General features: G+C 33.9%; 1 pseudogene; it reads left to right on the plus strand.

Annotated features, from left to right (window-relative positions):
• The first annotated feature begins 91,746 nt into the window (after positions 1 to 91,746).
• Positions 91,747 to 97,535, plus strand: LOC113186518 (small nuclear ribonucleoprotein E pseudogene; annotated as a pseudogene).
• Positions 97,536 to 288,358: the final 190,823 nt, after the last annotated feature.

Genomic DNA, 288,358 nt, shown 5'->3' on the forward strand with positions numbered 1-288,358 from the left:
ATATAAAATGAAAATTATTTAATTTTGTCAAGTAAGTTCTTGGTGAGGAAAAGAAAAAAAAGAAACAACAACAACAAAAAAATGAACTCATTTTTAAAAGAAAGTAACCTGACATTTTTAAAACAGGTGAAAAGAATAAACTTCTTTATTAAAACGGAACAACAGGGGATAGTAGAGGATAGGAAAGGTAGCAGAATACAACAGTCACTAATATGGCATTATGTAAAAATGTGGATGTGTAACCGATGTGATTCTGCAATCTGTATTTGGGGTAAAAATGGGAGTTCATAACCCACTTGAATCTAATGTATGAAATATGATATGTCAAGAGCTTTGTAATGTTTTGAACAACCAATAAAAATAAAAAACAGATTAAAAAAATAAAACAGAACAACATAATATTAGTATATAAAATACTTATTTAGAATGACAGAAACCTATCATTACCCAGTGGAGACTGAGTATATTGTATATTGTTTCTCATAATAGAATGGTAGGCAGATTAATGCTGGAGAACTTTAAGGAGCTATATGCCACCTAAGTGATGATTTAAGAGAATGAATAACTTATTCACAATTGAACTTTTCTCAGGCTAAAAAGATTTTTTAAAAATAGATAAACAAATAGATAACAACCAAGCTTACAAAGACAGGTTCTTATTTTAATTTGGAACAGCTCTCTTCAAAAATTTGTCAACCAAAGCACACAAATTGAATCTTGTTTATTTTATTGCAATTAAGTCATGAGTGGACATTTTCCACATCATCCCTTAAGAAATAAACAATAAGGTAAGTTACTTTTTACACTATTTATTTTCCCAATATGTAACTAATTAGTGAGCTCATTCTTTTAACAGCTGTCCCTGTTGTTCAAGAATTTTCCAGGAAGCTTAGGGCCATGAGATGAAAAATAGAACTTAAAAATCTAATAATAATAATAATGAAAATTCCACATAGCATGTCTGAAGAATTAAGTAAAAATAATAAATAAGTCATTTTACAAGAGCTTAGTGATCTTGAACTTCCTTTTCTGCTTTCACATTGAGGTGATGTTGGTTAGTGTCAGTGGGAAATCTCACTCTAAAATGGAAAAATATTAACAATGAGTCAACCTTGAAGGGTTCATGATGAGTTTGAATCAGTATTCTGAGTTCAAAAGTCTATTGGGAACTTAGTCAAATCGCCACAATCTACTCGAGCAAACCAAGGACTTAGAATTGTTTTTTTTCCCCCATTATTGCCTCAGCATCTTCTCATCAGAATGTTAATTTCTAAGTTACTTACATGCTTTAAATTTAGAAACTTTTTCATTCATGCTCAGTGGGTGTTCCTTCTTCACAACTTAGGCTTTTGAAACCGAATTTACATATGCAGAGAGATCAGTAGGAAAAAAAAGATAAGATCTAAAATCAAGGAAGTTAGGCTCATTTCTTAGAACCTCTGATTCTAAATGCATTTGGGAAACAAATTGGAGGGGAAAAAAAAAGGTTAAGACTTTCTAATACCTTGCAGAAATATGCAGTAATTTAAAACAGCATTAACATTTGATTTTTTTTCCAAAATAAAAACTATCAGCTCTTTGGTTTGCATTCGCAAACAAAATTAATCCATTATTTGTTCTTCATTTTATCAGAAAATTTCATATAATATATCTCAAGTATTTTTTCTAAGTGATATGAGGTTTGGAACTTCTTTTTTAAAAAATATTTTATTTTAGTTGTAGATGGACACAGCACCTTTATTTTATTTTTATGTGATGCTGAGTATCGAACCCAGAGCCTTTTACGTGCTAGATGAGCACTCTACTGCTGAGCCACAACCCAGCCCCGGTTTGGGACTTCTGAACATAATAATTCTATTAATAATTTTCCAAACTCTCCTTATTCTACACAAGCCAAACCTTAAAGTAGTTTCTCTTTTATCCCAGAGTAATTAATTCTCTATCTTTGACAATCCCAAATTCCATGCTGATATGTTCAGAGTTGAAAAAATTAGAATGGGAAATCTAACAGGTTCTTTTATAATCCTATAATAAATTATCATTGGATATTCTGCTAACTTTTTTTAACTTCTAATAAAAAATTTGATTTATACAATAATTATCAATGAATAATAAAATAATTAGATGGAAGAGTGCTGTGATATACATAGGATGCCAAAATATCACAAAGAGGGGAAAAGGAAATACCAGAAATTGAAATGGAGCAAACTATGGTGTATGCATTCATGAATATGTCAAAATGAACACCACCATTTTATGAAACTATTTAGTAATAATAAAAAAATTTAAACAATATTACCACAAATATTGCTGGGCAAGAGAGGGGAAAACATGTAACCTCCTCACAAAAGAAGGATCTGGCTCATCCTCTTAAAAGAGTTCTTGATTAAAAGTGTAGCAAGGAACGTCTGCTTTGATGACATTGCATGCTTTTTCTTGTGATGAATTCTGAGGTACACACATCACCTGTAAAGCACTATGTCTTACTACACCTTAAATTGTGTTTCTTAGCTTCTTTTTAAAAAAATATTTATTCTTAAATTTTAGGTGGACACAATATCTTATTTTGTGGTGCTGAGGATGGAACCCAGTGCTTCATGCATGCTAGGCGAGCACTCTACCACTGAGCCCCAGCCCCAGCCATCTTATCTTCTTGTTCTAATGATTTTTTTTTATTATTGGGAGAATAATATAATACTTAATATTATAAGTATAATAATATTATACTTACTTAGGATAGAGTAAGTATAAAGTGATACAAAGAACTATTAAGTTTATTAAGGGCAACATGGGTATTTCCTTATGTAGGAAAATATTATTTTTATAGATTATGAATAATTAGTGATACTGATGTTTATATTTGCCCTAAATTAAATTTAATAACATAGTATTGCCAGGTATTAATTATAACTATGGGAGTGTGTGTGTGTGTGTGTGTGTGTGTGTGTGTGTGTGAGAGAGAGAGAGAAAGTGAATGGATGTGAGTGAAAGATTTAATTTAATTGACTCACATGATTATGGAGGCTTACAAATCCAAACTATATAGGGTGCAACAGGAAAAGGCCAATGTTACAGTTGTGTTTGAAAAGTCTGATGGCTATGTGATGGCAGCATCCCTTGTTACTCAAAATTTTGTTTTATTCAGGTCTTCAACTGATTAGAGAAGCTCTCTCCTGCACTCCCCACCCCATTATGGAGGGTGATCTAATCTACTAAAGTCCATTTTATTTGATGCTAAACTGATCCTTAAACATCCTTACAGAAGCATCCAATATACAGTTTGACCACATATATGGGTAGCCAAATTGACATGCAATTAACCATCAAAATGGGCACATTGGAACTTATTGTACTATTAATTCTAGTTTTCTGGAAGATTAAAAATCTTCAAAATAAAACTTTCAAAATATTTTAAAAATTATGTTGTGGGTATTTATATCTCATGAAATGGTAACAAGTTGAGAAGTATTTGTTCCACTAGTTGTATGAAAAAATAAAACGAATTCACAAAAAGTTGCTATGATCATTACTTTCTTAATCAACCCTAGTCAATGAGACTCAAGTCTCCTTATAGCATTATACAGACAACAGGAAGAAACAAATGAAGACTTTGATGTTTAAAGTAGGAAAAACAGATGTGAGATCTCAGTGGTTTAGGTTTCTGGTGTATTTTATGATGCATCTGTGAAAGAAAATTTCTAACCCCAAGAGAAGCTCTCCAGAGAATCTATTTATTTTTTTTTTTATTTTTATTTTTTAAATATTTATTTTATTTTTAGTTCTCGGCAGACACAACATCTTTGTTGGTATGTGGTGCTGAGGATCGAACCCGGGCCGCACGCATGCCAGGCGAGCACGCCACTGCTTGAGCCACATCCCCAGCCCTCTATTTTTTTTTTAAATTGCAAGTCTGAATTAATTTTTTCACTCAATAACATTTATAGATATATTTATGCAGGGTTTGAAGTATTACTTCAAATACTATAAATAATATCATAGTTTTATGGCTTATAGTGTTGAGACAAATTTTATTTGAATATTCTCTTTCCAGTAATCACAAAAGACTACCCAAATATATATATATATATATATATATATATATATATATATATATATATATATATATATTTTTTTTTTTTTTTTTTTTTTTTTCTTTTGGTGCTGGGGATCGAATCCAGGGCCTTGTGCATGCAAGGCAAGCACTCTACCAACTGAATTATATCACCAGCCCTCCATTTAGAATTCTTGGGAAAGAACTAAGACAAGGTATGATTGCTCTTGAGATTTCTGATAGAGCTCAAAAAAAAAATGATGCAGTTTGTGATATAACCAACATGCTAAATAAATTATTTTAGAAGAAATAATACCTGCATCAATAATTGGCTGGGAAAACTTTCAGACTGGAATTGACTGTTATTACTGAAGAAGTGTCACCAGGGAGAGGAAAGCCTCTTTCTGGGGCCGCTGAATCTAGAATGGAAGCTGACAGGGAACAGCAGGTCTGTTTTCCTCCTCTGGCTCCTGTTAGCGACCCCTATTGGGCAAAGCCCAAATGTGGTTGACAGGCTTCCAGCCTCAGTGTCACAAAGAGCAGTGAAGGAGCTTGGTTTTGAAGTTTCCTGTGCAGTACACATGTCACTGATTTAACACCAGCTAATATGATTAAGAATTTAATTTTACCTCAGGTAAAACCATGTCCTATAGAATACTGAAAGAAATATCTTAAGGTGCTGGCCTCGTTTCCTTTACTTTCTCTACTTAGGTTTACTTCCCTCAGAATGGAGGAAAGGAGACATGGGAAAGAGTAGATAGAAGAATATATATAGAAATTACATTATGAACAGAGGATTAGAGACCAAGCAAATCTTTCTCTTAGAAATGTGTATTTCTTGTAAAGACAAATGTCTTTATCTGTAACATGGTATTTCATTGCTTATAAAACCTTCCTCTTAAAATATCAAGCATAGCTGAAAACATGACCTGGTAAACTGGATCATGAACTAAAAATCCTTCTGCAAGAACATATTTAAAAAAATAATATTGAGACATTAAGGGTGTACTTTATTATATTTGGCTGCTTATTTTAATGTAAAATATTTCCACTCTTCATCTATAAAATATTCCATGTCTAGTCTGTGATTTTGAGTAATGACAGCTCACAGCTACATAACCATGGATACATAGTTTAAAGAGTATGAAAGTAAATCATTTAAACATATATCACTAAATATATAAATAGTGTAGTCTATGTTAATTATAAATAAGATATATTTCTAAATTCCCATAGAGACTCTCCTATCTATCAATATGATCATAAGTAAAGTATTTATATTTGAAGCTATGTAGTAGAGAAGAAAAATCACAGAATAGTAGATATGGACTCTACTATTGTGTCTTGCTCTTCTATCTGTGAAGCCTATAGTCAATTACCTGATTTATTTTGGGTTTTGTCTTCTGTCAAATAGTGTGAATGCCCACTCCTGTCTGTATAGGGAACTATTGCTTGAAATCCAATTTGTACCATGCACTATATTTTTTTTTAATTTGTAATATCTCTACAATTATTATTATTTTCATATAACAGAAAAGAAAACCAAATTCAAAAGGAATTGGAAAAGGAAAGTTCATGAGCACAAAGCTAGAAAGTGATAATACTGCAACCAGCTATTCTCTCTTCTATCTTGGATAACAATATATATGTTGTGTAAATTTTATAATTGTAAAATGGGAAGTGCTATATAAATATGATTTCCATATAATTGCTTATTATGTTTTCATTATTTTAACTCAAGAAATAGATTTTTGAAAAATTTCCTATCAGGCCATAGGAAGCAAATCTTCATATAAAAAATCAATTCTCTCCCAATAACCAACTTAGTTTGCTATGATTTGCTTTATTTTTTTTCACATGGGATGAAATCATCTAAACCATCACTCAGTTTTTCACATCCTAAAAGTTTGTATGAAAGGAAAGAAGTAATATTCATTAATATACCTTCAAAACATGTTTCATCTCCTAGAAAAAAAGGAAAAAGTCTCAATTCCAAAGATAAACCATGGTCACACTGTGTGTTTGACAATATTTTTTTTAAGGAAATGCACTCCAATTCTAGTTTAAAAATATACTGTTTTTTTTTTAATTTTCTGAAATATAATTCACAATTCATATACTTCAGAATTTCTTCTTTATTAGAATCTCATCAGTATTTAGAGTTCATACCACATTAATATGTATTTTATATTATGTACATGAAAAGATTCCCTCTAAAATAAGAAGACTAATTTTCATAAAAGCTTTCAATATTTAGTAGTAATACTCAAGTTTTGTTTCACATTACTGCATGTTTTATCTCCGTGTATTATTATTGCATTTCCAACTAGACTATAAGCCATCTTGAAAAAAGCTATATTATTATTATTATTCCCCAATGCTGGTAATACAATTGTCATATTGTGCTTGCTCTGTAAATTCAATTAGTATCATCACTTCAGCAAATTTTTCTTATTATAATGGTTCTTTAAACTTTCCTACTACTATAGATATACACTCAGCTTCAAATTCTATTCATAACATTTTAAAGAATGCACATAATATTTTTAAAAATGGAAGAAAAGGATACATGACAAAGTGATATAATGTCTTCCATTCTTTTATTGAGTTCCTATAATCCTTTCAATGAAAGGATTTAAAAGTTATAACTTGGTTACTTATAAGAAGGGATTGAATGAAATATAGATTAGTTCAGAGAAAGTGATTCTTATTTGAAAACTGCTTGTATATTAGCAACTAGAAGTCATTATTACCTGGATGGCAATATCTAGCTTTTCTCATCTTATTCCATAATTTCTCCTTAGAGATAAATAAATATTTATTTCTATATTATCAAGATTATTGGTGCTAACCAAAGAGCAGATTAAGTTTCTATTCAAGTAGATAGGTAGACTGTGCAAGTATAAACTTTCCCAAACATTTTCCTTCAATCTGACAAAATTCAGGTCAATCAATCTAAACCACATCTGAGATTAGGCCCATAGAACTGTCATTGTTGGGGCCAAATCCAAACCAGCTTTATCCTTTAATAAATGTCCTGACCTCAGTAAATCCAATCAGAAAGCTTTATTCAGTTCTAACTGAAGAGAAAAAAAAATTCTCTTAAAAAGTAAAAAAATAAATAAATAAAGTCTCTTTTATTACATTTACCCTCACACTTATCAGGGTTATCAGGAAAGAGGGAATTGTCAGAATAGATCATGATCCTGATACTACATTTTTAGAATCAGTTTATTCAGGTAAGAGTTAAGGCATTTCACACAGTAGACTGTAAAAGAAATTGCAGTCCTTGCCCTGCAAAACCTTGGAAGGATGAAGAATTTCAGTCTTTGGTGCTGTCAAACTGACACCATTCATCATCCTTGAATTGGCTTTAAAATAAATAAAACAACCATTCCCTTTCAGACCCCCATAATAAAGGCAACTACCTACTGTACCTCATCTTGGTTTTGGAGTTGATAGCAAAAAAAGATTTCACAACCTTAATACTCCCAAGACTGCAACTCACTGCAACTCATGCTCAGGTCATGCTTCAGGTCAATCTCAATGAGTTACTAAAGTAGGTATTGATTGCAGACACTGAGCTGTTTGCTATTTAATTTTTCAATTTCCAAGGAATGAGGTAGAATTCACATCCTCCAAAAGAAAGCATGCTCTGGTTCCTGGAAGCCAGCATTTACGTGACTTGAGTTCATTTGAAGAGAATAATTTATGTTGGCATGAATAAATAATAGCAGGGAGTTCCAACTGTCTAAACATGACATATAATACTCTGAGAAAGAGCTTGGACCATGTTGTAATGTCTTCTGTATTTTATGTTATGAGTAACTAAAAGAACTAAATCATTTCAAAATCACCTACCCACTCGAATTTTTTAAGTTGGATTTGTCAAATGGCATCCTGGTTATTGGTTGGAGATACAGGGGGAGCTTACATCGTAATCAGCTGTCTCCCCTGTAAGTTTGCCTGGAAAACGTCAACGTAAATGATTGACAAAGGATATCAGTGACACTGTGCTCTTTTATCAAGTCTCTCTTCATGACAAAAGACTAGATAAATAGTGAGTTTTTAGAGAACCACAAACCAACTTATTTGGTGGGAGAGAGCAAATTTCTGCTTCTTTAATTTAATTTGTAGATGGAAACCTCCCCAGCTGTTATAAATTAAGTCTGCTCACTGTGTCTACTGAGTACATTTGCAGGCTTTGTCCCTCTTGTTCACATTAAATCTTAACTGGCGAACTCCTTTGAATTAACCTCATAGCAGTTGAGAATTAGTCACCATTCTCCTTGAGCTTCCTTCTTTACAGATCAGACTTTTGTATGTCAGAGTTCACTAAGAATATTTAGAAATAAAGACTTAAATCCTAGTTAATGCCCTTTAATTCTAAATTAGATGATTCCTGGACAGGAGAGTGAGAAAACTAGCTTTTATTTCAGTAAATGAATGAATAAATAAATAAAGTTGCATAGGTCAAAGGAAAGATCATGGATGAAAAGTGAAGATGTGTTAGTTTCCATCCCTTCTGCATGTCTGGGCAGTGAGACTTGAGAGCAGTCATTTGAGCTTCAATTTTCTTATCAAAATATTAAGGACTAAGATGAACTGAGATCCTGCCTATGAGTTAAGGTCTCATATTGAGCTATTTTAGATTTTACTCCCCTAAAGGGACAACAATACTTTCCATATGTACAACTCCAAGTAGAATAATTTGTGAGTGATGGAATTTTAAATACTCTGGCCAGATCTTTACAGAGACTATTCAACAATACCTGTTGGCTTTCAGAAATCTGTTCTATTCTTAATATTGAAAAATAAAAATCCTACTTGTAACTACAAAGTGAGAATTTATTACATTGATTAAGGTGTTATTGAAATTCACCATGACTTCTGAATTTAGAATCCAATTTATTACCTAAGAGATATGAGTAGAAAAAAACCTTATTCTGCATACTATTTATACACCTAATGATATTCATGCTATGGTTTGGTTATGAGGTGTCCCCCGATAAGCTCATGTGATAGACAATGCAGAGATGTTTGAAAGTGAAATGATTAGATTCTGACAGCTATGACCTGATCAGTGTATTATTAATCCATTTGATGAATTAATAATTTATAGTATTTATGGATCGTAACTGTAGGTGGGTGGGGCATGGCTGGAGGAAATAGGTCCCTGGGGGCATACCTTTGTGGATTATATGTTTTTGTCCCCAACTCCTTTTTCTCTCTCTGCTTCCCAGTTGTCAGGAGCTGAGCAACTTTCCTCCACTATGCCCTTTCTTCTGTACATTCTGCCTCCTTTCAGGACCAGAACAATGAATCATCCAGCCCTGAATTGAACCTTTGAAACCAAAATTAACATTTTCTTCTTTCAGTGATTCTTCTTAGGTATTTTGGTAACAGTGACAAAAAGCTGACTAATAAGAGTTCATATGCTGTGGTAGGCTGATTAATGACTTCTCCCTAAAAGATTAACAACTGGAATTTGTGACTATTACTTTATACTGGGAAAAAAAGAAAATAGAAGCTTGAGCTTGGGCAATATTTCCTAGATTATCCAGAAGGTCCTTAAGTGAAACCCCACATATTTTTATAAGTGGGAGGTAGAGGCAGATCTTACACATAACAAAACAGATTAAAACAATGTGACTGTAAAACAGAGATTGGGGTGGTGTAGCCATAAGGATGAGGATGGCCACCAAAAGCTGTAAGAGGAAAGGACTGGATACTCTTCTGGAACCACCAGAGGGAATGCAAACCTAACACACCAACTTCAGATCAGTGATACTTTAGGCCTCCAGAAGAATCCTTTGTGAGAAAATAAGTTTCTATTATTTTGAGCCACCAAGATTGTAGAAATTCATTATAGCAGTCATGGAAAAGAATGCATTTTCAAGATTTGTCAATCTTTTCATTTTTACGCAAAATTATATGGATAATGCAAGTCTTGATGCTGGAGATTTGCTAAACAGCTGACTCACCACGAGCATTTGTTGTTTCTATTTGGCTCCTACTTGTCATCTCTTTCTGTAGATCTCACACATAATGAGAATTTTTTAGAGAGTAATCCTAGGAAAATTTGGCCTTCATGAGGTTTTGATCTCATCTCTTGATAGTGGAGAATATATAACTGAAGTTTTCTTGTGTTGCTTTGGTCTCTGGGAAACTGAAAGTGGCAGACGTGGTGACTTTTCTGTCATATAATGGATCTTCCATTAACTTGAGGTCTAAACATGGTCTCAATTTTGTAAATGAGAAATCTGGTACTATATTAATAAAAATTATGAACTTTTTTTTTTTAAAGAGAGAGTGAGAGAGGAGAGAGAGAGAGAGAGAGAGAGAGAGAGAGAGAGAGAGAGAGAGAGAATTTTTTTTTTTAATATTTATTTTTTAGTTCTCGGCGGACACAACATCTTTGTTGGTATGTGGTGCTGAGGATCAAACCCGGGCCGCACGCATGTCAGGCGAGCGCGCTACCGCTTGAGCCACATCCCCAGCCCAAAAAAATTATGAACTTGATTAACAGTTAAAATTTGTTCTCTATTCCCAGCTCCAGCCAACCTCAGACATGGAAGCCTGCAGTAGGCAAGAAGCCATACCTGTTTTCTCTTTTTTACTTCTACCAAGTCCTAAACTACCACACCACTCTCTTCTCATCACTTGTTGGCTCCCTCCATTTCCAAGCTGATTTTTTTTAATCACTCAGGGATAAAGAGAAGAAGAGAGAAGAAAGGAAGTGGAGGTTGGGAGAGTTATGACTTGAAATTGTACCATCATTAGCTGAGTACAAGTCTGTGCTGTCTGGGTCAAATGGGTGATTTTTTTCTTTCCTAGTTCCTTTTCAGGGATTCTTGGAGGTCCCCTATGTTTTGTGGTCTCCTATAAGACCAGAACCAGGATTTTGGTCAGGGTTTGGGTCTCACTTGAAGGTTAGGCTTGGGAAGGGACCACCTTAAAACTAACATATATAATTCTAGACAGCATTTAATTCTTTAAGTGTAGAAAGAAAGCCTCATTTCCATGTTAGCTGTTGGCTGCAGGCTGCACTTAGTTTGGGCTCAGTGGGCTTTTCCAAGATGGCAGCCTGTTTCATCAAAGCCAGTAAGGCAAGGATTCTGCTAGCAAGATGGAAGTAAAAAAATTTCTAACCTAATGTAGCCTGAATGCTTGTGTTCATCCAAAGTTCACATGAAGAAATATTTACCTTCTCCCAGGTATTAAAATGTGGGGTCTTTGGAAAGTGATTAGGTAGGGTGTTGAACCCTCCTGAATAGGATAGCATCCTCATAAAAATGTAGGGTAGGGGGAGAGAAACTCTAACCCTTTCCACCTTAAAAAAGCACAGACCCACATTCATGAGGAGGCTGGTCCTCACCAGACACTGGATCTATTGTTACCTTGATCTTAGATTTCCCAGTCTCCAGTATTAAGAGAAATAAATGTGTGTTGTTTATAAACTGGGCAGGCTTTGGAATTTTGTAATAGCCTGAATAGACTAAGACACCTAATTCTGGAAGTAGCATCATATCACCTTTGTTATAGATTGTTGGTTGGGAGAAAATTGCTGGATCTAGCTCACCTCAACTGGAAAGTATTACAGATGAATGGGAATTATTGAAGATTGGGGGCAATCTCAAAAAACAACAGCCCAATATGTCCAAATACTTCTTTTCTTTTTATCATTTCAGTTAAGGGCATTGGTGGGAAGGTTCTCATGCTAGAAACTTGATGTCATGCTCATCTGTTTTCTATTTTCTCTCTCCACCCAAATCCAGGTCATTCTTAAGTCAGATAGATGCATTGACTAGTATTTTCTTGAATCTCTTTAATCTACCTGTCACTGTTCACCACTGAACATCTTTCACTTGTACCACCATGAGAGCAATTAAAGACTCTTCCATGTGTCCTTCTCATTTCAATCTACTGCTTCCTTAACTTGGTACTTTGCGAGGGTTGTTTCTTTTCCAGGGACTACTCTCTTTTCCAATCACTTTTTATTTGTCCTTAAAATTCTTATTTATTCACTAAGATCCAGTTCAAATGCCACCATATCAATGAAGATTTGGTTTTATCACATAAAACATGGCAAAGCCTTTCTCTAAAATGTTGGAGGTTGGTGATATTAGTAAAACAATTACAAGGAAAGCTTATTCTGAGGAGTAAACTTGTAAGATCTGGACAAAGACTTGTGTTCATTATTATCATTTTTTCCACTAAATTTAACTATAGCAGTCTGCATGCAATTTCAGAGTAAAGAATGCTATATACAGTTAACAGGCATTGCCTAGAGGTGCAACATTTTTCATTATGTTTGTCTTTCTATTCTTTGCTGTTTCTTTTGCAGTCACTCAGAAATGCAGTCATCAAACACCCACACACCAGCACTTTAAAAGTTAGCAGCAGAAAATTAAAATATCTAGTTTCACAACAATTTGTTTCATTGTCTATGGACACTCAGCACAATTTCCCTTGAACCATGCCAGGGGGAATAAAGGAGAACTAGAATTTAATCCTAATTCTTCCATTAAGCATCTTTGGCGCTTGGGAGAATTATTTTCTATTTGCTTAAGGATCTTCATAGAATAGAGGAAAAGACTAGCTCAATTGTATTTCATCTTTGTTCTTTGGAAGGTGGCAGAAGTTTAAGGGTTCTGAAATAGTAAGTTGATCATAGAATAGACCCATTAAATATTTACTCTTACTATTTATTTCACCTCTACCACTAAGCATATTTAGTTTTCACCTCTATAATGAAATCTGCATCTTCTAACACTAACCTTTTTGCTCATGCTACCTACATCAACTAAAAATAGAGACAGCTAGAGTTGACAGTCATTCCTCTCCCTTATCTTTTTTAAGCTCAAGCACCCCGATCTACACAAATAAATATTTCTCTAAAAGCAAATTACTCTTAAGGAGATTTGGATTCAAGAATTGTTAGTTGACATATACTCAGGCTTTTTGACCACCACAAAATTGATAACTCTGAGCAACTTAAATTTTTCAAGCAACTATTATAGTTTCAAGCTCCCTTTTATTCTTATTTAGTACTTTGATTTATCCTTTTGTGATTTTCTGCACAATATACCAATTTCTAAAAATTTAACATTAAACATTGAAAATCATCTTACAGTCATTTCTTTAGGCCTGTAAATTTGGAAAACTATACTCATCACTATATTACATAGATAACTAACATATGCATTAGTTTACAGAGAGCTAGCCTCAGGCCTGAATCAGAAGCAGATTGTCTTAGTCTGTTTGTGCTGCTATAACAAAATACCATGGATTGGATAGTTTATAAAGAGCAAAAGTTTATTTTGTCACAGTTGTGGAAGTCCAAGAGGAAGGCACTGTCAGATTCAACCTGTGGGGAAGGTCTGTTCCTCACAGATGATGCCATCTAGATGTCTTCATATGAGAAGGTGCCAAAAGGCACAAAGGGGATGAATGCTATATCCTCACCTGGTGCAAAAGTGGAAGATCAAAGGGAGGCTATTCTTATTTCCTCCAGCCCTGTTACAGGGCACTAATCCACTCATGAAGGCAGATTCCTTGTGACTTAGTCACTTTCCCTAGTGGTCCCACCTCTTCAAACCACCACAATGGGACTGAGTTTCAAAATGAATTTTGGAGGAGACACACAGCACAGACTGAAGATTTTCCTTGACTTTCTACTTATTAATTAGAGCTATAAAAATGTTTTCATTATTAGTTATGCTATGAATTAGTAATAATGTTTTATTTACCTGAAGTTGCCTTAAACATCAACACCATCATCATAATCATAATCATATTTTAATTATTTTTGACTTGGAATTGAACATAGGGTAACTCCACCATTGAGCTCTATCCCTACCCACTTTTATTTTGAGATAGGGTCTCACTAAGTTTCCTAGGAAGGCATTGGACTTGCAATCCTCCTACCTCAGCCTCCTGAGTCACTGGGATTACCTGTGTGCATCACCACAGTCAGTCACCTACTATATTATTTATAGTGGTAGAGGGACATGAAAGGTCATGGTGCAAAAAAAAAAAAACATGAAACCATCCTCAAATAATATTGGTTCAGACCTACTTTATTACAACAAGTTTTTTGAAATAGCATCTTATTACATCAATAGGGTGATGCTAAAAAAATGGGTAAGAGTAAACATTGAGATTCTCTGTTGAGAATCTTTCATTGAACAATTTAATGTGGCCGAGGCCAGGAAACTGAACAGCTCCTGTGTCTAAAATAACATCTTTGATACATGACATATGAAAGCTTTAAAAAAGATTCTATTCTGTAACAAATAAGATATGGAATTTTCAATAGAGATACCACCTTTCTGGCAATCAGGAAGCACTACTATTTGAAATACTAGATCACTAACAGGCCTGATTCATTCATTATAAGCTTGGATATTTAATTGTTTTGTAAAATAATTGAAAACCTACTTCTAACATGCACCCTGATTCCTTGGTGATAAATATAAATTTGATATGAAGAATCAATAAAAGTTTATCAAGAAGAATCAATAACCTTGTAAGTTATTGTTATACTAATTTGGCCTTTTCAAGATTAATGTATATTTATTTTGTATATGTTTATTGACTGTCTATTCAGTGAAAGGTACTAGCATCAAATACATAATTGCAATGCTATTATCTGAACGTATCCTGCTATGCTAGGAGAGAGATTCTAAGTGAAAAATGGCTGGCTATTTTATTAAGGTCTAATCTACTGGGGGACTGAAGCCCTGTAGATAGGCTATGACCAGTGAGCTGTTCGAAGGACTCTGGCAGGACTGTTATTCAAGCTATACCAGCCTTTCTTTATTAAAGTGCTTCTGTTTACTGTCAGAGCTGGAGTTTTAGGCCCTAGAAGAGGACACAGGCAAAAAAAAGAAGGTGAAGTCATGTGTGTAGGACATGCGAGGAAACATAACATTGCAAAGAACATGACTTTTGGATAAGAAGAATTAACAAACACTACAGGAAAACCTTCATTAATGTTGTGGATCAGGTGAAGGAAACATTTCTTAGTAGAAGTTGATTGCCAAAAAGTAAAAAAGAAAAGAAAAGGAAAGGAAAGGAAAGAAAGCAGTGGTGTGCTTTGAGGTCTACCTCCTCAAATTTTGCTGCAATGGTCAAGAACTTCTTCGGAATTGCATGTAGCCTAGGCAGGAGCACCACAATAAAAATATTATAACTTTATAGTCATATTTAACATTTTTTCTTTTTTTTTTTGCTACCAGGGATTAACCCCAGGGGCGCTTAACTACTGAGTCACATTCCTAGCTCTCCTCCCCTTTTCTTAAAAATTTTGAGAGTCTTGCTAAGTTGCTGAGGCTGGACTTGGACTTGCAATCCTCCTGTCTCAGCCTCCCAAGCCACTGGGATTACAGGCTTTAACTGTTTTTTGATCCTGTTTCTGATACAAACCAAATTATTTAGCAATTTTGTGCCTCAGTTTTCTCACTGTACAACAGAATAGGCAGAAATCATGACTAGAAAGAACATCACGGAATAAAACACTTTTTAGTGACTGATTTTCCAAAGAAACAAAACCAAATAAGAAGTATCTATCTGTATATCTCTGTATTTATCTTTCTGTCTCTATGAATATTTACCTATGAATATATCTGTGAATATATTTATGTTGCCTATATAAGTTGGAGAAGATTCATTATAAGATACTGGGTTATACAATAATGGCAGCTGAGAGGTCTTGTTGTGTCTGTGGAGACTCAGGGAAGCTGATGGTGTAGCTCAAAGGCCTGGTAGCCACAGAACCAGTGTTGCAGCTTTCACTCCAGTCCAAAGCCATGAGAACTGGTAATTCTACAGGCAGGAGAAAATCCAGATAGCAGCCAAGCTGTCAGGCAAAGCAAATTCAATCTTCCTTCACCTTTTTGTTCTAATCAAGCCCTCAACTGATAGGATGGTGTCCTACCACACTGGGGTGAACCACCTTTTTTCCTCACCCCACCAATTCAAGTCTGATTTCCTCTAGAAACACCCTCACAGACACAGGAATATATTTAATCAGATATCTGGGAATCTCATGGCCCAGTCAAATTGACATATGAAATTAAACATCACAGTAGCTAAAAAATCCTCATATCTAGCCCCCAAATATAGCCATTCCATGTTTTATTTTCTTTTTTACAAATGTGATTTTTTATTTTATTTTTTTAAATACATGACAGTGGAATGCATTACAATTCTTATTACACATATAGAGCACAATTTTTCATATCTTTGTATATAAAGTATGTTCACGCCAATTCATGTCTTTATACATGTACTTTGTTTTTTTTTGCATTACAATTTTTATTACACATATATACCACAATTTTTCATATCTCTGTTTGTATATAAAGTAGGTTGACACCTTTCATGTCTTTCATACACGTACTTTGGATAATGATGTCCATCACATGCCACCATCCTTGGTAATCCCTGCCTCCTCCCTTTTCCTCCCTCCCCTCTTTCCTAACTAGAATTTATCTATTCCTCCCATGTTTCCCCTCCCTACCCCACCATGAGTCAGCCTCCTTATATCAGAGAAAACATTTGGCATTTGTTTTTTTGGGATTGACTAACTTCACATAGCATTATCTTCTCCAAAGCCATCCATTTACCTTCAAATGCCATGATTATATTCTCTTTTATTGCTGAGTAAAATTCCATTGTGTATATATACCACATTTTTTTTTATCCATTCATCCACTGAAGGGCATCTAGTTTGGCTGGTATAGCTTGAATAACAGTCCTGCCAGAGTCCTTCGAACAGCTCACTGGTCATAGCCTGTCTACAGGGCTTCAGTCTCCCAGTAGGTTAGACACTAATAAAATAGATAGCCATTTTTCACTTAGAATCTCTCCCCTAGTATAGCAGGATATGTTCAGATAATAATAATTTCTAATTATCCTCTGTTTTTCTGTAGTGTTTGTTGTGATATTACCTTTTTCATCATGTATGCTGGTAATTTGAGTTCTCTCTCTCCTTCTCTCCATTAGTATGGCTAAGGGCCTGTCAATTTTATTTATTTTTTTCAAAGAACCAACTTTTTGTTTTGTCAAATTTTTCAATTGTTTCTTTTGTTTTGATTTCATTGATTTCAGCTCTAATTTTAATTATTTCTTGCCTTCTATTGCTTTTGCTGCTGGCTTTTTCTTCCTTTTCTAAGGCTTTGAGATGTAGTGTGAGGTCATTTATTTGTTGACTTTTTCTTCTTTTAAGGAAAGAACTATATGCAATGAGTTTTCCTCTTAGTACTGCTTTCATAGTGTCCCAGAGATTTTGATATGTTGTGTCTGTGTTCTCAGTTACCGCTAAGATTTTTAAATCTCCTCCTTGATGTCTTCTGTAACCCATTGTTCATTCAGTAGCATATTCTTCAGTCTCCATGTGATGCAGAAACTTTTATTTTTTAATTTTGTCATTGATTTCCAATTTCATTCCATTATGATCTGATAAAATGTATGGTAGTATCTCTACTTTTTTTGTATTTGCTGAGAGTTGCTTTGAGGCAAAATATATAGTCTATATTAGAGAAGGATTCATGTGATGCTAAGAAAAAATGTGTATCAGTTTGATGCAGGTTGAAATATTCTATATATGTCAGTTAAGTCTAAATTATTGATTGTGTTATTGAGTTCTATAGTTTTTTTTATTCAACTTTTGTTTGAAAGATCTATCCAGTTGTTAGAGAGGTGTGTTAAAGTCACCCAAGATTATTGTGTTGTGGTCAATTTGAGTCTTGAACTTGAGAAGAGTTTGTTTGATGAACATAGCTGCATCATTGTTTGGGGCATATATATTTATGATTGTTATGTCTTGTTGGTGTATAGTTCCCTTGAGCAGTATGTAATGCCATCTTTATCCCTTTTGATTAACCTTGGCTTGAAGTCTACTTTATTTGATATGAGTATGGAAACCATTGCTTGCTTCCACAGTCCATATGAGTGGTATGATTTTTCCCAACCTTTCACCTTCAGTCTGTGTATGTCTTTTCCTATCAGATGAGTCTCCTGGAGGCAGCATATTGTTGGGTCTTTTTTTTTTTTTCAATCTAATCTGCTAGCCTATGTCTTTTGATTGGTGAGTTTAAGCCATTAACATTTAGGGTTACTATTGAGACATGGTTTGTATTTCTAGCCATATTTGTTTATTTTTGTTATTTTACTGGAATTGGTTTTCCTCTTGATTAGTTTTTCCTTTAGTGTACTACCTCCCTCTCCTGATTTTCATTGCTGTTTTTCATTTCCTCTTCATGAAATATTTTGCCAAGGATGTTTTGTACTGCTGGTTTTCTAGCTATCAATTCTTTTAACTTTTGTTTATCATGGAAGGTGTTTATTTCATCTTCAAATCTAAAGCTTAATTTTGCTGGATACAAGATTCTTGGTTGGCACCCATTATCTTTCGGAACTTGATATATGTTGTTCTAGGGTCTTCTAGCTTTTAGAGTCTGTGTTGAAAAATCTGCTATTATCTTAATTGGTTTTCCCTTATATGTAATATAATCTGATTTCTTTCTCTTGTGGCTTTTAAAAATTCTCTCCTTATTCTGTATGTTGGCATTTTCATTATAACATGCCTTAGTCTGGGTCTGTTGTGATTTTGTATATTTGGTGTCCTGTAGTCTTGAATTTGGATTTCCAATTCATTCTTCATGTTTGGAATGTTTTCTAATATTATTTCATTGAATAGATTTTTCATTCCTTTGATTTGGACCTCTATGCCTTCCTCTATCCCAATAACTCTTAAAATTTGGTCTTTTTATACTATCTCATATTTCTTGAATGTTCTACTCATGGTTTCTTATCATTTTTGCTGTGTAGTCTATGTTCTTTGCAAGATGATTTATTTGATCTTCATTGTCTGATGTCCTATTTTCTAACTGGTCTACTCTGTTGGTGATGCTTTCATTTGAGTTTTTTTTTTTAAAGAGAGAGTGAGAGAGGAGAGAAAGAGAGAGAGAGAGAGAGAATTTTCAATATTTATTTTTTTTAGTTCTCGGCGGACACAACATCTTTGTTGGTATGTGGTGCTGAGGATCGAACCCCGACCGCACGAACACCAGGCGAGCGCGCTACCACTTGAGCCACATCCCCAGCCCCTTCATTTGAGTTTTTAATTTGAATTATTATTTCTTTCATTTTAAGAATTTCTGTTTGGTTTTTTTGTAGAACCTCTATCTCCCTGTTGAGGTGATCTTTTGCTTCTTGGATTTGTTTATGTAGCTTATTGTTGAAGTGATCTTTCACTGCCTGTATTTTTTCTCTTATGTTTTCTTTGAGATCCCAAAACATTTTAACCATGTATATCCTGAAATCTTTTTCTGTCATTTTTTTTCTGCTGTAGCTGCCAATGCTTCTAATGAAACGTTGTCTTGATTTGTTTGTGGTACTTTCTTCCTTTGTCTTTTCATGTTGCTCATGTGTTTTCCTTTCCAGCTCTGTGGATCTTGCGCGTTATTGTTTTTACCTTATAGCTCTTGTAGGGTTCCAAGATCTCTCCTTTGTGGGGAAGAACAATGTTACCAGATCCCAATATCAACAATGCATCACTTATGAACAAATTGTTGTTATTAATACATTTACAGTTTAGTCTCAATGTCCAGAAATGTTGGATTCAAGTATTATTTAAAATATAATCAGTAGTTTCATAAAAAGGTGTACAGTTTCTGGCAGTGGACAATGAACTGGGGGCTTGGAGTAGGAAGAAATGTTGAGGGGAGAAGATGTGAGGGTATATAGTTAATATATCTTAGGAAATGTGAAGGATAAATCTAGTGAAGAGGGCTAGTAGCAGGAGAATAGATAGGAGGTAATTTGGGGTAAACAATTACGTGGAAAGCCAGTAGAGTACATAAAACAAATACACATATGTTTTTAGGAAGTACAAGATGTTAAAGTAGTATAATTTGGAGGGTGAGGGAAGAAGAAAAGAAAAAAAAAAGGAAAGAAAGAAAGAAAAATAAGAGAGAAGAAAAAGAAGAAAAAAATGACTTATGCAATTACTCTATATTATATTATTCAGGTGACTCAGTCCTCAAGGTTCTATTTCATGCAAAGTTCTTGGTTTTACATATGTTGGGGATGTGAGGGCCAGAAGATAGAAGAGAAAGAAGAAGAGGAAAAAAAATACTCTTAGAGATCCGTTTCTTTCTCTTCTCATCCAGTAGGTGGGGCTGTCTCATCCAGTAGGTATCTTTGCCCTCAGGATGGTGCAGGTAAGCAGGGTGTGAAGACTGGACCTGGTGTGGAGCATCTGGAAGTGGGGTGTGCAGCCCACCAGTCCTATAAGGGAAATAGCGCCTCATGGATATTTTTTTGTGACCACTCGTCTGACTTGAGCCCCTAGTATTGTCTCCCTCTCTTGTCTGGAGATTTCCAAAATCCTGATCTCTGTGTTATGCTCCAGACTTTAGTCCCTTCTCCTCTCTTATTTATCAGGTCCCAATTCTGAGACCTCTCACTCCCGGGCTCACACCAGGTGGGCAGCACTCTGTTTGCACTGCACTCCTTTCCAACTGAGAGCTGATCTTGTGTTGGTTGGCCACGGTTCTGAGTTAATGCCATTGGGGAGGGGGGAGGAATTGGAGATCAGGTACCTGCTCAAATAGTAATCCAATCTGATAGCCACACCCACCAAAAAATGGCAAGGAAGGTTTTCCAATATTGAGTCCGTCTGCTTCCACCTCCAGGGTGTCTGGTGATGTGGGGGGAGCTGGGTGATGGCCTTTTGCTGTGGATAGGTAGCATCTAAGTGACCTGCGTGGTAGTGGAGCGCAGCCTGGAGTTCTGCAGAGGTGCTGATAGGTGTTTCTGCTAAGCTGCTTGTCAGCAGTGTGTGAGCTAGAACTGTGGACTTTGGGTCAGGATTCTGGAGATTCCTCAAGCCCAGAGGCTCTGATTTCTGTGTGGGTGGTCGAAGTGCTGGTGATTTCTGTGAAAATCCACTGGCCCCTGGAGATCCGGTCTGGGAACTGCCCCACTTAATATGGCGAGAATGTTGAGCTAAGATGGCGGTCTGCTTTCAGTGGTGCCTGTTGAGGTAGGGGGAGCCAGGCAATGGCATTGTGCTGTGGGTAAGTAGCAGTGAGTGACCTGCATGGAAGCAGAGTGAAGTCTTTGCGATCTGCACATGTGTTGATAGGTGATTCTGCTAAGGTGCTCGCCAAGTCTTGCGTGGACTGGAACTTTGGGCTTTGGGTGTTGCTCGAATGCTGCTGTTCTACTCGAACTCGAACTAATTCTGATAACAAATACCAGAGTTTGATCAGGGGAGCAGAAACTATTGTGAGTATTTTAAGAAAAATAGGATTGTAATATAGAGAATTACAGACTCATAAAACTTCAGGCAAGCCTTTCAGTGGTAGCTGTTACATGTTAACTCAGTTTCTTATTATGTTTCTTAGTTTGTGTTTCAATTTCTACTGGTTCTGTGCTTTTCTTAGAATGAGCCTGTACTCCTAAATGGGCAGTGATGACCTTCGGTTAGAGATTTTGGTATAATGGAGAGCAGTGGTTAGGAGCACAGGCTCTAAAAGTTTGCTGGGTACAAAACTCATCTCAGGTGTTACCAAATGGTATGACTATGGGAAAAGGTCTTAATCACATTGGACCTCAGTCTCCTTTGTAAAATATATCCTCTTTCATAGAATTAATATGAGAATAACATGAATTAATAAACAGAGCATTTTTAAATATGAGTTTATAATAAACAAAAAGAATCTAGTACAGGACAGAGTACCACTTTCTTTTTCTCTCTGTGACAGGGACTTGTTAAGTTGTCTTAGGTGACCTCAAACTTGGAATTCTCCTGCCTCAACTTCCTTAGCCTACTCTACAGGGTGAAACTGAATGAGGTAAATCAAGTGCTGCACATATTTGAGTAATTTTATTATTTTGATTATTTTCAAGGTACCAGTATTACAAGAAAGTCATTTATTAAGCACACATGTATATATTTATATATTGTTTTAAACTCTGCAGGTCTGAGTCTAGTGTGACTCCCTCCTGTAACCATCAGAGCAGGAAGAAAAACTATGCAGGTCTTAAGTTATGTTGAATTTATGACCTATATTTGATTTTTCTCCTGTTTGTAACTTTTATTTCAGTAATCACTAATTTATAAGCAATATTTTCTTGACTTTTGCTCCTGGATTTCAAAGTTGAATTTTCAGAAGTAAGTTTCAAATAACTTTTTTAACATTTTATTTTCAAAATATTTTTTAGTTGACAATAGACCTTTATTTTTTGTTTATTTACACATAGTGTTGAGAATTGAACCCAGTGCCTCACACATGCTAGGGAAGCACTCTACCACTGAGCCACAATCCAATCCCCTAACATTTTCAATAATAAAATGTAATCATTTAAACTCAGTAGAATAGTTACCTCCACAAATAAAACATTTGAATTATTCTGCAAGTACTTAAAATTTCAAGTAAGAACCAGTGCAGTGCTGGGATTAAGCCAACTAAATTAATTTATGAAAAATATATAAAAGTTGTTTTTCTGTATGAAAGAACAAAAGGTACTAAGGTGGTGAATAGAAGATGATTGATCTTAGGTGAATTAATCTGAACCTTCCCACCTTTTCACCCTCAAATGCTCACTGCACAATTTCTTCCCAACCTCATTAACTTCAAAGTGAATGCATGAAAGGGGCAGATCAACAGAGTTAGAGGAAGAAGAGGGCAGGGGAAAGAGAGACATGTTGGCAAGGTGAAAAGATTCATATGTATGTCTTTAACACAAAATCTTTATGTTCCGTTTGAAAGTTCTCTGGATTTATGTTTAAATCACCTATTTTTTTCTGCATATAGGGTCTTTTAAAATCATGCCATGCCTTGATTTTTTTGTTTACTTTTTCTTTTTTCATGAAGTCTATTTCTGTCATTGCTTATGAAGTTGGCATTTCTTTTTAAAGAGTGTCAGTCTGGACAAAACCTAATTTTCCTGATCTATATGTCAAATTAATTTAAATTAGCTATGCTATACTGGCCCATTATTTTCAAATTTAGCTAGAGTCATTCATTATTTGTACAGATTTAAATAAAAATCCTCTCCTTCTTTCTTTCCCTTTGGGTTTTTTTTTCACTTTTATTGTCATTTACTCATAAACATTTTCTGCCTGTGTATTTTTCAAAGTTTATTCTTTCTTTTCAATCTTTTAGAATTAGGATTAAGGTTAGGGGCCAGGTGTGATGGAGCATGCCTGTAATCCCAGTGGCTTGGGAGACTGAGGTGAGAGGATCACAAGTTCAAAGGCAGCCTCAGCAAAAGTGAGGGGCTAAGCAACTCTGTGTGACCCTGTCTCTAAATAAAATACAAAATAGGGCTGGGGATGTGGCTCAGTGGTCGCATGCCCCTGAGTTCAATCCCTGTTACCAAAAAAAAAAAAAAAAAGAAAAGAAAAGAAAAAAAAGAATTATGGCTAGGGTGTTAAAACCCAGACTTAAAAAAATATATATATTTAAATAGATTCTATCAATGAGTAACAAACGTTTGGGTGCAATTTGAGACATTTTAGAGTCTTGAATGCATTTGTGTTTGCATCAGTTAGAAGTCCAGTGCTTTGGATGGTACCTTTTCAAATTTCCATTATCAATTTTTCCTATACTCTTTGAAAATAATTGGCTGAAAGTTTTAATTTTTTTAGAAGGTACCTTAGTATTGGTTCATTTTATATATTAATTTGTTTAAACTATGGTGCCTGGTTCTTTGGTAAAATATGAATCTAGATGTTGCTATAAAAGAATTTTATAGATGTGATTAACCCTGACAATCAGGTGACTTTTAAGAAAGAGAATGTCTATGGGTAATATGGGTGGGCCTCATTTAATCAGGACTTTAGAGTAAAACCTGATGTTCCTCAGAGATGAAGGCATCCTACTCTAATATGTTAGGTAGAAATCCTGCCTGAGTTACCAGGCTTTTGCTTCCATCTCTACAAATCTTATTTATTTATTAATATATTTAATTTTTGAATAGTTCTAGGGATAGAACTCTGGGCCTCACACTTCCCGGGTAAGTATTCAACCACTGAACTACATTCCCAGTCCTCCCCTACAAATTTTAAACTTAACACTGTAACATTTTGTCTGAAGTCTGACCTGAGTTTTTCTATGTCCTTTGAAGATTTTGGATTTAGCCCTCTCAACAACATCAATGAATTCCTTAAATCTTTCCCCCCCACCCTCCCCACTTTACACACACACATACAAACACTCTCACTCTCTGTCTGTTGGTTTGGTTTTTCTAGAAAACCCTGACTAATGTTGAGGTACATATCACAATATTCTTCAGTTATTAATTAATTAATTTTTTAAAATGTCATTGGCCACAGCTTGAAAACTTACAAGAAACTGTTGTGTACTAATTCTAGTAACAGGGAAAAGGCAACCACAAGGACAAAGGGGCTGAAAGGCATGAAGACAGGAACGAGGGACTTCTGCATGCAGTCATGATGGAAGCAGAAGAGAGAGCCTGGTGGCATGGTGGTACTTCAGCCCACACAAATCTGGTGAGATGACTCAATGACAGAAGGGCCAAACCCTCTGAGCCCATCTGTCTTCTCGTCCGACCTCACCAGTTTACACCAATCTCTGGAGAAAAGAAAACCTAGAATTCACTGTGATCAATTTTATGTTATTTTAGTAAAACATGGCTCAACATAAAAATAAAATTCAGTAAATAGAAATATGTTAGATTTCTTTTTAAAAACTTTATGTCAACATCATTTCAAACCTATTGATAAGTTGCTAGAATAGTACAAATACCCTGGTTTACTTATCTTGATTCAAATGTTCTACCAGCCCTTCTTACTATAAGTTCTTACCTATCCTTTAAAAACAAGCTGCAACTGTGATGTCCTGTCACCCCTAAATACTCCAGTGTTGATCAAATGATATTTTCTCATAACCACACTCAAGCATGTGTTCTTGGCACAAGTAGGACAGAAATGATCCTGTGTTCTTTTTAGTACATCATAGTGGAGGCTCATAGTTGAGTCAACTTACCCTGATCTTTGATCACTTGGTAGAGTCAGTATTTACCATTTCCCCTTTTGTAATGAGTTTTCTATGAGAAGAAATTCTAATATTCACCACTCTTCTTTTATTTATCAAACCTCCAAACAGTCTTAGTGTCCACTGATGACTTTCACCTACATTAACCACTAGTCTATGATACTTGTCAATAGGTAATTTTCAATTTTCATCATTCAGGTTTTAAGCATTAGTTGTCCTTCTGTAAGGGAGAACTTTTGCTTCTTTTCATCTATTTATATTAGTATGGACTTATGAAATCCTATTTTATTGTGTAGTTTAGCAATCCATTTTTCTCTAATTTATTTTGGTGCAGATTATTTTAAGGCCCCCTTTAAGCTGACTCCTATTTTGTATTTGCATTTTCCTCTGATCCAGCACAACACATCCCAGGTTCATCTGGTGTTTGTCTCATTCCAGCCCTGAATCAGTCATTTTTATAAAAAGTTCTGTTTTCTATTAAATGGAGGTACTCAATTTGTTCATTGCTCTTGTGATTCCATTGCTGCAAGGACCTCTCATAAAACAGAGCTAGAAAATATGTGTATATATATTCATATGCACATGTGTATATATTTCTGTATCTGTATTTGCATAAAAAGAAGTTCATATTAATATCTCTTATTTACCCACCCTTGAAGATCTTTCTATCCTTCATTGACAGTGAGATATTGATTTCCTTTGTCCTCTCTCTTTTTTCTTATTTGCTTAATTAATATACTATTTTGTTTAGCGACCAATGCCCCAACCTCCCTAACAGCTTCCACATCTACCAGCTGTATACTCTGCCCCTTACCAGCTGCTTACACAGCCAATGCTTCTTACTGCCCTCACCTCTTGGCTGGTCTGTGGTGCTCAGAATACATTTCTTATTTACTTAATTTTTGTGGGTGTTTACATGTTCTTTTCAAAATTATTACCTATCCAAAACAGTTTAAATTGAGCCTGTTTAAATCAAGTGACAGCTTCTTGAAATCTCTCAATTGCTCCAAGGGGAATAGTCCATTTTAACTTTTATCTTTTCCCCATTCTCTCCTATGCCCTCAGAGCATTATGTCTTTGGGAGAAACACCATGCACTCCTTTGGTTGACCAGACACTATTTTTCATTTCTTTTTGACCATTGCTTTTTGTGAATGATACCAAAACTAGATGATTTGGGTTTCTTTTCTTCATCTAATATTTAAATTGGTTTTTGTGGATATTGTGTCTTATGATACACACCATCATTACATCTGCCCTTTCATTTTGCAATTGCCTTTACCATTCAAAATGTTTATATATATACACCACCATACTTAGATTACATTTTTCTCCTAACACCTATAAAGTTTCATCTCAAGAACTTGTGCCTTTCAAAGGGCTGATCTCTTCTGGGACTGGTATTTAGTGCTTTCTCCACAGATTTATAGTGGTGTGAATAGTTGTGCTTATTCTCTTCCAATAAACTGTAAACTCCCCAAGGTCAAAACCTTTCTCTTTGATTCTGCTGTCATGTATAATTAATTTTAAAAAAGTTATATATAAAAACTTTTCTCTTTGATTTTCATATTTTCTGTAGACTATAAACAAAAATCTCATACATGTGATAAGGAAAAGATTTTTTTCTAATGTGAATATGTAATAAACTACATTTTTATGATATCCCCATCTGAAATTCTTCCACATCTGATTTATTGATTGATGGCTAGGATTTGGTGTAATAATTATATTCAATATTATAACTCTGCTTAACTAAATGTTCTCTTTAGTGAAGTATGAGATAATATAATTGCAGGACATTTCTTAAAAAACAATAAAAATAATAAAGTTTTGCTATCTTCAATATATTTACTTTTTCCTGTATTTGGAACTTGAATTAATGGTAATGTGATTATTTTCTTAAAGAAAGCCATAGTCAAGAAAAAAAACATTGTTGATCTGTGATTCTGTTTTCAAAATCCCATAGTATTTTCAGCCATTTGTTAAAGTAGAATATCATGTACATAATTCTATTGGACATTCACATGTTTTCCAGGCTATGACTTGTTTTTCAGAGCCTAGACTCATAATTCAGAGATATTCTTTTGTACTATAAAAACTTTAAAATATAATATGTAGAATGCTAATTATTTTAATAAGTCATCATATATTAGATAACTGATTTACTATTGGGCAATATAGAAATACCTCAAGTAAATTGAAAATTTAAAGAATATTCTACTTTTCATTGTTTGAGATGGACTCTCACTATGTTGCCCAGGCTGCTCTTGAACCCATGATCCTAAAATTATATGTGTGTGCCACCAGGCCTGGCTACTAATACACTTCATCCTAGAAACTAAATGTTAACTGATAAGAAACATTAGGAATAAACTTAAAGTTATAAACTGAGCTCTGTGTTTAGCTATCCTCACTACTGTTTTAAAGACATCTTTCCTAATAGACATCCAGTTATAGTATCTCAGAGTTGGTTGCACAGAGTTAATAGTTGGTCAGGCAATTTAATTCAAAACTGAGACTTGCTTATATCTGAATTACTAATTAGATGCCTATTTTATATGTTATCTACTTTAAAACTGATATTTAATAATACTTGGTAACTGTTAAGCTGTGGACCACATGAATGGTTCACTTCACCAAACTTGCCAGGAAAGATGGGTGAAGAGACTTTCTTGGTTAACTTTTACTCTCCCCTTTGTGCTTAACTCTCTTTGCATTTTTTTTTTATGAGAGAGAGAGAGAGAGAGAGAGAGACAGAGAGAGAGAGAGACACAGAGAGAGAGACAGAGAGAGAGGAGAGAATTTTAAAATATTTATTTGTTTATTTTAGTTTTCGGTGGACACAACATCTTTATTTTATTTTTATGCAGTGCTGAGGATTGAACTCAGCACCTCATGCATGCCAGGCGAGCGCTTTATCACTTGAGCCACATCCCCAGCCCTCTTTGCATTTTTAAACTCATTCTTGTTTTAAAGATCCTTGAACACAGAAGAGAAACTGCTCATTAGCTCTTTTTACTTTCTCAACAGAAACTGCAAAGTTTTTGCTAGAAGCATAAGCTTTTGGGGAGTTTGCTTTGCAAATGCGGAAGAAAGCAAAACTCTTAAGAAAAATAAGGTGAGAACCTTCATTTTTCACAAGCAGTCACTATGGGTGTTTTCATGTCACATATCAATCCCAAGATGTCCAAAATAGCATAAAAAACAAATATCGAAAATAAAATTTTATCCCTTTTTTTTCTTGTAACTAGTATAATACATTTCTGCATCCTTACAATTATTCAGATTTGCTCAGAGAACCCTTTAAAAGGGGAGAAGCCAAACATTGGTTTTCTTCTTTGGTGCAACAACTCAGATTTTTGTTTACTTCTCTTACAGGACTAAGCATGTCCACAATTGAGATATTGTCAGAATTAGTTTATTAAGCCATATGAACAAAACTAATAACAACCCAGAATAGAGTTTGGCTTACTATAAGTATGCTTCCAATAAATAATTGTTGGATTTAAAAAAAAATGATCCTGAGTGGCCATGAGAAGCCATCAGATATCTATGGTGTCTGCTGACCTTTTCTCCACAACTACTTTCAAATTAGACGGAACTGACATTATGTGTTCAGTCTGCAAAACCTGTTATCTTTAAAGGCTTTATTTGCAAAATACATTATCAGTAAAAGCAAAATGTGCTGTCACAAAATACTGTGTGTTTACACAGAGCTTTGTAAACTATTTTACACAGTAGCATAAAATAAAACTAATCATGTCTTATCTTCCATGATATAAGGCACTACAAATTTCTAGAGCTCAAAAAACTATAATACGTGTTCCTTGGAAAAACCATAATATCTTTAAAAATTCATGTATGTGTTCTCACTAGAAAATTTTGCATTTGATTGATTGTGTTGCAACCATTCCAAGTTTTCTTACAAAATGAGTTTTGCATATTTTACCTAGAAGACTCCAGTATTGGAAATTGTAAGTCCAGATTATATTACAAGACCAAACAGTGATAGTTCCAAATTTTATTTCATCTTAGGGTTTTAATACAGGTTGAACTGAAAGCAGAAATTATGGACTAAGTGTAATAAAAATTGAGTTCAGTCTCAATATTATGAAAAAGCCTCATTGTGCTATAGACTTTCTACTCTTGAAAAAAGGAATTACTACATGTAAGGGAACCCTTGTTTAGAACACAATGGAGACTTCCATAGCTAAGGATCCTTATTTGTCAAATCTGATTCCTATTCTTCTTCTATAGTTTACTTCCATCCCAGTAAAAACTTTGCATAATGAATGAACCATTATATTTAGAGTATTATTTAAATGTAATAGTCATCTAAGAAACCAAATACAGTTTTAATATAGAAACATTTGGACAAAGCCTGAAGTTTCTTACCTAACATAGAGTTAAAAGACAAACCAACATAATCTGGAAAGTTCTATGAATATTGTAACTTATACATGAGATTTATTTAAAATAACAAATTTTGTTTCTATGGACTATATCATATCTAAATTTCAGAATCAGAAAGAATAAAATTTTCCAATAGAGGCTACTGGGTATTAACTAGCAAAATTCCCTAAATATTGGAATGAATTTCTCTATTGTACCTAGAAAGTCAGAATATGTTTGTGTATATTTTCCCCTTTCAAAATGCTTCACTGCTAATTTTTCTTAGGCTTCTCACTACTAGATATAACAATGGAGAAAATAATAAACTCAGAAATAGTAGTTTTGATTATGAGTGACCAAAAAGAATATTAGAACATATGATCAGGGCAAGTAGGTCTAAGTCTGATCCAAGTTCTGTCTCTGACTCACGGCATAATCTGGAATATTTCATGATATCTTTTGAAACTCAGTTTACTTTTTACAAAGGGAAGAATTAAGAAAAGTAGCCTCTGTTACCCTTTCTTGTTTTAAAATTGGATAAGACACTTTATCACTATTATTTCTGTCTCTGAGAGTCATTGATAAATTTTGCATAAAATTAAAAGACTTTATGATTTTAAAAATTATCATGTTAGATATTGTTGAAGAACAAATGAAGGATGGAACTAAATTTCTTGGTTGTGTTCATGATTGATCTAAAGCTTGAAGTGTCTCTGAGGTCACCAGAGCAGTTGTGCAGGTAAATACAACTTTCCCATTTCCCCCATGGAAAATCTAGTGAGCAGCGCTGCTATCCCAGCCCATTATACGCGCCAATGTTTGCTGGCTCTTTTGAGTCCTCTCCTCTTACTATATCACAGTTACTTTCTTATTCTATTATGTGGTGTTCGATTTTCCTCTGCCTCACTCTGTCCTCTTGGTTAAGACTTGATTTCTGAGTGCTTTCCCCTAAATTGATAGAATGTTAGAAGTCTGTCTACGTTTCTACCTATGACTTGAGTGGCAGAGGGTAGATAAAACATACTGAAACCCTTGGAGACTGGGTTTGAATAACTTTGAGCTTTTACTGTGGCGAGGTCATTCAGCTTAAAAGGAGAACACAGATTTTGGCATGTGTTAGCAACCTAGTTGGAATGATCAAAATGACATTTATGTTTGACCGATTTTTAGAGTCTGGCCTTAGGGACTGTTTGGAAAAGAGCATAGTTTGTATAATTAAAATTTCTCTGTTAGGATTTCCCATGTCAGAGTGAGTAAGTTGACATTCGGTGGTAGTTGTTGAGCTTAAGAGAAACAAAACGTTTGAGTCCTCACAGGATACATGTGAGCATCAGGCTGCCAAAAAAATTACAAACAGCATCAGACACAGACTTTGACTTGTGCAGGAAAAACTGCCAGACAGAAAGAGAATTATTTAAAATATCAGAGTTTCTGCAGAGTTTTTTCTTGGTTCTTCTTTGCCTTAAGGGAAAGAAGCGGATATAACAACATCTGGAAAGCTTTCATAAAGCGAGATTTTACTTATCTACCTCTGGGTAAATAGTTTTAATTTTCAAACTCTTTAAGTGTAAGGGGAATACGTTTGCTCATCACTCTATGGAGCACTGTAGGAGGGAGGGAGGGCAAGACCTATTATAATAATAGCTCAACGTGACTGCATCTTCCACATGTTGAAATTAAAGATTCTCTCAACTGGAGAATGCAAGCATACCTACGAGACTTATTTATGTAGTACTGGATATTAAACCTAAGCCCTTTTGTCCATTCTGCAGTATGAACTGGAGAACATTTTTCTTTTTCTTTTTTTTTTCCATCTGGATTTGTTTGCTGTGATGGATCATTGATATTATTTCAATGCAAGGGAAGAATACACACACACACACACACACACATAATTTAAATACAACAAGATAAAGGATTGCAATGGGACTTGAAATTAGGACATGTGGAGAAACAGTTTCACTTCTTTTTAAACTCTTTGCACCTTTTTTTTATATCTGAAGATTTTACTTTTGGCTGATTTGGAATTTGTGCTTATTTTTGTGTGCATATTCTTTGATCTATGCTAGTAATCTTTAGAAGTTTTGCAACTGAATTATAGATTGATGTGCAGAAATGTAAATGTGAGAACTATTGGAATAGAATAGAAATATTTTAAACACTGTTGTATGAGATGAAGAGCAGGAAGGGAGGAAAAACAACAGCAACAATAACAACAACAACGTGTCTTTGATGAACAGACATGATTGTCACTAAGCTGTTTCAAATATAAGGAAGGAGGTTTAGCTCTTGGTTTAGGAGGTTTAGTACTTGCATGTTGGTTCCCATTGGAGGAGTCGTTAAAAAAACAAAAACCTTAGACTGTATATGTAAGTAATAAATAAAATGTTAGCAGAATAGGTTTACAAGTGCTTTGAAGATAAATTATTTAGGAAGAAAACAGCAAAAAAAAAATGAAGATAAACTATAATGCAAGTTGCTTGGAAATTATAATTTGTTAGAAAGTATTCTCTAGAAACCTACATATTTGAAAACATTTCCCCACCTTACAACCCAGTACAAACTTGCCTCATTAACCTAGAATTCCTAATGCTTCTGTGGTTACACGTAAAAAAGAGAATGGAGTTTTAACTACTGAACCTCATAAGTTGAGTTTCTAAAATGGTTTGGGTTGTCTTGGTAGAATGCCAAGAAAGGTGGTACCAAGAATGGAATTTGTTGGTTTGGTCCCTCTACTATGGACTTAATACTCCATTTTCCCTGGGAAAACTTTCTGGCTCTCATTTTGTTTATTAGTTTTCTTTGATTATCATACATTTTTATTCATGCAGGGAGGGAGAGGAGAAAATTCAAAGCTGTATTTATCTCTCAGCATACCAGGAGCTTAGAGGAAGTTATATCTTTCAGAAGTTTATTGATGGGTTGACTCAAGAAATCCTGAATTTACAGAGTCCTTTTAGGTTAAGCCTGCTATTCTCAGAATGGTTTACTTGTTTTATCTCATTTATGCTTATTTTAATTTTCAGTAGAATGCACTTCATAAAATTAGTTATGGATCCTTTAGTATTTGCATGAACTGTAGTGCTTTGCTGTATATGTACCTTGTAGAGGAACAATATTCAGATGACATATATGTTTTGATTTGCTGTAATAATGTATTTTTTTCTTTAATGTGGGAATATCAATAATCACTTTTTAAAAGCACCTGGTAACATAGAAGAATGTCTTTAGCACCATACTTTGAGTGGTTAGCTTCTCCCATTTCCACTCAGGTAACTCATAGACTTAGGTAGTAGGAATGGCAGATAAAGAAAACACAGAAGATAGAAATAAATGTCTCTGAAAAGCAAAAAAGGAAAATAGTATCTAACATTTAATGGCATTTTCAATTTCCCTTTGGGAGGCCAAGAGAAAAATGGAAGTAAGAACATCTGGAAGAAAAGTACAGGAAAGTACACATGAGACCTCTTAGTTGACCACTGTGAATGACTTTTATTTTCAAACTTCTTAATTATAACAAGAATTATTCTAAATCATTCAGTTTCTACATTGATGGGGAGAAAAGTCATTTGCTTCTGGCTTTATAGGGCCATTTGTTTATTCTTATGTTTTTCAAATGTAAAAGTGACTTTGATATGTAATTTTTGTGTCATTACAAAAAGAAGTGCATGATATGTAATGTTCAAAAAAGGTTGCTCTTCGTTTTAACTGGCATTGTCCATTTATTTTAAATTTTTTATTTGGTCAAAAATTTAATGGTATATGTTTTGCTTTTTTATTAGAAACTTACAAATAACTTACAGGAAGTCTTCTATAATTATGTGTAGTTTATTTTGTGGCATGTCTGATTCACTGAAATACATTTTAAAAATGGGAAAGAATCTTTACTTACAATCAATTATGAAGATCTCCTAAAGACTGCAACCAATTATGAAGATTTTCAAAATGTGGTCTTATAGGCACACAGATGCGATAAAAATAGCAGGGTGACATAGAAAAGCATATAGCTAAGTCACTTAAAGAATATAGTCCATTGACTTTAGATAGGTCTGTTCTCTGTTAAATTGCTTTCACTTTCATTATAAATTTTATAGATTATGTGAATTAAGGTCTTGGAGAGTACAATATATTTCCCTTAGAATGTCCACGTTTATGAAGCCATATGGCACTACATTTTGAAGAGGAGTAATCTCTTTGAAAGGCAGGCTCTGAAGACTTTTCTCTCTGCAGTGATTAGTTTATACCGCTAGGGGTCAGTCTACATGAACAGATGTCCATGTACATCGCTTAGGTGTCCAGTTTTAGGACAGTATTATTTTATTTCATGCAATGTTTTTTCATTGGGGGATATAGGAGTCTCTTGGACACTTACATAGTAATATCCAGCATCTTGAAGCTTGAATTTTCTAGCCACACTCTTGACAGAGCATTTCTCTAAGGATTTCAGTATATAGCTTAAATGTTCCTTTCCCTTTCTTGTCTCATTTCTTTCTGTCTGATACCACTTCAGAGACTTTATTTAATATGCAGGTACAAGAGAATGGCTGACAACAACAACAACAGAATAGATCAGACTATTCCCAAAGCCTTTAAGAAAGTGCTGAGGATAACAAATGCTCATGGATTTGGGTATGTCTGACATGTGGGAGTTAAATGTAAGAGTGATGTTATAAATGATGCTTTATCTAATGAAGCTGGTTTCTATTATTTTATTTCGTGTTTCCTCTGGCTCCTGGAGACATTGAAGTCTGTCTTTTGCACCATACTCTAAATTCTTGGACATGCACTGTGTCTTACTCATCTTTATTTTTCTAGTACTTAAAATAATGGCATACAGTTAGCACTGATTATGGTTTTTGGATTTTATGTGATTGAATTCAGTAAATGTTAATATGTTAGAATAACTTACTGCCTAGTTACTTTTATTGACAGAAAAGTATTGCACATCAATGGAAATACTCATATGACAGTGGGCAAAAATATTATGACTCACTCTACAATTCTTTTTATAATAAAAAAAGGATGTATGCAGTTTATAAGTGACTGAAATGATTTGGAACTTTTATCATGCAAGGAATTTCTCTGAGTAAAGAAAAATGCTTTCTGATTTTTAGGCAAAATTCAGATAAAATACTCCCTTATATTTTCTTGGAAGGGCATTCTCAGTTCAGAAACAACTCATTGTTTTATGAATGAACATGTTTTCTATTTGTTCTGTTTCATGTGAAGTTTAAAACCACATTGGTCAAATTAGAAAATTAGCTTAAAACCAGAGATTTAAACTTTTGGAATTAGAAAGCAAACTATTATTCACTTATTTCTCATCACTGTGTTCTCCAGAAATATCTTTTTACTTGTCAGTGAAAAGACAGTTTTAGTTATGATATCAGACTATATATGTATATATTTATATAAATTACTACCTGTAGAAATATGCTATCCTAAATTATATATCATATCAAATGGTGATCTAAGGTGAGGTTCACTCTGTGACCACTGGGAGTCATTGTTGTAGTTGTCACAGTTGTAGAGACCCCCACCCTATCTGCACTAGCTTGCTGGGTACTTGGGAGAAAGAACACACTCTTCTCTTTCTCCCAATTACTGGCATTTATCCATTTGCCAACTGGCAGTTATTAGGTGACCTCAGAAAGCTGAGTGCTGTGCTAAATTAGGAAACAGTAAAAACAAGTTGCCTATGTGTCTAGCCCCGTCCCTATATAAATAAAGCTCTTTAAATCTCCTTTATGATATATTTATTCAGAAAACCATGTCTTTCTTACTAGACATACTAAAGAAAGATTTCTTATCAAGGTGGATGGGATGTAGTATACCCTTAATATGTGTTTGCTTGAATTTTGTTGCTATTTCTTCGTCCCTATGCTGCTACCTAGTTATCACCACCTATCCTTCATAATTCCTTACTTATTATTCTCTTAAACTTATGCAATGGTGAAATGGTTTTAGGTGAACAATTTTCTTTCAAGTAAATTATTCTTCCTCCCTCATACTGATATAAATGTTTAGAGGCCTTATTTATATCACATCAAAAAGTAGTGACATTAGCAATGGCAGCATTAACAAATCTCACTGGAAGTAGGGACTAGACTTTAAACAAGTCATGTTTAAAGCAACATGGGGATTTGCAAATTAATTTGATATCTTTTATCAATAAATAATTTCACTATAAATGATTATGTATTTCTTACTGTCTCCCCTTTTCCATTTATAAAAAATCCCTTTAACTTCTACCAATGCTAAGTAGAGACAAGGTATGTACGAGGTGTTGAAGGGGGCGCAAAGATGAATTTTGTAGAACCTATTGACTTAAGGGGTTTACTATACAGTGTGGAAGTAGAAAATATATTTAAAAATTAAACTCTTGGTAGCAGATTCATGCCAAATATGTGGAAGAGACAATTGGAATTTGTATATGTGAGTGATTCCATTTAGATCAGCTCTGTAGTAATTGCTTTCAGAGAAAGTGGATTTTGCCTTTGGCTTTGAAGTATCAGGATATTCCATTCCCTGGAATGGGGAGCAGAGGGTATATTGGGGAAAGATGTTTGGGTATCCCTTGGCAATAATGAGGAAACCTTATGTCTGAAGAGAAGAACATGAGTAGGCAAAAGTAGGAAAAACTATTAAGGAGGTAGACTATTTAGGAACCTTGAATGAATTTATAATCATGAGTTTAAGGACCATAAAAGATTATGTATAAAATTGGGCCTTGAAGGTCACTCTTTATTTTATATCCTACTCTTTTTTTCTAGAACAACTGGATGTCCTCTGTAGGTACTGCATCTGGAATTATCATTTCTAGTAATTCTTTCACAACTTGTTAATGCTATGTCTAAAATTTTGCCAGAGGGTCTCAACTTTTTTGAAAAAAAGATTGTCATTTCATCTGAAGAACTTCTGTCTTTTTGAAGGGCAACTCTTGGCACACCTAAGGCCTCAAGGTGACCAAGTTATTTGGGCACCTGATTAGTTACAAAGAGATCAAAGATTTCCAAGTCTTTTTCTGGATTTTCGGTATTTCCCTTTATTTCAATTTAAAAAATTCTCCAGAAATATTAGAAACCACAGATGCTGAGTTTTTCTGATAAAACACTGAAGTCCTTGAGCATAAATTGATGGCAGGAAAAGTTGCTTTTTGGATTGATTGAATCACATTCACATCTTTAAATATTTTGATCATTACATAAGAAGAAATGTGTGTTTAAGGTAGAAATATAATTGTACTCCTTTTGCATTCGTTCTGTTCTTATCTTCCCTCTTTGGCGATGTGCTTAAGGACTACTAATTCAGGGGACCAACTAACTCTTCATTCTCATAATTAAGAATCAACCTTTATTCCCATAACAGCATAAAGACTTTTGTTCCTGTTAATGCCAATAGATTTTTAGTTCCATTAAGGGAAATGGATCCTTTTTTTTTCATGAATATTGTGGAATAAGAAGGCTGGACCCTCATAGGTAATAAAGACCAGATAAGCTGGTTAAATGAAGAATACCATAAAGAAAATTATTTACAGTAATAGGGTTTTTTTTGTTTTTTTGTTCAAAAGTCTCCAAAATCAATTTTTCTTTTATGAAAGTAATAGTGAATGAATCATAAAAAAATCTGTGTGCTTGATTTTTAGGCTTTGATTTTTATTTTATAGAATTATCACATATACCCTGAAATCTTCCTCATCTATAAAGGTAAATGTTAAGGATACACAAGAAGATCAACCCTGATTTTTAAAATGACAACTGAAAGAGGTAATATGTATACAAAAATGTCTTACTTCTCATTCTAAGGACTGGTAAGAGACTGTCAAATCTATGTGTAGTTTAGGTTTGCAGTATAAATGGGGGGGAGGGACTTCAATGAGCATTTAACTCTCCAGATACTGTACCATGTAAACTATATTTAGTAAGGGGTGAACTTTCATATATTAGGTTCTATTAAAATTGATCAAATATGAAACTTCTTTCTATTCTGGATAAATTAAAGAGAGACCTGTAGTCTTTGGAATGACAGCAGGAGCACACTTATTGGTAAGCTCAGCCTGTTGAGCCAAAAGTGGGTCTGTAGGATAATCAAATAAAGCAGTTTGGTTAGTAACAAATCATAGTATTTAAAACATTTAGTTTTTATAGAAATTTTCATTTAAATGCAAATTTTGAATGGTATATAGCTAAAATTCAACCACTATATCTATGCAGCCAAATATAACTGAACCAAAACATTCAAAAGAGTATTCATACAAAATGAAGTGGAACATAAAAAATCAAGTGGGAAAATATGATAAACCCGTGAAGTTATTGGATTAAAAATAAAAAGATGGGCAAATACTTAAGAAATTTTAAATTTCTAGTCTTTTAAAATCACTTATTAACATGGATTATGATTATATTTGTATTTTAATTTACTTCTTCCCACACATCAATATTTTGCCAGAATACAGCACTGGTTAGGTAGTCTGTCTCACTGGTGAAGGGAAATATTGAATGAACAAAACAGTGGCAAATGACAACTGAATGACTATATTGTCATTTAGTCTTGGAGCAAAAGAAACATTATTTTATACATAAATGGTCATTTGTTCCCAAACATTCCTTAAGTGAATAGAGAATGGTAAATTTCAGGTTATATTTATCTGAGAGCATAAAGCAATAACATTTTTTGAGATACACTTCTTTTTTCTTTAGAGTAGCAAGAATCTAGAATGAGATTGCTTTAGAAAAGGAAATTAGAAAAGAGGAGAAAAAGACAAGTAAGAAATAGAAAATTAGGAGAAACCTTAGAAATTACCTAATGGTCAATACATCTCCTTCAATTTATAGATGAAGAAATAGTCATAAAGAGAGAGGGAGATATCTTTCTCAACTTTTCTCTTGTATTCTGGAAAACATTTTCAAAATGCATAAAATTAGAGTGCATAGTAGAGAACTCTGCTTTCAGCCTAGTAGTCACTAGCCATATATGGCTACAGAGCACTTCAAATGTGGTTTATGACATGTTAAATTATATTTGGCATATATTGAGTTAAATGAAAAAATTAAAGAGAATTCACCTATTGCATTTTAGTAGAGTGGCTACTAAAAAATTGAAATTACATTTCTGGCCTGTATTATAATTTTTTTTGGATGTGTTAGCATTGAACCTCATAAATAGCAGTACCCTCTTCAAGAGAGCATCAACTCATGGCCCAACTTGTTTCATTTATATCCCACGCACTTTAGAACTGCTTTAGTCAAACAGTTAAACTGGTCCCAGATTTGGCATGAACACCCGCTTGTTGGCTATAGCTCTTTCTACTACTTTACATTTAAATTGAAATATTTTACTTCATATGTAAGTGTTACTATCTCCTATTTATTTAACAGTACATTTCTGAGTTTTACTGACTTTGACAGGTTAATAATGCATTTATCCATTTCCTTTATGGACTATTATTTTAATTTAATTGGTAAAGATTCTTGGATCAAATCTCCATTTACTTTACTAAATGAGGAGACTCTTTTGTAAATCATTGCTCATCTCTGTAAAACCCTGATCAAATGAATTAGCATCTTCTCAGTTGTATTTGTTATTTCTAGTTTTCACACAAAATTTCATGAGTCTCTTAAGAGTAGGTGTTTAAAAAGCATAATTGTCCAAAAAACCAATAAACACATTCCTTGTATAGTTGTTATGTAAAAAGTATGTTCTCTGTCTCTCTCTCTCTCAAACACACACATACATACACACACACACACACACACACACACACACACACACACACTCGGCTCACATCATTCAGGGAATTTTTAGTCTTGGCATGGGAAGAGAGAGGAAGAAGTTCAAGTGTGAACACTTGCTGGACCTGAAGAGTCAGGGAGTGATCAAGGGAGGAATGTTTAGAGATCAGGAGGAGCTCAATTACTGGGGAAAACATTTCCTATCTGCACTTTCTCTTCAATGATGACTTCTTGAATCAAAGAGGAGAACACTTTTTAAAAATGATATATTATAGCATTACCTATTTCAGGGAATATTTCCATTAAAATTTCTACACATGTCTTTATGTACTTGTTATAAAAATTTAAATGAAAACTTATGTTTTTGAGAGGATAAAAGACATTAACGGAATCTATTTAATATATATATATATATATTTTAACTTAAGTACAAATTTGACCGACCTCCCAAATTTCCATCTTGGAAATTGAAAAGGCTTTATCACAGAAAATCTGAAAGTTGAGTTTTTCTTTTTACACGGGGTAGAGACTTAGAGAAAGTATCTCCTGTTTTGCTGGTACTCCTATTGAAGACCATATATCTTGAGGGGCAATTTAGTGGGAAGTGATGAGGAATATATGTTGGTTGTCTTCTGCATGCCCTACAAATTCACATTCTCCTTGCTCTGGTCATGAGAAGCTAATCTTGAGGGACTATCCACCTGGCTCCTTTGCTCTCTGCTCAGGGGTTAGTGAGAACAGTGGGGAAGATCAGGAGGGGATGGGAAGTGGGAAGTAAATTTTGGAATCTTTCCCTTGCTCTCTTCCTGTAGGTTTGCAGAGGGAGGCTGCTAATACTCCTTCCTTTAAAAGAACAGGGCATTGCCTCATCTCTTGGGTTTTTTCCAGCTCTGCCCAGACATTTATGAAATTCTTTTATTAAACTCTTCTTGAGCCATCCTAATTTGAATGTGTCATTTATTTCCTTTGGGATCCTGAAAGTATATGAGGGTTTCCATACTTGGTTCTTCATGTTGAAAATCGAACTTTGACCCTGGATATCTCAGAACTTTTTTTTTTTTTTTTTTAAAGCTGAGTTTCTTCTTGGAAATGAAATTGGCATGTTGCTGGAGATTCTGGGACATTGAACAAAGTCAAACAGGGATTTTCTCACATTCCTTTCTACTTACATAATAAAATATATGGCTCATTGGAGTGAAATGTAGAAGTAACATTCCAGAATACGCTTGAAAACTAAACAAGTTTTTCAAGTTGTACTTGTAATTAGGTGAGGGAATGAGGTGGCAGCTGCAGCCCTGAAGCTCATACATTTGAACCTGACTTTAAATCCAAGCCACAAGCACATTTTGCCTCATGTCACTAGCAACACACTAAGTCCTAGTGCACTTAAGAGCTTCAGGTTTTTAATAAGCATTTTCTTCAAAGCAGTGGCTTGATTTGTTCTGTGATTTTTGTCAAGTGCATATCATATCAAAGGATAAGTGTTTGCCAAAGCCTTTCTTCAGCCACAAAAAGAGAAGTTTTGTTTGAAGAAAGCCAAGCCGGTTGCACTGACCGCCTTCTTCTGAGAAGATGAAAGGAATGACTGGCTTTCCTGTTACTCTTTTGTTGTTGTTTGTATCCCTCAAATATTTTAATCAACATGAAAGGACTTGTTGCATGTGAGAGTAGAGCAATTTGAGAAAGCCCTTTAGCGGCCGCCAAGTAGTCTTACAACTCATAAAGTTGTACTTGTCTGTGGTGTCAAAGATCAGATTTATGGGAGATGATTAAGAAGGGCCAGAATGCCAGGCATGGAGAGATGACCAGGAGATTGTACTCAAAATGGATATCACATCTGCTGGTTCCTGATACACTCCATGGACATTTAAAGAAATAACAAGATAGATTATAAAGGCTGATTTTGGTCCAATGACTTTGTAGCATTGAAACTTGATAATGATACAAACTATATAATTCAGAATAATTCTAAATTGAGAATTAAAATTTCTTTTTTAAAATCCCATATATTACAATATGGAAGTGTTCATATGACTTTAATTCTGTATGTTGTTTTCCTGTTAAAATTTTGTTTTACAAATAATGACTCCTCAATATCTGTTTTTTCAAGAAGTGAATGATTGGATAGTTCAAACATATATATTTCCTTATTTTTAAGCATTAGGAATTCAGACCATTACCTAATGATGCTTATATCCAGGAAAAGGAAAATGAAAAGGAAAAGAAAAGTATCCTCAATCATTGTGTTTTTATAATTTATAATTTTCAGTAAAGAAATTAGTAGTGTCAAGCATGGTGGTGCACGCTTATAATCTTAGCAGCTCAGGAGGCTGAGGCAGGAGGATTGTGAGTTCAAAGCCAGCCTCAGCAAAAGTGAGGTTCTGAGCAACTCGGTGAGATGCTGTCTCTAAATAAAATACAAGATAGGACTGGGGGTGTGGCTCAATGGTCAAGTGCCCCTGAGTTCAGTTCCTAGTACACACACACACACACACACACACACACACACACACAAGAAATGAGTAGCATCTGATATTCATATTCAAATTAATGAAGCCTCAATCTCTTTATTATCAGAGCTTGTGACAAGAGGGAAGTATGGGGTCTCACTTGTTCTCTCAGAAGGCTGAACTCTGCCTTCTGCATCTGCATCTTTTTACTAGGGCATAAAGGAAGAAAACAACACCCCTAATATGCAATTTTAAAATTTGAGTCACATTTTTAGGTTATTTTTAAAAATATTTTTTAGTCCTCTACCTTCTTCATTTCCTATTTTTATAATTATACAATAAAATTAAGTTAACACATTCCTCAGTTTACCAACACAGGTCTGAACAAAGACCATCTCCTCTATTATTTATTGATATCTCTCTTTCATTTTCATTGATCACCCTCTTTCACCACAAAAGAAAACCATAATATACATATCCTTCTGTTCTTATGTTCCTATGAAATATGTATTGCTGTTTTACATGAATCTATTTTTATTTTATGGGAATGGTATTGTGACAGATCTTATTCTTACCGTTTTTACTCAGAAATATTTTCGTAGATTTTTTTCCTGTAGTTATGAATAATGTAAACCTGTGCTTCCAGCTAATGCTTAGTACACTATAGTGTATGTTTTCACTATACAGTTCATCCCTGGTGTCACTGTAATGTCTACAGCTTCCTGTTCCACATGTAAAACTACATGATCCCTCAGGACCTGTCTGAGGATCTCTTTGTCATACACATATGATCAGTTATAGGTTTTACATATCTTGTATGATTTTTGGGGATGTAGGTTAAACATATCTTTAATTTAAATAAGTATTATCATTTGTTCTCTGAATGACTTCACCAACCACCTTCTTGCCTGTGGTGGCTCAGAGTCCTCATATCCCAACAAACCTACCAATATTTGTTTTTATTTATCTTTCTAATTTTGGCCAGTATTGGTGTAAACTATCTAATTTTTAAAATGTACATCTTTCTGATTGCTAATGAGTTTATGTATCTCTTCATATGCTAATCGGCCTTTCAGGCTATCTCTTCTGTAAATTGATAGAGCAAATACTCGGCCGGATTTTGGGATTTGTTTTTTATTTTATCACTAGAATCTCTGTATTAGATGTGATAGTTTTAGCCACTGAAAACTTTGATAGCCTTCCACTTTTCTCTGATCTTTCTTTGTAAGATTCTTCCTTGAGCAAAATCTGTCAGCCCAGTGCAATAAGTCATGTCATAATGTGTGTGTATGTGTGTGTGTGTGTGTGTGTGTGTGTGTGGTTTTGAGGTTTGTTTAGGAACTCACCAGGATGTTTCCAAGTTTTTCTTCCATATTATGTTAGTGACTTTATAAGTTTATGTTACACATTAAATATATTTGGGGGTCTGTATTTATATGGGAAAGGGGTGGATATACAGGTTTATTTTTCTATGAACAGTGTCTGTGTTTCCAACTCTTTCACTTAATAATTTGCCGTTTGACAATTGGTTGCCACCTTTATCACTTTTTTCTATAACAGTTCTGCATCTGAGCTATTCTATTCCATTGGAGCATTGTTCATTCTTCTTCCAATAACATACTGCCACTATAGTATTTTTTTTAACTAGGTCTGTGTAAGATGAGCTATTACGTGTTAAGTTGAATTTTCCTTTTATTCTTGTCATTTTTTAAAATACAGACTTTGTTATATTTAGACTTTGATTTTTCCATAAACACATTCAATTTCTTAAAATTTCCTACTGGTTTAGGATTTCACTCAATTCATAGATTAATTTGCAGTTGATCTTTTAGTTGTCTTACCCAACAATATAGTATATCTGTCCATTTATTCAGCTCAGCTATACCTTATTTCACATTTTATATTTTTCTCTTTAGAACATTGAGAATTTTTGTTTAAAATAATTCTTAGAGATGTACAGTATGAAAGTAGTATGACATTTTTATTATATTTTAAAATTGTTATTGCTTTTTTTAAAGAGGTGCTACTGAATATCACAATTTGATTTTTATCAGGAAACCTTGGACAATTTATTTATTAGGTCTGATATTTGAGTATTGATTTCATTGATTGTCCTATGGGATTACTGACTTACCACAGTGTTGTTCTATACTAAAATTTATTTTATCACTAGAGAGAGTACACTCTCTCTTTTTTCTTTTTCTTTTTTGGTTTTAGTTTTCTATATTACAGATGATATCAAGGTATTTGATAATGTCATATAGTTGACCTTACTGTGCCAAAATACCCAAGTCTTTATCTTCTTGAGAAGATTTTTGTCATTTCCTCATATTTATACAAAAATGTGGCAGGCTATAAAATTTTTTACTTTAAAAGTATTTCCTTTCAATTCATTAAAAATTTCTACACAAAAAAGTCTAAGGCAAACTCATTCCTCTCATTCTATAGACAATCTATCTGCTGTTTCTTTTGGTAAACTTCAGGGATTCTTCCCTTGTTCCTTGGTATTCTCAAAATGTCATGAGAATGTGTCTGGAAATGAAGATCTCATTGGATTCCTTTGTCATTCTGTGGTCTTTCAGTCTAGGATTTTCATTTTTCTTTAATTCTAGACAATTTATGGTCATTGTTTCTTATTTCATTTTTACCACTCTGTAACAGTAGTCTACTTTATGCTTTGAGTATAGCCCTTGCTGCTCTGCCACTGCAACTTTTTTTTTTGGTGGGGGTACTGGGGATTGAACTCAGGGGATTGAACTCAAACACTGAGCCACATCCCCAGCCCTATTTTGTATTTTATTTAGAGACAGGGTCTCACTGGGTTGCTTAGCTCATCACTTTTTCTAAAGCTGGCTTTGAACTCATAATCCACCTGCCTCAGCCTCCAGAGCTGCTGGGGCAATTTATTTTTCAAGGACATGTTTCTTTCTACTCCTCCTTCCCTCCTCCTCCTTAATCTCTTTCTCTCCTTAATCTCAAGGGAAGTAGGATTACTTTTCTTTCTCATCCTAGGCAGAGTTATCTGTCATTGAGCACATACCCACCACAAACTCACAGACTTTGAGGATGGCACCAAAAGATCTCAGAAATGACTATCTCCCAAATTAGCAAGTGAATTACAACTCTGGACACAGAGCACATGGAATGTAGCCCTTGCATCACATCTTAAAAACAAAAACAAAAACAAAAACAAAACCCTGTTCCCTCTGAGGAACAGAATCATAGCCTCTGAGACAAGGATCTCCTGTGTTTCTCCTTGGCTAGCAAAGCAATAAAGCTTCATTTTCCTTTTTCTCAAAACAGTGTCCCTATTATTGGATTGGCATTGGGGACAAGGACAGAGCTTTTAGTAATACTTCTTTTTAGGGATTCTCACTATCTGGCTGGTAATATTTAGAATTCTCCATATCTCTTTATTTTTAATTGTATTAATTTTAATTTCATTTGTACTTTTTTGAAGATAGCTAAATACAATTCCCTGTTTTGTAATCTGTTCTTAAACTTTGTCCATCATGCTATGTATCCAGTGTCTTTTCTTCTTTATTTCACCTACTCCCATTTTTATACCTAATGTTTATTTGTTATTCAAATTTTTGTTCTTATTTAAAATTGTTATCTTTATTTATACATTGAAGTATATCTATTATACATACTTTGCTTTTAAAAAAATTTGTCTGTTTAGCTAAGTATGTTCAATTCATTGCCTTTGTTTTAGAGTGCCTATAATTTTTCTTGCAAGCACCTATACAATGGCATTATTGGGGCTAACCTGTCTAACAACATAATAGAAAACACTAAGTATAAGAAGTGAAGAAGGTGAGTATAGGAAGTGAATGATTAGATAGTTCAAACATATATATTTCCTTATTTTTAAGCATTAGGAATTCAGACCATTACCTAATGATGCTTATATCCAGGAAAAGGAAAAAAGAAAAGTACCCTAAATCATTGTGTTTTATAATTTATAATTTTCAGTAAAGGAATGTATACAATAAAATTAACACATTCCTCAGTTTACCAACACAGGTCTGAACAAAGACCATCTCCTCTATTATTTATTGATGTGTTTTTTTTTCATTTTCATTGATCACCCTCTTTCACCACAAAAGAAAACCATAATATACATATCCTTCTGTTCTTATGTTTGCTTCCCTCTTGAAACAAAATTGGGAAATGGAAGAGTGGAGAGTTTCCAGTACTATAGCACCACTGTTGTTCAACCTTGCTTATTGCCACCAGATGATCACCTGACAGGGCCGCTTATCATCAGACCACTCCTATCAGTAGTGACCCACTTTTACATTCTGGAAAGGGAGAAATTAGTGTCCCTAGTTTGTAATCATTGGCCTTCGGGGAAGATGATGAAGGCTGGAGGGCAGATGGACAGTTTAGATATGATTGATTCCATTTACTGTACCAAGAAGATTTTTGCAACAATTTGAGATTATTTTGTGGATATTTGTGGTTTAAGTTTTATCAGCATATCAGGCTTTGTGACCAAGTAGCAAGTGATGATCTACCCAAGTCCACACAGGAGAAAAGGAAAGGAAAAATATGAAGGTTTCTATTATTTCAAGAAATAGTTCAGAACAATATGCAGCAATTCTTGTGCTTTCGTTTGCTTGAAAATTTTTTTTTTGGCAAGTTTTTGTTGTGGTTTGTTTTTTGGTCATTCCTCTGATACATTCTTTCCTGTAATTTCTATAGTTTTTAGTAGTAATCCAACAAATATTTTCTGATGGTTTATCTGTCCATAGTCTATTTTCTGCTCCCACACTGTCACTTCTAGTCTCGTTCTCTCCCTTTCTTTTTTCTTCTCTTCCAATCCTTTTTCATCTCCAAACCCTGAATAAAAGCAACACTATGATTAGAGGAATAAAAACTGGAGTTATCAGGATCAAACTTTTCCTTTACTTCTTCCACCCCTTTTAAGCCCTAGCCTATGCTTTTGTAATATGCAAGAAATCTTGGCTCAAGATTTAAAATGCCTCAAGAAACTACTCATTCTCTTCTACTAAAAGTATTTGTCTAAGAGGAGTTGTCATTGACATTAGTGATGTTCAGGAAATTACTTTCTTAAAAATCTTTGTGTGCCTTCTCTGTTTTGCTGTTGTCATTTTTCTTACAATTTCCTGGGTTTAATTATTTCCATGTATATTGTTCATGCAATCTCAGAGTTCTCAGACCCCCCAGAGTTTTCAGTTACAGTTGCTTAAAGCATAATTATTCTAAGGGACACCCAAGAATTGGGAGAAGTTCAATCTTGTCTGTTTTCTTCATAATAGAGAAGAATTCTTCTAGAATTCTTAAGAACTTTTTGGCCTCTGTTATATGTTTAGTGAAAATTTGTTTCCTTTCTAGAAAAGGATGGTCAACAGTGATTACCTCAGGAAGGAAGCAGAGATCAAATTTTCTCAGTTTTTTTTTTTTTTTGATATTCTGTATTTTAAAAATTTCCCCAGTGAACTAGTTTAATAATAAAACATATAGAAAAGGGTGTTTAAAATGAGAAAGGATTAAAAAGTAATAATAAGAAGATATTAAGGGAAATGCCTAAAGCTTTAGACTTCTTAGCAAACTGTCGTCATTCAGTGTTTCTCAAAATTCACTTAGATGATCAGTTAGACATCTGGAAGCAAAATCTCTTTTCAAGTCAGTCCATAAATAAAATCTATGTGAATTTCCTTCTAATATTTCACAGTTTGTAGAATTCATTTTAAATACATACAAGTTGAAAAACAGATAATGTTACAATATCTGATTCTTTTAAAATAATTAATCGTATTAATGTAATGACTGAGGTTTTTACCTTTTGCACTAAGATCGACATATGGAATTGTATGTTCAATCTCAGTTAGTGAAGCATGGTTCCCAGACATTAAGCTTTTCTCTTTCTTTGCACAATTATTGAAATCATGAAAGAGGAAACATCTTCCATAAATCTTCTACAGAAAAGGGAAGATGAGGTTTTCTTTTGAATCTTAAGAGCAAAAATTGCCATGTAAAGTATAAAGACTTAATATGTAAAGATTTGTTTTTTTAGCCTAATAATTTTTTTTTGTCTATTGAGCTCCCCAAGGAAAGACAGTTGAGTCTCTGAACAAAACTGAAATGGTTCTATGATGCAGAATAGAGGTGGCAACTATTTAAAGCATAAGCCTACTTTGGTATAGACACACATAACATTTTCATTTGCACATACATTGCTAATGTTTTACTCTGAAATCTTGTATTTCTTCACACATTTGGTTAACCATATGCCTTTGATGACAATCCAATCTCAAAACATGGCTTCTTACAGAGAATGAGAAGTATAATTAAGCTAAAATTTTAGACTAAGTCTGTAATGCATTTTGATTTCTCATGAGGTTCTAATCCAGTTTACAAAATGTTTCCAGATGTGCAATCTAGTTCCAGATCAATTTTTATGTATGTATAGAAATCCTAAATTACAAAAATATAATATTTATATTCTTTGTTGTGGAAGTTCCATTTGGAACATCATCTTGAAGTTATTAAGAGCATTGGAAGTTGTACAGAGCAATTTCAGTTTTTTTAATTTTGTATTTTGCTCAAAATGTATAAGCATAATCTTTGAAACTTTAGGCTTTGGACATTAATCCCAGAGATTTAAGATATTCAAATTTACTCTATTTAATTTTCTTTTGTATCTTCAGAGATGCATTGCACTGTTAGGGCCAGACTGGGCAGGAAGCTGGCAACAAATTGGTAATTTTAGGTGATGTATTTTTCTTTCTAATTATCTGATTCTGAATGTTTCTTGAATTCATTTGTTCATATGTTTAACAGTGTTTCAGATATTATGCTAGGGATTAAGAAAATAGAAGTGAATGGAAGAATGGTCTGAAAGATCTCACAGTCTGGTGGAATAGACAGAAGCTTAAATACATCTTAGGGATGAATAGGAAATAATAAAGTGAACTCTGAGGGGAGCAACTGTCTAGGCCAAAGGTTCAGCATTAGCCAAGATGTGAGTGTGTTAGGAGCAGAGGGAATTTCAAGCATTTTATATCTCAACTGAGTGGAGTTTAATACCAACCAAGGCTAGGAAAGTGGTCAGCAAAATGTGCAGCAAGGTCTTTTCTCACCTGCCTGTGTGGAGTAAAGTTTTTCTGCAAGTGGAGGCAAGTCAAATGCCTTTAAGAGACTGGAGTGATTTGGATTCAACAGAGAATTGTTTACATTTATCTTCAAATAAAACTGAGCATATCCCTACACTATGACATGGGAATATCCCCAAGAAAAGGCCTTGAAGACCTTGAAGCTGCCTCAGAATCATAATTTCTTTTTCTCAACCCACTGTATAGAGGGCCTCTCTTTTATTTCACAGAAGGAGACTCTTCCAAAAGAAATGCAACTGTCTTGGACTCCCTTCCTAAAATCTCATTAGCTGGGAGAGATGGATCACCAGAGAAAAAAACAGAAGGTCTTCTCCATGCCTGCCCACATAGACTTTAGGTTTTTTAAAAGAATTTTTTCCCCTGAAGGCTGTTGCCTGAGAGCGTTTATCTGTATAATAAGACAATTTCTATCACACTGCAGTTCCACACATCACTTTCCATATAACTTACTGCCACCTCTCCCAGGTGCAAGAGGAATTTTGTTTCAGGCAATTGTCTAGTTCTTGGCCTCATTTATGTCCTCTAAAAATAATTTATTTTTCTTCATTTTTAAGAAATTAATTTAGAAAATTATTTTTTTTTTGAGACAGTGTCTTGCTATATTGCTGTGGCTGATCTGAACTTGTATATGTAAATGTTTGTCCCAACTCAGCTTCTTGACTACAGGTGCACAAAAACTTCTGCAGTGGTGTTGAGGATAAAACCCAGTACCTCACACTTGTTAGGAAAGTGCCCCAGCAAGGAGCTACAACCCCTCTTTCCCCTCTAAAAGTTCCCACAACTCCTACTTCCCTCTCTATTATGAAGTGAGTATTTCAGCCTCAACCACCTGGTCCTTCTTTGCCTTTCATGCTTTGTGTCACTCTGTACACTTGCATGTTTATAAGTGTGTGCCTTTCCTCCTACTAATCTGTTGTGAATTTGTTTCATCGGACTTGATTACTGAATTTTCATAAGGTGAGAAGGAAATTTCTCTTGCCTTAACACATGTAAGAGATTTTAAGTTGATATTTAAGAATGGTAAAAGTTAATTAATAGTTATAAGAAGGAGACAACTGAAAAGTTGATCATGACACATCACTTAAATATTCATCATTGCCCATGTTTTACAACAGGAAATTTCTATGAGTTTCTCATCTTAGGCCATCTCCAATTGTAAGTTGATGTAGACTTTTTTTTTTTTTTTCTTTTTTTTTTTAACCTCCAGACAATTTGTGCCAATCTCGTGTATTCTAATAATCTTGTCCCCTGGGCCACCAGGGAGATAAAAATTTCTGTTATTCTATATTTAGTGTAATTTAGATAACATCTTCCTTTACCACTTGTACCATCAATAATTAGGAATTTCTCTTTTGTAACATAAACGTTAATTACTGAGATAACTACAATCTTTATCAGACCATTCTATTCTTTCTTTCCCCAACATTTTATTTTTTATTGATGCATTATAATTATACATAATAGTTAAATTCATTATGCCATATGCCAACATGTAAATAAGAATACTCAAAGGTCAGGCCCAATCAGAGCAATGGGCCCCAATTAAGTCTTGTTCATATGTAAAGTCTAAAGGGGTGTGGGGGTGGGGGTGGGGGCTGGGCACATATAATCCCAGTAGCTTGAAAGGCTGAAGCAGAAGGATCTCAATTTCAAAGGCAGCCTCAGCAATTTAGTGAGGCCCTAAGCAATTTAGGAAAACCCTGTTTCAAATTATAAAAAGGGTTGGGGATATGGCTCAGTGGTTAAGTGCCCTGGATTCAATTCTTGGTACCAAAAAATAATGTCTATACTAGGAGGGTAACATAGAAGCATTAATGGGCCCCATCATGGCCTTTTTCAAATATACATACCATGAGATTGACCTGTGGGAATATTCCAGCCAACTCCTTTTTTCCAGAAGGCAGCTCAGAAAGGAAGGTGGAGGTGAACCTGAAGAGAATTACAGGAAGGATTAAAATTCAGAGTCTTAAAGGACACAGCCAACAGCCTTGACAGTTTTTGTCAATACCTTTTTAACATAGATTTTGGTCAATATTCATACCTAAAAACTATATAAGCCCCTAAGCTTCGTATACCAAAATGGTTTTCCTGTTATCAGGGCCCCTCCTATATCATGAGAGTTCTAACTCTTCTCACTGAAATAAGCCCTACTTCATTTACTCTTGTCTTCCATTATTGTCCCGGGAATCTTATTCTTCAAATTTGTGAGAGAAGAACCCAGAAAGCAATTGATGAGGCCTGCAGCTTTCACAAACCCTATCTGCCAACAGAGGCAGTGAATCTAATTTCATCTCAGACTCTGGTTTCACAGGCAGAAAACAATTTGGTCAGTCTCATTCCTCAGTACCACCCTCTGCGTCCACTCTTCCCTCCCCCTGGTGCTCTCTTTCCTTATTGTTGTGGTGATTATTATCTCACTTAGTGCATTATATATATGCAAGATTTATTGTGGTATACCTGTACGTGAACATAGCATAATTTGGCAGAATTTATTTACCCAAAACTTACTATTTTTACCAACCATTATTTTAAGTGGAAATTTTTTTTTTTTTTTTTTTTTTTTTTTTTTTTTTTTTTTTTTGTAATGGAAGACCTATTTTGTCCCTTACCAGAGTAGACACTACAAATGGTGGGACTGATCCTCCTCATATATCTAGCAATAAACTGATATAAGAAGAGTTTATATCACTTTCCTAATGTCAGTTTCTGAAGGTAGAACACTATATCAGCTTTATTATAAAGAGTGTCAAATATTATTATAAGCATGGATATCAACATTTTGTGGGAAAATAAACATTCTTTCTGTTACTGAAAGCTTGGTTCCTGTCCCCATGCCAATCAAATGAAGATGACAAGATTTTGAGAAAAAGGAAAAAGAAGTTTTATTGCTGTGCTACCAAGGAGAAACACAGGGGACTCTTGGGGAAGCAGGTTTTTGTTTTGTTTTGTTTTGTTTTTTAAAGAGGTGATTTAAAGGCAACATTCCATGTGTTCTCTGTCTAGACTTGTAATTCACTTGTTAATTTAGGAGATAGTTATTTCTTAGATATTCTGGTGCCATCCCCTATGTCTGAATTACTACCCTCCTGTGGGGGGTCCTTGCTCAAGGATGGATAAGTCTGCCTAGGTAGGGAAGAAAGGTAATCTAGTTTCCCCCAGATTAGAGAGGGGAAAATTAAGGAGGGGGAGAGACTAGTGAGGACAATGGAGAGAAAGAAACATGTTTATTTTAAAAAATAAATCACAGTAGGGGGGGCTGGGGTGGTGGCTCAACAGTAGAGCACTCACCTAGCACTTGAGGTTCGATCTTCAGCACCACATAAAAATAAATAAAATGAAATGTGTCCAATTATAACTAAAAAATAAATATTAAAAAAATGTCACAGTGGTAAAGCAGCAAGGGCTACATTCAAAACATGAGTTGGACCACTATTAAATTTCTGACATTACAGTGTGTTTTAAATGGAGGGATAAAATATGGTATATCAAGAAAAATATCATAATTAGTTATAATTGTTATATTTCTAAATTTACCTTTCAACTTTTCTATTTTGTTTCTATTATATTTTTAAATTATTTTATCCTATTATTATTTACTTTGTTATGTATACCTAAAACATAAATAAGCTATATTTTATTTGAAAAAATGGCCAAGGTTTCAGAAAAAAATGAACAAAGCAATTTTTTTTTTCTTGTTTTGATCTTCACTGATCCATTTAGACTTTGCTTGAGCTAGCAAACCAAAGATTAAAAAAAGCACACTCTGCATTATTCCTCCCCCACCATGTCCCCCCACCTTCCAGTGCTGCACACATTTTCTTTGGTCTTATCTATGCAAATTGACCACCTGGCCTCTCATGCAAATTAGTCATGTTTTTTAAAAGGATAAGAATGAAGGGAATGTAATATTCTTTAGTGCCAAAGCCAACTGACTCTTCTAGAACATTTTAAAATGACAAATTCAATTCCCATGGTTTATTCTTAAATGTTGCCTTAATAAAATCCCAACTCATAAGATAATATTGTCAAGCAGCAATAGAAAGCCATAGGATGTCAGGCCTAAACTCCAGATAAATATCTTTCTTTACTAAAGGATTTTATGAAAACTTAATGAGACAGGATATTTGAAAAGGCTTTACTAAATAAAAGAATTATACAAATATGAGGTATTATTATCACTCATTATATTTACGAATGTTAACTTCCACTTAAAATCTGTTTCTTGTTCTATTTGGCATTTGTTTGGATCCATATGTAGTTACTTTTACTTAATACATTCCCTTCCCCTAAAATGAAACTCATAATGGATTCTTATTAAAATGATATAAATGTCAGTGTAAGATTCAGAGAGGGGAAATTAGTTCTAATAACTGTAGTACAGCTCAGCACTCAATCAATTTACATATCTTGAGCTAATTTCTCTTAAATACACTGTCATTACAAGTTCCATGTGTGTCTGAGTGATGTGTATTAGAATTTTACTAATGTAGTAGAGTTATTTATTTCTTGAATACATCATAGATCAGTTTTTCATTTCTTGAGGCCTCCACTGTTTTCTGGTTTTTCTAACACTGTGTGGTTGAGAATGCTAATCTAGCCAGGGTTAGAGTGAAATACATCTCTCTTGATCACTAGACAACGGAATTTTTTTTTTTTTTTTTTTTTTGTGTGTGTGTATGAGTGTGGTCCACTAAAGGTTAAAACACAAGACCAAGGATAAATAGCTATGAACCAATACTTACTATATCATTGCTGTCAGGGATGTATTTGTCAAGAGAATTTAATTCATCAAATATGGTGAATCACTGTCTTTTCAAGCTTGCTTCTAGGAGGGGGAAGGCATAGTAAAAAAGAAAAATGAAAACTATTTTTAGACCTGAAACCACCACTGATTGACTTCATAGAGTGAGATATGTTATAGAAAGTAGTGAGAGATCTATTTTCTTGTATAATGGAGATTGTGGTTATTAATGAAGAAGTATCTCCAGGTGTCTGCAGAAGGAATAGGGCATATGAGGTTGTCAAGGAAAATCTTGGAGCTGATATCTTATTGGCCATGTTTTAGACAAAAAAAAACATTTGTGTGCTTGAGAAAGGGAAATAAAATATCTCCTATTCTGAATTCTTTTATGGCATAAGAAATTGATTCTTTTCTATATTCTGGGAAGTTTATAATCTTTTATAAATGAAGAGAAAGCCAATGGTTATTTCTTAATTTGTGTGCACAGTATGTGTATGGTTGTTTTAAAGATTATTAAGTAATAATAATGACAATGGCTAACATAGGTGAGTGTTTTCTATGTTTTAGGCAATGTTCTAAGGGCCTTATGTGAATTAACTCATTTAAACTGATTTAACTCATGGAGATGGCATAGTGAGGCTACTGAGGTATGGGGAACTTTGGTAACTTGCTAGAAATAGAGGACACAAGTTTCAGACCCAAGCCAGTCTGACTATGAGGCTCATTCTCTCAACTACTGAAAGGATAAAAGAAACTGAAGTTAAAATGTAAAGGACTAGGTATTGTAAAGTTTCTAAACTGCACTCAGAACCTGAAATTCCTGTGGCAGTTAAGACAATTCCCAGAACTGCCCATTAGATATGTGTCAAATCCCTCCTGACCACTTAGTTGCTTAACAACCTAGACCCTGTGCATCTCGGCACGTAGGCACATCAGGGTCCAAACCAATCAGTTTGAATGTATCCCCCTCTTTAGGACTGACCCATCACTCCCACCAGACCTGTTCCCGCCAATGAATGTGCTAATCATGTTTGAGAGTTGTTCGATTTTCCCGAGCCTCATGACGATTTGCTCTGATGTATGCAAAGCCCCCACCCTTCTCAAAAAGTGTACTTAAGCACTGCTTGACCCCTGCTGGGGGCTCTTGGCCGCTCTCCCTACTTGAGTGAGCATGGAGCCCCAGCGCGCTGGATCTGCAATAAACCCTCTTTTGCTGTTGCATGAGTTGGTCTCTTGGTGGTCTCTTCCTCCATCGTTCGCCGGGTCCCTTACACTACTACCCCAAAGCTTCTAGTTGAAATACAGTGACTGATTGTAACCTTCAGAATCATGCCCAGACCTAAGGGAAAAATGAGGTCTAGACTAAGCTCCCAGCAGCAACAAGCCTCTATTTACCTACAAAGGGTTGCCTTCCATCCCTTTCTGTCACAACCATTGATCAAATGCCTGTTCTGTGTAAGGATGTGTGTGGTAAGCAGTGTGACAATGCAAAGAATAATCAGATGGCTGAGGAATGTACAGAGAGAGGAAAGACATTGTAAATGACTATAATGAGGGCAGGAAATGTTAAGAGCCACAGAAGAGATACATACTTTCTCTGATATAAAAGATGGGAGGAAAACAAACGTGTTTTCCTTCAAGGAGTCTGCAGATTGTTTTCTTTTCTCCATGTCTGAATGGCAAAAGCAGAAGCATAGATACTTCAAAATAGTTTGTTAGAGTAGTAGGGAATCTGTATCCAATATTGGGGTTTCATGGATAATGGTTTTTTGGAACAAATTCACATTATCTCCTTGTTTTCATTTGGGATACCTTTCTCCTTTATTATCTACACATCTGACCTTCCATGCCATTCAGAAATGTGGACATGGGTAGTTAGGCAGAGGTTAAAGATTTCTGCTTAAGTAAATGTCTTTCTGATGAAATACAGATTATTTTTGTGGTCTGAATATAGTTATTGTAAAGTAAACTGTAAATATTAAATAATATGCCATATTTGGTGAATATATATATAGTATTTTTGTATTTATCCCTTTCCTATTTTCCCTCCTTCTTTCTTTCCTCTATCCCTCCTTCTCTCCTTTCTTTCCTTCTTCCCTTGTTTCCTCTCTTAATTCATTTTTCTCTCTCCTTCCATCTTCCATATTTTCTTTTAAGAAGTTCAACAGTCCAATAGAACTGTCTAACGTTTGGTTAAGAATTATAGAATAAATACAAGCATCTCTTCATGTTCAAAATGCTATAAAAACTAGGGATAACAGGACTATATTTAGACATTGTAAAGGCAATGTATGCTAAGGCCCAGACCAATATCATTCTAAGTGGAGAAAAATTGAAAGCATTCCCTTTAAAATTTGGAACAAGACAGAGATGCCCTCTGTCACCACTTCTATTTAGTATAGTTCTTGCCCCTCTAGCCAGAACAATCAGACAGATGAAAGAAATTAAAAGGATATGGATAGGAAAAGAAGAACTCAAATCATCACAATTTTCAGATGATACGATTCTATACCTAGAAGACTCAAAACATTCTATCAGAAATCTCCTAGAATTCGTAAATGAATTTAGCAAAGTAGCTGGATATAAAATCAACATCCATAAATCAAAGGCATTTCTGTACATCAATGACAAATCCACTGAAAGAGAAACTAGGAAAACCACCCCATTTACAATAGCCTCAAAAAAAAATCTTTGGAATAAACTTAATAAAAGATGTTAAGGACCTATACAACGAAAACTACAGAGCCCTAAAGAAAGAAATCAAAGAAGAACTGAAAAGATGGAAAGATCCACCTTGTTCTTAGATGGCAGAATTAATAGTCAAAAAGACCATACTACATAAAGCACTATACACATTTAATGCAATCTCAATGACATTTCTTATAGAAACAGAAAAAGCAATCATGAAATTCATCTGGAAAAATAAGAGACCCAGAATAACCAAAGTAATCCTTAGCAAGAAGAGCTGGTGGCATTACAATTCCAGACCTTAAACTATACTACAGAGCAACAGTAACAAAAATAGCATGGTATTGGCACCAAAATAAACCTGTAGACCAATGATACAGAGTAGAGAATACAGAGTCTAACCCACATAACTACAGGTATCATATATTAGACAAAGATGCCAAAAATGTACATTGAAGAAAAGATAGCCTCTTCAACAAATGGTGCTAAGAAAACTGGAAATCCACATGTAATAAAATGAAATTAAACCTCTATCTCTCACCATGAACAGAATGCAACTCAAAGTTTATCAAGGACCTAGGAATTTAATCAGAGACCTTGTGCCCAATGGAAGAAAAAGTGGGCCCAAATCTTCATCATGTCAGATTAGGCCCCAACTTTCTTAATAAGACTACTATAGTGCAAGAATTAAAACCAAGAATGAATAAATGTGATGGATTCAAACTAAAAAGCTTCTTCTAAGCAAAAGAATCAGTGAGGTGAATAGAGAGACTACAGAATAGGAGCAAATTTTTACAATAAGAACATCAGATAGAGTGCTAATCTCTAGGATATATAAAGCACTCAAAAACCTTAACACCAAATAAATAAATAAATAACCCAGACAATAAATGGGTCAAGGAACTGAACAGACACTTCTCAGAAGAGGATATACAATCAATCAACAAACATATGAAAAAAATGTTCAACATCTCTAGCAATTAGAGAAATGAAAATCAAAACTAATCTAAGATTTTATTTCATTTCCAGTCAGAATGGTAGCTATCAAGAATATAAACAACAATAAGTGTTGGCGAGGATATGGGGAAAAAGGCACACTCATATATTGCTGGTTGGACTGCAAATTGGTACAACCACTCTGGAAAGCAATATAGAGATTCCTTGTAAAACTGGGAATGAAACCACCATTTGACCCAGCTATTCCACTCCTTTAGTTACACCCAAAGGACTTAAAAAGAGTATACTACAGGAACACAGCCATGTCAATGTTTATACTAGCACAATTCACAATAGTTAAATTGTGGAACCAACCCAGATTCCCTTAAGTAGATGAATGGATAGGGAAACTTTGGTATATATACACAATGCAACATTACTCAGCATTAAAAGAGAATAAAATCATGGTATTTGCAGGTGAATGGATGGAGTTGGGGAAGCAGGCCAATCCCCCCAAAACAAAAGCCAAATGTTTTCTTTGATATGATGATGCTGACTCATAATGGCAATGGGGGCGGGTAGCATGGGAGAAATGGAGGAACTTTAGATAGGGCAAAGGGGAGGAATGAGAAAGGAGGGGGCAAGGGGGTAGGAATGATGGTGGAATGAGTTAGACATCATTACACTAAGTACATGTGTGAATACATGAATGGTGTGAAAATATTTTGTATACAATTAGTGACTTGAAAAACTGTGCTCTATAAGTGTAATATGAAATGAATTGCATTCTGCCATCATGTATATAATTATTTATTTATTCTAATAATTATTTATTAGAATAAATAAATAATTAAAAAAGTATTATAGAATTATGGAACTATTGACTTCATGAAAAAAATACTCATTAACCAAGTGAAACCTAGTTTTAACTTACAAAGCCTATTTAAACATATACAATAACATTGGTCAATATGTAATTTACACTTAAAATTTTTGCATCATATTGGAAAATGTTGATATGTAACAGGAACTCTTAATTATAATGGTATGGCAAATAGTACTTCAGAAATTTTTAACTAATACCAGACTTAAAAATTCTAAATTTGAATATTTTGATATATTTATATATAAATATATATTTATATATACATATATATTCATGTACATATAATATATAATATATATTCAGTAGATGTATCAAAATAAAATTTTCTTACAATGTCAGAGTTTAATTAACATAATTAGTACAAGCATTTTCATAAGAATTACATGAAAACACTTTTTTATGATATAAAATAATCTGTAAATAATATTTCAGAAATATTGTTCATTAGTATTTAATATTAAGAATAGACACTGAAAGTTTGAATCCTTACTCTGTTGCGTTGACTGTGAGCTTTAAGTGAACTAAAATATATTAATTATAAGATATTTTTAAATAAATATCTCTACTAATATTACATTCTTATGTATTGTTTCTAATGGAAAAAATTAGATTTAATATTTATTAGAAATCAGGCCCCAAACAGCTGTTCTCAAGTTCTACGTTCCCTTTGGGTCTTCACACTCAAATGTCCTAGAGTGTATATTTCCACTATTCAGTTCTAAAGGATGAAGTATATTTGAAACTGGCTTGTGGAAAAGATGTTGATTACAAAAGTTTTATAAGTAATTTTATGGATAATTCTAAAGCATAAGAGTCTTTACTCACATTTTATTCATGCATATTTTTAACCTTGAAACAGGCATAAACATAGAAAAATTTAAATGATCTCATGTTTGTTTATAGTACAAAAATCTGTAGCACTCATAAAGTTCAGTTTAACCACTATGGGACTCCATCCTGCTTACAGTATTTCCATTTCTAGTATTTCTGCCATTGTCTGAATGATAGATACACATTTTGTATATCTTATTTGACAAACAATAGACTAAGAGTTAGTTACAATCATACTTTAGTAATAACTCTTCCAAGCAGAAGGGCCAACATGCACTGTTTATCTCAACTCTGCCTTCATGAGACATTAGGATATCCCTTAGAAAGTGGAATGGTTTCTCCTTAAGTTTCTGCCTCTGACATTTCTATTCAGCTTGAATTATTAAGGCAGATAAAGAAAGATATACTAGTGATTGCCCAACCTCCCACTTTTGTTATGGTTTGGAAATGAAGTGTCCCCCAAAGATTTAGCTGTTGAAGGTGTGGTCCCCAGTACAACAATATTCAGAGGTAGGGCTTTGGGAAGTGATTAGATCTAGAAGGCATGGTCTTGGGAACTACATCTTGTTCTTGGTGTTCTCTCTCTCTCTCTCTCTCTGTCTCTGTCTCTCTGTCTCTCTCTCTCTCTCTCTCTCTCTCTCTCTCTGTCTCTCTCTGCTTTCTGGCCTCTCTCTCTCTCTCTCTCTCTCTCTCTCTCTCTCTCTCTCTCTCTGCTTTCTGGCTGACATAAATTGAATAGCTTTCCTCTACCATGTCTATTTACCATGATGCTCTGCCTTACCTCATGCCCAAAGCAATAGAGCCAGCCGATCATGGACTACAACCTCTGAAACTATGAGCCAAAATAAGTTGTTCTCTAAGTTGTTCTTGTCAGGCATTTTGTGTATATTTCCACTATTCAGTTCTAAAGGATGAAGTGTATTTGAAACTGGCTTGTGGAAAAGATCTTGATTACAAAAGCTGACTAACACAATCGTGTCCTATAAAGTCAAGGATATTTTCTCATTCTTATCAAACCTGGCCAGTAAGTCCAGATTGACCAAAATGCCTTTATGGATTGAGATGTTGATTCTTTAAACACTGTTCCACAAGAATTCTAAAAGAAAAGGATCATTAATTTTCTTCCCTTACCAATTTTTGCCTGGGATCTACTGTGTTCTATTCTTAGGTGCCAGGGTTGGGATTCTCACTGCATCTCTAGGAAGTCAATATATCCATTCAAATATCTGTAGCCTTATCATTTTCCAATCATACCCTACTCAAACCCAGCTCTTGTTTAAAAGGTTCAGGAGCAAGAAAGACAATGGCATCTTTAACATCTCTCAGATACATACACATTCCCCAGTTTTGCCTATACGGGCTATTATAGAAAGTCTCAAAAGTAGTATACTACCAAAGGCTCATTATTTGTATGATTTAGAGTATGTCAAATTAGTAAGAGATTCAGGCAACTTGAATCAAAACTTGACTCAAGTTTGAATCTCCTAGGTCTCATTTTGGCTGGGTAGCTACCTAAAGGAAATGACAATGAAAGCAGGCTTTGGAGAAATAAAGTAGTATCAAGGCCAGGAATGGTTGGAGAAGAATGCCAAATTCTCAAAAAAGGTCAATAATGATTTTGTCATCATTATTTCTTAGGAAGTAGCTGAGACACAATTAATTATTCATTTCTAAGATGGCCACATCCAGTGACAAAGCCACTTTTTTAAAGATGTTGGACCTGTAAAAGATAAGAAAGTTATAGATGGAAAAGGTTTTTAGTTGATTTGGGGATATCATTTCCAAATTAATTTAATAATCAGATTCTTGGGAAATATCAGGGAGTATGGAAGTTCTTTTGACTGTCTAGACTCTCAGTTGTTAAGTAGAGATGTATTCCAGGCATGGTGGTACATGCCTGGAATCCCAGTGACTCAGGAGGCTGAAGCAGGAAGATGGCAAGTTTGAGGTCAACCTAGGCAACATGTCAGGATCCTAAGCAACTTAGTGACATCCTGTCTGAAAATAGAAATAAAATAAAATAAATAAAAAGGTTTGGGATGTAGCTTAGTGGTAACACCCCCCACCAAGGTCAATCAATCCTTAGTTTAAAAAAATTGTTGAGTGGATTTTGTATTAATGATACACCATTGCCCATTGTCAGATGGTCTTAAAAGAGAGGTTTGGCCTTTGCCTTTGCTCTCCAAGTCCTTGGAATGGCATACCTAATAAAACTGTATTTGTTTACCTGGGGGCTTTATGCCACCATGTTATTTAGGGTGGAAGCTTTGGGTCATACAGTATCAGTCTCCTGAGGGACTGGAGACTAAGGTCAGCTAATGGGTGACTAACCATATTTATATGGTCAAGTCCCAGTAAAGACTTAACATCAAGCCTCAGTGAGCTTCCCTGGTCAGCAATACACCATGCACCTTATGACATCAGTCCTAGGAAAACACATTGTGTATCTATGGTGAAAAGACAACCAGAGGTAAGCTCTAGGACTGGAGCTTTCTTGGATTTTTGAATATGTATTATTTCCATTTACTAAACTGTAATGGTGAGTATAGAAGCTTTCAGTGAATTCTGTGAATTCTAGTAAATTATTGAAATTGAATGTTGTCTTGGTACAACTGAAATTGCCATTGGTGGCAAGGTAAGGGCAGTTTGTCTGTCCCTTCATATGGCAATGACTCAGTAATATCGAAGACCAGAATAGACCTTTATAGCCCCTCTGTAACCTAAAAGTGTGTCAACTATGGAGAAGAAACACTGGTAATTCTGAGGGGGAATTGAATGTAGAATGTAGTCAAACTGCAGAAGTGGGTAGGGACAACATCCTGTGCAATATGACCTTCCTCAATATAAGAGATTCCATTTTTAGTGGGAGTTAGAATTGTTGCAGATAGACTAAAATACTTTGGTATGTGTTAAATCCATCATGGTAGATGTATTTATGATGTTGAAGGATCATGGATCCAGGCAGAAATTGTGACAATCCAGTAGTACATCCTGATTAGCAGTCTGATTATTAGCAACCTGATTTCTGTCATTCATGTTGGAGTATGTCATGGGCATCTGTTTGAATGACCCTGGCAGTTTTATAGATAGTCCTTTTTTGTTCTCCTGATTTGTAGTTGTAAAGAGGAGTGTCTTTAACATATAGTCTATAGGTCTTCAAATAACTCACAGACAATAATGGAGTCAGTAGAAATAGGAATATCAGGTTTCATCAAAGGATGGATTGGCCAGAGCTATGAGAATGGTCTTGAGTTTTGTAATTGTTATGTAATCGTATACATTTTAAAATTTTGTTTAGCTGGTACTGAGGTTGAATAGCCTCAGCAGCCGAGTAGAAATCATTGGAGTCAGCTTCGCTGAATAAGAGCCATTAATGAATAAGGACTAAGCACAGAATCTTCTGTGAATAAGAGGCTTAGTGAACCAGTATCTTTGTTCCAAGAAGCAGAGTGAAGGATAAATTTCTTCCAATGGAAGAAATTTCCACTTTTTAATGTGAAGTTAAAATATCACTGAAATTAGGTATATTTCCTGAATATGTCATTTTTACTCGACAGGTACTTGTTGGTCCCATGGCAACCTTCCTAATTATTGAGTACAAGTTGACCTGCTTCAAAATGGGAATATCAGGCCAGAGAAGCATAAATCATCCCTGGGTTAAGGCATTAATTTTTCTAATTTATGCATTGATTTTTTGTATGTGTGTGCAATAGTTCAATGGCAACTTCAGGGTTGCATTTTGAAGGGAAGATATTTCATGGCTATATCAAAGAGGCAATGAGTTCAGAATCATAAGATGCTCCTCTGGGTGGAGGCTGCTTTAATCCACAAAATAAGTATTTTCAAGAATCACAGCTTAAAAAGGACAATAGTATTTTGAAGGTACAAAGGTAGAAATTATTCCATAGCTGACTGGACAGATTCTAATACAACTCTTTGGTCTAAGATCCACCCAAAAAATACTGACTTGTGGACCAACTGGCATAAAAAATTAAGTAGAAAGCTTAAATAAGATAATATGCAAAGTTTTAATAATGTGTTGGGCTTTCTTTTTGGTCACGGGCCAATTCAGGAATAGAACAGTGTTTCTTTGTTTCCTGAAGGCATTGAGCTTTGTGAGTCCACATAAATAGCCTCAGGAAAGTACTTGGTGTGAAAACACCTGCATACTTTTGTCAGGATTTGTCAACTACTCCTGTTGAAGAGGCATGATAATACTGCCTTGAGGGTCATTGAGACTGTGGATTCTGATGTGCCATCCAAAAAGATATCATCTGTATATTGAAAAATTTTGGACATTAGCAGGTGGAGGCAAAGACACTAACTCCTGATCCACTCACTGGCATGAAGTTTCAGGGGAGTTTATCCTACTTTCACTTCTCTACTTGTGACTTTTCATTGAATAGGAGAAGACCTTGTTAACAATTACTGGATGGAGAAGTATAATGTAGAACACATCAATCTTACCATACATTCTGACACAGATCATCAATAACAAAGGCTGCACCTATAAAATCTCATTAGTTTGTGTTCCTCTTGGTAAACCTGTCCACACAGCAGCAGTTGAATTTGGTAATTTTCTTTACCTGAAGGAATGATTGGATGGTGAGTTGAATCCTGATCTCCTATAGAACCAAAAAAATTTAAGTCTCTCCTGTCCTTGAAATTTTTAGTTTGCTTTGACAGATGCATACAGATTTGGGTATGTTTTGAGTGTGGGGAAACACCATCTTTCTCCTAATGATCATTCTCCATAAAGCAACCATGGTTATGGTAAAGGGGGAGGGGAGATGGATTCATGCTAATATAGCATGGCACATTTAGTTTTGATTTCCAGTGGGGCCAAAACTGATTTCAGTTGAGCATATGTCTTAACTGAAAAAGCTTTAATACTTTGGCTGACTCCATATTTGTATTGGGTGGGAAGTTCATCATTACTGACACATCTATTTTATCCCCCCACCTCCACCCCCGCCCCAGGACTCCTTGACTCACAGCTACAGATACATTACTTTTCAGCTGGGGTTAAGATATTTGCTGTTCTGTGGTCCTGAAAACATTATTTACATCCTGCTACCTGCAGGAGAGTGACCAACAACCACCTCATTATTGGGGAAACATGATTCAGTTCTCAATAGTCACTCAACCTTTAAACATACACAAATAGGGAGGACAGTACAGAACACTTAGCAGGAACTATGAGGTTCTCATTCACATGGAGCATCTTTTTTCCTTCTCTACAAAGTCCATGGGGTTTATTATGTCATTCATGAAGAACTTTGTGCATAGGGAAACTGAATCATTTCTAATGGTCTGCAAACAAACATGACCAATTTTTGTTTTGGAGGAAAGTTTTATTTTTTATATGCTAAATAAGAAAAAAATGGACTTCTGTTTTGAAGAAAGACACTCCTTTCAGGCTGTTCTCTATGCAAACATTCTTGAAAAATTAGGTTCAGTAAGTGCCTTTGCAAAATGTGCCTCAATTTAAGACTCATAGAAGAATTTGTAAGAGTAAAAGAAATTGAAGTTAAAGTGTAAAAGTCTGGGTATTGTAAAGTTTCTAAGCTGCATGCAGAGCCTGAGTTAAAATGTAAAGGACCAGGTATTGTTAAGTTCCTATGCTACACCCCAAAACCTGAAATTCCTGTAGCTGTTAGGACAATTCCCGGGACTGCCCAGTAGATATTCCCTCTGACCATTTAGTTGTTTAATAACCCAGGACCTCGTGCAGCTTGGCACGTAGGCATTCAGGGCCCAAACCAATCAGTTTGAATGTATCCCCTCCTTAGGATTGACCTATCACCCCCACCCGACCTGTTCCCGCCAATGAATGTACTAATCATGTTCAGGAATTGTTGTTTGATTTTCCCGTGGTGTATGATGATTTGTTAAAGGGGACCATGAAGTATGTAAAGTTCCTGCCCTCCCCAAAAAGTGTACTTAAGCACTGCTCAACCCCTGCTCTGGGCTCTGGGCCGCTCCCCTTTGTTGAGTGAGCATGGAGCCCCAGTGCGCTGGATTCTCAATAAACCCCCTTCTGCGGTTGCATGAGTTGGTCTCTTGGTGGTCTCTTCCTCCGATGTTCGCCTGACCCTTACAAATTGTCTTCTAACAACCATTTCTTAAAATTAATGACTTTTCCCCCCTCTTCTTACCACTGGACTAATCCATTTATTTTTAGTCAATAAAAATATGAATAACAATAGAACCATCAAGGAAGATATAAAGCACAATTGAGAGGATTGGCACAGAATATGCAATGAGGTGGGTAAGTGGGGCCAGCCGCTGGCAAGTCTTAGTTGCTGTGCTAAGGAATTTATGTTTAATCTTTAAGGTCAAGAGAAGACTTTGTAGACCAGATTTGTGGAAAAAAGTGTACCAAGATCAATCTACATATGGTAAGTACCTTTGAATATTATAAAACAAATATGTCAGGATAGAAGAGATTTGTTTAGAGAGACAGTTAAAAGGTGAATATGGTTATGCTTCTGAAATATACTAGAGGACACAGTCAAGGTAATGGGAGTGGAATGTGTTAAATATGTGGGAGATAGATTTTTGAAACTGGAAAGTTGTATGTATAAGAAGAGCAGGAAATAAATCAATAATGACAACCCTGTTTTAAAACTTATTCATTGGAAAATGGCCAACCAATTTCATTTTAATGATGTCAGTTTGGTGATGGCAAAGGCTTATTCACAAAATATCTAAGAATAAACTTGTTAAATACTGCAAAGTAAGATGGACTTGAATTGATTTTGTGACCTTCCACTTTCTCATTCCATTTTATACAATTGTAAAGATTGTATAGATCATCTAAAACTTTTCAATATACCCATATATATGTTCAAGATAGTCCACAAAGTGGAATTAGTCTTTGGACATTTTTTTCCTGTTTTAACTTTTACACTTAAATCAGTTGAAAGCAGAATAAAGCTATTTGCTCTAAATTTTGAAAACATAGACCAAATACTGAATTGTCAAAAAACATAGCTTAACAAACAAAATTAAATCCAACCATCTATCCTCTCAAATAATCTGAAAACTACATATTTTGTAAATAATTTAGAAATCCAATATGTATTTCTATGGTCTGAAATGATTAATAATACTTTTTATAATTTTAATGCAGTGAATAAGAAGAAAAACTTCTTATGTAGAATAATCAGTGACTTCATGCAGAGATTAAAAATACAAAGAATCCTTGAAAATAATTAAACGTCCTAATTCTGGAGAGTCCTTGATTAATACATTGGAAGCAAAGCACCTCCAGAGTCTTGGAATGTGGCACTTTGATAATACCACAGCTGATCTTTCATTGTTCTAGCTGAAGATTAATTATCTCCCTTCCTCCTATAATATCCGTTTAGTGCCTTATAAATTGGATCCAGCTATTAGCACTATTCATTTATTTCCTGTGAAGATGGTCTAAGCTTTATCTACTTGAGTGTTAGATTTAGTATTACTTTTCATTTCCTTCTTAACTAAATACATGTTCTTCTAAAGAGCTTTATTCTACTGTCTTTCTCTCACTGCACCCACCTACTACCCTGAGGAGACACATGCACAATACACACACTTCCACACTAATACAAAGCTCTTTTCCTCCTTTTAGTGTTCACTTTCTAATACATTTATTGTAGTTGTCAAAGTTGAAAAAAAAAGGAATTACAAAATGGGAAAAGGATTTATCAAAATCTTTATAATTGCATAAGTGCATGTGATTTCTCAGTACCAAACTTATGGGGGAAAGAAATAAGTTGAACTTTAGCAGCTACCCATCTTCCAATTGTAGGCAGACATAGAGCACCCAGTTGGTGAGATACAGTGTTTTATATATTGCAATTATTTTGTTGTTGTTGTTCTACTTCCATGTTAAGAAGTCTTGAAATTAGGCTGATACGATAGGGCTAGGAGCAATCTAGTCAGTCAAGTGACTTCTATAGTTTGAAGATATTTCCCCCAATTGGTGAGCACACCACAATGGGACATGGGGAAGGGCATAGCTTTCAGGTTGGCAAGAATCAGTTAGGGTCCCAGGATTATGGGCAAATAATTGCAGCTGTTTTCAAGGTAGCTCTGAGCCCAGAGGGACTATCCAAAATACAGGCAAAAAAAAAAAAAAATGATCAGGACAAAAAAAAATATTGGATTTTCTAGTAATATCTTTAAGGCCTCAATTAAAATGAGTGTTTATTCAATCTTTGCATAATGGAATATTTTCTGAGTTTAAAATATAATAGAAGTTAAAATAATGTAAGAGATCACAAAAGAAATGAAATAAACAAAAGAGACTATACAAAGTTAGTCTGTTTTAAGCTTCTGGTGCTATCCAATCTCCTTTGGTTTCACCAAGTATCCTGTGGTATATGAATTTTATGGTGGAAGTCAGACAAGGTAGGTTTAAATAAATTGGCTTTAATATTATTAGCTGTGTAATTTAGATAAATCACTTAAACTCCTTGTAATTTTATTACATCATCTATAAAATAACTTATTTTGTGATCATTTACATGAGCTAAAATATTATTTAGAACAGCATGCAACCAACCCATAGGGCACTTTTAGTGAATATTAAATGCCGCAGCCCGGCTGGCTGGGCAAACTAACCGGGGGGTGATGAGGAACTTATGAACATTGATACAGCAGGAGTGGGAGCCCTTTATTGTAGGACAGGAGGGGTATATATACATTCCACACAGCTTATCTTAATTAACATAAACTAGATACAGCAGTCAACCAATAAGGAATCTCCACACTTAATGGCTTGCTGTCATTACTTCACAAACCACTCCCTCTGGCAAAATGCCAGGCACCATCTTGACTTGTTTACAGACCCTAACAATTAAATATTATTTTTTATTATTATTAAAATGTTAGTGCCAATGTTAAGATGTGAGATTTTCTGATCATTATTTTTTCATAAAAGGCCTTAGGTCACCATCATTGAGAGGACCAAGACGAAAGAGATAAAAAATATTCCATTACTTAGTGATTATTTTTTCCACTATTAGAAGTCATAAGACTTCTTTAAGAAACTGTGCAAATTCTAAAATATTTGCTGATACCCTTATGGTCCTAAAGACTGTGCACTGGGTCCTCCTCCTATTAGTGGCTGATTGTCCTGAAGACTGCTGCTGCCCATATTGTTTGTAGGTTCCTCATAGAAATAGTCTGTGGAGTTAATTTTATTTCTCTCTCTGTTTTCTTCATACTCATTGGTAGAGAAGTACTTACTTTACAGATTATTTTTCACTCTAGTTAATGTTTTCATTTTCTTTAAATTCTTTTTCTTATTTGGCAGCTAGAAATATTGAGGTCTTATAGGGCAGCAGTATTATCTTTTTGTTTTTAAGTGTTATTCTCTTGTGAGGCTGTTATTTTATTTAAAGAAAAAATTGCATTCTGTGAAATGCTTCAAGGCAAGTTTGACCAGATAACCCAGGTTTGTAGATTTTATTGTAAAAAGGTATACCTTTGGTTACTGTCCTTTGGAATGGAAATAAGTTCCATGTTTTTAGTATACAGTGGTTCATCTCAGCATTTTCAGTTCCAGACCATGGAAACAGAGATAGAGAAAACACATACTAGATTTTATATTACTTTCTCCTTTTGCTAAAGCTTCTTTAAATTTTGGAGGCCAAGGTGAAGGCTGATGTTGTTATGCTTATATATTTTATTCTTATATTTACCTTTTTAAACAGTTTACTCCTTTAGAGAAAAGGAGGTTTTTTTTTTTTTAAAAAAAAAAACCTTTTAAACAACAAAGAATAATTTAAGAAACTGATATGCAAATTTAGGAAGATTTTTTATATGTAACATGTATATTTTCATGGCCTGGCCCAGGAGAAAATATGGTGGTGAAGGGGACAATATTTTGAAGTTTTAGCGAAATTCTAGAATCTCTATATGCATGACTTAGGATCTAGACATGCTAGAGACAATTTTCTTTCTTGGGATGTCACTGCAATCTTCTGCAATTTATTTTTATATCTACCCCCTTACTAAAGTGTTATCGATAACTCATTGAGATTCTAGGTGTCAAATAAAAACCTGCCAAAAGACTGAAAATAAAATTATGCTCAGATTTTTGGTGATAGTGAGTCATTGCATCTGTTTTCCTTTTTATATAATATATTATTTTTAATCATATTATATAAGGTAGAAGGTATATGTGAATTAAAGTAGTTACAATGAACTACTTTAAGAAGTACATGAACTTAGTTAAATCTCCACTTACTACATTGAGTATCAGATTCTATTATTATTATTATTATTAAACTGGATGTCTCCAATTGAGAATTGTATGTTGATGGAATGTATTTCAGGATGCTATTTGCATTTAAATAAGGTTTGGAGTATGTGAAAAGGAAGTAGAGTTCTTCAGATAAAATGCATACACTGGGAAAAAAGAAGGTCTTGCTAGTTTCTAAAATTTAGAAAATAATTGTAAAAAAATATTTCTTTATTACCAAAGAGACTGTTTTACATGCTTATGTAATAATGAGAATAAAGAATTCTGCCGTTTCAGTTTGCTAACCAAATTATAAGTAAATGGGGCAATGTTTTGTTTGAGAATGGAAATAGTCCTATAATAAAGTTTGAAGAATTCTTCATGTCTTCCTATTATAACACATCAATTCAAGCTTTAACAAATCAGATTAATGATAATGTAATTAACTCTGAGTGTGAGATAATTTGCATATAGTGCTGAAATTCTAAATTTAACTAAACAAATAGAGGTATAGTGGTTGCTGAGAATAAGAACATTTCCTTAATTGATATAAAGCAGGGAATTAAATTAACTGTCCAGATTCTATTTTTTAAGACTATATAAACATTGACCTATAAATGATTAGTTTTATCAACTTTTTTTTCACCATTCAATACAGAAAACCTAATAACTAATTCATTACCAGTGAAATGAGAATTGAATAAATGGATCTTAATGACTATAAATATAAAAAATTTTCACCCAGGAAGATTCATTTACCTTCATCAGACAGAAATATATCTTAAATAGCTGTAATATTAAAGTGGGGAAAGAAGTCACAAGACAAAAAATAAAAATAAAAATAAATACATTGAAAAAAACAAGCCTGGGAAAGAAAATTATAAACTTTGCCACAGATTTATTAACTTCCTGGTCTTCGATTTCAGCAGTGAGGGAGTATCACATTACTTTCTTGTTAGTAGAGGCTAGTAATATAAAACACTGACCCAGATTTTTATTCTATAAGACTCTGTGGGAGAATTATGCTCTACTGGTAAAAATCAATCTGTGGAAGCATGACCACAATTATTAGATCCTTTTCTCTGAGTTAAATTAGTTCCCTGGTTGTTTAAATAGGAGAAAAAAAAATCTTTGAAACCATTCAATAGCAAAGTAGATGAGGAGACATCTCCTTATAGGAACAACGTCTCCTTCCTTCACATCATTAGTTGATACAAATTTTCCCTTTCCCCATGTAGTTTTTATTATGCTCATTTTAATTCTTAAAATGAATTTCCTATGGAGTGGTGAAGGCCAATACTTTAGCTCAATAAGATTGCAAATTTAGATTCAGCAAGGCACCTCTCTCCTCTCTTAGAGTTTTACATTCTGAAAAGCTGAACTGCAGTCATTTATGTTCTTTTTGGGAAACAAATATACCAGCTTATTGGATTTCAATTTGGCAAGATTAGAAACTCTAAGCTTAATTTTCAAAGCCTTTTGTTTTTAATTACTTAATAACTTTAGAAATTTCTTCTTCCATACTTTTGATTGTTACGAATTCTGTCTGAATAGTGATTTTGTCGATTTGAGAAAGTGAAAAGAATATGGTGTTGATAATTAGAAAATTTTGGTTCTAATCCTAGTTTTGCCACTAGCTGACTTTTCAATATTCTTCAGTGCACTTTACTTGCTTGAGCTTAATTGCCTTCATTAGTGGAATCAGGAGAATAGAGAAAATGATTTTTTTTTGGCTCCCACCTCTGGGCTTGCATTTGCTAATTCTCTCCAATTCTGAGGCTACGTGTTTGAGAGTTTTTGAAGTTTCTAAGCAAAGCTCTTATTTTTATGATAGTCTATTTTGTATTCATTTTCCAATTGTTGGGCACTTTGTTCTGTATAAACAGATACATATTTCTTACATTTACATTGTAGAAGCAGACATCTATTTTAGTAATATATTTAACAAATATATATTGAAGCTTACTGTGTTTCAGATATTCTATTCATGGGTTGAGGTACATCATTAAACAAAATAAACAAAATTCACATCTTATATTTTACCAAGGGGAGAAATAGACAAGAAACAAAGCAAACCACAAATCAAAACAGTTTGCATGTAAGAAATCAAAAAATCTGATAGAAATATGTTAAAAAGTATACATGTTATAGGAAAAGAAAAATAGAATCAGAAAAGAGATTGTGACAGATTACCCTATTAGATGGGGTGGTCAGGAAGGTTTTCTCAGAAAGGGAAGGTTACGACAAAAAGTTGAGAGAGGTCATGTAGCTGACAATGACAGTTTTTAGGGAAGAGCATTTCTTGCAGAAGAGCAGATAAGAGCATAATGCAGGAAGGGCCTTGTTATGTTCAAGGAATATCAAGGAAGTCAGTATAGTTAGGGCTTTATAAGCAAGAGTAGAAAGAAATATAAAAATATTAATGACTGGTTGCAATAAAGGCCTTAATTTAAGCATTCCTTTCTCCATGCCCTTTGCTAGTGGTCTTTGACACTGACTGTGAGTTGGGCTATTAGAATTGCTTTGGACAATGGGATAGTCACAAGCATGATTAAAGAATGACTAGTAGAAGTCCCTTTGCTTTCTCTTGAAACCCTGCTCTGTCTCCGAATAAGCCCAGACTAGCCTGAAGGAGAAGGAAAGACCTCACTGGCCATGCACCTGAGGCCATCCTGGACCAGATGGCTCTGGGTGACTGACCAGTGATAGCAGACATTAGAATCATGAGAATGAATGAAGTGTTGTTTAAAGACAGTTCTAAGGTGGGTTGTCTTGCAGCAGTAACTAACTGATCCAAGAAGTAATATAAATGAGATAGTGGAAAGCAGAGGTAAATCCCGTGGGACCCTGTTTGGCCTTGTAAACATTTTGGCTTTTACACTGGGTAAAATGAGAAACCACTAACAAGGGTTCAAGCAGACATTTATATGATCTTTTATTTTGAAATGCTTACTCTAAGTTCATGTCATTTCTTCTCTGGTTCTTCTTATTCAAAACTCTAGAATGCAGAAGAGGTATTGACACCTTATTTGACATATTCACTCAATTTAAGAAGAGAGATGCTTTTGTTAAGTCAATTTGGATTTAGCCAGAACTTCTTGTGGATACAAAAGTTTGTTCTAGCTTTTCATCTTTATTCTGGAGAATTATTTATATACCCATTTATAACACAGAAGTAAGTAGTCACATTCTTTGTCTCACGAATTCAAAGAATTAAATCCATGGACAAAATGGTGAGAGCAAAGTAACAAGATTTGTTAGAGTTATAGAAAAGAAGCAGAGCTCCTGAAGGGCAGGGGTCCCAAGAGAGGGATGTCAAGGGGTGTCTGTTTTCTAAGGGTTTTTAAGGACATATCTGATGGCCCAGTGCAGGTGATTGGCGGGTGAGGAATGCTATCATGAACCAATCAAGCTCTTCAATTTCCATGCTTAATAAGCCAACCAGAAGTGCATAGTTTACATTGCTCATCATTATCATTAAGAGGAAGAATCTCATCTGGTGGTTTTTGACATGTCTATTAGAAAAAGGAAGCATTTTGGGTAGGGGTCTGCTTATGGTTGGCTGTTGCTAGGGGTAAGGACAAGGGTAACTAAGGAAAGGCTGCTATGGTTGAAGCTATGAAGAATAGAAACAGGTACTGTAGGCAAGAAGAAGGCATTGTGGTTAATGCTGGCAGGGTGTAGCGAGTCATAGCATGTCTTTTAGACCTAATGTCTCCTTTCAGGTTGGCATGATGTTCCCTTCCACTCCTGTCTTCTCTAAGGCCCTTATCCTGGATGTGTATGGGAGATCTATCTTCTTGCCTCACTTTGATTCAATGATAACTTCTTTGTCAATTTGACTTTCTTATCTAATTCTCAGGTTTAAATAAGCTAACAGCTTTCCATGAGAGTTAAATTCTCATGCAAAATATGAGAAAAGAGCCAGTAAGATAGAATCTATGGCTTCTTTCTAACATTTGGAATCTAGGATCCCTGGGAATGAAGCAGCTTGATGAAATGACTTCTCATTCTCCAGAATTCTATATACTTCTATTATTCTAAAAACCACACTTCCTATGGCACTTGTTTGAATACCTCACACAAAGTGATATTTCTTGAACAACATTGACAACCAATGTCCACAGTTTTTTTTTTCTATAGCTCCAGACCTACATTCCATGTGTTGACAGAAAATAATAATTCTGCTTTAAAGGAATAAGAAATTCATTTTGAGCCAAATATGAAAAGCCAGGGCCCAGGAACACAGATTCAAGTTACCCTGAATGATGTGTTTCTCATGAAGAGGTTACATGAACTCTGATATCCAAGGAACAAAGTCATAAATCAATACATTCAACGAATACATTGGTGGAGGCATTAAGTAGGTGGGCTACAGCAAGGCAGGGAAATCTTTCCTATAGGTATCACATGTTATAGCATTCTTTGTTTTAGGATTGGGAGAGGCACTAGCACTCTGCTATTTAACATTTAAACTTCTGAGAAGTTTACCTAATAGTCATGAGAATGATAGGACAGATACAAAGGTTAGAAGTGAGTGGCTATTTATCTAAGATAGACCAAGATTATTTTGGCTCTGGATCTATAACATTCCATCTCTCCACAATAACAATGTCCTAATGTACTACTTAGTCAAGGTCACACAGTCTGTGGGATCTTTAATACAGATGTGGTTTCTACAGGGAACTTAAACTTCACACAAGTTTAGGAGACACACACACACACACACACACACACACACACACACAACCAAACTACAAAACCAAGCAAGATAAAACAAACTCTCTTTCCTTCCACAAAAGAAAATCTCCATGATTTCAAAGATTAATTTTTGGTTTAAAAATGGTTATTTAAGGACATTTTTAAGTGTGGGGAATGGGTCTTTTCTATCTCAGATTGAATCAAACAGTAAATTCTATGTTGTTAATTTTTAATTGCATTGGCTCTCTGTTTCTCTCCCTTGTGATCCCTCCTATTCTTGTGATCTAGGCATATGGTTATCACCTATCTAAGCAATATACAGTCCTAAAGGAATTTAATTATTATGAAATTAGTGTAGTGGAAATAGCACTGAGTATCAGAAACTTAACCCCAGAACTGGTTCAATTGTACACTAAGGACTCAGATCAAATACCAATTAATTTCTGTTTTCTTTATAGGTATTTAAAATTGTTAGTAACTTTTTACAAGGTATTTCTGTTGAAAAGGCAACTTTGCATTTTTATAACTAATCTTCACAACCATTTGAAGAAAATATTAAAATGATATGTATTTAAGTTATAATGTATTTCTAGATATAAGAAAATCCTGATTATAAGGTAATTATGCCTTGCTTTCAAGTAAAGAAAAAAATTATATGAAATATATTTAAAAATAAACTCTTAAAAATGTTGATGAAATTATCAAGTGCCTAGTACATTAAGACTGTACATTAAGAGACTTATTACATAAGCTAATGAAAACTTTATTTAATTTTTATCATGTTGAAGAAGAACATAAATTGACTGTCTAGTGCTGGTATAGTCACACCATGATGACCTCAGGGACACACATTCCTTCTGTTTTTCATCTATGCCATACTTTTTTTTTTTTTTTTTGATACTGGGGATTGAACTCAGGGGCACTCAACCATGAGCCACATCCCCAGCCATATTTTGTATTTAGAGACAGGGTCTCACTGAGTTGCTCAGAACCTTGCTATTATTGAGGATGGCTTTAAACACTCAATCCTCAGCCTCTTGAGTTGCTGGGATTACAGGTATGCACTACTGTGCCCAGCCTGTCTGCCATACTTTATGCAAAGCATTCATTCTCAACATCATCATTGTATATTTGAGAAGACAGTTCTTCCTCCTCCTTCTCACCTTTCATACACGTAGTTTCCACACTCTTGACATGAATAAGCGAGCGTAAAGGAAAATGACAAAATTGCATGTTAAATGATTTTGTACACTTTTAAAGATCTTTCCTGGAATTTTTACTCAAGAGATTTCTTCTGAAATCTCATTGGCCATAATTAGAAGAAATCTTGAGAGATTAGTTGTTTTAGTTGGGCCTATGCCAGTTCTTAAGAAAACACAGCCTCTGTTGGTGAAAAACAAGAAAAGAAAGAAGAAAAAAATAGTCATTGGATAGAATGATGTTTAACTTTATGTGTCAAATTGATGAGGTTATGGTTCCCAGGGATTTGGTCAAACATTCTTCTCAATGTAACTGTGAATGTATTTTTTAGAGGTGATTAACATTTATGTACATAGATTTTCAGTAAAGTACATTATCACCTATAATATACGGACTAGTGTGGGGTCATATTGGAAGTCTGCTAACTATTTACTTGGTATGTGTAAGTAGGAAAGTCAAGTAAAAAAAAGTAAAACTTGAATTATAAAAACAATCAATTTCCTTCAATCAATTTCCCCAAATTGAGCCAGTTTATAGACCCAGAATCCTTCAAGTGAGGAAAGGCTGGATAATCTTGCATAAGGACTCAGCTACATTGCCATTTCTTTTTACTATTAATCACTCTCCCAGTCTTCCTTGAGGTGTATGGACTTTTATCAGGGTGATTGTGTATCAAAGAAAAGAAAATAATTAAAAATTTCAGAGCTTCCTGGATATTGGCTCTGAAATGACAGTAATGCAAGGATAAAATATGTTATGGGGCCCACAAGACAGAGTGCTGGCTTATGGAAGTTATGTTTTTGGTCCTGTCAGTTTCACAGTTCGCCAACTGGATCTTCAGACCCATTCTGTGGTTACTTCAGTAGTTCTAAAATGCATGATTGGGATGTACTTAACAACTGGTAAGAGCCACACATTGGTTCCTTAACCTATGAAATAAGGTATATTATCGTGGAAAAAGCTAGCCGAAAGTCACTAGAACTTCTTCTACCTAGGGAAATAGTTAGTTTAAAGCAATACAACAGAAATTAATGCCACTGTCAAGGATTTGGGAGATGCAGTTAGTGATTCTCATTTTAAACCGCATTTAACTTGCCTATTAGAGAAACCAAATAGTTCTTGGATAATGACAATGGATTTTCACACGATTAATAATGTAGTGATTCCAGTTGTTGCTATTCTTATAAATTAACAAATACCTTCATACTCAATGTGAAGCTATTGATTTGGCAGACGATTTCTTTCTCTATTTCTATTATTAAGCACCATCAGAAGTACTTTGACCTTGGGGCTGGGGATGTGGCTCAAGTGGTAATGTGCTTGCCTGGCATGTGCCGGGTGCTGGGTTCAATCCTCAGCACCATATAAAATAAAGACGTTGTGTTTGCCGAAAATTGAAAAATAAATACTAAAAAATTCTCTCTCTCTTTCTTCTCTCTCTCTCTCTCTCAAAAAGAAAAGAAGTACTTTGATCTTATTGGGCAAGACCAACTTCACTATCCTACCTCAGGTTATATCTGTCATCCAATATTAGGTCATATTTTGGTTTTCCCTTGAATTCCTTTTCTTTAACAAGATATTGTACAGATCCATTAAATGATAACTTTATTCTTGGACTTAATGAGCAAGCAATATTAAAGACTCTAAACTTACTGATGACACATTTGCATGTAGGAGGGTGGAAAAGTAAACCCAATAAAAATTCAGGGACTTCAATCAACAAATGGGCCAAGGATCTGAACAGACACTTCTCAGAGGAGGATATACAATCAATCAATAAATACACGAAAAAATGCTCACCATCTCTAGCAATCAGAGAAGTGCAAATTAAAACCACTCTAAGATACCATCTCACTCCAGTAAGAATGGAAGCCATTATGAAGTCAAACAATAATAAGTGCTGGAGAGGATGTGGAGAAAAGGGTACACTTGTACATTTCTGGTGGGACTGCAAATTGGTGCAGCCAATTTGGAAAGCAATATGGAGATTCCTTGGAAAGCTGGGAATGGAACCACCATTAGACCCAGCTATTCCCCTTCTCGGACTATTCCCAAAAGACCTTAAAAGAGCATATTACAGGGACACAGCTACATCAATGTTCATAGCACAATTCACAATAGCTAGACTGTGGAACCAACCCAGATGCCCTTCAATAGATGAATGGATAAAAAATGTGGAATTTATAAACAATGGAATATTACTCAGCACTAAAAAATAACAAAATCATGGCATTTGCAGGGAAATGGATGGCATTAGAGCAGATTATGCTGAGTGAAGCTAGCCAATCCCTAAGGAGCAAGTTCCAAATGTCTTCTTTGATATAAGGGGGGGGGCGACTCAAAACAGAGCAGGGAGGAAGAGCATGAGAAGAAGATTACCATTAAATAGGGATGAGAGATGCACGGGAATGGGAGAGAAAAGGGGAATCACACGGAAGATGGAAGGAGACCCTCATTGTTATGCAAAATTACATATAAGATGGTGTGAGGAAGAAAAAAAAAGAGAGAGAGAAAAGTGTCATAGAATGGGTAGAGAGAGGTGATGGGAGGGGAAGGGGGGAATAGGAAGGGTAGCAGAATACAATAGACACTAATATGGCTGTATGTATAAACGTGGCTGTAAAACCAATGTGATCCTGCAATCTGTACATGTGGAAAGAAAAGAATTCATACCCCACTTGAATCAAATGTATGATATGTCAAGATCATTGTAATGTTTTGAGCAACTAATAAAAAATTTTTTAAAAAAATTCAGGGACTTGTACCTCAATAATTTTTCTAGGACCCAGTGGTGTGGGATATATATAGGTATCCTTTATAAAGTGAAGGATAAGGTGTTGCATCAGACCCCAGCTAAAACCAGGAAAGGGATTTAATGTCTATATATTACCTCCTTGAATTTTTGAAGCAACATATATCTCATTTGATTGTGCTACTCAAGTCCATTTACTGAGTAAACAAAAAGTTGCTAGATTTGAGTAAGTTCCAGAACAAGAGAAGGTTCTGTAATAAGTCCAATCTGCCTTGTAGCTGCTCTGCCACTTGAGCTATATGATCCCACATGTCTATGGTGCTTGGAGTATTAATGAAAGATTCAGATTTTGTTTGGAGCCCTGTAAGTGAATCACAGTGTGGCTATTCAGATTTTGAAACAAAGTTTTCCATCATCTGTGGATAACTATTTTTTTTTGAGAAACAGTTAGTGGTTTAATAATGTTCCTTAGTGGAGGCAGATAACTGGGGGGCCATCAAATTACCATGTGACCTGAGTTGCCCATCATAAACTGGGTATTTTCCAAGCCACCAAGCCATAAAGTTCTGTGTGCACAGTAGCCCTCCATCACAAAATGTGAGTAATGTTCAAAGGATTGGGTGTAAGCATGCCAAAATGCACAAGTAAATTTCATGGAGAAATGGCACAAATACTCATTGTTTTCACTCCTGTTATATTTCTTTCTCTCTCTTAGTCTGCAATTGTGGCCCCATGGGTAGATTTCTATCATAAGTTGACATGGGAAGAGAATGCTAAAGCCTGGTTTATAGGTGGTTCTACACGGTATTCAGGCACCACCCAAATGGGGGAAATAGCAGCACAAAAGTCTGCTTATAGGACATTATGGAAGAAGAGAAATGAAGGGAAATTTCAGTAGGCAAGAATTTGGGTATAGTAATGTACTGGGTTGGTTGTTTTGCTTGTAAGGAGAAATGGTCATATGTAGGGTTATGTATATCATGTACTATAGTTAATGGTTTGGACAGCTGGTTAGGGACTTGGAAGGAATGTGATTAGAAAATTGATGACAAGGAGTTTTTGGAAAAGAGGTACATGGCTATATCTTTTTGAGTGGGAGAAAGAAATGTCAACATATTTTTGTCCCATGTGAATGCTCACTGCATGGTGACCTCAGCAGGGAAAGCTTTTAATAATCAAGTAGATAGAATGACCTATTGTGTAGTGAGCATTTTTTTTTCTGGCTACTTCTGCTTTTGTGGAATGAGCTTATGAGCAAATTTTCCATAGTGACAAGAATGGCAGTTATGCATGGGCTCAGCAACATGGACTTATACTCACCAAGAATAACCTGCTTAACACCTCTACTGAGGGCCTAACCTGTCAACAGCAAAGACCAGCACTGATATGGTGATATTCCCTTGGGGGATCAGCTGAATACATGGTGGCATGTATTCAGATTTTGGAACAAAGTTTTCCATCATCTGTGGATAACTACTTTTCTTTTGAGAAAAGTAGTTATCCACAAATAACTACTGTTTCCATCATGAAAGAGTGTATTAGGTAGCTTTTTGTTCCAGCCAAAATATCTGACAAGAACAACTCAAAGGAGGAAAAGTTTATTTTGATTCATGGTTTCAGAGGTTCCATCCAGGATGGCCTACTCCATTGCCCTGGGTCCAAGGTGAGGCAAAACATTATGGTCGAAGTGCTGAGAGAAGGAAAGCTTTTCCTCTCATAGAGGCTGATAAGCAGAGAGAGGGAGAAAGAAAGAGAGGGCACAAGTGAGGTGCTAAGGAAATATAAATCCCAAACAAATATTTCAAGTGACTTATTTCCTCCAACCACATCCTGCCTATAGTTACAATCCAGTTAGTCCATTCAAATTATTAATCTATCAAATGGATTAACCACTGATTAGTTTATGGCTCTCACAATCTAATAATTACACTTCTGCATATTACTGCATTAACACAAAAGCTTTTGGGGGACAGTTCATATCCAAACCATAGCAAAGGATTAGCATTTAATTATTACTAGAATAAACACTCTGGGTATAGATTTGAATTCCTTTCAAGTGATTTTCTGACAAAAGTACTGTTTATGGGCTTTCAGAATGCCTAATTGTGTCTTGATGTTCTGACCAAGGAACTCACTTGTTAGCAAGTGAAATGTATCCACAGATTCATGCTCATGAAATTTACTATTTTAATCATGTGTTTTACATTGCTGAAGCAGATGGCTTAAGATAATGTAGTATAGCCTTTTGAAGACTCAAGTATGGTGCCATGAAGTAGGCAATATCTCCCTGTGGCAAGGTTTTCCAGGGGGTTATAACTTATTCTAAATTAGCATCCAAGATATAGAGATATTTCTCTCATCACCAGATTTCATAATTTTGGAATTGATACATAGATTTGAGAGCTGCACCACTCATTATTAACCCTACTGACCCATTCAGAATTTTTGCTTCCTATGTCCATATCATTGTGCTCTACTGGTCTAGAAATTTTAGCTCCAATGCTAGGAATGATTTCACTAGGAAAAACAGAAATTGTTTTATTAAACTTGAAGTTAAACTACTACTCAGCCATTTTATACTTTTCATGCCTCTGTAGCAAGAAGGAAAGTATTTATTATATTGGTTGGTTGATTGATCCTGATTACCAAGAGAAAGTTTAACCTTCAGTCTCAAAGGAGATAAGAAAGATTTTATCTGGAATATACACCGTCTTTTAAGACATCTTTTAATATTACCATTCCCAGTGGTTAAAATCAACAGAAGACCACAACTTGATTGAGGTAGGACAAATAAGGGCTTAAGCCCTTTTGGAAGAAAGGTTTGGATCATCCTCCCAGGTGAAGAGCCAAAATTAATTAAGGTGCCTGCTGAGGAATAAAAAGAATGGAAAGTGAATAGTGGGAAGAGATAGGCATATGAATCTCAGCAATGACCATGTGATTAGTTATAGAAATGAGAACTGTAGTTGTTAGACTGTAATGGTTAATTTTACATATTAACTTAATTGGATTATGGTGCCCAGTTGTTTGGTCAAACATCAGTCTAGTTATTGTTATGAAAGTATTTTTAAAATGTTGCTAATATTAAAATTTGTAGACTTAGAATATAGATGTAGATTATATTCTAAAATAACTGACCAGACTTTATTGAATCAGTTGAAGAATTTAATAGAAAAGATTGAGATGCCCTGAAAAGGAAGATATTCTGCTGCTTAGGGCTCAACAATATATCAATCCTCCCCTGGGTTTTCATGCTGCTGGCCTGCCCTTCAGATTTTGGAGTTATCAGCTGTCAAGATTCGAATAGCCAATTCCTTAAGATAAAGCTCTATATACCTCCTTTAGTTCTGTTCCTTTGGAGAATACTAACACAACTAGAAATACCAGCCAGAAAAAAGAATTTAAAATTTTACTTAAATACTTCAGTAATTAAAAAAACATATATTTTAGATTTTTACATTATAGGTTTTTTTCAAATATAGTTCAATTGAAAATAATATTATAATTTTTTACAGATAAAGGAATTTAGACTCTTGAGCAATTGACTAAATTTCTAAAGATGACATAAATATTAAATATCAAGTTTAGGTTTAACACTCAGTTTCTAGGGTTACACATACCACAGTGACTTTACAAGAAGCACTATTCACTTACATCTATTATTTTTGATTTGGACAAGATTATTGTTTACCCATGAAATGGGTATTATAATTGCATTTTAATCAAATAATTGTTTGGTAATTTATTGAGATGTTTATACCAAGTAATTTGAGCAGTTTAATTGCATTATATATTTAGTTATTTTTTATTAAAATGTAACTACTACTTTTTTGAATTATGCTTATGGATTTTTTTAAAAGAAATAATATTTATTTTCCTAAAAAATAATTGATTTGATAAAATGTGTGGTTTGATTTTTTTAAAGGAAATTTTTAAATGATTAGGATTAATTTGTGAAATCATTTAAAGTAAAACCTATATAGATTATTGTAAAATCTTGTTATATAATACTTGATTTGACAAGACTCTGTTGGGTACCCTGGTTTTAAGCTGGATCAGGTAGAGAGAATAAGTTTTGTCAACTATAAATTCATATCCAAAAAACAATGGTCTAAGAATGCTTCTGACTCAAAAAATATAAAGCTCCAGTGCTAATATTTAAAAAGCATTTAGGAAGGGTTTTCATCTATAACTTACCCTAAATGACCCCTTTGGAAAATGATTGATTGGCATTTGGCAGATATTGTTTATTGTGCCAAAGTTTTGTTATGGTCTTCTAACATAAGTATTAAAGGGAAAAATTCAAAGAATGCACTTGTGCACTATTCCCAAAGGCAATAACAAGAGGATTAAATACAATAACTTTTCTGAAGTCAGTCACAGCCATAAATATGCTATTGAACATATGTTAGAACAGCCTCTAAAGTTTCAGGGAATTAAGAATGAGCTAAAAATTTTCTTTACTCCAAAATATCTTCTTTTCAAGACCAAAAAAGCATTTTTAGGATGCCAAAAAGTATCAATTTCAATTCAGTAGCCTGTTGAAATCCAGTTCAAAAATTGTTACATATATGGAATGATAATATCTTTAGGAACATTGAAATTTGAGAAGACAGCAGAATAATGCTGTAAATGATTTTAAAATTTCTATGAGATCATTCTATTTCAAAGTTTTGCTTGTTTGTAATTTGATCATCAGTTTTCAAAACAAAATATTGCCCTTTCCATTTAAATATGTTTTTTTTTAAATAGAGTTCACTTAAAATAGTATTATCATTTTTTTCAGATAAAGGAATTTAGACTCTTGTCTTCTATAATTTTATTTCCAAACTCTGAACTTGACTGACTTTATTCTTAATGTACTAATTGTTCACTCTCAGCCACTTTTGCTGGTTTCTTCTCCTCTATTTGACACTTTGTGACAGTTTAAGAACAACATAGTCCTAATATATGAAAACCTGCTTCTGAAGGTGATGTGAAAAATGAAAGAAAGGCAGTTAGGATCCAAAGAGAGTATTGGGGGAATTACTGACAAAATCCTAGTGTGAGTAAGACCAAGTGAATTCCTATAATGTGGGTAAGAAGGGAGAGGCATAAAAATTGGTAAAGATAAAAGTGACTTCATCTTAGCCAAATTGTACCTAATTTATCTCATGCCTGAAAGAGTTATGCACATTCTTGGTGCCAGTGTCCTGTGGTAAATCTCCACAGACCATTCTAATGGTTTTCTCTGCTTATAGTTTGCTGGGAAAATGGGTAAAACTGATTTAGTTTACTCTGGGGAAATTGTGGTGATTAGGATTCAAGATGGCTGCAGTCAGGTCAAGTTGAATCCAGAAATTGAACCATGAATGTTGGCATAATCCAGAATTTAGATTTTGCACCTTACTATCTATCTATCTATATATCTATCTATCTATCTATCTATCTATTTATTTTTGGTATCAGAGATTGAATCCAGGGACACTCAACCACCCAGCCACATCCCCAGGCCTTTTTGTGTTCTATTTAGAGACAGGGTTTCACTGAATTTTGCAGGGCTTTGCTAAATCACTGAGGATGGCTTTGAATTTGAGATCCTTCTGCCTCAGCTTCCCGAGCCACTGGGATTACTGGTTTGTGCCACAACACCTGGCTAGACCTCATTTTAAAAGTTACAGACTTGGGCTCTTTTTTGTTATGTTTTATTTGTGGGCTTTTTTTTTTTTTTTTTTTGGTGGTGCTGGGGGAATTGAACTCAGGGCCTTGTGCATGCAAGGCAGGCTCTCTACCAACTGAGCTATATCCCCAGCCCTTGGGGCTCTTTTTTTTATTGGTAGGCTTTTGATGGCTGCTTTGATTTCCTTAATAAAATTGGTTTGTTTAAATTTTCTCTATCCTCATGGTTCACTACTGGTTCAATTTGGATAGAACATTTGTCTCTAGGAATTTTTCGATATCTTCAAGATTTTCTAAGCTTATTTGGGAATAAATTTTCAAAATAGTTTCTGATTATCCTCTGTATTTCAGTAGTTCTGTGGTGATAGTTCCACTGTCATGGATTTTAACAATTTGAGTTTTTCCTGTTTCTTTTGGTTAGCTTGGCTAAGGGTTTATCAATTCTGTTAATTCTTTCAAAGAACTCACTTTTTATTTTGTTGACTTTTGAATTCTTTCTTTAATCTCAATTTCATTGATTTCAACTCTAATTTTAATTATTTCTTATCTTCTATTGATTTAGATTTGACTTTTTCTTCTTTTTCTAGGGTTTTGAGGTGCAACGTTAGATTATTTATTTGGTCTTTTGATTCTTTTAGTCTGTGAGCTCAAAGCTATGAACTTTTCTCCTAGAACTGCCTTTATAGTGTCCCAGAAATTTTGATATGTTGAATCTATTCTTTTTTGCTTCTAAGTACAGTTATAGACCAGTGATTATCATATCCAATCTCATAACTTCACTACTATATGCCAAAAGTGTTTCTAAACTAAAGACTCATATATTCAATGATTTCTTTCACATTTCCATCTCGTTGTACAATAGAAATCCACAATGCAACAGGTTTAAAACTTTCCTAAATATCAAACATTCAGCCTCAAACCCAACCTCTCACTTCCTTCCCTTCTACCACAAACTTGTTTTACATTTGTTCTAGTTCTTCAAGCTGAAACTTTTGGAGCAATGCTTACTTCCTTTCTTTCGCATTCTTTATCAAATCTCTCAACTCTGTATAAAATGATACTGTTTCTATCTTCAAACATATCCTTTCCTGTTACCTCTATTGTCTGAATTGCCATCCTCTCTTGCCTGAATACTCAAGTATCCTTATAAAATACAAGTCATGTTATATCTTCATTTCAGGTGTATTAAAATCCCAACACTGGAAAATGACCAACATAGTCTCCTGTTTTGTGTCCTCCATTTCTACTTCTTTAACCATTTTATATGTTCAGCCACCTTCTGCACACTGTTTACCTTGATGTTTCCTTTTTAAAGATTTTTTTCTCTGTTTTGAAATATCCTTCTTCCATATATCAATTTAGCTAAATCAATTTTGTGTAAATCTCACCATTTGAATGAAGATTAATTACTCTGGTCACCATAATACTAATCCTGACCCCTACCCGATCTTGTCCCTCACTCTACCCTTCTCTTTTGTTTCCCATACACAATCTTGACTTTCTGAGATTTTTAAAAATATTCTTGATTATTTTTATAGAACTACTCACTTTTAATACCAATCAGAGTAAAAGCTACTTAGGAATCCTTGCTTGTATTTTCAGATTAATCTAAGTGCCTAGAATAATGCTTGGCACTTAGTAAACACTTGAGCTAATTTATGAATGAGAGAATAAGTGAATAAATATAAATGGACTATAAAAGCTATATATATTCTGTCCAACATCTCATCTTCAGGCAACAAAATGAGTAGATAGAGATTATTTATTTATTTTTGTTGTAGATGGACACAATATCTTTGTTTTATATTTGTTTATCTTTATGTGGTGCTGAGGATTGAACCTAGGGCCTCACACATGCTAGGCAAGTGCTCTACCCCTGACTACAACCTCAGCCCCTAGATAGGTTTTTAAAGTGATAATAGTTTGAAAGAAAAAAAGGTTGATTTTTTTTTGCAATCTACTAAGTTCTGTTCATTATCATTAATAAAGTTCAAAATTTTATATAAAAGTGCTTGCAAATTTCAGATTATTTATCATAGAAAGATGATATACTTTTGACTAAAGGGGAGAAGCAGCAAAGACCAACATAGGGAAACAATAGGACAAAATAGAACAAATGCCTGAATTGCTGTGATCTGAGCAGAGACCAAAACCTCCAATGCTAAGAGGACTTCAAAGACAACAACTTCAAAGCACCTGAGTTTGAAAACTGGGTATAATGTCTGGCGTGATCTGGCAGGTTTTGAAAGGATAACATTCTGTCTGAGTTATGATAAGACTGCATAAAGATTTATGTGTTTCTTGAAGCTTATGATTTGTATATTTTCTTCATCTTTTCCTTCATTTGTTGTTATAAATTCCAGCTGTTATTTTTTGCATTTTTAAGCAATTGCATGCTATATATTTTCCTGCTAGTGACTGTTTGGATGCTTTCAATTCATGTAATGCATTTGGGTCTTGAAAACATATCATAAAGGGATTCTCAAGAAAACAGAAAAAAGTCAAGTCATAATATATACTATTAGTATCATTGAGCATTAGGAAAGCATAGTTTAATTAATATTAAAAAAGCTATGACTGAATTTTATACTTGGCATAACATGCTTATCTGTTTGAAGTTGAACTAAGAATTAACAAAAAATGAGGTAGTTGAACAGGTATCCAGCAGTAAATCTCTTGGGCCCAGATGCGAAAAAACCTCAAACAGGTAAACACTGAAAAAAACAATAAATGCTAAAACTGTACTTTTCTTTTGGGAATTTGAAAGTATGTGTATAATGTGTATGTCATAAGCAGTTTTCAGACAACCTTTATGTTAACCTAAATCAAAGTACTTAATTGAAGTTCTTTAATGATGAAATATTTTTGGCTTAATAATTTTTGGCTTGTAAAAATGTCTAATTTTGATGGAAATGAATAAGCTTAATTTATTCTTATTTATATTGAAAGCCAGTACAAGATTTTGAGCAATTTTGAGAAAGCAGTCACTATGACTACTAATTTGAACTTGTAGCGATACCATCATTACAAAGGGAGCCAGCATCCTATGCACTTTTCTCTTGAACTGAATTGTCTTATAATGTCACTACAAAAAAAATGGGGAGAAATAAAGTTGTTAGAAGATTGTTTCCATGAGAAAAAAAATTAGGATCCTTAGGGGGGAAAAAGTCATTGTATAAAAGTGAAATTATTAGGATTTGTGTGAAATAGTTCTTTTTTACTTACAAAGAAAAATTATTGTGACAGTTCTGTTTTAAATGGCCTTATTTTGTTTCTAATTTTCATTTTGCATCTACTGAAACAATCATAAAATATGAATGTGTGCAAAGCCCACTTTAAAGCTCATAAAAATGTTCAGCATTCAATAAAATATCTAAATATGCCTAAGCTGAAAATAATCTTTAATTGCTGAACAAACAATATCGAATTATATGTAACACATTGAACATATAAGATACATTTTATCTTATTATTTAAGTTCGGTATTATTTTTGCTTTGCTAATATATAATATCACAGTTATACAATACTACTAGTGTAAAAGGACTAAGACTACAGCATGCTGTCTGAAGTGATTTATGATCTTTCAATGCTTACAGTAATGTCAAGCTTCAGTTTTGCATCACACTATTATAATGTGTCAAGCAATTTTTAAAATACTCCAACAGTTGACTACACCTGTTTCCACTTTGCAAATCCTTTCAAGTTCATGGCACTTTGATCGAAAGGGAAATATTTAACTTGTGTCTTTCTTTTTCAATCTAAAAATTGAAATTTTTATTGTACTTTTCTTTATGATATATTAACATTAGTAGGATCATAAATTGTGAAAATTAGCCATTTTCTTTTATTTGATAATTCATAAAGGGATTTCTCAGTGTTAGATTTGGATTATTTCCAGGGAAGCATATAGGTCAAAATGTAGTAAAATTTTACTAAATTTTATTATTCTATATTAGCAGATCAGGTCTTTTAACACCAAATAAAAATATGTGGGGCATACATCTTTAAATTTGATACATATCTACATGTACATGTTCTACAATTTGGATCAGGAATGTCCCTAAAAGGTCCATTTATTTGCCAGCCTGTGCCACTATTGGAACCTTTAGGAAGTAGGGCTTAGCAGAAGAAAATTTGATGGTTTGGGACATTTGAACTTTGAAGAGGATATTGGGAACTGGTGTGTGCCTGTCTTTTTCTTTGCTCCCAGCTACCATGAGGTGAATAAGTATCCTCCACCATGAGCTTCTGCTATTGTTTATTGCTTCGCCACAATCGGACTATGGACTGATACCTCTGAAACTGTCACCAGAATAAACCTTTCCTGCTTTTAAGTTGTTTATCTAGGTATTTTTTCAAAACAATAGAAAGTTGCTAGATATATATATGTGTGTGTGTGTGTGTGTGTGTGTGTGTGTGTGTATGTGTGTGTGTGTGTACACACACCCCCACCACACATACACTGCTTGAATATTTAACCAATCTAGGCTTGGGATGTTGCTCAGTGGTAGAATACTTTCCTCACATGTGTGAAGTCTTGGGTTTAACACTCAGCACTGCAGTTAGTCAATCAATCAGTCAAAAAAACAATATTTATGGTTAGGCCAAAAGCAAGACACATTTAATTTGTGGTTACTATTTGGCATTTTGGTTAGCTAACATAATTTTAGTTGTTATAGGCAAAATGACATACTCTGTTATCTTGACTTTTATGTGACCTAATTTTCATTACAGATTATCGTTTCCCTGTTTGTTGTCTTTACTATAATGAAATTATGGAGGTGAACTAAAAACCATCTTACTGTTATTGTCTCTGCTCTTGGTACATGCATTTGATGAATTCTTTAATAAGGATTCAGGGAAACACACTTGAAACATGAAACAAATGCCAATATAAACTTTTCTAAGAAAAATTCTGAAGCTTTTTGCAGATAAAAACATGTTTCATAGGTGCTACAGGAAAATTTTACAATATTGACTTCACAGAACTAAGGTGTTATCTTTATTAATTAGATTTTATAGATCCTGATTATCTCAGCTTCTAGACTCTAGTTTTGTGAAGCACTTTGAGAAATTATCTTTTATAATCCATTATGAAATTTCTATAAAAGATTTAACAGTGTCTTAATTCAAGAAGTTATAAAATAAATATGAAAGAATTATGTTTTACAGCCAAGAAATCCCCCTTGACAGATATATTATTGGTAAGCGAATATAAAGGTAAAAGTTGGATGGATGATTTCAAATTATATTATTAAAATGCTCAAGAAGTATTTCTAAGGATGTAATCTAATGTGTTATTTAGGTGACTTTTTAAAGATATAAAATGTTTTTTTTTTAAATACAGACACTTGTTTTAAATAATCCTATTTAAAAAACTGTTTGGTAAAAAGAATAATAATTCTTACTGGAAAGAGCATCATCTTAAGGGAAACATCAGTATCCATGATGGATCACTTACATGCTCACCAGGAATGACTTCTGTGCAAGGTCTTGTTGAGCTGTGTTTATTGCCACTGAGAGGCTAGGCTCTGAATAAAATCTACAGGAATCAGTTGTCATTGCTTCTGCTTTATAGAGCCACATAGTGAATAAAATAGAGGATATAAAGTTATATTTTATTATTTATGGAAAATGAGACAGCATTTAAATTTCTGGAATATTTTCCAACAAGAGTTAAATCTATAATTGGGAAAAATCAAACATGGTTCCCAGGAAGAAGAAAAACATATAGTATTACCAAGAGACAATATTTCCTTTATCTGTTAGTTAGAAGCAAAGAGAATAATGATGTCCACATTATTATATTTTGAAGGTTGAAAAATCTTCATTTGGAGATATCTAATATACGTTGCTGGACATATAATAGGCCTTTAAATAAAGGAACCCTGAAAAAGAGAGAGAATATCACAGGAATCTTTAGATGTCCACTAAAATTTATCATTTTATTATTAAATGGCATTTTTTTTACATCCTTCTTTCATTTTCCTGAGTAGCATCAGCCTTATACTCAATTGCTTTTTCTTTTTAAGCTCTTGGCCCCATTTTAGTAGCTTTATAAGACTTACAGAGGATCTGAATAATGCTTAAGACAGTCAGCATTAGCTCTACCTTCTGTTTTTGCTTCTAGATATCTTGATTGTAGTAGTTTCTTGACATTTCCAAATGAATATTTCACAAAGCATTTCATTCTATTTAACTGTGCACTCATACAGAAAATATCTAGATATACATTCTAAGTTAGTATACTATTTAGCAAGGGAATACATTGAAGATTAAAAGTTCAAAATGAAAACAAAAATCTTAGTATTAAAATCATAGTCAAGGTAGGGAAGAAAAATGCTAAAATTACTTTCTAGAAGTAAAAACCACCATGGTCAAGAAATAGTGTCTGCAATACAGACTATATATGATAATAATGATTTTTCTCCTAGGATTGGCTGACTACTTTTATATTTCTTTTGCTTAGGAATACATAGGAAAAGAATGTGATTAATAAGAAAAGCTATTTTGACCATATGTTGTTATCTTTTTTGAATTCTATTTCACTTTGACCCAAAACCTATGTTCAAACCCTTCTTTTTATTTTTTATTTTCTTTTTCTTTTTATTTTTTTGTCATCGCTTCCATACTGATTCTCGGGTATTATCTTTATACCTCAAGGAATGATCAGTTAAATACTCATTTAGGCTTAACTACCTAATTTGTCAGCTTTTTCTTTAGTGATAATGAACATAAATAGTAAAAATTAACTGAAGAAAAAGTAGAAAAATAAAAACTGTTTTAATGGCCTGGAATTGAGTATACAGTATAATATGAATATACTACAGTTTATGTTCATGTGCATAGTTGAATTATAATTCAATGAACTATAGAGAATAAGTATATAATAATGTTGTATATTTTAAAATAGTAATCCATCAATTTTTTTCACTGATTCCAATTATTTTCTGTGAAAACTCCAAATAAGTTTTTTCTAAAGATCTTTTCTTCTAATGATATTTAAAAAGCTAAATAAGAGTATTTATAGTTATAATTTAATTTTCTTGTGCAGTTATCCATTTTTGAGAATGTCAAGATATTGTATCTTCTTTCATTTATTACAATTCAAAATTGCCATTGTGACTACATACTATTTGTTTCTTCACATATTTTCTCCCTTTTCTCATTTCTCCTGGCTTAGGTCATTATATTCAATTTTTTTCACCTTATCTTTTGGATTCCTTCTTATTTTTTATTTTTTCATTTATTAAAAAAAACATTTATTTTTTTAGTTGTAGGTGGACACAATAACTTTATTTTATCTTTATGTGATGCTGAGGATAGAACCCAGTGCCTCAAGCATGCTAGGCAAGCACTCTACTTCTGAGCCACCACCCCAGCCTTCATTTCTTTATTTGAAGTCTATGATGTCTTTTGAGTGGTATTTCTTTGACCTTGTTGAAATAAATTGTTATGCTTAAAATCATTAATTTTGTATTATGTCAGTAGGTGTTAAGAGTGGCTTTCTATTGTTGGTAATGTGTTGAAAGAAAATGAATGTATTAGTTTGCTAGAGCTGCCATAACAAAGACTGGTAGACTTAAACAGCAGACACATATTTTCTCAAGTTCTGGAGCCTAGAAGTGTAAGATCAAAGTGTCAACAGGATTGTATCTTTGGAAACCACTCTCCTTGTGTAGATGGCTGTGCTCTGTGGTCTTTGTATGGTCTTTCCTCTGTGTGTCTGTATTCTAATCTGCTCTTTTTGTAATGACACCTGTTTTAATGGATTAATATCTGTACATATGACCTCATTCTACTTTAATTACACCCTTAAAAGTCTGATTTTCAAATACAGTCATGTTCTGTATTTTGAAGGTTGAAAAATAATCATTTGGTGATATCTAATATGTGGTAGGACTTAAAAAAATTTGGAGGTTCATAATAATGATGTAGCATAAAGCTTGTTTTTTTTGTAGTTATTCTTTCTGATGAACATCTTCTAATGGAATCATAGTGTGCTCATGACCTATTCTTCTGGTTGCCCAGGAGATCTAGATTACCTCTATTATGTATGTCATTTCAGAATGAATACTGTGTTCAGAACCTTACCCAAACTGTATACTCTCTCATCAAAACCTAGTCAACCTGTGATATTTTTCTTATGTTTCAGCCTATAGGAGAAAGCTGAAAGATACCTAATGTTATCAAATGAGATACTAAAGGAAAAAATGATAAACTACTGAACATTCTGTGTAATGTGTTTTCACTGATATACGGAACCTCTGAAAATGAACTATTGTTAATTTTCATCACAGAAACAAGAACAATGACAGGTAAGTCTGGTGCTTGGTAACATCGCTGAAGATACACTTGAGAGTGCTTGAATTTGGGGCATTTTAAAGTTACCTTGCATGGGGGAGTGGTATTTCTTAGAGTGTATTTTTTTGTCATCATATGTAGGCTCGGTTAAGATAATCTCCATTATTTGTGATAAAATGTCTTACTTGCTACTTTTTTCATTATTTTCCCCTGTAATAAACATAGATCTTAAGCTGAAACAAGCCTATATTTTGATGAATCTAGAATGACAATAATCAGATAATCATTAACTTTATGTATTGTATCACTGAGCTAAGTAGAATAAAATCAGCATTGACTATGCTTCTACTATGGGCAAAATAATTTACTTTAGCCATGGACATATAAATGATTGTGCTGATTGATGAGAACAAGCTATTTACAGTGTGCTCTGAAGTCACAGGCTTTCTACAAACCCTTTTGGACTTTATTTTCCAAACTATTGAAGGCATGGAATGGAAAACACATGGTTTGAAGGTATGGGAGTCAATATGGAACAGGCATTTTTGAGGCCAAAATGTTGAAATTTTTAAAATATTTTAATGCCTAATGAAAATTACTAGAAATCGGGTACATATGGTAAGCATCATACCTACCCAAATCCTTTTTCCTTTCTACCTTTGCCCTTTGTAATTTTGAAATGTGTGGGGTTAAGGTGAGAATTGCATAAGCATCTGGTCCCTGCTCTTTCTTTAGATGGAACAAAATGTGTGAAATGGGGAATACTTCTGTATGCTAGTGTGTTTACAAATCACTTTGGGTTTTCTTTATGACTCAGCCATAGAGTGATTGAAAGGTGATGATATTTACAAATTAGTATTTCCTTCTCTGTGAAGTTTCAGGCTCCAGGCTTAAGTTATCTTCTGGAAGACAGTCCAACATTTGCTGTGTTGCTGATGAGCTGTAGGAATCAGAGAGAAAGATATAAAAGGACATAGGGACAAGGGCAGATGGCCAGAGTAGATGAATGTGTGAGTTTTGCCCTTCATGGCACAGACCCCCAGGCCCTGACAGCGACAAGTTCTTCTGATTTTTTTTGTTTGTACCAGGGACTTCACATTAGATTGTTTTCCATGAGAAGTGCCTTTAGCCAAAAGCTGATTTGTGTTCTTAAAACAAGTACAATCTGCTAGAAATTCTAATTGCTGTTTGGAAGTTGGAAAGTAGGGCATGTATTAAAATAACTTTCTTGATTTTCTTCACAATGAGATTACTAAAATTCCAACTAGGCAAATTGTTCACATTCTACTCAGACAAATTAGTTATGTCACAATAAAAAATAAAAAAGTGTAGAAATTCTTTCTTTAGGTATCTTATACATCCCTAACAGTAGTTGAATTTTAAAAATTAACCCCTTAAATTTTAACTTTCCTTAATTTTAAAATGACAATGAGTATCATTCTGCAATCTCCTATGCTTATAATTGTTATTAAATCTTATACTTTTAGCAGTTGATGAGCTATTTTATTGCTTTTCCAGTTTTCCATTTGAATATCTGTTGTTGATGATGTTAATAATTTAATAAAAAAGATTGCTTAAAATAAAATGTTAACATTTTTATATTATGGGCACACTTTAAAAACTGTATAAAATTTGCATACATTAATGTATAAACTGTATAAGGTATTATAACTATTGATTCCAATAGTTTAAATATTTTACATCTCATGGTATCATTTGGATATAGCATTAATAGTTGGTACATTACATAATTATATAAAAACCAGATTTATATAATTCCATTTATATAGGAACACTGATTGTAAATTCAGTCTTTCAATTTGCCCTGGGTATAAAACATTGTTATATATTATTTTTAAACTCCAAAATAATGATCTTGTTGGAAAGCATTGCATTACCTATGTTCAAAATAGTAGAAAAGAACCTAGTTGCCTTTTTAAAAAATCCTTTCCCTTGGGGATTTTAAAGCTATTACCAGTTGTCTCAGCTGCTACTTGGCATTCAAACCAGATCCTTGAGCTGCCAGACATATTTCTAAATCCCACTCTCTCCTCCCTTCCCAAGTAGTTTACAGTTACAGTAAAGCACCCATCAGCTGAATCCCTCAAGGGATCTCCCAAGAGAATATCCAACTGACAGCAGCAAGAACAGTCAGTCCTTGAATCTCGAGTCTCTCCACAAAAACTGTAGCATACTCAGGAGTCCTCACATGACCAGCCTTTTAACTCAGCAGACTTCTCAAAGACCAATTTATATTCTGAATTTGCTCCTCTAAGGCATTCCTCCAAGGCAGAAATGGTTCAAAATTAACACTCCAGAAATTTCAAGCCTCACAAAGTTTGTAGCAATATGTATGGTAATATACTGTTTTTTTCTGCATCATACATGATGAAAAGACCTTTCTGTACTTTAAATGCAAAAGTTGCAAATTTTCAGTGTTAGCTTTTTGTTAGAGTTGCGTTCACATGTATAAAATAGTAACTGCATACTTTTACTCTTCATTTAATAAAACTGTATGTGTGTGTGTGTGTGTATATACACAAATGTCTGAGGCAGGAGAAAAAATTTAAAAATCTGCTATGTTGTGCTGAATGGTAAAATGACAAGCAACTTGTGTTTGAGATCTGTATTAACAGAGATTTTATAGGAAGGCAAAGTTAATGTGCCCCTGGAGCTACTATCGAAATGACTTTAGCTTTATTGTCTTTTAATGTGGGACCCTTCAGCCTGGAAATGAGTTGGATTTTCCATCCTCTGACTCAAATCTGCTCAGCAGGGTAGCTTCCCCACTATCCTCTGAGCAGCTGTTAGGAGCAAGAGAAACAGTGTACTGCAATAAAATTGATTGCTCTAACCTACGCTGTTCTACAGCCCTCCAACAGCTCTACTTTTTGTTGGGTCTCGTAACACCTGCTCCCCAAAGCACCACATCTTATCTCCAATTGGTCTAAATGCAAATTCCAAAAAGGGAATGGCTGGCCAGAAAAGCCATAAGGTGGTTCTGTATGAATTGAGAGAAATTGAGTGCCTGTTATTGCCGAGGTCTTCATGAAGATAACAGAAAAGGTCTGCCAAGGCAGGGGTTTTATTGTGATTAAGATCTTAGTTCTAAATCAAGACATGGCAGCCTGTATCCTTAAATCACTTCTGTGTAGACACCAGGGAAAAGGACAGAGTGCATTAAGTGAATTTCCAGCAATATTGAGCTTTACAAATTCTCTTGGCCTTCCTGGAAGCCTCACATGTGGATAAGTAACACCTCCTTGATATTTCCTCTCAGATTCCTGAGGATCAGTTGTCAGCTCTTTGAAATGTCCACTATGAATATCAGACAGGAGCTGGTATTGTCATAACGTGGTAACACAAGGGAAGCAGTTCAGTCTTAGGTGTCAAGGGTGATTGGTGTGATGGTGAAATTGTTAATCTTAATTTTAAAATGCCACAATACATCTTTTTAGCAATTAATATCTGTCACTATGCCTTTAAACTCAGAATTCTGGTTGTATTTTAGTTCAACTTAATACTGAAATAATACTTGAATCACCCTTCCAGAAACTTTTCTTAATGAATTGCACTGAATTACTAATTCTGTCATAACATAGTTTATATTTTGCTGTTATATGCTTCAATACATGTAAGGTGATTTGCACAATTTATTTCTTTGTTTGGCTCCAACTTTGAAAATTACAAAATTTGGAAAGCTAATATGTATCTGTGACTCTAAAAATATTTTACCTATAGCTTGGAACTTTGGAATAGCTTATCCTTCTCATTTCCTTTTAGTGAAATGTAGCTTTTAGGTATTTTCTAAAAGGAAAAAAATCCCCAAGTTTTGGGTTAAAATGTTATCATAGGAATATATCATCATGAAATAATAGCAATGAAATAATTAGTGTAAGAATTCTATATTCATTTTGGAAGAAAAACATGAAATTCATTTTCCCTCACAAGAACACAAGAATTGTCTTTCTTAACTTATTATAACATTTCTGTTACCCTGATAAAAACAACAACAAAAACATATGTGGAGTTAGAAAGAAAAAATACAGAAACCGGATTTGACCATCATTGTTAATATTACTCTTAGGGTATTCTGCTTGGGAGTTCCTTGAACATAACAGTGGGATTTCTGAGAAGAAAATTTGGCAATTGACAGAATTATGTCACTCCCAAGACTGTTCATTTTAGGAAACCATTATTTACCTTAGAGTTTTTACTTAGAGAAGTTGCTAGTTCCAGATAATTTTTCATAAACTTTTGATTGAAATATCCATATTAAAAGGTAAACATACAGATATATTCAAACATAGAATTCTAAATTATAGATTATTCTCTATGTATTTCTAATACAATATTAAAATGGTTCATGTAGATCATAGGGACGAACAAATAAAATGTATGATAATGTCAGAACAACAACAGTGAAAGAAATGGAATAAAAATATTAGTGAATAAAAAGATCACTTATCTGATTTCTGAGAATAGCTATCCCTGTCATAGAGTGTCCTTATTGAAAAACCATAAAATGGAATCTAAGAATTTGATTGATTGAAGTCCACCCAAACATTTATTAGATCTATTACGCTAATATCCTATTTTTTAATGAGAAAGAAAGTGTGGGAGGAATTGGAGTAATGATATTGGTAAACTTGAAAGGGTAGAAAGAGGTGGATTTATTAGCAAGAAGGAGTTATGTGTCTTCTATAATGTTCCCAAAACTTACCACCTGAGGTGAGACCATGTTTACTTTAGGACATGAAAAAATGTGATCTCTTTGCCAAGGACTGTTACAGATGAGGACTATAACTATTAGAGATATTTATCTGTTTCTTCAAAACAAATTACACTAAAACATGAGTTTCAAACAATAGGTGTTTATCATCTCCTAGTTTCTATGGGTCAAAAATTTACTGGCAGGAGGCTGAGGATTTAGCTCAGTGGTGGAACACTTGCCTAGCCAAGCAAGGCCCTGGGTTTCTTGTGTTGCACCTGAAAACACACACACAAAGAAACAACCAGAAATTAAAGGCATCTTAGCTAGATGGTTCTAGCTTAGGATCAACTCAAGTTGTTGCATATGGCTATTATCATGGCTTAGGATATAGTCAGGTTGTTGAGTGGGGCTATTGGCATCTGAAATTTTGATCAGAGCTATAGGATCTACTTCTGAAGTGGCTCACTTACATGGCTATTGGCAGAAGTCTATGTTGTCTCATGGTTTTTGCAAGAAACCTGTGTTCACAGCCACATGGACACCTACATGGAACTGCTTGAGGGTCTTCATGGTATGACATTTAGTTTTCACAACAGCAGCTGACCCAAGAAAGAGTAAAGAGATAATTGTAAGGCCTCTAATAACCTAATCTTTAATTCTAGTAGTCTATTTAACAGAAGCAAGCTACTACATCCAACCCTTATATAAGGAGAGGAGAATTAACTTTCACTTCTAAAAGGAGGTATAATGCTCAGTTCCAGAAGTTGCTATCAAAGGTGCGGGTTGGTGTGGTCTTTGTGAGACTCCCCCCTGGCATAGTGTGGCCAAAGCCAGGAAGTCCAGAAGGTGATGGTGTAGCTCCTCAACCTCATCTTCAGATACTTGAAAACCAGATTTAGGTGTGTCTCTATGAGCAAGTGAATGTGTGTATAGAGGGCTGTATTATTGATTTTGATGATTACATAAACCTTGTATTAGATGATACAGAAGAGATTCATTCTAAAACAAAGTCAGGAAAACAACTGGGTCAGATCATGCTAAAATGAAGTAATAATACTTTGCTACCAAATGTCTCCAAGTAGAAATGATCATTGAAGTAAGAAATTACAGAGAAAGCTACAATTATTTTTTTAGGTGTCCTTTGCTGAGAATATCATTCTAAAATATTTGTTCATATTGTTTTGATTACTCCTATTTATTACCAGATGAAAATAAATGCTGTAGGTCTCTTTTTATTAAACAAAAAGGAGGTATAACAATGAGTTTGTGGATATAATTTAAAAATCCTCATTCTATTTTACTTTCATCTTATTAAAAATATTTTTATTATACTGTTCCATCTTCTGTTTTTTGAACATCCTGTCCTTAGTCATTGTATCTAAGTTCAGACACATTGTTAACTTCAAATTAACTGACAAAGTACAATTTTATAATGACAGTCCTCTTAATTAAGGAAAATCTTCTAATTAAAATATTAAAACATTGAAAGAAATTGAAAATTTAAATTTAAAAATATATCAGCTAATATATCAGATTCACTGGAAATACAGATTATATAACCCTTAGAATGTTGATTGTGAACCCTCAAAAATGACAGTCTTTTATAAAAAAATTAGTGTGGAATGTGTATTTTATATAGACTGTAGAAACAAAATTACATTGAAAACATTTTAAAGTGCTTTTTTTTTTTGATAAACTGTTGTTAGGGTTAGAATTAGTGTTGGAATATAATTGCCTTGGAAAGTCTCATGTCCTGTTTTGCTTAGGACAAGGATCCTACATAAAATCACTCAATATAATAATGTGCAAAAGCATTAAAATGAAGAATTTCAGAAGTCTTTTCCACCCATTTTAAGGAGGACAATTAATTCTTTTTCTTGCATGTTCTTTTTATGCAGTTTCTCCATTAAAGACAGATTTTTCACATCATTTATTGACATTCAATGATGAATAAAATGTACATTCCAAAATTTTAGAATCATTTAATGCTACTTACATAATAATACCTTTAGAGATATGATTAATATGCATTTTTTTGTAATACTTTAATTTTTTATATAAAGATTTTTAAAATAATATGTTTTTGCTGATAAATGTTTTCTTTATTACCTGATTAATTTCACCAATTTTATACAGGCTAGAATTTTGTATTTTAAACTGAGTTTCTATTAGTTTTCATGAATGAAAGTTACATTATATTAAATTATTACTGAAAATATTTTAACAGTCATTAAGACCATAGATTATGTTTATTGATTCAGATTTCTCTTTTTGGATGGAGCAAATTTAAAAATGAGGAAAAAGGCAAAATAGTAGAGATAATATGAAACTTCATTTTTATTTTAAAACATACTGTTGGAATTCTGGCCCAAACAAGATGACATGGACCTATTTCTCCCTGTTTCACCTTACTGACTAAAAATATAAATCCTGGATATAATTCAATAGACAACTCAAGAAAAAGTCTAATATGTGGTAACTAAAATGCAAATTAGTTTGAGACTTCAAAACTCAGAGGAAAACACAGTGCTAGGGAGTTTCATGCTCCCATCATAATAAAGTCACTCAGACTTTTTGTTCCAAAGCTGACAGCAGAGTCCAGTCCAGGAAGACTTATTCCTCCCCTGCATCTAAGCAAAGTCTATGTGACAACTTAAGGTGAGCTAACAGTACCAGCAAAATTAACTGGTGGAGAATTCCACTCTCAACAGTGGTCCTGAGACTTCTCTCCCCTACTAAGAGATACTGCGGTGGAAGGAGGAACTGACAATTGGAACACAGTTACAAGTAACTCAGTATTGGATAAACATCCCTCTTCTGTCCAGACACACTGGAACATGTTTGAAGAATGGGCAGGAAGGACCTAGTGAAATAGCTGTATTATGATATTTTCTCCCAAAGGCATGAAGCTCTCCTCCTCCACTCACAGACTTGTGACAGGTAGACAAAACCTATAAAAGGGACCCACTCAAAACAAGCACCCTGGCCCTGTGAGCCCCTTCCATTCCACAGGTTTGTGTGTCCTCTTCCTTGCCCACAGAACCTGGGATTCTAAGGGCCCCAGGAAGGGGGAAGTTACCAGACCTCTTATTTACTAGATGCTGTGGGCACTATGGAAACTCCTTTCACCTGCTCAGGCAGTAGGTATCTATCTCAGTTGCATCAGAAAAACTAAGGCAGCCAAAATAACACAAAAGGCTCTGAGATTAGCAAAGATTCTCAAAACGAAGGTGACATTATAGCCACAGCTGACCGAACTAAGCCAACTCCAGTGTAAACCTAAACAAGTTGACTGACAACTGAAATAAAATATTTAAATAGACTCTAGAATTTCCTAACATAGTAGACAAAACATTCATGGTATAATTGAAAGTTACCCATCATACTAAGAATGAAGAAAATCATAAGTTGAATTAGAACAGACAAAACTCAATTCTGAGGTGAATAATATGTTGGAACTACATGAGAAGGATCATAAGGTATTACATTTAAATAATACCTTATCTATCAGTTACAAATACTCTAGAAACAAATTAAGTAAATAGGAAAGTCTCAGGAAAGTAAGAGAAATCATAAAAAGGAATTAAATGAAAAGAAGAGAACTGAAAGATACAATAATTGAAAAATATTCCACACTTTGTAGATAGGTTCAGTGGTAGACTGGAGATGACAGAGGGTAAAGATCAGTGATCTTGAGATAAAATATATTGGAAAAAGTTGAAAAGTGACTCAGGTACTTTGTATGATGATAACAAAAGATCCAATGTTCATATCATCAGATTCTCAGAAAACTCAGCAATAGGAAGAAGGACTAAAAGAATATTTGAAAAAGTAATGTCTGAAAATTTTCCACATTTTGTTGATAGATACAAATGTACAGATCCAAGAGGCTAAGGAAACTTGAACAAGCAGTAGAGTGCTCGTCTTGCACATGAGAGACCCTGGGTCTGATCCTCAGCACCACGTACAAAAAAAATAATACATAAATAAACAAGTGAAATAAAGGTGTTGTGTCCAACTACAACTAAAAAATAAATATTTTTTTTAAGAAAATCAATACCAGATACATCATAATTATTTTTTGAAGTATAAAAACAGAGAAAAAATGATTAAGAGTAGCCAAAGTGAAAAAGTATTTACAGGGGATTATTCAAATTATGGGCTGAATATTTGTGTTCTTACCAAATTCAAATCTTAACCCATGATTTGATGGTATTAAGAGATGGGCCCTTTGGGGAACAGGTCATAAAGAGAGAATCAACATGAAAATGATTAATATTCTTATAAAAGGGACAGGAGATATCTCCCTTGCCTTATTTTTGCCATTTGAGAATACAATGAAAAAAATGGCAATTTGCAACCCGGAAGAGCATCTCCACCACAACCAGAATATGCTTGCACTCAATTCTTAGATTTCCATTCTCCAGAACTACATTTCTGATGTTTATAATGCCATTTACTCTATGTTACTTTGTTATAGCATTCTGAATTGACTAAAATAACCAATTCATATGACAATGGATTTCCCATATGAAACCAGAAAGGAAGTGGCATATTTTTAAAATGCTGTAAGAAAGGAAAGTTAAATGTGAATTTTATATCTAGCAAAACTATTTTTCAGGGTAGAAGAGATAATAAAGACATTCTCAGATGAAGGAAAAATAAAAGTTTGTCATTGTCATAAATACCCTTATATTTTGGCTACAGAAAATTTAATCACAATGGAACTTATATAAGAAAGAAACTTAAAATATCAGAAGAGAAGAATAAATGAAGGTGCACAAATATGCGTAAATATAATGGAAATAAGGCTTTCTTACTTCAATTACAGTAGTAAAAGGTTGCTATGAGAAGATTGTTCATAGCAACATAAATATGTAGTCCAGATGTGGCAAGAAGATAGAAACAGAGGAATAGGAACTATAAGAAACAGAAAGGAAAATAAAATGGTAGAAATAAACACTAGAATATTGATAATGACATATATATGTATGTGTGTATGTATGTATGTGTATATATATATATATACCAAAACAAAACAAACAAGAAGCACAGACTGATTAAATGGATATTAAAAAAGATAAAACCAAAAGAAATGATCTGATATTTATAAGAAATTCACTTCAAATTCAAGAACAAAAATAAGCTGAGAGTAAAAGAACTAAAAAAATCATTTAAACAATAAAGTTTTAAAAGCAAGAATAGTTTTCTCAACATTACAATAGAAATCAGAGCAAATAAATTGCTAGGTGTAATGGGGGGCATTTCATAATAATAAAGATTTAATTTCTTGGGAAGATATAATGATCCTAGATACCTTTGGACCAATTAATAGATCTCAAAATACATGAAGCAAAAGCTGACCGACCTGAGTGAAGAGCTAGATCTAAATGGAACTTCGTCATCTGCTTCTCAGTTACTGACAGAAATAGATTAAAAAGAAATTAGTCGGGCTGGGGATGTAGCTCAAGTGGTAGCGCGCTTGCCTGGCATGCGTGCAGCCCGGGTTTGATCTCAGCACCACATACAAACAAAGATGTTGTGTCCGCTAAAAACTGAAAAATAAATATTGAAATTCTCTCTCTCTCAAAAAAAAAAAAAGAAAAAAAGAAATTAGCAAAGATAAGGAAGATTTGAAGAACATTAAACCCACAGAATTCAATGGACATATACAAAAGAGTCCATCTCAAAGTTGCAGTGTCAAGTACCCATGGCACATTCCCCAAAATAACCTAGACCAGAAACCTCAACAAATTTAGAATTTAAATAATGTAGAGCATTTTCTCTGACTAGAATGTAGTCAAGGTAGAAATCAGTAACAGAAAGAAATCTCTGAACATGTTAAAATTAAGCATATTTCTAAATGTTCCATGGGTCAAAGAAAATTTTAAAAATACACTGAACTTGATGAAACTGAAATACATAGGATGTTGCTAAAGCAGTGCTGAGAGGAAAGTTTATAGTGCTAAATGGTTTTTTTTTTTTAATGAGGAAAGATCTCCAATCGATAGTCTAAGTTCTTACTTCAAAAAGTAGAAAGAGTGAAATAAATTGAAAGCAAGCAGAAGAAAGGAAGTTATAAGAACAGAAATGAATGAAATTAAAAATAGTGATCAATGAAGCATAAAATTGATTCTTTAAGACAATAACATAGATATATTTCAAGGAATGATAACAAAAATTAAAAGTGAGAAAGCTCAAAATATCAAAGTTAGAAATAAAATATAGGATATTACTGTAACATGGAATGTGGATATTAGGTGGACTCTTTGTCTCATGAATTCAAAGAACGAGACCACAGACAAGTGGAGGGTAGTGTAGCAAGATTTGTTTAAAGAAGAAAATCCTCCTGTAGTCATCCCAAACAAGGGAAGCACTGTCTTCTGACTAGAACTTTCTATGGGCTCAATCTGTCCCCATAGGTGATGGAGTGGATGGCATATCAAATAGGATTCAGAAAGGGGCCAATCAACTCTCTCCTTTTTTCCCCCCAGAAAATCTGGAGAAAAGTGATTTATAAGCATTAATCCATACAAAAGTGGGGTTTAGGCTTTGTTAGCACAAGAGTAAGTGCTTTTTGAGCATATTTTGTAGTTGGTCATGGCTAGGGGCTGTTAAGGAACTGTCCTTGTGGCTAGAACCGACTGGGGTAAGAAGTTTGACTTCCCAATCTTCTATTCCTCTTTTTTCTCCTCTGAGATCCTTTTCCTGACTGCCTGTGGGTGGTCTGTCTTCCTGCCTCATCACTACTCTCATTAACAAATAAGTCAATTGTACAATCTAGAAGAAACAGAATATATTATTGAACAATAAAAAAGGGAGAAGTTATTAATCTAACAACTTGGATTTATTTCCAGGATAGTCTGAGTATAAAAAACTTATAAATATGTTACTATGATTTAATTCATATAACATTATTGAAATGAAAATAAAACTATTAGATATGGAGTATCCACTAGTGGTTGCCACACAAGTGGAATTGTGGGGCATAGATGGGTGTGATTCTGTACCAGGAACTTAGAGAGGCTGACTTTGCTAAAAACAGTGACTTCATTGGGTCTGAAGCTGCTCTATGAGTAACTAGAAGCAGGATAAAGCTTGGCATCTCTGTCTTCATTTTGTATCTGTCTCCTTTATCAGCTTAAAATTTGCGGGCGGTCCCTGCTCAGCTTTGCGTGGAGACATATTTATCATTTAAGAAATTATTATCTAAATGCTAGAAATTCAAAAGTTTATTGGCCCTATCTATTATTACTGCCTAAGCTATTTCATTTCCTTCCAAGACTGAGGCCAGATTTGGAGGGAGATATGCATCATCCTGTTCCAGACTTTGGTAATTGGACCTAAATGTCTTCTGTCCTTGTCCTTCACCTTCCAGAAGAGCAGAAGCAATCACCTCATAAGATCTGAATTGTCCCCTTCCAGGATCACAGGTCTTATCTGATGGACAAACATCCTGAAAAGCTATTGGAAATGGCTCTCTTAAGTGATAAGGACTTCTCCAGAGCCACATGAATCCACACATGGAAAAAATATATAGAACCCAAGACCCATGTACAAATGAGTCAAAGTTAAATTTAGAAAGTTCCAGTAAGATTGGTAGATTGTATCAACTTCAAGAACATAGTTATACTATAATTTCAAAATGTTGACAATGGGGAAAACTGAGTGCACCACACTCAAAATCTCAATATTATTTTTTTTCAATTGCAATGTTTCAAAATTTTAATTAAAAATGTACTATTGCTGAGATTTAAAAATAGCCATTATCCTTAGCAGAGCCATGTAACTTGTTTTTCCTCAGGACATTGCCTGGCATGTTTTAAGCCCTATATAAGTGATTTCCACTTGGCCTTCAGAGAATGTACAACCTATCTGTTTCATGTTTCTACTTTTTCTTTTACAGAACCCAACATACCATTCGGAAGTACCATTTCATGATAATTCAAGTATCTGTGCACATTTCTGGAACAGATTTTTTAAAAAATGATAGGGAAAAAACAATTTCTTTTACGTCTGAAAGTATTCTTTCAGTAGAAAATTAAAAAAAGTAAGTTTGTTAACGAAGGTGGCAGGAACTATTTTTGCAGGTGATGGTAAAGTTAAGAGAAAAGGAAATGCAGACTTGTCTTCATATTGTAAATTTAAAATGTAGTCAGCTACTAAATGTTTCTCCCCTGTCTTTTCCCTAGACCCTGGAATCTGTGCTGACAGAGCCCATCTGGGAAGGCACAAGGACCAGATGGCCATTGTGAACTGCTGGGGAGGCCCTGCGGCAGCGAAAGCTAGTCCCAGAAAAGAAATCTCTTTGGGACACAATGAATAGAAGCCTAATTTATATTTTAGGGCTTTTGAAGGAGATTAAGACCAACAGTGGCATGATTTTAAAATGCAGTTAAGAGGGCTTTTTTTGTCTTTATGCCAGCAAAGCTGAATTATAAGTTTGGGAAGCTCCAGAAGTGTGAAAAGATGCCACAAAAGAAAGGAAGGCTGAATAATTGTATGGCTGTGCAGATTACAAACAGTGTGTAAAAGGATTGTGGTTAAAGAACTTTATCAAAGCAATGTCATCTGCAATTGATTATTGTCACAAGGATTACGACTTTAGGAGGGATAAAATCAGCAGGGGATAAAGGAATGACATCCCACCCTTTTTTTATGCTAAAGCACTTGAACAATTGATAACAAGGGATTAGAAATCAGAAATATATTGTGGACTTGTTCTATTCAGACTGGTGTCAAGGTTGCAGGGATGTGGTTCATGAACTTGGGAAGCGCTAGTACACTTGTCACAGGACATCCGCAGATCTCATGTACTTGTCTATTGCCCTAGCAAATACCATGATGATAAAAATTAGTTCTGGTCTAAGATGATCAGTAAATCAGATATAGATACTCATCTGGCATTTCAGTGTTGGATCTTAATCCCCTTTCATCTTTTTTTTTTATTAGATGGCATATATTAGATTTACTTATTTCACTGAAGATCCTTTTTCCTGTGGGAGATGTCTCATAAACACTGATGAAGGATTCTAGAATAATAAACTGAAGCTCAATCAACACCAGTCTAAATGAAAAATGCAATTAATGTTTATCATATTTTTTCCTTGCTTGGTAACTCTAATTACCATTAAATCACATTTTGCTATTGATGGATGTCTCAGACTGTGACTCTTTTGTGAAAATTAATTATTTATATATGCATATATAATCATTTGTATATGCATAACTGTATATATATATAGATATCTGTATAGATATAAATATAGATACTTTTTTGGGGGGTGGGTCCTGGGATGCAGCCCAGGGCCTCACACATGCTAGGCAAGTTCTGTACCACTAATTCTTACCCCCAGCCCCTATTCATTTATTCAATGATAATGTGTTCAGGACCTATATGTATCAGGTACAAAAGAATGAAAAGATGAACAATATTTCTGTCTTGTGAAATTTCACCAATAGTTAGGTTAGAAAATTATACAAAGTGCTAAATACAATAATAAAGGTATAGTCAGGATATGAAGACACAATGAGTGCAGAAGACTGAAGCCAGTTTGGGGAAAACTGCAGATTGAATGTTCCCTTTGCTGAATCATGTAGGTTAAATAAGAAAAAGGTCTGAAGGCATTCAGGCATAGAGGGCAGCTGGTAAGCAAAGGCAAGAAGATGAAAAACAGCTTGGTACAGGTAGGAAACTACATGTTGTTTGTTTTGGTCAATAGAGTCCAAATGAGGAGAATTCAAGGTTGGGGTGAGGCATACTCTTAGTTATCAAACAGGGAGTTTGGGGCTCATTATATTGAAAAGCAATCATTAAATTATTTTGAAATTATAATAGATTCCCATTCATATTAGTCATCTCTGATGGCTTTTTGAAAATAAATCAGAGAACTATAATGTAGACCAGAAATTCAGTTTAAAGGCTGTTTTAGCAGTTCAGTTCAAAGATGGTTCCCTAAAAATAGGATGCCAGGAGTTAGTGTGGCATACAAACTTATTTGACCCACAATGAGTCATGCCCTGGTATTATTACTTCCTCTTAATTGATATATGACAGCAGAATGCATTTTGATTCATTGTACACAATTGCAGCACAACTTTTGATTGTAGACAGAAGGCATAAATAGAACTAATAAAGGGAATATGGCAAGGGGAGGAGCTGACTTTCCCCTGATGATGTCACCTTATATAAGGCTGTATAAGCAGACTACAGTAAGACTCCCACTTGCTGGCTCTGAATGGTAGTGAGCTGTGTTGTATGAGGTTCTGAAAGAAGGGCACTTATCAGGGAACTACAAACATCCTTCTGGTGTCTCCTGATGACTGAACTCAATCAGATGTCAGAGAAACTCAAGTAATGAAATTTGTATGTTTCTTCTTCTCTATTCCCACCCTAGTCATAAAAAGTGTTGTAGACAGACAGAATACAGTATTAAGTGGATGGGCCAAAATAAAAATACCATAATTTGCAAGTACTTTGAGATTTCTCATCTAGTGATTTGAATTTAGAAACCATTCATTTGGATAGAAAAATGTTCCTCATGAATGGCTTGCATTTAGAATGTAGAAGGCCTTGAAAGATATCCAGTTCTGTTGTATTTGTTATCTCTTGATATATAACAAAATTTCCCCAAAGTTAGCAGCTTAAAGTATTTGTTATCTCACACTTTTTGAGGATTAGAAATCCAAGAGTGGTTTAGGCTTGAGGTATCTCAGGAGCTTGCAGAACCAGCTGTCACCTGGGCCTGCAGTCACTAAAACTCCATTTGTAGACTCTTCACTTATAAGAAGTCTCAGTCACATGGATATTTATTAGAGTCCTTAGTTCCTCGCCATGTGGATCTCTTCATAACTGAGTATTCTGACCACATGGAAACTGAATTCCATGAAGCATGATCTGAGTAGAACAGAGCACCAGAGAGAGCATTCCCACTTCAAGATAAAAGCAGTAGAGTTTGAAGAACCTAATCAATGAGGAGACACACCATCACATTTGCCACATCATAATCACCAGAATAGTTACCCTAAATCCTGACCACTTTGTTTTATTTATTTAAATTCAGTATATATGACAGCAGAATACATTTTGGCTCATTGTACACAATTGAAGCACCACTTTTCATTTCTCTGGTTGTACATGATGTAGTGTCACACCATATGTGCTGTCATACATGTACTTAGGGTAATAATGTCCATCTCATTCCATTATATTTCCTGCCCCCATGCCCCAACCCCCTTCATTATGAATCAGCATCCACTTATCAGAGAGAACATTCAGCCTTTGGTTTTTTGGGATTGGCTTATTTCATTTAGCATGATATTCTCCAACTCTGTCCATTTACTTGCAAGTGCCATAGTTTTATTCTCTTTTAAAGCTGAGTAATATTCCATTATGTATACCACAATTTTTTATTCATTCATCTATTGAAGGGCATCTAGGTTGGTTGCACAATTTAGTAATTGTGAATTAAGCTGCTATAAAAATTGGTGTGGCTTTGTTACTATAGTATGCTATTTTTAAGTCCTTTGGACATAGACCAAGGAGTGGGATAGCTGGGTCAAATGGTGGTTCCATTCCAAGTTTCCTAAGGAATATCTATTCTGCTTCCCAGATTGATTGCACAAATTTGCAGGCCCACCAGCAATGTATGAGTGTGCTTGTCCCCCTACATCCTCACCAACATTCACTGTTGTTTGTATTCTCACAACATTTATTCTTGTTTGTATTCTTGATAACTGTCCCCTTACTGGAGTGAGATGAAATCTTAGAGTAGTTTTGTAGATTTGTATTTCTCTAATTACTAGAGATGTTGAACATTTTTTTTCATATATTTGTTGATCAAATGCACATATTCTCAGAAATGTCTGTTCAGCTCCTTATCCTATTTATTGATTGGATTGTTTGTGTTTTTGTTGTTAAGTTTTTTTGAGTTCTGCCACTCTCTTGAGGGAATATTTTCAAAGAATTTTTGAACATATGTTTAAAATAACCATAATGTTGTAAAAAATAAGAAAAACAAACAAACCTTATGCTTTTCTTTAAATTCACAGGGGAGCTATGGGTATTGAAATCTAAAGGAACTAAGTTCCAGGGGAATGATAATCAAGGGCTGAAGGATGCCCTTATGTCACATGATGAATTGGGTTGGGGATGATGCTGCCATTTTTTTTAAAAGATTAAATGCTTTCTTATTTTTCCTTCAAAATAATTTTATATTGATGAATTCTAGGCAATTTTTTATGATCTCTTTTCAATAAACTTTAAGACAGTTCAACTGCCACCCTCTCCTAAGCCCTTATTTTCCTGATTCTTTTCTAGTATTTGAAACACTATAGTAGCCAGTGAGGTCCCTTTCACTTTCACAAATAAAAATTTTAATAAAGATTTAGGTCATTCTCAAAAAAAAGTGCTAAAAAAGGACTTGTATCTGGAATGGTGATAGAGAAGGGAGATGAATGAACAATAATTTGTGGCCTCAAGATCAACAGATCTTGAATGTATCCCAAATTGGGAAAATTTACTAAGAGAAGTAATGGGCCATAAGTGGCACAAGGGATAGGTTATAGTGGACACTCCTCGGAATCAAAGCACCTCTTCCCTGGCAGTTGCTGATAACACAGAGATGCATTTTCTAAAGGAATTTCACAGGTTTGCCTCACCCAGTGTTAATTTCCACCCAGAAGGGAGTCTCAGCTAGTTAACTGCCTGAAACAGAGATATAAAGCTTCAATCCTGTGTTCTGACTTTGAGAGGACTCTGAGGGGTCTATCTCCATGTAAGATCAGCTAATATGGTGGTTGCAATCACATAGCAGGTCAGCATCCTCTGCCCATCTTGATTTCTTTTGTTGCTTTTAGATGTACCTTCCAAGAGTGATCCCAAACCCTTAAGCTTGCAATTCCAACTAATATCTGTTTCTAGAATTTCCATTCTAAGATACGATATTTGAGGAGAGAGAATGTAAAAAGATTATTATTAATTTGAAACAAATATATACATTTTCAAATACACTGATCTTTTAGAACTTTATCATATGTCAAGTTGTTTCTTGGAGAAATATGAATTCAATTGTCAATGCATTATCTACAACTGTTCCTTAATTATTTGTTTTCATCATAAATAGATGTCATGCTTTATTTTGCAAAATGGTTATTGAAAATGGATTTTTATTTAAAAATAATAAACTCATTTTGAGTTTGTTCTATCTACAACTGTCCTTTTCAAATGCTGCCATGATAACCAACAGTGACTCACACCCATGGCAGATGCTTTGCTATCAACCCACAGAACAGAGGCAGAAAGAGCCAATAACTTTCCACAGACCTGCAGACCAGCCTGCTTGTAATCACTCTCTAGCAGCTGGACCTGGCTAAATTCCAGACTTTTCTTCCTACTCTGAGCCATTCATTCATACAGAAGCTTATTAGTGATTCTCTAATTTATCAATGCCTTTTTAAAATTTTTACTTTCTAGGCTTCTTAAACAACCGTTTAATGTGTATTTTTTTTAAATCTTTATTTCTGAATACTCATAGTGACTTTGCTTTCCTAATTGAACTCTGAGCTATTCAAGTATTATTAAATTGTGCTATGTCTAGTTTTTTCCCTTTTTCTTCATTTTTGTTACATCTATCAATTTGGTACTTTAAAAATAGGCTAATTTGGGGTTTTACCTTTTTCTCAAATTCAGAATTTTTAAAGACACTTTCCTTGGGCTATTTCTTCCTTATTAATTGCTGATTTGCTTACTTTATTTTTTCCTGTTCTATTTGGACTCCATCAAAAAGACTATTACCACTTATACAATTAACTTTTAGATTTATTGATTTTCATTTCTTTATGTCATATCATATCTTGTGAAGGGATTTATAAAAAAGTTTCAGCATATTGTTTTATTCTTCAACTGCATGCCTCTTATATTCAATTGACCTTTGAATTATTTATTTCCCACTTAATATATTTTGTTATGCAGTGCTTCCAGTTGATTCTTCTTCAAGACATTTTGTCTCTGATTTATATAATCAAGAATTCTTCTTTATCCATTTATCTATTGGAGGGCATCTAGGGTGGTTCCACAGTTTGGCTATTGTGAATTGTGCTGCTATGAACATCAATGTCACTGCATCACTCTAGTATGCTGTTTTTTAAGTCCTTTGGGTATAGACTAAGGAGTGAGATAGCTGGGTCAAATGGTGGTTTCATTCCAAGTTTTCTAAGGAATCTCCATACTGTTTTTTCAGATCAACTGCACCAATTTTCAGTCCCACCAGCAATGTGTGAGTGTGCCTTTTTCCTCACATCCTCACCAACACTTATTGTTGTTTGTATTCTTGTTAACTGCCATTCTGACTGGAGTGAACCAACTGTGGAAGCAATCTAGAGGCCCTTTAATAGATGAATAGATAAAGAAACTGTAGTATATATACACAACAGAATATTACTCAGCAATAAAAGGGAATAAAATTATGGCATTTGCAGGTAAATGGATGGAGCTAGAGAAAATCATGCTAGGCGAAGTAAGTCAATCCCCCCCAAAACCAAAGGTTGAATGTTTTTTCTGATAAGTGGATACTAATTCATAATGGAGGGGGGCATGGGATAAGTGGAGGAACTTTGGATGGGGCAAAGGGGAGGAAGGGAAGGGGCACTGGGGTAGAAAAGATGGTGTAATGAGATGAAGATCATTACCCTATGTACATGTATGATTGCACGAATGGTGTGACCCTACTTTGGATACATCCAGAGAAATGAAAAATAGTGCTCCATTTGTGTACAATGAATCGAAGAGCATTTTGCTGTCATGTATAACTGATTAGAACAAATAAATAATTTTTTTAATAGATTTTTTTGACGGTATTTAATGAACTTATTTTCAGCACTTGTTTTCTCTGGTCTTTTTTTTCTTTTTTGTCAGCTATATAATGGTCATTTTGTTGTTTTTCTCTTAGAGAGACTAAAAGCTATAGCAGTTTTGTGTATGTGGTAAATCTCAGCAAAATTAAGAACTTTCAATATATTCTTATTAAATTAAGAATAAAAAGACACTTATTATCACAATCAATGGAGTACTGGAGTCTAAGGTCTGTGAATTTTGTAACAGCATTAAAAACATGTGAAGACATTCTACTGGCAGTTTTGATAGGCAGAACTGTCATTATAGAGGACATGATCATCCACTTATAAAAGTAAAAAAAACCCACAAACAAAAAACCTAAATATAATCTTGTTATTAATACAAAAATGCAGCAAGGGGGTATCCAACCTATCTATGTGAAATATTCCTCTCTGTCTGCCAAAACTAACTAGAAAATATAATAATAATAATAATAATAATTTTAATAGTAATTAAGATATATAAAGGAGGTGCTAATTTACCTAATAAAACAATAAGAACTTTATGGGGGAAAGAAACTCTTTTAAGAGATATACAAGAATATTTAAAATCAACAAAGGAATATGTCATGGAGAGGGTGAGTGAACTGTCATGCAAGAGGGTCATGGACATAACACTAAAGTCATGTGGTGCATTAGAGGAAAACTTACAGCAGAATAGTAGTAGCAAAGCATGATAGTCACCTAAATCTTCTTTATACCATGGATTAGGTGAGTTATGTAAATAGTCTCTGTGCACAATGGCAATGATCCATCAGAAAGGGACTTGTTCTATTTGCAGATCAAATGTATAACAGCACTCAAAGAATGCAAACAAGTTCTACCTCCAAACCTCATTGCATTTCTAAGCACATTGCACCTAGTTTCTCTAAATAACCACAAACATATCAAGAGGTTTTCATGAAAGAGCAACTGAAAAGACCACATGTATGATGACCAAGTCTGCATGGAGAAGTAATGGGAAAAGCATTGCCTGATAAGAATGGTGATATCTGCCAAAGGCTGGTCCATTCCTCTGACCATCTCCTATTAGAGAGAAGGGAAGGAGCCCCTGGGGATGGAGTTACTGCTCCTCATTCACATGTAAAATTCATATGTGTATATGAAGATATACCATAGAAATACACAATAACAAATTAATTTGGTACTGAAGCAGCCACAGACTATAGGTCACTGGAACAGACTATAGCTGAAATCCTGAACCTCAATACTGTTGACATTTTGAACCAGATAATTTCTTCCTCGAGATTGGGAGTTGTTCTGATCACTGTTGGATGTGTAATCCCTAACCCATGAGATCCAGTGAACATGCCAATTCCCTCTCCAATCTCCCAGCTTTGAGAAACAAAACCTTCTCCAGGTATTTTGAATGTCTGCTTTGGGAACAAAATTTCCCCTTGTTGAGAACAATTGAACTAGAGTAATCAAAAATAAAACCATGTATTGTGCGACAACCTGTTGTTGATGGAATGGCCCTAAAAATCTAGTGGGGTAGAGGGTATCTATTAATGGCATAAAAAAACCAACTAGCTCACATATAAGGAAAAATAAGACTACATATTCTAGTGAATTGAATAATAGTTCAGCCAAAGATGTCTACATTCTAACCCATGAATGTTATCTTACTAAATACTACATACTTAATGGATGCAGTGTATCCCCAACAAAACTTAGCTTGAAATTTGGGAGCTATTGTGATGGTGTTGAGAGGTGGAAGCTTTAAGAAGTGATTAGGTCATTTAGAAGGATTAATGCCTTTCTCAAAGAAATGAGGTTTTGCTCTCATGGGACTGGACTAGTTAGTATGGAGTGCTAGAGAGTGAGGGTCCCCTTGTGTTATGTCTCTTCCTCTCAGTCCTGCTTGCCTTTCCACTAGGAGGACCTCACCAGAAGCTGTTTGCCAGAAGCTGAACAGATCTCAGCAGCATGCTTTTGCACTTCCCAGACTGTATGTCCATGAACCAAATAAATTTCATTTTTTTAATAACTCACCTTGCCTCAGGTGTTCTGTTATAGAAACAGAAAATGGCATTAAGAAAACTGGCTCACATACAGGGAAAAATGGATTAATTGACTAACACAATGTCCAAAAAGGACTTCAGGTGTGAGTATGGTAAGGGTCTTGAGATGGAAAGATTATGCTTGTTTAACTGCATAAATCCAAAGTAATTACAAATATTTTTAAGAGAAAAATTGATGAGAGGTTAGAAGCAGAAAGACTAGAAAATGCAATGCTTTTGATTTTAGAAATGGAGAAAGGAGTCAGGAAACAGACCATCAGGAATGTAGCTTTAGGGACTGGAGAAGGTAACATAAAAGATTCTAAAGTCTCTAAAGAGAGCATGACCCTGTGAACATCGTGGTTTTGCCTCACTGAAACTCTTCAGATTCTGAACTTCAAAATTATATGAGAATGAATTTGTATTTGTCTTAAGTCAGTTAATTTGTGGCAATTTGTTAGAGCAGTATTAGGAATCATATATGGATGTCTACCTGTAACCAAAAGGATTAAGATACACACAAAATAATAAAGGACATAAAGTTAGTAGCAGACAGTTTTGAAAAAAAGAAATCTTTAAACTTGAGTTGGGAAACCAGTTTTTAAACTAAGATCTCTAAGGCTTAAATCCTCAGGCAAAATATGAAGGACATTTAAGCACACCTAGATATCACCGAATGGGGATTCAGTGGAGGAACTATTTATTTACAACATCTGGACAGAGTTGAAGGACTTAAAATATGCTCCTCTGTTATACTGCCTATGACAGAAGTTAAAGACACTTGAGAAGTTAACAGGTGGAAAAAGATCACTTTGACCTTTGCGCTATTTCATAAAAGCAGATGAAATTCCCCTGTGAAAGATGCTACCCTCTGGTGAAAGGAAAAACGACATCCTCATCTTCAGTGACAAGAAGTCTAGACCCAGAGAGCACCGTACCTATCTTGTTAGAATAAATCTTCTTTCAAGCCTCCCCACATAATGTAATCATATTTTCACAATGTACTATTCCTTTTCCCATTTGGTGTATAAATAACTGACTCCGACTGCTTCTTTGGATCTTCCTTCCTTTATGAGGACTCTCATGCCACTCAGTTTTGCAATCTTTGTTGGAAGCTGGAAGATTGATTGCTTTGAGAAGTTTCAGTGGCCATATATGATACGAAGCACATAATTTAGAAAATAATTTCACAAAGGTAACTATACAAACAAACAGGAGCCACGACAGGTAACAACTGGGGCATTCCCAGGGGCAAGTGGGGTCTGATTTGCTGGCATATTTTAAGAGTCTAGGTTTCAATAAATATCACAAGACATGCAAGAATAAAGAAAGTACAACCTATGGACAGGAGAAGGGGGAGGAAAAGCAGTAGAAACTGTCCCTGACCAGACTCAGACATTGGAGTTACTAGAAAAATCTTGGAAACAGTTATTTTAAATAAAAGAACTAGTGGATACATAAGAGGGTTGTCTCACCTGATAGAAAATATTGATAACTAAGTAGAAAATGTTAAAAATTAAAAAAAAAACAAGTAGAAATTCTGGAGTTGAAATCCTGACAACTAAAACACAATGCTACTAGAGGGCTGGATGGAAGATTTTAAGTGGTAGAAAAAAAATCAGCAAACATTACGATAGGTTAGCTTAGGTGATCTAGTTTGAAGAACAAAGAAAAACAATAATGAAGAATGAATAGAACCTCAGAGACCTCACGTAGTGGGTTGAGCTGACTCCACCCCACTTACTGGTTCTGTCTGGGATAGGATTCACCATAGGTCTTTGAGTTCTCTCTTTTAGATCTTCAGCAATTATTCCTTGTACTTATCCTTTTGAAGGGAGGGGTTGTAGGAGTTATACCACTTTCAACCCTGGGCTACCAAGATAACCCTTGACGTTCCCCTGAAGCTTATCCACATCATTTAAAAAACATTTCATTTGTAAATATTCTTCAAATTGTCTTATTTGAGCAATAATCATACACATGTTTATTATAGCAGACAGATGGAGACTGCTTTGTTGTGTAATTCCACTCCAAAAAAAAAAGAGTGAGATTTATGACAACTTTCCTATACTTTACAAACATAATATTGAATAAGACAGGCTGTACATGGGTGGTGGTGCATACCTGTGATCCCAGTGACTTGGGAGCCTGAGGATCCCAAGATCAAGGAGACCCTGGCAACTTAGCAAGACTCTGTCTCAAAAACAAAAGGGTTGGGAACACAGCTCAGGGGTTGGGCACTCACCTGGCATGTGTAAGACCTTGGGTTTAAACATCAGTACCATGAAAGAAAAACAAATAAAACAACACCATAAACTGCATTTTGTGTACATTTAAGGCTGAGAATTTGCTACTTTTTCAAAGATACATAGATATTCAGTGATATACAGCAAACAATCATTGAGAAGAAAGGAGTGGGAAAGGGAAGAATAAAATGATATTCATGAACATACTTTCATGGGCAAATAGGCTGTCATGAATGTAGCATCTAACTAATTGAATTTATACGTGGATGTTCAGGAAAAGACCAATTTATACACTTAAAACAAAACTAGTGGTTTGGGTCAAGTGATCTCTAAAATCTTTTTTTTTTTCTTTTACACTGTAATGTAAGGATAGATTTCAGTATTTTCATGATGAAAATGGCAGAATAATGACTATTCTGCCTAGGATAGTATGTATTCAACAACAGAGTGGTGTATTCTGCCTAACTCAGTGGCCATTTTGACCAATAAGAGAGGATGAAGGATAATTAGCAGATGCAGGTGGGTCTGTCAATGAGTATGTAGAACTCTTGTGGTAATTAAGAAAATTTCATGGGCGTAACAAAGGTACAGATGGATCTATGGATGAGCGTGAACTCATTGAGGGGCATGACACTTTTTTTGCCTATGAATGAATTGGCTGTGAATTTTTAGAAAAGTCCATCATAATGTTCCTGAGTGTTATATGTCAATGTGTTCTTATACTTTATTAGGCCATACCAAATTTCCCCTAAATTAAACTAATCATATTAAAATGATAAATATTTTTGTCTTTGAGTCCAAATGAACAAAATCATGGCAAACCATTGGTTATTTAGGAGAAGAATAAAAAATATGTGGATGTGATTTTCTGATAAAGACAGGCATGGGGGCAGGAGTGGGTTAAAGAAATAAATATGCCAGGTGTCATTCTATTTAGAAAGTAGAGATGACTATTTATTTTGATTAACATTTCACGTGTCTAGCAGGCAAACTCAAATAGTTTAGATGTGGGAGAATGTGGGTTGTGTAACATTTATTTGGTTTGATAAGTGTGGGTAGAGGATTTGGCAGAGGGTTTCTAAAGATAGAGGACAAATAAGTTTAAAAAAAACTATTTTGCTTATGACATTGATTTAACTTTTTAAAATAGAAATTGTTTAATGCCATCTGTCTCTCTATTTTGGGAAATTATTGAAATTTTACATGAACAATGATGATTTACCTTAAGTTGTCACACCACTAATTTAAAAGCAGTTAGATAATTCTTAGTGGGTTGGTTTCTGTAGAAAAATTTCTGGTAAAACAGTAATCTGGAAGGAGCATATAAATATCTTCTTTTTGAGATGTTTTTCTGAAAGGAAATCTACAGATGTAGCTGCCAATGGATTTAGGATTAGATGAAATAAGCTATATTTACTCATGAAACAAAAGAGACCAACAGGATGTCAGTCCTTAGCTAGAGAAAATCTGCACCAGGTCCAGTTAATCTCTCTCAACACCCATGAGACCTTCTCAGAGGAAACTGTGTGAGTTCTGAATTGCAATTTTTGGTAGTCTCATTCTAAAAAATGAGAACTCTGCATTTAGAGAGAAGAATAAGAGGGGAAAAGACATATTGAGAAAACAGTTTGGAGTCCAGCCTTGCCAGACAGTTATACAATTGGCAGCCAAAAACATTGTAAGGCTTTGAAGGGCCTGGAAGTCAGTCTTTAGTACCACCACATCTGTTTCACATGTATGCTCCAGGCCCGGAATCACAATAGTAAATGTTCCTGTTGTTTTGTTTTCCCAGCCAATTGGTATTTTGTTCAATTGTGCAGGAAGCATGTCTCCTGATTGATTTAAGTTTCTGGGTGAAAAAGAAAAGCAGGTGGGAGCATGCTGCTATTCCAGGAGCTTTCAGAATATTGCAGCATTCCACCTTATCTTTGAGCAGGGACATTCTTTCTGAAGTGAGCTGAACATTCCCCAGACCTAGGAATTACTTTGAAGTGCTTGCGTTTCCCAGCAGTTTGGACTGGTCTTTAGGGAGAGCAGAATTCTAAGGCCGGGTGCCTTGTGGAGCATGGAGAATGGCCTGGAGTACAGCTGGTCTTCAGAAGGCAGAAGCTGTCTCTGAAAATTTAGACATGGTACAGGCTTGTAATGAACACAACACAGACCATGAACTGATTGACTGCTTCCCTGACAATTTAGTTCATCTGAGATACAGAAAGGACACGAACCACTGTGGTGTAGGCTTCCATCAGGAGCATTGCAATGGCCGATGTCCTCATCATTCTGAATGTTTACAGCCTGGCAACTGGAGGAACAGGGACATTGAACTATCACTTAACTGTGAATGTCACCAATAAGAAAAACATAGGAGCTGCTTGAGTATTCCCAGAAGGCTATAAGGATCTACTTTCTCTGATCCTTTGATAAGTGTGGGTAGAGGATTTGGCAGAGAGTTTCTAAAGATAGAGGAAAAATAAGTTTTTTTTTTTTTTTTAAAGAGAGAGTGAGAGAGGAGGGAGAGAGAGAGAGAGAGAGAGAGAGAGAGAGAGAGAGAGAGAGAGAGAGAGAGAGAATTTTTAATATTTATTTTCTAGTTCTCGGCGGACACAACATCTTTGTTGGTATGTGGTGCTGAGGATCGAACCCTGGCCGCACGCATGCCAGGCGAGCGCGCTACCGCTTGAGCTACATCCCCAGCCCCAAATAAGTTTTTTTAAAAAATAAGTTTTTTATAAAAACACACTTGGTCCCTTACTGAAAACTTCAGAGTTCTTTCACATTTTTGGATTTGAATAAAGCAAAGTATTCTTACATTTCATGGTCTAATAATCTGTGAAGTTTATTTCCAAATCATTGTGAATGTATAACAGATATTTGAGGTTCAAAATTCTTGCTGTATGAAGAGGCGGGTGAAATTCTCTTCAAAAAATGAATTGGCACTGTGAATAGAGGTCTTTGTCATTAACTCTTGAAGTTTTAGAAGAGGGTTAGGTGAAGCATTTCTCTAATTGGTATAGGTAACTTAGTAGAGTATGATGACTGGAAGATACTGTTAGTCACCTTTTAGTGGCTGTGACAAATTACCTGAGATAAATCAATTAAGAGGAGGAAAGGTTTGTGTTGGCACATAGTTTTAGAGGTTTCTGTGCTTGGTTGCTTGGTCTCATCACTTTGGGCCTGCTGTGTGGTGAGACATCAATGGTGGAGAGCATGTAATGCAACAAAGCTGCTCACCTCAAGGCAGAGAAGAGAGAGAGAGAGAGAGAGAGAGAGAGAGAGAGAGAGAGAGAGAGAGAGAGAGAGAGAGAGAGAGAGAGAGAGAATGATATGGGGAGTGGGGATAGATAACCTGGGACAACATATGCCCTTCAAGGACATGCTCCTAATGACCTATTTCCTCTAACTAGATCCCATCTCCTAAAGTTTCTATCACATCCCAAGAGTCCAATAAGCTATGAATCCATACACAGACTATTCCATTTATGAGGTCAGATCCCTCGTGATCCTATCACCTCCCAAAACATGAACACTGAACACTCTGCTGCACTGGGGACCAAGCCTTCAACACACGAACTTTTGGGGGGACATTTAACACAACAGATATTGCTTATAATTAGTTTCAGGACTTTAGGAAATGTAAGTCAAACCATGGCACCTCTCTACTCAAAACTCTTCAGTCACTTCCTATATCACATCCAATATGGCATTGACTTATGTTTAGCCACAATGCCCTGCATGTTACACTCACTATTCTCCAACCTGCTTCACTTCTGTCACTACACACCACTTTGCTCACTCCATCCCAGACACACTGATCTCTTTGTAGTTTCTCACTGATCAAACCTGCCTCTGCCACAGGATCTTTGTACTTATAGTCTCCTCTGCCTGGGAAATTGGCCCCTTCCTGAAAACTTCATGATCTGTTCTTTTACTTCCTTTAGATTTTTTCTCACAAATGTCTTCTTTTTGGTAATATTTTTTTTTTCAAGCCAGCCTGTCTAAAGTTGCATCTCCCACCTAAAGTTTCTTTTCCCTCCTCCTTTATAAACAGAATATGTATTTTGTACATTGTATATTATCCATATTCCCATTAGAATACAATCTTCATAAAGGAAGCTATTTTATTTCTTTCTCTAAAACAACACCTAGTATGCAGTACTTATTCAGTAAATATTTGTGGAAAAGTGAATTTAGCTGATATTTATTGCCTGCTTCTTCTCTGCTAGGTACTTTTCCAACTACTTTGCACATGTATCATTTTCTTCTCATAGTGGTCCTTCTTCCCCTCATTTCACTAAACAGAAACTGATGCCAAGTTTGAATAACTTCAAGGTTATATTACTAGAAAGCAATAGGATAGGATTTAAACTCTGATAACCTTAATCTTATACATTAAGCTCTGAGCAATTTCATTTTCTTCACTTTTGAAATCTTTTTCCTACTTGAAATACATTTTATTGTGAGTTGGGGAGGGGAGATTTAATTTTCTTCCCTAAGGTTAATTTTCAAAAAAGACTTCCATAATCATGGCCCAAGCAAAATTTGTTTTGAGTGTGAATAATGCCATTTAGCATTTGCTCCAACATCAGAATATATGAACATTTGGAACCCTCCCTAATACTGCAGTTATCATAAAAACCAATGAAACCAGTGCCTTCAGGGAGACAGGATATGATATATCTGAGCAACAACACCCTGTAAAACTACATATTCTACTTTTAGCATTAATTATAGAATATATATTTATAAATTATATTTTATCTTTAAAGATAGAGATACTTCTTTTTATATTTATTTTTCAATTATAGTTGGACAATATACTTTCATTTTATTTATTTATTTTTATGTGGTGCTGAGGATCAAACCCTAGCATGTGCTAAGCGAGTGCTCTACCACTGAGCCACAACCCCAGGCCCAAGATAGAGATACTTTTTAAGAAGTTGTTATAAACGCTTAGGATGATTTATGCCATACTGTTAGAATGTAGATTGTGACCCTTAAGCCCAAGTGACTTGTCGGCAGTAAATCTAGAACTAGGACCCTTGACAATTACATATAGTGTTTAATGACTGAGGAAGTATCCATTGTCACTTATAAACTAAGGTGCATTATTTGTTTATCTTACAACTAAGAAATGTATATAATGTATTTAAATTATATATTTATTTGTTTTAAAGCAAAGAAAATTCCTTTTGTTGGTAAATTTATATTTAGCCAACTTTCATATTGTTCTTGCATGCATTCATTTATCTTGTAAGCGAAAGAACTACTTACTTTTGCACACTTAGCACAATAACAGGGTGTAAATATTTGTAATTTGCTGTAGGAAATATAAATTGAGCAACTAAATTCTAAGAACTTATTTTTTCCCAAGCATTTTCATTATGAGGAGATCCATGAATGCCATGAACTTTTATATTTAAGATTAATATTGCTCATTGGTTAAACTCCCTCACCCCTATTTCCCTCTGCACAAGTGATATGACAGGATAATGAACTCTTGTCTCCACCCTGTCTGGGCTCCAAACTGGATTACTTTAGATGATGTGGGGATGGGCACATTTTCAAATTAGAGAGTGCTCCTTCCTCTGATGGCCAGCACTGACTGTGCTCTTACCACATCTACATGTCTAGTGAAAACCCAACCTGGCGTTAAAAGAGATCAAAATTAGCAGAAAATGGGGAAAAGAAAGGAAGAATGGGGAGAAGAGAAATAACAATGAGAAAGTGGTTTTAGAAAATTTATCACTTAAAGAGATTTTCTGTCACCTCTTAGGCAGGTGATACTGGAGGATGGCCATTTAAAACAGTCACTGGCCACAGCAGAGTAGTTCTGCTCCAGAAGCTAGAGTTTCATGGGCTTAGGTATGCAACTCCTTTTATTATATGATTAGAAGGCATTTTCCTCAGCAGAATAGAAAGGATTGTCATTTTAATATTTAAGGCAATATATACTGTTGACACAATTCATTTCAGCCGTAACTTTCGAGCATCTGCCTAATGGGATGCAGCACATTGAGTTCATTACTTAGCATATGGACCATACTAATAATGCTCTGCTAGTTTATTCTTTGTTTTCTTCCTTTCCTGTCTGAAATGGGGGAAGCGAATGACTGAATCCTAGTCTTCCTACTCAACTTTCACTGCTCAAACACCTGCTCCCCTTCCCTACCTGCCTCTGCAAATAGACCTTGCTCTCACTTTTCCATGATTGTGCAGCTTGTCCTTCCCATCGACATCTTCTGGCTGTCTGTTTCTTAATTTGTGATCAGGTTTCCTTGTTCCTTTCTCTTTTCGTTCCAGATCCCACCTTGACTTAGTTCCTGTCTTATGTAAACCTGATGGGGAAGCTATGCTGAGATGTTAATTCGGGAAACATGGCTTGCAATCTGTGGAGCAACAAGAACAGCTGGTGCTGCTGCTGTTCAGTTTTTCTTGGCAGATGGACATAGAGGGAATTACGAACGGGGAAATTTGCCTCAGCGTTGGCTGCTACTCCTACAGAAACATTGCATTTGCCATATTCTCTCTCTCTCTCTCTCTCTCTCTCTCTCTCTCTCTCTCTCTCTCTCTCTCTCTCTCTCTCTCTCTCTCTCTTCTATACCACTTCAGTACTGGGGCTTAATACTTCAATGTACTCTCCTAAATTCATGGCCTGGAGCTTCTTGACTAGATTTTATTCTAGGTTTCAGACTCAGTAGTCCTCTGACTGGCTACTAGACCTCAGGGAAAGATTTGGTTATAATTAGTTTTTTTTTTTTTTTGCCACTGTGACCAAAAGACCTCACAAGAACCATTAGAAGAGGGAAATTTTATTTGGGGGCTCACAGTTTCAGAGGTCTCAGTCCATAGCCTGCTGACTTCATTGCTCTGGGCCAAGATGAGGCAGAACATAGTGATGGAAGGGCCTTGCAGAGGAGAGTTGCTCAGGACATGGCACTAGGAAGCAGACAGACTTTTCTCACCAAGAACAAAGTGTATGCCCAAAGGCATGCCCCCAGTGTCCTCCTTCAGTCACACTCTATCTGCCTACAGTTACTACTCAGTTAATCCCTATCAGGGCATTATTGCCCTGACTGGGTTAAAATTCTCATAATCCAATCATTTCACCTCTAAATTCTCAGGTGTTGTCTCACACTTGAGCTTTTGGGGGACACCTCACATGACTAAACCATAACAACTTAAATAACATTAGGAATGCTAGTCCATATCCTGAATAATAAGATCAATGTATATTCATTTTTTTTTGTTTATTAAAATAAGGTTTCATGAATTACAATCTATGTAGTATAATATTTGCTCATTTTAAGTGTAAAATTTGATGTGTTTTGACCCACACAATACAATCGTGGCTTTAGAATATTTCTGTCACTCCTAAAACTTTTTGCACCCTTTTGTAGTTACCTCTGCTGCCCAGCCCTCTGGAAACTGCTGGGCTTTCTGCCACTATAGTCTGCCTTTAGAGTCACAGTTGAATAGAATCATACAGTGCATAGGTCATTTCTACTATATGACATCATGTAGCTTGATGATTTTTTAATTCATCCATGCATCGGTGGGCATCAATAGTTGTTCATTTTTATTTGTTGAATCTGACCTTTGTCCAGTTGATGCTTGCAGGAGATGTAAGTTTAATCTGATAAGAAGGTGTCCCCTTAACTTTCCAGTTGCTGTCCTATTTTGTGATTCCTCCAAGAATTAATGAAAAGCTCTGGTGGCTCTACATTCCCACCAGCACTAGTCAGTGTTTTAAAAATTAACGTGCACTTCTGGGCTGGGGTTGTGGCTCAGTGATAGAGTGCTTACCTAGTACTTGTGAGGTCCTAGGTTCGATTCTCAGTACCACATTTAAAAAAAAAAATAAAGGCATTGTGTCAATCTACAACTAAATTTTTTTTTAATTAATTTGCAACTTCTGTATTGCATTTCTGCATTTCTGTGTGGACTTATGTTATGGAGGATCTTACCATACAATTACTTTCTTGTTTCATAAAACATTTTGTGAAGTTTTTATTCAAACATGTTATATATGTCCTATCGGATAGTTATTCTTCTTATTGTGTCATTATATATTTTCTGAAATACATATTTTATTAGCTATATGTTAACCAAATATTTTTCCCAGTTGAGACTTGCCTTTTCATTTTCTTAAGTGTATTTGAAAGGGGAAAAGCACTTTAATTTTGATATTTTATCAGTATTTTACTTTATAGTGAGTGCTCTTTATATCCTAAGACATTTTGCTAATCCAAGATAAAAAAAAATGTTCTTTTACCTTTTGCAACATTTATAGTTTCAGACCTTCTTTCAGGTTTAAGATCCGTCTACTTCTAGTTAGTATTCTACATGGTGTGTGGCAAAATTTGCTGTTCATTATTTGCATTCAGATATTTCATTACTTCTGCTCATTTAATGAATAGAATCCTTGTTATCCTAAAATTTCCATAAGCAGAAATCTTTAAAGTATGTCTTAGTTAAAAAGGAATAGAAAAAAATAACAATAACATTAAAAACATTTTTACAAACTTTCTTTCTTGGAGGAATTCTAGATTTATTTTTTCTGATATTGCATTAATTTAAAATGATTAATTTTTTAAGAAGGAAAGTTAGTTTAATACACTGTACATTAATGTGTTCCCATTTAGAATAATTACAAATGACAAGTATTTACTTTTTGTTGTTGTAGATCTCTGAATTGTTATTTCAGAAACATGATCAACATTTTTACACATTTAATTTTTATAATGATCTTTCAAAAATTTTAAAATAAGAGTATTATGAATTTAAAGGTAGCTTTAGTAATGCTAATGGATGTTATTTTTTAAAAAATCATAGTTTCTTCTAATAATTTTTCATAAGTATTTATCAGAACAAACTTTTACTTTTATTTATTTTTTTTAGTTGTATTTGAACACAATGCCTTTATTTTATTTATTTGTTTTATATGGTGCTGAGGATTGAAAGCACTCCAGAACTCAAGAATAGGTCATCTGATTGTTGTGTTGTGTGTTGAGGCACAATCCCTGCCCAATCATCTACTGCTTAGCCGCAATCCCTGCCCCAAACTTCTACTTTTCAAATAGTAATGTAATTATCTGTTCTTTAGGCATTGAAGTATTCTGGGTCTTTGTCCAAGTGGAAACAATTCTATTGTGATAATTAGTTTGGATGCTGAAGTAGGTTAATATAGAAAATAATGATGAAAGTATACATTTTCCACGACCATGAAGTTGGTCCATTCTCTATCTTCATATTTTACATTTGTTGCTTGGCATTATTATAAACATCTTTCCTGGCAGGGGCTGTAGCTTGGTAGTAGAGCACCTGCCTTGCACTTGTGAGGCACTGGGTTCGATCCTCAGCACCACATAAAAATAAATAAACATTAATAAAGATATTGTATGCATCTAACTAAATAATAAATAAATAAACATCTTTCTACTTACTTTCTGTTTTGGATCATTTCTGTCTTACACTGATACATCAACCACATTAACCTTTTGCTTTCTGTTGCACTACTTTAACTTGGTTCATCACCATTTTATAGGGATAAGCTCTGTGCACACAACACAACAATCAGGTGACTTATTCTTGAGTTCTATAGAATGACATGTCAGGAGATAGAATAACTATACACACAAATTTAGTTCTATTCCTTAAATACTTAAAGGTGTTATAGACCTGGGAAGTTCATTTAAGTCTTTCATATGTGGTAGAGATGTAATACACACTAAATCTATTTTTAATTCTTCCTTATGCACCCTCACAGCAAGATTTCACACATGCAAATCAGAGTTGTAAAAAAAAAAGGCCTTGTGAAAAAAATCTGTTAGTTTAATTTAAGCAGCATTACCATGTGAGAACAAATTTTGCATTTTAATGCCAAATTAACCAAATAATTACGTTAGCCTTATGCCAAATTCTTCTTTGCATTATGATATGAATATTAAAATATTTTCAACATATACTTACTTAGTATGTAGTAAGTGTTAGGAGATGTTCTTATCATTGTTACAGTTAGTGGAGAGAGGATTACACATGCACATTTATATTTTTAGATTGCCTAGTAAAGAAAAATTATATGATACTCAATAGTTTGGGGAGTATTCAATAATAAATTATTAAATCAGAATATTTGTTAGTTGCAAATGGAAAAATAAAAGAGAGCCAAGAGTACAAAACCAAAAATAGGTGAAGGTTTATAGTTTGATCATTATATAATTTAGACTTAACAAAAACATTATTACTCTGTGTATTCAAAATTAATCATTAGGTAAGAATAAGAAGCTTGTAGAAAATACACACATCTCTTATCAGATTACCTTTCAAATTTTATCTTTGTAACAAAATAAATGTCATGGAGTTCAGAAATATTTCCCCCCTTTTGTAATAGTATGAAAATTCCTCTTTGTGTTGGCAAATCCATTTCCTGTGGCTTGGGGGCTTGGGTGAGATTCCACCTGTCCTCTCCAAATTGGGAACATAAGTAAGGAAGGGCCAATGGATGGCCATGGTATCTTATTTTCTTTGACAACAGCCATTGATTGAACTTTTAGCATGTTAATTCCATTTATTCTAAAGTACATGCAATTTGAGCTTTTCCCTTGCAGGGATCACTTGCAATTTCCAGTGAAGTAGGGTTTGCTGGTGTCTGTCCTTTTGTGGTGACTGGATGATTAGTGGATGGTGTCTCAAATCATAAGAAGAGAAGTTATTCTACTCAAGGGAGTGACAAAGTGATTGATGACTGTGTTTTTAAAGCACATACAGAGTGAGGATTTGAGGTACACCCGGAACCATCCTTCCATAGGCTGGCTCTATGCTATAGCTCTGGGCTCTGTATTAGTCACTGCTTTATTCTATTCTCTGTTTTTAGGTACAACATCTCTTATGGTACTCTTTTCCTGGCCTAGATACTCTCCATGTTAAATTGAAGGACTAGTGTTAACTTAGCATCTTTGTCATTTGTTCTTCAAGTATTTACTTTATCTCTGATTAAAAAAAAAAGAAAAAAAAGAAATATGATTCCAAATTTTATCCCAGGGAGAGTTTTATGCTCCAAGTTAAGCATCTTATGTATGATAGGAGTGTGTGTGTGTGTGTGTGTGTGTGTGTGTGTGTGTTCAGATACCTGAATGATGAGGAATGCTTCTGGAAAACGAGGAGAAAAAGCTAAAAGCTAAGTGCAAGGGCAATAAGACTGTGCAACAAAACATGGAGCCCAGAGGCTAAATATTGGGAGCTGGGGAAAACAAGCTTGTTTAAATAAACAAGAAAGTAGATTTAATTCTAAAATTCTTAGTGGGAGCGAACCCAGATTTCCTGAATATTGTTATGTGGTACATTTTTCTATGTTTGTTTGTTTTGTTTTGGTATTGGGGATTGAACAGAGGGGTGTTTAATCACTGAGCCACATCCTGCCCCTTTTTATATTTCATTCTGAAACAGGATCTCCTAAGTTGCTTAGGGCCTCGCTATATTGCTGAGGCTGGCTTTGAACTCATGATTCTCCTGTCTCAGCCTCCAGAGCTGCTGGGATTACAGGTGTGCACCACCAAAACTGGCTTTACTATCTATATTGATTAATAAGTTATGGTTATTGCAGCAGAAAATAATTAAAAGAAGATTTTGATTCCACAATTTACACAATTCATTTATGTATCAGTACTAGCCTTACTCATATTTTGACAATTAAAAATGCAAACAGATCTTGAAGTGAAGAAACTGGAGATTTGAAATAAAGAACTGATGAAATATAGTTGGTGACTGGAGATAGTAGGGTAAGAATAAGGGAGAGGGTAGAGTTGAAAAGCTCCCTGAAGTTTCTGTTGGAAATTATCTAGAAGTCAGTGGAATAGTACAGCCAGCAATAGACTGAGATAGAATATTGGATGCAATTATTTTAGTAACTTTTAGTGTGATGTTGGGTTTTTGGCTTCAGTTTCTTCTTAAAAAAGTATTTAACCAGAATACTTAAGGCCTTTTCAAATCCTAATACTTTGTGCCTCTCTATGACTATTAAATATCACTTCTATATCTTCTATTTTTCTGGATCCTGTATTTTTTTTTGTATTTCTTAAATTTCCTGTGCTTTTAAGTAAAATTGAGGATGGCAAACTAACATATGACACTGTGCTTATTTATATACCTTCCTATAATTTCCTCATCTTGAAAGGCCATTGGGATTGCACAAAACTTTAATAATTCAAAAAGAAACTTTTATTCTCTTGTCATTTCCCTAGGACTTTTGCAGCAGAATATAAGAAATTTTCAAATTAGACAAGCAACAAATTAAACACAAGGTTTTAAATTTTTTTCTGGAGAGTTTTATAAGTTTGGGTTATTAGGTCATTTATTTTGGCTGATAGTCTATTAGTAAATATTTTCTTTGTGTCATTTGTTATTCCACTGGTTGGGCAGATGTGCTTATATTATGTTTTTTTTTAATTTTGAAAAATTAGTAGTTTGATTAATTTTTAAATTAACCAAAGGTTTATATGGTATAGTTTTTCTAAAATTAGACTAACAGCATAATTCTTAGTAGAAATCTTGCAGGCCAGGAGGGAATGGGATGACATATTCAAAGCTATGAAAAAAAATCATGCCAAACAAGAAAGGTGTACCTAGCAAAGCTATCCTTCAGAAATAAAGGCGAAATAACATTTTTTTCAAGACAAGCAAAAGCTGAGGGAATTCATCAACATCTCATCAGTAATTATCTCAAACTATTTAAAAAAAATTTAAAGGGGGCTGGGGATGTGGCTCAAGCAGTAGCGCGCTCGCCTGGCATGCATGCAGCCGGGGTTCGATCCTCAGCACCACGTACAAACAAAGATGTTGTGTCTGCCGAAAACTAAAAAGAAACATTAAAAAATTCTCTCTCCTCTCTCTCTCTCTCTCTCTCTCTCTCTCTCTCTCTCTCTCTCTCTCTCTCTTCTCTCTCTCTCTCTCTTTAAAAAAAAATTTAAAGGGAGGGAATTCTTCAAAATTCATTGTAAAAGCCAACATTACCCTCATACAAAAAACAGACAAAAGTACCAGTAAAGAAAACAAGGAGAAAGAAAACCACAAATATCCCTGATGAAAATAGGTAGATAATTGGTGGTTAGCTTTTTAAATTGTGGTAAAATTCAATAGTGATATTATCCAGTCCTGGGATTTTTATTGATGAGAGACTTCTTTTTTTTAATCAATCATTACTGGTCTGCTCAGAGCTTCAGTGTCATCATGAATGAATTTTGGTCACTTATGTGTGTCTATGAATGGATCTATTTCTTCTAAGTTTTCAAGTTTCTTGGCATATAGTTGTACATAACTGTCCCTAATTATTCTTTGTGTTTCTCTGGAACCAGTCATAATATCTTCTTTTATATCTGATTTTATTCATTCGGGTCTTTTTACTAACATTTTCTCAATTTAATTTTTTGCCTTTTGAAACTCCAATGCTTAATTTTGTCAATCTTCTGCATATTTTTTCCACTATCACATTTATTTCTGCTCTGATCATATTCCTTTCCTACTACTAATAGGTACACAAATTCTCAACAAAATAGTAGCAAACTGAATCCAAGAGCACATCAAAAAGATTATACATCATGGCCAAGTATAATTTATTGCAGGGTTGCAAGCATGTTTCAACATATGCAAGTAAATAAATATGTCATATCAACCAAATTAAGGACCAAGAAATGATCATTTAAATAGATTAAAAAAAGATTTTGATAAATTTTGAAAACCTTCAATAAATTAGGTATGAGGGAACATTCCTCAACACAATAAAAGATAAATGTATGGTATTAAAAACCCAGAGCCAGCATCCCAGCAAATGGGTAAAGCTGAAATGGGGTTCTTCAAGATCCAGAGCAAGACACACATGTCCACTTTCACTACTCTTATTCAACACAGTATTAAAAATCTTAGAGCAATGAGGCAGTCTACTAAGAAAGGAGGAAATAAAATTATTCCTATTTGTAGACATAGTTTTGTATGTAGAAAACCCTGAAGATTTCACCAAGAACACTCTTAGAACTGATATATTAACTCAGTAAAGTTACAGGATATACAATTAGCAAAGTTTTAATATAACAATAATGAGTTAACTGAGAAAGAAATTAAGAAAGTAACATTTTTCATAATAGCTGTGGAAGGAAAAAAAAAGTACCAAGAGGGCTACAGAATAGCTTAGTGGTAGAGAGTGTGTTTAGTATGCAGTGTTCAAGGCTGTGGGTTCAGTCCCCAGCACCAAAAAATCAGTGTCAATGTACTCCACCATAAGAATTAACAAATGCTGATGAAAGAGATCAAAGAGTAACACACAAAAAAGAAAATATTCCCATTCATGGATTTGAAGAATTAACACTATTAAAATGTCCATTATCCTCAATGTAATCTATAGATTCAGTACAATCTCCATCAAAACAGTAATAACAATCTTTAGGTCAATAGAAAAAACCATCCTAAAATTCATATGGAACCATAAAAGATTCCAAGAAGTCAAAGTAATCTTGAGAAAAAGTGACAAAGCTAGACCTTAAAAAGATTACAAAGCTGCAGGACCCCAAACAGTATGGTACCACCATAAAATCTGACAGCTAGAGAGATGGAGACAACCCAGAAATAAATCCACACATTTATAATGAGCTGATCTTTGAGAAAGGTGAAAAAAAAACATACATTGTGAAATATGCAATTTTTGAATCCCTATGCATTCTAAGTCCTTGCTAACTCCATAGTCTTCTTACAATTTTATGTTACCATGCATTTAAAAAAGATTTATTTTGATAACATGAAGTTATTACAACTAATCATGTATTATTAGAAAATATTTGCTTTGAATTGCTTTTATATTTCTCATATGATGGAGTCCAAGGATATGCTATTCAGGGATGATACTTCATAATTCCAACATACATGATTTTTTCCTTTTAAAATTATTTTCAAGAAAAGCAACCCAGGGCAAAAGATATCTTCTACTTGAATCCATCCCTTTCATGTTGTCTCACTGAAAACTTTACTTTTATTTCACTTTGGCTAGCACTGTGTCTCATGACCATTTCTATGACTTCTGTGTATAAGGGATATAGAGAAATGTCAATGTTTTGCTTGGAATATGGCCATATTCAACAAAGTAGAATTTTTTTCAACAAAGGAAAAAAAGAGAAAGAACACTAAGAATCTTGTTAAGCAGCTGATAACTTTGAGGTTTTCTGCCAGATAGTTTTAGTAATTTTTGACTTTTCAGTACAGAAAACCATTGTGAGAACCAAAATTCCTTTCCTTAATCCCAGCAATCATAAGTGACTAAATTATAAAAACAGGAGCCTGAAGTGGATTGATTTAAAAAAATGGAATTTTATTCATGAATAGACAGCATGAATTTTAAAGGCCACAAGCTTGGGATGCTTTGCCTGAGGTGATAGAAATGACAAATGATTATCTGGACAGAAGGGAAAATGAATCCATTACAGTCTATAGAAATTTTATTAAAGAAGTATGCAGCCTTCACCAACAACTGTTGAATATAGGTGGAGAAGCTATTTTAGGAAGTGTGTTTTTCATCAGAAGTGATCAGGGATTGCCTAATGACAGTTGGAATGGAATTCAAACCTCAGATTGTTAAACAAGATGATTTTATAATCCGTTTCCCCTCTTAAGATTCTTTGATTACAGAGAAAGAGGACATAAGATGCTAATCAGCCAAGCATGTAGCTTAAAATACAAACTCTTTGCTTTTAGTCTATTGAGTATATTAATAAAAATATATTCTCTTTAATCACCCACTGCACAATTTTAAGGTAACTAAACTGTGAAAATTGTGAGGCTTAATACTATGACTGCAGAAATATTTTCTAACTCTATTTATGATTTAAGGAGAACATCAATTATGATTACTTTTATCTAGTTATGCCAGTCTTATCTCAAAATGATTTAATTATAAAAGGATTTATCCATACAGTTTAATAAATTCAGAGACAACATGTCTAGGCATAGTTTGATCAATCTCTAGCTTACTGTGTGCTTCAGTTTTATCTTCTGGTGTCCCTCAGAATGGCAAATGAGTTGCACATATACAAATTACATCACTAGCAGGGAATGGGCATCCAGGTCCAAAATTCTACCCATAATTACCTGCTTTTATGATTAGGCTAATCTTAAACTAATTTCAGTAACCTGGAAAATGTCATGTATCCATTGGATGGATTACAACTTGCCAGAACCATTGGCGGGGGAGTTGCTGTGACATGTGTAGTAAGGATCTGGAATGACCCTGAAGGCCCACCTGTTCCCACCCAGTCTACACACACAACTGCTACAGGACTGAGAATGTTAAGAATGAGCATCAAGGACATAATGTCACAATGTAGATTACTGGAATGAGCCATCACATGTCTTTAAATGTATAGAAAAAGACATGATTTTATATTTTTAGTTTGGGAAGTTACAAAAGATATATAAAAGCTTAAAAATCAAAATTTTCAGTGTGACAAATAAAGTTGCCATCTTACAATTATTATATTCACAAAACTTTTGTTTTGTATAATACTGGTAACTGACATGTTTATTGAATGTGGGTAAATAGAGGTACCAAATTCCACTGTGCTTCAATGTAAGTTTTAAAATTACCAAAATGGTAGTTCAATGTTCATATACCTTGAAGAAATGAATTTGAAAGCCCTCTGCTGTCTGTAGCCACCATGTTGTCAAATGAGCTATTGAAAAATGAATAGATTAAAAATATAATTAAATAAATATATCCAAAACAAAGCATACAACAACAGAAAAACAAACCCAAAAACAAAATAAAAAAGATACACATTTAGAAAAAAAAATTTGACAAAACTCTATTAATCCTTATGGATAGTTATCTTAGAGATTTCTGTCACTGCTGACCAGGAGTGTAATCTAATATGAATAATTTTAATGGACACATACTTTCAATACCCATGGTCTTTCCCACATATCTTAAAGAAATAGCTACCATCAATTTCCACTCTATCATTCTTGAATATCACACAAATTGCTGGCAAAGGACAAAGGAGAAATACAGAAATTCAATCACATTTGTATTGAATGGTTTTGGTATAAATTGGTTTTTGAAAATGAGTTATTGTACTCAATGCTAGTTATAGAGCAGAAAACCAACTTTCATTATCAAATGGCAGGAAGCCATGAATTGTATCCTATGATGAAAAAGCTACTGGAGTTTTAATATTTCTTTTCAATATACATGTGTGTTAGTTAAATGGTTTGAAGTTTAGCAACATAATTATGCTATTTCAGAGTATGACTCTTTTACCAATAGTTTAAAACATTATTTAAATGATATAATATAGACTATGGAATTAAAATATTTTATATAAAAGATTTGCTACAGTAGAAAGGGGAAAGAAAATCCAGATTAGATTACAGCTCTTGCAGTTAATGTGCAGTAGGTTTGAATAATTACCTAAGTCATTGTGGAACCTCAGATTTCTCATCTGTGAAATGGGGCAGTTCTATAAATGCATAGTGTTGCTGTGAGCATCAGTGAGATAAATCATAAACCATGGTGCTAAGTAACATTCAGCATATGTTAATTTTACTCGTGACAAACTCAAGATTATTATAAGACCCAACAAAAGAAAACATATAAATGAGAATACTATGGAAATAATTATATCATTAATAATGTTATTAATAATGTTAATAACTACCATTTTGGTAATTTAAAAATAATGTTATTACTTAAACCAGTGGCATTCATTATAATTAAGAGTGAATCTGTCTTTAATAATTTTGCAGTTATTTGAATTCACGAATAGTTTTGATTATAATAGCCTGGAAGTGGAGAGAAGAAAGACTTCAACTGGCTTTGAGTATGAAGAGTAGAATTTGGAAACTTCCAAGTGCATGTACATTTATATCATAAATCAAAGAACAGAAGAGAAATGCATGAAATACATATACATATACTTAGTTTTACTTCCACATGAAAAGTGGATAAAAAGCATTTCTGGGCTTAAATTAGGAGGTTAGAGGGGATTTGAAAGAAGAAAAATAGAATTGAGTCACTAGTGTGGAAATTGCTTCCTTGTCAGTCTGTACCACTACCACCAATCAATCACCCAGCAGGAAGGACAGAAACTCACTGGGATGTGATATTTATCCCAGATCCTGTCTGGAGCTATGGGAAAATCCACTGTTGTGAAACATCCTATCCCAACATGGTATTATAGAAATAAAGAAAAATGTCCACACTGTACACTAAGCCAGAAAAGGTCCAAAGATAAACCATTTATGTTTCCATTCATCATTCAGTTTTTCTGCTATATGTGAAAGAGATATGAAAAAAATTCCTCCTAGAGTCAGATATGAGATAAAAGGAGCAAAAAGTTGAAGATGGTGTGCCGGCCGAAGAATTGTCACAGTAAGTGATGAAGAACTTCCTAGGAGAGTCGGCAGAGGCAACTGTCTTCTGAAGGAAAGATCTGGGAGCTGACTTGTTAACAGGACAAGGCAGTTGTGTTTTCCTTACATGTTAAGTAGCTTTTCTTCAACTGGGAGAAGGGAGGAAATAATCAAGAATGAACGCCTGTCTGGGCATGGGACCTGTATCCCAGAGACTCAGGAGACTGAATCAGGAGGATGGTAACTTACAGGTCAGCCTCAGCAATGTAGCAAAACCCTGCCAATCAATAAATCAATAAATCAATAAATCAATAGGGGCTGGGAATGTGTGCAGTAATAGATACCCCTGGTTTCAATCTCCAATACCCCCCAAAAAAAACCTAAACTAAACCAAAACAAAAATAAGAACACCAAAAACTCCCAAAGGGAATGAATTCCTGAAAATAAGAATCTGTGAAGTCAACATCAACATTTTTTAGATTACCCCCAGAAGACCAGAGAAGAAGAGAACACTGAATTTAATTGGCTATTTAAAATGAGACTTCCATGTGAACAGGAAGTGAGTAAGTTTATTATTTAGATTCTTTTATTCTGAAAGAAAGAAATGGATATTTGAAAATCATGATGAATTCAGTAAGAAGACGAGTTTTATTTTAAAAATATCTAAGTTGTTTGGATTTTGTTATTGCAAATTTTAAGGCTTTCATGCTAACTTTCTAAAACTTCATTTATTTTAAAAAATTCTTTATTTTTCAATATTTCTAAATAAAAGCATGTTGAATTAACATTTGTATAACCTTTTTCTGGGAGAGTACTGGGAATTGAACTCAGGAGCACTGGACCACTGAGCCACATCCCAGCCCTATTTTGTATTTTGTTTAGAGACAGGGTCTCACTGACTTAGTGCCTCATTTTTGTTGAGGCTGGCTTTGAGCCTGCTATCCTTCTGCCTTAGCCTTCTGTTCCCCTGGGATCACAGGCATGTACCACTGCGCCCAGCAAGATAATTGCTAGTTTTGATGAGTCTGTAGTATATCTATATTTTAACTTATGAAATATATAATTTTTTGTTTCATTATATTTTCTAATCACTTTTACACATCACTCTAGGCTTAGCTGTAAGAATTCTTAATGTTTGACAATTTTGAACTACAAAAATAGCAATTTCATACATTACAACCTAATACCTTCCCTAGTATCTAGGCCCTTGGGAGTTCCAGGTTGATATGGTTTATAGGAATATACATTTAGCAAGAAACATGATTGTGATAAACATAAAATTAAAAGTAATTTTTTAACATAATTTGATCTAGAAGACATATATTCATGCTTCTCACTCTTTAATCAAATATTCCATTATGATTTGCTCAACAAAGAATGAAAAGAATTTTTTATTTTATTGATACTTCGATTAAAATGGATGATTTGACTTATTTTTATTTGTCTTTTGTAATTTTCATTTCATGGAAATACCTGTGGTATATCAAAATTTTCTGATTTTTTTATACTATTATATATTATAAATTAGAGTAATGTCCTAAGCAATCCCAAACTTGACATGTGCATGTGTTTTGAGAAGTAGCTATAAAAGGCTCATGAAATAGAAATAAAATGCTCATTAATGCAAATAAAGTAGAATTTCATATAGCACACAAAATGAAGTGAGAATTTAGGTGAAAAGGAGAATATTTGGGGAATCTTAATCAGGTCTGTCCTCTTAACCATGTCATATAAAATGATATAGTTTTGCTTTTTTATAGTTGTTTAATTCACATGCAGATTCAAATAATTACATTTTATATGTTTTAAAAAATAACTTGGATTTTTCTGAGGTGTATAGGGATATAAATCATTGTGGTGATGATTTTTTTTTTTTTTTTTTTTTTTTACCCTATGTTGACTCACTCTGTCTAAGCAGAGTAAACAATGAGAAAGCTTATCTTTAGAAATAGTAACTTTCACTGCTGGACAATAGTTAGGAAAAGCTGTTTTCTTTAATGGGGGATTATTGAAGTACTTAGAATTTCAACAATTGAAAAAAAAATATATTTTCATTCTGCTTTTCCTTACCAGCTTTGTGCAAAGGCTTCTCCTACCTTTGTAGATCTCTAGGCTAAGACACCTTTAGGAATAGTTCCGGGAACTGTAGGGGTAACTCTCCTTTGTATAAGGAAGCCTCGTAAATCCTAAGGAACAATTCCTCCTAAATCTACAAGTGGAATTGGATTCCACATATTTTGCCCATCTGTAAAGGACTAAGGATAGAAATGTGCAGATCAATCTTGAAAATATTCCAAGAAAGTCATTTGATGATTCAGTATTCAGGATCTGTTGACATCTAAGATGAATCAGAAATGCCATAGTGATCCTCAATGCCAAATTTGTTAATATCTGACAATTGGAATAATTTAATATTTAAATCTATAGTTTTTAGTTTATGTTTCTGTACCAGAAACCTTACATTGCTCATGCATATAAAACATTCCTATGTTAGCCCTGTGATTCTGTTAAAACTCCAAAAAACAACTGTTTCACATTTACTTACAAACACAGCGTCTCAGAATTTAATTATTTAGAAACGGGTAAACAATGGCATCATTGTTTTTATTTAATCTGCAGGTGCATATTGTTAAGGTTCAAATATCCGGTTTATTCAAGTTATGACCAAAGAAATTCAGTTGTTTAAAACTTCATTTTTTTTGGCTTCAATGTGAATTTTTATGGCATCATTTGCCATAAGAAACAAAATTATAAAAGTCTTCTCGGGGTGAAAACATATTCCTCAAATGATTGTTGATACCATTCACTATGTGTTTGTCTTGAAAAGATTATCATATGTAAAGTAGTTAATGTTTTAAATTCTAATGTCAGAAATAGTGAAATGGAGAGAGGAGAAAGTAACTAGCCAAAGTAATTACATTTTACCTTGTGAGAAAGGCCAGCATCTGAGATCAGAAAAAAATGAAACATTTGGAGGAATGAAAGACTAGAAGTGGACAGTAGGGGAAATTGGCAACTAGAGAAAGAGCACCAGTTGCTACGAATTTGCAGGATTTCAACATCTAACTGGAGAAAAGCTGGTCAAGCAAGAATAGGAAACAGGAAACCCATAGATTGGTTATAGGGTCCTGCTCAGGAACATATAACCTGACACTCACTCAGAAACTAGTCCACTAATCATTTGTTGACAGCAGAGGGCTTGTTTTCAATTTTAAAATATAGTTCGAAAATAAAGTATAAGAGAATTTACATAATTAGTGACCAAAGTTCATCAAGATGAAATTTTCACTTCAGAATGAGGAAAAACACAGAAAGGAAAAATAAAGGCTGATGGCTGAAGAGAAATTGCAAGGTTTAGCATGAGAGGAGGAATAGATGAATTCTAGATAAGGAAGAGAGGTGGAATGGAAAGGGAGGGGGCAGGGGATTAGCAAGGATGGTGGAATGTGATAGACATTATTATCCAAAGTACATGTATGAAGACATGAATTGAGTGTTAAAATACTTTATATACAAACAGATATGAAAAATTGTGGCATATATGCATAATAAGAATTGAAATGCATTTTGCTGTCATTTATTTATTTACTTATTTTAAAGTCAATTAAAAAAAACTGGACTTTTGGAAATCATGCAAATGTGTTATTTATTTTACCTGAATGTGGGAAGAACAATTGTATCCAATTACCATTTTGCACAGTTTAAAATATATATGTATGTATATGACATTTCAATAAAAAGATAAACAAGCCAAAATAAAGAAGAGTTGAGTACCACCCATGTGTTGGACACTGCGACATGTTTTATCCATTTTTATCTTCTAATATTTACAATGATAGTTCTACTGATAGATAGTTTATCTTTGTTTGATTAGTAAAGAAGAATTTGGATAATGTAAGGAACTCAGTAAGTAAAAGTGGTTGAGTTTCATGTTGGCTTACTTTATTAAGAAAACAGGTAAATTATATCACAAGTGAACAACACCAAAAGAAACAGAAACAGAGAAATTGGAACTGGATGAGTAAAATGCTGGTTAGCTTTTCTGCTTAGACACACATGTGAGTGAGCCAAGAAATGCTCTGAGGTAGGGTCTGGTGCTACTTATGAAAAAAAAAAAACTAAGAAAATGATGTCTCACTTTCTTTTTAGACTTCTTTCCTATTTTGGGTATACTGAGTTCTTCCACATTTAATCTTAAACACTGAGTACCTTGAATTATTGGTTCTTGGGATAATGCAGTAGAAGGCTTTTTGTGGGGACAAGTGGTCAAGAAGATAACAGCTGTTGGCAGTGACATTTCAAAAAGTGATCAAGGGAATAACTGTAATTCTCTAGGGGATTCACGAACAATTTTGGAATTCTTAACGTCCCTTAGTATGTGGGATATGGACCTGATTTATTTAATTTAGATATTTATGAAAATAAACCCAGATGATCAGAAAATTTAGGGGAAAACAAACTACATGTATTTTCCATTTATAATGTTTCTTTTGAATTGAACTTCCATTTGAAATTTCTATATGGATACTTGCTACAAAGCCAATGCCTCTTTCTTTTGGAAGATTAGAAATAGAAGTCTATAAATAGTATAACTAGGAAGGATAAACTGTATATTTATGAGAGAGGTTTTGAAACCTGTTAGTCATCTATACTGTCATGTATAATTAAAATAATAATTAAAGTAAGTTGCCTCCATTCATTAGGAGGATTCCTGTAATATATGCATATAGCTTTGCCTCTGAAACAGTATCCTATAGACTAGGGAAAATTTGAAAATTTTGAAATTTGATCTACACAGTGTTTTAAAACACACAAAAATTAGTTTTCAGTGTTTAAACTGGGTGAATTAAAAAAAAACAATGTGGAATTTTGTTTTTTCTTGACAAATGGGAAATATCAATTCATTTGGTCCGATCCATTCATTTATGTCCCCGATTTAAGCTGCCACAAATATCTGAATTATATTTGGGATCAGCTGAAGTCTTTTAAAAAACCCTCTCTTTGAACTATTTTGAAATATACAGTACATTATTATTAACTCCAGTCACCATGTTCTACGATAGACCACCAAACTTGTTCTTATCTAGCAATAACTTTGTATCCAGGGATCTATGTTTTCTTCTCCATCTTCACAGACTGGTAACTACCAGTCTACTCTATTCTCATGAATTGCACTTTATTAGATTCCTCTTATTTATGAGGTCATATAGTATTTGCCTCTCTGTGTCTGGCTTATTTCATTTAATGTATTGTCCTGTAGATTCATCCATGTCACAAATAAAAGAATTTCTTATTTTTTAAGGCTGAATAATATTACATTGTTAACATGTTTGTTGAAGGGGTCTTTTCTATATGTTGCCTATAGTGAAGAATATTGCAATGGACGTGGGAGTATAAGAATCTCTTCAATATGTTGATTTCCATTTTTTTTGTGTGTATGTACACAACAGTGGGATTGGTGGATCCTATAGTAATTCTATTTTTCAAAATGAGGAAAGATAATTATTGGTGAGGATTTGGAGAAAATGAAACCCTTCAGCCTTAAGTTTTATATATATATGACTTAAGAAGAATTTGGACAGTGTAAGGAACTCAGTAAGTAAAAATGGTTGAGTTTTATGTTGGCTTACTTTATTTAGAAAACGGGTAAATTATATCACAAGTGAACAACCCCAAAAGAAACAGAAACACAGAAATTGGAACTGGATGAGTAAAATGATGGTCAACTTTTCTGCTTAGATACACATGTGAGTGAGCCAAGAAATGCTCTGATGAAATATATATATATATATATATATATATATATATATATATATATATATATATATATATAGCTGTAGATGGACACATGTCTTTATTTTATTCATTTATTTGTATGTAGTGCTGAGGATTGAACCTAGTGCTTCACATATGCTAGGGAAGTGCTCTACCACTGAGCTAAAATCCCAGGCCCCTAGCCTTAAATTTTGATAGACCATTTTGGTTATAAAATAATTGTTTTTTCATCTCTCATTTCTTTTGTTCCTTAGGCCTCCAGGAATGGCTGGTGAAGTCAAGAGTGATACAAATATTTAGCAAAAATGTCTGGTATAAAAGAATTAGGAAAGATTTTAAAGTTCAAAGAACAAAATTAGGGAATAAAAAAAAGGAAAGTAGGATTCCAGAGATCGAGTAGATTTAACCAGTTAAAATTCTTTGCAGATGAGAATATTTGTGGGTTTAAATAAAAAAGAAATGGCTAATATTAAATTTTAAGAAAATCTTTTTTTTTTTGCCACACTAGTGGTACAATGTTGTATATTTTGTCTTAAATCTCCTATAAGAACTCTATTCCCACAGCCTCAGAATGGTAGACATTGAGAAATGAAAGCAGTGTGGCACTTTACTTTGGCTGGTAAAATGAAATCCTTAACACACTAGAGATGGAGTCAAAGTGGACAAAATGGGAACTCAGCAGAAGAAAGAAGTAAAGATGACAAAGTAAAGATGACTCACCCCTTCTGCATGTTAGGAGAAAAACTGGGTTCCTGCATCCCTTAAAAAGAAGAATCCAGATCAGTTTCTTTTTATATATGCTTTTATTTGGTTCATTATAATTTTACATAATTATGGGGTTCATGTTGACATTCATAAATGCATATAACATAATTTACTCCTTTTAAGTTTTAGTACTATGCCCTTCCTTCTCCTCCTCCCTCCTCCATCCCCTTTCTCAACTCTATTGATCTTTTTTCTATTAATATATTTTTAATTTGTGCATTTTAGTTATACACAATGTGGAATGCAATGTGATATAGTCTTACATGCACATAGAATAATTTGGCCGGTTTCATTCCTTGTTTTCTCCCTTTCCCATACTTTCTCCCTTTCCCTAAGTCTCACACAATGCCACTCTCCCAAAATGGAGGGAACAGGGATGTCCAAGAGCCTGACAAAGAAGTTGCAGCAGTTCAAACACCCTATCACCCACCTGAAACGCATGGGGCTCCTTCGAGATTTCATTTAAACATTTGTGGTTCTCCAAATCTTAACAGCAAGCAGTTTGTCAGAAATAATTTCTGCCAGCTGAGATGTTATATGTAAGCAGCAAGAATTTTGACTATCTAGGTACTCTGAGGAAAATACCATCAAATGATGCATTCATATCTAATAAGAGAGTTAGATTTTAAAAGATGGACCTGATTTTAAAAATCCCATATACTCAAATTTACCTTGATTTTGCTACTCCTGCATGTATCACTGGGGTAAGACCCTGATATATTTTCTCCCTCTGTGCCATCAAGCTGTAGTCTCATAACTTTGGCAAATGGGTAATAAGATGCATAAAGCAGTATCGCTCTACTATCTCCCACCCTCTGGCTTATAAGCAAGAGGAAAAGCTGAATGTGTATAAATAGGCAGGTAAATGTCATTCCACTATATACCACACAGGCAGATTTGGGGTACACTATAATAGTATGATATTTCATTTTATTTTATTTTTCCACAGTGTTGGGGATCAAACCCAGGACTTCCAGTATGCTAGGCAACACCATATCAATGGATTACACCTCCAGCTGGTACTATTTTAAAGTGCTTTGAGGTTTTTATTTTCTTTTCATTATGCTATTTCCAAAATTTAAAAGAGCAGAGTTTTATAAGGCATTTAATAAATGTAGTTTACTCTACAGTCTCCTTATTTGGGATAACAATGAACTCTTTTGAGGTGAAGGAGAGTATTGCCTCTGAATATGGAAGAGCTCATGTTTGCAATCTTTAAGGCAAAGGTTACTCTTTGTATGTAGGATGTGTTAATATGTATATAACAGCCTGATGAAATGTATTGCATGGCCTCAACTTTCTCTTCAAGCTTACTTTGAAAGGAGGCAGAATCCATCCAAAAGAGGATTAATCAGCCCAGATGCTGCCTACACATTAGTACACATCTCTTCACAGTTTGTGAGATGCTAGTAATTCTCCAGCCTCTAAACCTACAGAAGGCAGCTGTTTTCCCACACTTTTTAACAGTGTTGAGCAAAAGATGGGGGAAAGGCATGTAGCTGGGAAAGTTTTATGGCTTAAGAAGAAAAAAAAAAAAAGACCTGATTCTAAGAACTGAAACTTCCCTTTAAATTTTCTTCTCACATTTACTTATATTACGCTTCCTAAAATTCATATGTGTTTCTTATCTATAACCTTGTTAATATAAAGTAAATCATAAAAATATGTAGGATTTAACTAAAACACTATTGTTTTCTTTAGGATACCGAAACAAAACTTTATTTATAAAGAATTTATAAATGTTTTGAATGGAGTTAAAATCAACACATCTGTTTTTTGTTTAGTGACAACTTTTAAGGTGCAGTTGGGGACAGGATTCATCCATCTTTGAGTTCACGCAACTTTACCAAACTGGAGCTTACATACCAATGTGTCTGTGTTTCTATAAAATTGTTGTAATGTCAGCATGACTCTGGGGAAACGTTCTATTTTTTTTCCTTCCTAGATCAAATTTTACTACTGCTGATCCAACAAAGATTGAACAAAATTGTAAAGTAAATGTACAGAGTTCATTTCTGTTGAAAGGAAAGGCTAGGATTGAACAAATCTAGAACAAACTTAGTTTGTTTAAATATTTTATTCTCAAGAGTTCATCAAATTTAGAGCAGGCTCATATTGTGGCTAAATACTGAACAAAGCCTGCGTGAACAGAGGATTTGTATTTGTCACACTGATACATGCCAACATTTTTTTGAAAAGCCTATAAACCCCCCCACAATTGAGAATTGAATGTATGGTCCCCAGAAGCATCACATTGAACTGACCAGATTTTCTCCACTCATTTGGAAGGTTCAGGTAACATGTGCACACAGTCATCATAACTTCCTGTGCATCTTTGCCACCTGTTCCCCAAGTACTTACCATCCATCCTTTATCCATGCAAAAACACTTTTGGAATAATTATGTTTGAATTTTTCAGACCAGGAAGCATCGCATATAGATGTAAACTGCATATTATTTTGGCAACCCCAGAAAAAAATTAGAAAAAAATGTGGCTTAAATGCCATTAGGCAGGTGGAGGTACTTGAGCTATAAAAAAGAAGCTACATTAAAACACACTTACATTTATAAAATTAACATATCATAAATAGAAGTAAAAGAATCATAATCTTTTCTCTTTACATATTATCCCAAATGGAGAATTTGCTGGCCTCCATAAAAAGTACAAAATGATGATACCTGTGTTCTCAGACTCATAGCCATACATATTGTCATGTGCAAAGTAGCAAAATTTCTACTTTGAATTTTAAATTCTTAAGCATTTCTTAGCATTTAATTAAAAAATGTGAGCATTTCAGAACATATCTTTATCATAGCTCATAACCACAAATTTATGCAAACATTCTACCATTAATTTTGCTAATAATTCTGTTTTGTCACAAGAAATGAACAATAAAATTTTAAAAATCAGTAGCTCATTATGAACCATTTGGTAAAATATCTCAAAATTCATGCTCCTTCTAATGGGTTAAATGGGTTAAATAGGCCAGCACAAGCACTGAGCAGGAGAGAATTTCTTAGGAATTTTCATTTATTCTACCTTAAATATTTTATCTTGTGAACTGAGAACAGGGTAGTATTAGAAGGGTGGTAAATAGCTAGCATCAATGTTGCAGGGCTCAGATTTGCCAATGAGGTTTGCTTTGAAAATTATTTTTGGCAGATTTCATTGGGAATGCTAAGAAATCTTTCTGCACTATGAAATTTCATTTGGTAGATATCCTTCCCTTCTTTCCCTTCCTCCCTCCTCTTTCTCTGACACACACAGCATACTCACACACAACAGCTTCGTCTTACACTATAAATATATCCTTCCATTATATCACTATGGTTGGAGAGTTTATCATCCAAATCTTGAATGGGTGACTTTATGATGGTAAGGAGTACGTTTATGTTAAAACCATTAAAATGGAAATATCACAAACAGACATTTTTTGGGCAACAGGAAATGAACCAGATTGTGATTGGGTTTGAAGTTTATATTATTTCCAGGGATAAGGAGACTCTGATGAGTAGAAACTGATTGGACTGCAGGTTTCCTTGTCAATTCCTCATATCTGTGAGTTATGAAGTTTTATTCTGACAGCAGAAAATTAATTCACTCTGCTGTCTTGATTGCTTTCCCACAGTGCTGCCTCCATGGCTATGAACCAGCAATTGTTGTGGTGAGAAAGAGAGAGTTGGTTTGCTTTATGGTAGGTTGGCCCCTTACCCCATGAGGATGAGGAATCTGAGATGGGGAAGGCTAACCAGGAAGGAAATATCTCTCATTACTTCAGTAGTCAAGGGCAAAATTTAAGGTGGAAAGTTTTATTCATGTAGAGATGTGGTGGGTTCTGCTTGCTTTACTCAGCGTTAAGAGAGCAAGGCTAAGCAGTATTATGACCATTTCTTTGCTAATTGAAGTTTAGACTAAAGTCATTTCCCCTCATTGAGGCCAGTGGGAACATCCACAGTAGAGGTTTTTGGCTCAAAGCCCAGTATGAGATGTAGTGCAGAAATATTCTCCAGCACTGGGGGCATTGATGGTCATTAAAAAAGCACGGGAGAACTCTTTTGATTTCAAACTGAAATGTCTGGGAAGGTGGGACTTCTTTTTACCCTGAATAATGTTGCATTATTCACACTCTCAGGAAGATTACAAAGGGCTTAGACGCACCAGGAGCCAGGAATGTCTATAGAGAAAAAGGGCAGATTGTTTCTGAGTAATGATTTTCACACTCTTAATGATTTCTGGGAGTTTGAATGTTTGATAATTCTGACATCAGTTTGTAAGTGTCACATACAGAATAATGAAATAAAATAAGTCAGCAAGGACTTTCATGTCCTCTAAAAGCTTGCTGATATAATTAGCATGTTCCTTCTACTTCTCTACTGGGTGATATGAAGTGCCTTGATTTGTGGCTTTACTAAAGAGACTGTGTTAAAAGAAAAGCCACTGAATGTAGATTGTTACTCCTCATACATATGTGTATATATTTATATATCTTTTCTCATCTAAATCCTTTTAATTAGGAAGATAGGATAATGTCTTTTTCTAGGAGTCTGGACACTTAACTGAAGCAATTAGAACTGAGGATACATTCTTAGAAGACTCATGCTGGGCTGGGGTTGTGGCTTAGTGGTAGAGTGCTTCCCTAGCATGCATAAGGCACTGGGTTTGATCCCCAGCACCACATAAACTAACTAAATAAACAAAATGAAAGTATTGTGTTCATATATAACTAAAAAAAGAAGACTCATGCCATCTTAAAATTGTTCTATTTTGCATTTCTTATTATATAGCTCAGCTTGTTTTAGATTGAAAAATAATTACTTGCTCCCAGAAGAAAATACTATATTTTCTTACTTATTTCATTGTATTGCTTATTCAAATTATCCAATCACTTGCCATGTCTCTGCATATACATGTTTGTATATATACATATAGTTACATGTATCTATAATTTTTTATCAAGAAATACAAATATATTTTATGTAAGAAAGTAGAATTTTTATTTTTCTCAGATTTAATTTTTAAAACTAATGCCAAGGTATTAGATAGTCTTAGTATATGTATGCCATCAAACACATACTAAGTGGAAGGGAGTGTACCAGCTAGGAGGCTGTTGCCCAATCAAAGGAAGAAAAGGAGCAACCTGGACTGAACCGGTACAGTTCAGATGAATGGAAAGACATCAGTCATACACAATATGGAGCCAGTTAGAGTTGTTCATGAACTGGATGTGGGAAGTGAGGGAAATGCAAGAGTCATGGGTAACTCTTTCATTTTTGGTCAAATATAAGACCAAGCTCTCTAATATTCAGCACTGGGACAACAAACAAGTAGAAAAGAAATATCTAATGTGGTAGGAAACAAACCAGGAGAGTGTGGCTTCCCAGACATCACCAGAGAAGTTTTGAAGATGGAAGTAAGAGCCAATAACTAAGAGAAAAATTCTTTGAAAAAATGTTAGAACATAAAAACACACTTAATTAATTTTGCAAGATGAAAGTTGTTTTTACCTAGGATAAGAATGTTTGGCATAGGAGGCATTTCAGCCTGACCAGAATGGGTCCAGAAGGGTAAGGGAAGGGAAGAACATCAAGTTTTAATAGCAGGTTTAGAAAAATAACAGATAAAAGGAAGAGGACTCTGTGGTCCAAAGAGACATTTCTATAACAGGAGAATTCTGGAAGAACTCTTGTCTTATCATTTCCATTTTCTCAATTAATTAAAAGGTGAAATTATCAGCTAATGGGAAAAAGCAGCAGTGTTGGGATTTTGAGGAGAAACGTGTGAGGTAGTCTGATTAGAAAAAAAGCAATTGAATTAGCAGAGAAGTATATTTAGGGTTGTTAGGCATGATAGCAGAACCTTGACACTGAGGACTTGATTCAAGTTAGAGATTCATAGGCTTTGTGATTTTTAAGATGACTTTTTTTTGAAAACTATGAATTTATGTCATATATTAGAGACATATATGAAAAATGTCTCACCTATATATTACATAAACTTACATAATGATTCTTTAAAAGACAAACGATAAAAATATTTCTTTTTTAAAAAAATCCCTAAATAATTTTCCTATGTTCATACATGAATACACCTATGTACATACATGAATCAATTAAATTCCACATCATGTGCAACCACAACTTATTCTAATTAGGGGTCCTAATTAGAATAAGTTATAATCCATGTATGTATAATGTGTCAAAATACACTCTGCTGTATTTATACTAAAAAGAACAAATAAAAAAATACCTCTAGAAAGAAAGCCTGATGTTGAGATGAAAGGCCAAGTTAGTATCAGACTAAAAGAGTGATGATCTGCTTCCAGATAGCAGAAGTTTTAGGTACATTAAACAGTGAAAAGTCTGTTAAGTGAAGACTTGGACTAGTGACATGAACGAGCATACCTTTCTCTCTGTGGAAATGAAATAAAGTATGAATGGAATGTTCCAGTCTATGCTCCAACTAATCACACAAGGATATTCTCAGGAAACTTGTGGCTTGACTAAATGTGATTTGAGAGAAAACCAAGAGCCTGGACAAATATTTCTAGTTAGCAGATTCACAAAGGTTTTGAAATATGTCCCACTAATGCCCAAAATCTACTTCATTCTCTGTCTCATGGTTTTCATGCTCTATTTGCTTCCTGTTGGCCTACTCTGTAATCACCTTGGAAATTGTGGTGATAGTATAACTAAGTTACTCTCTTATCACTGTCCTGGGTGACTTGGAAAAAATAAATTTTTTCCCTACATATTCTATGTATTTAAGTAATATAACTAGAATTTGCTTCATATTTTCATTAAAAAATCATCTTTAAATTCTTGTCAAATTATCTTTAAGTCAACTCCATTAAATAAATATTACTATTAATAAAATTCAAAATGATTTGATAATTCATCTGTGTTCACACAGCTAGGAAAGAAGCAGAAACAGAAATAGGCACTCAATTTTCAGATTTTAAAAATGTCAACAGATTATCATTTCATGACACCTTCCAAGATACTGAAGTGCATTAAATCCTGCATTTTCTATATGCTTTCGCTGGCCAGGATATTCTTCAATTATCTTGTGCTTGATTGCAATAATTTTTTCTGTTTAAAATCTTATTTTGTGTGTGTGTACAAAATAAGAATTTGTAATTGATAAAATATCCAGAAATAAATAAATAAAATTTGCTCTGAAAAAAACCCTTATAAGTTACATCTGCCCAGATCCTCCCCACATTTATGTATGAGAAAACTGAATCCCAGGAAAGTTAAGACTCACTTAAGGTCATTCAATTTGTTAATAGGATTACAGATGGGATTATATATCTTGACAGCTATCTCAATGTGGTTTCCATTGTGTTATATTGTCTGTAGAAACTTAAATACAAAACCAACAAATTTGATAGCTGAAACAGACCCTAGAGATTGAACTTCAACTTTTTTATTTTATGAAGGAGGAAATGCAGATCCAGAAAATTAAATTGTTTCTGCAAAGTTATACAGGGAGTGTTAATAGGAAGTTAGAATGGGACTGTGCTTGCCTCATGTTTCAACTGAGGTACTATAAAGAAAGCTATCAGATAACAGACAGTTCATGTAGACGCCCCAGACCTTGTGCTGATTTTCAAAAGAAATGGAAGAAAAATGTGGCTCTTTACCCCCTCTGCTTGATTAAGGACCTAAAAAAGTTACCAGAGATAGTGGGGGAAAAAAGAGATTGGTGAGGAAATTGTTTTTGGAGAAAGTTCTTGCTGTGATTTGCATCCCCAGACATTGGAAGAAAGTTTAAAGCATGCTACATCTGAAGCCCATACCTGGTGAGAGGGTCTTTGAGAACACACCTGACATACCACATCCATAGTTGGTGGTAGTCAAGAGTATTGCACTTGAACTCTCTGAGTACATACAGATTATGTCACCACTTCTTGTGAATCAGATGTGGGCCATGTAAAAGGAAAGAGCCACTGTGCCACAGTGCCACCTCAAAGGGCAAGAGGTCATTAGAACAAGAAGGAAGAAGATATACAGGGATGCCCAGCAGTTGATAATGCAATATCAAGCCACACTTAGAATAAAGGCTCATTCCCCAGGGTCAGGGATCCTTTTTAAAAAGTTTTTCTACAAGGACTTAGGAAGGAAACTTTGTAGAACTCGAGAAATATAAGAGAAAAAGTTGACTTTTATCATTCCTCAAGATCAAAAAAGACCATCTACTCGTGATGACTGCAGTCTAAGTAAAATTCCCTCTATTTGTAGAAATTAGTGAGAGAGAGAGAAGGTGTTGACCAGGTCAGGTGGAACACTGGACAATAGCAAGTTTGCAGCAAACCTGAGCATATCTTGGCATACTAGAAGAAAACCTGGGTTCCTGCATTCCTCCGCACAGTATTTTTCAATGAACATCCTACATACTGAAATGACACTATTTTTAATTTATGAAAATTAAAAGAGGTTGTGTTTTTGAGGGGTAAGAAAACCTAAATGACTGTTCAGAATTTTCATTAAGGGTTGAGAGGATGACAACCACAGGGACATGAAATTAGAGTCATATTTTGTTCACAGTCCATGGAGAAAAACATTCAAAAGTTGAAATGGATTGAATGTGTTTTTCAAAAGTTCATGTATTGGAAATTTAATCCCCAGGTTCATATGTCAATGATATTGGAGATGGAGTTTTGCAGATATAACTGGGGATACATGAGGTCATCAGGGTGGGGTCCTCAGTGATGGCATTGGTAGATTTGTAAGAAGAGAAAGATACCCAAGCTAGCATGCTTCCTCTGTACTTCCCACTGGGTTGTGATACTGCAAGAAAGCCCTTGCCAGATGCCAGTAAAAAGTTCTTGGACTCAACTTAGCAATGAGCTAAATAAACCTTTGTCCTGTATTAATTACCTCATTTCAGGTATTTTGTTATAGCAATAAAACATTAGCTAAGACAGCATGCTTATTATAGGAGTTTTATACACAAGTTCTTTCTGTGTACTCTGCTGTCTCAAAAGAAACAATGTAAGAACAGAAGTAAGAATTAATGGTTCTTTATTTTTGCCTCTATTTGCTAATTTCCACAGAAAACAAAAAATAAGATGTTGAAAGATTTTTAAAAAACATATCTCATTGCATAGATTTCTAGTAATATTTGTTGAACCAGTTAATGAATGAAAAAAAAAATACTACCTTTAGTGGAGGCACATGACAGAGAGTTACCAGCTTCAGACAGTAGGAACAGCTGCAACTACTCATGCCCATAAGAATGGAAGCTGATGTCTATGTACCAAGGGAAGAAAAACACAAACAACACACTGTGTGCCAAGGCTGACCACTAGGACCATCCAACTTTTATTTAGGATACCAACAGTGAAATGTAAACTTGGATCAGTTGAATTATTTTACTTAAGAAAAGCTATATATACAATGTGTATTCACAATTTCAATCAGTAAACAGAGCTTGCTGGCCTGTTTCTAAGGCCATGGAACTTGCAATAAATCTTGTTCTTTTCACCTCAGAAGGATCAAGAGGGGCAGCAGGCACTCTGCCTTTTTCCTACCACATCTGGCTCCAGCACATGGTAAAAATCATCAGCCCTGACTTGTGTTCCCATCCCTGGCTTGCAGCACCAGCAGGACTTCTTTCAGAATCACAGCATTTCTATGAATCTGAAGGCACAGACATTTGAAATGAGTGACTTTTAACAAAGGTCCCTAGTATTTCTAGACAGTTCTGTCTCACATACTGGAAGAAGCATCTGGTTATGGATGTGAGCTTTTATGATTAAGCTAATGTCAGTATTTCCTGATAACACTGGCAACAATAATGTCACATCCTCAGAGCCATGTCATGGGTGTCTTTCAATGACAAGCTTTGACAAAAACATATAGAAAAGATATACAAGGAATCATCAGTAAGGTAACTGACCATGTTTTTGGAATTGAACTACAGAATGTAGGAAAGGGGAACTTTTCTTTATATTTTCAGAGATCAGCTGTAGGATGTTTGATGCTCTATAATAAGATCTTACATTTGAAAATCAAATGGTGGCTAAAAATTAGGATTTCAATGTAGTACTTCTAGATTTTGGTGGAAACACTTCATAATCCATGGGTTACCTTGAGAAAGTAGTATTTCTGTTTTCAAGTAGTTACCTATTTAATCTATAATTAAGTAGTCAATGTGCCTATTTTCCACACCACATTTCAGGTTTTGTTATATAAAACCATATAGCACTCTAAAGCATATATGACTAAAAGGCACAAATCCATAGAGTTATTTAAATTTTTTTCTGCAATCATTTGGTGTGATGGTTTGCAAAAATGGCCAGAATTCTCCAACTGTTCCTTTATCCATGGTCTTGGCAATGCAATTTTACAACATCTATTACCCCACTTTTAAATCTGGGTTAGCTGTGTGGCTTGCTTTGGCAACAGAATTCAGAGTAAATCATATTGTACCCATTTTGAGCCTGGATATTTGAGATTTCCTGAGTGACCTCACCATTTGGGAAGCCACTGGCCTAAGTAGACTGATGAATTATGAAAGATATATTGTGTGGTTATCTCCATCACCTGGCCAATGATACACATACATCTGAGAAAGGCCATGCTAGAATTAGATTTGACCCACTAGCTAAATGTAGGAACATAACTGAGCCCAGTAGAGATTTAATAACTATCCACCTGACCCATAGAACTGTAATCCAAAAAAAAAAGTTTTATATAACTAAGTGTTGGGGGGTTTATTATGTAGCAATAATTTATTGGTATTCCTGATTATATCCTCTATAGAGTTTTTTCCTTTTATTCATTTTCAAAAATTCATACTTGAAGAGACCACCATTACTATGTCTCTATGGGCCATTGTTCTGATTCTCCATAATTTTGGGAAAACTCTATATCAAAAATATTATTTTTATGAGAACACTGAGAAAGGAAAATAGTGGAAAAGAATCCCTATCCCACTACTTTCCAACTATAGTATTGCTGGCCTCAGTGTCAAGCATATGAGTATGCCATCTACCTGATTTGGGGTCATGAGTTTTGAGGGTTAGAGCTTGTGTCTTATAAAATTTTGTGTTCCACCTGGCTTTTAGTTCATTGTATTAACACACCGTAATGACTTAAATTTAACTACATGAAATTAAATCAATTTATTTGAATTCCTGTCATAGAGAGGACCCAATAGTTTCTTCATCCAACAGTTAGATTCCTGTTTCATATGTATTACATAGCCATCTGCATTGTCAAGAAGCACTCAGGGCTGCCTGGGGGACTTGATTAGGACTGTGCAAAACCCACCAGCCATAACAGAATATTCAACATAAGCTTAGGAAAATCTCTAAGATCCAAGAGAATTACATCTGCAGGTGATCCAAACAGACCTAAATGAACCGGTGGGGGGTCCTGCAAGGGCCTGGACTGAAGAAAACTCCCATCTAATTTCTATTTTCTTAAGCCCTAAATGCATGGATTAAAATTCTTTAGGTACAGGCTGAGGTTTGAGAACTGATTTCTCCCCAGGCCTTATTACATGAACTGTGTATCTGGAGAATAGTCAACTCTTCCAGGCTAGTACATGACGGCTACACCAAATGCAGAAATATAGTATAATAATCAATATCTCTTTTCAGGAAGTTGCCCACAAGATCCCCCTGTTGAGACCCCTGCTTACCTCATCATTCATTTCTGCCCTCCCCATGCATTTCAACTATCCTGAGCTCATGTTCCTGCTTCTGTGTATTGCACGTCTTATTCTTATTGCCTAAATTATACTTCTTTTATGTTTTTCAACCAGTCACATTTCACTTTTCTTTATTTTTATTTTTTGGGGTTTTTAAAATTGATTAAAAAATAAATTGCCAATCACATTTCTATCATTTAAAACTGAACTCCATCATATCCTCTTCCACAAAGCCTTTAACTACTTGTAACTCTTCTGAAGAGAGACTTTCAAAGACATGAGAGGAGGCATGCTGTATAGTATTTGTTGTTCCTTTTATGGGGCAGCCTAGATGCTCATTGCTTAGCATCAGTCATTATTTCTTTAAAGGCAGGAACCATGACTCATCTATTTTTATGTACAGATTAGCAACTGGAATATGTTAATGTTAGATGAAATAAATGTGTAAATTAGCATCACTGCATTCTGCTTCATAGAAGTGCTTACTTAACAGTTCTAAACATAATTTCTTTCAACTTCGGTGGATTTATGTGGATATCATTTTATCATAATTTTGATGGACATGTCCAAAGTGGAAGGATAACTCTTACGAGCAGCTTGTACCCTATAACTGAGGGAAATCTCTTTTGTTTGTGCTTTAAGCCAATAATGAAACAGATGATTGTTAATACTGTTGATTTGTGGTTTTTGCCTTTAGAATCTTTAGTAATAGGACAAAATTCTACATATAAGTAATTGTGAGCAATATGCAAACAGTGCACATAATTTTACACAGACACAAAACTATTACATTTGTATACACAATACTTATTTTACATAATATGCATAGGAAAAATAATTTACTTAATAAGAACATTAATTCAGGAAGTAGTATACCATATGGTTTGTATCAACAAGTGACTACATCACTGTGTCCAGATTTAAATTCACTTTATTTAGTTTTATTATTTTTTGTGTGTGTGTGTGTGTAAAAAGTAAGGGCAATAATACATAACTCTTTATTTTTCTAGAGTTTGTAAATAAGAATAGAAAATAAAGTAAGCATTTTTGATCACTTTAGGAAAATATCAAGAAAACATATAGGATATATATATATATATAATATATATATTCCTTTTTCCATATTTTAATTAATGTATTAAATTATACTTAACAGTGGGATTCATTGCTACATATTGCTACATGCACACAATATGTCAATACAATTTGGTCAGTATCATTCTCTGGTATTGTCCCTTTCTCTCCCTTTTTCCTTCTTCTACTCCTTTAAGCTACTGGTCTCCCTTCTATTTTCATGAAATCCCCTTCCACTTTGCTCTCCCCTAAATTCTATCTGCATCAATGGGCATATTTTTAGGAAAAATCATAAGACAATTTTTGATGTTTGCCATATACATAATAAATCACATAAAATCTGTATAATTGCTTTTAAATAAAATTTAATTATAACGTCAGCTTAAAGAAGAGCACTTCTCATTTACTAAAATTCATAAGATCTTGTATTATGGCTTTAAAGTATATACACAGTAGGAGACTTACCCACACCAAGACCAAATTGAAGACTGTAGCCAAAATAGAAGAGCATATAGGTCATCTATCTATAAGCACATCTATCTACAGTAGTGTTTATTTCAACAATGAACATTTTCACAATTCTCATGGATATTTCTTCTTCTATGCTTGAGGGAGATAAACTGCTTCAATCAGCCACCCATAAGCTGCTTCAATCAGCCACCCATCTTGTTGAAGATGGACTTTTTCACAGAAGAAAATTTGTACTAACGACTTCCTAGCTCTTAAATAATTTGATTTTACTGTTATTATACAACACAGAAAAACTAGCAATTATCATCTCAGATCAGTGCTACTTAATACCTATGTGTAGATCAATAGAGAAAAATCCTGTTGATTTAGGAATACTAAGTGTTTCCTGAAGAATAATATTTGAGTATCTGCTTTCTAGTCCTGTCTTCTCTTGTAAGGAGCCACTAGGCACAAGTGGTAATGGAGCACTTGAATTGTGGTAAGACCAAATTGAAATGCAATTGAATAATAAATAGCTCCTTGATTTCAAAGATAAAGTACTAAAGAAATTGTAAAATAGGCCATGAATATTTTTATATTGATTATATGTTACAATGAAAATATTTTGGATATATTAGGCTAAATAAAATGTACTATAATTACTTTAATCTATTCTTATTTATTTTTAAAGTGTCTTCTAGAAAGATTAAAATTACATATGTTTCTTGCATTGGCGGCTCATATTAGATTTCCATTGCTTGTCACTCTTCTAGCTCAGATTCTTTTGCAGTTCAGACAACTTCTAAAATAAAGCAACACTAGACACATGCTGTGAGTACACAGTCCTGTTATAAACCTGCCTATGGCCTATAGGTTAAGAATTCCTGACTTAAACAATTTACAATCTACTTTTGGATTAAAAAAAAATTTCAAATGTCACAACAGCAAAATTTTGTTCCTTTACTTTACCACCTAGAATTTGTTTCACCATCACATGATGGACATTTGAAATTATAAGGGAAATGGCCCAACAAAATTCTCTATTGGTGTTTATCAAGAGGATGTTGTGATGATGCTACTCATTGCCTACTGAGGCTCCAGAGGCACACCATGTTTCTTCACATTACAGATTCATTCCTGAAACATTATGTGGAAATACTTTTGTAAATTTAAGAACGTTTCCATGTGACAGTTATTATTTTTAAGGTAATCTCTAATAAGTCATTTAGTGAATTAAATGATAAAATGAATTACTTTTTTGCTCCATTTCAATAAGACCTTCATTCAACCTCTATACAAAATTGAAATAGTCCCCAGATATTTGAAATATACTATGCTTTTTTTTAAGAGTAAACCTTGATTCATGCCTCATCTAAATTCCTTTCTGATGACTAATGAGTTCCTACAATTCAGCCAGAGTGTTGAAATAAACAAAGCCCTGAGATTTTATTGCTTTCGATTTCTTCATTTGAAGAAATAAGAGATTGGTCTTAATGACCTTACAAGTCTCTCTTTAACTTTCTATGATGTTTTCACTAAATCCAGATGTTGGATACATTGAATATCACTAAAGCAGAATACACAAAAAATAGTTGATATTGCATGTGATTCAGAGGTAAACTACACTCAAGTATTGTTTCTGTGTGGCATTATGGTAATTATGTAATGTACTATGCATATTTAAGAAGCATTTGATTTTTGCATTATTTATTTTGAACAAGAACAGTTAAAAAATGTTTGGAGAATTACTTGAATCTATGTAAGTCTTAAAAGTGAGGGATCTGAAGCAATCAGGGATAAAATTTTTCTACTTTTTCCACTTCTAATTTGTTTTTTTATTACACTTTTTATTTATCAATTTTGAATTTATAAAAGTTTCCTTTATTTTTGAGGGAGATAAGTTGCTTCAAAGAAGCATCTAACTTCTGTTCTTTTGTATTTACTGTTTTCAAAAGAATAAATATAGCTTAATATTAGTGCAATCATTAAAAAGTATTGTTTGTTTTTGATTATGTTGCACTACTTGGGAATCAAACCTGCATGATAGATAAACACTCTACCACTTTAACTATACCTCCAGCTATTTATTTATTTATTTATTTATTTATTTTGAATCTTTTCTTTTGAGTCAGAGACTTGGCTAAGTTGCCTGAGCTGACCTCAAACTTGTGATCCTCCTAATGCAACCTCTTCAGTAGTGGGGTTTACAGGTGTATGTCACCACACCTGGCATTACAGAATGTTAAAAAATTTTATACTTTCTCTATCTGAGAAAAATACAATTGAGATACTCAGGTCTCTGCAGTAGAATGAAAAGAACATAATAATTAGTGTATCTTTTGTTTTCTTCAAATCCAGAAGCATGGACTCATAATCTCATTTGCCCTACTTGACATGCAGAATGACTTCTGGAATAATTGGGTGGGGAGTGAGGCAATTCCTCTAATTGCACTGACATCTGAATGCTCACCTTGGTATGGTGAGATTATCCCTGAATGCTTGTGGTCTGGGGATTGCAGGGTGTATAAGTTGCAGGGAAAATATTTTTTTCCCCCCTGGAGGTTGTCTTTGAGAGATTCTTAGAGGGAGTGATGAAAAAATGAGTACTTACTTTTACAATCTGACTTTTTTTTTTTTTAAAAAAAGTGGTCTTAAAGTCTGGCAGATGTTCATTTTAATTTGTTTCTTAATTGGGGAAAGTGAGGTTAGCACAAAGGACTTTTTAAGAACGGTTAAGGATTTATACTTGCAGGTTGAAGCTGTTTGAATGATAATGCTGGGGACAAAGATATCACACATACAGAATCCAAGAAGTATTACCAAGTACAAGCATCAGGTGTTGTGCACACAGATGTGCACACCACAAAACTTTTAAACTACACCTGTCCTCCTACCTACTACTAAAGAGGCTCAATTTAAAATGTGACTCATACTATGAACTTCAATCTGTCCTTTTACCTAAAAATCCTTCTAATTCCTGATCAGAGGTAGGCAAAATGTATGATAATTCTGTACAGTCAACAGCTCAGAAAAGTTGAATTTCCCTTGTGATTTAAAAGACGAACTGAACCATTTCTTGATTTCAGACTTAAATAGGCAATACAGAAACACCAGTGTGGTTTCACTTGACCTTCAAGTACATTGAGCAAGGATCCCAAGGAGAGCGACCTCACTTCCATGTTTCAGAAACCAAGTCACATGGCTTTTACTGATGTAAGTGGCAGAACTACTATTTGGGGATTCAAAGTAGGTTTGGATTGATCATTACATAAATATTACAGCTGTTAAATATTGTTTCTCTTCAGAGAAGAAAGCAACAATGAGCTGGGGATAGATTAAAAAAATGAGAAAAAGTTTTTGTGCAACAATGATCTTCTGTCATAATTTATGAAAAGCATTTGTTTCAATTAGCTCTTGAAACCACAGTTACACAATTATCTTTTCCTAGAAATACCATAGGTCGTGGTCTAAAATCAATATCATAATGTGGTTTGTACCGGGCACAGTGGCAAACTCCTGTATTCCCAGTAACTCTGGTGGCTGAGGAAGGAGGATCACAAGCTCAAAGCCAGCCTCAGCAACTTAGCAAGACCCTGGGCAACTTAGTGAGATTCTATGTCAAAATAAAAAATAAAAACGGGCTGGGTTATGGCTCAGTGGTTAAGCACCCCTGGGTTCAATAACAACAACAACAACAACAACAACAAAAGAAATGTGATTTGCTGATCCTTCCTTTCCTCTAACATCATAGGGTCTTTCTTAGATATAACATTCTGGTTTGGACAAAGAGAACACTGAAATATGTTGACAAGAAAGAACACTTTGTGAAACTAATAGATCAAACAGAGTCAGGATAGACTGATTCCTTCCTGAGCCCAACTATCTGAAACTAATCCCTGTGATTGAAGTGATTCTTACAATATATGAAAAACAAGCAAGCAGCTTATGATATTATGCCTTTAGGGATAGCTCACAGGTAGTCTTCCCTCCAGTGAATTCCTCCCCAAATACTAGATTTCCAATTTATACAGAGATATTCTTTTTCCTGCTTGGGTTACTTTGTAACGTAATGAGTTGTATAGATTTTATTAGTATTGATTTGTGGTTGTTTATAGCCAAAAAGAAAAATCCATGCTTCAAAAACATACCTAGATTACAGTCAAATTGATGATTGTCTGCAGCAACTATTGAAAATTTAGATTTTTATCCATAATGTGAGGACTCTGTGATGTTACCATGGAGATGGCTTCATCTTCACTGATGTTAAAGTTTTTTTTATCTAATAGTTTATTAAGAAGATAGACTTCACAGTTAAGCAGAAGTTAGCATTAATTTTAATTAAAATTTTAAATGTCCATTTTCCAATCTTAGGTTTTCAGTAAAAATGCACTATAAATATAATTTTATGAAGATTAAATGAAAAGACATAGGTAAAACATCTAGCAAAATGTTCAAGCTATTTATTACATATCAACTTTCTCCATTTTTTAAATTTTGATCCTATGGGCTCTATTAACATTTCTAGCCTCTTTATTGGCCAAAAAATATTCCAGAAACTTCTTCAACTTAAAGTCTATGATTTTAGACTAGATTCATTTATTTAATACCCATGCCCCCCCCCACACACACACACATACACAAGCCCTTACAAGTACAATGACACTTTTCTAACAAGTTCTTTTACTTTCCTCGGAATTCTCTGAGAAAGAAAAAAGCCTTAGGGAAGCTGCTTTTTGTAAATTTACAAATTCAATGTTTCATTCTTTTGCTGCCATTTTCCAACCTGTCAAACACATCTGTTTTGCTTTTGCTTCAGTAGGTTCTCTGTGGGAGCCTACTTTTTGACATGATTATCCCAGCAATCTCATTTTCAGCCCTATCCTGGCAGCTATCTTCTGAAATGCTTTAAGATATTTTACAGATCTTTCTACTTTTTAGGGAAGTTGAATTAAATCATCTGCTCAAGTGTCTTTCTCATCTCTGCATTCAGTTTTGTTCTCAAATGAATAATTTATGTTCTATAGCTCCTGTCTAAAGGAAGGTATAAACTTGCCTCTCCTTTCAACAGAGAACTCTGAGCCATCCTAAGTCTTGGATAGTTAGCTGATAGTACCACTGAGTTCTAATGCAGGAACAAATGTGTTATGCCCTTAGGGTGTCTTTTAACCAGTGATGAGATGTCAGATTCCCTTTGGGTCTGAGAATTCCACAAGAGGTGCATTCTCTCTCCATTGAGAGATTTTCCTCCAGAAACCAAGGATTTCTGAGTCACAGTTGTTTTACCACCTGCAAGCTACGTTTGCCCCATCAATCCTTGCTCCTAGATGACTTGTGACATCTCCCACTTCAGAACAGCTTCATCGCATTTTTTTCATTCACCACTGAAATGTCATTAGAATGGAAATCATGAATTTTTATAACTTATTCAATTATAAGAGACTTTCTCTTTGAACCCATCCTCTCCCCACCAGAATAAGCACACTCTTTTCTGTGTTCTTTACATTACACACTTGAAAAAAAATCATTTGATCTGCTACTTATCTTTAGCTTCTGCCATAGTTAAGATTCTCATTATGACATAGTTCAATGAAACTTCTTCTAACATTTTCCCCTTGCCTTCTATATTTCCCTTTTCCAATCCTTTCTCTGTATTGCCATCAACATGTCTTTTTAGTACAGATAGCTGATTATATTATTCCTCTTTTAAAAATCCTTGACTAGATCCATGTTATCTATAGATTTTTTTAAAAAAGTTGCTTTTTTGCCTTTTTTTTTAAAAAAGGATCTGATTACTGATATGTCATGACAGTTCTTTGCAATACAACTTTTACGTACTCTATGAAAAATCTTCTGCCACTTCTAAAAATATATCAATATGTCCATAGTCCTGCTGAATTCAAAATCATTATGCTAGTCCATGTTCTATGCCTTTATATATTTTCCTACCTCTTTCTGGACTGCTATATTGTTTTAATTTCTCAGTTCTCCTTTAAGAATAGTTCAAATGCTAACCCTCTTTAATAACTGTGTTTTGGATGTTCTTTTACATTGTCTATTAAAAAGTTGCAAAACCACTTGCATGTATTTCTCATCAAATTAGTGTAAGTAGCTTGGAAAAATCTTCAAAGAAGCATATCTGTGCATAGTACAAATTTTGCAATGTAAAAAAAAAATTTCCTGAATCATGGTGTGGAGGAGTTAGGTAACAGGAAGAAAAGAAATAATGTGAAGTTATATTTTAGTAACAGATTAAAAACAGCAAAAATAGACTTCAGTGGGAAAAAATAAGAATAAAAAATACAAGGAAAGTAGAAAAAGACCTGGAATAAAGTAACCGAGGACTAAGGAGAATAAAAGTAAAAAGTAGTTTGAAGTTTTGTGTGGGTATGTTTGACCAAGCCTGTGACCTTGAGCATTGAGTCTAGATCTATGCACATGAGTTCACCTTAGAGAAATGGCAGTTCATGTAACCAGACAGCTTCCTCAGTAGGGTTCTTCTGGCATTTTTAAGTAATTGAAGTAAAATATATCAAAAACTTAATGAAGTAGTACACTGTATTACTATCATGTTTGAATTGGCCAAAGTTGACATCATCAAACAATGTGCTATTTCAATGACTTTGCCCTGAACAAGAAAGAAAAACATGACAAAATTGGAAAGAAAAACAATCAACAAAAGTATTGCTTGCTTAAAAGGGGGAGAAAATAATGGAAGCAAAGAGCAGCATAGTGCATGTTGGTAGTAGAAAAGGAATACTGAACACAATCAGATGCCCTGAGATGTGTTTAAAATATCTATGCTTGTATAATTATGTCAAAATGAACCCCAATATTATGTGTTCATAATATTATGAACTTCAATAAAATGAACTAATAAAAAGAAGAATTTGCCAATCTTTAATTAGGGTTTTTGGAGCAAATCATTTAATCTCTTCAGTTGTCTTCAAACTAAGATGTTGGTTAAGATTCAGCTATGTGTAAAAATAATCTGTAAAATTTAGCATATATATAGCTATATATATTTAGCATAATATATCTATATTAGCATTTTTTTCTCAATTTTCCCATGGTCAGTTTTTCTCTTTGAAAAGTTGAAAAAGCACACATTAAGTATATAATGGCAAAAATAAAAATAGCTAGAGTACTCTTGCTTTAGAAATTTTATATTTATCAATACAGCAAGCAACTTTATTCATAACATAAAATGAAATGAATGAAGCCTTAGGCCTTCCCTCCAGTTTAGGAATTACTTTAATTTCTCTTTGGTTTTATGCTTTCCCACAGGCCGTTTAGAATGTCACATACACTTAGAGTAGACACGTTATACAGTGAAATTGTGCAAAACGTTTATGACAATCCTCATCTGAGACATAAACACTTCTTGTTTCCTGCTCATGTTTTCAATAAAAGCATATTTTTCAAGCAAAATTACTTACAACATGACTAAACACGTTCTCTGTACAGCAACATATATAGAAGAACTTCCTTTTGGTGCACAAAACATATATATATATAATCTCCTGAGAGGTTTTTTATTTTTATTTTTTTTTTTAAATTTAAGTCTTTGGGATGGAGCTAATTAAATTACCATTGAACTCAAACCTACCAGTTCTTATGATTTGTCTCAAGCTCTCTTTGCTACCAGATCTTCCTACCCTATACCCTCACTTTTTTCATTTAAGATGTTCAAGGTACACATTCTAGTTCCATTAATAATTTCCTTTCTCATTATTCCTCTTAAATTCTCATTTTTCTTGTCTCCTCCTTTGACAGAGAGAAGACACAAAGCAGAAACTTGCTTTGGAAAGTTATATTTGGGCCAGAAGAAAACAACTGTCTTAAAATTAATCAAGTCAAGCAATATAACTCTCTTTTTCCCCTGTTATGTCCCCTATATACAAAGAGGACTGAAAAGATTCATCACTTCTTTGGAAAGATTTAGTTTTTCACAGAGGAATCAACTTCCTAATGTGTCAACATGACAAATACTTTTCCTTGTATCTGTTTTAATATATATTATTCATAATTTAATTTTAAAAAGGACAATGTTTATTGTCATTAAATTTGGTCATTTTGTAAGCATAGGTAAATATATGCAGGTGTATCATTTCGTATATTCCACATTAACCAACAAGATTTTGAATTCTTTTTAGACATGGGCCATGCATTATTTTTCTGATTATCTCAGAATTCTAAGCATACATTAGAAATAACTGAAGTTTGAAATATATACACTGAATTATAGTAAAACCTACCTCCTAAATCAAGAGAAATATGTGAATCTCACAAATAGTAGTTACTTTTGGTAAGAGAATGCAATGATCTTAGGGGAAGAAAGATTGAGAATATTGGCCTTTATTGTCCTGAAAGTATAACTGACAGGTGATTTTCTCAATCATAAGCTAATAAAATAATAAAGGTATAGCAAAGACATTGTTATGCATTCCCACTCTTCTTCATACTTCTCTGTTCACCTTGGGATTTTAATAGAATCAAGGGCAGGGACATCACAATAGTTCCATGTGTTTTACTTGCAAAATTTTGTTTCTTACTATTGTACAAAAGATATGTACAAGACAGCAAAATTTCTGCAAATTTCTACTATGTTCTTGTTATAGCTGAAAATAATATTACCTTAGAGCAGTTCTTTAATTTATTTTTCTATTTTTGCTTTTCATTTATTATGACTTTATTTAAATTTATATTTGCTAAGTTATTATGTACAGTTAATCATCCATAAAGTGGCAATCTTTTGGGAAGAGAATGATGTTGATCCTCCGTTTAGTGGCACTTTAGGTTATACCATTGCTGTACGTTTCAGTCAGTAACACATTATGCAGTTAGCATCACGTCAACACACAGCCCATACAAATGAACTGTAGTTATGTAAGATTGCTTGTAAGTTTTAAACAGATGGCAAGATGCTGTGACAAACACTTTTTACTTGAAAACAACAAAAAACCCTCTTTGTAAACTATGTATGTTCCACAGTTAGGTTTCAGTGTCATTTCATCAGAGTCCAGTCAGAGGAAGGGTGTGCAACTACATGAATTATACCCATGGAGCATTCCCATCCTTTGTGCATATTTACAAATCCCCACCCCCTTCACACCACAGCTGGTGCTTGTTTCCACCACTGAGTTTTAAATAATTCAGTGAAATTTTTGAGAAATAGAGAATGTTTTGCATAATTTTGAGGCTTGATTACTATTTGCACCAAATGTTGCTGATCAGCAAGATTGCCTCAATGGGAATAGTAAAGATTCCCTTTGAATTGAAATTCAAAACAAATTCATTACACTAAAAGCTTGAAAAGAGGAGAATCATTGCAATATCATTTCACACTTAACTATGAAGGTAGATCCCAATAAAATTTGAAGCTAAAATTATCAAGGTAGATCCTAATACAATTTGAAAATGAAGTCTGGTAGGCTTTGCTTCAGAATCATTAGAAAGGTATAACACTCCTTGGTTGCAATAACAATAATTTACCATTTCTTTTTTTCATTTTTTTTGTTTGTTTATTCGGTCTTGGAGTGTCTCTCTCCCCCCCTCTTTCTCTGTTTCACCCAAAGAATTATTACTAAAGATTCCATTTTTTATGCCCCAAATAGTAAATATTTATTTGTTTCTGTAATCATTTGAGGTTTTTTTGTAGCTAAATAGAACTCAATCACACAAAGGCAAGCAGAACATAAGACACAGAGTTCTTAGTATAGAACTAATAATTTATAATAGAAAAAATGATTATATTTTGAAGCATAATAAATATGTAACTCACGTCCAAAAATAAAGAAAAAGAAAATGTATCAAACAAATAGGAAATTTGAAGGGAAAAATATTTCTAAGTACCTCCTTAAAAAAATACAGCATCGAAGGACTGGCTAGCTCAATGTTTATGTGCATATGTGCACAGGGTCCAATAAGATTGGGACTGGATTTGAGAAGAATACAAAAGAAATTCCCCAATTAAATTAGTTATACTCATAGACACTGTCAAGTGGGGACTTGAACTCAAGTTCCAGGACTGAAGAACTCTGAACAAAGAGCTACCTCATACCAGGGGATGGTTAGGTCAACACACATAACAACAAAGGGGCAAACATGGCAGAGAAGGTGATAATTATGCTATTCAGGAAGTCTAATCAAAGAGGCCTTGCTCTGCAGAGGTTTTGGAGTCCTGAAAATCTTGTATGCCACTCTCATTATCTTGACTACTCTCTAATACTCTACAATAAAAATTTTGTATTTATGCCTACATAGAAGCTTTCCAACAATAATATAACACTATTTTTCAACAATGAGATGACTTTGGCTTTTATAGGAAAGTCAAGAAGGTGATTTTCTATTAAGGGCAGCAGTCATTCTTTATTGCATCATCATTTAAATATTCAACCCCTAGGTATTCCAAAGACTTATTGAAACGTTTGCATAAGGAATGAATGAATCTGTAACTGGTGAAATTTTCTTTGATAGGATAATGATGAAGGAACCAGGAGTTGTTTCAAACATTCTCTAAATGAGACAATCTGTTGTCATGAAGATTTTCAAATAGGGAGAATAAGATAGATCTGTACGTATTTGCAATTTGAATTTATGCAATTGACAGATAATAGTGATCTTGTTCCCTTCTGTCTCTACTTCTGAAAATTACATGTTTACTGACAAATACCTTAGAAAATACCTTATCTGAATAATCTTTTTCTTATCCTGAGACTAAATTATATTCATAATTTATTTGGGTTACTTCCCATCCCACTTGGGATGATAGACTGAATACAAAGGCTTTGAATATTGAAGTGGGATACAGATACCACCTCTTCCTTTTTTTTATGAACATTGTTAGCTTCTGAAAAGAACTCAGTGCAGCAACTGCAGTCCAGGTTCCCATAGGTCCTTTAGCTTTCAGGAAGCACATGGAAAAGAAGTGAAAAGCTGGTGTTCAATCTACCTTGTGAAGCAGGAGCACATGCTGAACTTTGTGGAACCAGGATTTAGGCCAAATTCTCATTTCTTCTTCTCCACCAGATATTGCAGGTATGATTATATTAGAAAGAAGAAAAGGAAAGTAGGCAACATTTATCACTTAGTGATGGCCTTTTATTTACTACTCCATAATAGTGGCTCTTTTTGAAAATGACTTGAAAATCCTATTTCCATGTCCTTATTTAAATTCATATCTCAAAGAAATGCTAAGTATAAGAAGCTTAAGCTAATGAATACATATTCAAATGGGTTGAAAAAAACTAACTAGGAATGGTAATAACAATATTTATTTCTAAATGCATCATATAAATACATTACATATGTTATACATATACAAACCAGGACACTAATAATTTTCTAATCAATTTGTCATCTGATGAAAAGACCATGAACAATCTTGGAAGAAAAAAACCATAGATTTTAATTCCAGTTCTGCCATCAACTAACTCTTTGACTTAAAGCAAATATCAAATTACTTGTGATTCAATACTTTTATTTATAAGATGTGGGAACAAACACCTGCCTCAAATTGGGATATCAAATGAGATGAGACATGTGGATGCTTTTGAAAATGCATATGCAATCAGGAGAGAGAGAGAGAGAGAGAGAGAGAGAGAGAGAGAGAGAGAGAGAGAGAGAGAGAGATTATAAAAAGATGAAGAGAAGTAGAAATCCTAGGGAAACCAGTCTCCTCAATACCATGGGCTCTAATTTCCTCATGATGTATCTTTTTTTTTTCTCCTAGTCATCAAGACTTCAGAGTGAACCAATCATAGTTTTCCAAAAATTTTAGAAATTGCATTTTTTAGAGAAGTCCCAAAGGTCTGAATTTCGTGCTATAGTTTAAGTTTAAATGTCTTGATTTGAAGAATAAAACCAGGGTGGTTTCTGACCACCCCATGTAGAAAACAGTCTTCAATAATTAGAATAAATATGGTTCCTTAAAATAATCAAGAATGTCTGCAATAAATTATAGAGTAAATCCCAAGTCATTAAAATGAGTCTTAATAATCCAATCACATTTTATTATTAAGGAAAGTCAATATTATACAATCATAATATTTCAATCAGTAGCAGAAAGAAAATTACCCTACATGATAATCTCATTAGTGCTTATAAAGTAGTCAATAAAAGAGAAGATCTTCAGCTTGAACATTTATCCAGCTTCCTGATCCTGATTGTCCAATTAAGAAACTTACATCGTTAATTCAAGTCAAGCGATCGATACACTTTTCAAATGTAAAGCAGATAATCAACTGTAGCAGATTCATGCATTTATTAAAACTACAATGTCAAAATATGCCAATATTGCAGGGGTGATTAGAAGAGATTTCTAGTTCAGATTTCTTTGTAAACATTTTTGCTAATATAATTCCTGGCTCCTCAGTCCATGCATAGCCATACAGAGCTGGCTAAGGTGAATTTGTTGAAAGAGAAAAATGCCAAAATGAATGGGCTTGTTGGGTCTTCACTGAATAGATTACTTTGAATATTCAGAGGCTATTATCTTATATAGATGAAAACACATACCTCAATTAGTAAAATATTAAAACTTAAATTCTGTTGTAGACAGCAGAAAGAGATGAAGATCCTAACTGCATAAAACTTGAAGTCCAGAGGCAGGAAAGATCCTGGTGTGGCATCATTGAATGGCCATTCTGCCATGCATATAGTATAAACTTCACTCTGACACTGTTTTTTTCACAGTTGATAGTTATGTGCTTGTGAAAATTGAGAATATGTGTATTTTTTTTTTTTTTTTGATGGTTGGAAGGAGAAAGGGAGGGAACTCTACCACAAATAGGGACCATCACTCCCTTCAGTCTGGTGTCCAATGTAGTCACAAGTCTAGTGCCCCACCAATAACAGTCACAAAGGAATTCCATGCACAGGCAAACTAACATCTTTCCCTAGAGTAGGGTATTGAGTCACCTTTTATGATATGTGCCTCTTAAATCTGCTTCCAAAAAACCTGCTGCAGAGAGCATAGGAGGTGAAAGGCCCAGCGACTCCCTTCCTCCTTATTCCCACCATTGTGTTTTCTTGAAGTTATGCCTTTTCTTTTTTTATTATTATTAGTTGTTCAAAACATTACAAAGCTCTTGACATATCATATTTCATACATTTGATTCAAGCGGATTATGAAGGGCAGCAGAATACAACATAAACTAGTATGGCAGTATGTAAAAAAGTGGATGTATAACCCATGTGATTCTGCAATCTGTATATGGGGTAAAAATGGGAGAAGTTATGCCTTTTCTAGGTCACTCCAAGCCAGTCATCCTGGTGCAGGCTCATCCTTGCAGGATTCAGATGCAGGATTCTTCTAATGGGAAACATCTGAGACTGCATGATTTCTAAGATTTAAAGGATCCTTTTGATGTTGGGAAACAGCATGCAGATGCTCAGATAGATGAAAGGCAGAATTCTGTTACATAAACTTCCAAACTAGGCATGGTTGTCAGTCAGGGCTATACAGGGGGTTACACATGGGAAGGTGTAACAGATATTTGGAGATATATAGGTAGATTATGTTTGGCAAGGGAAATGAGTTTAGCTAGGTTCCCCTGATCCCTGTGAATTGATTAACTCTAGTATTTGTGTAAGCTCCAGGACATAAAGGCTATCTCCAGCTGTGTGGGAAGTGACTCTGGGGAAACTGGTGAAGGTACATAGTGGCCCCAGGTGATAAGATGATAAGGGAGGTTGTTAGAATATAGACTTAATCAGCTGTTCAAGAAAGAATACCGATTAACTTCGAGCCAGGGCCTCAAACCTAGATCAAGATAGCATTAAAATGCCTAGACTTCTTATACTGACTGCCATCCACTTTCCTTTCCACTCTCCTTGCCCAGCTGTCATGTGTGTTTGGAAGTCTGAAGGCTCACTCTGCCTTCTCCTCCTTCTGCTTTATTTTTCACAGACTTCTTTGCCCCAATAATTAAATGAGGAGGTGTGATTCTGTGTACAAATAAGCAAGCAAGGAAACAAACAAGCAAATGAGCTCAAATTGGTAACCTTGGTCAAATAGAAATTGTGAACCTGGTCAACTAGAAAATTTGACTGTAAATTTTCTGGAAAATATCTGTGAGATTTCGTAGATATCATCAAATGACAGTCATTTGTGTTTAAGTTCCGTAATTTTTGAATTTTTTAATCAAAGGTTAAACTACTAAAACTTTTCTTTGCTTAGACAATCTACTGAACATTTCTGGAAATTTGTTTAACTTAAAAAAAGAAAAGAATAAATCATTTCATAAATTGTTAATTATCAATATCGTAGCTTTTCATCTGCATTTGTAAGGTCTACCATGTTCTCGAAAGTGCTTTACTCATTTTGCACTAATCTATGTAGTAACCTTATTAGGTCATTTCATTGTTTTCCTTCAATCATGTGAAATAATTCAAAATGGAGCCCTAAGTACACTGGAAAAACAAAATATTTTAATTGCAAAGGCCATAAATTTAAATTGTGTTTTTATTTATCCCTTAAAACAAGTTCTGTCTCTTTTTCTTACTGTTTCATTTTACCAATGTACTTAGATGTGACTAGATGGAGATATGGCATATTTATTTTTCTCTTTAAAAAGCTGGAATAAAGTGTGTGTGTGCGGAGGGTATGTGTTTATGTATGAATATGTGTGATATTAACAATATTCCTTAATGCTTATTAACTATAATGTCTTTACTCTCTGTAGTCATTATATCACCTAAGGTGTTTGAAGTATATGAGAAGCAATTTTTAAGAATACCAATGGAATTTACTTAAAGAAATTATAATAAAGCAATCTATTAACAGGAGAAATTAATCAATTAACATTTCTTTTTGGTAGTCTATGTAAAAGACAAAAGTTATCAAGGTCTTTAGAAGCTCCTTATAGTATTTGGACACACAGTGATTTCTGAGGGAGGAAACCACTAGGTCTGGTGTAGGGCTAGATTTACTTGGCTTCTTTCACTTGGGGTGGAGTAATAAGATCCTCATCCTAACACTACATAAATTTCAAGATTATTAGAATTTTACTAAACAATTAAGGAGGAGTTGTTAACTTCTTGCTTTATCTTCCTTTTCTTTCAGTTCAGACTTCCTGTTACCTTGGATGATACTAATTTCAGTCTGTTCTTAAAGTTGTGACTACTCATCTACAGAATTCTTAAGTTATAACATATGTATATATCTAAATACAATATACGTAAGAAGTCAACCCATGTATATTATAAACATATACCCACAATGCTCTGTAATATGTTAAAATTATGCATTATCTTTTACATAAACCAATATATTCATCTTTGTTTTGTTTACAAATATGGATGCATGTTAGCATTTATCTTAGATACTAAATGACGAGAAAGAAAAATTGCATGCTTAAAACAGGTGTGGATTAATTTAATGATATGATTTTTATGACAAGTTTAATGAGGCATAATATATTTTACTATCATAAAGCTAATTTCTTTTCATAACTATGAAGTATGTATCATATTATTTGTAAGAATGCAATAATTTTATTTGTGAGAAATATATAGAAACAGGAAAAAATCATGCTTAAAATTACAAATATATGTTTTTCCTTTGTAGGCATTTGATACCATCAGACTCTTTATTTTTATTATTTTTTAGTTATTGGCAGACACAACATCTTTGTTTTGTATGTGGTGCTGAGGATCGAACCCGGGCCGCACGCATGCCAGGCCAGCGCGCTACCACTTGAGCCACATCCCCAGCCCACCATCAGACTCTTTAAAATCAAATATATCTGGCAAAAATTTACTACAGAAAAATTGGCATTGAAATGAAATTCTCATGGGGAAAACTCATAGTCCAATTTCATGACAGTTAAAAACTGTAGTTTGAGAAAATCTAATTGTTGAATAAAAATCTCTATACTACAGGAAAGTAGAGAGAGTGGTGCACATTAAATGTTAGTGAAATAAAACATTATTAGTGTTTCATTAGTCATTGTGAATGGTGGCTGTTCATAAGTGATGGGATTTCTTGTTTGATATTAACAGAGATTCATAATTTATATCTGTGTATCTACATGGACAGATTAAAGAAAGGAGGAAAGTGAAAGAAATATTGTCAAGTAGAAATAGAAAAGATTGAATTTTATATTAATTTACTCACCCCTTAGACCTAAGCAAGCAAACAAAATTAAAAGTAATCAACAAAAGCCTGCCCATGCTGATTATTCCATTGTTATTTTCACATACTTTTTATTGTGAAACAATAGAAATCTTATCCACTTTGTTACTAAAATAAGGTTAAATTTTGATAAAATAACCAAACTTCAGAAAAATCTAAAGTATATCCCCGTATCTAAAATATTTGTTAGATATCTGAATATATATTTTTATTATATAACTATATATCTATTACAGATCTTTTTATTTATATAGGAAAAGATTAATGGGAATGTTTTCAAGGATGATTTTAGATATACTTTCAAATTCTTTCTCAAAAGTGAAAATTTTAAATATAGTTTTTTAAAAATAATTCCCCAACCTTTGCCTATGAATGAAAGCTTATATATTCTCTAATTTTTATAGATTTATTTTTCCTCAAAGTCATTTACACAAAAAGGTTAAAAAGTGCTCACAAATCAAGTTAGAGCCCTATTTAATATGCTAATGCAAAATGTTGAGTTATGTAGCACCAGCAGACAATAAATGCTCCCCTTACAAACATTAGTTCAAGGCACTGCTAATGAGTTCACCTCTATTATCTTTCAGGCTGCATCTCCATTAGCAGTGTTGTAGTACCAAAGATAATTAGTGCAGGCTTGTCAACTTGATTTTCGCTAGCATTATGGCCTTTATTTTGTACTATATTTTTTAAGGGTTCCTCTGGGAGACTGTGAATCACTTTGTTGGCCAGGCAGAAGCTATTCATTCTGGCCTAACAAAAGCACAGTTTAATTAAGAAGCATTCTACCACTTATTGTGTACTCCAGACTACAATTTTGATGTTGGTCTCTAAATGCTAAGATTTGTCAGATTCAATTTCTCTATTCTAATTTCCTATCAGAGAAAATGTGACACCAGGCATGGATCCAATTTTCCTTTTCTATTAGCATTTATATTGACAGAGTTAATGATTTTATTATCATCTTTGTCTTGTTGCTAAACAGCAGTCATTATATCCTTCCTTGTGGATGGTTACATATATATTGTAAACACACTCTCCCAGGAGGAATTCAAACTCATTCTATTAAATTTATTTTGGGGTGGTCAAGTTGAGTGGTAGAAAAAGTCAGAAGAGCTTTAGAAAAAGGATAGTATTGCCAAATACAAAGTGAGATTAATATCTTCTCTACATGAATAGCATGTCCGAGTGGAGAGGCAGGCAGAGACTCTGCAGCATTCCCAGCAGGTTTAATTGCAATCTCCCTGATACTGCTCTGGGAGGAAATGAAATATTTGAGAAAGTGAAATCCTAAATGTTTGTACTACTCAAAAATATTCTAATGGGATTATGAAACTCCTTTGGATTTGAAGCAGAATTAATTAAATCAAGAGATGCTGGGCTTTACATATATTTCTCACTTTTCAAACTCAAATTTCTTCATAACTCACCTAATTATCTCTCTGATTTGGGTGTAGTTTCCATATTAATTTATTTTCCAAATAGTCAGATTGAAGGAAGTTTCAAATCTCAGTTCATGAATGACTTATTCATTACTTATGTGTAAATGAATTAGCTATGCAGTTTTATGGGAACATGATGTGGTACTCCTATTGCATGTTCTTTTTTTCTTTGCAGATTAATAGCACAACCCTCTTTGTGATACTTTCCTTAACATTTCTTAGGGCCACCAATGTTTTCCAAGTATACAGTAGCTGTATACTAGAAACTTGCATTCAAAATAAAGTCAGGACATTTCAATGTATAATTTTATTTTACATTTTATCTGACACATTGATAAGAACATTCAAGTACATTTCTCTACCATTTACAGTAAAGCAAAATAAAAAAAAGAGATTGGCTAATTTTTTTGTATTTAATTAGTCAAAGAATAATTCTTGCCACAAGGAAAGCAAAGTGGGAATATATTCTTGGAATTTAATTGAATATATTTAGCATCCAAATACTGCCTATATGCAAATTCCTTGTCAATATTTTTTTAAAAAATATATTTATCCTCTGAGACACATATAACTAACATTATGATTTCAAATCAGTCACTCCAGAGATTATAAAATTAATTTTCTAGAGGCATTAAAAAACAGAATCCTTCTGCTAATAAAGTTGTTATCTGAACACACAGGTTTTTTTTTTTTTTTTTTTTTTTTTTTGGAGAGGGGTAGGGAAAAAGAGAGAGAGGGATAGAGAGGAAGACTTGTGGACTAAGAAGAATTAGATGGTTTCTCTGCAGCCTTCCAAGCCTTCACCTACAGAAGTAGACAGTCTCTTAGATACAAGATTGAGTCTTCTTCAGTCATTAATTTTCCTATTACAAAAAGGGAGAGGAGAATGCTTGCCAAAACTAATCCTAAAATTTCTCTCTTTTGGGGAAGGCAGGGCACCAGGGGATGAAACTCAGGGGCACTCAACCTCTGAGCCACATTCCTAGCCCTATTTCATATTTTAATTAGAGACATGGTCTCACTGATTTGCTTAGCATCTCACTGATTTGCTTAGCTTCTGACTAAATTGCTAAGGCTGGCTTTGGACTTGAGATCCTCTTGCTGCCTCCCAAGCAACTGGGATCACAGGTGTGTGCCACCACCTGTATCTGGGTCCTGCTTCTGTTCTCTGTCTTGAGACTACCAGAGATAATATCAATGTGCTTTACGCTGATTATGCCAGCTATGGTGAGACTCCACAGATGCCCAGTACATCCTAGTCTCTGGCACTGATTGTCTCTGCTGATTCTGTGTAGTCCCTGTTCTCTATCTCTTAAACTTCTCAATTTTTTGAAAGTTTTCAATAAGTCTACTGGAACACACAGTATATTGAGAGAAAACAAATAAAGGATCCTGTATATTCAAACTTTATGAATGTTCTTTTTCCTTTCAATTGAAACACAAATATAAAAGTTCCTTCCTTGAGGATACTGACATTCCCACAGTCCTCTTTCTTTACCAATGAGCATGAAGCTGGCATGAGGGTCTTCCTTGATCTGAAATGCTCTTTCTACATCATTCTCCCTTGCTCTTCCATAAGACCCCTTAGCTTTGAATTTCTTATACCAGACTATAGTATTCGTTACCTTGCCTATAGTAATAATATGTTTGTAAAAAACACAATCTACCCCCCACTCCACTGCACGCTGTTTCTGCTATTGTTTTGTTTGTTTGTTATGCTGATGATCAAACTCAAGGCCTTGTGCATGTTGCCAAGAGCTCCTCCACTGAGCTACAAACCTCTCTCTCCAACTGCATATTGTATCTTGAAACCTCTTCCTCCTGATTTCCTGCAACTCTGAAATTGCACCTTGGTGGCACTTCTAAAACCCTGAGCACTCGGTTCCTTGAACTCCTTTTTCATCCACCGAGGTTTCATTACATTTGTCATGCCTTAGACCCTTAGACTTGTGAAGATCAATGTCAATACCATCATCAAAAATCATCTCAGTCTCAAGCATCCCTCTAAATATCACTTCTTTTTGTCTCACTCATTCTAAGGTTATAAATCCAACAATTATTCTATTCCTTAGTCCCTTCAACTTATTCTACCACGTCTTCATTTTTTTTAGTCCCCTTGCATCCTCATTTCTATCCTTATTAGTTCATATTTTTTAGCCAATTATTTATTCCTTCCCTTGCCTCAACTCACAACATAACCTGACACCCTTTCACTTCATTTTTTTCAATTGATTAAACCACAATCCTGGGTAAATCTTCCTCTTTTCCTTCACTGTCTTTGTACTTATGCAGCTAGATATGGCACTTTCAAGATTGTCATCTTAATTAATTAATTAGTTGCAAAATTCTTGAAAGATTTCTACATGAATTGGTTTATTTCCAATGTACTTATTTATTTATAATTCATCCTCCTTGTTGACTGTCTGATTCCTTTTATATTGCTGTAACAAAATACCATAAATTGGATGCCTTATAAACAACAGAAATTTTTTTTTTTCTCTCACAGTTCTGGAGGCTGGAAGTCCAAGTTCCAGACATAGGCATGTTTGGTGTCTGGCTAGGATCTATTTTCTCATCCTTATTTGGCTTCTTTTCTTTGTGTCCTCACACAGTAGAACTGTGTGAGGACACAAAGAATAAGGGATGTGTCCTCATGACAATCAAAAAGGCTCAGACTCCTAACACTATCAAATTGGTGATTAGGTTTCAATATGTCAATTTTGGAGGGACACAAACATTAAACCACAGAACTGAGGATGTTGATAATTCATTTTTTTTTTCATTGTTGCTTCACAGTCCCTGGTTTAAATGTGCCACATTTGCTGGCTGGTTTTCCTGGTAGTGAACATTTGAGCTCTTTCTAGATCCATCTATTATAAATGGACTTATAAATATTTTATATAAATCTTTGCACAGATACTTTTGTGAATCTTGGGTAAATTAGTGGAACAGCTTGTTCACATATTGATATATATATATATATATACATATATATATATATATATATGTATATATATATATATATATATAATTTTAAAGAACACACCAAATGAATTTTTCAAAGTAGTTGTACCAGTTTCCATTTTCTCCTGCAGAATGATACAGGTTGTATATGATACAGAGTTACCCTGGTTGTGTATTCAAATGCAAGGATAAGAGAGTTCTTTACATTTTTTTTTTTGCGATATAAGTCTTTTATCAGATATAGTAGTAGAAATGTATTATCCCTGTCTAATATTTGTATTATTATCTTAATGATTTTTTGAAGAGAAGAAGTTCTTGATTCTCATGAAAACTGATTTATCAATCTTTTCTTTTATGGATTGTACTTTTGGTGTTATATCCAAGAAAGACTTACCTGAAGCAAGGTTATAAAGGATTTCACTTATAAGTTTCTGGTTTTAGATTTTTACATTTAGGACTATGTTTAAGTTTGGTGATGTGAGGTATACATCAAAGTTAATAAACTTAGTGATCAAACAGTAAAGGCATCTAACTGGAAATGTCCTTAAGGGGAGATTTGAAACTATAAATTCAAATTCATTATATTGCTATCAAGATTACATGTTAACATTAAGTAAATTTGTAGTCTGTGTCCTTCAAAAAGTTGTTCATTTCATCTTAGCAGTCCAATTTATTGGTATGAAGTTCTTCATAAATATTTTTACTTTAAATATCTGTAGAACCCGTAGTTCTGTCATCTTGCTCATTCCTGACATTAATAAACTACGCCTTTATTTTTCTTCTGAATAGTATGGCTATAGGTTCATTATTTTCATAGGTCTTTACAAAAATCCACCTTTTATCTTATTCAAATTCTTTTGATTTTGATGCCCTAGTTTTCACTTTCATCTTTCAAATTTTCCTTCCTCCACATGTTTTCTTTCATTTTATATTTGAAGCTGAGAGCTTCATTTGCTCTTCTTATTCCAGTTTCTAAGGTAGAAGCTGAGGTCACTGATTTGAGACCTTTCTTCTTTTCTAATTAGGCATTTATGATTATCAATTTCCCCCTCAGTTCTGCTTCAGTTGTAGCCAATAAATTTTGATATGCTTTGTTTTCATTTCATTCCATTTAAAGTGATTTTAATTTCCCTTTTGGTTCCTTTTTCAACCATGGTTTATTTAGAGTATATTATTTAATTTCTAAATATTTGGAAAATTTCCAGAAAGCTTCCTATTAATTGATTTCTAAATCAATTCCATAGTAAGAAAAATACTTCATATTTCTGAAGCATTTTCAATTTACTGAGAGATGTTTTATGACCTAGAATGTAGCCTCTCTTGGTATATGTTCTAAGTGCATTTGAGATATTGTATATTCTGCCATAGTTGTAAGGAATTCTCTAGATGTCACTTTGGTCTAGTTGGTGGTGGTTTGATAATGTTCCAGTTTTCTATTTCCTTGAGGAAAATTTTCTCTAATTGTTTTTTAAATTTTTGAGAGAGGGGAGGTCAGATCTTTTACTGTATGTGTGTGATTTTTATCTCTTTTTTCTTCCTATTCTATCAGTATATTGTGGTGCTCTTCTTTCACATGTACAAATACTTAAGACTGTTATGTCCTCCTGATGAACTTGATCAATTCATCATGAATCAGTCTCCCTCTTTATCCTTGTGATTTTTTTCTGAACTCTCATGGTATTATTAATATAAACATTCCATCTTTTTAAAATTAGTGATCATATTATCTATCATTTAGTTTAACTGATTTGTGTCCTTAGGTTTTAAGTTTTGTAGAAAGCACTTAATTAAGTCCAGTGTTTGTGTCCAAACAAACAATTTTTGGATGGTCAGCTTTTAAATCAATCATGTTACTGTTTATGTTCTGTTTGTCCCATTCATTCTGTTTCCTGTTTCCTCTTCCTTTGAATAAAGTGATAGTTTTATGGTATTTTTGTATCTTTTGATGGCATATTTACCTTGTTGTTATGCCACTTAGGGAATAAGTTATAAAATGTTAATTTACCAGTCTAACTTTAACCAATATTTTACCACTTCACTTATAGTGTAAGCTTGGCTTTTCACTGGAGAGAAATATGCTGTTGGACATCCTTACCTTTCTTCCCCTGAGTCTAGTGTAATCTTTTCCTCTTTAAAAAGTTTAGAAATTTTCTCTTTGTCACTATTTTCAAGAATTCAATTATACTGCTACTTGTTGAAGTTTTCTTCATGTTTTGCATGCTTGATTGAGTTCATTTAATTTCTTACATCTAGTATCTATAAGGTATATCCAATTTGGAAAATTTCTTCAAATGATTTTTCTGTCCTTATTCTCTCTTTTCTTTTTTGGAGACGCAATTACATGTATAATGGACCATTTGAAATTGTTCCAGACATCACTGATTCTGTATTTTCCTTTTTCATTTAGTTCCTTTCTGTGAATTTTATAAAATTTCTACTATTTTTGCTTCAGGTTCACAAATCTTCTGCCATGTGTTATGTGCTATTAATTTCATAGAGTGTATTTTAATCTGAGCTATTTTCACTTTTATAAGTTCAATTGGACTTTAAAAAAATACCTTCCATGTTTCTTACTAATGTTAAGTTTTCAAAAAGTAGACTATTGTTTCAATAACCTGTTTTAATATCCTTACTTAGTATTTCTATATTTTTCTTTCATTTTGGGATATGTTTGACTCTGATTATCATCCTCAGTATGATTTACATTTTCTTTCTTCTTGGGCTGCCTTGTGACTTTGATTAGATGCCAGTTGTTCTAAAATGTATCTTATTGAGTCCTGGGTGTATTTGTATTCTTAAAAATATAATGGAACTTTGTCCTGAGACTCAGTAACACTGGAAATAGTTCTATCCCCTTATGTGATACTTAACAAGTTTTGACAGCTAGAGCCAGAGGAGTATTTGCTTTATATCTTACTTTTCTCCATTATATAGACAAATGCTGATATTTCTTTAATTATGAGATTTTCCACTTTTTCTCATGAGAAAAGAAATTAGTCCTATCCACAGCTCTCCTGCACCACCACCCAGTGGTATTTTCTCTAATTCTCTTACAATTAGGGTTTCTGACCTTGGTTAGTGTTCTCATATGCATGTGCAGATAGGCACTGAACTGAAGAGTCAAGGGACATGCTAATTATTCCCAGAGTTCTGCACTGTGACATTGTCTTATCTCTGGTACTTTTTCTTGTGAATTCTATTAGCAGCCACAAACCTCCAGCCATTTCCTTTTCAATTCAGGAAAAGGGCAGACCCCACCAAGGTTCCCATTTCTGAACCATTCCCCTTGGAACAACCTTCTTCAGGAAATAAATAAAAAAGCAAATACTGTTTGTTTCTTATCTCTCTGCTCTTTATTGTCTTTGTTAAATGTTTTCAGGGTCATTTTATATGTTTTTGTTAAGTTTCTTGGTTGTTTAGTTTGAGAAGTGAATCTACTCCACAATGCTCAGAAGCATGAGTACTCCTCTTCACGCAACTTTTGAACCTACTTCAATTAAGCTTTTATCACTACCATTTTATAAAATTTATCAAAGTTCAATGATTTTCATAATAACTATAATGGTCAATTTTCCATGACATGTGCCTTGAATATTTAGAAGAGATCTCTAATGGAAGGTGTTGAGCATTGATCCTTACTGTTTCCCTTTTTACTCCTACTTTACTCATAGTTTTCCATCATATATGTAAGAATCTATGTTTAGTTCTTTGATCCATTTTGAGTTAAATATAAAGCATGGTATAAGATAAGGGTCCAACTTCATTCTTTTGAACTCTGTGTTTTATTCATATATAGAATTTTCCCCTTCCTATGACTTAAATGTCTTTTATTGTCTGTCTTAATGCAAGATATTAGGCCATATAAAGATTTATTTTTTGTGTGTTTATTTACTGCTATCTTAATATATATTTTAAAATTCATCTTTATATTTTCATGATTTTATAGCTTCCTTTTGTTTTTTTGAGTGATATTCCACTGTATCACTGTACCACTGTTAATTCATCTATATATATATTGAATAATAATAATATAAACATTTTTGTGCAAGTTTCTGTGTACGTGTAAGTTTTCAATAAACTTGGGTAAATACCAAAGAGCATTATTGATGGAACTTATATTGAAAGAAAGTATGTCTAGTTTTATAAGAAACTGTCAATCCATCTTTCAGTTTTCAATCCATCTTGCATTCCAAATAACTCTGAATGAGACTTCCTACTCCTTCACATTATTGTCAGTGTATGGAATTGTCTGTACTTTAGACTTTAGTCATTCTTACAGGTGTACAGTGTGTATATACTTTTTTGTTGTTTTTGTGGTACTAGGGATTGAACTCAGGGGCACTTGAACTTGACCACTGAGCCACATCCCCAGCCCTATTTTGAATTTTATTTAGAAACAGGGTTTCACTGAGCTGCTTAAAGCCACCTTTTTGCTGAGGCTGGCTTTGAACTTGAAATCTTCTCACTTTGGCCTCCCAAGCTACTAAGATTACAGGTGTGTATCATAGCGCCCAGCCTGTATATATGTTTTTTAATTAAGGAACAATTTATTTTTTATTTACCTGTTAATTTGTTACTATTGATAGTTATAGTGAGATAAATAATATTTAACATTTTTAAAAAGTTTTTATAGGCAGAGAAAAAGGATTTTTTTTACTATTTTCACTTTTATCTGGCTAATAACTGAACAGCATTTTCATATTTAGTATTTATTTGTATATGCCAGGAAGATACCATCAAGAAGAACATTAGGCAGTTTGCTTTCTATAGATCAAATCAAATGTGTTTTTCTTGAATTTTTTTTTTTTTTACTGTGCCTTGAGATTTTCTTTTGGTTTGTAAAATTAAGGAAATTTTTAAAGATTTTCACAGTATTATTATTATTCTTTAATAATTTCAGTCTCAGAATTGCCTTATACTATAAAGGGAAAAAGATTGTATCTGGTGATCCTTAACTAGCCTTTGGACTGCTTATGTCAATTTAAAGAAGCTTTTACTTTTTCAACTAATTCAGGTTTAAATTAGAGTCTCCTGTGTTTGAGTCATTTAAAAAAGATGCATTATTGTATGAATTATTACCAATTTGAACACTTTGGTGAAATTTTATAGAATCTACCACAATTACCCTTACATTAAAGGATAAGTTGAAGAGATTAGTAATATATATCAGAAAAATTTCTGAGAGATGATTCACAGGTACATAAGATTTTGCACCCACTTAGTGGGACAGTTAGAATCTTTCCATTTAGAAAAAGCTTTCTATTGTGATTCTAGTATGACAATTATGTGTATAGAAAAGGACATAGATTTTATCAAAAACATGTGAGTTCAGTTTTACTTTGGGGCCTTAATAACTAATGAACTTTGATAAGTTATTTAAAATTGTATGATCTCTATTTTTCTTTTCTACAAAATGTTTTTAACTGAGCAACCATCTAATTGACTAGTATCTAATTGCCATATAATTGTTATCAATACAGACATGTATATAACACATCTATATAGCACTTAAAATCATAAGAATTGAACAATAACTACATGTTGTTAATAACTACACTTTTTTGAAGAGTTTATAAATCTAAAATGATTTGTATTAGATTGCTTGAGTTTAGTGCATAGTGATTGGATAGATATTTTGCTAAAGTTATTGCTTTGTTAAGTGTTTCCATTTATTAGACAATTAGTTATCTAAAATCACAAGGAAAGACAATGTAATTTTATAAAAGTTGAAACTAATTAAAAAATTAAATTCCAAAATAATAAAAATTAAAGGCAACTACAAATCAAATATGTTGGTTAGATATTTACTGGTCATAGTAATCATGAAACAATTGAATTCTAGTGTTAGAAAGAAGTGAAGTATAAAATAAAATGCATATAATTAAAAGTAAAAATACAAGTCTTGGTACACAAAAACCTCCAAAAATACTAAAATAGTTTTATGGCAACACTATTAATTTTTAAATAAACATAAGAAAATTCAGTTATAACATACTGAATGGAGGGGGCAGTAGTATAACAAAGTGATTGAAAGCATGAATTCAGTGTCATAAAGACTTAACTTTGAATCTGGGTATTTATTTTATTATTATTATTTTTTATTTGTTCTGATTAATTATACATGACAGTAGAATGCATTTTGACACATCATATATAAACGGAGTATACTTCTCATTCTTCTGGTTGTACATGATGTAGAGATACATAGTTCATATAATCATATATGCACATAGGGTAATAATGTTTGATTCATTCTATCATTTCCTTCCCTCCCCCCTTCACTCCCCTTTACCTAATTCAAAGTACCGCAATTCTCCCCCCTTATTGAATTAGCATTTGTGTATCAGAGAAAACATTTGGTCTTTGGTTCTTTGGGATTGGCTTATTTCACTTAACATGATATTCTTCAGCTCTGTCCATTTACCTGCAAATGCCATAATTCCATTCTTCTCTAAGGCTGAGTAATATTTTATTGTGTATAGATACCCCAATTTCTTTATCCATTCACCTGTTGAAGGGCACCTAGATTGGTTCCATAGTTTAGCTATTGTGAATTGAGCTGCTATAAACATTGATGTGGCTCCATGACTGAGTATGCTGATTTTAAGTCCTTTGGGTATAAACCTAGGAGTTGGATATCCGAGTCAAACTGTGGTTCTATTCCAAGTTTTCTGAGGAATCTCCATATTGCTTTCCAGAGTGGTTGCACCAATTTGCAGTCCCACTAGCAATGCATGAGTGTATTTTCCACCAAGTCTTTGCCAACATTTATTGTTGTTTGTGTTCTTTTTATTGGGGGAGGGGTACCAGGGATTGAACTCAGGGGCACTCAGCCACTGAGCCACATCCCAGCCCTAATTTATATTTTATTTAGAGACATGTTCTCACTGAGTTTCTTAGTGTCTCATTTTTGATGAGGCTGGCCTTTAACTTGAGATTCTCCTGCTTCAGCTTGCCAAGCCACTGGGATTATAGGCATGCATCATCATGCCCGGCTTGTTGATTGTATTGGATTGTATTTTTGATAACTGCCATTCTGACTGGAGTGAGATGGAATCTCAATGTAGTTTTGATTTGCATTTCTCTAATTGCTAGAGATGTTGAACATTTTTAAATATATTTGTTGTTTATTTGTATCTCTTCTTCTGTGTAGTGTCTGTTCAGTTCCTTAGCACATTTATTGATTAATTTGTTTTGGTATTACGTTTTTTGATTTCTTTATATATCCTGAAGATTAATAATCTATCTTTTGTGAATGTGGTAAATATTTTCTCCCATTCTGTAGACTCTCTTTTTGCATTATTGTTTTCTTTGCTGAAAAGAAGGTTTTTAGTTTGAATCCATCCCATTTATTGATTATTGATATTTCTTGTGCTTTAGAAGTCTTGTTAAAAAAGTCGGTTCTCATGCTGACATGGTTAGAGGATTTGGGCTTACTTTTTCTTCTGTTAGGCACAGGGTCTCTGTACTAATCTCTAAGTCCTTGATCCACTTTGAGTTGAGTTTTTTGCAGGGCGAGAGATAGAGTTCTAATTTCATTTTGCTACATATGAAATCCAGGTTTTTCTTCTTTTGAAAACTGTACCCTTGATTAAATTATTTGTACTCTTGAAGATATACCTCAGCTCCTTTACAAATGAGAAAATGGAAATAATCATACCTACTGACCAGATACAGTATAAAAAATAAAATATATCTAAAGATCTTAGCATACTCTCTGACATAACCATACAAAATCACTTGATGGTAATATTATTTCCTGTTTCAGAAACTAAAATAATGTAGTCTATCCCACATTAGCCTAGCAATGGTTATTGCCATTCTCAATTTCATATGTTGCTAAAACAGCTGAATATTCTAGATTTAGAGGGTACACATGTTTGAGGAAATTGTAATTGTACACAAGTCTCATGTAAAGCTAAGCCCTCCTTTGAAATGGGAAAAAATGCACTTCAGCTAATTTGACTCTTTAGCATGTATTCCCTAGTGTAAAGGAGGGCAGACAAATCATCACAGACAACATGCCTAATAGCCATAGGCCAAACCCCAGTCAATCATAAGCAGTAACCACACATTCCCTCCACTGGATGGTAAGTAGAAGAAAATGGATATTTTGGGTGGTAATGAGAGATGAGTTTGCAAAAATACAGGAGCCAGTTGATAGAAGACTTTGGTCTTGATAAATGTCCATAGAAAGATCCATTTCCTAACCAGATGTGTGTTGCATATGGAAATAGTTATATCTTTCCAGGAGAGGTTCATGTTCAACATTCTATCTGGTAACATTAGGAAATAAATTTTTTAAAATATGAATTTAGAGATGTAAACCAATTGTAGTGTTTCTGTAGTCAATATAGAGTATCTCACCATTTTCAATATTCTTAATAAAGATCCTAATGAGATGAGCTTTCTTTAGTGCTATGTTTATTTACACCATCACATAGAAAAAAAGAAAGGACTTAATATAGCATCAACAAATCTTTTAGTATTTATTCATTTGGGAAATTCCATTCAGAAATGCTTTTGAGGACCACTTTACTAACCTATTGAAATATTGAATTTTACACTAGAAAATGAATTTTCAAATGGAAAATATAGGGCTATACTGACAAATTTCATTTTTAAGATCCAATGATATTTGAATAACAGAAATATTCCAGAAATAAATCTTTCCAATATCATATCCAAACAGCAGAAGTCAAACATTTTTTGCCCTTAGATCTACTCTATTATGCAGACAATATAAGCAGTGTTGGAAAAGTTGTCACATGCCTTTTATTTTCTCAAAACTTAGAAGACTTGTATAATAACATTTGCATGATTATAATTTTAATTTTGAGGCAGATGTTTACTAAACTATTACTTTAAAAGGATGATGACTTCAACAATCAGAGAAGAGGTTTGTGGAACAGAAGGGTTGGCAAACAGCACATCTGTTGGTTCATATTTCCTGGAGACTTTATGCTTGTCCTTAGTCTTCATTTGTCACATTCAGATTTATTGCAAGTAGGAATCTAGCAGAAAGCAGGTGCTGCTTTTTTTTTGTATTCTTATGTAATATTTTATGTCTTTAGGGAGGAAAATAATATGATATGGCATCTTGTTGAAATGCATGTGAGATGTATTCCTGAGAGCCTCAGAGTTCCTTATACCTTTTGCATATGATAACTTAGAGAGCTTCAAGAAACACATTGGAATGCTTGCTTCTTTTAAAACATGCTTTGTAGCAAATTTGGTTTTGGCCAACTTTCAAGTTCATCTAAATTATTCTATTATCTGTTTATTTTAAGCAGATCTTTAATTTAAAGATTAACTGCTGTGTACAATTTTGCATTCTACTGCTATTAGAAAAAATCTTCAAGAAGAAAAGTCTAGATACAGCATTTATTATCATTAATGATAAATATTAAACATTTACATATTGTTTAAATAGCTTCATTGACAAGCTAATGAAATTTGAAAATCTTGTTAATTGTTCTTACATAATCTTTATTTAGAACATATTAGAATACATAATATTTAACACAAATGCATGCCTGGAGGTATAGTTGTGGTGTATTTTCCTATCCTTTAACCGGTTTTAATTGAAAGCAATAATATAGAAAAAATTTAGGGTCCTATAAGTTAATTTGCACATTTCTTTTTATATTTGTAATTTATAATTGTGACTTAGGAAAAGGTTATACAGAATTCAGTTACAGTATATCTTTGACATTTTATGGGAAAATGGAAAATAACTTTTCTTTTATTCCTTTTATTGCAAGTGTGATGCAATAAACTTTTGATGAATGACTACCTTTTATTACTGCATGTTCCCATCCTTATTCATATTCCAATACTCTTTCCAGTATTTTGTCATCCACAATTATAAATAATTATGTATTTTATGTATTTTAGAAGTGTCACTTTGTTTAGATTCTGAACCAGGAAAACTGAAATGTTTTGTACTATTATTAGTAAGTAAAAAGGTAGTAAAAAAAATCAGTCAAGGGCATTCATTTCAATATTAGTTTATGTATATTTTCCTTTTCTTTTTAAATTAATCTAGTTGCCTCCATTGTACATTCTATATCTTCTGTATTTATTTTACTCTAGAATATCAAAGAAAATTTCAAATTCAATACAGCTAGCTGATCAGTAAAGTTTGGTCACATTCTCTAGGCTTGTATTAAAAAAAAAAAATCCTGGCTAAGAAGTCAGAAAGTCGAACTTTTCCATGCTGTTTACATGACAACAAATCAATATTTTCAAGGAAGAATAAATTTGATTACATCTTGGGTCTTCATCTGCTTTAAAATTTTTATGGTTCTCCATAAAATGTCAAAGATATACTGTAACATGCCATTTCTCTTCAATATGTTAAATGTAAAAATCTTTGAAAAAAATCTTGTATTTGGTAATAGGAAAAGTATTTTAGCCTTTAAAGGACTAGTATGCTGCATGCTAATAAAAAGAAAAGTCAAACAACAGCCTTTTATTACCTACAAATCTACTCATAAATCACAGTAGCAAAAAAAAAGAAACTAAAATTATCACAATGTAATTCTGAATCACCAGTCCTTTCTTGTACCTAACAGTGCCCCAAAGACTACTATAAGAAAGAGGAAAAGAATAACAGTAAATTTTGCCATATTTTTTCTTTTGGGCTTCTTATGTAGAAGATTTTTAAATTATAGTCCACTTGAGGAATCCATCTGTCAGAACAGGAACAAGAAGTAGGTACACATACTCACATATACACACACACAAAGCAAAATAGTAAAATGTAATTTTCATAGTTAAATTTGAATGATAAGACTTCGTAAAATACTCTCAAACAATCTTACTGAATTATGAACTGCTTATGTCCTTCCCAAATTCATACATTGAAACTTTGGCCTCAGTGGAAACTAGTGAGATGTAGTTTCCACAGATGCTTAGAACATGAAGGTGATATGAAAGGTAGCATTGGGAGTTTGTACTCCTGCTCAATTCTAAGGACTTTAGAAGGATATGATGTCAAAGCCCCTATATCATCTTAGAGTATTAGATTCCCAACTTAATGGCACATGTTGCTGGAGGGAGACTTTAATGTTTAGAAAAACCCTTCCTCTTTTTATTTGTTAAATCTTAGAGATGATGTAAAAGACATTTTGGTTAAGAAGATACCATGTGAGAGAGTAATGGTGGGATGAAGTTTCTCTTTGCCTAAAGCTGCACACAGAGAAGGCCATGTGAACTAAGAAGTATGACCCCAGACAAAGGGTCTATAGCATTAGCAGCAGCTGGGTCAGAGGAAGCCCACCCGGCTTTGATTGGTGCTGTAGTTTGGATCCAAGAAGTCTCCCAGAGGCCCATGTGTTAAAGGCTCAGTCCTCAGCTTGGCACTATTGGGAGTGGAGGAAACTTACAGAGGTCAAGTCTAGTTGTAGGTCTTTAGTCATCGGGAGCAAATTTTGGGAGCTCAGTGAAAAGCCAGCTTTTCTCTCTTTCTTGCTTTCTGCAAATGAAAATGAGCTTTTACTCCTGCCATAATGTGCCACCACCAACCCAGAGCAACAGGATCTAATAATCATGCACTGAAATCTCTAAATGTCTGGTCTGAAATAAACCTTTTTTCTTTCTTTTTTTTTTTAAAGAGAGAGAGAGAGAGAGAGAGAGAGAGAGAGAGAGAGAGAGAGAGAGAGAGAGAATTTTTTTTAAACATTTATTTTAGTTTTCGGCAGACACAACATCTTTGTTTGTATGTGGTGCTGAGGATCAAACCTGGGCCACAAGCATGCCAGGCGAGTGCGCTACCGCTTGAGCCACATCCCCAGCCCCAACCTTTTTTCTTTATAAGTTGATTGTCTCTGGCATTTGTAATAGTAAAGAATAGCTGACTTATGTGATTGACAAAATTTACAACAATTATAGTAGCTACAGATTCAGTTGCCAGGAGCAACTCAGGTGGACAAGGGGTGGCAGGAGTTGATAGGATGTAGAAGTTCCTGACATTTGTTTCAATATGTTTGAATAAACATCCTTTAGTTCATACTTTCACCTTCCATTGAGAGTAGACAAACAGGTGAGAGAGGCTATGTAAGAAAGAAACTGAAAAAGGGAATACTGACAAAATATTGAATGATCACCATTGGAAATTTTTCAGTTATAAAATTGGGTTAAATTTAAAATGCAAGATTAACAGTATTTCTTTCTTTCTTCTCCAGTGAATCATAGGCAGGGAAATTTTGAAGAAGATAAAATCAACAACATGTAATGAATGAAATTTAATTTTTTTTAAATTTCTGAATTGTTGTTTAAAGTTCATACCTGGGCTTTATAGTGTGAGAATAAATTCAGGTTTTTTATATACAAACACAATCATTTTATAGTTTAGAGAGATTTGTCACAATTATTTTCTGTATATAAAGTCTGAGATGCTGTCTTACTATTTTCAGGGAAAAGATTTTTCTTGAGAGAACTAGTATCTAGACTTTTAAGTAGTTGTTCTTAGCAAGGATTACCTTAAATCTTTAAAGTTTTCACAGTTCTATTGCTTGTCTATTTATATGCACAGCTTCTCTCACTGTTGTGTTTTCAGTTTAATACTCTTTTCATCTTGGAGGGATAGTGTACATTTTTTCCTAGATGGATACTGAAACTAAGTTTTCAACTATACTACTTTTCTAAACACTACTCAGCGAACCCATCTGACTCCTATAAAACAGACACAAACACATACAGAAACAAGCACACACACAATCTGTTTTGCTTTGGATTGGGATTGCTACAGAAAAGCTCATGTTTTGAAAGCATGATACTCAAAGCAGCAAGGTTCAGAGGAGGAGATCTTAGGTAATGATTAGGGGTCTGAACTCATCAGTGAATTAATCTGTTGATAGCTGGATTGACTACTGGGGGTAAACTGTAGGAAGGTGATATGTGGATGAAGAAAATAGGTAGCTAGAGGTGTGCCCTTGGGGACTATATCTTGTCCCTGGCTCTTTGCTTTCTATCTCTGCTTCCTTGCCGCCATGTGCTGAGCAGATCTCCTTCATTACACCTGGTCTTCTACTGTGATGTTCTGCCTCATTTCAAACTCAGAACAATGGATTCAAGCTAACCTTAAACTGAATTTCTGAAACCACAAACCCAAAGTAAACTTTGCTTCTTCTAAGTTGTTCTTGTCAGTTATATTGGTCACAGCAATGAAAAGCAAACCAACACAGAAGTTGGAGTTGGGCCATTGTTCTGACCATGTAGTTCAGAAGCCTTTGGACTCAATTTGTGAAGGCTTGGAGATTCAGAATGGAGATTCAGAATGGAGAAGCTTTAGAATATTGTAGGCAGAGCTTAATGTTGATTCTGGTGGGAACTCAGAAGATCAGAATGCTGATAGCAATGCCAGTAGCAAACACTGCTCAGAAGGTTTCAGATGTAAACAAGGACTCCACTGGAAATTGGACTAGAGGCCATTCATGTCGCATTCTTGCAAAGAATTTGTCCAGATTTTGCTCATGTACTGAGAGATAGAGTTTAAAGGTGCCAAGGAAATAGTGGTTGTTGAAGATATTACCAAAGCTAAGTACTTTGAAGAGTGACAATAGGAAAGATGCCTTCTCAGGAATTAGCAAGATCACACCCACAAAAGGCTCATGGGTATGAAAATAAAACTCCTTTGAGCAGAGACATTTGGGGTATCCTGTTCTCCCAGTGGTGCTGAGGACATTGTTTCCCCAGGATTCATTTCACTATGCTCTGCTGTTCAGACACTCAGAAGTCATTGCAGCCATAGTTCAAAGGGTCACAGTTACAGCTCAAGCTGGCACAAGATCTTGGCATTGTCCATATGGTGCTGGTTCTGCAGGAAGGCAGGATACTGGAATTAAGGAGTTACAGAGGCTTCCACTGAGATTTCAAAGGAAGGCCTGCGAGGGCAGGCAAAATGCAGCAGAGTCAGAATCCCTACAAGCAATCCTGAAAGGGGATGTGGGATGCTGAAAAAGTGAAGCTGATGCTGACCCTGGGAATAAAAGATGCAGGGAGTGGATAATTTGCTGAGAAAAGCTGCAAACCATAAGACAGTCACTCTAGCCTATGACCCACGCTGGCTTCATGAAAGAAGGTTCAAATCCTGAGAAAACGCTAGGGAGTTTTAAATTAAAAAGACAAGACTCTAATTACCTTTAAAACCAGCTCCAGGACTGCTTCTCCTAGCTCCCGCCTCCAGCCACCTAATGCGGTAGCCAGGTTTACTGAAGAGGCTAGTGAGAGAGAGAACACTCCAGGGAGTGGACTTTTATTGGGAAACAAAAAATTCCAGGGAAAATCCCATTCAATGAAAGTTAAGGGGTACAGTGCTTGCCTAGGATGTGGGAGGCCCTGGGTTCGATCCTCAGCACCACATAAAAATAAATGAATAAAGATAGTGTGTCCAATTAAAACAACAACAACAACAAAAAAGAAAGAAAGAAAGAAAGAAAGAAAGAAAGAAAGAAAGAAAGAAAGAAAGAAAGAAAGAAAGAAAGAAAGAAAGAAAGAAAAGACTATGGGGACTCTTGGATATAAACTGAATACATTTTGCAGGTTGAGGAGGTCATGGGCTTTGGACAAGGGACAAGGGGAAGAATGTTATGGTTTGGTTTTGAACTGTTCTCCAAATGCTCATGTTTTGAAAGCATGATCCTCAATGCAGCAAGGTTCAGAGGTGGAGTTCTTAAGTGGTGATTAGAGCTCTGTCTCCATCAATGGATTGACCAATTTGCTGTATAATCTTTTGATACCTGAATGGATCCCTGCATGGCAATTGTAGGCAGGTGGAGCATGGCAGGAGGAAGTACACCATTGGGGCCATGCCTTTGGAACTATATGCTTTCCCTGTCTTCTTGGTTTCTCTCTCTGCTTCCCTGCTACCATATGATGAACAGATTTCCTCCATCACACCTGCCCTTCTGCCATGACCTTCTTCCTCACTTCATACCCAGGTAATAGATTCAGCAGACAGTGGAATAAATCTTTGAAACTTAAGCCCCAAATAAACTTTTCCATCTCTAAATGATTCTTGTCAGGTATTTTGGTCACAATGATGAAAAACTGATCGACCTACAGTCTATTTGTAAATTTGTGTAAATAATTGTGAGCCATAATTATACATTTGAGATAAATTGAACAAAATAAAAAAATCATGTAAATCATGTAAAATCATGTAAATCATCTTTGAAAATACTACAACTATTAATTTAAAAGAAATTGGGCTGGGGATGTGGCTCAAGCGGTAGCGCACTCGCCTGGCATGCGTGCGGCCCAGGTTTCATCCTCAGCACCACATACAAACAAAGATGTTGTGTCCCCCGAAAACTAAAAAGAAATAGTAAAAAAATTCTCTCTCTCTCTCTCTCTCTCTCTTTAAAAAAATAGATTTTTACCAGAAAGTTACAAAAAATTGAAATAATTTACTTTTCTGTATATTAAGAAACAAACAAACAACAACAAAAGAAATCTTTAGGGAGTATTGAAAGCTTATGCTTTAGAATCCATTTGAAATATACTTTTGATAGCTTCACTATTCTCTGCTATGAAAATATGTTGTAGGCTTACCATGAGCATTTCCTGACTCTGACCTGGCTCACATAGTTTTTCAAGGTCATGATCCTGATTAGTAAGAAGCGGTGTCTAGATCAACTTTTTAGTGCTCTGAGGTTCTCTCTCTCTCTCTCTCTCTCTCTCTCTCTCTCTCTCTCTGTCTCTCTGTATGTGTGTGTGTGTGTGTGTGTGTGTGTGTGTGTGTGTGTGTGTAATATATATATATAGTTTTAGGTGGACACAATATCTTTATTTTACATTTATGTGGTTCTAAGGATCTAACCCAGTGCCTCATGCATACTAGGTGAGCACTCTACCACTGAGCCACAACCCCAGCCCCAAAAGAAAGTGTCATGATTTCATATTACTTTTAATTCAAATTAAGGTTTGGAAGATGTTATTAAACCCATCCATATTATATTTGTAGTTTCATTTTTCCATTTTTTCATACGTGCACACATGGCTCAGAATAAAACTAACATCATGACCATAAAAAGCAAACTATAGAGAAAAAAATATTTTTTAAGTTCTTTTTTTTAATGGCATGTTTACACTAATTTCAGACCTCTGCTAGAAAACATTGATCAACCAAAAATTCTATACCCAGTTGAGATAAGCTAACATTTTATACAGTTTAAAACTGCCACACATAGCTCAATGTGTTCTATGTGCTGTATATTAACTTCTTGAGACAGATGACTTAGTATCCTCAATTTTCATATGAAGAAACAGGCACACTCCAGATTGTGGTGAAGTAGATGTCTCAGGAGAATGAATGACTGTACTTGTAGCATTTTACATTACAGGAAGGAAGCCTGAGTTTGTAAGAATCCACCACTTTAAATTAGGGATAAGTAAAACTTCTCTTTGACAGAGAAAGAGAAGGAAAAGGAAAAGGAGAAGGAGAAGAGAGGAACTGACTCATCTTTCAATGCTGTTAACTACAAATATGATCCTGAGAAATTGTCAGGATACAAAGAAGTGACAGTATACTTGGCATAACTAATAAGAAGATGCAGGGACACTCAGGACATGTGGTAGGTTGACAATTACACTGTGGGTTTTAGCCAACTCTCTAAGAAGATTTAAGTAACTGTTCTCCTGGAAGAAAAGTATAACTTCTTTTAATGCACATAATGACAACTTATGTATGCATTTAAATAACTGAAATATTTCAATAATTCTAAGAGACTAATAAAATAATTAAAATATATCAATTCTAAGAGACCAAAATATATGGCAGTAGAGACTTCTTAAACAAGAGAAGAAACTTCATAATCAGAAAGACTACTATTTAATCACAGAAACAATTTTGAAAATATATTATAAAGGTTGTTAATATACAAATAAGACATATAGACGTAATTTTTTACAGCACAGAGGATTAGTATCTCATATCTTGATATTATAAATTACTAAAAACAAAGAATATGAAGAAAAAAGATTAAAGAAAGGAAAAATATGTGAATAGATGAATTCCAGAAGAGCAAGTTTAAATGATAGATGGTAGTAATCACAATTATGAAAATTAAAAATGAGACAAAAATTTTCACCTCAAAGTCTGGCAAAGTTTGTAAACAGCAATAACAGTTATCTGGTAGAGCTGAATCAAAAAATAAATACTAACATATATATGATAATTCCATTCCAAGAAAACTCTCATAAAATTAAAAAATCAGTATATATAACCTTACTTTTTCTTAAATAATGTTATATATAATATTTTTTTTAGTAATTACTTTTGCAAAAATACATGCTGGGACTGAATGTTTATGTCCCTCTCCTAGTTCATATGTTGAAACCTGAATCCCTAATGTGATTGAAGATTTGGCCTTCAGGAAGACATTAGGTAACTAAGGTGTAGACTTCAGATTTGATTAGTGACTTTACCCAATGAGGAAGGAGGCAGCTTCCTCTCTCATTCTTTTGCCTCTGCTAATTCTCCTTGTCAGGAAGGGTCACTGCACCTGCAGCTATTTGGCCCCAGGTGATTTTTTCTACTCTTCTGAGCTATTTTATTTATTCCCCAACTGACTTCAGGTAGTCCTACTCTGGGATAGTTGGTGATTTTTCCCTGTACTGTATGTATGTGACCCTTCTGATTGATGTGGTCATTCAGAAAGTGACTAAGCAGATGCTTATAACATATGACTTTTCCTGAGGCAGTCTCTAATTTCATCATGGGCACAGATATTTGGAACACAGTAGGTAGACTCTGAGAAAAGGAAGACTGGTAAGGGGCAAAGGAAAATAGATGAGTACCTATAACTTAGGCATTTTCCAGGACAAGATGTTCTCTGAATATTGGCAGCAGGTGAAATAGAAGTATGTGCTTCTGAATAAGTTACTGAAAAAAAGCAAGAAGATACTAAAAAGCAAAGTAGAAGTCTCCATCCCTGTAAGAGATCTGAGATTTCTAGTTGCCCACACCTGAGTTGATATCACAAAATAATGTTATATATAATATTGAAAGAGCTGAGGTCAAGGGACAAGAAGGACAGAGAATTTCTTTCACCATAACATTGTTATAAAGACTAGCTGTGGTCTAAACTAAGAGCATGTTGCATTGAGTTCTTTGTCACCTCTGATATATCAATGATTATTATTAAGAGGTCAAGCAAGTTGAGGAGTAGTATCTACGATACTAATATGTTTTCCTAAGAAGGCAAATTATCAATAAACTTTATACTTGCAGAATTATGATTGTATATTTTTAGACCAGTGAAGATTGTTAATACTGATTACCCATATTGGGAATAGAGATTAAAATGCAAAAGTTTGAGACAGAGCATATTTTTTTTATTATGCACCTTTATTTTAAACCATATATTTCTTTTTCAAGACATTATGGGAAAAATATCAATTATTAAGAGATCTCAAGTTCTCCACTGAAATAATGGTAATTATTCTGACAACTTTCATCTTTCTATCTGTTTCTTAATTTTTAAACAAAGGTGTTAAGATGTATAAATAGATATTATGTTATATAATTACATATGTACTATAATTATATAATATCCATGCTATCAATAATCAGAATACTGTATATTAACTGTATGTCACTGAGTTCCATAAGACCTACAAAAAAGAATTAATACCAATACTCCTCAAATTATTACATGAAATAGAAAAGGAAGGAATTTTCCAAACTCATTATACAAAGCTAGTGTCATCCTGATACCAAAACCAGGCAGAGACACATCAAGAAAAAAATTTCAGACCAATATCCTTGTGAACATTGATGCAAAAATTCTCAATAAAATTCTGGCAAATCTCATACAAAAACTTATTTTAAAAAAGTACACCATGATCAAGTGGGGCTCATTCCAGGGATGCAATGTTGGTTCAACATAAGGAAATCAATAAATATAATTCATCTCATCAATAGACTTAAAGATAAGAATTATCTGATTATATCAATTGATGCAGAGAAATCATTTGACAAAATACAGTACCCTTTTATGTTCAAAACACTAGAAAAACTAGGAATAGTAGGAACATATCTCAACACTGTAAAAACTATCTATGCTAAATACAAGGCCAGCCTCATTCAAAATGGTGAAAAATTGGAAGCATTCCCTCTAAAAACTGGAACAAGGCAGGGAATATATTGAACATTCTCTTCAATATATTAACTTTCCTTTACATAACTTTGTATTATTTTACCTGTTCTAATAAGGAAGTATTACTTTAGTAACTTTGGAGAAGTAGTTTATCAAAAAATATAAAATTTTGATGTATCTTTACTTCTTTTTGAAGAGTGATAAAATATGCCACCTCAAGATATGCACTTTGGCATAAAGATTATTTTGAGCTAAAAGGCACTTGACAAGGAATAAATACAAAAAGGGACAGTTTTACTTTCTTAAACCATTTTTGTCACATACTGGGAGTCAAAGCTGAGAAAAATCTGTATAAACATTTTGTTAAAACAACTCATGTTTTTTAGTCTAGAATGCCTTTTAGTTGTTTTTCCATAAGTGCCCCTGTTCAATCTATTTAATAAACATTTAAGTTTGGCCACATCTTTGTGTGTTTACTTTCCCATCGGAGTTCCCATAATCTGGGTGCATTTCTCCCACTAATCTATTTTATGTCAATTTAATTCACAGGTCAAGTTGGAATATTAAGAGGTTAACAGTAAAGATTTGCTTTTCTTACACTTTTCAGATATGGAAGGAACAGCATTTTGACCAATATTTGAAATATGCTGAAAGGACATTTTTAGAGAGAGAGAGAGAGAGAGAGAGAGAGAGAGAGAGAGAGAGAGAGAGAGAGAGAGAGAGATATTTTTTGATATATATTTTTTAGTTTTCGGAGTACACAACATCTTTGTTTGTATGCGGTGCTGAGGATAAAACCCAGGCCGCACACATGCCAGGTGAGCGCGCTACCACTTGAGCCACATCCCCAGGCCCAAGGACACATTTTTTTTTTCTGTTTTTTCACACAGCAATGGAAAAAAAAAAACATATAATAAGATCAATAAAAGCAAAACCAAACCTATGCATCAGTTTGAATTTCATCTTACATATGCAATTAAACTATCTGAATCTTATATCCTTTCTTTGTCATGAGAGAATCTTACCTCAGAGATTCTATTGCGCAAATCAAAGGAGGTGCAGCATTGTTCTTAAAGTATCTACAAACTGGATATTACTATTACCTTATTTTCAAGATGGTGAAAATGATCCCATTATTCTGTTTCTAATGTGGGCATGACAATGAGTATGTGTGAGTGAGGTACAAAGAGTTAACTCTGTTACCATTCTATGGGATGTATAAGTATCTTTGCAATAATTGTATATTGTAGGTGCACATATTTACTGCATCATATAGATTTGTAAATGTCAAATTGAATCAAAATACTGCCATTTCTTTATGTAAAAGCTCTTAAAGAAAACATTGATTAGCTTTGAAGTGGAATATTTGAAAAATAGGAAATACCTTAGAGATATGAGTTTATATATTAGCTGTCTATGTACTACAAGTGCCTCTCTGGAGAACATTTTTACCTTTAAATACTATAGGAAATAGAAGGAAACATAAAAGCAAGAAAGGTCTTAAAAGGCACAGTGTGCTGGTTGGTCCCACCATTGCAGGCACTACTTAACAATCTGTGGAGAATGCAACTTGACCCAAACAACAAGCAGGCGTATTTTACTCGCTTTCCAAGAGCGACAGGTGCAAAGAAGCTTGAGGAAAAAGCATTCATTATGGGCAAGGTTAAAATTAGGTACTTAAAATTCGTCATCTAATTTAGGTCATTTATCATTCTCCTCAAAGCCCCTTTTGTACAATTGAATACTGAAGTGCTTAGTTTACTATTAGATCATCACAGCTGCTACAGTATCACTCAAAGCAGATGTTTCACAGACAGAAAGAGCCTAGCTAATTTTAACAGAAACATGGTAACTGCAAGTCACTTTTTGGCAGTTCCAGCAGTGAATGTGAATATACCATGCAGGTGCAACTGTGGGTCGTGAATTGTAGGATAAGTGCTCTGAGAAAGGGAAAAGTGATATTGGTGAGAGACCCTGAAAGGTTTTATTCCCCGATGAATTAGAAATCCAGAGCCTGAAGACTGTATTTCGCTGTGATGATTTTCAAACTATTTCTTCCCTTTTAAAAAGAAAGAACAAAACATAAAGTGCTTGGGATAATTACAGTGTGCTCTCCCAATCATTTTCCACACCATTTTATAATTGGAAATATAATACTGAGAGAATTTCTGATTAAATTATCACAATACATACTAATAGCTTCTCAACTTTTACCTCTAGTCATATCAGGTTATGTATATTTAGAAGTTTAAGGATATGGGTATGGGTATGCAAGAATCAGAATAAACTTATAAAACTTAGCCATATTGGATATATACCGCAGATTCCTTGCCCTAGTCCTTATTGTTATAATTCATGGCATGAATTTTTGTGGAAGAGAAGATGTCTCTTTCACTTACAAAAAATGTGACAGAGGTATTTATTTTAAGTGGCTAATTTAATTCTTAGTGTTTAGCAGACAATTAAATGTATTGGAGCTAAATGGGAGAAATTCCCTTGCCTAATTACAAGAATTTCAGAAATTATGAATTGCAAACCTTTTTATTTTCAGTTTTTATTTAGTCACTGTCCTTAAAAATCTATCTATATCTATAAAATACTCCAAAATATATTTCCAAAAATGTGTATGATAGTATTTTAGGTGTTAATGTAAGTATAAAAAGTTTCCTGGGGGTTCCATTAAAAACTAGCCATAAACTGGGTAGCTAAAAACAATAGAAATTTATTCTCTAACAGATCTGAGGCTTGCATCCTCCTCAATAGTTCTCCCATGCCTCTATTAGCTTCTGGAAACTACAAGTTTTCCTTGGTTGTGGATATAGCCTCTGCCTCATTTCCCCAAGGTCTTCTCCAAATTTTCCCTGTGTCCAATTCTGTCTCATAAATACACTTGATATTGGATTTGAAGCCTACCAGGATAATCAAGGACAATCTCACCTCAAGTTCTGAGGTTTAGAGTGGGGACATAACTTTTTTATAACTTATATATACATATATATACACACATATATATCACACACACATATATATACACACATATACAGAAATATATATATATATACATACATATACATATATCTATATTCTACCTATATATATATATATATATATATATATATATATATAGGCAGAATCCCTAGGCATATGTTCTATCTGTTTAAGTACTGCTGCATATTTTAAGCAATGATACTCAAAATCTAATCTTCAGATGGCTGCCAAGTAAGTGAACCGTTTGTTACTGGTCAATGATAAATAAGGAGCTTGCTTTAGAATGTAAATCAATTTAATTACAACACCATTAGATTCAGCTGAATTTTGGGGGGAAATAGGAAAATTTTCTTGATGAGGGAAATGGTACATTGATTTATTTTCTAGATTGGATTTCTTACTTATCTTATTATGAACCAGCACTTTTTATATTATATGGTTTTAAAATACGATTAAATTGACTAATCTTTTTTGTCCAATATTAGCAAGTCCAATATGATAATTATAGAAATATTCTAGTTGAATAAGATACCTGGTCTTCACAGGAATAACTGATTTGTTTTTTCTCAGGCAAGTACCAAGTATATCCTGGCATGGAGCAACATGTTGGAAATAAAATTGGAGAAAGGAACATCAAAGTATTTGGAACCATACCATTCCTCAATCATATATTTGTCTTATTTTTGTTTAATAAGCTGCCTTTTTTGATAAATAGTAAATAACCATGTGAAAAAACAAAAAGTTATTTTTTTATTCTTGTTATATGGGACACATGCTGTCAAAGTCCCAAATACTGAATTTTTACCTCACTATGAAGCTGATGTCACCTTTTCCAATGTCTGATGTGCCGAAGGCCCTTCAAGTGCATGGGTATCTCTGTTGGCTAAGAAAATTTAATGTGTCCTCAGTTATGTGCAGGGAGTTCTTCCCTTGGATTATTTTGGATCTGACGTGTTTTACAAAGTTTTCTAGCTAACACATTCTGCAGGGATATTTTTCCCAGAAAATGCCATATTTGTTTTCCCTATTAATCATCATGTTCTTCAAATACCTATTACTTTTGCTAACAGAAGTGACTTAGGAATACATGTCTGTCTAATGTGTTCTTAAGCCTCGTCCATTTTTGTTGTGCATTTTTAGGTTCATCTTCTTACATATTGTTTTCATTTTCAAAACTAAGAGCATAAAATCATTTTTTCTCAAGGAAAAAAAGTTCTATCTCAGTTTTCCTAAAATATATTCTGAAGGCAGTATTAAGTGTAGCATCCAGCCTCATTACACTGTTGAATTAGTATTTGTTGAACTGGGAAATTAAGATGTGACTGTCTATGTAAGTCACAAAATCAAAGCCTTGGGTCATCACAGTCCATTCAGAATTGTCACTTGAGTATACAGTATGTAATATGTCCTTGTAAAACTCCAAACATAGTTTTAAAATAATTTCCCCTTTTTTCTCTGACCCTACGGAATAGTCTTAGGAAAAGCATTTCCATATGGAAAGAGTGAGGAGGTTTAATGAGCTGTATAGCATCACTCATGAATATATTAAAATCTTAAGAGCATAGCTTGGGCTTGAAGATTAGGGTGTATAAAAACATTTCATTCCCTAATTCACATACTGTCAGAGCAGGGAATTCTACCAACACAATTATAAACAACCCCCAAAGCCATGTTATCAAGCTTCCTATTACAGGATCTTGTTGGACCATGGATACTCCCATTTTAATGGTAAAAAGTAATTCATCATATTAGCTTCCAGTGTAGTTATATCTGTAAAAATAAGGGCAGAGCATGAATTTCAACAACTAATATTTTCACAAGTTGAAAAGAATAACCTTGCAAAGATCATCATTTTATAGTTAGTGATACAGTAATTGTTCCTAGGTCATTGAAATCAGAAAGTGTGCACTCCCCTTTCTATGGCTTTTTATGAATTTGAAGGCAGACTGTGGTTCACACTCTGTGTACACAGATGACATGAAGTAGCTGGTAGCTTTAATAGTACCAGATGCTCAGGCTCGCAAGATTCAGATTCACCCTGTTAGACATTTTTCAAATCTCCCAAGTGATTTAATGTGTCAACAGGTTGTAGAACCAAGTCTTGCTCAAGAGCAGTGATTATCAAATTCCAGCATGTAAGAATCACCTGGGGGTTTAATCAAATGCATATTCTGGTGCCAAACTTCCAGAGATTTTGATGGAGTAGGTTCAAGTAGAGGTCCTATAACTATGTTTTTAAAAGTATCCCGGAGGTTCTTTGCCCATAGTCTATGCACATAGGGTTTTTCAAAAGTAAATAGATTATTTTGTTGAAATTCTTAGAACAGTAGTAAGTATAATGTTATTTGCTGTGTGGTTTTGAATGTTGAATAGTTGACTTGTATCATTTGAAAAAATGTAATGGATATGTTTAGGTCTATATTTTGATGTAATGATATGATTACATTTTTAGTTAAATTTTATCAACTCTTCAGTTATAACAGATCATAGAGCACATTCAAAATCTCTTTCTGTTTAATCAAATGAGTTGAAATTGCATAATGAAGACATATTTCTCAAATGTAAAGGCATTGGTTCTATTTGGTTAAGCATGAACTTCTTCAAAGAAAGGATGGGGGGACTCTCACTTTTTAGTAATATAGCAATATTAAAGAGTAAAGCCTTAGATTAAAAAAAAAGATTCCATACTCCCATCTCCCCAAGAAAAAAGGAATGCTTTCAGGCACCTTTGTAAGAACTTGGGATGCTGAGCTGAGCTGAATTTTATGCAATTACTCTGCTTGCCATAACTTTAGACACAAAAAGAGTGGGTTCCAGGAGGGCAGCTGGTGTTAGGAGACATGTTCTTTATATAGTTCCAAAGGGGAAAATGAGTCAATCATTTCTGGACACCCTAACACGGTCCTAAGAGCCACACTGACATTCCTCATCAGCAGGGAGACCCAAGAGCTACGTCCAATCATTTGAACAAACTGCAAGTGAAAGACTCTAATGACATTGGATGACAGCCACAGAAAATGGAGACATAGTCAATGCAATGAGCATCTCTGAAATGACAATAATTATGGCCCAACGAGTCTGTGAAGAAAGGCTGTAAGGACTATTTTTAGTTTCATCTAATGGTCATCGTTTGCTTTTAGCAACTTCACTGGACCATCTAGAATGGCTTTTTGGGCCTGATTTTATAATTTTCTCTCATCCTAAGTCACTCAACTGTACACAAATTCTCTTGAGGGGTGTGTGTGTGTGTGTGTGTGTGTGTGTGTGTGTGTGCAGTGCACTCATGGGTATCTTTATTTCTGTAACTTTGAAATAAAGTAAAGAATCAAAATATATATGAATAAAAATATTGAGGTGAGTAGAGTAGAATTTTGGCCACCATACCTGGGCATGAAGTCTCTTGTTGCCTAGTTTTATGCTACTGATGGTTTGTAGTATATAACTACCAAATTTAGAAAAGAAGAACCAAGAGTGTCAAATTCTGGAGGTGATATTACATTTTATTCATTAAAAAACTCAGTCTTTGATAAGATTAGGAATGCATTCGGTTACCTGCTGTTCTCATAGGGTAAATAATTTATATTAGCATTTCCACAGAAAGAGCTTTGTTTTGGTTCAGAATTGGCTAGGGTATTTTATTTAGTTTTTTTCCTATTATTGTAGTTGCTTTATGAGGCCAGTAAGGATTTGTAGCATCAGCTTAATGGAATTACTTCCTGAACACTGAGTTGGCATAAGAAGCCTGAACTCTGTGTATATTTAGAAACAAGCAGCACATACCTCATTATTTGTGATCACTCCTTTCAACTCATTTCAAATGTGGCCTATATTTTGCCAAGTGTTTTAAACATTCACGTGTTTATTGCTTGGGTTGATAAAAACACTAGCAGATCTAACATTACTTGCAATACTAATAAATCTTTTATAATAAAGTTGTACTCATCCTTTAAAATAAAAGGCAAAGATAAAGAGAAGCACACTAAGCCATTCAATGTTTTGCTCATTTTCCTTTTCTTCTGCTTACTTTTGCTGAACTTCTGTTCATATTTCAATAATCCCTGGCTGCATTTTCTTTCCTTGTTCTCAGTCCAAAATACTGAGTGGAAAGAAAGAAGCAAAGATGAATATTTTAAGGTTGGAAAATAGCTGTTTCAAATCCAATTCTCAAACTTTATTTAAAAAGAGTCTTCCTTAAGAATTGTAGTATATAATAAACACTGATACATGATTTAATTCCAACACTCCTCCTTGTACTCATAAGTTTAACTCCTTACAGTGTAATTTATAAATTGTTTTTATTTTTTTTTTAATGCAGCCAGCTCCTCCCATATGGGTTCTACCACCACTTGGTGGCGATGTTGTAGAGAGGATTCAGCAGTGGCTGAGGGTTAGGCAGCCCCAGGCCCCTTTCAGTCCTTGGGCTAAATTGTGATTTACTGAATCACAGCCTGATAGTTATGTCTTAATTATTTAGAGGGCCTCATAGCCCTGGGACAGGCTCAGATTTCCAGTGCCAGAGAGATAAAACATGTTATGTATACTTACTTTTAACAAAAATAGCTACCATATAAATTTACCAAAAGCCAGCAGAAATAAAGACAAATCTGTTATTTTCATTTACTTCAAAATAATTGTAAAAATACATAATGTGTAAAATAAATAATATTAAAACAAAACTGAATTCATATGATATTAAAAAAAGTTATGATACACTAAGTCCTACAAAGTCTGGATCTAATTTGCTACTACAGATTTGTTATCATATTCAATTTTTTTCCATGAAAGAAATATTGAAGCCAAAGTGAATTCATTTTTCCCTATAGATTCTATGTCTTTTAACATCTTGGTTTTTATGTTTATGCTGTTTCCTTTTGCCAGAATGCCCTCTCATAGCCCCCCAAACTCCTACAGTTCTCCTCTTCTTCAGTCTAGCCATCACTGTTTCTTACCCCGACTTACTTCTTGACAACTGTATTTTAATTAACTGCATGCATGTCTGTCTTCAGAATAAAATGTGTGTTTATAAGGGGAGGGTTTATTTTTATACATTTTTTTCATTGTTTTCTTACATTCCTTTCTTTCTTCTTGCCTTTTTCCCTTTCCCCTCCTTTTATAAGTAAGTATAACATGGCTATAATATATTTGGCATTGTGCAGATATTGCGGATATGATAAATTTAATGTGGTACTTATTCTCATAGTATTTGCAGTCTAGTAATCAATAAGGTCAAGGTAATAATCTGTGTGTGTGTGTGTGTGTATATATATATATATATATATATATATATATATATATATATAGAGAGAGAGAGAGAGAGAGAGAGAGAGAGAGACAGAGAGAGAGAGAGAGAGAGAAAGAGAGAGAGAAAGAGAGAGAGAGAACAAGCACCTGATAACCTGGTATGGTAATTCAGTGTCTGGATTACAATAAAAGGTAAAAAATGCAAAGTAGCCACTCTGTTAAAAACACATCTTTTTTAAAAAAATATATGTATATATTAACTTTTTAATATTGATAATTACACAGGAAGTATATACAATTTTTTTACAGGTAAAATAGATGATCATTTTATAGATAATACTTACAGATCTAAAGAGGTCAAAAATTTTATGTAAGACATATAGTTGTATTTCATCTAAGATGCTTTATTTTCACTGTAGGAATTTTAAACCACCATGTAATATTGCCTTTCATTATATAGAGAGCAGAAACATGCTTTAAATTAATTAAGTATTAAACCATTGAAGCATCTTTCTATTAATTTTAAATCCAAATTTTAAATTAATAAATGATAATCTGATACATTATTTTAAGAATAATTATTTTAAATTTTTTTCTCTTTAATTTAATTATTTTTTAATTATATAATAAAATCAAATATATATGCCAGGCACTTAAGTTTTTATTTATGCTTATATTCTTATATTCCCAGATAAAGTGCACAGTTTTAAAAAACATAGATGTCATCTAAGTTTGTTTTATCCCCTTCAAATTATGGCATAGTTTTGGACATATATAAAGTTTATAATACAGATTTAACAAGTAGTTGTTATATTTCCAAAATGATTTGAGATTAATGAAGTTTTCTTTTATAAACTCACTCTTTATTGAATAACTTTCTGTGGGGCTTGAGGATCCAACTCAAAAAAATACTGATACTCTAGAGGTTAATGTTATTACTGTGGATCATACTGTTTTTTTTTTTTTTTGGCCTCAGAGTTCAGTGTTTTCTGATAGCATATGGACTTATTTTAGGCTCACTTGGTAGCTTTCCCATAGGGTAAATGCACATGTTTGTCAATGGAATGGCCTCTTTGACCTGCTGTCCTCTCCCATATGGTTGTCCAGCTCCAGCTCTTCCCTACCCTGGCTCTTCCCCTCAACGTCATTCTTCAGGCGTAGTCTCAGGCCCACCCATCTCATGACTGAAATCCTACCCTAAAATCTTCTCAAAATGCCTCCCCAAATTTTATTTTCTCCTCATCTTTTTTTGTAGATTAACGTAGATATTTTCTCCTTTTCTTTTTTTGTAGATTAACGTAGATTTCAGAAATTTATTGTATCTTCCAACCACAGTTACTTTTCTGCCTTTTCCCGTATCATACTCCTTAAAAATTGTAATGCAGTTCTATCCCCCATAGCCTCACATCATGACTTGAACTTAGTGATCAGTAAAATTCCTTTTGAACGAATGAATTTTGAGTATGTAATGAACATATATTTAGTGCATATTCACTAAGTGTGCATTATGATTTTAATATAAACATTTTATTACCTCTTGTAAGTCAAAAATACATCAGACACACCTGTAGTACTTACATAGAGAAATTGGTGTATGACTAAATTGTTGTCTAGGGCTTTTGCCTATTTGAAACTGAATAAAGGCTTTTAAAATATGGTTCATTCTCTCTATCCATAGGTTCCACGCCTGTGGATTTAACCAAACACCAATGGAAAATATTTTTTAAAAATTTCACCTGTATTAAACGTACATTTTCCTTGTTGTTATTCTGTAAACATCACACTATAAGAAGCATTTGTGTAGTATTTGCACTGGATTAAGTATTATCTATAGATGATTTAAAGTATATAGGGGGATTTGTGTAGATTAAATGCAAATTTTATGCCATTTTCTTTAAGGGACTTGGACAACCACAGATTTAAGTATGTATGGAAATTCCTGGAGCTAGGGTCCTAAGGCTACCAAGGGAAATTCAGTTTCTTTATTTGAAAAGTCCATGAATAGTAAAATGAATACATGCCCACCACAGTTAATCATACTAAATTGTGCTTCATTTAATACATGGTGTTAGGTTAATGCTTTAAGCCAAAGATTTACAAATACTTGTGTCTCTTGAATCAGCAGAATTCCATGAAACCATGCTACTTCTGTTCCCTAGGAACCCCTTGCTCAAGATTTCATTGATAGGATATGGAATATATCAAAGTATATAGGAGATAGGTAGGAATTTTTTTCTTGGTGAGTTCCATGTATGCTAACCTTATGGTACCTCAATATTTATGTGAGAACTCAGCTTTTCTGAAGGTTACTTAAGGTCTTAGAGTTGGAAAGCAAAGCACCTGAATTCATAAGTGACCATCCCAGATGTAATATGCTATGAATTTAGGCAACTCTGTAGACTAGTAGCTGAAAAATGGTAATTATATTTTAGAGCTATGTTTGTTGATTTTGTCAACAAATATTAATTATGCAAATAAAATTTAAAATGTTGCTTTATAAAGCTAATAAAAGTCTCTTTTTGTTTTTTCATGACATTTTCTTTTTATGTGTAATTATAGAATTTTATTGTATTGTGAAAGATGCTCCATATTCTTGGAATGTAAGTAAATTGATAGCAAGGGAAGGTGATTCAGAAATGTATGGAACCTTAAGACATTCTAGATTTGGGGAGGCAACTATCTGCAATAGGAATGGGATTAATTTTTAGTTTGAAATCTGAGTTTGAATCGTGGCTGTGAAAAATGTATAATCCATAAAATAAAAAATACTACAGGGTTCGAATTTTAGAAAAATAACTTTCTACATTATGTGAATGATGTTTTGGAGGAAGAAATGATTGCTGGCAAAAAATAATTTGATGCTGTTAGATGTGAGAACTTTTGTGTTGCATAAAGTATATATAGAAAAGTTTCAAGAAATCTAAGGAAATTGAAAAAGAAAAACTATAGATGAGAATGATTCTCAAGTTTTGATTTTTGATAAGTGCATGCATACAGTGACTGCAATACTCTATGTATGCACTTCCTTAAATTTGCAAAAAATGGCATTTAGTATAAAGAAAAATGTTGATAAATTTTTATGGGAAAGGAACATATGGGGTAAGAAAAAGATGGAAATATTTTTCTGGAAATATTAACTTTTGGAATAATATAACATTTTAAGTATTCAAAAACATAAAATAGAATTGAAAAGGAAATCTATTGAAAAAAATATTCCTTAAAAGTGTAAAGCCAACTGAACAAATGTATATTTGTATGTTTTTCAGGTTGTTGACAAATATGTGGAGAAAATAACTATATTTTTGTGTGTGTATGTGTGTGTGTGTGTATGTGTGTGTATTTAACCTTATACATGAATGAAATTTACTTCTCATTCTTCTGGAGGTTGAGAAGCTCAAGATCAAGGTTCTAGAAGATTTGGTATCCCTTGATACCTTGCTCGTTGTACATAGATGAAACCATCTGTCTGTTCTCACATGTTGAAGGCTCAAGTGTTTTTTAGAACACAGATTTATACTTCCACATTTAATGGAATGTATTCTAAAAGCAACAACAACAAAAACTTTCAAATACCAATAGGACTTATTGCTAGTTACAACTAGTATTGTTATTTTGCAAGTATTATGTATGTGTTGAAAGTTAAGTAAACGAGTAATTATTTCAACATTATTAATAACCATAATGTTCAATGTACAATAAAACAATTATAAAAGTGACTAATAAGAAATGGACATCAGCAGGGTCATATGTCTTTGTTTTATTTTGTTTTAAACATAATAGTTCCCAATTCTGTCTAGTGAAAAAACTTAGATTATCTTCTGTACAGAACATAAACTTTCTACTACAAAGTATGAGAACTTCTGAAAAATAACTATTTTTTTTGTCCAGATATGTGTAAATAGGAGGTCAGTGAAGTTTGGGAGAGATGAGAAGAAAAGAATCTTGTACCTATTGGTACTGATTTCCTCTAGGACATGAGATTATTAAGGGGTGTCAGAAGTTCTGGATTTGAGGTCTGGTTCTGCAAATTAATATGTATCCATTAAATTTCTGTAAATTTAAAGAATTGAATATAATGAACTTTAGGATACTGACAGCTCTCAAAAATGTACAATTCTATGAATTTATGTAAACTGTACTTAAAAAAATTAAAGCCATAATATTGGCATGATCAATAGCTCTGAATAAAAATGATAGTGCCAATTTCAATTTCAGATTAATGATGATTTACATGTAGTGGGCCAAAAAGTTTATTTGCTAAAACTAGAACTATGTCTCTCCTTTTTGTAATTTTTCATATTTAATAATTGATTGAATTTGTATGACTTTTGCTTATTTTGAGCTTAATTGACATAAAAATAAGCATATCAAGCTATAAAATAATTTTGTATAATATAATTTTATACCATATTTTTAAAATGGGCATTAAATTTTCTTCAGTTTCTATAGCCCATGATTTCACATCACCTTTAGCTTTTCTACTTAGACTTCTTTCCCAAGTATTTGTGATCCTTTTTATGAAAAAGTACTTCCTGACATCTGCCTTGAATTTCCTTTTTTCCCTAGTCCCATTCCTGAACTCTCATCTTGTTATCTTCCTTAAGTGGAAAATAGTCTGCTTGACATTATTTCTATCATGTTTGGTTCTGTATATTTCAGTGAAATCTTTCTTAATTATGCTCTTCCCAAGAGAGCACTTAATCTTTTTTATCCTGTCTTTATAGATTTTTACCTGTTGGCCTCAGGATAAACCTCATTGCTTCATAAAGCAACTTTGATAGTTTGAAAATCTTAGGTATTCTATTAAAAGAAGCCCCATTAAAGTAATATTCACAAAATATCAAAATTCAATTTTCATGCTTTGGAAGAATTTTTTTTTTTACTAACAAGAAGCAGAACATCCAAAGAACAAAGTGACATCAAATACAGAACAATCACTCATACATTTTATTTCATTTCTTTCCCCTTTGTTTATTACCTTTTGTACCTTGCGGGTTCAAACAGAATGATGAAACAGTATTTTTAAGTGTTCATTTTCCTTTAATGTCTATTTCACACCCAATAGAGCAGAAAGCTCTAATACCTAGAAGACATTAAAACTAAATTAATCTTTCTATTTAGGTTGTTTCTTATATTTATTAACCTCAGGTCAGAAGGATAAAAGAGGCAAGTAAAGAAAGAGGCATTGCAATAAAATGGGAAACCAATTGTTATTTCTTTTTAAATAGACAATTAAGATAATAAGCTCAAGATTTATAATGGAGTGAAATGTAAGAGAGAATATACACTTTGTCAACCAATATGATTCTACCCGAAAATAATGGGAATTAATGGTTCTTTATATAAACAGTTAAGAAAATAAGCTCATTTTTACTTTGCATAGTCTTAAGCATTGTCTGTATTAGGACATTCCCGGTTAAATTGATATTTTAAGTGAACATATTGAAGTCATATACTGAGTACATAATAGTTGGCAATATATCAAAGATTATTAGAGACCTTAGTTTACTGTGTAAATGACAGAACAAGGATACTCAATAGAATTTAAAAATCTTTGAAATTTGAGTGCCAGAATGCTTTAATGACTACAAACTCTGAGTAGCTATTATAATAGTTACGTATATTGGTGGACTCAGAATTATCTCTGTATCAATCATTCCATTAGAATTTGGAATCCTGATCTTATAGACAAACAGTTTTAGAAACTATATTGGAGCTTTTCTTTCTTTTTGTGTTTTTTTTCTGTCCCCCCCCCCCGCCAGGAGAATTTACTTTAGTTGTGTGCTCTGTCCAACTCAAGACGATTTTTGCATTTACTATGGAACTATAAGTTATGCAAGGAAAAACTAATACTAGTTTTCAGACAACAAAAGCAGTCCATTCACAAAATCCTTCCCTGTGTAAAGAATTATGTTTAATCTTCTGAAATAATATCTGAAACTGCACATACATGTACTTCCTTGTTAACTGTGTAGGAAACTGTTGAAAGTAGTACATAAAAACAACTGACAAAAGTCTGTCTTATTAGATATTACAGGGGAGTAAAATACAAAGTAAAGTGGTGGATCCATGGTAAGTTTTAAAAAAAGAAAAGAAAAGAACAAACAAGCAAAAATAAAACCACAACATTGTTCTTTTCTTAACTTTGCATGTGTGGTAACTTATTTGGTTCTAAAACATAATCAGCTGCTAATGGAGGCACATGTACAATCCCAGCTATTCTGGAAGCTGAGGCAGGCGCATTGCAAGTTCTAGCCCAGCCTCAGCAATTTACCAAGACCCTGCCTCAGATAAGTAAATAAATAAATAAATGAAAAAGAATTAAGTATTTTCTTGTATTATATATTTGGCTAATTCTTTTGTAGGTCTTTTATTTAAAAGGACAATGAACTAATAATTCTGTGCTATTTGAAACTTCTCTGTACAGAATATTATGTTCTTTGAATTTTTCTGTACAGGTATGCTATAGCAAAAGTATAAATTAATCTGAAAAATGTTCATTGTTTACCTGGAAAGTAGGCATTAAATGGTGTGAAACTATTATTTTTCTATTATCAATCTTAAGCTATAAAGCAAAAATTGTCATGCTTAGAAATTATATATACCTTTGGAAAGTGTTATTACTCTATAAAGACAAACAACTAGAAAATTAGTGAACTGTCAAATATTAAGACTGAAAGATAAATATAAGTGGATTGTGATCTTTGTGTTTTCTAGAATGACAACATTTACTTGAAAAATAATTTGCACTGTACAAAGAATCCTCTCCATTTTTTAAATATTCTTATTCATTAGTAATTTGCTTATTCCTTTTTTATATAATTTTCAAGCCAGCTCAGGAATTTATTTATAAATATTTTATTTGAAATCTGATACTTTGCATACGTAAATATCAATTTCCATTAAGACAGAAGGGGCACAACATATTCTTTGTGCAATTAAGTTTTCTATCCATGGTTTTATTTTTAGCTTAAATCAAGCCAAATCAGACCAGATAGCTATATATTAATTCCCTTTTTGTGATCACCAATATAAATTATTTTTCTTAATGAGCACTGTTTTGAAAAAATCTGAAAAATTGTCTTCTAGCCCTAAATCTCATTTTGAAAGACAATTAAAAACTAAGAAAACTGGTTTATTGTTAAGTTTTGTAAGTTACCATGCCCTATCCTGTAAGCAATGATTTCTCTGCAAGGGAAAGAACTTGTCACTAGGAAGGTATTCAGCTCTCATCCTGCTCACTTCATTAAAAACATGAAATGACAAGTCAAAATGGACAATTCTAGCTATTGGTCTTGTAGCACTGAGCACCATAAGTCAGGAGGTTACTCTTTGACACACCAAACCAAAGTTGGTCTAAATGCAAGATGAATAAGTATGGGAAAATCCTTAATTTTGAAGTCAGAAATAAAAGCTGAAACAGTAAATCTGGCTTTTGGCTTCCTTAACTATTCCTTATGTTTCTTCCCCTGATTATTTCACTAAATATTTCCTTATCCCATTAAATCCTTTAAAACCCCAGTTCTCTTTGCATATCTTTCAAACCAAACCTCTCTCTTCTCAGGCATAATGCATTGAAGGCTCTTTCATTATTAATATTCTTTTTGTGTAAAATTGTTCTTTTTTTTGTAATGTCTGATTTATTTTAATCCATATCATTTAGCCTCTTCAAGTGCCATATTAATATTTTAAATAGGTGGTTTTAAAGATATTCTAGGGTGAAATGAACCTTCAGTTTTTATGATATGAAAGGTATAACCTCAGAACTGCTTTTTAGTGACTCTTGAGATTTTGGACAAATAATTGAACTTTTCTGATCTTCTTTATCCTTATTGTGTAAGTAGAGGTGATAACAATGGTTCCCTTACAGAATATATGAAAACACTTGTCAACCATGATTACTATACAAATATTGATTCTTCTTATTCTCATATATTTCTATGTGTCCAATCCAACTACTAAGATAGCAATGATTAGAGGAAATATTCTAATTATGAGCAACCATAAATTCAATAAATTTTGTCCTTTCTTTTTTTCCCTCTTGAACTAAGAACATCATATATGTATAATGACATTTTGTTATCTTTCATTAACTTCAAAATTAATAGGGGGAGTCTTAGCTTATAAAGCTTATGTTTAAAATTAGTTGAGAGATGTACACTATTGCAAGAAAATGGACTTATTTTCTTTCAAAATGACACCTTTGATGAAAGGGGATCTAGTTCTTTATTATGAATTTTCTGATTTTATTTTTTAAATAATTTAAAAAATGCTTTTTATTTATAGATGGACGTAATGTCTTTATTTTGCTTATTTATTTTTATGTGGTACTGAGGATCGAACCCAGTGCCTCACATGTGTGAGGCAGGCACTCTGCCACTGAGCCCCAGCCCCAGCCCCAAATTTCTGATTTTAAATAATTTCACAAGTGACATCTCAGTTGTGTAAAGAATGTTCACTACAGTCATGCATTTCCTTGTAAACTGTTGATTCCCTCTGCTCAGTACCAATTAAAAATAAATTTTAATAATCTATAATTTTCATAATAGATGAAATAGCAAAAAGTAGATTTTTTAATACAATAAAAAATTTATTTTTGATCCAATTTATTATTAAGTGACTAGAAATAAAAAATAAAGACAAGAGCAAACTATCAAAAACTGTACTGTACTTTTGACCACTTAACTTTGAGTATACTATTAAGATCTGGCCACAAAATTGATTGCCTCATGTTGACCTTACCTAGGATAAATTCAATTGAATTTAAGGTCCGCCTATTTTTTTGCTAAATGTGTTATTACTCAAATGAGTAAGTTCTGACTCACTCTCTTGGCTAGGACTCAGACAAATATATTTAATCAAGTAAAATTATAAAATGGTTTATGAATGCCCTAAATAGACTACAGATTATTACTGGGGCTAGTGAATATAAATGAGGAATAATTTTAATATCCCATGAGAATATAAAATTTGAATAGATGCTCCAAGAATGCCACTGTGCTTTTTACCCTATGGCATCTTGAGATCTGTTGAAGGACCAGTAACAGTGTCTTCATCAACTTATCAACTTGTTTGGAATGCCCTTCCCGTTTCTTGTTTGGGAAACTTATTGTACACTGATGATAGCCCCCTGTTGCTCTCTTAGGTTGAGGTGCCATTCTCTCTTCCATGTGACTTTAGGCTTTTTTGTGTGACTGGTGTTTTTTTTTTTTTTTTTCTTCCATCCAATGAAGCGTGCCCTAGAGTGTGTGCTATTAGATTGAGCCTCCAGATTAAATCTTTCTTATTGATGTCATCTGTGTATTTTCATGTTGTCTCCCACTTTCACACCACATTTATGCAGGGCTTTCATATGTAGACAATTATTTGCTTTTCCATCACTCTTCCTCTAATTTTCAGTTTATTCTATAAACATCATTATTTTACCAAGGCCCTGATACCTCAGTTGCTCCTTCTCCTTTTCATTCTTTTACACTCTCATGGACCAAATTGAGATATTTCCACTGATGATAATTATATTCTAGCTCACATCTCAAATTGATCTATTCTACTCTGACCACTTCTTCTAGCTCACTTACCCTTTTAGAGCATTCAACAATAATTCAGTATCCATTGGGCATGCAGAATCTGTTGATTGCATCACCTTTGACAATACAATCTCTTTTTTATGTTTCCTTTCTTATCCGGCACTTATTCTGTGATATGTGACTAAAATATCTCTACTGAAAAATCTTCTAGAGTTGTGCTTTTCCTTCTTTCACGCTGTCTTCTGTCTCTCTCTACTAACAACCTGTCAATGTTACTTTAAAACATGTCCATATAATTACAGAATTTGTCTACTGAATATGGAAAATCATAATGCAGGAGAGACAGTAAGTAATTTAGGACCAAATTCTTAGATTAGGGGACAGGTGATGGGTGATAGGATCTAGTGCACAAGCCAGCAGTTGGCCTGAGATATGTCATAACCAGCCCATCATCCAATAGACATCTCTTCCAGGGATGGGCTTCAGTCAAATGAATATATATTAGAGAAAAATATACAACAGAGTTGTGGGTATTTGCACATGAATAGTGAAAACAATAGGCCACAGAATCTAAATTCAGTTGAGAGATGAGTGAGAACATGAAGTGTGTGACCGAGAGTGAATATGTGGACTGAAGATCCAGACAAATTGAAGAATTTTTAGTGTGAGAGTACCACAGTTGTACTTGGAGTAGAAGCATAATAAAATGAGATGAGAACATCAGAGAATTAGAAGCTTGAAAAACACATTTTTGAGATTGAACCATTATCATTAATAACTGCTGTGTAATTATATGGGAGAATTGGAGAATGAACATATTCTTTTTGATAAAAGAACTCGATTTGTAAAGAAGTTTTCCAGTATATGAAATGGTGTAATGTGTTAGGTGCTGTTTTGTAACAAAAACAGATATTCCTTAAAATTTAAAGATGCTCTTAAATTTAGCTATCTACACCGAGATTAACCTAAATTTCTTCTTTAGACCACAATGATCTAATTAATCCTGCACAATTCCTTAGAAAATAGGCTCATATACAAAATAAACACATACAATAAAATTGGGGATTCATATTGCTTCTGAAATTTATCATTGGATCTTTCAGATGCAATACTGCCTTAGAGGGATGAAAGAGTACATTTTTTCCTAGTACTTTTTAGGGGCTGATGAACCTGTCATTTTGAATTTTAAACATCACATATGAAATGACAAAGGCACTTAAGTTGTAGAAGCCCTCAAATTAACTAAATTGTCCTAATTAAGTCATCTTTTACTGATGAGAGTTCTCCTTAGACACAGGTGCATACTGAAGCAGATTTTCCTTCTCAATTCCACATAATGGGATTCCAAACTAAACTGAACTGTTGAAATGAAAGTGGAAAATACCACTAAAATGAATGAGGATTTGTTTATACTAACTAAAGAGACTTGGAACTTTTCTATTTCAAGTCCAAAGTATATATTTCCTTTACTTCTGAGCTAAGCTTTTTATGGGTCTTCCTCTATCTCCCATGGCCTATAAAGCAGGCATACAATTAAAAATGCTCTGGGCTATTAACTAAGAGACTTACTTTTGGGTACTAGTTATTTCATAAGGCATTATGTATCCATGCATGTGTGACGTAGGTGACTTGCATTTTTCATTATCCTCACTCACAGCATATTACCTATCCTGCCTCATGAGTGTGAATGATAATTAGTATGCATGCTTATTTAATGCTTATAAAATGCTATGCAAAGACTGAAAAAACAATTATAGAATCTATTTTAACATGAGAACATTGTTAAATAGACTTCTTGAGAATATATCTCTGAGGGTTTCTATGCTATAAATAAGCTTGAGAGTATTGCTAGTGATACGTACCTTGGTACTTCAAATATTTCCAATGAAATTGTACATTTACCACAACAAATCTTTATATAAAAATGTTGAACATCAATCAAATAGTTATCTACACTGAGAAGAATTGTCTTTTATTCGTTATTCATTATGTTCAAGTTCATGTAGTCAATATATCTGTTGAAAATGGTGTGAAACAGTCTACTCTTTCTGCAATTCTGTGTGACTATATTAAAAATCAAATTTAATAAATCAGTGGATATATTTATTAGGTACTTAAAATGTATTCAATGCTAAATTCTGTAGATACTATTGGAGCTAAAAAAAGGGAAAAAGTCCATGTCTTTAAGAGGTATATGATCTATTTAGAAATAAAAAGTTAAATATAAAATTCACATACTTAAACATTTTAATATAGACATTATGGGAAATTGCATTTTAATTTAATTACACAGATTGCAAAAGAAATATTTTTGAGAAAAATTTCTCTAGTTTGTCGTAGTTTCACTGGATTTATTGGTTAATTTATTCATTGTAAAATTTCCAACTGAGTACCTATGATGTGTCAGCCAATATGCAAGCCTTATGTTCCATGAGAGGAATACAAAGGTGGATAAGACATTGTTTAGAAGGATCTGAGATTTTACACTATTCACAAGCTAACAACTCAGACTAACACAGTTAAATGAGCAATGGCAGAGGATGAGACTTTTTATACTTATGGCACAGAAAAAAAAGCAGGAGTTTCGTGTTTGGGTTATTTCTTCTTCTCTTTCAAGTTTCACAGAAGAGACAGGGAGGGAACCAAGCTGATGTTGTCATGGCAGTGGGTTTACATCACATCTAAGCAAGGACCCTGAGAAAATATATAATACATATATATATAAAATAATATTATATATTATATATATATATATGTGGGCAATATATATATATAATGTAATAATATATATCGTAATTTAATATGTATAATGTAATACAATGTATATGTTTTCTATGTCTATGCCTTTCTATGTATAGGCAATAAGAAAACTGTTTTCCATTTGCTCTCAAGTAAACTTTTTTTTTTTTTTAATTTGGTTAGTTAGCAATTTTGCCCTCAAGTTTTTTGGAAAATACTAATAGTCTATGGCTATTTCAACAAAAAATTATTCTAGAAAAGTTGGTCCAAGAAAAAAGTTATTAGGCCTTTGTTAGTTTGTTGTTTCTTTTATCTTTTTGGATATATAGTGAATAACCACAAATTTAGTAGAAATCCATATACATATATACATATATGTATCTATCTATATAAATATGAATTTAGTGGAGATATATTTATATACATAATCTCAGAGTTTCCATGGATCAAAAAGCCAATCATGGTAAGAGGGTCTTCTCAAAATCTCATTACATCTGAATTGCAGGTGTCAACCAGATTGTATTCTTTTCTGGAACTCAAAGTCTTTTTATAGTCTTACTTTGTTGTTGGCAGGACTCAGATCTGGAAGTTGCAGGAATTAGATGTATTTGTATATTAGTAGAATCCTACACTTTATTGGTCTTCTTAACATAGATTGAATCTATTCATAAATACACAAATATAAATTTGGTAGTTAATGATTGTGATCAGTGCTAGAAGAAATCAACAGAGAATGTAATAGAATAACAGAGGCATCACTTTGGAGTTTTAAGATACTCACTGAGAATACACAGAATAGATCATGAACTGGGAGGGAAACATAAATAGTAATCGAAATGGTACACAGATAACAGAAAGAAAATCACAAGGTTTCTTGGGTCTCGAGTGCCCAAGTTAGACAAAAACATAACTACTAAATAAATTAGTGGTTAACTAGAATGGAAGCGTGCTTGTTTAGGCATTAAGTTAGTTGTAAAAGGAGGGAGGAAGAATGATTAAGGAAAAGCTATTTAAATATTTAAATATAAAACCTTTTTTAAAAAAGTAGGATACACAAGGGGAAATATTCAGCAAGTAATTAGAATGGGGGATGGGAACTATGAAAGTAAAATGTAGATGTGAGACCTGGGTGCCAAATGGAGAGTTTAGATGTCAGGGGACTAAAAGTGCTGCAATGAAAAGTGCATCCGAGAACTAAAAAAAATAAATATTAAAAAATTCTCTCTCTCTCTCTCTCTCTCTCTCTCTCTCTCTCTCTCTCTCTCTCCTCTCTCACTCTCTCTTTAAAAAAAAAGCAAAGTGCATGAAGAGAAAAATGAAGGCTAGTGGCAAAATGAAGGCTGGTGGCTAACCTGCTGAGTGTAAGTAGAAGGCAAGTGAGAAAAACTGTTGATGGAGGTCCTAGTAGGACCAGGCTCATGGAGTATTATGAAGAACATGGGAACAAACGAAAAAAAAAAAAAAACTTTTAAAAATGTTTGCAGAAGGGGCTGAGGATGTGGCTCAAGCAGTAGCGCGCTCGCCTGGCATGCCCGGGGCGCTGGGTTCGATTCTCAGCACCACATAATAATAAAATAAAGATGTTGTGTCCACTGAAAACTAAAAATAAATATTAAAAAATTCTGTCTCTCTCTCTCTCTCTCTTTAAAAAAATGTTTGCAGAAACTGTTTTTCAAAGCAATTCAAAGAAGTTAAACGGAGCAAAATGAAATAGGAGAAACAGACCACTGTTTTGAGAAAATTGTCAAGAGAAGTGAATAAATTGTTCAGCAAGTATATAGGGCTACTGAGGTCAGTGTGATGTGGGCTGGGATTAAAATTAGTAGAGCACATGAAGATGATTTGTAGTATATTTTTGAACTCAAATTTGTGTAAACTCTGATTTGCTAAATTTTTCAATATTTTTATGAATATAGCAACTTACAAGAATAAGTAAAAAAAGTTTTGAAATTACTTATAAAGTTACTGAGTGTGAACGTCTAGAGCGTTCGGGTCCCTGGGTGAGGGTCGTGAAATAACCAGGACACAGGGGATGCAGAGCCAAGGCAGCAATTGCAACTGCATGCTGAGGTTTATTTGCAAGTTCCTTTTATATTCTTCTTCTAACAAAGCAAGCAATTCTTCAGTAACACTTCACCCACATTGCCCAAATATCATGTCTCAGCGGTACACAGAGCTAAATTCAGATTGTTCCCGTTCATTTTATAAGTACCCTCCCAAAGTTCTTTGTAGACATTATCTAGTCCCCGAATGTACTGTTCCCAGGTCCAGTATGCAGGAAGCTTCTTCCTCTTGGCCAAACCATGCAGAACTTGTGACTTGCGATAAGGGGAAGAGAACTTTTCCTCCTCCTAGCTGAGGTTTGTCTCAGCTGACCTAAATCACAGCCACAGCTCTTGCAATATGTCAGGCCTGAGGGAGCTAAACTCTGCACACTCAAACCCCAACAACTGAGGAGTATCTAAATGTTAAAATGGAATGACTACATATACATATATATGTTCATTGTAAATCCAGTGATTTCTTTGATCAGTTGATTCTTATGGAACTCATAAGGAAAAGCCAAATAAAGCCTTTAGAAATGATTCACTCACAATTTTTTGTAGTGAATCAGTTTTAAACTTTACAGTTTTAATGTTTTGATCATTATTGATATCAGTTTGTTTTTGTCTTCTGACATTTTAAATTAGTTTTGAGATTTTGGATAAATATAATACTGAGGCACTAAATTTAAGGTTTTATCCAAAAGTTCTAATAAAATTACAGTCCAATATTAATGATACACACACATATACATATAATATTGAAACTTGCGAGAATATACACATATAGTTTATTCTACATGTATTTAAAGTATCTGTAATGTTAACAGAATTTTTGTTATATCTCTTTTATATATATATATTTTAGTTATATATGGACAGAATATCTTTGTTTATTTAGTTTTATGTGGTGCTAAGGATTGAATTCAGTGCCTCATGCATGTGAGGCAAGTGTTCTACCACTGAGCTATAACCCAAGCCCGGTTATATCTTTTGATTAACAGAATGAAAAGATTTTCTCCTTTTTCGTTTAGATCTTATGTTCAATAACAACCATTAAGTCTTAATAAACATAATTAGTAAAATTAATTTATAAAGGAATTTATTACAGATAATAAATGGTGAAATCCTCAATTAGATTTTTGTGCTGTGCAGATTGGTAGGGAGCTGAGAGGAAGTGGACTTGGAAGGATGTAGTGAAAATTTGCCCAAGATAATTAAAGATTTGCAGTTTATACATGATTAATCTTCCTGGTTAGAGTATCTTTCACCTTCAAGCAGTCTTTTAATAAAGATTAATCATGCCCAAGGTGTGGACTTGTTTGATCCCCCTGAATGTGCAGTGACTTAAACATTTCTACACCACTATCATTGAGGTTGATACTTTTATTCTTTGACAGGAGAAATTGTCATGAGTACAAATTATGATGGGGGTGATTTCGATGTCTTGTTTTAAATCTAGAAGTTCCATTAGGACTTTAAGATAGAATTTTGATTGACTAACCATAGACTTTAAAAAAATCTGTTCTATATTAAAAAGCAAAGATAAGAATTCACCTGGCAACAAAGAGAACATTTAGCTAACATTAAATCCAGTAAAGAAAAGTTGCTTACTGTCTGATAAAGATTTGTATTTCAATATTTTGCGTCTATTCTAATCTACTAAAGAATAAGCAGCACATGCTTACTCTAGTCAATAATAGTGTAAGCAGTGTCCACACTTATTTATTTTATTTTTTTTTATGGTGTTGAGAAGTAAATAGAAGGCTCATGCATGGTAGGCAAGTGCTTTACCACTGAATTATGCCCCAACCCTGGTATGCTCACTCAACAGTATTCACCTGTTGAAGTTCACAGTGCTCAGACTCCCTTTTATTATTTGTTCTTTTTAGTTATACATGACAGTAGAATCCATTTTGATATATTTATACAAACTTGAAATGTATCTCATTTTAATTAGGATCACAGTCTTGTGGATGTATGATAGTGACATTTACTCTAGTGTATTCATACATGAACATAGAAATTTATGTCAGAAGGCTGGGGATGTGGCTCAAGCGGTAGTGCTGGCCAGGCATGCTCGCGGTGCTTGGTTCGATCCTCAGCGCCACATGCAAATAAGATAAAGATGTTGTGTCCACAGAAGACTAAAAATAAATATTTAAAAAAAATTCTCTCTCTCTCTCTCTCTCAAAGAAAAGAAAGTTATGTCAGATTCATTCCACTGTTTTCCCTATTCCCATCCCCCCTTTCTTCCCTTCATTCCCCTTTGTCTAACCCAATGAATTTTTATTCTTCCCCTCGCCTCCACTTGTTATGGGGTAGCATCCACATATCAAAGAGAATATTTGACCTTTGGTTTTTTTGGGACTGGTTTATTTCAGAAACTCATTTTGAAAATTTCTAATGGAGTATCATCTTTGATCCACAGTTTTTGCAAAATTCTATTTCTTAAATAAATCTATCTAAGAAATAAATATCTTTATTTAATGTATATTTACTATGTATTCATTTGTATTTTATTAGATAGATAGTAATAAAACTTATAATAAATAATAATATATAAAATATATTACTTGCTGAACTAAACCAAGATGGAATTTACTACATGTCACAAATTGTCTTGAGTTTTTTTAAAAATTTGATAGATAATATGGCATGTTTCTATGGAACATAGAATATAAATATTTGAAATAAGTACTCTTCACTGTGAAAATAATAAATACTGACGTTTTTACTTGATTCTCTCTGTGTGTGTGTGTGTGAGAGAGAGAGAGAGAGAGAGAGATTTGCTTTCATATTAATGTCTGAGTGATCCTGAAGGTTTTAAGATGAAGTCTCTTGAATTTAATGTATGGTAGCATTGTTTGGATTTAAAGGGAAATTTAAAGTCATTTAATATGACTTTGTTTTTGTTTCTGCAGAACATCTTCTTTTAATAATTTTCTGTAACACATAATTATAGTACATGCCACATAGTTACTTTCAGAATTGTAGCAGTGCACTGTAAAGTTCATCTCCAGGAACTTTATTGTTCTTGTTCCAGACATCCACTACTACTATGCAGCCTCAACTTCAACTGTACTGTCTCATAATAATAACCATTGTTTATGAAGAGAATATTATTATATTCAAAGTTCCCAGGTGATGTATAGTTCTCTAAAAATAATTTCAAAGCTGTGATTAGAAAATTTGCATATAGCTCAATGCAAAAGTTAAAACCATTATTTTCATCTTTTAAAGCATAAAAGACTTAGTAGTTATAAAAACAGAAAAATTTTTCAAGGAATCTTCATACTGCTTTCCACATTAGCGGCACCAATTTTGACCCAGCTATCCCACTCCTCAGTCTATACACAAAGGACTTAAAAACAGCCTACTATAGGGACACAGCTACATCAATGTTTATAGCAGCATAATTCACAATATCTAAACTGTGGAAACAAACTAGATACCCTTCAGTAGATGAATGGATAACGAAAATGTGGCATATATACACAATGGAATACTATTCATCATTAAAAGAGAATAAAATAATGGCTTTTGCAGGTGGATGGATGGAGTTGGAGAATATAATGCTAAGTGAAGTTAGCCAATCACCCAAACCAAATGCTGAATGTTTTCTCTGATATAAGGATACTGATTCATAATGGGATTGTGGGAAGAAGCATGGGTGGATTAGATGAACACTTGATAGAGCAAAGGGGAGGTAGGGGAAGAGAGGGGGCATGGGGATAGGAAAGATGATGGAAATCATTACCCTAAGTACATGTATGAAGACAAAAAAACCCTGAAAATTTTAATAAAAAGCCTATACTTAAATATATTTATACTCTTATTGCTTAAGATATGCTTTCTTTAATGAGAACACATTTTAAGTAACTGATATGATTTTTTCTTATTGAAGAAAAAAATCAATTTTATGATCATGTTATTCACTAATTTTCTTACAATTTGTTTCATGAATGTTTTTCATAGTCTTTACAGGGGTAATTCAGTCCTTCCATTTTAGCAGAGTCAACTCATTTTCTTATTAAGATATTTAAAACCTATTTACCCTTTACATCTTAAATAAATATTACATGTGGCTAATAGTCTAAATCTGCATTCCATGTACTCATGTTATATCATACTCTGTAGCCGTGTGACCTTGGCAAGTCACTTAACTTCTGTGCTTCAGAGTGCTTTCACATTTAAAACATTGTAATAACAATAATATTTCACTTAAAGATTTGTTGTAGAATCAAATAATACATATGGAGATAAAAATATTTGTAAAATATTTCAAGGGTTCATTTCTTACCACATGTTATTTTTGAAATGCCTGTAATACATAAAGTGATCAAAAAGCTCTAAATAAATTTTAGTAAATCACCACATATTTATATACATTTACTAAGTTCCAGCTCCTTTACCAGTTGCCCAATAAACATGCATTCTTGGTTGCATTCACAATTCACAGATACTAAAGCAAACATTCACTTTCATACTAAATTAGTGCCTATCATCAAATTTCCTTTCTTTGTTTAGTTCCCAGTCACCTAGGGATTAAATCTTGAAGTTATCTTTGATTTCTTTATTTCCTTTATTTAACAGTTTTAAAAGAAATCTTACTTAAGGATGTGCTTACTGTGAAAAATACGAAAATTTTTATATAGATAGATAGTTTTATTCTAGATATTTTTCTAAATAGATATAACTACAACAACCTGCATCCAAAATTGCTGTTGCTCTTGGCTCCATTTGACTCTCGCTACAATTATTTGAGGAAACTGGAGAATATTCAAGAGAATCTTCTTTGTTTTGGATCTGAAGAAGAAAAATGACAGAGCAAACACGTAGAAAAAATAAGACATGTAGAAAAATATTGCCCACTGAATTCTGGCTGGGAGGTAGAGGGAGGGGCTTTACATATTTTACTTTCTTGATTCCTTCACTCACTCCCTGTGCAATTCAGAAATATTTATTGTCAGTCTCCATATGGCACATCTTATTAAAAGTGTGGGTGAATATTCATTCTTACCCTAGGGAAAGATAGCTGCAGGTAAGATGCTCTGCTACACTTGATGTTTTACCTTTAATGACTGCCCACTTTCCTTCATGTCATCTAACATCCAGACCAAATCACTCTTATTTTAAATCAGGAAAAACTACCTCCACCTTCTTTTGCCCACTCCCCAGTCCACATTATTTTTTTTGCATCTGCTTGGCATCCTTCATTTATCTCTGTATCATATGGAGTTAGACAATCATGGAAGAATTTGTTCAAGATTATGGCAATAATAAATAAGATTGTACTGAACACTGGTAAAACAAGAAGCAGGAAAGTTTCAAGCCCAGGAGATTTTTACGCACTAGGGTGAGCCAGCTGAAAAGTACTAGAGGACTTTTAAGTGAGTTTATTCAGCATGATTAGACCATCAATGTTTGCTAATTGACATTTATGGAAGTTAGGTTCCTAACTTTCCACAGAGACTGAGAGATATGAGCCCCTATCTTTCTTGATGATTATATTTCAAAGGGATGGATTCCAGGTCCTTAAGAAAGACATGCCGGGGCTGGGGATGTGGCTCAAGCGGTAGCGCGCTCGCCTGGCATGCGTGCGGCCCGGGTTCGATCCTCAGCACCACATACCAACAAAGATGTTGTGTCCGCCGAGAACTAAAAAATATAAATAAATATTAAAAATTCTCTTCTCTCTCTCTCTCTCTCTCTCTCTCTCTCTCTCTCTCTCTCTCTCTCTCTCTCTCTCCCTCTCTCTCATTCTCTAAAAAAAAAAAAAAGAAAGACATGCCTGGGTTGTAAAATCAACAAGAGAAAGCATACCTCGAAGGGGCAAAGAAATAATTTACATCTGCAAATTTTCAGAGGTAAGTGCTTTCACCAATGAGAAGATAGGGCCTATATTCAGGAGAGAAAAAAAAATTGCCTAAAATTTAAGTCAAGCTCAGAGGAATGGGAACATAGTTATTCATGTTAATATTGCAGCTAAAACTCAAGATCTGAATTCAAGTTGGCCTAGGGACTGAGTTCAACAATCAATGAATTAGCTTTAATCTCCAGAAGTAAGTTACCCTAAGAATAAGAGACTTGTTTAATATGTATGTTGTAATTTGGAAATACAGCAAAACAGATGTTTTGAAGAATCTCTCAAAGGTTCACATTTCTTTGGGAAATGTGAAACTAGCACCCAGGCCTCACCAACTTCCTCCCTTTCTGTCTAGTTCTGTTCATGTGCACCCAGGAGGTCTGTGCTATTTGCCATCATTTTACTTTCTCTGCACATAATAAAAGGGATTTCCTATTGCCTTCCATTCAGCAACTTTATTTCCTAGAATCCAGTTTTTATGTGCAGGCATTTAGTTTTAATTAATCCCTGGAGGAATTCTGGGTTTTATTATGTATCTCCTACCATGTAGATCCACATCATGTGGTTAGAGTAAAACAGAGATTCATGAGTTAATGTTAACATGACTGATGGATTTATGCGTTTTTTGAGAGTATAAGCCTTGTCCCTGGTGGGGTATGTTTTGTTGTAACATTTACTTGAAATGATAATTTCAGTCATTAAAAGTAAATGTTTCTTTTGTTGGAAAAAAAGAAGTATTAAAAATAATGTTTTCCTGACTCTTATTTTCTAAGTCTTATTTTTCAAGAGACAAATTGATCTAGTTAAAAATCATCAAGCTTTATTAAATTGTATTTACTTGAGCTGTCTGTTTGTAGGTGTGTGTGTTTCTGGTACAATACATAAAACAGACACCTAAAATTAGGTGTCTGATATCCAGAACAAATAGATTTTGTATTTGAAGATAAACTACCAAAGTACTCAATTCTAATAATAATCTCAAAAGTACTCTAAAGTATTTTAAAATTCTTACAAGTTTTACATATATTGTTTGAATCCTATGGTTGGAATAGAAGAAAGTTTTTCTTCTTACCCTAATTATGTAATTATGACACATTTAATTTTAAAAGTTCTCTTTTTGTCTTGAAAAATGCTAATTTGTTTAATTTTTTTTGTATTTCAAAGCCTAGTTCAAATAAGAATGACATTAATTTTTATTATTCTAGGGAAAAAAAGACTCTGTACTTCCTTTTAGATTTACTGCTTTTGGTAGAAAAAACCTGGGTTGAAGAGTTGTATTTTGATTCAGTATTAGAAATCCCTGACATATATTACTGCTGCAGGCCAAAGTATATCAAATATCAAATTGCTAAAGAAACTGATAGAGTAATTATTTTTATTGATAAAGCAGTTATTTTTATTTTCTTGTGATATTTCTTCCATATAAATAGCAAGGGTTTTTTTTTTTTGTTCCCTAATGATATCTTGGAATGAAAGATTCTTAATAGATATGGTCTCCCTTGCCGTCTCCCAAGGTATATATTTTATGATTTTAGTCCCATATTAAGTATTAAAAGGTTTTTTAAAAATAACCTCACTAAACTCTCAAGGAAATTGACATCAATGCAGAACAAATGTTTTTAAAAGAACAAATGTGAAAAGACTACCAAGACTTGGTGTTCAGAAGTCTCAGGACTCCATCACTGCTTGTGTCATGTATTTAATTGCCTCCAGGAAAGTGGGGAGTTTAAAGTGAAGGACATTGGCTGCTTAATAGATGTTGATCATCAGGGCAGTGGAGGAATCAAACAAATTTTTCAGTATTATTTCTTTCCCTTTAATTTGACTTATGATGTAATAATTCCTCTCTAGTAGGTCAAATTTTTCCAATGGCAGGCATGATTTTACAGATTTTTCTGGATTATTATGATTTGATGGTTTCTTTCTAATGCTATTGTTTCACTGATGTGTAGGAGCTTCGAGTTTCTGACACAAAGGTAAAATTATAGTACAGGTGTTTAAGGAGTAAAATATCCTAGTTAGCATTCTGAAAGCTCATCTACATAATGTGCTGATGTAAATGATGCAGAGAAACATCTTAATTGCAGGTGTTATTCTGAGGTTGAAAAGTAGGTCAGTGTCAGGTGCTTTAAGATCTTGGAGAAATGAAAAGACTTTACTGAACTTAAGAAATAATCAATTTTGTTGAGTGAATAAAAATAAATAAAGTCAGAGTCTATAATATCTTCTTCAATCTAGAGGGAATTTCCCATTACTCTAAAGTTTCATCTTTTCCATGGGTGTTGATGTTGATTAATAGAACAGTCACACAGAGAATCTGCACTTTCTAAGAAATATCAATTTCATATTTTACCTTAATGTCTGTTTATAGAATAAGTTTTAAATTAGTTTTTTGAATAAACATGTAATGAATACAACTGATATTACAAAATAAACTACATTCACATTTTTGTAGCTATGAAATCATTACTTTTGATCATCATTATGAAGCAGTATTTCAATAGCTAAAAATTAAAACTGTCCACATTTTAACTTCTGTTTAGTTTTGATCTATTTTTCTATTATGTTATATTTTATAACAATTTTGTAGCAAAAACTTTAGTTTTCTTTTTTTACCATTCATGTTATATGACATATCCTATACTTCATTTACATACCACATCTTCACATTATGAACAACATATTTGAATTTGCAGGCTTCAAAATTAGCATCTGTATCTCATTAATCAACTTTCATTTCCTCAGGTGTTAGTCATGTAATTACAGTCAGGTGCACAAGCCTGGCTTCATGTATTCTTATTAGTGTAATATCATATTATTATCACTTTTATGATTTTGCTCTAATTGCATTTTCTTGACTATCTAGAATTTCTGTAGGATTTCTTATTGCATTAACATTATTATATACACTGCAAATTACCAAAATATGTAAGTGGTTTAACAGAAAATGTCATAACACAGCTTCTGAAGAGAAAAAACATCATTTCTTTTCTGTTTGTCTATCACCCTATATGTATCTCATTCAAAGAGAAATGTTACTTATTTATAGATTTTTATGTGATTTCATGGAAATAACCTATGGTTTTTAAGACATTTTTAAAATTGTTAGAAATTATTTTACCAAAATAAACCTCTGCTAGTTTCCTTGTCAATGGAGATATATATATATATATATATATATATATATATATATATTTTTTTTTTTTTTTTTTTTCAATCTGGTTATCTGTATTTCCATTAGTCACCCATTATCAACCTTTCTATTAACATTCCCAGCCATCCATCCACCCATCAATCTACCTGTATGCCTTTGTGGGAGTGAGGGTCATTTTCTCATACTTCATTTGTATACACACTGATTCCTCTGCTTAGGTATTTATAAGGTGATAAATAACTGTTAGAAAGGACATTTTCTTGTTAGCTGATTCATTCTACACATTTGTCCTCAACAGTATTTTCAGGAGCATCCTCACTCAATGTGGTAGTATATTTTGAGTGTTAGTTTCAGTCAGAGTATTAGAGTAATGCCAATCTGGATTATTCCTTTTTCAATTTTTTGGAGTATAACTTGGGAAGTGGAAAAGGAGTCACTATTTGGGTAATGTTCTGAAATTTTTTTAGTTTTTTTTTTTTTTCAGGAATCTGACATTACATTTTGTTTTACATGAGTGAAAGAGTCAATGAGCCAGGTGTGGTAGCTTGCACCTGTAATCTCAATGGTTTAGGAGGCTGAGGCAGGAGGATCAAAAGTTTAAATCCAGCCTCAGCAACTTAGTAAGGCACAAAGCAAATTAGCAAGAAGTTGCCTCAAAAATAAAAAGAGCTGGGGATGTGGCTCAGTGAGTAAGCCCTGGGATCAATCCCTTGTAGGAAAAACAAAACAAAACAAAACACATACACATACACAAATAAACAAAACAACAATAACAACAACAAATAAAACTCAAATAAACATCAAAAAATTTATATTTCCTTTAATTTATAGAACAAATCACTTAATCTCCACACTGTTATGTTCAATATTCATAAATACAGTGTGTCATCATATTGACAAGGTTATTTTGTAAAGGCAAAATATCATTATTTTAAAGGTGATATACTAAGTCAAAAATTATAGTTTAAATCTTTAGTAGATATCAAAATTTTACTTTAAAAATGTAAATGAATTTATCCTACTTGCAGTCATTGAGTAGAATTGTTTGTCTTAAGCCTTTAATAATGATCTTATATCAGGCAAAAACTTTGCTTTTCCTTTGGCATCTTTTGTAATCTCAGGTGTCTCTGTATGCCATTAGCTCCAATTGACAGTTCTGAAGAATACTGTTGTAAAAGGCCCCACTATTAAGATTTGTCTGATGTTTTTCCATATTTAGATTGAGGTTATGAGTTTGGAGGACGAAGGCAAATACTATTTCATCACATTTAATCAAGGGTAAAGCCTATCAGAATGATTTATCACTGATGATGTTGACCTTGATCACTTGGCTGGAGTATGTTTGCCAGGTTTCTCCACTGTGAAGTTACTCTCTTCTCTCCTGTCCACACTGCACTGTTTGGAAAGCCATCACTATGCACTGCTCATACTTGAGAAGTTGGGAGTTGTATTCAACCTCCCCCAAAATGGAATATCTACTTAAGTTATTTAGAATTTTTCTGCATGAGAAAATTCCTCTTCTTCCTCATTAATTTATTTATTCATCATTTATTTATATAAGTATGGACTCATAGCCATTTATTTTGTTTGCTTGTTGTCAATGTGTGTGCGCACACACATACACACACACACACACACACATACGAGTGAGAGTTTGGGTATTTAGAAAACATCCTTATTGAATAGAGCTCCAAGACACTTAAGGCTAATCTTGGGATTAAAAAAAATACATCTTTTGAGGTAAGTAAGAAGAATGTAAGATTTCTCTGTAAGGTCACTGTCAAGGGGAGAAGAGTCCTTGTACAAGGAAAGGATAATTACCAAGAGAGTTCATTTTTCTAGAGACGGTGATCCTTCCTTGTATTCATAAAATTAGGACTCCAAATCAGATGACAGCTGAATATTAATATTTTAATGAATACTCCATAAATGTCAGATGTAGAAAGAGATACATTGTATAAAATATATCCTTGAAAAACAAAAATCAGTTATGCATGTCCTAAAGGAAGAATTGAATTAGTCTTTTAAGCTATTTAGAAGAAATCATGTTTTAGAAATGTCCACGAAACATCATTTGGCTAAGAATAGTTTAAAAAGTCTACTAGCCTGATAAATACAAATGCATCAAAATGAGACAGTGGAAAAACTGTATTTAGCCTATGTAGGTTTACAACAAATTGAAATTATTTTAGAATATTGATGTTTCTGGGAGAACTATACACATTGTTCACAGTTTTATAAACAATAACAGTATCATTTAAAACATCTAATATGATATTGTGATAACTAAATGACTTAATTAACTCAAATGGTGGGCCCATTATAAACATCAATACCTTTTATCCATTATTATTATTGGTAGTACTGCTATTAGTAAAATTAGTATTCATAAAAAAGGTAAGTACTTCCGAAACTCTCCATCTAAAATAAAATGTAAAGTTTAGGCTTAAAACAAACAAACAAAAAATTTGCTAGTAGTTCAATAGAGTCTAGATTTTTATGCATGGATTTTATATATGAATGGATGTGTTATTTCGCTTTTTTAATATTGAGTCATAACAGACTTTCTAAAATAATGGTAACATTGATTCCTCAGGATTAGATAACTGAATGAACTCAAAGACTCCACTGAGTACACTAAAGTAAGACTTTGTGCAGTTCCCTAGGTTCCTCTTTTGGTCTCATAGGATGTACTTTGTCTCTGGTTTGCAAACCACGAGGATATGTGTGAGGAATCTGGGTGTCAGGATAGCTTCAGCAAATGTTTCCATGTGGGTCTTTTACACCCATGTTGCCTTACTAGGTTGTGAGGCAGGTTCACATGAGTAAATCCATGCATCTATAGATCCTGAAAAATATAGACAAAGTGGACTCTCAATAGAGAGGGGCATTCTTAAACTTCATACATCACATTGTGATTCATCAGGTAACATACCTCATCCTTTTGGACAAAGGCAGGGATCCTTGGAGAAAAGCAAGGCAGTCCCCAGACCAGTTGTACGATGATTCTATGATGTGCAATGGTTATCAGCAATTCCTGACGTCCCTGTTTATGCCCACAGCACCCTAACGGAGAGGACTACTTTATCACCCCTTATTCTAAGTCAGGCTTTTGTCTTGTTTTGATCAGTGAAAATGACATTGTAACAGCTTTACTTAATAAGCCCAATGCCTTTCACTGTTGCTTTCTTGCTCGTCTGAACTTCCATAGACAGAAACTTTGGCTAACTTCTTAGAGAAAAAACGTCCTCAAAAACAAAATACCATGTGCTAAAAAAAAAAAAAAATACCACAGAGAGACCACATGGAGAAAAACAGAGTTCTCAGGCTGACAACCAGCATTGAAGCCCCAGGCATGGGAATGAAGTCATGAATCCTCACTCTCCATTTGAACCAAGAAAACTAACATCACATGGAACACAGTAAAACTGCTCCTGATGAGCTCTGCCTCAACTTCTCACCCACAGCAGTAAAATGGTGATTGTTTAAGCCAATAAATGTTGAGGTAATTTGTGAGGCATAGACCTTAGTGATTTCTAAAATATTTTACATGTAATTGTGCTAACTTATAATCTCAAGTATTAATTATACCCATATTTAATTACTCATTAACTACATTATGTTGGAAGAGATTTTGTAGATCATAAGGGTGCCTGTGTTGGTATTTATATATGAAATTTTAATATTTACATGTGAATGCTATTTTTAAGTGAAGTGTTGTTAAAGATGAGGAAAATATTAATTTTAACCTTTAAAAATATCTTTAGAAAACACACGTATGTTATCACTGGATTTTTGAAAATGTTTGTATATAAAACCAAGAGCATTAAGGAGTTCCAAATAACATTACTTCAGAATTTGAAATTAATTCTTGCTCCTTCTGTTTTAATTTAAATTTATCATTTCACATATTTATTTTCTCTGATTTATAATACATATAAACATTTCTGCTGTTCTCAAAAGTTTCTAATATAGCTTTCTCTGATTTTTTGCATACTTTGTTTCTATGTGGTACACATCACCACTATATTTTGTACATTTTTTTTTGTATAACTATAAAAATTTTTAAGCAATTGACTAGTGGGTTTCTCAAAAACCCATAATATGAAAAAATTACAGTATATACATCCATGTGATTATTTATAAACACAATATATTTTTTAACCAACCTCTAGTACAGGTAGAGTAGACAATAAGATTATTATCAATCATCGACGCTTCCTGAGGGACAGTTAAATCTTTCCCCCTGGATGGATCAACCCATGCCAGGAATACCACTAGGAGTAAGTCTCTCAGTTCAACTTTTATGGACACACAGGAATAGATATTTATGTTACTTAAGAATCTGCAGTAGAATTCTGTGATTGTCACATTTAGGGCTAACTCAGCTGGGTCAAGGGATGCCCAGATATCTGATAAAGCTTTATTTCTGAATGTGTCTGTGAGAGAATTTCTAGAAGAGATTTGCATTGAATTTCACTGTATCAGATTGTCCTGCCCAGTGTGGGTGTGGGCAGTGTTCAACTTATTGATGGCCTGGGTAAAACAAGAAAGTGGAGTAATATGGAATTCTCCTTCTCTACCTCTCTTTCTGACAGTCTGCATGAGCTGTGACATCAGTCTTCTTCCACTTTCATATTGAAACTTACACCACTGGCACTCTGAGTTTCTGATCTTTGAATTTAAAGCAGAATTTACAACACTGGCAGCAGATCAGGGAAATTATAAGCTGTCATAATCATGTGGATCAATTCTTTATAATAAATAGCACTTTTGGAATTTGTTTCTGGGGAGAAATCTGATGGAGTTTCTGTCCTCAGCCTTCACTGACAAATATATGTGGATGTGTGTCAAAGATTGCAGTCACAAACGCAACTTAGAATAGGTAGGTTTGCCTAAACATCTACCTAATGTGATATTTATCAGCTTCTGTATTTTGTTTTCTTTCACAAAACTACTGAAATTACCATGGAATCCTATGAATATCTAGTTATGAAAAACTGGCCATTTAAAAAATTTTATAATAAAAAAGTATTCGATAAATAATTGTGAAGTAAATTAAGCGATGATTCCATTTTTCTTATGGAAAAGTAAAATGACTTTAGGAGGAACAATGTGATAGTATTAAAAATTTCTATGTGATGCTAGTAATGACTTCAAATGAAAAATCTTTCAAACTGACACAAATATGAAAATAGAAAAAAAACCCACCATTTTTTTTGTGTTTGGAATCTTCAATATCCCCCAAAAGTTCATGTGTTGAAAGCTTGGTCCCCAGTGTACAACTACCAGGAGTAGGGTTATGAGAAGTGGTTGGATCATAAGGGGCTCTGACCTCAGTAGATTGATCCATTCATAGCTGAATGGATACTGGGCGATGATGGAAACTGTAGACAGGTAGGGCAGAGTAGGAGGAAGTAGGTCACTAGAGGCCTAGTTCCCTGGCTCTGCTCCTCTTCTCTTCTCTTCTCTCTTCTCCTTGCCTCTCCTCTTCCTTTCTGCCTCTCTCTCTTTTCTCTTCTCTCTTATCTCTCTTTCTCTGCTTCGTGGTTGCCAAGAGGTGAGCAGTTATCCTCTGCCACACACTTTCTCCATGATGTTCTGACTCTCCTTAGTCCCAAAGCTGTGGTGCCAGACAACCTCTGAAACCTCTGAAATCAAAAGCGAAATTAATCTTTTCTCCTCTAAGTTGTTCTCATCAATAGTTTGTTTATAGCAAGGAAAATCTAATCATAAACTCTCCTTATGGTTTTGGAATTTTAACCATAAAATTGAGAGTACTGTCCATTGACTCAAAACAAATACAATGAAGGAGATATTTAAATCAAATATTATTTTAAGTACTTTAAAAAAACCCATTGTTTTTATTCCACAGTACCAAATTATATCATCACATTGTGTGCATGTATGAATAAGTAACAACAAATGTCACTATTATGTACAATTATAACCTATCAATAAAATAAAAAAAAAAAACACTTGGTTTGTGTCTGTTTTGTTGGCCACTGATACAATCATTGAATATATGACGTCCCTGTTTATGCCCACGCCACCCTAATGGAGAGGACACAATATTAATAGGCATACTGGACATAAATCTAGTTTTGGTTTAGAATGTTTATTTTTCTGTTGCACCTAGTACTCATTTAGGTATTGTTCCTGAGCTCTTACATGAATTCTGTGATGAAATATAATTTATTAAAGATAAATATATATTTATAATTTATTACAGATAAAATTATGAAAAATATCTGTACTTCTTCTGTGCTGCTGGTTTATGGTAAAAATATTTTTGAAGCAAATGAAGTTTGATTACTATCTAATTAATGAAACTGGTAAGTCAATGCAAAGCATCTATGACAATTATAATTTTTGTCCCAAAATGCTTTTATATTTTTTGCAATACTTACTGAAGACGATATCCAATAACTTCTCTCCTGTACCTGGACAAGTTGTTATAATGGTCCCATGCTTAAAAAAGAAATCTTCAAAAGCTCCACCTCTAGATGAAATTCAAATAATGTGTAAAAAATACTAAGGGAAAATATTTAGTGTACTTTATTCTCCTGAGGCATACAGTGGGCAAACACACACTGTGAAGCATAATTCATTCTTACATCCTTTTCAAAAGCTACATGATAATTCATAAAACAAGAGTCTTCGAATAGGAAGAGGCGAATGCCCATGGGAATGCTTAATTTGCACATCACTGGTCAAGTCCTGCTTGGATGAGGGCGGCACAGGTGCTAAGGGCAATTTCAAGATGAAGGTGTCACCTGTGAAATGACAAAAATTGCCTTTTTGTGTGTCTACCTCCCTGCTGTTAGTAACTAAGCAGTACTGTTACTTGGCTGATTTCCTAACAAACTACATGTGGGCGGGTGTTGAGGTTGTGCCATTACAAATCATCATCTGTTAGATCAAAGTGCAGAGGGAAGAACGGCAGGTGTGCAGTATTAATAGCTACATTTATCTCTCCAGTCACTTAATAATTGGTTCTGGTGTGGCTTCCTTGTAACAGTGCATTTCATGGACTCCAAAAGCATTTTGATGAAGCTTAATGTGTTCCATGCTGGCAGAACTCTCAAGTGCTAAGTGTAGGGGTTGTGTATTTAGTTTTCTAATGAGTCACTGGTTTAGGAAACAGATCAAGGGAACCAATTGTGAGTTTTCTGTTGTTATTCGTTTGAATAAATATCAGAGATTGCCTTTATGCTTTTAGCATGTGAAAATAAAAACGAATAATCCCAATTTTATAAATATTTTTCCATATGTCACAGTTGCTAAAGTTTATCAAGTGTACTCCAGTCAGATACTGACCTAAACTTTTATATACTTATAATGTCCATAACACTTCATTAGTGTAGATTGTTTTATAATTATAAACAATATTTTTATTGTTATAATTGCAACCAAGTATGAAAGATTAATAGGCTAAAAATGTTTGCTGCTCTGAGTGACTTAAAAATGCAGGTAGATTATCCTATTAGATAAGCAAGGACTTTCACAGTAATAGCAAATAGAAATAGAGGATAGGACTCAATTTTGCAAAGTTCTGATGGTTTTGTAGTTCTATGAGAAATGATACATTAATATCTAAATTTCCAGTGTATATTATGAGTCATATATAGAACTTGGACTGCATTTGATTGTATGTGTATGTTTGCATGTGTATGTTTTCATGTATGTGAATCTTAATGAGGATGAACATCTTCTTTCAACTAAAAATGAATTTCAAAGTTTGGCACAAAAAAAGGAAAGAAAAATTGATGGCATTTTAACAATAGCTACATAATTTCTGAATTCATTTAGTATACTATTTTCACCTAGTCAGTAATAAAATACCAATGTATAAAACAAACTCAAGTGATGAAGCCTTCTTCAAGGCAACTTCCAGAGATCCAGTAGGGTTAATGAGTGCCATAAGTGGTGGGCATTTATAGTATCATGTTGAAAATATTTTGAGAATTGCTTAAGAATAGCACTATAGACTGCTATCCTCACTTAATGTGGTTGTCATGGCAAGTGTGGATAGGGCTACAGCAAGTGTTACACATATTTGCCAAACCTGTTGCAGATTATTCAGTGACTGCCTTGTCTATAAAATTAAAACAATATTAAATATTAATACACAGTATGGGACACATTTTTATTTAGAACCCCCACCTTTCTAAAAAATATATATGAGGTCTCGGAGTCAATCCCTAGCCACAATATATATATATATATATATATATATATATATTTGATTATCCCTACAAAAATTCTATTTATATTATTAACTTCCCTCCTTATAATATTATCCTTTTTCTGCCCTCCTTCCTTTTACCCCAGACTGAACATGAAAATTTAACATGTAAACCTTCTTTTACTTCAGGATAAATTTGATAGTTTTTTTTTTTTTTTTAGGAAAGACTTGACCTATGGAATCTATCAGGAAATAATACAATATTTCTAATAACATAATGTGGGCTTTGAAGACATAGGTATTACAGGTTATATTATGAAGGAAAAAGTGGATTAAGTTTTGCACATGATACTCTAGTTACACCTGGAAATGAGAAACAAGCTTCATGTTTTAATTATTGGGAGGACAGCTCTCAGTGGATGTTTGAGATATGAGATGCTGTCAGTAAATAATGGTCATTTCATTTTCTTGTATAATACTAATAACTTTACAAATTTTGTTTATTGGACTTAGTCTATTAATATACTCTCTTTTTGTTAAAAAAATTCAATTTTCTGCTTTTGTAAATGATGTTCCTTGGCATTTATAATGTTTCTATATTATCACAGCTATAAACATTGATGTGGCTGCATCACTGTAATATGTGATTTTAAGTCTCTATGAGAGAAGTGAAGATGAACATTGTGAAGAGGAGTGAATGAAAAGAGGTAATTGAAAAAAGAAGGGTGAAATTGACCTTGATAAAATAGACCCCCTCCAATGTTAAAGACAAAGGAATTTAGTAAAGACTACATCGAGATCAGCAGTGTGTCACCTCAAGGCATGCAGGTGAGAGGCAAAAGGACTTAGGAGAGGGATGGCTGTAAAATGTAGGTAGGGAATCTGAATGGGATGGATTCAAACTAAAAATCTTCTTCTCAGCAAAGGAAACAATCAATAATGTGAAGAGAGAGCCTACAGAATGGGAGAAAATCTTTACCACATGCACCTCAGATAGAGCGTTAATTTTCAGGGTATATAAAGAATTCAAAAAACTTAACACCAAAACCAACAAATATCCATATCAACAAATGGGCAAAGGAACTAACAATGGGACACTTCACAGAAGAAAATATACAATCAATCAACAAATATATGAAAAGATGTTTAACATCTCTAGCAATTAGAGGAATATAAATAAAAACTACTCTAAGATTGCATCTTACTCTGGTCTGAATAGCAATTATTAAAATACAAGGAACAATAAGTGTTGGTGAGGATGTGGGGGAAAGGCACACTCAAACATTGCTGATGGGACTGCAAATTGGTGCAACTACTCTGGAAAGCAGTATGGAGATTCTTCAGAAAACGTGGAATGGAACCACTATAAGACCCAGTTATTCCACTTCTAAGTTCATATCCAAAGGACTTAAAATTGCACATTACAGTGATGCAGCCACATCAATGTTTATAGCAGCTCAATTCACAATAGGTAAACTATGGAGCCAACCTAGATGCCCTTCAACAGATGAATGGACAAAGAAAATGTGGTACATGTATACAATTGAATATTACTCAGCTGTCGAGAGCCATCTATATGTGGACCAAATCAGCATGGAAACCCATTGTATAGAAAAATCTGGTACTTGGGAACTTCCAGTGACAATTCTGCTGGTAATCTCACCCAGATACATGTGAGTCTGATTCAGTTCTGCCAGGTCCCATACAGGACTGGAGATGGGGTAACCTGTGGTAGCCACACAGCCTCTCAGAGATGGGTATAGCCTGCCAAGGTGCCAATAAACCACTGTAGCCATTCTTTTAATTGTTCATTCCAGCTCCTACCAGGACTGGAAGATCCTATCAGGTGCTCCATGTTTCTTTTTTTTTTTTTTGATTCCTTCTGATATATTTTATTTTATTTTTTAAATTTTTTTTATTGATCGTTCAAAACATTACAGAGCTCATGATATATCATCTTTCATACATTTTACTCAATTGGGTTTTGAACTCCCTTTTTTACCCCAAATACAGATTGCAGAATCACATCTGTTACATACTCACATTTTTACATAATGGCATATTAGTGACTGTTGTATTCTGCTACCTTTCCTATCCTCTACTATCCCCCCCTCCCCTCCCCTCCCCTCCCATCTTCCCTCTCTACCTCCTCTGCTGTTGTTCAATTCTCTCCCTTTTTCCCCCCCTCCCCCTTGCCCCTCAAAACCTCTTATAATTTTGTGTGTACCATTGAAGGTCTCCTACCATTTCCATATGCTTTCCATTCTCTCTCCCTTTCTCTCCCCCCCATTCGTCTTTGTTTACTGTTAGTCTTTTCCTCATGCTCTTCCTTCCTGTTCTGTTCTTAGTGGCTCTCTTTATATCAAAGAAGACATTTGGCATTTGTTTTTTAGGGCTTGGCTAACTTCACTTAGCATAATCTGCTCTAATGCCATCCATTTCCCTGCAAATTCAATGATTTTGTCATTTCTTAGTGCTGCATAATACTCCATTGTGTATAGATGCCACATTTTTTTTATCCATTCATCTATTGTAGGGCATCTAGGTTGGTTCCACAGTCTAGCTATTGTGAATTGTGCCGCTATAATCATTGCTGTGGCTGTACCCCTATAGTGCGCTCTTTTAAGGTCCTCAGGGAATAGTCCTAGAAGGGCAATAGCTGGGTCAAATGGTGGATCCATTCCCAGCTTTCCCAGGAATCTCCATACTGCTTTCCAAATTGGCCTCACCATTTTGCAGTCCCACCAGCAGTGTACAAGTGTACCCTTTTCCCCACATCCTCGCCAACACTTATTGTTGTTTGACTTTATAATGGCTGCCAATCTTACTGGAGTGAGATGGTATCTTAAGGTGGTTTTGATTTGCATTTCTCTGATTGCTAGAGATGGTGAGCATTTTTTCATGTACTTGTTGATTGATTGTATGTCCTCCTCTGAGAAATGTCTGTTCAGGTCCTTGGCCCATTTGTTGATTGGGTTATTTGTTATCTTATTGTTTAATTTTTTTAGTTCTTTGTACATTCTGGATATTAGGGCTCTATCTGAGGTGTGAGGGGTAAAGATTTGTTCCCAGGATGTAGGCTCTCTATTTACCTCTTTTATTGTTTCTCTTGCTGAGAAAAAACTTTTTAGTTTAAGTAAGTCCCATTTGTTTATTCTTGTTATTAACTCTTGTGCTATGGGTGTCCTATTAAGGAATTTGGCACCTGACCCCACAGCATGTAGATCGTAGCCAACTTTTTCTTCTATCAGAAGCTGTGTCTCTGATTTGATATCTAGCTCCTTGATCCATTTTGAGTTAACTTTTGTGGCTGGCGAGAGAAAGGGATTCAATTTCATTTTGTTGCATATGGATTTCCAATTTTCCCAGCACCATTTGTTGAAGATGCTATCCTTCCTCCATTGCATGTTTTTAGCCCCTTTATCAAATATAAGATAATTGTAACTTTGTGGATTAGTCTCTGTGTCCTCTATTCTGTTCCATTGGTCTTCCTGCCTGTTTTGGTACCAGTACCATGCCGTTTTTGTTACTATTGCTTTGTAGTACAGTTTGAACTCAGGTATCCCTATACCTCCAGATTCACACTTCCTGCTTAGAATTGCTTTTGCTATTCTGGGTCTTTTGTTTTTCCATATGAATTTCATGATTGCTTTATCTATTTCTACAAGAAATGCCATTGGGATTTTGATTGGCATCACATTAAACCTGTAGAGAACTTTGGGTAATATCGCCATTTTGATGATGTTAGTTCTGCCTATCCATGAACAGGGTACATTTTTCCATCTTCTGAGATCTTCTTCTATCTCTCTCTTTAGGGTTCTGTAGTTTTCATTGTATAAATCTTTCACCTCTTTTGTTAGGTTGATTCCCAAGTATCTTATTTTCTTTGAGGATAGTGTGAATGGAGTGGTTTTCCTTATTTCCATTTCAGAGGTTTTGTTACTGATATACAGGAATGCCTTTGATTTATGCGTGTTGATTTTATAACCTGCCACTTTGCTGAATTCATTTATTAACTCTAGCAGCTTCTTTGTAGACCCTTTTGGGTCTGTTAAGTATATTATCATGTCATCCGCAAATAGCGATAATTTAATTTCTTCTTTTCCTATTTTTATGCCTTTAATTTCTTTTGTCTCTCTAATTGCTCTGGCTAGTACTTCGAGAACTAAATTGAATAGAAGTGGTGATAGAGGGCATCCTTGTCTTGTTCCAGATTTTAGAGGGAATGCCTTCAGTTTTTCTCCATTTAGGATGATGCTAGCCTGAGGTTTAGAATATATAGCTTTTACAAAGTTGAGGTAAGTTCCTGTTATCCCTAGTTTTTCTAGTGTTTTGAACATAAAGGGATGCTGTATTTTGTCAAATGCTTTTTCTGCATCTATCGAGATGATCATATGGTTCTTGTCTTTAAGTCTATTGATGTGGTGAATAGCATTTATTGATTTCCGTATATTGAACCAGCCTTGCATCCCAGGGATGAATCCTACTTGATCATGGTGCACAAGTTTTCTGATATGTTTTTGTATTCGATTCACCAGAATTTTATTGAGAATTTTTGCATCCAAGTTCATTAGAGATATTGGTCTGTAGTTTTCTTTCTTTGAAGTGTCTTTGTCTGGTTTTGGGATCAGAGTGATGTTGGCCTCATAGAATGAATTTGGAAGAGCCCCTTCTTTTTCTATTTCTTGAAATAGCTTGAAAAGTATTTGTATTAATTCTTCTTTGAAGTTTTTGTAGAACTCCGCTGTATACCCATCCGGTCCAGGGCTTTTCTTGGTTGGAAGTCTTTTGATGGCTTCTTCTATTTCTTCCTTTGTTATTGGTCTGTTTAAATTGTGTGTGTCTTCCTGTATCAATCTGGGCAAATCATATGCCTTAAGAAATTTATCGATATCTTCACTATCTTCTATTTTATTGGAATATAGATTTTCAAAATAATTTCTAATTATCTTCTGTATTTCTGTAGTGTCTGTTGTGATATTGCCTTTTTCATCCCATATATTAGTAATTTGAGTTCTCTCTCTTCTTCTTTTTGTTAGCATGGCTAAGGGCTTGTCTATCTTATTTATTTTTTCAAAGAACCAACTTTTAGTTTTATCAATTTTTTCAATGGTTTCTTTTGTTTCAATTTCGTTGATTTCTGCTCTAATTTTAATTATTTCTTGTCTTCTACTACATTTGCTGTTGTTTTGCTCTTCCTTTTCTAGGTTTTTGAGGTGTATTTGAGTTCATTTATTTGTTGGTTTTTTCTTTTTTTGAGGAAAGAACTCCAAGAAATGAATTTCCCTCTTAAAACTGCTTTCATTGTGTCCCATAGATTTTGGTATGTTGTGTCTGTATTATCATTTGAGTCTAAGAATTTTTCCATCTCCTCCTTTATGTCTTCTGTAACCCATTGATCATTCAATAACATATTGTTCATTTTCCATGAGATGTAGGATTTTTCCTTCCTTCTTTTATCATTGATTTCCAATTTCATTCCATTATGATCAGATATGGTGCATGGTATTATCTCCCCGCCTTTATATTTACTAAGAGTTGCCTTATGGCATAATATATGGTCTATCTTTGAGTAGGATCCATGTGCTGCTGAGAAGAACGTGTATCCACTTGGTGATGGTTGATATATTCTATATATGTCGGTTAAGTCTAGGTTATTGATTGTGCTGTTGAGTTCTATAGTTTCTTTATTCAGTTTTTGTCCAGAGGATCTGTCTAATGGCGAGAGCGGTGTGTTGAAGTCACCCATAATTATTGTGTTGTGGTCTATTTGACTCTTGAACTTGAGGAGAGTTTGTTTTATGAACGTTGCAGCTCCATTGTTTGGTGCATACAAGTTGATAATTGTTATGTCTTGTTGGTGGATGGTTCCTTTTAACAGTATATAATGTCCTTCTTTATCCTTCTTAATTAACTTAGGTTTGAAGTTGATTTTATTCGATATGAGTATGGCCACTCCTGCTTGCTTCCGAGGGCCATGTGAGTGGTATGATTTTTCCCAACCTTTTACCTTCAGCCTGTGTATGTCTTTTTCTATCATATGAGTCTCCTGAAGGCAGCATATTGTTGGATTTGTTTTTTTGATCCAGGTTACTAGCCTATGTCTCTTGATCGGTGAGTTTAGGCCATTAACATTTAAGGTTACAATTGAGATATGATTTGTACTTCCAGTCATGCTTCTTTCTTTATTTATTTTAGTTTGGCTAGTTTTACTTTTTGGTTATTTTCCTCCCCCTTTACTGAGAAATCTCCTGGTGTTAGTTTTGGGCACTATTTTTCAATTCCTCTTCTTGTAGTATTTTGCTCAAAATGCTTTGCAGTGCTGGTTTCTTGCTGCAAATTCTTTTAGCTTTTGTTTATTGTGAAAGATTTTAATTTCGTTGTCAAATCTGAAGCTCAATTTTGCTGGAGACAGTATTCTTGGTTGGAATCCATTATTTTTCAGCGTTTGAAATACATTGTTCCAGGATCTTCTCGCTTTCAAAGTCTGTGATGAGAAGTCAGTCGTTAACCTAATTGGTTTACCCCTGAATGTAATCTGCTTCTTTTCTCTTGTAGCTTTTAATATTCTCTCCTTGTTCTGTACGTTGGCTATCTTCATAATTATGTGTCTTGGAGTTGGTCTATTATGGTTTTGAGTGTTTGGGGTCCTGTAGGCTTCCAGGATTTGGCAATCCATTCCATATTTCATCTCTGGGAAGTTTTCTACAATTATTTCATTTAATATGCTGTCCATTCCTTTGGTTTGAATCTCTGTGCCTTCTTCTATCCTGATGACTCTCAAATTTGGATTTTTTATGACATCCCATATCTCTTGAATAGATTGCTCGTGGGATTTAAGCATCTTTTCTGTGTTGACTATACTCTTTTCAAGTTGATAAACCTTGTCTTCATTATCTGATGTTCTGACTTCTTCATCAAGTCTATTTGTAATATTCTCGTTTGAGTTTTTAATTTGGTTTATAGTTTCCTGCAATTCTAGGATTATTGTTTGATTTTCTTTTAAGGTCTCTATCTCCTGGTAGAGCTCGTTCTTTGACATTTGAATTTGTTTAATTCATTTTCAAAATATACTTTTATTGCTTCGACTTGCTGTCTCATGTCTTCTCTAATATTCCTTTCCATTGGAGTTAGGTATGCCTTGAGTTCTTTCCCTATCCCTGCTTCTGATGTTTCTATGTCCTCCTGTAGAATTAAGTTGTCTTGCATTGTTTGTACTCCTTTTTTCCCTTGTTTTCTCATGTTGTCCACGTTACTTTCTAGTTCTATTTGATTGTTGTGTTTCTGCTCTCTTCTATAGATTTGTTTTGGTTCTGTATTACTCTGATGTCTCTCTTTTGTGTTGTTAAACTATGCCTGCTAATGTGGATTCCGCTGGGAAGGAAATCCGATGTCTGAGCTCCAGTGACGACACTACTCTGCTATGACGGGCCCCAGGCTCCTTGCCGGGGTGTCCTAATGGGGGGGGTGTGACTGGACTGTCCCTGTTTGGTTTCAGCTCCCGGTCGCTGCAGGTGGGTGGTCTCCAGCTGCCCAGTATCACAGGCCGAGGGCGGGTGATTGGTCGTCAGTGAGCGGGCGTTCTCCTACCACCCACTTACGCAGGCAGTGGGTGAACTGTCGCCGGCGGGCCTGCGGTTTCCAGCTGCCCAGTCGAGAGGGCCTTGCCTCTAGTCCTCTGGTTTCTCCTGCTAGTCTTGGTTTCTCCTGCTAGACCAGATTTCCCCTGAGTGCTGGTTCTCGGCAGTTCAAACTGTACTCTGGGCCTGCGGTTTGTTGGGTGTGGAGGGTGACTATTGAGAACCCAGGCACTCTGTTGTTTTGTTTCCATTGTGGGGGATAGAACTGTAAAGCTTCCTTCCCCCTCTGAAATCCCCTACTCAGCCCTGGGGTCAGTGCGGGCTTGGCTGGCGGGATTCCACAGAATCACAGCCACTTTTCTCCCTGCTTGCTAATTAATCGCTTCTCTGCGGCGCCACACCTTCTGTAGCCACGGGGCAGGCCACGCGAATCAGTCAGCCCAGCTCTCAGGGGACACACAGTTGGTTATTGGAATCCCCAGCACTCTATCATTTTGATTTTTCCTGCTTGACCCTCCCCCAGCGCTGACTAGACAGGTTTCGTTTTGGCTGCTGATGGGAGGGTGTGTTGAAGGTCAGGTGTCTCTAGTTTTCCCCTAGTCCTTATGCAGGCTCACTCTGATACTCCCTCCCCTGTAAAGCCTAGGAGAGATTGTATGCAAATTCCCCGATATATGGGGGATGGGCTGAGTGACACACACCTGTTTTGTTGTTGCAATCTGTTGGAGAGTGGCGTGGATACTTCAGCTTTGCTCCATGTTTCTTACAACTATAATTTTGACTTTGTCTTATTTCTTCACTAATTATTTCAGACTATTTTCTCAGGCGGCTTATCCCCTCCTGTGCAGGAAAATTACTCTGTTAAATTGCTGGCCACCTTGTGATGCTTAGCCTTAAAGAAGAATGAAATTATAGCATTTGCTGATAAATGGATGGAGTTGGAAAATATAGTAAGCATTATGAGCCAATCCCAAAGAACCAAAGGTGAAATATTTGCTCTGTTATGTAGATGCTGATCCATAATGGGTGAACAGCTAGAGAAGAATGGAGAAACTTTGGATTAGGCAGAGGGGAGTAAGGGGAGGTGAGAGGGTGTGGGGATGGAAAAGATGGTGGAAAGAGCTGGACATTATTAACCTATGTATATGTGTAATTGCACAAATGGTGTGACATTGCATCATGTACAGCCAGAGAAATGAGAAGTTGTGTTCCATTTGTGCATAAGTTGAAATGCATTCTGCTGTCATGTAGAACTAATTAGAGCAAATAAATAGAATAAAAATAGCTAGGTGTGGTGGCATATGCCTGTAATCCCGGAAGCTTGGGAGGCTGAAACAGGAGGATTGCAAATGCAAAGTCAGCCTCAGCCAAAGCAAGACACTGAGCAGCTCAGTGGGACCCTGTCTCTAAATAAAATACAAACTAGGGCTGGGGATGTGGCTCAATGGTTGAGTGCCCCTGAGTTCAATCCTCAGTACCTCTCCCTAAATAATAATAATAATAATAATAATAATAGTAAAATAAAATTAAAAAAAAATGTTGATGATTCACTGAGCCTCTGAAGACCATTGTGCTCCACCTTGGCTCTTGCAGTGCTGAGCTATCTGCAGTGGACACTGTAGGGGTTCTCATGCTTTACTGACTGATAAAAGGACTGTTCCTCAACTTTTTTTACACCAAAAATGTTTGGTTAGATTTCTAAGCCACTATAATGGTATCAAAGTGGAGATTAGGTTAAAAATTGCTTTCAACAATAATTCTTATACCTTAAGGTGTGGGAGCTGAGAGTTATCTTTGTGTTGGTTAAACAAAAAATGGAATACAGAGGAAAATTTACTCCTGGCACACATTTAAAAAAATAAAGTTTGTTCTCTGTACTAATCATTGCTTCATCCAAAGTCACTTTTGCAGTATCATAAAACATCAGTGTATAGTATAAAAGTTACCTACTGGCTCTTGTTTTTATATTGTATATAATAATAACAGTTATTGATTTGATTTATTTTTACAAAGAAAACATTTTGTGAACAACTTGGGTCACAAATTGGGAAATTAGAGAACATCCTTCATATTACCCAATACTTAGTCCCAGAAATATGTTCTTTAATATTGGTATTTTAATATTGGTATTTAATATGGTATCAGGCATTTCAATATAAATCTGGTCTGGCTTTTAAGTGCCAAAAATGATCATGAAGACTTAAAAATATATATCAACTGTTCATTCCAGGTTTATGCAGTCAAGTAAAGCAACAACCACTGAACTGATATAAACCTTCTTGATTTTGATTTGCTCATTAATTACTATTTTTGTTTGGATGAATTGCAGCAGAAATGAGTGACAAAAGATCAATTTGGAAGTCACAGAAATGTTTTCTGACAACACATATAGTGATATTTGAACTTGGCCCATGGTTTCTAAGTGGAAAACTGCAGGTTTGTCTAAGATAACTAAGTTGATCTTGTTCTCTAATTCTGCTTTGTTGTTGTTGTTGTTGTTGTTACAGGTTTTTATCTTTGAATAAAATTGTCAACAGGGCTCATACTCATTCCTTAGTATTTGTATGTGAGTTTCTCTTATATTCATCCTGGGATTCAAAACTGTCAATCAAGGTCATGGAAAAAAAAGTCTGAGGAGCCCTAGAGATGAGAAGATACTAAAGAAATGTAATGATTAAAGCAATGTGGTATCTTAGATAAAGTCCTGGAACAGAAAAAAAAATATTAGTGTAAAAAATTAGTGAAATTCAAATATAAATTGTAATTTAGTTAACAATATGATATCAATATCATTTTTCTGTTCTTGATCATTATACCATGGTTTGTATGAGATGTTAACATTACAGGAAGTGCCAGGGTGGAAGTAAGGAGTCTTTTGCTGGTTTGTGCTGCAACTTTCCCATAGGTCGAAAACTAGTGCAAAATAAAATGTTAAAAATTAAAAGATCCAAGTACTCAGAAATCAGTCTTGGCCTGGAGCCATTTAGTATATTACTTAAAAATCTCACTGGTCCTTATGTTCCTCATAATAAACTCTAAGAATTCAATAAATTATGAAAAAATTAGGATGAACCTGAGCTATCAAGAAATGCTTTCAGACAAACTTTCACATTAATATAAAAGTCATTATAAAAATATTTTAAAGGTAGTCTTCAGTAACTGGGGAATTCACTAAATCAACATTCTCAAAGAATACAGGCAAAAGAGGTGTTTGTGTTCACATCTGTTGAGCAGAGTTGTTCATGGAGGACTATTAAAAGAAGTTGAAATATGGGGAGTTAATAAGGAAAGGTTTTAGAAGTAGATTGAGTATTGGCTGAGAACAAAGCTGAGGACATGTTCTGGGGTGTGAATTCTGGCTGGCCAATCTGAGGGAGGCTGAAAGTATGCTGTAGAGTCCACCAGTGAGAAGTTGATGAGAAATGTAACCAACTTGTAAAGGGATGCTATGTCTCTAAGATTCACTGGGCTGGTACTGAAGTAGTACTTAATATGGAAAGAATGAGAAAAATCACTAAGTCATTAAAGCAATTAATTGTCAAAAAAAGCTACATTTGAAGAAAATTATGTCTGCAACAATACAGATTTACAAATGTCTGAAAGAATATTTGGGCCAAATAGTCACCTTAGACTTTCCTAGCATAGAAATGTGGATCTTGCTTATGGACAATAGGTGAAGATGTACTAACCTCCCAGGATTAGAAGAAAGTGAAGCTGTGCTAATCATTGAAAACTGGTTAGTAGTCCATTAGCAAGCAGACCCGAGGAGTCTCTTAGAGTTGTACATGCTAGGATTCTGAATTGGCTCTCCCATTTGTCTTAGAATAAGGGTTCAAAATGTGTGGTCTGGAGACCAACTCTGACGGGCACCTGGGAACCAGTAAGAAATGCAAATTCTTGAGCATTAACTTAGACCTTCTGGATCAGAAGGGCTAGCACAGGAATGTGTTTTTTAACCAGTGTTCCAGAGGTGTCCCCCCTCTTCCAGAATTAAACTCAGGGCCTTAGGCATGCTAGGCAAGCACTTTCCCACTGAGCTATATCCCAACCCTCCTCTAGGAAGTTCTTATGAAATGGTTTGATACCCTTCTCTCAGAAACTAAGTCACCTCCCCTTATACCAATGAAATTTATTCCTTAGATAATCTCTCCACTCAGTAGTTCCCTAGTTGTTAAACTTTTCTTGTTCACATATTAGATCTCCATTGAAATTCTAATCTAAATCTTCATACCAGATGTTTTTCAACTTAATCTGTTCATATTTTTCTCTCAAAAATTCTATCAGAATGACAAAGAGCATTTTGACCCTATCTGTTTTTACAGTATATAACTTCATGGTAGAAAAATGATAGAACTGTCAGAGTTAGTGGAGGATGCAAAAAAGGGTTATTTTCATCTGTTAAATAACTGATTGAATTGACAGCACACTGAAAATCTTGCAATTAGTTATATGGTACATTTGTGGAGTGAATTTGTTTAGGAAATAGTTCAGTACATTGCCACACATAAGCATTCCTAGCAGGATCTGACTTGCACCTGTTATCAAATAGTAAAGATGCCTATGCACTCAAGCCAGAAAACGCTTCTGACTGCCAACTCTGCTGTGAGGTATCATGCGGTTGGCAACTTACAGATAGGTCAGTGACCAATCCTTTCCCTAGAGTGTTTACAAAATGACTAATTTTTCTTCACAGAAATAGAAAAAAAAAGCCAACTAACAATCTGTCACTCTTTTTATTTGCGTTTGCCAAGCAGCTATATTTACAGAAAGCAGTGTCCTTTATTTTTAATCCTGATTTCTGATTGAACAGTTTGGTGGTCTAATGATTTTAGTTAGTGAAACTCATAAAATACATAGAACAAAATACCTTGAACCTTTCCCTTTGTCTTCTCATCTATGTTCCTATTATTTCTAATGAATCATCTCAGACAACATTCAGTGTGTTCCTCATTGACTATAGGACACTGGTAAAGCAAGTGAGATAATCAACTCCAGGCTGGGACTGTGCAAAAGCGCCAACAAACTACTCATGACTCCCAACAGATGTTTCTGCTTTGGGGGGCCAGCAGAAATTTTATAGGGTTTTTCCTCCCTTTCAGGGAAAATTGCCAGAACAGTCAAGAAATGGGAAATATATAGGTCTGCTCACATTTCTAAGTTGGGAGGGATATTATATCCTGTAAAAGGAATCTTGGAGAGAGGAATTTCTGAAGACACCATCTCATGACCACTATGTAAAATGTTCACCAGGAGAAAGAGGGACCAAGAAAAGCACATTTGCTTTGGATTTCTCTGTATTTTGAAAACTGTGTGAATGTTAGAGTAGTTAGAAATGATATTCATTTATGGTAAAAGTACACCTGGGAGTCAATAAGGATTTCCCTTTCCCCACTAAAAGAGAAAAGAAATGACACAGATGCAGGACTCTGAATTTCTGCCATATTCATTTGTTCTGTCTCTCTTGAATTAGTGTAAATTGTGAGTCCCATGAGGGAAAGGACTTGTGCATGTCTGAGAGAGTCTTTTTTTTTTTTTTAACTGATTGTGTACCACATAGTATAATTTTGCTAAAAAAAAAAAAAACAAAACAACTATTTTGGGGGAAGATTTGAATATTTCAGTTATCTTGGATTTATTTCATTGAGTTTGTGAATCTCAAGAAACAGCCTGTGCAATATTCTGTGGATATACATCAGAGAAAACAGGTTGCATGAAACCCACATGATGGACAGAACAATGGAGCAGAGCAGAGCACTAATTCTGTGGACAGAGTCTCATCCTGGAAGAAAGTCTAAGATACATGGGAGAAAAAGCCTACTAAGCCTCTTGTCTGGTTAATGTAACAGGAAGTAATGAGGATTAGTTTGGAGAACAGGGCCGCTGGTATTCTTCATGGCTTTTCTGTGTAGTAAAGCTATCTGCAAAGAGCGAGAAACGTCAAGCAAAGCCATTGCAATAATCCTTAAGTAGTTCTTTCTTTTTTGATATCATGAGCTGAAAGCCATGCATAAACAATTAACACAGGGAATATGATTGACTTGAAAAAGTAGTCAAGCCCATCTGTTTAGTCATTCACATTTTCTTATAATTAGTCCCAGCTTATGTTTCATTTGCTTGACAGAACAAAAGTGATTTGAGATGATTCAGCTAAGGAACGGTAGTATTAAGGAAATGTATCATAGATCTCTTAAAGTTCAGAGGATGGCGTCCACTAAAATCCATCGGCTATTTTATTGTTTAAAAATGGAAATGTTAATAGAAATATCAGCAAACATTAGGGAGCTCTTCCTAATCTTTGAGAAGGAAGAGGAAACTTCAACTTATCATAGGTTCCATAACACTATTCACTTTTTAGTGGAGTCCAAGTTAACTACTTTATTACAATTTTATCTAAGTTTAGATCTGAAGGGTGAATAACTGGATAAATTCAGAAGGAGTAGCCCATTAAGCTAAGGAAATTATGTAGAAAGACCTAGAGTTGCAAAAATAAAAATGTAAAAATTAAAAGGAATATATGTAAAAATACACAAATTGGAATAGAAGGAGATGAAACTATTGTGTGAATCAGAGTCAAGGTTAAAAATGGACTGCCACATCATGACAAATAGCAGTAAAAAGAATCTAGTTTCCTGCTGGGGTTGTGGCTCAGTGGTAAGAGAGGTTAGTTGCCTAGCATGTATGAGGCACTGGGTTTGATCCTCAGCACCACATAATAAATAAAAAATAAAGTTATTATGTCCATCTACAAATACATCTATATCTATATCGATATCTATATCTATCTATCTATCAATCTATCTATCTCCAGTTGCAAAGTTGTTCCTGCAACCTGATTTACCTTCAAGTGGGGAAATGATAAGATTAGAAAAAAGCTGAAGTAGGCAAAATATATTTAAGAGTTTTATGATCCACTTTGTCATTGATTGTATGTGAGAAGGTAGAGAAGGAAAGATGAAGATTATTCCTATATAAAAGTCTCACTGGTTAAAAGATTTGCAGAAGTGAGGGACAAATGAATTCCCTCTTAGCACTGTTCCATTATAGGATAATTCTTTCTAGACATCCCAAGCCTGTGTGTGTGCTCCCCAAACCGGTCCATACATTTCCTTCTCTTCTAGTATCATCTTTTTCATGCAATGATCAATGGCTCTCTGAGGAGGCTCACTGCCAAAGCCATGCTCATTGGTAGAATGAATGACCATGACTTCTTGACAGTATTCTAGGCACAGCAGTTACTGCTACTCTTCCACAATGGCCACGGTTCTTGTATTGGTTATTACTGAAGAATTGGAAAGGGTGCCTCTGCTCCATATTTCTGGAAAAGGTAAAATCATCATGGGTTATAGCGTTGGAGTTCAGCTGATGGGCATATGCCCTCTTTGTTAGAATTTCAGACTAGTTCTTGAAGACAGGCTGAGAACAAAGGTCCTCTCCTTTCATTGTCCTTGCCATCATCCTTTCTTCTTCTGATGACTTGGATGTTCTTACTCTCAGACTGAAACACAAAACACCATGCACACATGGTCATGTGAAAAAACAATTATCCAAAGTGATCACTTTGCGTTTTAGTTGGAAAAAAAAAAGCAAGAGCATGAATCATAGTTTGAGCTAAATTTAGACACTTGGCTAAATTATCAGCACCTTATGAGAATTTTATCCCATGCAATCATGGATTCTTGAAAAAGAGGCCCTTGAAGTTAATCTCCACAGTGCTTCTCAAATATCATGTGCATAGGAATTACAGAAAGACCATGGGAAATATAGCTTTGAAATCAGTGGTTCTGGGACAGAAGTTTGAGGCTGTATTTCTGAGAAACTCCTTAGTGTTCTGGAGATAACTAGCCTGCAGCCCATGCTATGAGAAGCAAAGTTCTACTTCAGGCAAGTCTCTGAGTATAGTTGAAGAAATCAAGTCATAGATATTTATTCAGTTCAGGGCAATGGCTTCAGTTTATTTACTAGAGAATCAGAAAAATCAGCTTCCTGAGTTTCAGTCTACTGTCCTTCTTACCACAAATAGCAGCAAACATCAATAATGTTTACTCCTCATTTTGGATTCTAGATAAACTGTTCTCCTGCTCCCAAATGGAAAAATCTCCCCAATGAAGATGATGAGATCCAGAAGTAAATAAAGCAATATATGCTAGTAATTGAGGCTCTTCTCATTAATTAAAAATTGATCAGCTAATATTTGCTACTCTTGCATGATATGACATGTGGGACAATATATTACTCCATTTCAAATATGTCTGTAATGAATTTCCATAGATAAAGAAAATGTTTCATCAAATATAGTTTTGTATTCTGTTTTAGCAAGACAACAATGAAATAAATTATGTGGGCTTTTTTAAAGAGGTATTTGAACACAAAATTTTAGTATCGATTTTGTTTCAGTACATTGATTAAATTTTCTTGGAAAAAACTACTCTAGTTGGGCAAGAAACCTTCGCCATTCACCTGTTGCCCTGCTTCTAGAAAGAGAGGTTAATCAGCCCTAAACCCAGGAGAGCAAGAAAAACTAGGGTGTTATGAAATGTTACAGTTCAGAGGACCAGCATTTTCCAACAATAGAGCAGAGGATTGACCCTTTTATTGACACAACCATCCACCAACTCATACCTGGATTTTGTTATTTTTTGTCCTGTTCCTGGCCCGTCCCTTCTGAATGCTGCTGCTCAAGTTTAAATAAGTGCTGTTAGGGAAGCAGATGGTCTCCACTCCAAGCTAGGGAAGAGCCAGCAGGATATAATGCAAAGTTCTCTCTCCTGACCTTGGGATGACTGCAAACATGATTAAAAGGGATCTTATTTTCTAAGGTGGAGAGATAATGCCGCCTTATTGAGAGCTCAAAACTTCTTACCAACAGTGGCCAGTTTTATTGTGGTTCCTATGGAGAGTCCTCTGGAGGGCATGCTGAAGCCATCCAACTCCTATTCCCTGGAATGTCTCCTAGGACTCCAGCACTGGCCAAAGAGCAGAAAAGAAGTAGCTGTTTCCAGCAATTTATAGTTTTCCTAAATACGAGAAGGAAAATGTGCGGAGACGTTTTAGCTCAGCAGGGTCCTCAACTGAAGACTTGAGAGGTTTCCACTGTTCCTGCCTGCATCTTGTGACTTTGCATCTAAATGAATGCTCTGCCATCTGAAACCTTTCAGGAATACTCAATTCATTCAGAGAGGAAAAATCCCTCCTGTATTAAACAGCAACATTTAATATTTATTGAAAATCTTAAGATGTCTTCCCAAATTAATATCTGATTCAAAAAGGAGCCAAACGTGAAGCCAGCAAACCAGGCTATGTACACATATATTCTATTCATAAATCTCTCAAAGAGAAGAGATTAAATAGCCCTTCACCTCTATCTGAAAAGTTTGAGAGGGCTATAAATGTGGAAATGTATTAACTGCGTCTTGAAAATTTATATGTACACGTAGCCTTAGGTTAAATCAAGCACTGGGCCTAATGTAGAATATAAAATACTCATCACTTACTTTCTCTTTTCTGAGAGAATGTATGTTTTGGTAGAGCAATTCATTCAACATTCAATAAATATACTCCTTTAGCTGAGAAGTATGGATAGCACAACAGGGAGGGAATTGAGAGAGGCAATGAAGAAACAAAGCCATAACATTCATTCATGGGAATGCAGCCAAGGTGATTTTTTTAACTATATAGAATCACTGTAAATAATCTGTAATAATAAGTCTCTGCAGAATAATGGGAAAAAAATTGTCTGGCCAAAAATCAAATAAAATTAGTCTATCATAGGCATGTGAATACAGAGATTCTTACAATTGGAAAAAAATTTAGAGGTTCATTGTTATTAGTTAAGAAAATCTGTAATTGGTAAAGACTTCTACATAAAATTTGTTTCATGTTTTAAACCAAGTGTAGACACTTCAAGATGCCTGCATCACATTCCTGTCTGGCAAGGGTTTGATGTAGAAAATTGAACTATCGGGTCTACAGTGTTTTCTCAGATCCCTGAATGCCTACCAAATATATTGCAAAATCTGCTCTCACTGGTTATTTGCTTTAGTTTTCTTTTTAGTAATTCTTTAAAATAATGCAAAGGCACTAAACAAGAGCCAAGAACTAATACCCTAGATCCCTAAATAAGCCCTCATACATATTTTGTTAGATAGTACAGTGCTGTTGTTCATAAAGGAAGTATAATTTAAATATCTTTGCGGTTAACCTTGATTTTCTCGGTCATGGAAGGCTCTATCATCTCATGGTTTCTTACTCATGGCTACTTCACACATTTAAATCATTGCTTAACTCTTAGAGAGCATGAGAGTTTTCAATATGGCTCTACCAAGTGACCTTGAATGTTATAATTGTTTCATTGATATTATATACTTTTTGAAAGTGAAACACTACTTTCTGAATTTTTGCTGGAACAAATTGTTATAGTTTCTTAAGTAAATGGATATATCTTTCATCTATTCCTCCAATCCACAAATATTTACTATGCATCTGTCATGTTTAAACAATATATTAGCCAATAGGGATAATGATGAACAAGGCAAACTGAGTCTCCACTCTCATGGATCTTAATGAGGAGGTGAGGAAGGATTTGTTTATTGATGGATAAAATGTAGGTATATGAAATCTTCATCTCATACTTTAGAACCATAAAATGATTATTATTCTCTTCCAAAAGAAAGGATAAAATATGTAAACGTTTTGTTTCTCTAAAATTCATGTCAAAGTACTAACTTTTAGTATGCAGAATATGTTCATATATAGGGGCTTTAAAGTTGTAATTAAGTTAAATGAGGTCATTAACGGTAGACTTGAATCCAATATTACTGGTGTATTTATAAGACAATAAAAAATAACACACAGAGAGGAAGGACCATGTGAAGACACTAGAAAAGGATACCCATTTTATAAGACAAGCAAAGATACCCTCAGAAGAAACAACCATTGCTGATAATTTGATCTGGAATTTCTAGCTTCCATACCGTGAAGAGAGAAGTTGCTGTTGTTTGAGCTACTTACTGTGTGGTGCTTTTTTGGTAATAGCTAATATAGTTAAATATTTATTTATTTAATCTCAAGAAATTTAGCGTTAATGATTGATTTCAAATTATGGCAAGAAAGAAAACAATACCGTAAAGGTAGGGGACAAATTGCCGAGGACTTTTATTATTAATATTATCTTCTTTGCTTCTACTAGTATGGTACCAAAGGCTTATATTTCTGAGATTATTCAGATCTAGAGATTCAGGATAGAAAAACTGAGACTTGCATAGACAGAATAAATCCTCAAGTGTGAGAACATAGGAAGACAGGGACATTTGAATTAACATTTCATTTCTAAGATCTTAAAGTAAGAAAATAAACACTTATACAAAGATTTAACCAAAATAATCAATTACATATGGAAGTCAGGAATTAAAATAAACCATAAGCATACATTCTTCCATTATATAACACACTGTGGAATTTATTTTTACTGAAAGGTATTTTAAATATAAATTCAGTGAAAAAGACAGTTTAAAGTATGTTCCTGATTTTTACAAACCAAATAAAACAATATAAACATCCAGAAGATGATAAGAACTTATGAACCAATATATATAATGGTAATTATCTTTGGGTGATCACATTAGAATATTAAAAAAAATCTTCCCTCAATATCACATAATAATTTTCCAAAAGTGTGTTATTTTGACATAAAAAGTTCACAAATTTTGTTTTTTAAAGTTTTAAATTTTATAAGTCAATGCTGTGCTTATATATTTTAAGTGGTTGAACCACTGGAAATGTTTCTTTAACTAAGAGAATTTAATTTTAAAAATTCTATAAATATTATATTATTGAACATTTAAAATCATAACTTCTAAATTACAAGTCAATGCATTCTTAGTGAATGCTTGAAAACCCTGGGACATACAAGATGAATCTATCAATGAACATAAATACTAGTAATTCTATAATAATATAGTTGGCTTGCATTTTGTTCTTGGGTGAAGAAGTACATTCAGATAACACTGCTTCCATGTTGGTTTATTATTGTGCCACTTTTCATGTTCCAAATATTGACTCTTATCTTCACAAAAGAGATCATCATGCAGCAAGATATTGCATTCATTTACTTTACAAATTATAGTTAGGCATTAATGCATTGTGTAATGTATATATTTATTTATTTATCCAGTACTTTCCATATGTAAGAATATTAATCAAAGATGGATGAAACATGACCCCTGTTCATTGCAACATATACTTGTGAGATAAAAAGTTAAAGACATATCCAAAATTAAGTTCATATATTTTCCTAACTTACATAACAGCTGCATCCTCTTCAGCCAAGTTACATGTTGCTATTCATTACATTCGTGGATATTTATGTTTTACCCATTTATATCTGTCATTTAGCCATTAAACTATCCATTTAATCATTCTACAAAAGTATTCTTTCCCTTCAACTAAATTCAACAAATATGTATTAAACATAATGTTCTTCTATTTCTGCAGATTATGGAATAATGAGAAGACCTAACCCAACTATTCATATAACCAAAATAAATCAGAGAATATGCAAATTATATGCAAGTAATTAGGGGAATTCATCATGAGAAAAATTTAATTAAGTTTAAAAGTATGTGGAAAGACTTTTGGGCTTTTGAAGAATGGATAATATGTCAGCAGCCAAAGTGATAAAGTGATGATATTAGCAGATTAAATAGCATGGACAAAACAAGGACAAGGGAATTTGGGAATAAGTAAAATGAGTACCATTTTTAAATATGTAAAAAAGGGTACTTTATTTTGGTGAGACGATGGAATGAAAACAAAACAAAACACAAAAAAAACTTTGGAAAAGAAGATCTGAAATATAACTAGGAAATGCATGGATGAGAATGATGATTTCCCCAGGAGTGTTTTTGGTACAGAACATAGCAGCAATGGAAAACCAGTAAAGGAACTTGAGACATAAGTGATTATGTAGATGTATGCCTTAGGAAGACTAATTTGGTATCATTTTAAAGGAAGATGAATTTGTGCTAGAGAAACTAGAGTAATATAATATATATACTCAATTTGACACACAACTGAGAGAAAATTTGAAGATGTTTTTGTAAACAGAATCATATTTGATTTTCGTATTTGTAACTGTGCTAAGAATAATTGATATTTAATGGAATTTTATTGAGAATTATTTTTGTCAAAAATCAACTTAAAGATGGTCTTCTCTTTCTTTATAGTATGGATTTTTGTATAGTAAATTTAAGACAAATTAAGTTTTCCATGAAGTGTAATCAATTTTATAGTTGCTTAATACCTTGGTTTTTGTAGTAGTTTGAGAGATAAGAATGTGATGAAAAGTGATCCTTGTCATGAAGTTTGTCTGCTCTTGTTTTGACTTCTGGGCAATATGTAATACTTTGTGGAATTAATTTAAATATGTATTCTATTATTCAATTTGGTTAAATATATGTTCAATATAATCTGGAGAATGATCATATCAAATAAAATAAAACCCTCAAATTTTTGTATTTAACTTCTTTGAATGTCTTCTCAAAGTCTATATAGTAGCTAAAAAAAACCTCCTCAAAATATAAAAGATTAAATCATTGCGTCTTTACTTCTTTTTCAATATGAAAACAATGACTTTCAGTGCTCAGAATAATGCAAACTATCTTTTGGATTAGAAGGGGATCCTGTAAAAGGATCCCTTATCCTGTCGCAGGTTTGATGATTCAATACTTGCTGTATAATTCCACAGTCATGTGGCTTTAATCCTGACACAAATCAAAAAGCACAATAATTTTCTGGAAAAAAACGCTTCATTTTGTTGAACAAAAGTAATTCCTACTCTATCTAATCTATTGAATCCAAATACTCTAGAAAATGTAGTATTGGTAATGTAAGTGTAGGAAGTTATACATCATATTTTGAACAAATTCCATGCCATTGTTCAGGTTCTCCACGTATAAAACAAAACAGTATTACTTATTCAAAACTAGTGTTTCAAAAATCTTGAGATTTTTCAGAGTAATCTTTTAGTTGAAAATATGAAAGTAGACATTGAACTATTAAATAATAACTCAGATTACTAGCTGATCCTATTTGAAATTTTTTTCCTATAACAGTGGAAAATATTTGTGGGATAACTCTGTTTTATACCTATTCTTTCAGCCCTGATTTTATTCAAACCTCTATTATGTAAAATACATTTTTGTTATAGTTGTAAGTTAATTATAAAAAATTAGAAAATTGTGGGAAATATGAAAATAACCCACAATATTTACAGCAATCAAATATATAAACACCACTGACATTAGTGTATTTTTGTTATGTTTATTTAATGTGTGTAGAATATTTTCAAAAAACTCTATTGTATTGTGATGTATGTAAGAAACAATAAAAAAAGATTTGCAAAAAAACTCTATTGTATCTACGCAATTTCATAATTTTGCTATTTTCATAACACATCCTATACAATTTAAAAATTATGATTAGCTTCTATTATTATTACTATCATATTGTTATTAGCTATCACTCTCATCTTCCTATTTCATAAATATACATAATGCTATCATGTTATATTTTGAATTTCTAAAATTCTTGGAATTTCCTGTTATAAATATTCTCTATTACAATAATAACGTCTCTCTAAAAAAAAACTTTAGGCTTTCCTATTTTCTAAGTTATCAAAAACACAATTTCTGAGCCAATATTATAGTAATTAAACCAATTGATAAATCTTGTCACAAAAAATTTAAAATGTTGTATCAGTTTATGCCATTGGAACATAGAAGAAAAATAATTCATAACACTTAAGAAAATTATCAATTTTAGTAAAGAAATTGTTTTCATGATATTCTATTTTGCTTGTGATTACTAATAAAACTAGAAACCCATCATAAATTCATGCGTCATTTACATTTATTCTTTTGTGTAACCCCTTTTAATATCTTTTGCACAGTTTTCTATAGGAGTATGCATTTTCATTTAAAGATTTTTATGTTCTCATAAAAGATTAACAGTGATATTTGTGTGGTACTTTTTTGAATTCTTTTCTACTTTACCAGTGATATTTAATTAAGCTGAAATTATTTCTGACACAGTAAAATTTCAATTATAAGTAGTCAAATATGTCTCTTTTACTCTTCTCATCTTTGAGTAGTATCTTTCTTAAGTGTTTGGAAAGTTTTCAAATAAATATTAATTTAGACATAGTAGCTTCAATTAAATGTATTTGTGGCATGAATGCCCCTAGTAGTAACAAAATAATAGAGATAGCAATAATAGAATAATAACCAAAATAGATAATCCAGAAGAATTAGATATGCTGCCTCTGCTCTTTATTCTCACTCTATTATTCCTGTCACATACTCATCATACCATATTAGGCATTTTAGGTTTCCTTCCTAAAACTGGTAAATCTAGTCTAAAGACAAAGGATTTTAAGTGAGGTCAGAACTGATTTAAGATTGTCTTTTGCAAACCCTTCTTGTGTGGTATATATAACAATCTTGGCAGCATATATATAGATTCAAATATCCTGTTCAATGAGGCCTCATAATTGGGAAAATAATCCTGTAAAAGAAGCCCTGGAGAGCTACCTTACCCCATTCACCAAGAGAGGACACTGCTAGAAGATACCATGTATGAACCACAAAGAAGGCCCTCATCAGAAACTGAAGCTTCTGGTGTCTTGAAATCAGATTTCCCAGCCTCCAGAACTGAGGATATTGATTTAAACTGTGTATAAGCCTCTTAGTTTTATGGCATTTTGTTATCGGAGCCTAAATGAACTAAGACACATTGCAATTTAGATATATGAATTCAGAACTCAGAGAGAGTAGTGAGTCAGAGAAATAAAGTAGGGAATAATCATAATACACCCTATTTAAATCCATGAAAATGGATAAATCATCTATGGAGTAAGTAAAAATAAAAACAGAGATGAAGTTCTATGAGTGGATCCTCTGACAAAGAAATTATATCCTATGAATAAATAGTGACTTTTGAAGAGAAGAATCAAAAGCTATAGGAAAGAATACTTTCAAGAACAATGAATGTTTGACTACAGTTAAGTGTTTGGGCCAATTTAACATGCTCATTTGAGAAATTAGCCATTGTGTTTAGCAAAGTGGAAGACATTGACCTTCAGTCCAGCTCATTTTAAAGTTGGAAAATTAAAATTTTTGTGTTGGATGTATAAAATATTATATATATATGTGTGTGTGTGTGTATATATACACACACACACACACACACACACATATATATATATGGATGTGTGCATGTGTGTATGTAGGTACACACACACGCACACACACACACACACACACACACACACATCTTAAAATCATCTTTTGCTTATACCTGTCAGTTGAAATAAAGCAAAAAGCAAAATTTTAATGTAAAAAAAAATCACAGTACATCTGTTCCATTAATGAAAGACAGAACTGAAGCAGGGAACCATTAGAGAAAGACAACTAAAATGACCAAAATGTTCATGAGAAACTGAGTTTAGAATATTTAAAACAAGTCTAACATATTTGAAGATATGACACAGAAAAAAAACTATATAATTTTCCTAAATTCCTGAATTCACTTAGCAAAATCCTCTGATATTTTGAAAATGATGTGTTTACTTATAATAAAATACATAATTATATAATTTTAAAACATTTAATAGTTGCAATCTATAAGGGTTTGAATATGAGGTATCTCCCCAAAGATCCTATGTTAATGCAGGGAAAAATATCAGATTATAAAAGCCATAATCTAATCTAGTGAATTAATCCATCTGATGGATTAATAACTTGAAAGAGTTATTGGGTGGAAACCATAGGCAGCAGGGCAGAAGGAAGGGGGTCATGGGGTGGGGTGTGGGGTAGGGTTAGGGATTATATATTTTGCCCATGGCTCCTCCTTTTCTCTCTGTTTTCTGGTTGCCATTAGATGAGTAGATTTCTTCTGCCCTGCCCTTCTGCCACCGATGCACCCCTTATCATGGGCTCTGAGTAATGGAGCTGGCTACCCACAAACAGAATCTCTGAAATTGTGAGACAAAATAAACTTTGCCTCCTCTAAGTTGTTCTTGTCAGATATTTTGATCACAATGATGAAAAACTGACTCATTGAAACAACCATTACCTCACCCTTCTTTACTAATAACCTCACTTCTCTTTTATCCAATTTAGGGGAATGATTTGAATGATTTGTGACTATAATTAGACTTTTCCCTTGGTTTCTTAAATATCTGGCCTCTTTTCTTTTTATTATGCCTAACTGGAACATGTTAATCCTGATTACATAAAACTCCATGCTTAATTTCCCCCTCATCTACCCAGATAAATGAACATTGCTAAGAGAAAACACAGCTATATTGATTTTTTTCTATTAAATTCATGACCACTTACACCACACAAGTCTTAATGTAACTTTCCATTTCTTTTCTTTTGGTGCAAACACAAAGTGATTCCTTCTCTATCCTCATTTTCAGTTGAGGTCAATGCATCTGATTTCACTACATTGATATTAAAAATCAGAAAAAGGAAACAAAATCAGAAGCTATCACATGCTTTCAGTGATAGATCTACAAATTTAATTCCATCTATATTTGTATATTGTGATTTATATTTTGCACAATTAAGCTACTGTGAGTACTGTTCCATAAGCTGGTTATACACATATGTACAAATTCCATACTTCTTGCTTTCACTAATATATTACTACTTCACTGACTCCACAGCATCTTGCATCAACATTTCTCTCTTTAGTCATCATTTTTAGTTATGTATATATTTTTTTTTTCTTTTTTGCTAAACTTAAAATAAATTCTCTTGAATATCCAATGTAATAGTCATTGAATGAAATAGCTATATCAATTTGTTATCAAATTTCATTTCTCCCAATTTTTTCTGAACTCATTTAGATCAAACTCTGGAAGGATAGTGTTTACTAGAAAAGAGAATGTAGGGAATTTCTGAAGAGACAGAAATGCTTCAAATCTTATTTTGTGTTATGCATGTGTATGCGATTGTCAAAACTGACTTGCACTGAATACCTATGATCAATGCTTTATGTTATTTGTAAATTATACCTTAAAAAAGAAAAAAAAAAGTAAAGTAACCATAGAGAAAACCCACTGCCTTTTTCCCTTACCCCTACCCAAAGGGGGTGGAGGATCACAGAGAAAGCACATATAGAAAGACTAATTTTACAAAAAGAGAAACTTCGAAAAAAATGTGAGAGAGCACCAACACAAAGTAAAAAAGAATTGACAAATGGCTTGTTAGATGCAACTGAGGTTAGAAATCTATAATTTGTAGTGATTCCAATTTCCAAGAGGTGTAATTTTGTCCTCCAGGGATTAATTATCTTGATAGAGTGACAAACAGGGTAAAATGCAATTGCTTATCCAGGTTAAGGAATTTGTGGGCAGTTAGGCAAGGGATGTAGCCAGTGGGATAGCTGAAACAACAGACAGTGATCAAAGGGTGTTTTCTAGGTGTCCCTGAGCAGCAAGTGCAGTTGAAAAAAGGGAATAAGAAGTTATACTCCATTTATGCATGGTGTGTCAAAATGCATTATACTGCCATGTATAACTAATTAGAAGAAATAAAAAAGGCTATGAAGAAAAGTCACTGGGATAAAAGAACAGTATATTATAGCATAAGACTGTCAGATTTTGACACTCATCCATCCAGTTTAGGAGTCAAAATTTCTTGCATTGATTAATTAAATTACCTTGAATAAGTCACATTGTTCCTCTAATGCAATTTCATCTCCGTAGCAAAAAAAAAAAAATCCATAGACTTTCATGTTAGTGACAATTATTAAGATAATTTACACAAAACATTGCAGAGTCTAATAAACATAATACAAATGTATGGAATTACCAAGAGACATTTTTCACCATCAAAACCTAGCATTACATATAATAATTATTATAAAATGAACCAAATGGTTTATTGTAATCATTTCTTGAAATCTACTTTTTTATGAGAACTTGGATATGTTTATCAAAATTTGTTGTAACACAAAACTTGGTCAGAAAGATTTTCATTTTATCAAGTTAATCAAATAAAGGATTTAGATTTTATTGAGAATATCTTTTCCTTTAAGAGATTTGCCTGAAAGCAGCAGACCCAGGAGCTTTAATTTAAATATCAGTTATTTGAAAAAGTTCTTTACAGCAGATGCTCACATAATAAAAACTAGTCTACTAGCTAAATATTAGCACAATACATTAACTTGATATTTTTTATTAACACACATCCTCATAATATAATGTATTACTGTGATTCTATTTTTACAAATGCATAATTGTTTACTATGTAAATTGTGTACTATGTATGTGGGGACATTGGGGAAAGAAGAAAGTATTCATTTAGGGCTCTCGATTGAAAAGCTAACATCTCACAAACTACATAAATGATTTGGGCTTTTTAAAATATATTTGTCCTATGGTTTGCATTATGTTAGTTCAAATGTAAACCCAATATTGAAAAATATTAGTCTGATTATGCAAGATATCTGTTCTATTTAGAATTTTTTTCCTACATGACTCAAGCTTAAAATTCTTTTTACAACTATATTCACAAGAATTTTCTCTAATGAAGATTTTAAGAATCTATACACTATAATTTAGTGTTTAAGGGAAAAGATATGTACCTTTTGGCATACACCATGATTTCCTAGGGCTACTATAACAAAATACCATAAACTGTGTGGTTTAAAATTAAAACTTATTGACTCACAGTTCTGGAGGAAAGAAGTAAAAATCAAGGTATAGGCAGGGCAATGATTCTTCAGTGGCTCTGGAGAATAATCCTCTTTTATCACTTCCTAGCTTTGCGTTGTAGCTGTCAATCTCTGGTATTACTTGGCTTTCTGTTACCTGTTCTATCAACACCATAGCATTCTCCCTCTGTGTCTTTTATTCTCTTCTTATAAGGACATCAGTCACATAGGATTAATGCCCATCTTAATTGAGAATGACCTCATCTTATTTTGATTACATCTGCAAAGGCCCTATTTTCAAATAAGATCACAATCAGAGGCACTGAAGTTACTTCAACATATTTTTGGGAGATACACTGTTGATATACTCATAGCAGTATATATCTTGTTGAATACATGGAGGACCCGGTTATAGGATTCATATTATCTTAGCATTCAAAATCAGTGTAGAAAAAGGTTTTCAGTTTGATCTAAATTCAAAGTAGAATTTGACAGTTCACAAATTTAGATCATCAGTTTAGATCATCCTAAATAATAGTACCAAGAGGTTGATATTGGTATAATATGTGTTAGGTTCTTTTACTCATTTCATATGAGTAAAGAACTAAGGACAGTTAGTGTAGCTAGATGATCTAGTGGGGAAGATGGAAGCTGATTCAAAGGGAATTGAATGTTAAAACATTGGGACATATCCCCCTTACTGTGGACAAAATCACCTGCCTGTGGGGAGACTATTCCTCCCAGCAGGGAATTGTTAATGAGTATTCCCTTTCTGCTTTTCTGGGCAAACAATGAAAAATGGGGAGAGATACCCTTGGACTGCCACCTTGCTGCCTTTTGCTGCATGGGCAGGATAGAAGGAGGGGGCATGAGAAGTAATAACCTGGAAACTATAAAAAAGAAAAGATTCACCCCCTCCCATAGACACCCAGCTCTGGGGCCCCTTCTTCACAGAGAAGTCTATTTCTATTCTATCCCTTAAATAAAACTGGCTTTCTGCGCTTGCCTCAGCATTAACCGGGTGTTTAATCCTCATGTTTGGAGAAATGGGATTCAGCCATGATTCTCATCACCATATCACAACTACCAAAGCAAACAAGATGCAAAACTATGACATCACCACAAAGATTTCCCTCATTTTAGCTCTATGTTATCATGCCTACCACCTAGCTCACCTCTTACAGGATTTTGAGACCTATAGCCTTAAAATAGGTCAGATTTCCCTGAAGCTCACCCCCCCCCAAAAAAAAGTTATAAGAGGTGCATATAAAATTGTGCCTAAAACCTAAAACACAATTTCTCATTTTATCATTTTTTTTGTCAGCAAGATAATAGTAGCAGGGCAAAGTGTCTTATGATAAAGAGTCACCTGCACTCATCCACTTCAAACTTGGTACCCAGTGTGTTAGTCAGATTTTCCTCCCTATGAACCAAACACCTGACAAGAACAATTTATTGGAGGAAAAGTTCATTTTGACTCATGGTTTCAGATGTTCAGCACATGGTTGGCTGATTCCATTACTCAGGGCCTAAGGTGAGGTGAAGCATTAAGGCAGAGGGTGGAGGAAAGCAGTTTACCTCATGGCTACCTTAAAGCAGAGAGAGAGAGAGACAAGGGAAGGGGCCACAGAGAAGACAAACCCATCCAGGGAACACCCCCAGTGACCCACCTTCTACAGTCACTCCCGGCCAAGTTAGTCCAGTTAGTTCGTTTAAAGAAGGGATGAATTGATTAGGCTACATCTATAGTAATCTAATCACTGCTCCTCTGAATATTCCTCCATTAACATGGGAGGTTTGGGGGGTACTCCTCATATCTAAAATATAAGGCCAAGCAAATCCTCTTTATGTTGCCCATTTCCAACAATACTCCATTCTCATGCTATTATTTCCAAAATATTTAAGCCATCCTGTTGAGACAAGCAAAGCCCAAGATATTAAATTGTATATAAAATGTTCATGAAAAAGAATAATGATGCACTGGAAGATTATTGGTTTGCTGTTTTAACTTGCCATCTCTCAGTATCTATTAAAATAATCAAACAACTAAGGCATATTTTTATGCAATGAATTAGCTATATGGATTGATGCAAAGCATATAAACAGACACATTGGGTTGGGACTGTCTCAATATAATAATTTATATAATTATTATTATAATTGTCTTATAAAATAATTTATATATTTTACCATTTTGCACACAATAAACCACCATCCAAAACAAAAATGTATTAATTATGTTTTTTTGTGGATTTTATTAGTATATTATAATTATATGCTAATTTTTAAAAATAATAGATGGGAGACTAGTAGAGAAAGGGAATCGGGAGGCTGGTGGAGAGGGAAAGATTGGAAGATACTAGAGAATGAAATTGATCAAATTATGATACATGCATGCATGACTATCTCATAAAAGTATAAATTATTGATTATAACTTCTGTTTAGAAAATATAACAAAGGTTATTTTACAAACATAGACTTAAAACCTATTACATTAATCTAACTAGTCATGTATTTTGGTGAAGGGTATACTTAATCTTAAATTGAAAACCATTTTGGGGGGATGATCATATCTTTGTCTTCTTACACTTATTTTCTGTGGATTTTTATTTTAACAAAAATTACAATATTAATATATTTTTCTCAGAATTCTCCAGTGCCATATAAAAATTGGCATAAAGAAATGATTACTCCAAAATTAAAGGAAGATTTTTAAAAATCTGGAAGTGTACACAAGCAATTCTTGAGTCATTTTATTCTTTTTTAAAAAATATTTTTTAGTTGTAGTTGGACACAATACATTTATTTTATTTATTTTTATGTGGCGCTGAGGATTGAACCCAGGACTTTGCATGTGCTAGGCGAGTGCTCTAAGGCTGAGCCACAATCATAGTGCTGAGTCATTTTATTCTTAACAATCCTTTCACACCTCACAAATCATTGGTGTGGTAGCTTTTCCCAAGAGAGTTCCTAGAGAACTTGGATTTTCTAGTTGTGTGCTTCTACCCAAGCACCTCTGCTTTCCTGGAAACATCCTGAACATGGAGTCACCAGATTTACTAAATGAAGACACAGAAAATCCAGTTGCATTTTAGTTTCATATAAACAATAAATAATTTTGATTTCAGTGTATTTCTCATGTACTGCATTGCATATACTTACACCAAAGAAAATGTGTGTCTGAAATTAAAATATAACTGTGTGTTGTATTTTACCATGCAACCTTACTTGAATGTTCATTTAGACCCCCTATGAACTAGTGCAATCAATATATCTTCTTGTAGATACATAACACACTAAGTTTCCTGAGATAACCTTACCCAGGGTGGGCCAAGGTCCTGGGGTATCACATTTTCTTAGTGATGCTTGGATGAAACTTCATTTTCTTCTTCTCTGTATTCATCTTTTTAAAGTCAGAATTGAAAGTAGACAGAAATACCTCAAAAACAACATTAACATGGTGCTTCTTAGCACTTAGTGACATTAGATAGGATGTATAACTAGTTGCATGGCCTTCAACTGTCATATGAATTCCATGAAATGTTTAATTTAAAGATCTAAGGGCGCCTCAAAACCCTGACTTCTGAAGGTCTAAGTCCCACAGTGTTGGATATCATAGAGTTAAACAACTTCTAAAAACTTATAGTTGTGGGAAATAGCTTACTTTTTTGTTGCTATTGTTCTTTTTAGCCTTGATGTTTTGAAAAAAAAATTAAAATCTTATTGAATTGATATTTGCTCACTTTTTATAACTGATACATATGTATGTATGTGTGTGTCTGTGTAAATATATATATATATATATATATATTATAGACAGTAATTGTGTCAATTTTACTTAAGTTGAATTGGATTAGAAAGGTGTCATAATATAAAAAGAAAAGCTGTTAATGTGAAATTTCTAACACAGAGGAGCTCAAGTCAATCTATTTTTATTGAAAAAAAAAATAAAGCCCTACAAATATTTGAAATGTACTCATCACTTGTCACAAACTCCTTCTGTTGTGTTAGAATGTTTCCAGCTAGTATTCACAAAGGAGCATACACAATTTCTTCCCTTTTGAGTTTTTCCAAGCACAGAATAAAATAAAATTAAGGTTCCATGAGCTCCTATCTTTTGTGTGGTTCATCTCTGTGGGCAATTTCTCATCCCTATGTCAGCTGCTATACACCCCACTGTCTTCCCTTTCAATTATAGCAATAGAATTTTAAGTGAAAAATTCAGGGAAAAATCATTTCTCTGGACTAAGGTTAATGTTCAGTGTGATTCCTTGTCTCTCTCAGTATGGCTTTATCTTTTTACTACTACAATATTTTTCTTTATTTCCAAACATAATTACACTAAGGTAAAATCTATACTAGCTTAGAAATATCTCAATGAAATTCAAAGTAGATTCGTTATGTAAAATGACACATTTAAACCAGGCATGGGGGTACATGCATATAATCCCAGTGGCTTGTGAGACTGAGGCAGGAGGATTTCAGATTACAAACCAGCCTCAGCAATTTAGCAAGGCTCTAAGCAACTTAGCAAGAACCTGTCTCAAAATAAAAATAAAAAATAAAAAGGGCTGGAGATGTGGCTCAGTGGCAAAACATCCTTGGGTTCAATCCCTAGTACCAATAAATAAGTACATAAGTAAATGAATAAATAAATACATAAGTAAATGAATAAATAAATAAATGCACATTTAAATAATAGTGTATTATACTGTTTTCAGTGTAGGTACTTCTCATGTACTGCATTGTATATACTTACACCAAAGAAAATGTTTATCTGAAATTAAAATATAACTGTGTGTTGTATTTTACCATGCAACCTTACTTGAAGGTTCATTTAGACCCCCATAAAACCTCAAATATGCATATACATGCAAATTTTTGAATCTTCCCTCATGACTGGTACAACATGAACATGCAGCTGTCTTTGATTTTCCTAGCTGAATTTGTATTCCAGTGCAATATGCCCTAGATGCAGAGAACCTAGCTCTCTGAGAGAGCCCTTTGAAACTCATCTGCTTACTCTTTTCCCTTGAAAGAACAGGTAAATTCCAAAAACATCAATAACACCTTCCATTATCTGTCTCTAAGTCACCAGCCTTTATATCCTAGTGGTGAGAAAGGTGAGTAGTGTCACTAAACTAGTTTTTCAATATTTAATTTTTGATAATTTTATGTATTTGTAACTGGAATGCTGTAATCAATTGACTTAGAATATCAGTTTAAATTTTTCATTAATATACTACTGATACTTTGTTTACATGGTTAAATAATATGTCACATAGTTGCATATTTTAAACTTGGGAAATATGAGTTTATTGAATCTCTTTCTTACAAAGTTCATCTGATAGTTTTTCATCATAAATAAATAGGTACCAAGTAAACATGGTATAAAATTACCAATAATTTAATAATATTAATAATTTAATAATAATAATTTAATAATTATTAAATCATTACCAATAATTTAATAATTATTAAATTATTACCAATAATTTAATAATTATTAAATTATTGAGGCATTTTAAGATGGCTTCATGCAAATTAAACAAAATTCTAAGATAATTTCAAGCAAGTATTTTAATAAAAAATGCAATGTGAAAATTTGATTTTTTCCTTTAGTAGGTTAGTTTTCTATAGCTCTGAATAGGCATTCTATCATTTAATTTGAAAATGGATGTATTGGTCATTTTCTGACCAAGTAACAATTGGCATTTTTTATAGTTTTTTAAATATAATTTGGTGTTAGAAAAGCCTTTTTTTAAACTTTTAGTTCATGATTTTAATAGATATTTAGAATCCAGGACATTTTAGCATTTAACATTTTCTTAGAGTATGCTGAACATTAAATTAAATTAATAATTCATTTCTCTTAATTAGCCATTAGGTTTTTGTCATATACCAAACTACTTTAAACTCACACAGTCTTTTTTTTAATCATATTGAAAGTTTTTAACATACACTTTTATTTATGTATTGTAATAATTTTGAATGGACAGTTTTAGTATTTGTACAGTATAGATAAGTACATTTCATAAGTGGAAAGGCTATGATTTAGATGTATTTCATTTTTTAAAAAATAAAACCCCTTTTTAATCAGCATAATTAAAGTAGATTTTTATCCTTCATGGAGGTTTGAGGACCATGAAAAAAAGAGAAGAAGAAAGGGGAATTGAGGCAGTGCAGTTCTAGGAACGTTTTAGCCAGGCCATGGCAAGCCTAGCATCAAAGCTTCCATTTAGGATACCACACAAGCAGTGGTAAGCAAGGAGTTTATATTCACCATTTCTACCATATGTAAAAAGGAAGATCTCAAATAAACTAGCTAATTTTATACCTAAAGGACTAGAAAAAAAAGAAGAAAAATGGGCCCAAATGGGCAGAAATAAGAAAGTAACAAAGAAGAAATAAATAAAAAGACTAGAACTATAATAGAAACAAAAAGTGAATTTAAAAGATGCTTTGTTAAAAAAATCAAAACTTGGAGACTTTTGGCTAGATTTAAAAAAAAGATGAAAGACACAAGTCAATATAAAATCAGAAGAGAAGGAGAAGACTTTAAAAAGTCACCAAAGATAGTGAAGATACTGTGCTAATTATAAGCCAACAAATTGGGTAATTTGGAAAAATAGATAAATTCCTAGAAACAGAACTTAAAGACACTGAATCATGAAATAGAAAGTCTGCATAGATTTAAAACTAGTAAAGAGATTTCATCAGTAATGAAAAAAAGAATTTCTTATCTGAGAAAAGCCCAGAATCACATGGATTCACTGGTGAATATGTCAACCGTTAAAAGAACAATGAATTTGAATATGAAGAAGAGGGAACATTTCCAAGCTCATTTTATAATGTTAGAATTACATTAATAGCAAAATCTAAAAAGAACACTATTGAAAAAGAAAACGACAGGCATATACAATATCCCCAATAAACACAGGTGCAAAAATCCTCAACAAAATAGTATCAAACTGAATTTATAAACACATTAAAATGATTATATACCATGATCAAGTGGGATTTATCCTAAGGGTGGATTAAATATGCAAAATACTAAGTATGATGCACTACATGTAAATACAATATTTCAAGAGATGTAGAAAAGTCATGGAACAAAATTCAACATCCTTTCATGAGAGAAAACTCTTCACAAACTAGGTGGAAAAGGAAGAGATCTCAGCATAAAAGAGGCCATAGAGAACATGCTCACAGCTAACATCATATTCAATAATAAAAAGATAAGCTGAAATCTTCTAAATTCAAGAACAAATACACCTACTCCCTCTCTCCTTCCCTCCTCTTCTTCATTCTTCTTGGCATAAATCAATATATGTTCATCTCTTACTGCTCTAAAGGACAAAATTTTGAAATGAGGCTTAAGGGACTAAAATCAAGGGACCTGTTCCTTCTAGAAGCTCCAGGGGAGATTCTGTTCCTTGGCTCTTTCAGCATCCACAGCTTACCACGTGCATTACTCCTTGGCTCCCATTCCATCACTCCAGTCTCTGTTTTCATCATCATGTTTCCTTCTCTGACTCTGACCCATCTTCCTTGCTTTTATAAAGACCCTTATGATTACACCAGATCCACCAGGTTAATATGAAACACCTTCCCCATTTTAAGATGCTTAATTTAAGGATCTCTGCAGAATCTTTTTTACTATGAAATGTATGAAATTGGGATGCTATCTTAATTCCTCTTTAGATAGCTCATTGTATATAGAAATGCAACTGAGGGTAGGTCACATATGGTCACATTAATGGCTTTTACAATGTTATAAAAAAGCCCTCACAATATGTCAGGACCATACTTACAGAGTTATTTGCTTCTAGAATTGTACACTAAATAAATGTATTTTTTAAATAAACTACCACATCTAAGATATTTTGATGTACACAACTGAATACAGCATAAGATGATATTACACATAGAATCTAAAAATAAAAAAAAAATCTCATAAAATTAGGGAATAGGATAATTAGAATGGGACTCGCAGATGGGGGAAATGGAAATATGTTGGTCAAAAGGTGAAAACTTTCAGAAAGATCAATAAGGTTGGGGATCTAATGTACAGCATGATGAGTATTGCTAATAAAACTGCACTGTGTACTTAAAACTTACTAAAAGTAATTTTAAGTGGTCTCACCCAAAGGGGGAAAAATGAAGGTAATTATGTAAAGTGATAGATGTGTTAATTAACTTGATTGTGGTAATCAGTTCACAGTGTGTACACATATAAAATCATGACACTGTACGCTTTACATATACTTCATATCTGCCGTTTTGTCAATTATACCTGAGTAAATCTGCAGAAAAAGTGAAATAAAACTACTACAACCAACCAACCAAAATCCCAAAACAATGTCCCCACTTGACATATTAGGTCTATGTTACTATTTATTCTGTGCTTGGCCTTGGCTGGTAGCATGGTCACCATGCACAAGCACAGGGACACCTCCAGGAGTTCTGGGGCCAGTGTTCTTGCCATTATGTAGTCTACTGCAGGAAACCCAAAGAGTGCACTTAAATGGACATAGTGTGGTACCTTAAAAAGCAAGTGAAGAACAAGATGGAGGGAGTCAGGAATTGTGTGAGATGGTGAGGACAGGTCAAAATGAGAAGGGCCAACTATAGACAATTGGATATAACTATATTGATGAATTTGACAACAGTTTTGGTGGAGTGGAAAGGACTCAGGCCTGATTGGATTGTGTTTAAGGGTGAATGGAAGAAGAGAAACCAAAGACTGTGAGAATAATTCTTTCAAGATCACATGCCAATAAAGAAAAAAAAAACCAAGTTTTCTGAGTGGGAAGTAGAGTCAAGAAATTGTTATTTGTAAAAAATGATCTAAAAATTGGCATGTTTGCATGCTGATGGAATAATTTTGTAATGAGGCCAAACACTTAATGGCCTTGAATCACCATGGATTGACTTCTAGGCCTCTTGTCAACATGGTTTTGCTCTCATTGAGAGGTAGTCTACCCAGGTGTGGTGGTTCATGCCTGTAATCTTAGCCACTTTGGAGGCTGAGGCAGGAGGATTGAGGCCAGCCTCAGCAACTTAGTGAAGCCCTCAAAACAAAAAATACAAAGTGCTGAGGATGTGACTAAGGGATAAGGTTGCACTTGGTTCAATCCCAAGTATCAAAAAAAGAAAAGAAAGGAAAGAAGGAAGGAAGGAAGGAAGGAAGGAAGGAAGGAAGGAAGGAAGGAAGGAAGGAAGGAAGGAAGGAAGGAAATGAAGTAACAGAGAAGGGGATTCTGTTTCTTCAGCTCTTACTTATAACTTGATCTTTGACTTTTTTTGACCATTATAATGCTGAAAGAGGTGGCATTATGTGCCTTCTAAGTTTAGGCTTTAAGATCTCTTACAGCTTCTGATTTCATCCTCCTAGGACACCTTCTCCATCATTTAAAAGGATCCAATCCAGTCTCATGGTAGAGAACTCATAAGGGTGAGAACCAGGGCATCCCAGAACAAATGTCACAACCAGCACAACTATTATACACATGAGTGAAGCTGTCTGGGTAAGTCCAGACTCCTCAAGCCACCAGGTAGATGACTGCCACTACATGAATGACCCCAGACGTGAGCAGCATCAGATCTGCCCAGTTAAGTCCAAGCTGCTCAACCACAGATTCCTCAGATTTAATGAGTGGTCTACTGTATGTCAGTGAGTTGTGTGTTATTTAGTAATAGCAAATTTGCTGTATACAAGGTCAAGTTTGAGATAAGAGTTGAAGAAATAGAGTCAACCTGTTGATGGGAGCAATATCCTATGATCAAGAGTCCTAGGGACAAAGAACCATAAGGCATCAAGCCATAAAGTGTTTGGCTTCCTTATGAAACTATATTGTCAGCAAATTTTTGGTATAGAAGTCAAATACCTTTTTAGGAATCTTACTGTTTTAGTTTCCTCTATCATTTCACTATTTATATTAGATAAACTGAGGAACACTCTATGCACAAAGTGCAGCCTGTACTTTAACATGTCTGTGTCCTAACTATCTAAACATATTCATCCTTTAAGGACAATTTTCCCCAGATTGTTCTCTCTTTAAACTTTTACTGCCTTTTGATGTACTTCTTGCTCAATTTATTTATATCCTTCTTGTGACATATTGCACTGCATTACAAGCATTTATGTATTGTTTTAATTTCCTGAGTGGTTGTGGCATTGCAGAAGATATGTCTATCAAAAAACATGTTCGAACTATTTTCTCTGCCTTTCTTTACTTTCCTTTGTCTCCCTATTTGAATTTCCACAGAATTCTTATAGTTTCTATAAAAGGAAAGTTTTTTGAAGAGATATAAATAATTTTTATTTGCAATAATAAATTCTCCTTGAAAAATAAAACTTTAGAAAAATCAATGACAATATAACCATTAGAGCTAGAAACTCCTAGACATAAATTAACATTGCAAAATGCTAAATTTCCCAGCAAGCCCCCAAACTATCTAATGTATGCTTTGGTATAGAATCTAAGTTATTTCAAAATTAATTATAGAAAATATTTCTTTTATTCATTGCTATTGTTTGTTCTTAAGTGTCTCCCAACATTCGTGTGCTAAAGGCTTGGTTACCAGCCTGTGAAGATATTGGGAAGGGTGCAGACTTTAGAAAGTGGAGTCTTATTGAAGTTAGGTGATGAGGGGGGTATGTCCTTGAAGGGGATATTGGAACCTCCACCATCTCTCTCTCTTTGATTCCTCCCCATCAGTAGGTGGGCATCTTTCTTCACCATGCACTCCCTCCCTGGATGCACAGTCGTTCCACAGGCCAAAGCAAGTAGGTCAAGTGACCATGGGTTGAAACCTTGGAAACCAGGAGCCCAAATGAGCCTTTCTTTTCAATTGTCTATATCAGTTTTTTTTTTATGGCAACAAAAATCTGACTAACACACTTGCATAAATGTACACATATACTCTACTACTGTATCAACCTGAACCATTTATTAGCTGTGTGACCCTCAAACAAAATGCTTAGTTTTTCTACTTCATTTTCTTCATTTTAAAATAGTCATAAATCTTCTGGCTACCCCATAGTTTTTTTGTTAGGATTAAATGATATCATTTTTCCATATAGACTCAGAATAGGAACCAAAATATTGGAAGTATTTAATAACTATTAGCAAATATTCTCATATAATATCTGATTTTCTCATTATCACTTTAAAAAATTAGGTTTGGCAAATAATTTTAGAGGAGTGCTTAATACAAATTTAAACACTCATTCTAATGACATCCTTTCTCTTCTTTATGCTTACATTATCTGGGATCGACTACTTCCTAAATCTGTGACAATAATTTGTGATTAGATTTATTCTCCACAGTAAAGTCACTACTTCCACTAAATTCAAATGGATTTAATTAATTTCAACTATAAAAATGTAAATGGATTTCGGGAAGTGCATTATATAATGAAAGATAAGGTCATTAGTAATAGTATCAGAGTTCATTATCTTCAAAAATAATGTTTCTTCCAGATTGTCCAAGAAAGAAATGAAGTCACCACTCCCTGTCTTAGGCAGTCCTAAAATCTTTGGGAAAAGGTTAATCGTGGCTAACCAGGTCCATAAGAACTCGTGACCTGATGATGTTCATATGCTGAGGTTGTGCCACACAAGCTATTATAAGGCATCTTGTGGCTGGTGTACAAGATTGCAGTTCATACTAACAGATGTTTGGGAAGGAAATTATTTGTTTAATTTGTTTATGAGTCAGAGGATTTTTGTCTGAATGTAATTATAGGAGGAGACCACAATTTATGAATGGATTGTGTTCCAAAAGTGCATTTGTGAGTCAGTTGTTTGGGACGAAGAACATATTTTTATGTATAAACTAGTTTAAATGTTAGTGTTTCCCAAGCAAGCCCACAAATTGCTGCTTTAACCCATTATTTGGCTGACAGTATCTGTATATTATTCCTGAGTCTCTAGAGAAAAGATTTGGAGAGAAAGGGCCTCTTCCTTTCTGGCCAGTCTGTTTGTTTTGATTCCACTTGAGATAGCCTTTCCCCTTTGGAGCACTGCTTTTCCTATGTTTTCTCATGAGATTTCCTAAGTCCAAACCACCCTGAAGAATAACAACTCTGGTTTGACCCATCCTTGGCAAAATTCACACTATTCCAAAATTATTGGCCTCTCTGTTGCCACCATCAACATGATACATCTTTCAAATTTGCTGGACTCTGGTTACAATAAGAAAGCAATGTGGCTTCATTCTTTCTCTACCATAATAGGATTAATAATTATTTCAGGAGCATTTCCAGCTTCAAAATAGAATATTTATTCATCCAGATTCCTGCTTTCGTGGACCTTATGACTAACAAAAAGAAGGGAAAAAACACAGGCCTTCCGAAGATGACACTCTGCAGTCAGGGCTGACATGTAGGCCTGTTCTGCCAAGAATTCTGCCCTCAGAGTCATCTCCTGCAATTAATTTAGTTTCTTACAACTTTTCCCCTTTACCCTTTGTGAACTAACATGTTCTCTAAAAGTTTACCCATCGGTTTCCAGTTTACAAGTACTGATAAATACTGAGCTTAAAAAAAGTGTATAAATTGCAGTTTATCTGAATGTACATTTTTCTTCTAGCAAATAATAGATACTTAATTATTAGTTTTTTTTTTTTTCCAAACTAGGTGTCACAGTACATTTGTGATTAGAAGAGTTGTGTTTTGAGACTCTATTTTATGTCTAGAGCTTAGTGCACTCACTAAAATGGAATAAGCCCTCAATAAGTACTTAAGGAGTAAACTAAGTTTTAAATTGGTTCATATTTTAAACATGCCATAATACAGACATAAAAGCACTTGAGTTAGGAAATAATGAAATACGCTCTAAACTCTACCTTTATCTATTTAGGGAAATACATAATATGCTCATTAGACTATTTCACTCTTCCCTTTTTCTAATAAAGATAAGGGTTAACTTTTGCTTTTATTGCAAACAATAGCTACTCACTATTACCACATAGAAAATCATTTCAATTTAGTTAAGTTACAGCAAAAAGAATAAGTGAAAAGTTGAGAAAGGCAACATTACTGTTGTTCTCTGGGCCAACCCCATACATATTTGAGAAGCATTTGGTATTTTTGCAAAGAAGAGGAATTTAAATAATGAGGAATACATAAACTGGGAGTTCTAAACTTGCTTCCCACATGTGTTGATGCAATTGAAATACAAAAGTTATGTTATAAAAATCTGATTTTTTTAAATGCAAACTGAAATTAGGACAATGCAAAGTTTTATCTAGTGAGGTAATGCCCCACCACACAATTAACTTAAAAGTAATTTGTACAAGACTGTCATGTTGGTTGCACTTTTTTTTTTTTTTTTTTTTTTTTTAGTTTAAACAACTCTGCAGTTTGCAAAGTATTTGGGTGGCCCTTTCTGATTTACACTTGAACAGTGACATATGAAACACAAGTCTGTGAGGTCTAGAGAGAACAGACAGTGCACAGCAGATGCAGCTGCTTGTTTATTAACAGGTATGAGTTAATAACATGCAGCCGTGCAAAGACTCGCTCTTGATTCAACTCTTCTAAGAGTGTTTAATGCTATTAAGTTCAGATTTAAAGTCTATGGCAGACATTGATATCTTGGTGGATTCTTTTCTAATGGGTCATCTGCTCTTTATTTTCAACCATCTTTAATTCTTTAAATGCAGTTTTAATAGAGAACCCTATCCAAAGAATCCATCAGGACTAAATTATTTACAACAATCAGTAGATTCTTAGCTCCAAATTCTTATATAAAATTGTGACCTTACAAAATATTATTTTATGTACTCAATATGACAATGGTTAGTCCTAGTGTTTTCATAGCAATTACATTAGCATTTTAAGTGAATTCTAAAGTTATCCCAAAATGGTCACTCTTACAAATCACAGTAATCTAAAGGAAGATTTCTTGTTGGAAATGTTCCTGCACATTAATTTTAAATGAAAAAAAATTCTGAGACAACTCTTTTAGGTCTTAGCATTTTTAATTCATTATGACCTTTATGTGTCAAAATAAATTCAAAGTTGTATACATAGAGCTATTAATAAGATCAAATAAGATTATATAAGAGATGTATAAGTAAGATCTATGGTTCCATAGATCTATAAAACACTTGCATGTCATAGGAAAGAACAAATTTGTATGTGTTAATCATTTACTATTTGCCAACGATTTATGCAAGATACTTTTGAAATGCTTTTGCTCCTTGCATGATCACAATTTGGGGCAATGGATGTGAATATCTTTCCCACTTTACAGGTGATGATGTAGAACAGTTAAGTGTCATATCAAAAGTCAATATGAGTGAATAAAACAATAAATTTCTCATTGGAATGATAATGAAAGCTCTTTTGTTCCACACAGTTGCTTCTGTGTGGTTTGATTTGCAGAAAGAACAACATAAATTTTTGTTTTAAGTTTCATGTTGAATTCAGACATGTCACCGAGGATTTATATGCTCCTACCTCTCTACCACCTTCAAACCAGATTTCATCTGCTCAACTCACTTCTGTTTCTTTCATTTTATTTCCACCACTACCAAGATCTCATTTTTACAACTCCCATATTTGAAAGCTACTTTATTATTGCTCAGAATGTCCAGATCTACAAGGCTTTCCACTGTAATCTGAGCTCTCTTAAATCATTATCCTATCTTGTGTGGATCTTTACATAATTATTTTCCTCCTTGTTTTATTCAACTAAATAATACAATCTACAACTTAACACATCATTCTCTGATTGCCATGTTTCTAATTATTTTCTATATATGTTTCGATACAGTATCTAAGTGCAATTGTGGTTTAAAGTCCTGATGATATTGCATAGAATAATACTGGAAGGGGAAAATTAATTATCTTTGTGATATTACCAGAGTCAATAAGTTTCTGTTTATAATTTGATAATACATATTATACCAAAAAAGAAGAAAATGCTTTTGAGAATTAGCATCATGAGGGACTGACAATTACTATTGTTGTTTATCTAAAGCCACTTCTGCACCTAGATCCTTTATTTTGATAACAGCAGCCAGATTTTATTCATGTAAGCTATTGCTTTGACCAATGAGTAAATAAAGTTTAAGCAACTCATAAATCATCAATTTCTCATGATGGTGGTTGCTTTAGCTATGAGGTTGTGATGTAAACCCTGCAAATGCAAAGTAAGGAGATGTCTGCTGAGACATTTCCAGGAATGTTTTCTCCATATTGAAAAGGAACAGAAATCAGGGATTCTCCTGAATTTTGTGCCTTTGAATTTTGCTGAGCAAACTAATGATGCCTTAGATTTGTGTATCCTGCTGCCATTGTATACTTTGAAGGGAAACACTCTGATTTGCTAAATTACCTAACATGAAGCCACACTTTCTCCATAATTCTTGTTAGATGAACTAATACATCTTATAAAAAACAATAAATTGTATCATTTATACTCTATTTGGTTGGATATTTTGCATAAGTTTGTGATTGCCATAAGTAGTTAACTAGATAATCTCAGTAAATATTCTTAAGTCATTTGAAAATATTTAGGTATTATTGTTTTGGGATATTTAATAAATTATCACCATTTGGGGGAGTTTGTATAGGTCATTCTTTCATTAGTCGACAAAAGTTACTAATTCTTGAAAAAATAAAATAAACTTTTGGCATGAAAGAATTTAACTTAAAAGAGTTTAACTATAGACAAAGGAAATGTCAATGAGTGAGACTAACTAAAGAGTTTACATCAGTTGTTTATTACAGAATGCTGTGAGTCATTATAGGATTTACATAATAAAAGAGGCATGTTTTCTTCTTATTTTTGTTAAAATTATAACATATGTTTCCATACAGAATGCTGAAAATTTCTGATTGAACAAAGCATTTACCATGATCACCAAACACTATTAAAAAAAAAAAAAGAGGAAACCCTCACAAAGAATAATTAAAGCAAGATGATCTTGACCTATTCTCTGTTTTTGCCTCCTTTTAGACACCAACTGGAGTTCACTTGTCCTATTAAAATGTGTGGGCTTTGAGGGGACAGATGAACAAAGCATCCCAGATTTGCTAATACAGCCAATTTTGACAGGTTGCTATGCATAACATGATTGATCAGCAGGATGAGAATAGAAATAAAGAGCAGGGCTGAAACCATGCCAACCTGAGGGAAATGAATGTTCTATTAATCTTTCAATTATATTTTGAATAAATTGAGCTGAGTTTTGCTTTCTAGAGTTTTGTTTCAATACCTTGATAAGTTTAAACTATTCAGCAAAACTGTTTAAAATTATTTAGTATAATTATAATCAAGCTCACCTGGCATAAAGGATGAAGAAAACACATTATTTGAGATATTTCAACAATTTAATTACATTTATTCCTTGATTGTAGAAAAGGTCTTAATTTCCTTGTCCTTAAACTTATTTATTTTAAAATATTTCCTCATAATGAAACAACTTTGGATAAGTTAGTTAAGTTCTCTGAATTCCATGTATTTTTCTTATATGTAAAATGAGATAATATTATCTATATGAAATACTATATAAACATAATTGTTTAAAAAAAACTCAGAATATGGAAAAGCCCTTCACAATACTTGCCTTACTCTAGGCTTAGAATTATTTTTGGATTATCTTTTTAGTAAAAATGTGATAATTAACAAAAATTGAATAATTGAAAATTAACAAAAATATTATTCTAAAATATTATTTTGTTTTGAATTAATATTTGAATAAACTTGAAATTGGGTTGACAGTTATTTATTTTAAGCTTGATGTTTTAGTCAGCTTTTTCATTACTGTGACAAAATACTTAGAGGAGGAAATGTTTATTTGGGACTCAGGGTTTCAGAGGTTCTATATAGTTCATGGATGGCTGACTCCATTGCTCTGGATGCAAAAGAAGACTGCACATGATAAGAGAAAGACTCAGTAGAGGAAAGCTTCTCTGCTCGTGGTGAGGTGAGGAAGCACAAAATGAGAGACAGAGGGAAGGGGCTGCAGGAAGAACAGTCCTTCCAGAACAAGTCACAGTGACCTCACTCCTCCAGCCATGCTCTACCTATCTGTAGTCACCACCCAGTCAGCCCACTGAAACTAGGGTGCACTGATTAGTTTACAGATCTTATAATGAAATAATTTTGCCACTCACTGTGCCTGTATAAAGAGAAGATTTGGGGGTCACCTCATATCTTATCCAAATCACCTAATAAACTTAAAAAAACCAAATATGTGCTTCATCATGTTGCTGTTGCTGCATATACCTTAAAAGATGGAATTGATAATACGTCTTTCATAAGTAAAATGTTATCATGCATATGAAGCATATGCTAAGAAATGAGAGAATTCATATAAAATAACTAAAAATATAAAAAGTATATGAATAAATGAAAGTCATATTTAATTATTAGAACAAAATTCCCAAGTTATCTATGTAACTTAGAACACAAATTATTTAGCTCTTTATAAACATAACTATTAGTATTTTTTAGGCTGGATGGCTTAAATAGTTCAGAGGGATTAAAATATTAATTTAAGGATACCATGTGCAATGAAAAAATGCAATAATACCACCAAAATAGACATTTATCTTAATCCAATACTGAATCGAAAACCACACTAAATTAACAACAGAAATGTAATTGTATTAAGAAAAGGTGCCTAAATGAGCTCAGAAAGAGAGCAAACATTACTAATGCATTCATTTCCTTGAAAAATAATTATTACTTTCCAGTTTTTAGATGCAATGCCATTCTCCATGGCAAATTACAGAATTAAACAAAGCAAAACTTCTACTCAACAATGTATTTCCCAATAAATGTGAAAAATACATAGAAAACTGGATTGAAGAGAATTATGCTTTAAACAGTATCAACTGACACAAAGAAAGCAAATACTAGTTGAAGCACCAACATGGAGCTGAAGGCTTACATGGAATTCAGGAAGAACTAGAGACAGTGTTAGAATAAGCTGTCATTCAAAATGGCATTGGTGACATTATTGTGACTGTCTTCTAGAGATGACTATGATGGATTATCATGAGAAATAAGGGATAAAGGCAAAATGAGGGTAGCATTAAAAATATCATTTCTGGAATCAGTGGATAAAGTAAAAAAATGAGAATCACCTTAAGAAGACCCATCTAATTTTTACTTTTATTTATCTTATCGCAATAGATAAACTAATATTGCCTTTATTTCTAAATAAAAATTTTGTTTCTTCTAAGAACAATGTAAAGATATTTTGAAATAAATATGTGTTAGCTTAGATATTTCTAAGTTTGATTTGCTAAATATGATAAAGCACTGCGTCGGATATGGGATTTTAGTCCCATGATCAACTCTCAAAAAAGATGGCAAAGATGTTTTTCTTAAAGAGAAAAAATGCTGGGAAAATAATAGGCAAAAATTGCAAGTGAATTTGTTTTTGCTAGTGTTTTAAGCAAAGAAAGAAAATAATATTGACAGATAAAATGCCTATTTCTTTCTTTCTGATGTTTATTGTTTAATTTAATGACTCTTTTTACCTGCTATTGTCTATCTGAATTATAGGTAAAAGTACAAATATTTATTCATTTTACTATTTTTAAGTAAGAATAATTGCAAAACAGACCTTCTCATTGAGAAAAATCAATGGATTTAAATAGAGTTTTTTTCCCCTAAATCTTGTAATGTAACAACACTTTTACAGGAAGAAAAAATAAAAATATCCTAAATGTCTTTAACCCAACAATAAGAACAATGGCTGTATCATAAGAATGACTTCATGTTTAAAATTAATGTATAGTTTATTCAATTTCATAACCAAGTATACTAGATTTTAAATATTATCTCTAATCCCTTCTATCTTAAATAATTTTCAAGTGATAGACTAGGAAAGAAAACAGAAACAGTATTGAATATGATGAGAAGAATCATGAGATCCTTCCCACCTTACTGTGTGCTTCCCCCGTGCTTCATTGTGTATATCATTTGTGATAAATCATAGCTTCCTTGCACTGTATCATCATCATTGTCATCCAAAGACAGTCAGAACCTACCAAAGTATAAATCACTGCTCAAGAGAAGGTTAGCCACACAGAAAAGTGCAAATACCCTCTGATAAAATAATTAACCAGACAGTAGCTGGTTTGGATATTTATTAGACACCTGGGTAAGTGGGTATCAATCTTCTATTTCTCATTTCTAAAGTGCAGATAAATAATTACTTGGCAAGTACTTCATATATTTAAAGGGAAAATAACACTATATCTTAAGGAAATGATTGAGAAGAACATTTGATTTATCTTTGTCTTCAACATGAACTCTGGGAATGAGAGGTATAAAATTTTACTTTTCAGGGTATTCAGAAACAAAACAAAACACATAAACCCTTCATCTTCACACAATAAAATTTATTTAGTGATATACAGGGAAAATTTTACTCAATCTTCAAAAGTTAACATCAGCATGGTTTCCTTGGAAAATCTGCCTGAATTCCATACAAAGTTTGAATACTCACATTACTTACTACAGAGTTTTGTGACTATGTGTGTATTCCCTGACAACTTTGAAAAATAAGAACAAATTTTTAGAGTTCTATCTCAAACACACAGTGATAAAAATCTATTTTTTTCTCTTTTTTTTTGGGAGGGGTATTGAGGATTGAATATCCTAACCCTTTTTTATTTTTATTTTGACACAAGTTCTTACTTGTTGCTTAGGGCCTCACTAAGTTGCTGGGGCTGGCCTGGAACTTGCAATCCTTCTGCATCAGCCTCCCTAGCTGCTAGGATTACAGGCATGCACCAACATACCCAGCCTAAACTTAAATCAGTACTTCAGAAATGAATACAATGAAGATTTAATAAACAGAATTGTCATTCTGATTCAATCTAAACAAGTTAAGACTAATAATGAGGGCTTTTTTAATCTTTGTTTTACAATTTTTGAGTACCTAATGTATCTTGCTAATTTTAAGTTATTAAAATATGAAAATGTTTATGTGACAACACCTTTATTAAGTCATTGTTTTATTTATTTTTATCAGATAATATCTCACAAGAAATAAGTACTAATACATTGGATCAAAATAAAATATTGCACCTTCCTATAAGTATCCATACCATCAACCGAATTCTACACATAAAAGTATTCTTAACTCACATGGTTAAAAGACATAGTCATACAGATAGTGGGGAAAAACAGAACTACCATTTATTTTGCAAAGGCCTCAAAGTAATTGAGAAGTGAAAATATATTTTTTTCAATAAATAACACTCGAAAAATTAGGTATTCGCATATAAAAATCTTATGTGATATGAAACATGAATACCAATGAAAGAGCTATAGATATCAAGCTACAGAAGTAGAAAACAAGATGAAATTGATCAAATTATATTTTGTCATTGTGTACATGTATGACTATGTAACAGTGAATCCCTCTCTATATAATTATAATGCAACAATAAAAACTCAAAACAAATAATTCAGCAAAAATTGAGTTTACATTAGCAAACATTTCTTAGATAAGACCCCTAAATTAAACATAAACTATAAAAGAAAATAAATTGATCTTCCTCAATATTAATTTTTTTTTGTTTGCAAGCTGATGTTGAGCAAAGAGAAAGATAAGTCACAGACCAGAAAATCTACTTGCAAAACACATATCTGATGTCAGATTTGCATATGAAATACATGAACAGCTTCTACAAAATACATGAAAAATGGTTTCAAGAAGAAATACACACACACAAAAAAAACAATGAATATAATGGGTAAAATAATTGAATAGACATTTTTACGAGAAAAGCTATGCAAGTTACTAAAAAGCAGTTGAGAATATGCTCAGTAAATTCAAATAAAAGCATGACTTATATGTCATTACACAGTTACAGAATGACTAAAATTTTTAATTGAAAATATCTAATGATGCTCAACATTATGAGCAAGTAGATATCTAATGTATTGCAACTGTAAATGGAAATTGGATAGTCCTTTTGACAATATTTTGGTAGTTTCTTACAAAGACAAAACACCTATGACCCTACTATTCCACCTTTTCATATTTTGTCTAAAAGAAAGGAAAACATGTGTTGATTAAAATAAGAACACCTATGTGAAAATATTTGTTATCTTTATTTTTCCATAGGAAAAAAAGAGAAGAAATTGATAAAACCCAAATACCTATCAATTGGTTAATGAATAAAATAATGTGGTTTATTCACTTAATAGGTTATTATTCAGTTGTAAAATGAAATAAATTGTTAATACGTACAATAACATGGATGAATATCAAAAGCATGTAAGGTAGAGGAAGACAAAATGCTCCATAATACATAATTCATTGGTGCACATTTTGGAAAGAATGAAACATTATGGGGACAGAATGAAGACCACTTTTTGCCAAGGACTTAGAATGTGACAAAGGAATTGACTACAAAAAGATAAGAGAATTTGGGGGGTAATGGATACCCTAGTTGTGATTTTATTTATAAAACTGCACAAAACAATACATTTGAATTGTCTTATGCCTTTGTAGAGGAGACATATTTAATCATCTTGGAGTTTATCCAGCTGTTCAATTTAGTGAAATCTGTCTTTCATCTCTAATCTTCCTAACATTGCTCTACTTCTAATTTATTCCAGAAAACGTATAACTTTATAATATTAGCATATTTGTTTATTATTAAGTTTATGATTTACTCTCTGTATCTCCTGCTAGAATGTAACTTTCACTGAGATTATATACAGTGGTGTGTCACCTAGATTCAGGATTGAGTCACTCATTCTCAGCTTTACCAGTCTTGGAGGTTGACCACCTTAAGATCAGTTTTTCTCTGAATTTCCTCATGTTTTAGAGAATTACCTGGTGCCCATGTCACATACCCTTCCTGTGGGAGCTAAGTACTCATTGATGGTTTCTAAATAAGCAAAATATAGCTTATAGGCCAAATCTGGCCTTCAACCTATTTTCATAGAACATCAAAGATTTAAAAAATGATAGGTTTATAATTTTTAATTGTCATAATGGAGGAAGAAAGAGTAGGAGAAGGAGGAGGAGGAAGGGGGGTGGAGGAGGAGGGGGAGGGGAAGGAGTAGGGGGAAAGGGAGGAGGAGGTGGGGGAAGGGGAGGAGGCTGTGTGGCAGAGAATGCATGCAATCCACAATGCTTGAAATATTTATTATCTAGTCCTTACAGAAAACATTTTCCATCCCTGGACAGGTGAAACAAGTATAAGATATGGTCTACTATTCCATGGGTCTGAGGGAAATAAACCAGTCACAAAAAGACAATTAGTATAGGATTCCACTTACATCAAGTATGTTGTATAATCAGAATCAGAGAGAGTAATGGAACAATGGTTGCCTCAGGCTGGTGGTAGATTGAAATAGGATGTTACTGTTTAATGGGCATAGAGTTTCAGTTTTGTAAGATGAAAAGAATTCTGGAGATGGATGGTGGTGATAGTTGCCCAACAGTAGAAATATACTCAATGTCAGTAAACTGTATGTTTAAAATGATTGAGATGATAAATTTTATGTTAAGAATATTTAGCCATAAAAAATTTCTAAAAATGTTCAACACAGAGCCACTATTATGACAATAAAAAGAATAAGAAAAAATTATGAGCTCTTAAATGTCCCTGTATTAAATCTTTACAAAGAAACATCCGGTAGCATGATATCTGATAATGGCCTTGAGGGGAAATTGCTTATTAGCGACTTAAAGAGAACCATGACATTTATTGAATTACTAGTGTTATATCCTCTTGCACCTGGATTTTCTTTGGAGGTCACCCTTCCAAACATTATCCAGAGTTGACCCTGCTGAAGTTGAGCGCTCATATGATCTCATAGTCTAAGGTGGTGCAGATTTTAAGACTGCCTTGCAACAAGAGCGTCTCTGTCATAGATGAAAATGTAGGGGCATATTTATGTCTTCATGTAATCCATTCATTGCTTTTTTATGAACCAAAAGTTCTCTAGGGAGTGACACAAATTCACATAATGTTCCTATGTGTTACAATTTGTATTTTGATCTCTGCTTTAGCTGACAGACTTTTTAATAATAACCAGAATACTCCCTTGTGAATGCACATGTGTGGACATTTTTTAAAAATAAGAAATAAGCTTAGTGATTCAAGTTAAAGTCCATATTGACTTATTCTGAATTATTTTTTATTTCACCTGCTCCCCATTTTAGTTAAAAGACAAAATTTTAAGTTTGAATTGGTATCAGCTCTGACATCTTCATTGATTGTTTTTTCAGTGTGTCACTAATAGGATGCCTCCCTGGACACTCTTGGCTAATTCTTCACTAGCATGAACAGAGCAACTTTTTATTGTTTATTATTATTATTATTATTATTATTATTATTATAGTCAAAGACTACATATTAAGCACCTACTATTTGTAGAAACTGAAGTTATAAATATGAAAGAAGTATACAATATAAGAAAAGCTTATATCAGAATAGAAAAAAAACAACAGAATGACTTGCAATTGTTTTGTAGAGCCAAAAGATGTACAATTTAATGCAAACCAGGCAGAAGTATCTGCAAATAAATAAGTGACACATTTTTAGAGCAATTTCTTTCATCATATGCAAAAATTTTTAAAATATATTCCAGTTGTTTAAAATGTTGTAATATAGCCTACAAATTTAACTCCCACCTGCCAAGTGGCAAGTACTCAAAATAGTTCCCGTCATGGAAAGTCATCCATATCTCATAACAACCCTGCCTATTTTCATAGCTCTGAACCCCAATGCTAGGTCTCCTGGAGCCTTTTCAGTTCTTTTCAGCTTCAAACTCAGCAGTGCTGGCTGAGTTTGGACTTTGGTGCCCTGGCTTGGGATAGTGGGGGGCAGTTACCTTGTTCTTTATTGTATTCACTGGTTCTTACTAAAGGTCTACAATTTTTTTTAATATTGTTATTTTCTAGTGTTGGGACCCTGATTTTCTTGCTTTACCCTTTAGGTTTGTCTTTTCTAGATGCTGGACTCAACCAGTTAGAGGGCCAGAGAAGCATTGTGAATGGGGGGAAGGGAGGGTTTAGTCAGAAAGACTGAAGCTCAGCCTGTTGTGTTACAAATCATTATTCAACCAGTATGCCCTTCACACTTATTATGGGTTTGTTCTGCCATGTGCTTTATTTTTCTGAAGTCTAGCATGAATAATATTTTACTCTTGCTTGAATTCCCAGTATTTCAGCACAATACCTGGCCATTTCTTTAGAAGAAAAAATGGCTTCTTTTTTTTTTTGTGTGTGTGTGTGTGTTGTGTGTGTTTGTGTGTGTAAGAAAAAAATGAAGACCATCTTTTGGTATCCGTACTATCTTTTTTTGATGTTTTCTTTTCTTCTTTTTTACATACTTCTTATATTTTTATGTCTAACTGCTACTTTATTTTGGGGGTTTTCAAGAATTTCAAATTACCCTTTTTCTTCTTTTATTACCATTTTCTTAAGTGACTTGATGCTAAGTGGGACTTATAAGCAATAGTTATTAAATTTCTAACAAGTGTCTCTTTTTCCAAATCCAGACCAAAATATGGAATGACCTTTCATATTTCTTTACCTGTACTTTTGATTCCTTTATCTGTAGTTTACATAGGCATTTATACTCAGGGCTGAAAATGCATTATTCATCTCCATATTTGTTCTTCCTCCTGAATTCATTATTTCACCAATTACACTGTATAGCTAGCCCTGTAAACTAGGAAAACGAGAGATATTTTGGTTCTACTTGCTCTTTTACAGTATAGCCAATCATTCACCAAACCCATGTATTGTGTTTCCATTTAAAGTCATTCATTCTTTCATTCAATTTACTTCCACATGAATCCAATTGTTATTGAATGGCTTTGGCATCATGTAGTGTTCTAGGACTCGAAATGCTAGAATAAAACCATCAAAATTCTTAAGGAGCTTTTATTTTACTTCCAGAAACACACAAGGAATAAATAAGTAAAAGATGATTCAATTTCACAACGTTTTTAATTTGGGCAGGAAAAATAGAGCCAAGATACAGACAGTTAATTACCAACTGTTAAGGAAGAACTGGTTCCTAAAAAAGCTTTTCTAACAAATAATCTGAGCAAATCATGGGATAAAGTTCACAGATTTGTGGGAAACATGTTCAATAAGCAAAGAGAATTTTAATATGGAACAAACTTGGCATCTTGAAGGAAAAACCAGAGTTGTCTGATAATAGAATGTAGTTGATTTTGGAGAGGTAGACTGAAGCCAGATTATGTTTTATAGGGTTTTATAGGACTTTATTTGGATAGAAAGCTATTAACGTTTTTGAAAATTTAAGTAGTCACTCTAAAATGTCCTAACTCCAGTGTTGTGCTGGCAAGTGTTTAACAAGAGACTACTTGGAATTTAGGGGACCATTTGCTTCTATCTATGGTAGAAATACACACAGCATGGCCAAATCCAAGTTACCAGACTAACATCACTGATTACATAATTGGGAAGAATGCACCAAATTAGCTCTCTTCAGCTGTAAGAACAAGTGAGGACCAGTACTATAGATTCTCACAGTTCCTACTGAGATTTAGAAGATTTTATTGAATGAATAAATTCTTCACAGCTGTGTGCCCATATATCACTAGAACCATTTCAGAATTTTTAAACACTTGTGGTTTTTAAATTAATTTTCAAAAGCTGTGGTTATTCTTCTGGAGAGCAAATGTGTGTACATACAGATCTCACACTACTGTTTTGGAAATGGATCACTAACTTTTTATCTAAACTCATAATGCTATTTTTTAAAATAAAATGCCTTTCCTGGTAGGCTATGTAAAACTCTATTTCTTCAATGCCCATAAGGATAGCTTGATCATTTTATTGGTTTCCTCATAATAATTAGAATAAACTCTTTAGCACATATTTATTCCACAGATGGAAGAGACTTGTGAGAGAATTATACGGTGACATTCTAGTGCCTGTTCGTGTAAAGTTTTTTCAGAGCCACATTTCCTAATTCTACCATTTAGAATTAAACATTTTCTGATATCCATTTTTTTACTTTTAAAATATTTTATTGAATTCATACACACTTATAACCATCTATCTATTTATATTTCTTATAACAGTCTGTTGAATTTAATCTATATTGCCATATTTGTTCTTTCTATGAACTAAAATGTCATATGAAGGCACTCTAAACAAATAGTAATAACTTCAATTGAATTATCACATTTCCTCTCTGGGACTTAATTTCCTCATTTATAGAGTGAAGAAGGGAGCTAGGTCAGAGATTACAGCTTGGTTAAAAGAAAAGTGTCTGCCATTATGTTATATAAACAAATCTCTCTCTCTCTCCCTTTTTTATAGCAAGGAAATAAGAGTTGAAGTAAAAAGTATTTTTCTTCTGTAAGACAAGTATGTAAAAAATGGGCTAGGTACAAAAAAATGCACATAACAGAAATACTGCATTCTGAGCTCAAATTGTGTGAGTATCCAACTCACTGTACAGTCTGGTTGACAATTTGAGTTCAACTACTGGTTCTACTACTTATTCTGAGTTTGGAGTCATGTGTTTGACCACTCTTACTCAGTTTTCTCAAATGTTCAGCGGGAATATTACCATCCAGAATGAAGAAATGATTATATGACCTCCACTGTCCTCTATCAGGCTGGTATGCAGAGAGAGTTGAGGAAGCTTCCCTCTGTCTGGAAACATGTTTAGAAATTATTACTATTAAATCCTACTATTAAATGTATTTGAATCTTTTCATAAGCCTAAGGATTTTTTATCTTACTTCTGCAGAATGTGAGGACCCTTCCCACAGATAATTAATATGCAAGAAGCATTTTTTGTAATAAAAACGTCCAATGCTATGCTATGTGTTGAAAAAATGAAGCATTCTTGATGTGTCTCTGTTTGTCGCCTTCATTCTGCATGTTGTCATTCTTTCCTCAATTATGTCAAGGCCCTACTACGCATATTGCAGTGGGTGACATTAGCATCACCTCAGCATGTTTATGGTATCCACCTGCAAGGAAATCGATTTTTTACAGACTAGATCTGGTCCTTTGAAAGACAAACATTTCTGGTTCCATTTTAATATAGTTTTAAACTAGCATGACATAATAGCTGGAACTCAAGTTAGCCATCTTTTGCAAAAGCCCTGTTAGGAAGCTCTGCATTTCAAATTTTACACTCAGGTTTCAAGTCATTTGGTTTCACTTTGAATTAATTATATTTGAGTCTTAATTAAAATTAAATTTCTGAAGTTGTTGATTTTCATAGATGGTTCTTTAAAACCACCTATAAATCCTATGCAGTGTATACATATTGATGGGTTTGATAAACTGTGTTACTGTGGAAGGTTTTATGCAAAATTAATGGTTTTAATGTTTCTTTTATAACAATACATAACATAATTTGACAGATAAGTCATGGAATAATATTTTTGAGATATCAATCTGTGTCATTTCCTCCAGTATGTCCTCTTTATTTTGGTCCCCCAGAAGCAGCAAATTGGTTTGAGCTCATTCTACCCAGCGAGGATATGACAAGATAGGAAAAAAAGCCTGTCTGCATCTCTGTATTTGTCTTCAAATGCTTAACTCCTTTGTCCTATATGCAATATCAAATGCATGTAGGGGTCAAGGCAGATCTTGAGAGAAGTAAAATGTTCAGGAACATAAAAAGCAAAACCGAAAGATCCTACGTGGATGGCAAATAAAACTGTCTTCCCTTTTCAGAAGTGGTAAGAGCAAAACGGCACATAAGTTTCTTTTTAGGTGAGTAGTGCTATTTCCATGCTATTTTTTTGAAATGCAGGAAAGGGGGCCTCCTAAGTCCCATCGCTTTTTTATTTTAGGGGAAGTTAAAAATCCAACTTCTAAAGTATTAGCAACTAATTTCAACAATTGATTTTAATAAACACTCAAAATATTTGGGACTGATTTTTTCCCTATTGCCTGTGAATTTTCCTTACTACTTTTGACTTTGGAGATAGAGATTAAGGGAGAAATATCTT

This window comes from Urocitellus parryii, chromosome 2, assembly GCF_045843805.1.
Source record: "Urocitellus parryii isolate mUroPar1 chromosome 2, mUroPar1.hap1, whole genome shotgun sequence".
Lineage (NCBI taxonomy): Eukaryota > Metazoa > Chordata > Mammalia > Rodentia > Sciuridae > Urocitellus > Urocitellus parryii.